The sequence below is a fragment of the Triplophysa rosa genome, linkage group LG17 (genome assembly GCF_024868665.1).
Source record: "Triplophysa rosa linkage group LG17, Trosa_1v2, whole genome shotgun sequence".
Taxonomy (NCBI): domain Eukaryota; kingdom Metazoa; phylum Chordata; class Actinopteri; order Cypriniformes; family Nemacheilidae; genus Triplophysa; species Triplophysa rosa.
Window position 1 is genome coordinate 21,646,863 of NC_079906.1, and position 283,355 is coordinate 21,930,217.

General features: G+C 39.1%; 23 protein-coding genes and 1 long non-coding RNA gene across 39 annotated transcripts in view; 14 read left to right on the forward strand and 10 right to left on the reverse strand.

The window, feature by feature from the left end:
• Positions 1-3,152, reverse strand: part of LOC130568652 (uncharacterized) — a 54,093-nt gene extending 50,941 nt beyond the window's left edge. For both annotated transcript variants that reach the window (XR_008964719.1, XR_008964718.1), the window contains exons 1-2: positions 3,076-3,152; positions 2,665-2,794 (exon numbers count right to left, since the gene is read on the reverse strand). This is a non-coding gene — a long non-coding RNA (uncharacterized LOC130568652). The remainder of the gene's footprint in view (positions 1-2,664; positions 2,795-3,075) is intronic.
• Positions 3,153-28,277: 25,125 nt separating this feature from the next.
• Positions 28,278-34,575, forward strand: ppp2r2aa (protein phosphatase 2, regulatory subunit B, alpha a). Its single transcript, XM_057356546.1, has 10 exons — positions 28,278-28,514; positions 28,946-29,017; positions 29,798-29,895; positions 30,315-30,480; positions 31,000-31,112; positions 31,183-31,360; positions 31,543-31,707; positions 31,872-32,041; positions 32,469-32,560; positions 33,266-34,575. Exons 1-10 carry the CDS (start codon positions 28,508-28,510, stop codon positions 33,552-33,554), a joined length of 1,350 nt encoding a protein of 449 aa, XP_057212529.1. The 5' UTR covers positions 28,278-28,507; the 3' UTR covers positions 33,555-34,575.
• Positions 34,576-34,762: 187 nt separating this feature from the next.
• On the forward strand, positions 34,763-41,079 carry bnip3la (BCL2 interacting protein 3 like a). Its single transcript, XM_057356547.1, has 6 exons — positions 34,763-34,896; positions 37,880-38,123; positions 38,364-38,445; positions 38,698-38,804; positions 39,053-39,208; positions 39,334-41,079. The coding sequence occupies exons 1-6, from the start codon at positions 34,842-34,844 to the stop codon at positions 39,380-39,382; spliced, it is 693 nt and encodes a 230-aa protein (XP_057212530.1). The 5' UTR covers positions 34,763-34,841; the 3' UTR covers positions 39,383-41,079.
• A 3,930-nt stretch (positions 41,080-45,009) lies between these two features.
• dpysl2a (dihydropyrimidinase like 2a) lies at positions 45,010-61,968 on the forward strand. 2 transcript variants are annotated; one of them, XM_057357247.1, is made up of 14 exons: positions 45,010-45,327; positions 50,630-50,718; positions 50,808-50,992; positions 52,523-52,687; positions 53,357-53,418; positions 53,747-53,827; positions 54,005-54,073; positions 55,077-55,197; positions 55,344-55,500; positions 56,264-56,405; positions 57,237-57,407; positions 60,086-60,265; positions 61,025-61,190; positions 61,379-61,968. In XM_057357247.1, exons 1-14 carry the CDS (start codon positions 45,286-45,288, stop codon positions 61,468-61,470), a joined length of 1,722 nt encoding a protein of 573 aa, XP_057213230.1. In that variant the 5' UTR covers positions 45,010-45,285; the 3' UTR covers positions 61,471-61,968. The 2 variants fall into 2 exon arrangements, with proteins under 2 accessions (XP_057213230.1, XP_057213231.1); XM_057357248.1 differs by having other exon boundaries at positions 61,025-61,118.
• Positions 61,969-67,248: 5,280 nt separating this feature from the next.
• adra1aa (adrenoceptor alpha 1Aa) lies at positions 67,249-77,329 on the reverse strand. The gene is made up of 2 exons (XM_057356940.1): positions 76,223-77,329; positions 67,249-69,212 (listed from the first exon to the last, which is right to left on the reverse strand). The coding sequence occupies exons 1-2, from the start codon at positions 77,124-77,126 to the stop codon at positions 68,677-68,679; spliced, it is 1,440 nt and encodes a 479-aa protein (XP_057212923.1). The 5' UTR covers positions 77,127-77,329; the 3' UTR covers positions 67,249-68,676.
• Positions 77,330-98,609: 21,280 nt separating this feature from the next.
• tmem230b (transmembrane protein 230b) lies at positions 98,610-101,292 on the forward strand. 2 transcript variants are annotated; one of them, XM_057356824.1, is made up of 4 exons: positions 98,610-98,790; positions 98,933-99,021; positions 99,358-99,483; positions 100,401-101,292. In XM_057356824.1, exons 2-4 carry the CDS (start codon positions 98,941-98,943, stop codon positions 100,539-100,541), a joined length of 348 nt encoding a protein of 115 aa, XP_057212807.1. In that variant the 5' UTR covers positions 98,610-98,790; positions 98,933-98,940; the 3' UTR covers positions 100,542-101,292. The 2 variants fall into 2 exon arrangements, with proteins under 2 accessions (XP_057212807.1, XP_057212806.1); XM_057356823.1 differs by having other exon boundaries at positions 98,611-98,790; positions 98,883-99,021.
• Positions 101,293-101,786: 494 nt separating this feature from the next.
• igsf9b (immunoglobulin superfamily, member 9b) lies at positions 101,787-136,096 on the forward strand. Of its 4 annotated transcripts, none has more exons than XM_057357411.1 (22): positions 101,787-102,344; positions 110,323-110,417; positions 112,819-113,025; positions 123,806-123,952; positions 125,277-125,416; positions 125,690-125,807; positions 126,380-126,521; positions 127,210-127,355; positions 127,466-127,608; positions 127,694-127,834; positions 127,909-128,025; positions 128,120-128,270; positions 128,356-128,467; positions 128,550-128,725; positions 128,906-129,144; positions 129,224-129,308; positions 129,480-129,650; positions 130,452-130,488; positions 130,650-133,850; positions 133,981-134,153; positions 134,257-134,446; positions 135,076-136,096. In XM_057357411.1, coding segments are annotated over exons 2-22 (5,898 nt in total). In that variant the 5' UTR covers positions 101,787-102,344; positions 110,323-110,356; the 3' UTR covers positions 135,077-136,096. The 4 variants fall into 4 exon arrangements, with proteins under 4 accessions (XP_057213394.1, XP_057213393.1, XP_057213390.1 ...); XM_057357410.1 differs by having other exon boundaries at positions 128,909-129,144; positions 133,978-134,153; XM_057357407.1 differs by having other exon boundaries at positions 133,978-134,153; positions 135,076-136,094.
• A 60-nt stretch (positions 136,097-136,156) lies between these two features.
• gatd3l (glutamine amidotransferase class 1 domain containing 3, like) lies at positions 136,157-140,116 on the reverse strand. The gene is made up of 7 exons (XM_057357412.1): positions 139,909-140,116; positions 139,746-139,798; positions 139,485-139,598; positions 138,615-138,746; positions 137,346-137,438; positions 137,094-137,259; positions 136,157-136,385 (listed from the first exon to the last, which is right to left on the reverse strand). The coding sequence occupies exons 1-7, from the start codon at positions 140,026-140,028 to the stop codon at positions 136,251-136,253; spliced, it is 813 nt and encodes a 270-aa protein (XP_057213395.1). The 5' UTR covers positions 140,029-140,116; the 3' UTR covers positions 136,157-136,250.
• A 1,178-nt stretch (positions 140,117-141,294) lies between these two features.
• LOC130568565 (coiled-coil domain-containing protein 74A) lies at positions 141,295-144,747 on the reverse strand. Of its 3 annotated transcripts, none has more exons than XM_057357515.1 (8): positions 144,406-144,747; positions 143,929-144,212; positions 143,302-143,346; positions 143,077-143,149; positions 142,796-142,958; positions 142,613-142,713; positions 142,362-142,418; positions 141,295-142,278 (listed from the first exon to the last, which is right to left on the reverse strand). In XM_057357515.1, exons 2-8 carry the CDS (start codon positions 144,209-144,211, stop codon positions 142,134-142,136), a joined length of 867 nt encoding a protein of 288 aa, XP_057213498.1. In that variant the 5' UTR covers position 144,212; positions 144,406-144,747; the 3' UTR covers positions 141,295-142,133. The 3 variants fall into 3 exon arrangements, with proteins under 3 accessions (XP_057213498.1, XP_057213499.1, XP_057213497.1); XM_057357514.1 differs by having other exon boundaries at positions 141,296-142,278; positions 143,929-144,215; XM_057357516.1 differs by lacking the exon at positions 143,302-143,346 and having other exon boundaries at positions 143,929-144,747.
• Positions 144,748-145,458: 711 nt separating this feature from the next.
• tmem127 (transmembrane protein 127) lies at positions 145,459-147,740 on the reverse strand. The gene is made up of 4 exons (XM_057357517.1): positions 147,444-147,740; positions 146,698-147,045; positions 146,324-146,488; positions 145,459-146,235 (listed from the first exon to the last, which is right to left on the reverse strand). The coding sequence occupies exons 2-4, from the start codon at positions 146,936-146,938 to the stop codon at positions 145,925-145,927; spliced, it is 717 nt and encodes a 238-aa protein (XP_057213500.1). The 5' UTR covers positions 146,939-147,045; positions 147,444-147,740; the 3' UTR covers positions 145,459-145,924.
• Positions 147,741-148,388: 648 nt separating this feature from the next.
• ciao1 (cytosolic iron-sulfur assembly component 1) lies at positions 148,389-151,012 on the forward strand. The gene is made up of 7 exons (XM_057356685.1): positions 148,389-148,659; positions 148,829-148,977; positions 149,066-149,177; positions 149,252-149,340; positions 149,492-149,687; positions 149,766-149,841; positions 150,010-151,012. The coding sequence occupies exons 1-7, from the start codon at positions 148,524-148,526 to the stop codon at positions 150,242-150,244; spliced, it is 993 nt and encodes a 330-aa protein (XP_057212668.1). The 5' UTR covers positions 148,389-148,523; the 3' UTR covers positions 150,245-151,012.
• ufd1l (ubiquitin recognition factor in ER associated degradation 1) lies at positions 150,651-153,531 on the reverse strand. Its single transcript, XM_057356686.1, has 12 exons — positions 153,411-153,531; positions 152,837-152,969; positions 152,701-152,733; positions 152,494-152,615; positions 152,246-152,376; positions 151,962-152,034; positions 151,812-151,880; positions 151,642-151,710; positions 151,495-151,542; positions 151,312-151,400; positions 151,144-151,225; positions 150,651-151,011 (listed from the first exon to the last, which is right to left on the reverse strand). Exons 1-12 carry the CDS (start codon positions 153,411-153,413, stop codon positions 150,937-150,939), a joined length of 927 nt encoding a protein of 308 aa, XP_057212669.1. The 5' UTR covers positions 153,414-153,531; the 3' UTR covers positions 150,651-150,936.
• Positions 153,532-153,832: 301 nt separating this feature from the next.
• cdc45 (CDC45 cell division cycle 45 homolog (S. cerevisiae)) lies at positions 153,833-161,514 on the forward strand. Its single transcript, XM_057357021.1, has 18 exons — positions 153,833-153,994; positions 154,218-154,277; positions 155,156-155,248; positions 155,341-155,478; positions 155,563-155,715; positions 155,795-155,853; positions 155,954-156,002; positions 156,127-156,188; positions 156,273-156,323; positions 156,407-156,526; positions 156,767-156,898; positions 158,071-158,169; positions 158,268-158,429; positions 158,606-158,744; positions 158,907-158,990; positions 159,972-160,090; positions 160,171-160,247; positions 161,052-161,514. The coding sequence occupies exons 1-18, from the start codon at positions 153,944-153,946 to the stop codon at positions 161,114-161,116; spliced, it is 1,713 nt and encodes a 570-aa protein (XP_057213004.1). The 5' UTR covers positions 153,833-153,943; the 3' UTR covers positions 161,117-161,514.
• Positions 161,515-169,548: 8,034 nt separating this feature from the next.
• On the reverse strand, positions 169,549-171,579 carry cldn5a (claudin 5a). The gene has a single exon (XM_057357619.1). The coding sequence runs from the start codon at positions 170,911-170,913 to the stop codon at positions 170,266-170,268; it is 648 nt and encodes a 215-aa protein (XP_057213602.1). The 5' UTR covers positions 170,914-171,579; the 3' UTR covers positions 169,549-170,265.
• Positions 171,580-171,719: 140 nt separating this feature from the next.
• Positions 171,720-194,400, forward strand: zgc:63587 (uncharacterized protein LOC393431 homolog). The gene is made up of 12 exons (XM_057357613.1): positions 171,720-171,854; positions 176,302-176,351; positions 176,446-176,545; positions 176,632-176,718; positions 177,239-177,362; positions 179,569-179,703; positions 180,860-180,977; positions 189,177-189,278; positions 189,357-189,502; positions 190,018-190,101; positions 190,407-190,464; positions 192,905-194,400. Exons 2-12 carry the CDS (start codon positions 176,325-176,327, stop codon positions 192,971-192,973), a joined length of 1,050 nt encoding a protein of 349 aa, XP_057213596.1. The 5' UTR covers positions 171,720-171,854; positions 176,302-176,324; the 3' UTR covers positions 192,974-194,400.
• Positions 194,401-194,759: 359 nt separating this feature from the next.
• septin5a (septin 5a) lies at positions 194,760-208,405 on the forward strand. 3 transcript variants are annotated; one of them, XM_057357612.1, is made up of 12 exons: positions 194,760-195,027; positions 195,182-195,192; positions 200,392-200,482; positions 202,331-202,417; positions 202,639-202,762; positions 203,161-203,295; positions 204,004-204,121; positions 204,287-204,388; positions 204,498-204,594; positions 204,837-204,972; positions 207,384-207,486; positions 208,341-208,405. In XM_057357612.1, the coding sequence occupies exons 1-12, from the start codon at positions 194,985-194,987 to the stop codon at positions 208,401-208,403; spliced, it is 1,110 nt and encodes a 369-aa protein (XP_057213595.1). In that variant the 5' UTR covers positions 194,760-194,984; the 3' UTR covers positions 208,404-208,405. The 3 variants fall into 3 exon arrangements, with proteins under 3 accessions (XP_057213595.1, XP_057213593.1, XP_057213594.1); XM_057357610.1 differs by lacking the exons at positions 194,760-195,027; positions 195,182-195,192 and adding an exon at positions 199,334-199,760; XM_057357611.1 differs by lacking the exons at positions 194,760-195,027; positions 195,182-195,192 and adding an exon at positions 199,334-199,757.
• A 9-nt stretch (positions 208,406-208,414) lies between these two features.
• gp1bb (glycoprotein Ib platelet subunit beta) lies at positions 208,415-212,685 on the forward strand. Of its 2 annotated transcripts, XM_057357617.1 has the most exons (3): positions 208,415-209,731; positions 211,289-211,658; positions 211,754-212,685. In XM_057357617.1, the coding sequence occupies exons 2-3, from the start codon at positions 211,312-211,314 to the stop codon at positions 212,046-212,048; spliced, it is 642 nt and encodes a 213-aa protein (XP_057213600.1). In that variant the 5' UTR covers positions 208,415-209,731; positions 211,289-211,311; the 3' UTR covers positions 212,049-212,685. The 2 variants fall into 2 exon arrangements, with proteins under 2 accessions (XP_057213600.1, XP_057213599.1); XM_057357616.1 differs by lacking the exon at positions 208,415-209,731 and having other exon boundaries at positions 210,147-211,658.
• Positions 212,686-212,803: 118 nt separating this feature from the next.
• On the forward strand, positions 212,804-228,707 carry dhx37 (DEAH (Asp-Glu-Ala-His) box polypeptide 37). Of its 2 annotated transcripts, none has more exons than XM_057357606.1 (28): positions 212,804-212,834; positions 213,143-213,265; positions 213,786-213,952; positions 214,045-214,157; positions 214,291-214,618; positions 214,680-214,828; positions 214,907-214,999; positions 215,116-215,212; positions 216,488-216,601; positions 216,686-216,787; positions 216,917-217,031; positions 217,106-217,204; positions 219,976-220,031; positions 220,188-220,326; positions 220,415-220,491; positions 220,599-220,831; positions 220,922-221,033; positions 221,115-221,221; positions 222,066-222,254; positions 222,349-222,473; positions 222,563-222,679; positions 224,058-224,230; positions 224,438-224,552; positions 225,589-225,726; positions 225,889-225,983; positions 227,626-227,699; positions 227,805-227,902; positions 228,043-228,706. In XM_057357606.1, exons 2-28 carry the CDS (start codon positions 213,160-213,162, stop codon positions 228,117-228,119), a joined length of 3,408 nt encoding a protein of 1,135 aa, XP_057213589.1. In that variant the 5' UTR covers positions 212,804-212,834; positions 213,143-213,159; the 3' UTR covers positions 228,120-228,706. The 2 variants fall into 2 exon arrangements, with proteins under 2 accessions (XP_057213589.1, XP_057213590.1); XM_057357607.1 differs by lacking the exon at positions 212,804-212,834 and adding an exon at positions 212,873-212,988 and having other exon boundaries at positions 228,043-228,707.
• Positions 228,708-230,555: 1,848 nt separating this feature from the next.
• On the forward strand, positions 230,556-250,302 carry si:ch211-166a6.5 (clustered mitochondria protein homolog). Of its 2 annotated transcripts, XM_057357601.1 has the most exons (26): positions 230,560-230,772; positions 236,465-236,547; positions 237,271-237,442; positions 238,641-238,772; positions 238,893-239,047; positions 239,204-239,358; positions 239,438-239,560; positions 239,642-239,774; positions 243,566-243,658; positions 243,769-244,472; positions 244,579-244,652; positions 244,736-244,840; positions 244,974-245,074; positions 245,162-245,314; positions 245,620-245,682; positions 246,184-246,419; positions 246,496-246,580; positions 246,893-247,046; positions 247,123-247,262; positions 247,981-248,061; positions 248,143-248,268; positions 248,599-248,708; positions 249,041-249,134; positions 249,221-249,346; positions 249,434-249,507; positions 249,733-250,302. In XM_057357601.1, the coding sequence occupies exons 1-26, from the start codon at positions 230,727-230,729 to the stop codon at positions 250,175-250,177; spliced, it is 3,963 nt and encodes a 1,320-aa protein (XP_057213584.1). In that variant the 5' UTR covers positions 230,560-230,726; the 3' UTR covers positions 250,178-250,302. The 2 variants fall into 2 exon arrangements, with proteins under 2 accessions (XP_057213585.1, XP_057213584.1); XM_057357602.1 differs by lacking the exons at positions 249,041-249,134; positions 249,221-249,346; positions 249,434-249,507; positions 249,733-250,302 and having other exon boundaries at positions 230,556-230,772; positions 248,354-248,703.
• Positions 250,303-250,332: 30 nt separating this feature from the next.
• srrd (SRR1 domain containing) lies at positions 250,333-252,305 on the reverse strand. The gene is made up of 7 exons (XM_057357615.1): positions 251,985-252,305; positions 251,870-251,910; positions 251,619-251,782; positions 251,438-251,536; positions 251,197-251,348; positions 251,068-251,113; positions 250,333-250,931 (listed from the first exon to the last, which is right to left on the reverse strand). Exons 1-7 carry the CDS (start codon positions 252,113-252,115, stop codon positions 250,737-250,739), a joined length of 828 nt encoding a protein of 275 aa, XP_057213598.1. The 5' UTR covers positions 252,116-252,305; the 3' UTR covers positions 250,333-250,736.
• Positions 252,306-252,855: 550 nt separating this feature from the next.
• rad9b (RAD9 checkpoint clamp component B) lies at positions 252,856-260,576 on the forward strand. Its single transcript, XM_057357608.1, has 11 exons — positions 252,856-252,889; positions 252,981-253,051; positions 254,681-254,818; positions 255,008-255,122; positions 255,366-255,465; positions 255,590-255,693; positions 256,140-256,246; positions 257,943-258,007; positions 258,230-258,328; positions 259,504-259,747; positions 260,174-260,576. The coding sequence occupies exons 1-11, from the start codon at positions 252,856-252,858 to the stop codon at positions 260,297-260,299; spliced, it is 1,203 nt and encodes a 400-aa protein (XP_057213591.1). The 3' UTR covers positions 260,300-260,576.
• A 1,163-nt stretch (positions 260,577-261,739) lies between these two features.
• pptc7a (protein phosphatase targeting COQ7 a) lies at positions 261,740-270,173 on the reverse strand. The gene is made up of 6 exons (XM_057357614.1): positions 269,684-270,173; positions 265,923-266,102; positions 264,958-265,156; positions 263,582-263,705; positions 263,367-263,496; positions 261,740-263,139 (listed from the first exon to the last, which is right to left on the reverse strand). Exons 1-6 carry the CDS (start codon positions 269,883-269,885, stop codon positions 263,081-263,083), a joined length of 894 nt encoding a protein of 297 aa, XP_057213597.1. The 5' UTR covers positions 269,886-270,173; the 3' UTR covers positions 261,740-263,080.
• Positions 270,174-272,153: 1,980 nt separating this feature from the next.
• On the reverse strand, positions 272,154-277,328 carry myl2b (myosin, light chain 2b, regulatory, cardiac, slow). Of its 2 annotated transcripts, none has more exons than XM_057357620.1 (7): positions 277,260-277,328; positions 274,121-274,210; positions 273,473-273,548; positions 273,268-273,372; positions 272,864-272,942; positions 272,712-272,760; positions 272,154-272,534 (listed from the first exon to the last, which is right to left on the reverse strand). In XM_057357620.1, the coding sequence occupies exons 1-7, from the start codon at positions 277,260-277,262 to the stop codon at positions 272,430-272,432; spliced, it is 507 nt and encodes a 168-aa protein (XP_057213603.1). In that variant the 5' UTR covers positions 277,263-277,328; the 3' UTR covers positions 272,154-272,429. The 2 variants fall into 2 exon arrangements, with proteins under 2 accessions (XP_057213603.1, XP_057213604.1); XM_057357621.1 differs by having other exon boundaries at positions 272,422-272,534; positions 272,697-272,760.
• A 4,274-nt stretch (positions 277,329-281,602) lies between these two features.
• cux2b (cut-like homeobox 2b) overlaps positions 281,603-283,355 on the forward strand; it is a 139,018-nt gene continuing 137,265 nt past the window's right edge. Inside the window, exon 1 of one of the 2 annotated variants that reach the window (XM_057357597.1) lies at positions 281,603-281,884. In XM_057357597.1, coding sequence (XP_057213580.1) covers positions 281,822-281,884 — 63 coding nt within the window. In that variant the 5' untranslated portion in view covers positions 281,603-281,821. The remainder of the gene's footprint in view (positions 281,885-283,355) is intronic. The other variant, XM_057357593.1, reaches the window with a different exon arrangement.

Below are 283,355 nucleotides of genomic sequence, written 5' to 3' on the forward strand. Positions count from 1 at the left end.
ACGTTATCTGATATGAACATGGTAGAATGAGATGTACATATTATTAATACATTTAAATTTTCAAGTTTTATATGCATACATCATTTAAGTTTTATTATTATTACATATTTATTATTAACCAGACGCATGCCAGACGAAATGAGAGAGCATTTATCGTTTAGTCTAAGGCGTAATAAAGTTATAGTTAAAGATGAACAACAATTGCTAAACATGAACTTTCATGTCATTCAGTACAGATTATGTCAAATGGAGGACAAAATTATGTAATAAAGTCGATGACTGTAGGTGTGAAAACAGCATATTTTCACATTTATGAACGTGTGCCAAAACGACCAATGAATATCCACAAATAAAATGGCATTAATTGAGAGTAACCTCTTGGCTACGCAGTGCATTGTGGGAAAAATAATTGGGTGAGGCTCGAAACAAGATTCAGTCAGCACTGGATGCCCTTCCGAAGGTATCACTGATTGATCAATGGTGAACGAGGAAGAATCAATGACATCATAATAAATAAGCTAGATTTTTTGGAAAACAAATATAAACAATGCCAGTCCATTTTCAGACAAGATCAGTCTCTTGCATCTCAGATATTTTTCCTGAGAAAAAGAGTTTCACAAATGTGTCTGTCATTAGAGTTTCAGAAGAGATGTCAACTGTGTGTCAAAACGGAGCTCAGATTTGTCTCGTCTGCAAACAAAAGTCAACATTATTAAAGATCTCAATATGAACTCAAACATTTCTCAGCAAATGTACCTTTTTTCATCTACAATCTACATTCATTTTACACCTCCATACTCTTCATGTGTTTCAACAATTACACTCTCATTTGTTTCTGGTTTTATTTCCCCAAAGCATTTTTTAAGCAAGTTGGTTTTCAAATGAAACACAACGGAGAACTCCATCACATCTCCTGCTAAGAGCAACATTCTTCTTTGGGAATGCCTCTTTCCACCTACACAAATACAAAAAACTAGAACGTGTGAGTGCGCATGTCCTCTTATCTCCCCCGACCTTAATGACCCCATGCCACAATCTTGATGTCCTGCCGTCCTGCCTGCTGATTGGTGGCTTGGCCACATGGTGCTGAGACAGAAGCAAGATGGGATGATGTATGGCCGATGCGCTAATCACCTGCTCATTCACATCAATTACACTCCCATCTGACAAGCAATCCACCACTGAACACTAATGGTTTTTTAAACGAGTGGAGTCCGGATCAACTCTGCCAACTCTCGCGCATGATTGATTGACCGTCGGATTCTGCTCCGCTCGTCCCCGTCGCCTCGTCTCGCCGTTCCCCCACAGGTAGCTGACAGTCGTGGCACGATGACGGAAGTTTGAGGCGTCAGGGAGCAGGCGTGAACAAGCGTGCGGCGGTGACTGATGGATGGCGTTTGAAGCCTGTCGGGCTCAACGTCTTTTTCCTCGGGTGCGTTGGAAATACGCTGTTAGGAACCCGGTTGTTATTTTCGAGTCGAGCGGTACACAGACAGCTCCGGTGTGAGCCTCAGATTATGTGGATTGAAGTGCTAATGAGAGCAACATCCTCTTGGCACAATAAGCTGTACCGTTATACAGATCATCTCGCGTGTACTATTCTGCTCTGAAGAATGTATTGTTGTGGATACACAATGAGTTCAGCTGCTATCAGCCCCTGTAGCTGCACACTGAAGATATAATACACAAAATGTTTGTGTCTGCGGCCGAAACAGACACAGTTCGAGTTCCTGGCTGTTGAATATTCACCATTTATTCATGAGGATTTTCCTCAAAAACAAGCGATACCAGAGCAAAATGGTGCTGCTCAGATGTTGCTCTTTCATAGCTCCAGTCTCAGATGGTTCTCCTAAAATTGCTTATGAGAAGTTAAAGTAAATCCAACATTTGTTGAAACTCATGAAGAGTACAGAGGTGTAAAATAAATGTAGATTGTAGAGGTCAAATCATCTGGATTTGGTCAATTTGATGAGAAATGTTTGAGTTCATATTGAGATCTTCAATAATGTTGACTTTTGCTTGTAGACTTGACAAATCTGAGCATTGAAACCTCTGTCTAATGATAAAGACATTTGTGTGTTTCTGACTCGTTTTCTCAGGAGAAATATCTGAGACGCAGTTGAGACTTTAGCAAAAAAATCAACTCATCCCGTATTTTAATCTCACTGATGTCTATAAGAAACCTGTGATTTTTATTTCTTGTGGGAATATTTTGAACACTCATAATTGTAATGTTACAAAATGTGAAACATCTGCGTGCATTAAAGTGTCTTGGTAAAAAGGTCTTTGCATACAGTATAGACATTTCAAAGATTACAGGTTTTTCTTATTTTGTTTAACAGCATGAAAAAAATCAATAAAAACATTGACCTTTAAAACAATTGAACTTTAATAACTTCACCTGTACTGTATGGAGCCGCTAACCTAACACGCTTCTTACAAGCTAGACTCGGATTGATATGCAAACAGATAGCACCAGAATAAATCAATGAAACATAAAAAGAACAATATAAAAACAAAACAGTACAGAAAATATTGAGAAAATAAAACAGTCTCTGTGTGTCTGAGGTCACCCACGTCACCGTCTCCAGGAACGATCACAGAGGCGTATTTGGGACAGCTTGACAATTTTATTCCATTTAAAAATGTGTAATATTTACTTACTATGCAAATCTGGTGGACCAGCCCACTGGGAAAAGTCCCAGAGATGCTCATCTTTGTTCATCGTCTGCAGCCGGAAGCCTCAGCAATGAGAAGTAACTTTTCCTCCGTACGGCACGTCGCACACGCACTCCTACAAAACACACACGCACACACACATACAAATGCAATGTCAGACATCCTCCGCAATATGGAGAGCTCAGGAGGCTTCTCTCGACGTTGATTTATTACAACATTGCTCAACGGAACAATGAAGCACACACAAAGCGACGTTTAGAGTCCGCAGGCGTCGTTTCTCTTACGCGCGCTGCCTTTTGTCGACCTTTCCTCCAAGACCCGTGTTCAGCCGAAGACAGAATACACTCCCCGCTGAGTGACTTATGGTTTCAACAGCAATTGAAATTTCTGTCTTACCTGTCTCGAGTCTTGAATAAGAACGACGCGAGGAAGCTTTTGGGACGATGATGAGTTTCGCAGCCATTTACAGCCCCGCCAGCGCAAAAAATTTGAATTAATGACTACCAGCGTGAGGCTCACAAAAACTGTCAGGAGGATGTCGCTCGTATTTTACCCCCCAAAAAAATTAAAAATATTTTTTTCATAAAGAAAACAAAGACAAAAGATAGTTTCTACATCCTAAAATTTAGGCATGTTGTCAAATCGTATTTTTGTAAACAGGGTTGCCAGATCCAGTTAAGATAAGCATCATTGAAGGTCGCTTTTAAATTAAGTAAGTAAGTTGTAGGTCATTCTAAGTAAAGCATTATTTGTCCAAATTTTAAAACAGAATACAAATTTAGATTTGTTGATTTTGGGCTTTTTGTTTATAGATCTGGCAACACTGTAAGGCAGACAAACATAATGCTGCTGTCTTCCTGAGACCTCATATCTCCAAAATTATTTAAGCAATTTCCACTTTTTTACAACAGTATTAGCAATTAACCACTAGTCAAGATTTATAATAGTGTGTTGAAATCACTTGTACAGTCAAGTTGATTATATTTAGATTTAAACTCAAACTTTTACGCTGAAATCTGTGGGAATTGTTCTCTTTATAGTGTACTGTACCACTGCTGCATTATGCAATGATAAACTACACGCAACATTTTTGTCACATAAATCTGCATATATGCACAGTATACACTCTATATAGTGCATAAAAAGTAAGACTAGTGTGCTTTTCTAAACAACCACAGCCATGTGTCTTTGCCAAATGTGTATATAAATATGCATAGAGTTTCGCTGGTGTAAGAAACATTTCTCAAAGATATTTCTTGGAATTTAAAGAGAGACAAACTCAGCAGTTGAATGTGAATGCGCTGCATTGATCTCGGTGTTTCCACACACTAACATCTTCATTACGAAGCGCAGTAGCTCTCGGTGAGCAAGAGGGGGCCATTCTATACCCCGCAATAAAAGCCGCATCAAAGCCCTGAAGAAATCAAATCCCAGAGATGGCCCGCAGTCAACGGATAAGAATTCCACATTAAAGACTCTGACAATCCAACGCCGTGCGCCGTCGTCTTTCGCACAACTGCGAAACAGAGATAGCGAACATGAGATTCACATGAGCCCAGGGCCAAGATAGCCCATACCACCCTATTAAAACGCTGAATACATTTCTCACACAATTTGTGCCCGCTTGCTTTCCCCGAGCAGCACCGGTGGAACGCCGGTCACTTTCTTGTCCGAGAAGATCTAAGTCAGCAGTCACTGCTTGCAGATATTCTTAATCTTATTCAATTCATCACGAGGAACACAAATCTAGACACAATGTTGCCTCCTTGACAGAGAAATAATGAGGGGTTTTAATTAAGACAAAGCTCCAGACATGTTGAAGTCCCCCGGGACCGTTCAGACGTCACTATCAGAAACTGAAATGACAGGAAAGAAACTCCCAACGCTTTGAATTGAGGTAACAGCATGACGCCTCCCGCTGGGGCCGGATGCAAGAGCTCTCTGGATGTAAAGCTGCTGTTTCTATCGGTGACGTTTCCTGGGAACCAAGATTTACTAAAACTGAAACTATTCAAACAATTCAACTTATTGAAATCAAATCAAATATTGCCCAAAATATTATTTTAAACACTTCAAATAAAACAAAAATGAGAAATGTTACCTCAGGAATAAGGTAAAATATGTTTAAGTTGAGGCACTAAAAACCAAACTTAAACTAAAAATACCATAAGGTAAATCCATCTTATATAGCAACTTAAAAATTAACAAATAAATGATGAAACGATGAAAGCACAAAACAACAAAGAAAAATTAACATAAAAACTAAGTATATAAAAAATGAAAACTACTTACAAATATGAATATATTATAACATATATTATATTAATAATCACTATTAAAAACATCAAAAAAATATATATATAAAAACAGATTCTAGTATATTAACTTTAACAATTTTAGTTTAATATCATTTAATTTTAATAAAATGAATAGTTTAAATATATATATATACAAGTAAAATTAACATCAAAACTAAACATATAAACTAATTCAAAACATGAATAAACCTGACAGCTATAATATTAAAAATGATATTTCAGATTGTGTGGCTTTATTCAATTGTGTCCTGTTACTTTCCTACAGAATCCAACTTGCACATTTCTCAGCTGGTGGACAATAAATAAGATAAACAAATCCCAGATTTAAACCGAGAGAGAAACCAAGCCATCTCTACTGTACAGAACAGTTTCAATTATTCTGAAGTTAATATTAAATCGATTGGTTGTGTAACAGGTTACAGAATAGACAATCTAACACATACTGTATTCAGCAACACTTCTAAAACAGACACTTGAGGGACCTTTTCTGACCTGGACCAATAAGAAACATACTGGCAACAACCCACAAATCCAATAAGTTTTCCAACTTGCCAAGATTTATCTAAGATGAATTGCACTGCTCTCTAACCAAATAAACTTTGGTTAGAGAGCCCCCAGATAAAACAAAGCATAATGTCATGCTTTTGTCTTTCACCTGTGTCTAAAACGAATGGATCTGCCTTAGCTTGCTATTATTTACTCTTTGTGTCTTCTTAGCTTCCCAATGACTTCTTGAGAAGAGACTTTCCCTCCAGCTGCTCTGCCATAAAGGTTTAAGAGAAAAGATGGTTCACTTCTCTTTGCTCTTGGGTGTAATTGTTATGATGTGTGTCATGTCTCTCGCTGTATGCCTGAGGTTACCCTCACTTTTCAATTGTCTTTTTACTGTAATGAAATATTTCCAGTAAAACTAGCAGTGTTCTCATTCACATTTATGTGGATTTCTCAACCGCCACAAAGACTTGGTCCCAGCACAAATAAAGAAGCGAACAAATGACAGTGATGTGACACAGTGAGCGTGCACACTTGAGCGCTCTACAGACAAACAACTTTAAGTGGCAACATTACACAGCCCTGTGGCACTAATAATCTGTTTTCATAGTCTTGTTCATTTGAATTAAGGTCATTTTAAAGTATGGTTCATAGTGCTGTAGATATCATTTACACATTTACATTTGAACGCACCACTTGCTTAAATACACCTGATAAAATAAACATGAAGTATCCTTAATTTTTTGTTTGTAAGCAGCAAGTTATTTTATGCCGCTCATAAATAATCATAAGACATTTGGATTGAGCATTGCAGAGATTTTCAATATATTACATTCATCATTTGAGTGCATGTAATGTTGGAGAAGCTGTATTTCTCATTAACCTCAGCTGCTGTAGTGGTTGTGTTTCGCACTGCCACTCATTCATCAAACAACAACAAGCTCTCAGCTCCGCTGTGTCTGCAGTACATGATACCCATTTCCCTGAGGGCCAATCTCGTGTTCTCATAATGCTGTTAATCTACACAGGCTGAGGGTCAAACATGTACAGCACAGCTTTGTCTCACAGTCAAAGACAAATAAGGCTGTGAGATATAAATAAACAAATGTCTTAAACGGGTCACATGACATGGCTAAAATGAATATTATCGTTTGTTTTAGATGTGATTTAAGGTTAAAAACGCTGTATTTTCCACATACCATGTTTGTATCTCGCCTCTCTGAAATGCGCAGATTTTTTACGAAGCTCATGGCTCTGAAAAGCGAGGTGTGCTCTGATTGGTCAGTTCACCAGTGCTTAGTGATTGGTGGAATACTGCAAGCGTGTGAGGGAAATGTAACGCCTCTTACCATATTTGGAACATCAGGTTCCTCTTCAATTGTACTGACAGGTACGCCCACCTTACTTGCGTCTACATTTGGGTGGTCTTAGTCAAATCAGACCACCAACTGACGTAGATTTGTGGGGGTGTGGCTACACGAGGCGTTTCAGGCAGGTCTGGGTGAGCATTCGCTTTTACATAGAATGACTCTTTTGTTCCCACACTTTCATTTCTGCAATTTTACGTGTCTAATACATGCATGAGCGACTTATAACACACCAAAGACACAGAAAAACACGTATTCGCGCCATATGACCCCTTTATTGTTTAAAACACACACACCAAGTTCTTAGATGTCTAATCTTTTTATGCATGTCGGTTCATACGTTTCTAAACAACATTAATAGCATTTTACACAAAAACTGATTCTTAAGGGGTGTAAATATAAAAAAGTAGAAATAAAGTAGCTAAAAGATCAGAAGTAAAAGTACTAGATTTGAGCTTGAAAGTATTAAGTAGTTTTTAAAAATGAATAGTTAAACACTTTTCCAAAGTAAAAACACTCTTATAAAGTACAAATATTTATAAATGTACTTGAGAGTAAAACTACTTAAGTAATTGTCCTCCTCTGGTTAAAACTATAAACATAAAAACTGTAAAATATAACTAAAAAGCAGTTGGGTTTGCTCTAGGACTAAGGTTTTACATTAGATATTAAGCAAACACAGAATGTATTTATCTCACAAAAGTTAGCAAAATGTCCTGCAAATTTAAATGTGACACTGTGTTATAATCATGTAAATAATGTGATATTATAATATAAAATTAAATATGATATATTCATATGTTAATATAACTAAAAAATACAACACGATTAGTTGCAGCAGCCCATAAAACATATTCTGGTTGGCACAGACCTTCCCATCTTTTCAAGTCTATTTAGGTTAATATTATGCACACTTACAGGGTTACTTATATTTATTTCCGTAGCCTTGCTTTATTTTCCTTGCTGTGCACAGACCTTATCAAAACAGACCTGTGAATCAATTCTGGGTCATGACCCACCAGTCAAAACCAGCAGCGTCGATTATGTTTCTGGCTTGTGTGTGTAATTTCTGGGGATCAGGGTGGGGCGGTTAACAAGCCGTGGCGTAATTGGAATAATTAAGGGGTGGATTGATCCTGGTCTTTGGGTCAGAACCATGCAGGCACATGTAATGTAACGCGAATTAGTCACCCTTCAGGCTACAGTCGCTTGCATCAACATTACCCATCATGCACCTCTGACCTCATAATGACTCCAAATGTGTCACTGTTGAGGCGTACTGTAAATACAATACGACAACATTCAGAGCGACGACTTTCACACTTTTTGAAGAACACTTATATTGTTTCTCTTTGATTTATAAATGATGAGGTTTTCTAACCAAGACTTGTGAGTAACAGTGATGTCTGCCCTTACATACGCCGGTACAAGGTGACCACAACCAGGTAAATATCTCAGAGATGACAAAACACAAAAAGTAGGGCTTTTCAAGACTTTGTTGTGATCTAAATGCTATTAATAACAACAACGTCAGATTCTGCATGCACATCTAACAATCCACGCTAGATGAATGAGCCTCAAGGGCGCTCCCAACGCGGCGTGTAATGAAGTGATATTTATAAATGACATTTCTAAGGTTGAGAGTGGGCTTATTTTCAGACGAGCTCTCAAAACTCTTGAGTCACCTCGAGTGAAAAACACCCATAATTCATCAACGGAGGAAGAGTGATTTTTCTTATGAATCTGCAGGTTGAAACACTGCCCATCTCTGACAGATACCCTTGAAGGAAGCTAAAATGAGAATAAGGCGGGTTTTGAACAAACCCTTAAGGCTAAGTATTAAACTCTGGCACATAACTCATCCAACACCATAGACATGAAACATACCTCACATCATGTGTCTTGGACCGCAGGACGGCAGTGTTGAGGACAGCAGAAAACTGATAGTCATGTCTGGGCTGTTTGATATGGAATCACCTAGAAAAACCAGCAACTGCATAGCACCACACTAAAATCCACTCCAAACAACATAGCCACCATTGATATGTAAACGTAGATGTCACGTTTGACTGCTTCAGACACAACAACATGTACACCATTTTGGAATAGTCAACATTTCAGCTGCTGTTGTCAATAATATCTTTATCAAGGCAGATTCAAATTCCTAAAGGCATATATGTATACATTTCTCTAGATACAGCCGCTATTAAGGAATATACAGTAATATGTGCATACACCTATAGATACAGCTGCTAATGAGGCAGTTCAAATACAGTATATACTGTATATATAGGCACCTATGTATATACAACTTTACATAGGAACTTTTGATTTGTCTATATATTTCTATAGGCACAGCCGCTTTAGAGGAATCTATATACAAACACCTATAGATACAGTCACTTTTGAGGCATCTTTGTATATGTTTCTGTAGAAACAACTGCTAATGAAGCATCTATGTACATACACCTATACATATAGGGATATCTTTTTTTAAATATCCCTGCTTGTAAAAGTTGTATTACATACAGTATATATAATTTGTATTTATCTGTATTTTTATTCTGTGTAGTGTTATTTGTAACCTATAGATACGGTTACTTTTGAGGCATCTACGTATATGTTTCTATAGAAACAGCAGCTAATGAAGCATCGAACACAGCTCAAATTGTATGAATAATTTAAAATTTTTAAAAGATATAAACCTTACATGTAAAACCGAAAAATTTTAAACCGAAAAATTACTCTGTGCACCTCTAAATAGCAGTACGCACGCAACACCACGCAGGCAGAAAGCCAGAAAACAAATGCAAAGAACTGACATCGGAGGGAATCCGATTTTTACAAGACTGGACTCGTACAGTATTTTAGTGCACGCCAATTTTAAAACACACACTTGTCGCTGTCCTGCTGACTTGTTAATCCATTTTAGGATTCAGCAGCCCGAGTAGCTTACAGAGAAATGTCACAACATACCAACAAAAGAATGATAAAACGCAATCAAACATAACAAAAGTAAAGTTCGGAAATCCTTTTTTATCATGTCCTGGTTATAAAATCATTTCCATGAAATCACGGAACAAAAATGTCAAGGCAACGGTACCAACGTGTTCATACCATTCTGCACTTTACAACATAATATGGCTGACACATGATGCTTATCATTAAACTCTGTATGACCCAGGCAGTATACACATCACAGCTTTACACCGAATCATTCAAAGGTTGCAAGGAAAAACGTATGTATTCTTTTATAGTTAACCAAGAAACAAACAGATCTTTTGCTGATGTTTGTGATCATCTATAAACATCCAAAACTTAAAGGTATATTACATATATACAGTTACCTTACGATTCTACACTCTTTGTGAAAAGTGTCAAGTAAAGCTTACTACAGTAAAAACAGGGCAGGTTTAGGTTAAAACATTTGATAGTACTAATAAACGTCTAAACGCATCGCCCTCTCGGGTATCTGAGGTTTGTTAATGTCACAATAACATGAGATAATATTTGCATACGTTTGCGCAGAACCCTTACGAAAATTAACCATGTTTTTTTTTTTGTGGTACAAGTGTAGTAACCATGGTTTTTTTGGTGCATTGATTACTTAGGGCAAGACCATGGTTTTACTACAGTAACCATCGTTTACTATGGTTTTTACAAAAAACGTGGTTTTCAAAACCATGGTAATTTTGTGATAAATACATTGTTTTACTACAGTAACCATGTTTTTTTGGTTTTAACTGTAGTAAAACCATGGTCAATTTCCGTAAGGGAACTTCATATACTGGTCAAGTTACATTCACGTCATGTACAACTGCATTAACATCACACACACGATATATTCTCTGGGGGTTGTCACAGATGAAATGATAAACTCAGCATTGATGCTCAACCTGTGGAACCTGATGTGCATAATTATCACGTTTGGTTTTGCATTTCGATACACCGCGTTTCTCGACTCAAAGCTGCTTGAAATAATAAACGCACGTGCGATACCTTTGAAACATTTCTCGGGTCTGTAAAGACTGCAATGTAGGGATTGTTCCAAAAACAGAATATCTGCCAACAGGCCCGAGCGGTTTAACCTACAGCATAAATAATGCATCTAGCCGCGAAATGACCCCTGGTATCACCTGTCCCCGTCTAAAACAACCAACAATGGAAAATCACAGTATTAGCCCGACGGCATGAAACAGCTGCGGTTGGGAGGGTGAACATTAGCTGATGCTGGCCTCTCTCACAGCATTGTGACAGCATTGATCTCTGAGGAAAAAAGTCAACTCATCCTTAAAAATACTGCCTGGATAAATGGCAGGCAGAGCGGCACTCTCCGTCAAGTAGCAATCTCGGCAGTGGAAGGAATTTCATGCCGCAAATCCCCTGCTTAAATTGGACTAGTGTGACAGCATCAAAATTTCTCCCAGGGTGATATCACAATGATTCAGATTTCTGCCAAGTGTTTGAAGCTCTCGCATTAATGCGTACTCGAGTGTCGCTCTATTCAAAGCCCCGTTCGGCGAGGTAAACACCGCCAGGGGCCCTGGGACCGGAATTCCGGAGGACAAGATTAAGGGCGCGGCAGGGGAGAGGCGTTTCCGAACGAGAAGTTTAGCGCCATATTATTATTAATGTTCGCGGCCTGACGCGAGGCCTTAAACAAAGCATTGTGGATGATTCATCAAACTAGGAAATGTATGCGTCATTAAACAGAGGGGAATACGGCGCAACAATTTAGAATTCAAAGGAAACCTCGGAGGTCGAGTAGGAGCGGATAAAAAGTTTGGGGAGCGACGGGGTGTTTTAGCATTCGATTTGCATAGTAAGTGACCTGACTGCTCTGATGAATAGGTAACACCACCCCTACGAGGCGAACGGGTTGCATTGTGGGACAGTAGCTGCGGGGCGTGTGTCATTCCGGGAGAGCGCGTCCGCCTGACACTCCAATTTCATCCAAATCCTCCTACTTTTGTCCTGGGGCTATGGGTGACAACATTTTTACGCGTGGTGGATTTATTATTTTTTATGCGTTTTTCTTTGTCAGAAACTTGCAAACATCTCTTACTTTGGCAGTTGCGTATACACTAGGGGCCGCATTTCCAGGATGCAATAAAGCGGCGAGTTTCAATAAAGTTGTAGCATGTTGACATTGTTCTTCGTACCAGCGCGCTGCCAGATTGGAAGCTGGACCTCTCCCAGCAATATCATCTCAGCTCAGAGCATGAAACAGAAAGAAGAACATGAACGCAAAAGACAAAAGGGATGTTAAAAGTACCTGTATTTCAGTACAATGCTAAAACTATGTAGCTATATATTTTCGAAGGATTGGAAGACCTGACTCAATTAGCTGTCCAAGTACTGTCTGACTGCAGACGTCTGTTTCAAAATGTGCCAATGCAACAGAATAATGAACTGTCAATCACACATCTTGGACAAAATGCCTGGCTTACTTTAGCCAGGTGTTACCATAAACAAAATAAACTGGTTAAAAAAATGTATACGCATCAAAATATCAAATCATATACAGTACATGAACTATCTATCGTGTTGTTATTATTAACCAAACAGCAAGAACTAAACAGAGAACAGCTCAATGCTCTCATCTGGATGAGTTTTTGTGAGCCCACTTCAGTGAAACAGGAGCACAAAGTTCAGATGAAAGGAGCGAAACAAACTGTACACATAATTTTCATCGTCGTATTTGACTTCTCCATCAATATTCATGTATTACATCTAGGGCAGTCAAACGATTAATCGCGATGTCTGTGTACTGTGCATATTAATTTTGTATGTATAAAAACATACACATGCATGCATATATTTAAGAGAAATATTAAATGTAAAATGTAATAAACGTTTATATATCATTTCAATTATTGGTAAATATAAAAAATATTTCGTAAATATATATACACATGTATGTGTATGTTTTTGTGTTTATAAATACAAAATTCATATGCACAGTATACAGACATATATGACGTAAACACTATGTTGATGTCAACTTTTATTCTGGATGCGATTAATCGCGATTAATCGTTTAACAGCCCTAATTACATTTCATTGTCATGCAATGGAAACCGTGTCAATAATTTAAGAAGTTAAATTTGTTATTTGATTACTTCTGTATGTCTTTCTGTCTCATTTACAAATGTTTAGTCGAATACTTTATCATGCTGTGAAATATCTGCTTGATGCCACTAATTAACGGTTTTATTTGTTTGTCCACAATCTGCTAATTATTTACTTGTCTTGAAAAATAAATGGAAAACTAGAGGCCATGTTTGTTGACTTGAGAAAGACTGCATTTAAAGACCGCGATCCTTCATTTGAATTATTTATTATATATATGAACATATCTTTTATTAAAAGGAATATTGGTATTGAGAATATACTGGTATCAATGATATTTTTATTGTGAAAACCCCTGGCTTTTTTAACACACACCTACATTTGTGCATTTAAAGGATCTAATGGGGCTTTTTTAACCCAGAAACGCAGACAGAAAGTCTTCAATGGGTCAAGGACATAGAAGACAACACCTTCAAGATGAAGGATAGAAAATCTAGATGAGATAATTAAAGCAGAAGCATTCAAATATTCGACACACATGATCGGCTGAGGTCGCAGAGGCCACAATTACACAAATCCTTGAAGACAAGAAAGGTGACATTGTTCTCTATATTATTCTCCATACGTCGTTAAACCAATGAAAGAAACGCAGAAAATGCGGTCAATAGATTTTTCGAGCGGCAGGCGAATGAGGTTAGTTGGTGTGAAGTTTGTAAAAACGCAGCTTGGTTTTCATGAGGCCATCTGTTAGAAAGTCTTGGAGATGTAATTATTCTGTCTTTGCTCAGACATCATGTGCAATCATGTACAATTAGATGGCCTTCTGCTCAAATTCCCTTGTGTGATAATGTGTGATGGTTCTGAGCTTTCACACTTCAGTCCACTTCCCAAAAACACCCACAACCATTTAAATGGACCATAAAGGGATTTAAGAGAAAATCAAATTTTGGTCCATTTTAGCTATGACCGCACTGTGCTTTTTGGGAATCCGGACCACTACAATATAACGTTTGAAACTCATTCTGAGTGACAGTATATGGAACACAAAAGTCTCCATTCATTCATTTATTTAGTCCAAACTAATTTCTTGGTTTTACACAAAAGATATTTTGAAGAATGTGTGAAACCAAACAGTTCTGGGTCACCATTAGTCTACAGACCGTTGGCTGAACGTCTGATGCAGAAGGCACACTTTTCTGGAAACGCTTCAGCATGTACGAAGTCGTCATCTGATTGGTTGAATTTTACAGGTTTTTCGGGAGACGTGCGTGTCGCGTTCTTTAACACAAAGCCGTCTGATCGAAGAAGTAAGCTGTCGTGTTTACATCAGTTGCAATAAGAAAACACTTAATTCTTAAAGAGTACATAACTAGGGATTTTTAAGGTCCTACTTTTGGTTTATGGAGTGTCCAACAACAAGTTTATGTACACAGAAGGTGTAAAAACACTATTATTTCGTAATAATAGGCAGTTATTCTTACCTTACTTCTTGACTGACTCTCAAACGATGCGTTCCGTGATTCATCTGTCTAATCCCCTCCTATCCGCTGGCCTTGTCTGATGTGATTGGTCAGATGGTCTAGTCTAGTCTGTGATTGGTCTACCGCGAATGAGGCTCACGAGTTTTCGCGGGCAGTCCTAGCAAAACGTAGGCGGGGACTATATGTAGTGACGTAAATCCGTTCGCGAATCGGACTCGGGACGACTCGTTTGCGCGATTCAGAGTCGACTCCCTTTTTTCCAAGCCAATAACTTTGTTATTCATTCACCTTCGGATTTACAACTTGGCAGACAGCTTATTTCCAAACACGGAAACATTACACACTGCATGAAATGTCATGTTCATGATCTCATGTTATGTACTCTTTAAAAGTGTGCGAAGATCACATCATAAACTTATAATCATTGTTGTTCACTTTTAACATGTTCCTGAATGTACACCGGTCTGTTATGAAGGTCACCATTAGGTCACTATTGACTATCATAGTAGCACTTTTTCCAAGAAAATGTATACAGTTTTGGAACAATCTGAGGGTGAATAAATGATGACAGAACTTTCTTTTTAGGTGAACTGTCCCTTTATATTGTGTTTTGCTTAAAAGTAAATGAAAATGGAACATAAAGTAATACATTTCCATCACAATATCTTTATCTTAACAAAGCAAAGAAAGGCGGTCATTTGTGTGAAACTGATCGTTTCTTCACCACTGTTCTTTACTTCATTCAGAACTCTAAGAAAAGTTTCAACACTAAAGTACATCGACGCTCCATGTCTGACACTTTTCTAGGCAATAAACACACAAACAGCTGGCCTACTTTCAGTCATCTCTCCACATTAAGCTAGGACAGATGAAAGCATTTTAACTTCCTAAACAGCGCACACTTCAGTTTTTACCTCGTGTAGAATTTCATCATCTTAGATTACAAATAAAACCACGACCGTGTTGAAGCAGACACTTCAGGTTTGCATGAGCACAATATCAGCATTTTCCCCGGCTGTTTTGGGAAAATAGGCCAGTTTTATAAACACATGGTGGAGTCATCTTCCCCGACACGAAAACCTCTCTTTCTGCTCCTTTGCTCTTAAAAGGTGCCCGAGGTCTCCTGAGAGACGGTCTTCGCAGACAACAGCTGCTTCTTCCCGATTCTTAATTTAGCTCGTTTATGCCCCGTCTGCATTCATCTGCGACGGACCAACGAGGTTACCTCGCCGTAGATTTTCATTTCCAATTCAATAACGTTCTTCTGCTGCGTTAATTAAACAGTTAATATTGAATCCAGCAGAAATTAAACCAGAGTCCACAAGAACCCTTTGGCTCTAACGTGGGCATCCCCAGAGAGATTATGGCAATATAATAAGATGAAAAACAATTATTTCAGGTGCTTTTCATACGCGAGTTTGATACGCGTCAGGCGCGTTATCGAGTTTTATTGTCCCTGACCGCTGTTGTGATTGCGTCTGTCGTCTCGGTAATGCTATTAAGAGTATAACAACCTCGTCTGATGTCAGGGATTGTTTGTTTAACTTTCGTCTAGCGATCTAACTGGTTTCTCATCTAATTCATTTCAATTAAAGAAGTGGGAAGACTTAATTGTGCTAGTTTATAGGTGGTCCACGGGAATCAAGTTGATGAAGATATGAAGATGTTTGATGAAATACAGAAGCTGCTAAAAGGTCTTAAAGAGACGAGAGATTGGCAGGTGCGGTCTCTAAACGCTTTTCTCCCGGCTGTAAATGCAAATACATTTTCAGAATAGCCAATTGGTTCATTAGGATGCTCAAATTACGCTGTTATGTAACATATACGGCTTGAAAAAACAACACTTTGGGAAGTACTCGTAAAGGTAGGGCTGCACGATTAATCGTAGTTTGATCGTGATAGCGATTTATGCTTTCCACAATTAATTGAGCATCATCGTTGCGATATTAATGTTTTTAAAGCAAGCACAATAAGCACAACTCCTGATAAGGTCAAAAAAATCATTGCAGTCTGAATAAAAGCTTGCATCTCTTAAACTGCCACTTGGAAATAAAAAAAGACTACATTTCTATTCTGTATTTGTGCTGTTTTAATACTTTTTTCCAAAACCCACAGACAAACATAAAAGATTGGAATAAACAGTGTACCTTTGGGATATGTGGAGATGCTCGGGAGGGTGAATCTGACCTCCGGCTTTCACGTCCCAGTCCTCCACAATCCACTGCAAAATCGCATTGCTCTGGATGAGCAAAACCTCAACTTACATCAACTTTAAGCATAAAACAACATGCTCCACTGTGAGATAGTATGAGAGAAACTGTGAAAGACTAATGATTTCAGATCATATAAAAATACTATACAATTTTAATTTCCCATAATGAATTCATTTTCACCTACGTAAACAAACCATAACTGAAAAGAGAAAAAACACTTCCTCCAAGATAAATAATAATACACAATCTGAATTATTGAAATCCCATGAATGAGAGGTTTCATTTTGACGATTTCATCCCAAATCAAATTCCAGCTTCATTATTCTGACCATCGTGACTCATAAGAGTTTAATAGAGAAATTAAACATTTACCAGCTATCACTGAGATGGACTCTTCAAACTCGCCTGCGCTCTGAATGACCGGCTGCAATACGAGTTCTATATAAAACATTTATTTACTTTCACATCCACAGCCTATTAAGTTTAATTAAATATAAACAATTAATGTTTGGAGCCACAGTGGCCGACACATCGGGTCTACTATGACATCACCTGTGTGTTTTTACGATACGCATGGGTCTAAGCATAGGCTCGCCAATCTATATTGTTAATCTCAAGAAGTGATAAACACTTGTCGGTAGAAAATCAAACATTCGCTTATCCAAACACCTCTCAAACCGGAGCCGGCTGTGTGGTTTGGTGGACTGAAGTGTAGAACAGAAAGGATAGAGAATATGAGAGACAGAACCATTTTTAATTTCCTTTCTATATTACCCACTGACATATCTAGCGAATGAACTAATTTACTTTGTGCAAGTAACAGCACTGCAGACTAATCAAATTGGACAATGATATTGCATAATGTCGTAATCTTCCATCTCCCCCTCTGCTGTCGGAGGGCAGTTAATGGCTTCCATCAGTCATGAATTCTGCTCATTTAATGAGAAAGGGAAAAGGGCCAATCGGACAGTTTTTACCCTCTCCCACCAATCAAGACGGAGTGAAACGATGCCCATTATGATGTCTCGGGTCAGATCAAATGCCTCTTGGGCTCGGACGGCAATCTGTTCAGGGAGAGGATGCTGCAGTTGATTTTTCACAGGTTCACGCAATATTTGTCTTTCTGTGGAACCTGAAAGGTTCTGAATGTTACGCTAATAGCACCCTGGGTCATTTCAACCCACGGGAATAAAATGTTAAAAGCTCTGAACAACATGACACAATCACATAATGAAAGAGACAAATGGGTTGACATTTAAAAAAAAACAGCTCTCATAGATGGTGAATGCTTAATCTGGTGAGTGTATTATTAAATAACTAAACGCTATTAGACGGTAAAACCCAAAGTGTCCTCTGATTCATACTTCAGGGGGTCTGGCAAACTTCAGGGGGTCTGGCAAACTTCTTCAAACAGTTCTTAAACTTTTACGATAAATCAATTAAAGTGGAGTGACCAAGGTAACCAAATGTAACATCTAAACAACTAAACTTTTACATTTTTGAAATAAAAGTGTGCAAATCACTCAGAATGTTACGGTTCAATGGGTGATTGATACCGAGTCTGAGTTGTTCCGAGTTGTGATTGCTAGGACATTGCTAAGTGGTTGTCAAGAGCTTATCCAGATCTCAAGATTTATCAGAACAGAAATTTATTGAATGATAACAGAGATGGACCTGCATGAGACTTTGAAGTGGATATGGGCTAGTTGCACAAGATGGCGCCTGCAAGCTTTTGCGATGCCAGGTTCGGCAAACTAATTTCCAAACTAAAACCCTATCGAGTTGTTTTGGCTTAGCAATGTAAAGAGGATCTGTCATATCGCTAATATATGACTTTTTATCTAAAAAACACCCATCTTTGCCGGCCAAAAATCCTCCTTTTCCCATATAGTGTTATACGACCGGAAATTACTCTGCCGACTCTGGCGTCCCAAAAGCTCACCGGCGCCATCTTGTGCAACTAGCAAACTGAGGTGACGCATCCCAATCCTAATGCATTTTTTAAAATCTCTTAATTTTCTATAATTGCTGAGATGTGAACGTGAATAAATAAATTTGTTAGATTTTATATATATATAATTGAAATATACATTTTATGTATACCATTTCAAGATTATTTTGAATTTACTATTTATATGTGTGTTTAAGTAAAATGATCATTTTTGTTTCAGTCTGTGAACTACTAACAATATTTCTCCTAAATTTCAAACAAAAACTTTCAGAAAATGAAAACTGGAGAAACAGGTAAAAATAACTGTATTTTTTCAGACCTCAAATACGGCAAAGAAAACAAGTTCATATTCACTTTTAAGCAATACAACAGTCATATTTGTACAAACGTGATTTTTTATGTGATAACCTGGATTTTTATCACATTTTTCATGTGTCTTGTTATGGTGTCAGTTTTTCACACTGGACTGGAATGACCACAACAATACATCTAGAAATGCTGATTAAATGTAAATTTAGAAAGGTGAAATTAATTGTTGCATTTATTGATGTTGTAACATAAAACATGCTATGAATTAAAAACACAGTTAGTGGCATTATGTGATTGGCTGACTTTTAATTGAGTTTAAAGTTCTTTTAATCACTTATAAAGCCTTAAACGGTTTAGCCCCTACATAACAGAGCTTCTATCACATTACAACCCATCACGCTCTCTAAGATCTCAAAACTCCAGACTTTTGATAACACCTAGAATAACTAAATCCACCAAAGGGGGCGGAGCTTTCTCATACGTAGCACCTAAACTCTGGAATAGCCTCCCCGATACTATTCCAGGGTCAGACACACTCTCCCAATTTAAATCTAGATTAAAGACACATCTTTTCAGCCAAGCATTCACTTAGTGCAAAATATGCTAAATAAACCACCAGGAGACTGCATTTATTAGATATTATTTACTAGAATGACCTAGCTTGTTCTATGAACACCATGCACTGGGCTGTGTTTAAACTTTTAGACGCTCTGAATTTACCATCTTCTGAAAGTTTTGTATCAAGAACAGACACAAATGTGTCAGCTCATCTAAAACACTCCTTACACTGTTTTCTTAAAGACATTTCATTGGTTTCCATTTCATAAGCAGATAAAACTGTTTTTACCAATTCCCAAAATATTACTTGCATTCAAAAGAGCCATGAAGAAATTTTTCATTTGTGTAGAGCTCACTTCCCCAGTGTCTGATAACAGATGTATTAATTTCACATCATTTATTTATGTTTAATGCCAAGAGAACGGATAAACTCATGAAACAAATCTACATTTAATGCTAGATTGAATTATTTCTGGTCACGTTTCTTGATCATGTGTACGTTTGCTGTCATTATTTATGATATATTTCATGATCTATTTAAGCATTCATGCATTTGTCTGTTACTCTCCTCTACTGTATAAACAGACATTGAACACAACAATGTGTCCTAGTCTGAATCAAAGGTCAAACGATTGCTTACGTACAAACACGATCTGGTGGCATCTACAGACAGTCTCTCCAGACCAGCAGCCGCAGGTCTCTTGTATTTGCTGGCTTTCCATTGATTTGTTTCAGTAATTGACTGTCTGAAGTCTTCTAACCTGGAACACACACTATCATCAGTGTGTTAGTGGGTAATTACTAACACTCGCCCCCGAGCCCTTTGACTCGCCTACTTATGCAGCTTGTGTTTAGTCCTCTCAGGTCTCCATGGATTTTTTCTTATCCAGAAATGGTCCTGCTCCGACATACATGACATAGGATGCGACGAGATTAGCCTCAGCCAACCAGATGAGTTCATACACATGGACCACCTGTGTAAAATGCGGCAACCTAGAAAAACAGAGAAGCTAACCTGAGGTTACGGAGCTTTATGATTTCATCTGCATGTCATTTATGAGACGTGTTTGAAAAATCTAACATTTATGAGACAGTCTCGTGTTCAAAGCTACATAAGCAAATACGCCGAAATCTTTCAGCTGTGTCAGACTTTGGATTACAAGAGCGATGAAGCTGCTTTGCTGAGTAAAGCATATTCCTCTATTTGCTATTCACGTTGGCATCACAAATGCATTGTACTAGGACACGGCCCTGACCTTCTGCGCTTGAGTCGTGGAAATATATACAGCATCTAATCGCATTACGGCAAAAGCAGCGCTGCTCTAGTATTCATGATTCATTTTTATAGGAAAAAATCTCATAAAGGGTCCTTCACATGACTTGTGTTCTTCAATGCATTCAACTCTATAGAGAAAGCTACAATGCCACTAGGGCTGTCACGATTATGAAATTTGGCTGACAATTAATTGTCTAATAAATCATTGCAATTATAACAATTAATTGTCTGTTTTAGAGTTTTGACTTTTAATTCTCATACATTTTTATTCAGCTTTGAAACGACCATATTGCTCTGAATATAAAGACTGTATTCTTTTTCTTGGAAATACGTAGGAAAAAATTGGGTCATCATACTTAAGGTTAAGGCTTTTACCTGTCAATAATACAACCGCCAAATACTTGTAAATGAAGTAAATTGATCAGGAGTGAATTGAAGCCACCATTAAAATGTTATCAGTCATAGAAAAGCTTCTAGTCAGTTTTTTTTTCTCACTTGCAATAAAAGTTCAAATAAAAGTTTGTTAGACTGGTTTTCACACTGAAATAATATTAAATTGTACTGCAGGTTATTTTTATGGTATATGCTTAACTTATGGGTTTTTTTTAAAGTGATTGTGTTGTGGTGGTACATTTTACAAGTATTACCATGCTTTAGTTACAATATATACACTAAAATATGCAATATGCAGGTGCACTACAGCTCCCCCTAGTGTCTTCTATAGAGATGTGCAATAATTGCGATGATCTGAAAACGTCGCGATGAGGTCAAACAATCGCGATGAGACGATTATTTAATAATCGTCACAGCCCTAAATGCTACACCTGGTGCTCTGCTGGTCAAGTCTTGAGACATAAAGCTTAGAATAATTACAGTTCACCCAAAAACGTAAATTCTGTCATCATTTACTCAGCCTCATATCATTTCGTATAAATTCATTTGTTCTGATGAACACAGAGAAAGATATTTGGAAGAATGTTAGCAATTTTCAATTCTGTGACATCATTGACAGCCGTAATAGGACAAATTAAATGGTAGTCAAAGGTGCCCCAGAACTGTTTGTGTTCCTAAATTCTTCAAAATATCTCACTTTGTGTTCAACAGAACAACAAAATATACTTTTTTTTCCTACTATGGTAGTGTAAAAGAATTGTACATTTGTGAAAATTGTAAAAGCGCTATATAAATAAAGTTGAGTTGAGTAGTGGACGAGGTCACAATCTGAAAATTGCTAACATTCTTACAAATATCTTTCTTTGTGTTTAACGGAACAAAGAAATGTATATAGGTTTGAAACAACCTGAGGGTGAGTAAATGAAGACAGAATTTTTTTTTTAAGCTGCGATCCCTGTTTGAAATATAAAATTGCAGGTCACTTTACATACTTTTCTATACGTAGGTCCAATGACATCAAACTGACATTTTCAATAAAACGGCACTGATTATAAATCATTATAACAAGCTTACCGCTGCACAGAAAAGGAGACCGTATCGACAGTTTTTCTCAATAACTGATTTTGTTTTTCTTTAACCAAAAAAAGTTATGTTTTGCCTCTTAACAAATTATATGAAATGATGAAATTCAGTTTTTGCCCCGTGTTGGCTTAAGAAAGAGAGCATTTAATTGGACAAAACTCACCCCTGAGATGACTCATCAATATCTTTAGTCTACTTTTTTTTCAGTCGAACAAATGCAAATGCATTTCAATCTACAAAAAATGAATTTCACTTCATTGACGTCCATTTGCATATAGATGACCTCAAAGCCAACACACATGGACTGAACGCCACAAAACTCTCATTGTGACGTCACGAGAGCATCTCTCTCTGCATTTTTTAACTCATCATTCCATTTCCTGATGAAATGGCGGCCGTGGGAAGAACATAAATGATGATTTATACTTTAATCAAAGTAAAGCTTGGTGAATTTATGTGGAGAGTGCGTGACATATGGATAGCCACTGGCAGGAGGCCACGTTTCTGCAAATAACGGAATAAAACCGACGGCATTTTTGCCTTATTTTAACTCACTACAGCAAGTTATGAAAGCGTGCGCTCGCTCTCTGACCATCTGCTGTTCGTGTTGTAAGCTAGACACTAAAAACATATACTACACTTGATTTTTACCTCTGTGCGGCACCCCATTAGGCTAGCGTTTTACATGTGGATGTTGGTAGATTTCAGTTGCCAAGGTGTTCTGTAGGATGGCTTGTTGATCCAAGACAAGAGGCCACCTTCAGGTCTTTGAGATATTCTGCAATTTCCCTAGATATTGCTGGTCTATAGGATTCCTCCCCGTTTTATCTGCTAGTATGTATGGTAAAAAAAGTTTTACAGAAACATGACTTGACAAAGTCTGTGTACTGCAGAATGAGTCATCAACTGTTTTGTTTTTCCCAGAACAGAAAGACAAAACCGTTAATGTGTATATCTGCTAAGTGAATTTTGAAGTTCTCAGAGCTTTTAGAGACACTCGACTTGTGTTTTTTTACATGAGATTTTTTTTCATTATTTAGAGAAAAACAGTTGCGTTTTCGTCTATCAAACATTTTGATGTATTGCTGGTAGTTATTGCATTAATATCCCAACAGGCTTGATTTCCTACTTTGGGTTGAAAAATGGCAGTAATTCCTGGACATCAGTTTAGCAATCGACAGCATCGTTATCAAAATCCTGGCAGGGGAATTAGCAGGATTTCAGTCTTCGTTTAAACGTGTCTTAATGATCTATTCAATTATTGATGAGTTAAAGCAGTTGTGCTGCCAGAAGGATTCAGTGTAGTTGTGTTCAGTCCGTATGGAGACACTGCCACCTGCCTGCAGGATTTATCATGACGCCATTCTTTCTGTCTTCAATAATAGATGTTTGTTGTGTTGGATTTCAAGATGTGCTTCTTCAAAGGAGACTAAATGTTGGATGATTCTCATAAACACACATGCATTAAAATGCATCAGAGAAAACTGGTCTTGAGACCCCTGCATTCAATCCTGCACAAATTTCATAACATGATTACACAACATTAAAATGCTTAATATCTGTGCAGTATAGCATGCACCGTGCATGTGTTCCATTCTAAACAAATCATTTAATTTGGCATCATTTTTATAATAGAGTACCTCAGATATGACGCATTTTAGTATGCAAATCCCAGAAGCGAGTTAGCATTTTAGAGGACTTCCGGTTCCATCGCCCCAAAGGCTATGGGTTTTTTTGAATGGGTTTCTGGTAAATCACCTGAAATAAAGTCTGTGGTAAACAAAACCTCCAAATAGTTTCACGTTTTATTCTATGACATAAAACACACCAATTACAACCCGCTTGGGATTTTTTAAAGCCTTATGGTGTCGTAAAAACGGCGGCTGCTAACAAGTTGCTAATTTGTGACTACTTCCTTTGGCGGGGACGTTAGACGTCATCGCGCATATAAAGCTCACAAATAATGCAAAGTGGGCACAAATCTCTTAAAACGTAGATGCGGATTCATTCACGGAGTAATTGTTTACCAGGGAACACATTTTTTAATAAAGTTTGAAAGAGTTGTCGGAGGCTTGGTGCTGGTGACGTTGATTATCGAGCGACCTTAAGTGTAGTCGGTTTATAGCCTTTTACTTTTGGCCGATTGTATTTCGGCTTCAAAAGTAACAAATGTGGTGTTGATTTGTAAAAATTATCTTGATATAAAAAACGTGTAAACATCATAAACCTTTGTCAATCACAGAGCTTATTTTTGGCGATCTTCCTCAAGTCTATGGGAAAAATGCATAGGCTTTCGGTCGAGGGAACCAGCGTGGCGCTTACTTCCGGGTAAGCCTACAAAAATACGTCATCTCTGAGCCTCTCCATTATGTTCTGGGGAATTGCTGTTTAAAAATCAAAGCTTTAAACTACAGTAGATCCATGGCATGGATTAAAAGAGCTGTGGCTGCAAGGCGATCATGTTTTCTGTTCGTTAGGAGAAATTTATCTTTATGTGCTAGCCTATATCAAACAAATAATGGCTCTGAGCTGGACTCTTCAAGTCACTTTAAATTCGATTTATTCTTTATGATTCGATACAAATTAGTTTATAGCTATGATTTAAACAGCTTTGGTACAAATTACTACATTATCAATAATTTGTTAAGGCTCCATGGTTCCATAACTACTCATGACACACAATGTTGCTGAACTGCTGGTAAAGATTCAAAGAGGTGTTGGTCTTTTTACTATATCTGTTTGTCACACTCACAAGTCATTGCATGTCACCCATTTACATCCAAAACTAACAAATACTTCTAATTTAAATAAATATATTTGTCTAATTGTTGTATTCTATGGTTAATACCAGACATTTAAACATTATTCATTACAATGCGATTATAAAACTGACAAGTCATGGACAGGATGTAAGTAAAAAGTCAGTGAGAATTGACAGTTGGTTTACAGTACAAAAGGGTGTCAACATTAGCTTAACTGTTACATAATGATTATAATTGTGATATTATATATTATGATCTCGAAATGTCTTAAGTAAAATGTTTTAGAGAAAACCAGAAATTATTCACATTATTCGTACTTCAATTTGTAAAACTTGCCGGCACGGTAAGAAATATAATGCAGGTCAGTGGTTAGGTTGCGCAAACTTAAGGAATTAAATAAAATTCTAATTGAGTTCATGTATTATTCAAAGGCAATAATTCTGCCTTGACGTGCTCTTGGAAATTCGATAATGCCCACTTCAATCCGGAAGTAACGTTTGGATTTAGTATTATCGGAATTTCCGTGAGCGCTGAAAGCAGCATAGGCTAAATTACGAACTGTGCACTATGTAGTGCACAAACAGCACAATGCTACTGTTAAAAAAATAAACGGTCAAATTAGTTGATCACTACATCTTTTTGGTTGATCCTGAGATAACATGCTAAGATTGACATTTATAAATAACCTCGCTTTACCGATGTCAAGTTGGTTCGACGTTTGACATTTATCAGAGAAGTTCTATCACACCTGTACCAACAATTGTCATTTCTGGAGCGAAAAAGTCTTACCATCTGTTTCAACTTTGGGGCGTTTGAGAGTATTAAAGATCGCACGAGCTCTTGAATCCAACCCAATCTTGTATTGTTGCTAAAATGTTTTTGTTGCTCATTTACAGGTTAATTAGAATCAGCGACCGCCGTCAATCATGCGCCTCTTTAATTTCCCACAATCCACCGCGAGAGACGCTGCAGGGTTGTTGTTAGAAGGACCGACAGATACAGCTACGGCCGGAAGACCAATTTTTTGACGCGATTCTGTGGGCGGAGCCGAACTGGTGGCAGAAAGCATATTAATTATCGTTCTTAACTAACGTTACATCATTTATTTTGCATTTGTGTGTGATAAACAGTATAGAAAACCTTACCTGAAATAAAATAAACACAGAGAAACGAGTTTTCCGGATGATTTCTTCAGTCCAACCTGTTCGTTTGCCAAAATGTAATATTCAACGACGGTATTCCATAGGAAATAACACCATCATTTTTGCCATTCCTATTCTGACATTCAATAACACAAACACACATTTTTGAAGGAATTGTCTCCTACGTTTCATTCATTGCTGCTGTTTCCACTGTTTTTCTGCCACCAGTATGTGCGCGCAGCTGGCAGTGACGTAACCGTGACGTCGACTCCAAATTGGTCTATAACTACAATAAATTACATTAGCTAACGCCTACACATACCCCAACCCTAAACCTAACCTTACAATAGTAAAACAATATTAATCAACTGTTTTCAGCGTGACAAAAATTATGCGGTATTGAAGTGCGCATGCAAAGTGGAGGTAGCTGTATGTATCCCTTCTAGTCAAAACTGCTTTGGCAGTCAGACTTCGGTTCCGTAGAAATGGCTTATAAACAGGCTCACTTACGATTACAGCTATGTAGTGGAAATGTAGTGTACTTGCCTGCAGAGTATCTATGAATGGGAATAATAGTGTACTGGCGTGCAAATTATGCTGTCTGATTTGCAAAGTTATGCAAATCACTATGATCACCCTTTATATTAAAAAAGATGCATTATTTTGTAAATATGATGATGCCCATATTTTTCAATATAATAAAAACAGAATAACATTCATACAATATTTAATTGTGATATTGCGTTGTTGTAGTCATAACAATATATTCAAGCATAATCAGAGCATAATGAAAGATCCCTGCTACGCTACGGACGGTAAGGTAAGGCTGCGTCCTCTGGAGGTCTCATTTGAAGCCTGCTACGTCATTGAGGCTGTCTCGTTTCATAACAGCAGGTAGGACACTCCGTATGCACCCTTCTAATGCGATCTACTTTCACGAGAATTAGGAGGACACATGAGGTGTATGCTTCGTTGCTAGAGATAACCCACAATTCTTTGCGTCGGCAAACGTCTGTTATTTGAATAAACGGTAGCAGCTGCACATTCAATCAAATATGTGGTGTTTAAATGTTAACAGTTTACAATTTGTGATACTTTTTATTATCATCTTAGCAGTCATATGTAGTAAATAGGTTTACAAGTGTTTAGTGATTTTTAAACGTTTAAAACAGTAAGGTAAAAATGCTACATTTGTTTAACTCTTTTGGCATTGTTTAGGGTAAAAGTAACCAACTGTTTACCTCTTAAAATCATGTAGAAATCATTTTAATTATGTTGACAGGTGTGCGAGTGCAACGTGTTGTCATAGCAACGTGGAACTTCTTGTTTCCTTTTCTGCCAGTATGTCCTACGATGGACATCTCGTTTAATTCCAAGTTGAGGATCCTCCGTATACCGCATCCTTTAGAGGACGCAGCCTTCCGAAACGAGACACAAGCTGTGTCTGAATTCGCCCCTTATCTCCTATATAGTGCACTATATCGTCCGCCATTTTGTAGTGTTGTCCGAATTCTGAGTAAAAAACTCATTCCCTACATTTGTTCACTACTTTTTACCCACAATGCATTCTAATTTTGAGTGTACATTCGACACTCGCTCACTCATATTTCCCATGATACAACGCGAATCAACCGTCTGATTAGAATCAGCTGGAGGAGAGTGACTGTTAATGCCACGAATATACGTTTATACACTTGTGTTTGTTCTTGTTGACAGTTATTTTCTACTTTTGAGATTAGATGAATGTTATATATAGCAGTGTTGTATTTTTTAAATATTAAGTAATTTTTTAAACGTAATAAATGTAATAGTAAATAAACGTGGCAAACATTTGTTTTGTTCTCTTTATTAAAAACGAATACAATAAACGTGACAAATTATGTAAAAATGAACTTTACCATTTTACAAAACAATCCATAAACCCACACAGGTGTAATATAGGCGTTATGACGAATGTCCGCGATAGTATTGTCAGACGCAGGATATTTACGTCAGTGTCCGAAATTGTTCACTCATTTTCATTCGCTTCTACCCCATATAGTGGACTATATTTTGCATTCGCTACATAGGGAATAGTGAATGAGTGAACAAGTGAGCGAATTCAGCCGCAACTACATGGTTTCGGGTTTGGGTGGCGACCGCACGTGGCCGCTGTCGAGCTACGTGCGTGAGTCGTAACGTCACGGGGGCACGCACAGCCAGCGCGTGCGTATGCGTGGGAAATGTTTCCTGTGCGTGTCTGGTAGAGGAGCTAAACACGAAATCAAACCACCTTCCCTCACGCTTTTAAAACAGCCATCCGTTTTATTAAGTAACTGTATTTCTGCCATAACCGCGTGAGAGAAAAAGACGCCTGGAATCAGCATCGAAAATAAAGAGGCCCAGGATTGATCAAATCCATCCATCCCAGCATGGACGGTACATGCAACTTACATTTCAATTCCTTCATTTAATGCATGCACGGGTGTAACGTCAATGTTATCGTGTGCATTGCACTCCATTGAAATCAGTCTGTTTTGAGTGGTGTTTTAACGATGTTGTGTAAAGGGAATGATTTGTTTTCATGTTGATGTGAATTGCATTTGCTGCTAACGTTACTGATATGGAAATGATGTCCCACCTCTGTCCTCGTGTATGCATGTCATTACGTCGGCTCGCAGTGTTCGGACTCGGTCCTAAACAACTGCTCTCCTTCAAATCTGTACATTTTTTTTGTTTGTTTTATTGAAAGATTTTACTATTGATTTTAGACTATTTAAACGTCACTGTTGGACACGTAATTGTTTTGGTGGATAAGTAAATGTGGTCTTCCTGTTGGACGTACAGTGTGAATCTGTCTTCGGTTTCAGGAGATGGAGATGGTCAGAGCCGCTGGTGTCTGTCCCAGGTCAAAGGTGCCGTTGATGATGACGTAGCTGAAGGTAAGACATATACCCGCTTTACCCTGGTAACACAAGATATCCACGGTTCCAAACACCATTTTTGCTACAGTGAAATGTAATTTGTTCAATTCAGTTCAAAAATGCAATCCTTATAAGCTTTAAATCACTTAATTTCATTTAAGTTCTTTATTTTTTCTTTACGGTGTTTTTCATGGTGGGTATACTGTATATACTGTAGTGATGATGTAACGGTACTTTTTGCCTAAAAACTATGGTTTGCAATATGTTTGTATGAGTATAAACTCGCAAAATGATGTAAGAGTCTGATTCCAGTCATCTTAAATGACTGGGAAAGTCAGATTTTTGAGAAAGCCTGTCAAAACTTGTTCTGTGTGTCTGCTTTGATTTTATCGAACTTGAGTTCGTGAAGTTTCACATGCATGAATTATGAGAGTAAATTCAAATTGTGACTGCGGTAAACATAAAGGGTCTGTTCTTCAACCCCCCGTATTAAGTCAGAACATGGCACTGCCCAGCACCACGCTGCTGCCCGCCACATTACCACGAGAGACAGACAGACAGACAGACAGACAGAGAGAGCGAGAGAGCGAGATTGTTGTTGTGAGAGAGCGTAAGGGTGGGGGTTGTTGCATGGTACTCGAGATGCCCGAGATGCCTGTAATGCCAGGCTCTGCGTGTGCCCACCCACACACACGCACACAAGTCTCTTATTATCTCGAAAACATTCAGTGTAACAATATGGTCGCATAGATGATCTTTTTAATAATTCAGTCTGTCTCTGTGTGTGTGTGTGTCCAGCTGACATCATCTCTGCGGTGGAGTTCAATCATTCCGGGGAGCTGTTGGCCACTGGAGACCGGGGTGGAAGAATAGTCATCTTCCAGCAAGAACAAGAGGTTCGACAACAGCCGGCAACTTGTCAAAATTCCCACTCTCGCCCCTCTGTCTTTTCAAAGCCATATTTTTATTTCATGTAACAGTAGTGGACATTTTAGGACATTTGTTCCTGTGGCTCAGTGGTTAGAGCATGGCACTAGCAATGCCAAGGTCATGGGGTTCGATCCCAGGGGTTTGCATATAGTCAGAAACAAATACAATACAATGCAATGTAAGTCGCTTTGGATATAAGCATCTGCCAAATGCATAAATGTAAAATTTGTTAACTGTACATCAAAGCCCTGGGTTGTCGCATGCTATGATTCGCACTGTTTATAACTAACACTAAAGGGTTTCGTTTTCATTTTATTATGCAAACTGTGTGCAGCGGTAATAACATGTTTAACAGTTCACGTGACGTCCCTGTGTCTTTCGGCAGAGTAAGAACATTCCGCAGTGTCGTGCGGAGTATAACGTCTACAGCACATTCCAGAGTCACGAGCCGGAGTTTGACTATCTCAAGAGTTTGGAAATTGAAGAGAAGATCAATAAGATCCGCTGGCTTCCACAGAAGAATGCTGCACACTTTCTGTTGTCAACAAATGGTGAGACGGTGGACATGATGAGCATGTTTACATGCACTTTAAAAGTGTAGTTTCAGAGTAAGATCATCTGTTTTTTGGTCACCGTGAAATCAAAACTGACAAATATATTATTTTAGTTTATGCTATAGATGTTTAAATGAAAAACGTATCGGTGCATTTCATATATTTTTGTCAATATGCTGACTCTCTAATAGTCAGGCCTACAACTTTCAAACATCCAATCGATTCCTGAAAAACAAAATTGAGTCTGGACCTACATTTTTATTCTTATGTAGAACGATAGGGAAGAAAACACCATTGCAACGTCTGTGTCATGACGACTTTAAAGCTCAGATTAGTGCAATCACTACTAGGCCTGCATAACGTGATTATAGTTTCACGTAGAAACCAATTCAGTTTTCAAGCAAACATTTAGCGAAAAGAAACTTGTTTGCTTTGCAATTAACAATGTAGCTCCTAAAATGAACATATTTGCACCTATTATGGTTGTCGAACATGAAATTCTTTTCTCGCATGTAGATAAAACCATCAAGCTTTGGAAGATCAGCGAGAGAGACAAGAGACCTGAAGGTTATAACCTGAAAGAAGAAGACGGCCGTTACCGACATCCATCTTCCCTGACGACACTACGGGTGCGTGGAGATTCATCCACATCACTCTTTTAAATGCGATGGTTTCTCTGACGTGATTTGCTCCTCGTAGGTTCCGGTGTTTCAGCCTATGAATCTGATGGTTGAAGCGAGTCCGCGGCGGGTGTACGCCAACGCTCACACGTACCACATCAACTCCATCTCGGTCAACAGTGACAACGAGACATATCTGTCTGCTGATGATCTCCGGATCAATCTGTGGCACCTGGACTTCACCGACCGAAGCTTCAGTATCCTATTCGTCCACCTGTTCGTGTGTTTATCATAGTCAGCATCTCTTTTGATGTAGTATTGACACCAAAGTATATGTACAACATAAATGGCAAGAGCTTTTCAAGGTTTATCAGAGCATGTTAGTTTCCTTGGATAAAATCGTCTTTAAGTTTATCTCTTAACCACTGACCGCTCTCAGACATCGTGGATATCAAGCCATCTAACATGGAGGAGCTGACGGAAGTGATCACAGCGTCAGAGTTTCATCCGCTCCAGTGCAACACGTTTGTGTACGGCAGCAGTAAAGGCACAGTCCGGCTGTGCGACATGAGAGCGTCTGCCCTGTGCGACCAACACTCTAAATGTAAGTAGCATAGTGTCTCTTCGCATATCTCACAGCTTCTTAAACGTATAAAATCCACGGTACACGTATACAATTCAAACAGTGCTTTTTGGGTCAATACGTTTTACAAGACACATTTCTTGCAGTAACACGTTTTTCACTTGTTGGTGTGTTTGTTGTTGTAGTGTTTGAAGAACCCGAGGACCCCAGCACACGGTCCTTCTTCTCCGAAATCATCTCGTCCATCTCTGATGTCAAGTTCAGTCACAGCGGGCGTTACATGATGACCAGAGACTATCTGACCTTGAAGATCTGGGACCTTCACATGGAGAGCCAACCGGTGGAAACTTATCAGGTATAATGCTACCACTCTGTCACTGTGGGATGCGTGTTGTTTGCGCTTAAAAGTAACATTACATAATAAATCTACACTGGAAAAAACATTTAGCAGAGAAAGCTGTTTTGTCAGACTTGACCACTAGGGGGAGACTGGACTCTCTGTATTGCATGATGTAATGATGTTTCAGACATTGTGGATTTAGAAAGAATAAGATTCGGCTCTACATGTTAAAGAAACCCTGAAATGATCATTACAACACATTTATGTTTTGGTAATGTAATGGTTTATAGTGAAGCGCATCAGTAGAATCAAAAAGCATTGCGTTTTATTAGGAAAAAATTCTGTGCGAAATAAGTATAGTGTATATTTGTAAAATAAAGTTGAGGAATTTTCCGTGCATGTCCTCTGTGTGTTATCCTGATGTGCTCGTGTCTCTCCGCAGGTTCATGGTTTTCTCAGGAGTAAATTGTGCTCGCTGTATGAGAACGACTGTATCTTTGATAAGTTTGAATGCTGCTGGAAGGGCGATGACAGGTGAGATGATGTTTTTGGATCTGACTAATGTTCAGTGATGGTGTAAAGATGTGAGCTTGGCGTGTTACTGTCCGTGTTCGGCTAATAACCTTCCACGCATTTTGATGATGATCCGCTCGGCTGAAAACATCTGTGCTCACGTCAGTGACATCACGGTCGATGATAAAAGCAAAAGATGATCTGATGGTTTAACAGACTAACATACTGCTGACATATACTGAGACGCATGCTAGTGTTTGGAATCCCTTTAGACGATCATTCTTTTTCTTTCTAGTATATGACATTTTTGTTCCTTTTTATGTTCTTATTGTAATGGGAAGAGCGTTATTTCAGTTGATCTCATTTTCTCATTATCCTTCATTTTCGCTGCTGCTAGAGATTAGAGGTCACCCAAAAATAAAACTTTTTTTCACCCTCAAGTGGTTGAAAACCTAATCTGTGTGACATTTTCTGTTGTGAAACACGAAAGAAGATTTTTTGAGAAATGTGTGTGTCGATACATTGGAAGTCAATGAGGGTCAATGTTGTTTGGTTGCCAACTTTCTTCAGAATATCTTTCGTGTCCTGCAGAAGAAAGAAAGTCATACAGTCTTGAAATTGCATAATAAGGGTGAATAAATGATGAAAGAATCATTTATCTCTTTAATACTACTTGCTCAAACGTTTGTAGTTTTGCATTTACATGCATTTTCCTCTTTGTTACAGTGAGGTAATGACAGGCTCCTACAACAACTTCTTCCGGATGTTTAATCGCGACGCCCAGCGGGACTTGACACTGGAGGCCTCCTGGGAAAACTGCTCCCCTGGCTACCCCCTCAAGACCTGGCGGGTGTGCGCGGGAAGCAGGCGTAAGAGGAACGAGATCGGGGTGGACTGCCTGGACTTCAGCCGAAAGATCCTCTACACCTCCTGGCATCCTCAGGATAATGTTGTTGCCTTGGCAACAGTCAATAACCTTTACATATTCCAGGAGAAACTGAATCCGGAATTTTAAACTGGTTAGTCTCCAGCTTCAGGAGACAAATGGGATTCGTTTCAATCTTGTATCCATGCACAAACTCTCCTGAAACGCATACATAGTCTTACTGTTATTAACCACTGTAGTCTGAGAAGAAAACGTTGGGTTGTGTTAATTGATGCACTGTAGACTGGAAGAAGGTTTTTTTAGTTGCATTACTGTTTTCTTTTTTGCTTATTTTGTTTGTCTTTTGGCACATTGTTGAGCTGTCATATAGCTTTAAACATAAAGTCATCGTCAAATTCATCGCTCGTTTAATCTGAAACATGCAAACTGACCAGCACGTGACCTGCAGAATCCAACTTAATAAGTTTGCGTAATCATAACACTGAATCAATTCCTGTAGCAAGGTTTGTAAAATTCCTCATGCACTAATCGCCCCTTTCTGAACTCAGGCCCGGTGTACCCAAAACGCTGTCTAATGCCTGAACTCGTCCACAAGTGCAATTGACTTGAAGCAGGGTTCCTAAACCGCTACATCCTTTCTGATGAAGTCCCTAATGGGCAAACTAATCGTGGCATTATTTTATGCAATATCGTAGTGTTTGTGAAATAGAGACTTGTTAATTGGTCTCTTTCATCGTTTTATAGGGAGACACAAATGTTTTGAGACTTAAGTAAATGTTTGTGCAGATGTGCATGTTTTATAATGTCTTATGATTTTGGCATCTTGTGTGTCATTTTCTTTGCAGCCTTTTAATACGGAGTGGTTCCTATGAGGTGAAGAGAATGCTCTAGATATTTTTATATGAATTTTCAAAATCTAAATATTCTCCTTAACAGTATTTAGTGTATTTTATGCAGTCGTGTTACTGTCTACGAGCTGTTGATAGGTGCAGAATGATTCTGTATAAATGGAGTGTTTACATGGATATCAGACCTGCTGTATATGAACAAACCCTGAAGTATGTTCCATTTTATCCTAATAGTTGTAAAACCCAAAAAGTAAAAAATAAAACTGAATTTTAAGACTGTAAAATTCCATCTTGTTGGGATCATTTTACCTTTTAGAGGTCGGATAGGGAAATTCACTAAAATGGTAATTATTACAAAGCAAATTTCAGTCAAATTAAAGTAAGTTTTGTTGCTGATAAGGTTGCATAATTTCGTCAAATGCATTTAAACTGAACAATGTTGTGAATTTGGTGACGTCACGAGGACGCTCAGGTGGGGCCATTCAGGGGCTTTGGATGCGTGTGCGCGGTCACGGGGAGCGTGCGTGTGCGCGCCGTGTTGACGGACGCGAGTGACTGAAGAGGCAACATGTCCACCGCAGCCGCCGCGCAATTGAACAACAATGAAGAACCGGGACTCAACGGTAAAACTCCTTGCATTTTTCCTCAGGAAAACTCGCTGTGGCTTTACAGTCGCTGTTTGTGCGGCTTTTTTGTTTTCTCTGCGGCTTTAAAACGCTGTTATGCAACATCTATTGTTTCATACTGCTCAATGGCTGGAGTTTCCTCCTCGCACAGTCGGGGAGGGGCTGAGGGGCGAGAACGTGTTATTGCTAACGCGAGCGCCAATGGGAACGTCGTAAAGTCGCACACGTTGTGACGTTGCTTAGCAACTCCGAATGATTGACGGAGCGCGAGCCAATCGCTAGTTTTGCAGTGCGAAGCGGAGGCGGGGCTTAGTCGGTATCAAAACAAGGCGAAGCTGCTGCTCAGAAAAATGGAGCCTGGTGGTTGGGACGTGTGGATAAATAAATAAAATATAACTCAAGTGTTTTAATTGACCTCGTGACGTTATTTTTTAATAGGCTTGTTTGTTTTTACTGTGCTTGATTGTGAGCTTTATTTTACTAAACCAGTGCTTTCCAAACTTCGGAGGGGTGAAAACATACCAAAAGTTTCAGGGCCCACAGTTTTTTGTCTTGGGAGTAAAATATATATGAATAGAATGCTGATAAATATAGATATATATATATATCCTTTGGTCAAGATTTGTATATTATTTTATGTCCGTTCATATGCACTCGCTGTGTTTGTGTTTGTTCATTTACATTATGTAAATCCTTGCAAAAAAAACAGGGCTAAAATTTGTTATTATTTTTATTGTTGTTGTATTATTGTTTGTTTGTTACTTTGGTTTTTGTCTGTAATGTTGGCTTAACCTTAATAATTGAAAGCACATCAGAAAAACAGACCGTTTTTCCTCATCAGATGCATTTTTTCACATGCAGGAAATAAGGACATTTTGGAAATAAGATTGACAGCAGATTTTCTGTAAAGAATAAAATGGAATGTTTAAAATTACGTTTGACGTTAAATACATTATGAATAAAATATGTAGTCATCTAGAGCCAAGAATAAACTGCATTAACACTATTCTTATCACAATGATGATTCAATTATTGTATCATAGTACAATATATAATATTTTATTGTCATTATGTGAAAACAGCCTAACCTATCGGACAAATTAACATTCAACGGGGGTATACTCTTAAAAGTGATGTCCAGATTGGCATTTTACAGTGTTGTAAGACTTGGCCTTTGTGTTCACTGCATTTGCCGTCAGAGAGCTTTCAGAAGGTGTAAACTCATGGACGTGCTAGACATTCAGTGCTGTGGGTTTATGAGCGTCTGTGGCACACACACAGATCTGGGTTACGGTCACAGCGGGTGGATGAGAGAGTGAAAAGCAGAGTGCGGTTTGATGTGCTACACATTACATAATTCCCCCTCCACCTCCCAAACCCTCGCTCCTGCGGTGCAGTCCATTACAGCTGCTCTAGGATCAGTGCAGTCACACAACTGCAGCAGCAGATTGTGTCACTAGAGCTGATTGACAGTGACCTGGTGTGATATCCGTGGATGATTGTGTTTAATACTTTATCACACTGATGTTTTACAGATATTTCATGACCAGTGGCCAAGATGACAAAACAACAACTACTATATATTTTTTGATGATTCCAGGGTGTTGCTGTGTGGTTGCTAGGCCGTTCATGCTCATCCCAAATCCCTATTTGATCAGTGTCTTCTGGCATATTTTGTGCTATCATCAAGCAGGCAAACATAACATTATTTGCAATGAAATGTTTTCTTAGCAGCCTGCACATTTTGCGATAACACGAAAGGCACTTTGAACTGTCAATTCTTATTTTTGTGGAATATTGGAGTTTTATTTATTGATTATTGATTTATTGCAGGTCATTATTTCTTTGAATTCATGTGTCCTTATAATCATAAACAAAAACATTAATCTCCAAATGTCTCCAAATATCTGAAGAGTTGGGTTACAAAATGAGATCACAAAAATCATGTTTTTTATTACTTTATCATGGTTTTATTGTGTTAGTTAGCTGTATTTTTTAGTTATCGTGGCTTAAATCAAAACAAACCAACTGCAGTTTGATTGATATTCATTTTGGAATGCACAATAAAAAAACATGACTTTTGAAAACTTTTTAAAATGGAGTTATCTCATTTTGGAACCAAACTCTTCATCTCTTCTCTGCATGACGTCCGGATGCAATGACGGGAATATATCGACTGTCCAGTGGCCAGACGTCCAACGATCCAATGAACTCCTGAAGAACGAAATTACGTTTTTATTATTCTCAAAGCCGTTTCATTCAAACACGTGTCACACTATGGAAAGAAAACACCATCACAACTTCAATATCATGCTGGCGGTCGGTATAAGAAACGTTTTACAGGTTAATATTTTGGATTAGGGTTGATTAAAATCCTTCATTATATTCAGATTGTAGCACTTGTTCGGCGAGTCCCGGCAGTCCGTTTTCAGCCCTGAGATTTGGATAGTTTTGATGCATCTGATGCCTCTCCGAGTTCAAGCCATGTGAATCCTGGAGTAAATCATTGCCATGGCAACAGTCCTGTAAGACAAATACAGAAGTTTAGTATTGTGTGCTGTGAGGGGGAAGACTTAAGTTTCATTAAAATGATCAAATGTACTTGTTTTTGGGTGTCAGTGACTAATTGTACATTCTTGTGCTCATTGGATGGGCTTTTTTGACTAGACCACCCCAGCATCATCTTCTCATCCACAGCATGGCACATTTTCTATGTGAGAAATCTTTTTACCACTAAACCAAACTAAAGAAGCATCCATCGCACCAGATCTCATCATTAAAGCATCGTGGGACCTGTCTGTGAATCTGTGTTTCCTAGCAACCGAGAGGGTCAGACAGCATGCACATGTGTGTTATGTTTGCACCAGGTCAACAGAGAAACATGCGCTCTTAGTGCTCGTTTCTACTCACAGGGAGAACGGTCTTTTAGTTCTCTTGACTACGACTCTTTTTTTGATCTCTCAATCTGTTTGTGTTTCAGGGTCCTGGGTGGCGCTGGAAATGAATGGAAACACTCAACCGCAGAACCTCAGTTTGCCGTCGCTGCTGGGGAACGGGAATGAAGGCGAGTCCCAGGCTTCGCAGGCCATTCAGGAGGAAGCAGAAGTGTTAACCGGAGGACTCGAGCACGTCCCATCATCCTCCTCTATTCATAATGGAGACATGGAGAAAATATTACTGGACGCCCAGCATGAGTCCAGCCCCAGCAGCTCCTCCTGCAACAGGTGCGAACCCAGAGGAAGATGTTATTGCTCAGACTTTGCTCGTTTTCAGATCAGGAGATTCGCTGGAGGTCACAGTTGTGTTTTATTTAAGTATTAACTCGGTCTCAGATGTTTCTTCTAATATTGTAAGGGAAAAATAAAAATTGAACTCCACACATAATTCCTGGCGGCTGTTGATGTTGTTTTCTTGTTTTCCGTGATGTGTTTATGTAACATTGCATTTGAAATGTGTTTTCACAGCCCACCGCGACCACACAGTCCAGAGCACGATGAGGGACAGATCATGTTTGATGTGGAGATGCCCAGCGAGAGAGACTGTCAGGTGAATATATGAATCCACTGCAGCAAACACTGTAGAGTATGAAACATTAAAGCTTCTATATGCTGATATTATGAATGTGATTTTTAGTGTGCTTGAGGTTAGCTTTAGCTTTGATCCAAAACCTTCCGAGCTGCCTAACTATACAAAATTTTAAGGTATCAAACGGTGGAAGATCACAAGGTTTCGGGAACACAGTCTGTGTCTTGTGTCATGTTCATCTTATCGTATCCCATCTCTCCTTATCCCTTCCAGTCAGAGGATGATGGTTTGGAGAAGGACAGAGATGATGACATTCTCATGAATAAAGGAGAGAGTTGGGTGGCAGACTGGTCCAGTCGACCAGAAAACATTCCCCCAAAGTAAGTCATTGTATTGCGTGTGTGATGCTGTACGTGTGTCTATCTAGACTCCGTAAAACACGGGTGTATACTCTGAATGCATCTGCCAAATCCGTTAATGTAAATAAAATCTGTTAAAACACATTTTCGCCGTTACAAATGTTCTTAAAAAAAAAAAAGGTTAGTACATTACTATACATTTATACATTGTTCATTATTGATTTAAAGTGGTCATGAATGTGTCATCACTGTGAAGCGTTCTCTTATAGGGAGTTCCACTTCCGCCACCCGAAGCGCTCTGGATCTGTGTCTCTCAGCATGAGGAAGACGGGCGCTATGAAGAAAGGTGGCATGTTTTCTGCAGAGTTCATCAAAGTTGTCATGCCGTCGTTGCTGCTCACTCACATCCTCGCCCTGGGACTGGGGTGAGTTCCGCGTCTCAGCTAACCAATCAGACTCTAGAGTCATAATCTAAACTCGTTTATTGTATTCACACTTCAATGAATAGAAATGCAGATGTCTAGTTACATGTCTGTGATGTTTTATTTAGGATCTACATTGGAAAAAGGTTGAGCACACCTTCCACCAGCTCGTTCTAAGACCCCAGTGCCTGGACGTCCCGTCTCGAGTGGAGAAAAAGCAGTGGCCAAACATGTGTGATAAATCTCTCTCTCTCTCATCCACCCCACTGGCATCTAGTGTTTGGTTCCGTGGTCCTGGTTCCACTGGTTCACCTGCCGTTTCTTGCTATCTAATGCCGTGGCTTTTTGACTTATAGATGTAGATGTTTTTCTTTTTCTAATTTGCAAAGGTACTAAATTTTTTCTTGACCCTCTGTACACGCTGTTTTTACACGTTTGAGTTAGCTATCTAGTCTAGTTATCTATCCATCACTACATCCAGACATTTATTTCAGTGACTGAACGGAGAGTCTGCAGTGGGTTAGTGATGTACAGCGAGAACGTTCAACATCTCATTTACTCTGTTTGGTACCACATGACAGAATCACAGTATTGTGCAGTATTAAAGTGAATTGGCTCGTATCAAGAAAACTGAATCTGTGAGGGTTCCGGCGTTTAATTCAAAATCCTTTTTATTCTTTAAATGTATTATGAGCTTGATTTTTATTTAGTGTTTTATGGGAATGAAAGCTTCGTTTAAAGATAGCCATGTGGTGCTTTATATGTGTTAGTGTTCTCGTTGCATTCCAGCACTTCTGTCAATGGGGTTAAGTTAGTTGTTCATATAACAGCAACACAAACACACACATTTGCCTCGATGCATATCCTGCTGCTTCACACCGGGTTCACGGCGGTCTCTGACTGTGTATCTCAGTGCCAAAGTGTTTCCACTTTGATAGTACATCTGCCAACCCAACAGGAGTTTCCATGCACCTCGCGCGGACATGTTTTAAAGACCATCGCTGCAGACTCTGTTTAGCTGTTTATTTATCCCACGTTATAACAACACCGTGAACTGTTGATATTCCTTCATGAATGAAAGTACAGTAGGTGTGTATTATAAGCTATTATATGTACATTTGTCAGGACGGTAGAGACAGTACCCCATATTGTATTCCATATGGCGTGTACTTTGTGCAATGTAGTGTAGCTTTACAAATAAATTACTCATCATGTCCGAGTCAAATTTCCCACCAAGATCAAAAATAAGATGGGGATTTCAAATCGTAATGCTTAAATATAGAGACGTTTTCGTTTGAGGAGAATTGTGGCCTCGGTGTTCTTGGCACGCTTTGTAAGCTTCACTCTTATGTATTTTAGTAACACTTTAACGTTTTATGAAGCAGATTTTTTGCACCCAGATCTTTGTCGCACCTTTCTCACCTTATGCTTTTACTATCTCAGAGGGAGAGTGGATTTTGCGTGACTTTAACTGTGCACCTGTTTTGAGCCCTATTGCATGCGTGTGTTATGATGTAGGAGGTGAAACTGACCCCTGCGTGGGGCAGAAGAAGAACTGTGAATGGAGAAGTTGTAGCTCAAGTCAGTAATGATAAACTAGCCCTGCCCTGTATGTGTGGGGTGGGATCACGATCGTTTATGTTTTACTCACATTGTTATGTTTTCTCTCTCTCTAATATATCTTTGTTGTTGCTTTTATTTTTTGCTTGAATCATGAGTGTGGATTCTGGAGGGCGGGGCCCTCGTGACTGACAGCTCCTGGATGTGTTTCCTTTTGATAGCGACTGGAGCGATGAAGCAACGATCGTGTAGTTTCTTTTAATTTGTCAGATGGAGGAAAGCTGAATAATATTAAAATGACAAATATAACCTGACATTCTTGAGAAGTCATCTTTTGTTCTCATTTCATTATTGGTTTGCGTGCCCATGTTGAATGTTTAGAAAGATATTAAAATCGTTTAGAAAAGCATGCTCTTGTTGTTTTACATTCATGCTGTATTTAAGCCGTAGGGTTTGAGAGGCTGTGCTATACCGGTTTATAGTTTATTAAAACTAAAATTATAAAAACATTTCTATTCATTGAAATCAAATCAAATATATGACCAAATATACTCAAAGGAATAGGTCACCTTTAAAATGAAAATGCTGTCTCACACTGTTGTCATTTAAAACCTGTGATTTTCTTTCTTTTGCAAAACACAAAGGAAGAAAAATCTTGGTAACCAAAAACCATCGGTCCCATGCAAGTCAATGGGGACCAACGGTTTTCTTTTTCCAACATTTTTCAAAATATCTTCTTTTGTATTCTGCAGAAGAAAGAAAGTCATAAAGGTTTGAAATGACAAGAGGGCGTGTAAATAATGACAGAATTTTCATTTTGAAGGTGAACTACTCCTTAAACATTTCAGTTTACTGCTAAGGCAAAGTTTTTGTTTAATTCATGTTGAGGCACTGAAATTATTTACTGGAGGTAAATGAAACTAGAACTGAAATGGAAATACATTAAAACTAAATAGCAATATAAAAAATAAATAAATAATAAGCACATAACAAAATTGCTAAAAGTGAATTGAAAATTAAAAATAAGAAAAATAAAAACTAATTCAAAATATTAGGTAATAAAACTAAGGACAGAGCGGCTGTAGCCTATTTAAAGTAGCTGTATGGCCTCAATATTGGTTTTCTGAATTCATTTTTCCATGTAACTTAATAAATATAAATAATGATAACTTAATAAATAATAAAAATTAAATACAATTTAAATTACTATATTATTATCATTTCTTTCTGGTTTTTATTACATTACATGGTATGAAGCAGTGGTTCTGCACATTTCGGGTTTCTTCTTTGTTTAACACATCTGACTCAAGCCATAATAAGCAGAGAGATTTATTTCTCATGTGAGCTTATAGAGATATAAATGTGCTGTGTTGAAACATTATTTGACCTGTCAGCGCTCAGGACCATAATATAACAATTAATACCAATGAATCATATTATTGCATATATGCACACAACAGGACAAAATTTGAAAATTTGTACATGCTTAAAGCGATACTTCACCCAAAAATGAAAATTCTGTCATCATTTACTCACCTTCGAGTTGTTACAAATGTGTATACGTTTCTTTGTTCTGATGAACACAGAGAAAGATATTTGGAAGAATGCTTATAACCAAACAGATCTCAACACCCATTGACTCCCATAGTAGGAAAAATTACTTTATCATTTTCTTTGTTCTGTTGAACACAAAAGAAGACATTTTGAAGAATGTAGGACAGCAAATAGTTCTGGGGCACTTTTGACTACCTTTGTTTTTTTTGAGTCAATGGGGGGGAGCAAAATATGTCTGGTTATAAGCATTCTTCCAAATATCTTTCTCTGTGTTCATCAGAACAAAGAAAATGATACAGTAAATGATGACAGATTTTCATTTTTGGGTGATGTATCCCTTTAAGTCAACTTGTTTGTTTTTCATGCTTTTTTGCATAAACAGGGTGCAGCCAGAATATCTTTTGTATCACTTTGTATCATGTCAATCTTACCAGTGGGGAAAACATCACAACAGTTATCATTCTTCATTGACATACTTCATGGTATATACAACATACAAAGGTTGCTCATGTAAGGTGAAAGGGGGTCGTGGCTAATCTGCAGTCTGCATGAGTGTGTGTGTGGTGTTTGATATACTGTCGAGTAAAGGGAGTGTCCGCTGACTGAATGCATGACTCTTTTGAGCACTGTGAATGTGGGGTTTTGTATTTTTATGGTCTGTCATTTCCGCAGACAGGCAAGCATGTGACCTGCGGTCTGAAGGTGGTCTATGTACTTTAGTAATGATCGGGTGTGCTCAGGAACAGATAAAAGCATGAAAGTAAAATACAATTCATTCACCCTGATTTCAAAACAGTATGAAAATATTTCATCCTTGGAAGATCAAAAGGATTAATGAATCTTCACACTCCTTCTTTAATACAACAACAGTTTATAATGACTAAAGTTATAGGAATGACACTGGGGTCACATGCTATACATGATGACAGAATTGTCATTTTAAGTGAACTATTCTTTTGAACGTTTTGTCTAACTGGATCAGTGTTTGATCTGGGATGCTCATATCTCACTTCATGAAGGATTCTGTTCAAAGAATGCGAAGAATTTTTGGTTTAGGTTTTGTCTTTTACGTTTACATGTACAGCTCTCTTTTATGCACTACCAAAAATATACATTTTCCTTCACTTGCCTTAATTATTGCATGCTAAACTATCTTCCTTTGACCGACTGTGAATCACACATACAGTAAACATCAGCACACACACATACGGTCATTTGTTTCACAACAAAAGCTTGTACAGTATATCTTTTTAGTGATGTTTAGTCTGTGATCCTTCACAAAAAAAAAACATATTTTTGGGTTCGAAGTTGTCATTTAACGTCCTGAAGTCTTGGTTGACATACAGATGTACGTTTTCTTTTGCCAAAGCATTTTTAGCCGACATTTGTAAGATATGTATTGACTGTTTCACAACCCTTGTGTAAATTATGTCTTGTGTTTTGTTTTCACTTAAGATAAATGATTAAGAAATCTTTATGTTGTCTAAGAATGTTTTCTGGAATCAAAACGGCCAGCACACAGTGAACTTACGCGATTGTTTTTGTGCGTTTCATAGTTTAATACAGTACGTATAGTGCAGGAATGGTAAGAGCAGTATGCAAGTATGCATTATAAACATAGTGGAAATTAGCACATTACTGCCTCTTAGTGGCTACACAGTGAGAAAACGTAAGGCCTGCCCTACACATTCACGTCACACAATCATGTTTACAATTTTACAATCACATCTCCACTGTGGCGATGTCCTAAATGTAGTGTATAACTCCATCAGTTATGACTGTAATGTGTTGCTGCGTTTTTTAATGAGTTGTTCTTTTAGAAACAGGTCATTAGAACACAAACTCGCATATTGTTTGTTCTATGCAATCATTTTATATGAATATATTCTGTGCTCTCATTATTCCTTCTTGGGACAAATTGGTCCCATTAATAAAGACCGATAAGTCATGCCAAGAGAGTCTGGCCATGAAATATCAAATTATCCCACACAAGAGAGGGAACTCGTTGTGTCGGTTCATTGATGGAAGGCATGGAGGATCATCCTACCCTAGAGCCATGGCAACCGGTGGGAGGAGCTTGGGCGCTTCCATTCACGTGATTGGCTGCTGGCAGGTGTTCTGAGGTTGCATGTGCATAAGTGGTCGGGGTTGTGTGTGGATAAATGTACTTCGTGTGCGTGTGTGTGTGCGTGTGCGTGTGCGTGTGTGCGTGCGTGCGTGCAAATACGACAGAAAAATCTAATGCTTGAATCAGTTATCAAAGACATCTTCTGTTAACATTGTATCCATTGCAGACTTTCAATGTAGTCATGGTTATCACATTTAAGAGATCAATTTGGTTTCCTGTTCGTTCACCATTTTATAGTCATTAAACATAGAATATTTATTACATAAATAATATAGAATAATGATAAAATCTTATCAATCTTTCCCTGCAAATCAGCATATAAGGGGAAACAGCTGACAAATTATATAGGTCGTTTAAGTTTAAATCATTTGTATTAAATCATTCTTGTTCTTATTTCTAGCGTTCATATTTTATAGTCAAAATAATTGTGCAGTTCTTACACAAATAATATGAAATTATATCTATATACATGTAAAGTCAGAAATGAATTGGGTTTGTTTTGATCATATGTGTTTTCAATGCATCCGCGCGCGTGCATGCGTGTTTTGCTGTGCGTGCGTGCGTCAGGGCGGGGCGTTGCGCATGCACTGTGGCGTCGGACGCGTAAATCTCTGTCCATCGGCTTTCTGGTGGCGTATTGCACGGCGAGGCTGTCATTTTACACACTGGGGATTTTTCTGTATCCTCTTCTGTCTTCGGGTTTATCGCAAACACCTTCATCGGTTGCATTCGGGTGGTTTCGTTCAGACGCGGCGGGTGTCATTGAGTTGAGGGGCGTCGGTTCCTCAAAAGCGCATCCAGAACAATTACGCACGGATCTCCACCCATCAGCGACGAGATGTCCGGATACCAGGGCAAGAAAAACATCCCTCGAATCACTGTGAGTACGAAAAGATATATGAATGATTGTCTGAAAAGACTCGCACTGTGGATTAAACACTCGAGGAATCGGTCCTGAAATGACAGCGCCTTCCAGCGCAAAACCATTGATTGTTGCCCTTTCATGAGGTGCTTGATACAGAAGTGATCAAACGCCGTGCATTCACACTCTGTGTTTTCAGTGTTGTCCAGTTATGTCAATAGTGTTGCTATTCTCTCTATGAAAATCTAACCATGATGCGGTCAGGCCCACTTTCAAATGTGTTTCTTTGTGGGTCATTGCCTGTACACATTGAAGAAACGCTAGGTCACGGTGGAGGTGTACCAGTACACACAGCCTGCATACTGGTGTAGATTAAATTATTTTAAAAAATCTGTTGAGATCGAACACGTGACATTATCATTCCAGGATACAGCATCATGCTTTTGTGCATGCATTAAAAACGTGATTTTACACTGTCAAGAATGCATTTCATTTTTCATTTGAAAACTAGCTGTAAAGCATGCAAACATCATATTAACACACGTTAAGCACAATGCATGATCTCAAATGTCTCCCGCAGAACCTTCTGCATATTTATTTCAGAAATAGTGGTTCTCGTAAGATGTGCATTTTGCAAAAATATATGCAAGGACAAGGCGGTCAATTGATGCAACACAACCGTGAACGATGCTGTTAAAATGAATAAAAAAGAACTGAGTTAAAACCGGCTTGATTTGAGCTGCTGGTACAATGGCCTCAGTACCCACCCCCGCTGAGAGACGGTTTTATAGTCAAGCTAAATGCAGAGACCCGTCTCCAAAGGAAATGAATGAAAATCCTCTTTCGAAAAGTAGGTCAGTTGGATGCAAAGTTTATGTCACTGTTTAGGGTGGTGCTGCTGTACATTCAGGGCTGTAGATACAGTACATGCGAAACCCTCCAGTGAGCGAACTCATACCAAAAACAGTGTGCATCACGGTGTCTTTGGAGAGGCGCCACTGATGCTTGATGTGTGCAGGCCTGCAGGAATGAACAGAACTGGGACAGGAAGGAGAAAACTGAAAACGGTCTGGAAGACTCTCTCTCTGCCGTTGCTGGAAGATGTTTAGCTCTTGTCAGCTTAGCTTCAGCCATCTTAAGGCATTGTGCTAAGACTGTCAGTGGGTGGCAGACGCTGACGCTGGCTGCACACCCCAAGACTTTAATGCACTGACCAAATGAAATGTGTTGAATGTATAAGTCTGGATTCAGATCGGAAACGTGAACACAGGAAAGATCAGACCATGCACTGTTTTACCCAATTCATGTGTTATGCAGCACTTATTATCATCTTGGCAACATCCAAAGAATTGACATAAAATCAAGAAACAGTCATTGAGATTGCATGGAGAGCAAATGGAAACATTTGTTTAAATCTCGTCTGCGTCTCAGATGTTTCTCCTGAGAAAAACATCACACATGTCTCCCTTAGAGTTTCAGAAGAGATGTCAAGAACGTCTCAAACTGAGCTCAGATTTGTCTGCAATCAAAATTATTGAAGATCTCAATATGAACTCAAACATTTCTCATCAAATTTACTCAAATCCTGACATTGTTATTTTTGGATGATAGAGTACTCTCGAATCTCGGCATTGTCTGACATTGTCACATCACCACAACTCTCCTTCACTCGCACACGCACACGCACACGCGCGCGCACGCGCGCACACAGTCATGCCCCAGTTCTAGGCGTGTTTTCTGCTTCAGTCATGACAATGCACTGCTTCCTGTAGAGAGGTCTGCTGCTGCTGTCTTTTAATTGAACTCATTGATTAGATAAAAGTGCAGTGCTGTACTCTGTTTGACCTCGCTCTAAATGACACACAGCAGTGAAGTTTACTTTAAAATAACTCATCAATGCATATCTTTTGTAAAACTTCTAGGAGAAATAAAAATAGTCCTGAAAGATTTATTTGTTGACATACAGTCATAAAGATGAAAAAAATAATGTGGACAGCTGATAACTGTCATGGGAGATGTGAAATGTTTTAAGGTCGAGTGTATGAAATTTAGCGGCATCTAGTGGTGAGGTTGCGAATTGCAACCAACGGCTCACTCCACCCCTCTCTTTCGAAGCACTACGGCGGCTGACACAGAACTAAGATGCTGTCACGTTTTCACATCTTTGACGAGAGATAATGTATTTATAAAACACGCTCTGTAGAGCAGTTTGTCCGTTTAGGGCTACTGTAGAGACAACATGGTGAATTCTATGCAAGGGGACCCGCTGTGTATGTATAGTAGATAGAAATCGCTCATTTTAAGATCATTAAAAGATAACGCTTCATTATGTAAGGTCTTTATACACCTCTGAACACATAGTCATGTATATTATACTGCATTTCTGTCAGTAGATCCTCCAAAAAATGACACACTGGACCTTTAAATTCTTATGGAAATCTCCGTAAAACATTTGCAGACTAAAACTTTTCTCTCCAATCATCATATCGCTCTCAGTGAGAAACAATTTACATCTCATTAGTGTTTTCATTGGAGTCGGTCAAAAACTGTGGTACTTATTCACGGGTTGATTTACCGCGGTAAACACTATAGAAGTGTAGTGATGCCGTGTCATGTGTGTTTCCAAAATGTGCTGAAGAAGGACTCAAGGAAACTGCAAAATAATGACATCCAGAATGTCAATAAACGTCACTTCAACAACTCATTTGCTTTTGATTGTTGGCAGGTATCAACAAACCAAGTTTTTATGTCACAATACGATAATAATAATAATAAGGTCTGATTTTGATGATTTTCGTTGACAGCACATCGTTTCGTTGGTTACACGGATGTTTGCTCAGAACCCAAGAGAATTCATCTGATTTGAAGCAGAACTCACGATTGACCCACCGGCTCAAGCACAGACTCAGAGTTTCCAGTTAAAACAGAGTCATCGACCTCATGTGTATGAAAACAGCAAACACAGACTGAAGGTTTCCATTAAAACTGACCTCCATTAGCCTCATGCTGTTTCTGTTCCTGGCAGACTGACTGAGGGCTTGATAGATCAGGTTATGTTGGAGATCGATTGAAATACTTTCAGTTCATTGCATGGAAAAAGCCCACAGAATGTTTGTTATTTTTGGGATAACCTGAAACAGAGCAGAAACTCTTCTGTTATAGCGAGACGTGACTGAACCTTCAAAACATCTGATACCGCTTGACCCACTTAGAGAACCGGCGGTTTCACTGCTCAGCAGAACATTGACAGAACATTATTAACAGACAATTATTACTCGTGCATTAAAGATAATAACTCACTCTGTCCTGTGGCCATTACAGCTTAAAATGGATAGATTCCAGGGCCAACCAGTAAGAACAGAATTGCTGGTATTGCACACAATTTTATTCATTAACTGTAAGTACTGTACATATATGATTTTTGAAATGTAGATTGTAGGTTTTGAGTAAATTTAATGAGAAATGTTTGAGTTCATATTGAGATCTTCAATAATATTGACTTTTGATTGCAGACTTGACAAATCTGAGCTCAGTTTGACACATTGTTGACATCTCTGCTGAAACTCTAATTCTCTTCTGAGACATGTGTGAGATTTCTCACTCTTTTTCTCATTTAAGCAAATGTTTCCATTATCTCTCCATTTTTTATTTTTTTATTGCGATGACTCATGATAACAAAATGAAAAAATATTAAATATTGAAATATTCTGATCTCGTTTGCATATTGATGATAATAATAAGAAAAGAAAAGGGAAACGTTAAAATAAAAGTTACATTAAATTAAAATGATCTCTCCATTTAATCTCATTTATGTTTTGGAGAAACAATAGCTCTCATCTGTGTTTTTTCTTAACACACTTAAAAAAATAGAAGAAAATGAATTCAGTTTATTCATTTAAACATAAAAATGCGATAAAATAAACTTTCTAAATGTAAAAATAAATACACATGTAAAAACATGTTTAAGTAATTCTTGTTAAAATTGTCGACTGATTGCCTTTAAATTAGCTACCAAAGATGATCAAAATTGATGCCCATCACATAAACCGATTGATATATATAATGATTTTTTTTTTTTATTCTCACATACATTTGAATATTAAAATAGGACAAAACACCTAAAAAAGGGAAACCTTATTTGAGATTACCTTAAAAATCCAGATGATCAACATGATCTACAAACCTCGACTCGAGCTACAAAAGGGGCTGTGTGATGTTATGATCTAATAAATCCATTCACAAACTTTACTGTGGATTATTACCATCAATATCATAATTATCTGCTTCACTGATGAAAAAACACATTTTGATCTTTTTTTGTGGCTGAAAGTGATCAATATCACTATTGAATTAGGGGTGTGTCTTACAAGAGAGCCTGTTCCGCTTCATTAAAGTGAATGTAAACAGATTCATCTCTCTGAGCTTAGTGAAGATTTCATCTCAAATGTTAAGTAACAAACAAGCATTACACGAACAGAAGTATAGCAGTAAAGTCACGTGATCGTCTGCGCTCGCTGATCTGAGACGGCGACTAACAAGGTTAAGATGGTTTGAATGTTCGTGAGATGGTTTTCGGCCAGCAGCATCAGTGAACGCTGTGTGCCACGGCCTGCTGTGATGCTAAATAAGGTCTCTCTCTCTCTCTCTCTCTCTCTCTCTCTCTCTCTCTCTCTCTCTCTCTCTCTCTCTCTCTCTCTCTCTTGCGTGCGTGTTGTAAAGCAATGAACAGAGAGGTTTTGTCTCTGTAAGGATGTGGTTTCATCGTTAATGTCTTTTTTTCCGTTTGGAAGTTTCCATTTGGAACGATTTATGCTTCTAGGATTTGATGTCCTAACTTTGATCAATTATTTACGTGTTCTGAGTGGAATTCTGGTATGCACAGTATGTTCAAATGAGAGTGGAAATAGGCCAGAGGAAGATCGAGAACATGATGGGGTGATGTACAATAGCATGATTTCCCTTCAGTTTCTGTACTGGTGAACTCTGAAGAATAAACCATGAACCAGCGATACAGTCAGCTGCAGAACAACAGATTCACGACAATTATTCCATCAGGTCTTTAATTACAATGATCCCACCTCCCACATTCCCATCATGCTGTTGGGGATAGTTCACCCAAAATATAAATTCTGTCATCATCTATTTATCCTCATGTCATTTCAAAACCTGTAAATGACTCTTTTTGAGAAATGGAAGATGTAAACTCATACAGGTTTGCAAAGACATGAGATTGAGTAAATGATTCAATTAGCTTGATGGAGGTATTAGTTGAAAATGACATTTCAGGCTTTATTTAAAATAGCTGATGTCTCTCACACAGAGCGACCGTCTTCTCATCAAAGGAGCGAATATAGTGAATGATGATCAGTCGTTCCATGCGGACATCTACATGGAGGATGGCGTCATCAAGCAAGTTTTTCTTTATTTCTCTCATTATTTTTCATGACAGACTGTATAGATGACCTCTCGGTTGCTTACGTCTCCGTTTCTATCTCCAGGCAAATTGGTGAGAACCTCATCGTTCCTGGTGGCGTGAAGACCATCGATGCCCACGGCAGGATGCTGATACCAGGTGGCATTGACGTTCACACCCGCTTCCAGATGCCCGACCGGGGCATGACAGCGGCGGATGATTTCTACCAGGGCTCTCGAGCCGCTCTTGCTGGAGGCACCACCATGATCAGTACGTCATAAAGTATCATACGAGCCCGGTTTCATCCAGCACCTCCCCAAGCAGCCAGAACAACATCATTGTTTATAATAATAAACTCTTCAGCGTCTCTCATTGGCTGCTGTGAGTGTGTGGGGTGTGTGGGAGTCCAGCAGATGTCACGTCTGGGTTGTGATGTTGAGAGATGAGATGTGTGGGTCCGTCACGTCAGGCATGTGCAGAATGTGACACAGAACCACACATGAGCAGCGCTGATCATTACTGGAGCTGCTGTCTGGAGCTGTTCCCAGATCAGTTCTCACGTCTGTTTATTGGATGTTTCTTCAGCTGCACTGGAAGAGAGTCAAGGGAGTTTCTGTAAACAACATTATTCTGTGCTCAGTAAAAGAGGTGCTAAGAACAAGTTTCGGATTTCTATTTTTAAGTTTTTACTATAACTGTAAAATGATATTTAATTTGATTTTATTGTAATGATATTTTAATCAAATCACTTTTATTGTCACATCACCAAAAAAAAGTGATTTGATTAAAATATAATTATAATAAAATCAAATTAAATACAATTTTTATATAATTTTAAAATTATATTGAAAACTTTAAAAAAATATTTAAATTATAACAATTATTTACATTATTTTCTAAATATAATATAATTATATTTTAAATTGATTTTTTTTATTGTTGTTTACAGAAACCATTTGTATGATTTGGCTTTTGATTTTGCAATGAGGAAATTAAGAAAACTGAATATAAATCTAACTAAATTATGTGTTTTTGAAATGTAAAAATACATAAAATACAAAAATACAGTTTTTTGATCCAGGGGATAAGAATATACAGTTTCTACAGTATAAAATGGAAAGTACCCATATAACATGGAAACACAATGTGTGTGTGTGCGTGCGTGCGTGCGTGTGTGTGTGTTCATGTTTGTATATCCCGGTGGGGACCTAAACCTGAATACACACCAACACATGGGGACTCGTGTCACCGTGGGGACCAAAACTGAGGTCCCCAGGGGCAAACAAGCTTATAAATTGTACAGAACAATATTTTTTACAAATCTAAAAATGCAAAAAGTGTTCTATGATCTTTAGGTTTAGGGATAGGGTTAGGGATAGGGGATAGAATATACAGTTTGTACAGTATAAAAACATTACGCCTATGGACTGTCCCCACAGGGGGTGTGTGTGTGTGTGTGTGTGTGTGTGTGTGCGTGTGTGTGTGTGTGTTGTGTTGTGTGTGTGTGTGTGTGTGTGTGTGTGTGTGTGTGTGTGTGTGTGTGTGTGTGTGTGTGTGTGTGTGTGTGTGTGCGTGCGTGCGTGGGGACCAAAATTGATGTCCCCATGGGCATAAAAGTATATAAATTGTACAGAACTATATATTTTTTAAATCTAAAAATGCAAAAAGTTTTGTATGATCTTTAGGTCAAGGGGTAGGGTTAGGGTGTAAAATATACAGTTTGTACGGTATAAAAATCATTACGCCTTTGGACTGTCCCCACGGAGATAGTAAACCAGACTGTGTGTGTGTGTGTTTCAGTTGACCATGTGGTCCCCGAGCCCGGCGTCAGTCTGATCGCTGCTTTTAACCAGTGGAAGGAGTGGGCCGATCATAAATCCTGCTGTGATTATTCTCTTCATGTGGACATCACGGAGTGGCACGGAGGAATGCGGGAGGAGATTGAAGCGCTGGTGAAAGACCACGGTATGAAATCACTGCATCAGACCTTCAATTCAATCGCTTTACTGGAACAACAATGAGCTGAACATTTCTACTGCAAAAGCATGAAAAAATGACGAATAAAGTCAAGTTAAAGGATAGTTCCAGGATTAATACAATTGATGCTCAGTCGACTGTATTTGTTTTGTACTGTCAATGACCACAGAAAAAACTGACACCACTGTACTATGAAAAGCTGCGGACTCAAATTTTGCAACATCATCACAATTTGAACTGATTGACGATGAATAGCAACATTATTCTCTGTTGCAGTGACTTCACACATTTCCAAGGAGGCGTTTTTTTCAAGATGACGTCAACATATGTAAAATACATATAAACCTGACGTGATTCCCTGAAAGGCACTTTTAATAAAGAATGAACTTACGAGTAACGCTGCTTTGAAACAATCTTCATTGTAAAAAGTGTTACTGACATTACTGTTCATTTTAAAAATGAATGTATGGATTAGCTCAAATAATTTTCTGCGCTAAACAACATTATTCCACAGATGTTTCATTAACAATAGAATAAGAGAAAAACATGAAATAAGGGTTTGTTTCATGCATGTCTGGCACCGGTTCTTGAAGCCGGAGAACCGTTTGTGTGTCATCTGTGTCTGATCTCTTGCATCTTGCTTCCGTGTCTCTGCAGGCGTCAATTCTTTCTTGGTTTACTTGGCTTACAAGGATGTTTTCCAGCTAAACGACTCTCAGGTGAGATTATAAATCACGATCGTACAGTATGTCTTCAATAGTAATTCATGATTTAGTGATTAATTCAGGTTTTTTACTTGCATACATTACTATCTATTACTGTCTACACCACACATGACTAGTAATATAGTTTAATAAAGAAATACATATAATACATCTCTGTTTCTGATGCACTGAGACTGTGAGCTCTTTATGCACTGGTGCGTTTTGAACGCGCAGTGGTTCTGTATGCCATTTCCTCTAGCTGCAGATTCAGATCGGATAAAACACACCGTACTTCATTATTGCAAAAACACACCCGGCTTAACGTTTTTTCTCGCTGTTCCAGATGTACGAGGTGTTCAGTGCCATCAGAGACTTGGGAGCCATCGCCCAGGTGCACGCAGAGAATGGTGACATCATCGCTGAAGTAAGCCCACTTTTCCTCTCACATTAACCAATCTGATGTGATAAAGCATCAAGTGATGAATTGTAATTTATGCAACACATAGCTGTACAGTATATGAAACAACAAAGACTTTTTTCATTTCTGTGATGAAAATAAATGATATGTGATCGTATTAATGTGGTGGTGTTCCGTTTTCAGGAGCAGAAGAGGATTCTGGGATTGGGCATCACTGGTCCAGAGGGACATGTTCTGAGTCGCCCAGAGGAGGTAGAATACTTCACAGTACACCTGGACTATATTATAGTGTGATGTTGGGCACTCGCAGACAGAAAGGACAGCACTACACCAAACGCTGTACATGCATCATAACTAAACTGGCCCACTTTTTAGTGTAAGCGCACTTTTAAATGCAACAGTGTTAACCGTTGAGTACACAACTAGTTTACTACTACATTCTTGTTTGCACTGCAACTATACTAGAAGTGAACTTATACTGTATATATCCTGATAGTTTACTGTGTTAATAATCTAGTTATGTTTTAGTTTACGAAAGTACACTTTAAAGTATACTCTCAGTACTTCAAGTATAGTTGTAAGTTTTGTAAACTTAACATCACATCATTTTTACTCATTTTTACAATATATAACTATGTTCCTATTTAGATTATTGTTGAAATATGACTTTTTAACTGTACTGTAAGTAGATTTGAAGTAAATTCATATTATCGCTGTGTACAAAGAATATCAGTTTCCACAGTTCAACGCGTTTTGTTTGTTCTTAAGCTGACATACATAAAGAGCGTTTTTGAAAAATATATAAAAATAGACTAAAAGTGTCCTTACAAATTTAAAAGAAGTATATTAATAGCACACTTGAATAAGGTCTGAGATCAGGGAATTGTGAAGTGTGTAAGTTTAAAAAAAACAAGCTATTATCAGATTTTTAATGGCAGCCTTTGGTATTTTGGCAAAACTGAGCACATTTACTCAGAAAGTGTCTGGAAAAAGGTTCTGAGAAGCAGAAGACCTCAGCAAAATGATCCGTCTGAGAGAATCAGCTGAGATTATAAAGAGATTTCATTTACCATGTCCACCCTCAGCACTTTTTCGTTGGATCATTGTTTTACATCAACCTTTCAGAAAGTTTTAGTCGCGTCTGTTGGCGCATATAAAGTGCAGTCAGCGTTAAAAAGACGCTGAATAACCCGTTACAGCGGATGCGTCTGTAATTTCATCTGAAGGTCAGTGTGTATCTGCTCTCGTGATGTAGGTGGAGGCTGAGGCGGTCAACCGGGCCGTAACTGTGGCCAATCAGACCAACTGCCCTCTTTACGTCACCAAGGTGATGAGCAAGAGTGCTGCTGATGTCATCGCCCAGACCAGGAAAAAAGGTACAAGTTTTGATCTCCCACAAATCACCCAGATGTGCCAACATGACCGTCTCTGTTCTCTCGGCTCAGAAGTGTGCACTAAGTAGTGAACAGGGTTTGTTGCACGCACGCACGCTTGACCCTGCTGCTCTCCGTCTGTCCTGCAGGTACTGTGGTGTACGGGGAGCCCATCTCAGCCAGCTTGGGTACGGACGGCACTCACTATTGGAGCAAGAACTGGGCCAAGGCTGCGGCTTACGTCACCTCTCCTCCCCTCAGCCCTGACCCCACCACCCCGGACTATCTCAACTCCCTGCTGGCCTGGTGTGTGTCCACAGCTGTGTTAAAATATATGTGGACATAGATTACACAGCGAGTGTGTGAGCAGTGCGACAGTCATTTGGGAACACACATGCGCTGCTGTCTGCTAAGGGAATAACACTTTCGACACTAGAGGGCGCCATTACACACAGAATGTTTAAACGTTAATAATCAAACCTGCATCGATGTAAATAATAATATGCTAAAGTTACATAGCTGTCAAAGATAATATACAAAAAAAATTAAACGTAGTAAACAAAACAATAAACTGTTTAACTAACATAAGTATTTTAACAAACTTGTCCCCCTTGTCAGTGACAAATATATGTAGATTTCCACAATAAAAATGTGTAAATGTATAATTATATTAGATATTATAAATTAATATGATTATTATTATATTCGTGTAAATATGATTAATAAGATGAGTAATTAAGATTTAATATAAATATAAAACAATGCATCACATAATATGTATTAAGTCTCTCGTGTTCTGTAACCCAATAACAATAAAGAACGTTAATCTGCTACCAATAAATGCCTATATTTCAAAATATAAAATTAGCTACAAAAAGCTTCATAAATATGTCTTATTATATGGCATTTTCTTTTAAAGTGTTTCGTTGTGTTAGGCAAGAAAATCTGAGCTTTTGTAAAAATGTCGCAAATTTTCGTACACTGACATGATGTAGAAATGGACATGAATATTAATATTTCTATTTCGGGTTACTTCATAACACCATTTTTTCCTTCCTGAAACTCTTAGTGGTGACCTGCAGGTGACCGGCAGCGGCCACTGCACCTTCAACACCTCCCAGAGAGCCGTCGGCAAAGATAATTTTACTCTCATTCCAGAAGGAACTAACGGCACCGAGGAGAGGATGTCAATCATCTGGGACAAGTGTGTGGTAAGAGACAGCAGTTCACACCGTTTACAATCTTATTTTGATGGGTTTATGCGTTACTCAAGCGTCACTAGTACTGCTGATTAATATTATATTAAATAAATGATACTAATATTGTTTAAAAATAATGTAATAAAGATTAAGTAGTAGAATTAAATAGAAAATGATTTAAAGTCCCTGTGAACCGGAAGTAGCGATCGTTTTTACTTGCGTATTTTGACGCATTTCTGAATGAAATGGAATTTCTAATGAGAAAAATTGTGGGCGTGGCTTTCGTCTTTCTCTGCGATTTGATTGGATGTATGAAAACATTGCGTTTTGAAATGGAACTGGCAGCAGACTGACAGTTGAAGGGGAGGAGTTTACGGATGCTCCGCCCAGGCCGTCTAACGTGTCACTTGAGATGGATAGTCATTACAGGACGGAAGTGCATTTTCAGATTTTACCTAAAGATTGTGAGGGCACACGTATTTTAAAAAGAGAATGACCCACATTGATAAACTATTTACTATAAACACTGCAATATTTCATGAACAAAATAGGCATTGTCATTTTTTATTTCACTGGGACTTTAAGGTCATTTTTTAGAGTAATCACTTTTACAGCATCTTTTACAATCTTAATTGTATCCAAAACAGCTTTTTATGAGATGGATATTTCCATTTGGTAAACTAACTACTGTTAGACTAATAAACTTGATGGAAAAATAATACATCTAATAAATGTATTTGTAAAAGTAATGCCCTTAACCTTGGTAAGATTACTTGTGTTTATTGGTCACTGCTTCACTTGTGAGAAGTTTTGTTTGTCAAAGACGGATATTCTGCCTCACAGGTGACTGGCAAGATGGATGAAAATCAGTTTGTGGCTGTGACAAGCACCAACGCTGCCAAGATCTTTAACCTGTACCCGCGCAAGGGCCGCATCGCCGTGGGCTCTGACGCTGACCTGGTGCTGTGGGACCCAGACGCGTCCAAGATCATCTCTGCTAAGAACCACCACTCGGTAACTCACGACCCTCTAAATATGTCCCGATTAAACTTGCCCGTTTGTTCAGCCGCTTTTAATTGTTCACATGAATTTCTATGGCCGAGAGAGTCTAATTACTCTCATCGCATCTCACGGTTTTCTCACTGTTGATGCGTTGCATCTTAAAATGCATCTTTCGACCCCTGCGTACTGTTCGATTCTGTTGCGCTTCATTTAGCCGTCTCTGACCGCAAGAATGAGTCTGATCTGAATTAAAGGGATAGTTGACAGTTTTTCATCACATACTCACTCTCTTGTGATTCCAAACCTGCATGACTTTCTTTCTTCTGCAGAACACAAAAGATATTTTGATGAGTGTTGATTACCAAACAACACCGAACCCCATTGACTTCCATTGTATGAACACAAAACCACTGAGACGTTTCTCAAAATATCTTCTTTTGTGTTCCACTGAAGAAAGAGTCATGCAAACAACCAAAGGGTGAATAAATGATGACAGAATTTCTGGGTGAACTATCCCTTTAAATACAGGGCTGCCTCGGACAATTGTGTTGTTTTATTGATACGACCCCTGTAAAGGACGAGCAGTGAGTCACAGGCTGTTAGTGTATCCGAGGTTTCTTAACAAGCCATAATACGAGTGACATGATTAACTTTGGACCGTCTCTGACTCCCATGATCCTTTGCTCTGCTTTGAGCTCTGCTGACTCGCTCTCTGTCCGTTCCTGTTTGTCAATGAAGCCGATGCTGCTCACCGCGCTGATTTCATTCAGATAGAATCACTGTAGACGCTGATGCGGTCAAACGTGGAGGGAGTATATTATGATGAGGCTGTGCATGAGAATAAAACCTGCGGAAAAAAAACATTAAAACTTAGGGCTGTCAAACGATTAATCGTGATTAATCGCATCCAGAATAAGAGTTTGTGTTTGCATAATATACTGTATATCTGTGTACTGTACATATTAATTTTGCATTTATTAACACATACACATACATGCATATATTTAAGAAAAATCTCAAAATTAATAAACATTTATATATAATTTCAGTTATTGGTAAATATAAATAAATACATGTAAATATTTCCTAAATATGTATTCATGTGTATGTGTTTGTATTTATAAATACAAAATTAATATGCACAGTACATAGACATATATTATGTAAACACAAACTTTTATTCTGGGTGCGATTAATCGCGATTAATCGTTTGACAGCCCTAATTAAAACGCATATAAACTAGGGCTGTCAACGTTAACGCGTTAACGCATGCGATTAATTTTTTCAAATTAACGCGTGAGAAAATATTTATCGCAATTAACGCAGCATCCGTTTGTTTTGACATCCTTTGTCTAGCGTTACATTATGTAATCACGCTCTTATTCGTGTACAGGCTTTTAAACCACTTAAGCGCAATTTGAAACAGTTGCTTTGACGCGTTCAATGAAGATAGACAGCTTCTAAACTGTGGGACGCGGCAAAACGCAACGCGAGGTCCAGTCTGGTCTGGACAGCTCTTAAAGGGGCCGCGTTCTTAAACGTGCTGCTGTGACTCCTGTCACTAATGTTAATCAAAGAACAAAATAAAAGAAGAAATCAATGTGATTTTATAGCTTTAATGAGAATTCTTCTGCATTTAATTTATAATTTAGCATTAAAGACTGTAAAGTGTCCTTCAATTTCCTACATGAGCTCTCAATTATACTGTTGAATGGCTATAATTAATGTTAAAATAATCAATTTAATAGAGACATCAGTTACAATACTAATATCAAAATGTTAGCTTTCATAAAATGATGCTGTTAAATAAATATGTTGTTTCTACATCAATTTGAAGATTAAATGTGAAATTATTAAAATGTAAAAGTATATTTTAAAATATAATTTTTGTGTGCGATTAATCGTGATTAATCACAGAAAAAATGTGTGATTAATCCGATTAATTTTTTTAATCGATTGACAGCACTAATATAAACTCAATGTTTCAGTCCTGTCACAAACCTGTGCGTGTGGTTCAGAGGCTGATGGATTGAATAATAATGGCGTTTGAAGGAGCAGGTGAAATTTCCAATATTGCTCTAGCTTTCCAATATAAACTCAGGTGTTTCTACTAAAAAAACAGAAATAAAAATGTTTGAGATCTTCAATATTATTGACTTTTGATTGCAGACTTGACAAATCTGAGCTCAGTTTGTGACATTCTGGAAATCTCTTCTGAAACTGATGACAAGAATTCTGACTCTTTGTCTCAGGAGAAACATCTGAGACGCGACTTAAGTTTCTCCATTTATTCTCATTTCTTCCATTTGCTCATCTAAGAACTGGGAACTCTGGGATATTAAAGTACGCTATGGGATATATTTATTCCGAGCGTTCAATATTCATAACAGAGGTGCAGGCGGTAGTTAATTATTGGCATAATGAATTAAGTTGAATTACTACTATATTTAATTACTTAAGGGACGTACAAAACTACTTCATTTGCAAAATCAGTCAGTCGTTCTTAAAGGAACAGTTCACCAAAATATGAAAATCCCAGATGTACATGACTGGCCTTCTTCAGTTTAACACGGACGAATAGTTTCATATTAAAAATGCCATCACGTTATCTTTTTTACTGTATATGGGACTTAACGTAGCAAAGCAGATATATCCATTAGTATGTTGCCTTTTTTCATTCTCGCTCTCAGGCGGTGGAGTATAACATCTTTGAGGGAATTGAAGTACGTGGAGCTCCTCTGGTCGTCATCAGCCAAGGGAAAATTACACTGGAGGAAGGGACCCTTCATACCACTGAGGGATCTGGGCGATACATCACCCGTAAACCCTTCCCCGATTACGTCTATAAGAGGATAAAGGCCCGTAGCTGGGTACGCTCATCAATATGTAAACACTATAGTCATATATTTTAGATTTATACACACTAGAGGTATTAGACTAAAGATGTAAGATAAGAAATTACATGAAGTACCTAAACCTTGACCGCTGTAAAACTTGAATATTATGTTTTCAAAAATCATGTTTTTTTATTGTGCATTCCAATTATATATCAATCAAACTGCAATTGGTTTGGTTTGATTTAAGCCATAATAACTAAAAAATACAGCTAACACAATAAAAACACGATAACATAACAAAAAAACATGATTTTTGATCAATTTCAACTTTCGAGTTATCTCTTTTTGGAAATAAAAAATGCAAGTAATGGTTCATTTGACTATGTTACAGTATATTGTGTATCAGATCAAATGTGAGTTGATCCATGCTGGAGAAGAAAATAGATATGTAGGTACATTGCATTTTGGAAAATGTTGGATTGTTCAACCCATGGTTTGGTAAAATATGGAGCGTGGGATGAAAGGATGACTTTGAATGTGACTCATCCCACCAGACTTGAAAGTAAGAAGTATCCGTTTCATCATCGTTTATTCTGTGATATTACACATAAGAGTCCAAGCGCAGTTAGAGTGAGTCAGTAGTACTTGAAGGTCACAAGGTCGCAATTTGATGACTGTTATGATTCTCTGATTCATTGTACTTAAAGAATGACGATGATCTTTAAATATCGTATCGCGTACAGAACGTCCGTGTTCTCGAGTCGTTCATATTTATCGCGTTTTGTGTCGTAGATGGCTGAGCTGCGTGGAGTTCCACGTGGTCTGTATGACGGCCCGGTCTGCGAGGTCACTGTAACACCCAAGGTCACAACCGCTGTCACTTCTGGTAAGACTTCTCCGGTCAAATCTGCTCCTCAGCCGGTTCGCAACCTGCACCAGTCTGGTTTCAGTCTGTCTGGTGAGTGCAGTCTGTACCTGGAGCACACTTTCTTTTGGAATAAAGAGAGGAACTTGTAACATAGCACAATATTATAGCACATAAATAATGTGTACAGTCAAAAACCCAGATGACCTGTTACATGACCAAAAACTGAAGTATGCATGCAAAGCATCTCTAACCAATATTTTTCTTTCACCGTTTCACAGGGGCTCAAATTGACGACAACGTTCCTCGTCGTAACACTCAGCGCATTGTGGCGCCCCCTGGTGGCAGGGCAAATATTACCACCCTGGGATAAAGGCAGGCATGGGGTTAAAGAAACATGGGCTTTTTCTTGGACCAATCCAACCATCTGGTGTTTAAACAAGCACACCTTCCCTTTCCCCCTTACATTTCATGTTTCCCAAACTCCTGGTTCCTGTTATTTAAATGTGGCTTACTTGGTGTTTCAGGATAACATCTAGGTAATCCGCTGGAATAGTTGGCATGACAGCAAACTTCAGTTTGGCTAAAGGTGGGATAGCATGCTAGTCTTGCATTTGGTGCATAGTATGCGAAAAGAGTGTTGCGTCTTGTATGCCATAATGAAATACGCCTCCATTTTGCAAATGATAGCTGAACCCAGAATTAATTTACTAGTTGCTTCATTTATGGATCTTATTTGTGCATTTTGCAGAGATTATATTCAAAGCCACATTTGCTAATGCAAAGTTTTACCAGTTCAACAGCACTTGTGAAAAGCATGCTGATATATTTTCCTTGATTGGTGCTTTATTTATTTTTTTAACTTAAATTTGGACAAAAACGAACAAATTCATACTGTTTTACATGCTTGCGACGCAATTTGTACGCTAGTGTTCCATTCCAAACATAGCCATAGTTTTTAAAATCTGGCATATCGTAACATTTTTGTCATCCTGAAATGTATACTAATAACCAAGTACGCTACATTTAAAGAACTGGAACCAGCGTGCTCCATCATCTACTGCTATAAGTTTTAACGTTTTTACTCATTTTTTTATTTGTTAATGTCTTATACAGCACAAAACTATCGCCTGTGTGTTTAAGCATTACAACGTGCTGTTGCATTATCGCTTTGTTATTTTTCCTCGTAGGAAGAGTCAATGAGTTATGTATTGTTTCAAAATTACGTTTTTTTAAAAGTGTCAACTCTTCCACAAAAGCCTGATTTATTAAAGGTCTGTAGAGTGTTGTTTTATAATGAACTTTTTTCAATTACCGTTATGATTTAGGTTTCAGGTCAGTGCTTTTACTGTAAACACTTCTTGAAAAATCCCTCACGTTTGTCTTCCTCTCATTTTGCACTTCTTCAGTTTCTCTTGTTTATCTCGGTTTTATTTACTTGTTGTTTTCAAAGCAAAAAAAAAAGAACAGAAGTGAAGTGAAGAGACTAACCGTGGTGTTTTGGCCGTCGTGCGCAGTCCTGTGGGGTTTTGCTGTGATTGGAATTCACTCACGTTTATGCTGTAAATGTCAAGCTGTCCATTCCTACTCGTCCTGCAGTTCACACGAACGGGGATCATACCAGAAAGAATATCAAACTCAAACTGCTCTTTTTGGCCTTTCATTACCCCCTCTGTTGTGTTACCCCTCCGTTTCTTACAGCCTTGTTACCATAGTAACAGGTCTCCATCACTTGACATGGCTGTTGATTAGAAACGACAGCCGTGCAGGGTTGGAGCGCCCGGGTCTGACCTCCTCACACCAGGTGTTTTTTTCATGCTGTGGATCTGGACACGGGTTCGTTCATTTACCTGTGACATCACAAGAGTTTGTCTTCACCGCCGCACCATGAGGCAGCTACTCACCCCCACCCAACCCCTGACTAAACTGACCTTCGCCTTTATCCCAAGGACGTTTTGCAGGTTGCAGTGACGGTGCTTATCTGAAATGGATTGTGTCCGGCATGTGTAGGGTTAATCTTGTGGAGATTCAGTGTTACTTTTTTATGTTACTTGACTTGCCTGCCTATTCACCAAGTGATACAGTTCTCAATGTCTGTTAGTATTGTTATGACAAGTTGAACATTTCCCATGGAAGATATGTACAGAAATCATTCGTCATGTCTTTGATTGTTACAATAAAATGCAGTTGTGTGTCATGGTACCATGGTTCATTTTAATACGTAATAAATGATGTACGATCTTGTTCTCCGAGTTCTGAAATGTTCCCGTTGATTGACACCAAGCCTCCAGACCGCAAATTAGGCGAATGCACGTGCAGATGTCTTTTAAATTATTTAAAACAAATTAAATCACATTTTAAAAAAATCGTGTACGGTACTGATTTCATGTCGTGGTGAGGTTGTGGCCGATAATGTAATGTTTTTAGTAAACGCACACGTTTTCTGTAAGACAAACAGCGAGAGCCGTTTGAAGTGACTCTTACGAACCGTCACTGAATGGACAAACGATTCACTCGCTGAGTCGTTTTTACGCTTCTGACGAATTAGAAACGGACAGCTATTCATCAGACATTTAAGTCGAATTAAAAGCAAAAATGTGGTTCAATGTGCTTGGTTATGATATTTCGTTGTTCTAATAGCTCTCGCGGTTACTTTGATGTCTGGTAAATTACGCTGACTGGTCGTCGAAAGTTGACTAACGTTAGTTCGTCTTTTTGACGTGGTTCTGACAGGATTTTTTAAAAGATGGACAAAAATTACACAGACAAGGTTAGTAGGTGATTTTCAATATAATAATGTCATATCAATACGTATAACGTTTAACTTGAGACAAATTTGTTGGTAACGTTATACTTTCGAAACACTATTTACCGTGAACGCGATTTTGCGAATTTGGATTATACTGATACAGGTAATCCAAATGTTTAGTAGATTCGTCTTTATATTTGAATAATTTGCAAACACGGATGTTTTCAAATAAATTCCTATTAGGCCCATTGAAATGATTAAAATCCTCATTATGCAAGGAAAAGGTTTAATTTAATCCGATAACCCTGCTGAAAAACTATAGACAGCATTACAGAAATTCAGTTGGATTTAATGGTTATAATGGGAATTGTGTCAGCTGTAATGGAAATTATAATGGTCTCTGTGGGACTCTACTGGTAATGTGTTGAGTTCTGTTGGTGAGAAGTTATCTGGCAGATGGGAACCAATAAACTATTATATCCAATTGAAATAGGCCCAAATGACAAGGCATTTTGTTATTGTTTTAATGGTAAACAGCTGATGTTTGTAATGTAAGCCATTAGAGTTTCTGTTGTTCTTTTCAGCAGGGAAACACACACCCGGACCAGCACATAAAGTCCTCTTGAAAACCACTTGGGATTAAAAGGCTGCAGGACAGGGTGACTGGATGTTTATTGCCAAAGATATTCTCTTCTAAAACATTCAAACGGAAGGGGGCGCTATAGCGCTGCACCTCCCTCGAGTTTGACAAACACCCTTAATGAGGGCCAATTAGTACGGCTCTGTTTTGTTAAATGTTTCAGAAAAGATCAACAAAATACCACCCAAATTAAGAAATGTATATCCATTACCGTGATACAGAATGATTTTTTTGTGGATTTTAGAGTGAGTTTATTTACAAACCAGTCACCTCATATTTAGTCTTTACTTTTTTAATGGTGCGTTCTTGCTTGAAGGTGTGAGATGGGCAAAAGGTGATTAAAAACTCCCACACACGTGAGACCGGCTGAAAACTGGTAGTTTCTATCAGATCGCGTCGAGCGGGCAGCGTCTTCCCCCGCAGTGCCCAGAACTACAGCACCAAAGACACTGACAGGTTTATAAAATCTCCTCCGCTGTCTTGCGGCGAGGGCTGTTATACATCATTACATGACCGTCTTGTGTCTGATCTTCTGCATACATAATAAACAATTCTGTGTTTTTAGCAGTGGGTGTACGCAGAGTCAACTTTTTAATAATGCCCAAGATTTTCCCCTTGGAAATGTTTTTCAGGGCCATTTTTCGGACCCTATTGAAACACAGCATGTTGTTTATTAATGTCAAATGCTTCAATATTTCAGCACACGTGCACTCGGTTTCTCACCAGCTTCTGTCCTTGGTATATTTCAAACACGTGTCTAATTGGAAGATGCGAAAGCATCAATCTTTGATTCCATCAAACATTTACGTGTAGCGTGCATGTGCGACCCATCACCTGCATGTTGATGTTTCGGGATTGATATACACAAACGTTTATTTTGCATACATAAATCACATCACTTGACAAGGCCTTGATCGTCAACATGGAGGTAATTCGGCTCTGGGGTAAACACGCGTTCCCCCTCGAGTCAGAGCTGGAATTTGGGGTTAGGGACACGTTGCCATGATTCTGTGGGCCGATGGCTTTCTCGTGTGCTCTATGTTTGGAGCGACTCTCACGAAGGCCTGAATGAAGCGTATCTCAATCCCGTGAGAACGCTGCGTTACCCAGACCCGCAACCTTGGTGTGTCAGTCCAATGACAAATTCAAGACAGACCCGTATGAAACGGGAAAACTAATTGTAGCTTTTTTCCTTCAGATATGAAGAGAGCGTGGATGCTTTCTGGCCCCCAGAGACCTTGAGACGTTAACCCTTCGTTTGAGAAAGGCATTCCATTGAATGTGATTATATTTACATTTAAAGAAACAGTACATGTAAAAAAACAAATCGCTTCATTCCAAAGAAAAATCTCCTCATCCTCAACGTTGTGGATAAAGTCTCCGAAAACCAAACACTATTTGAGGAACATTTTGCACTCTGTTGCCTGTCCCTAGATAAACCTGCACTTAAATTTAATGCCGAGTTACAAAGCAATTTATTGCTATCGTATTATTAGAAGCGTCCCGCTGCGTTTGACCTTCGGCGCCCCTCCGATGTATTAGCTTGTGCTCGACCGCATTTGCATTGGTAAGTAAAATTTTGTCCGAGTGCCAAAGAGACGGCGACACATTCACTTGTGTGCGAAACGTCTACCCGAGAATAAGTGGTCGAATCTGACGTCAAAGCACCATCAAAGAAAAAGAGACACCGCTTAACATCCGAAGAGCCGCTCTGAAGTATTCTCATGGCAATTTCAGATGCTCTCTGTGTCTCTGTCGTCTGAACGCTGCGAGCGATGCTGATGGGATAGAGAGGATGTAGGGGAGGGTGTTCAGACTCGTCGTAACTGGAGTGCACTAGCGCTCTCGTAAAAATAACCTTCCCCAAATGACTTCTGTAAAGAGTCTCTATAAATCAGAAATGGTCAATGTCGTGATGTCACAACTAACCGCATTATGTTTGCTATTGTGAGGGGTGACATATGAGATCTCTTTTTATAGTATTTTATTTATTTTTTATCTGTTATTTTTCCTAGAAATCTATGATATTGAATGGAGAGCAAATGGAAACTTTTGCTTAATTGTCATCTGCAATCAAAGGCCAATATTCTTGAAGATCTCAATGTGATTGACCCAAATCCAGATTGTTTTATCTCTTCAATAAGCATTGATTTTACACCTCCATACTCTTCATGCGTCTCAACAATCGTCTCATTTGTTTCCGTTTTTATTTCTCCGGTTTTAACAGATGCTTACGTGAAAGACAACCGAGGACTCCATCAAATCTCCTGAGCTATGAAAGAGCAACATCTGAGCAATACCATCTTCCTCAGGGTAGGCATCAGTATTATTTAAAAAAGAAAGTTCTGTTTAACTCGTTCTGCGGGAATGTCAATGATAACTCAAATCTTCCTGTGCATTCCTTTTCTAAACATTTCAGCTTACTATTTTTAACCCGGTGGAATATAAAATAAAATCAGAATCGGGATGTGCCTTTTAAACTAGGGCCGGTAATCAGTTTTTTAACTAAACTACAGGAGCTCAGATCTTTCAAGCCCACGGGATACAGGCTAAGAGGCACAGTTTCCCAAACATCCCGTAACACTGACATAAAAACAGTATACACATACTTCTGATTTCATTTCTCATATTCGATAACGCATGATGAAACATTTCTCCGAAATTAGGAATAGCCGGTCGCTTGGGGAATAAGATGTTCCTGTGTCATCAAAGTAACCGTGACGGGCTCTCACAGTGGAAACAAAACAGTACGATTTATTGGATAATAATCATATTAGAATCACATACATTTCTTTTATATGACAAATAAACACAAAGTTTGTTATAAGGCATTTAGGCAAAATAACAAAAGAAACTTGGTCACTTTGAGGTTTTCATCTCATGATTATAATGTCATTCGTCCATAGACGGTGAATATTTGTGCGTCTCGCAGGAGACAGTTCTTTTGATGTAGAATCGTAATAGTTGGTCCCACTTCGATCATGCTATACTTAAGTTCATATGGCAATATTTTTGACATTCTGACAACGTGACTATGACATGCATCTGAAAGACACGATAAAGATCCATTCCCAGTTCAAGCAGCTGCGAACAAATTACTTTTCTGTAACAGAAAGCCTTTCCAAATCATAGTCAATGCAAATAACCCACAGCAATACCTACAGTGCAATTTCAGAAAATTGAACAATTAAGTGAACTTATCATATGAACCCAGGAAGGAGCGTCAAAAATAGAATTTCTTTTTTTTGGGGGGGGGGGCTGATCAGACGTGTCTGGGTTTTAATTTGCCCAAATTGGAAGGCAGAAATAAAACTTCTGTCAATACAAATAATTGCTGGTATTTATACTCAATGCATTTGCAGACACAACAGAAGGCTTTCATGTTTCAGCCTGGCCTCCTTTTTGCGAAATGAAAGTTCTGTATTTATTCTCACCCTCGTGTTCCATATGCAGTTGTTTTTTCAGTGATATACATTTTTTTAAATCTGGCTTTAAGACTCATTTTGCATAACAAGTGCTCCAGTCCTGATTATAGCATATGCAAGCTCCTACAAAATTAACCGTGGTTTTACTACAAATAATACCCAAAAACCATGGTTACTATAGTAAAATCATGGTAAACAGAAATGTACCATGGCTTTGCTACAGTAACCATGGTTTAATGGTATTTGTAGTAAAACTGTGGTTATACAAATAGTAATCTGCCAAAAACCATGGTTAATACACGTTTACTATAGTAAAACCATGGTTAATTTCACGGTTTTGCTATAGTAACCATGGTTTTTAGGTTTTATTTGTGGGGAAACCGTCGTTATACAAATGATAATCAATCTGCCAAAAAACATGGTAAATATTTTACTAGGGTAAAAACCATGGTAAATTTATGTAAGGGAGAACCAGTGTGGTTGTGCTTTATTTATCATCGAGTTGTCTTTTTTTGGAGCTTGACAGCCACCATCATTTCGAACTATCGATGTGTAAAAAAAGACAAGCATACAGAACATGAGAAAGAACAAATAACGTCTGCGTTTATTTTCAGAGTGACCTACAGTTTTCCTTTAATGGCCATCAACACAATAGCAGACACTCAGATTGTCAGCTTGTGTTCTCCAATCCGAGACACCATCAAGTGGCAAACGGCATCGCACGCAGCGCCAGTCTCTTTAGAGCGATTTCCCCGGCGACTTTATTCACACCGCATCCCCATCTTCACACAGCGAGAGCTGATGGATTTTGATGACGGGAAGCGAGTTCTGTGTGGGCGCCTCCGGCTGAGGGGAATCTGTTCTCACGGCACAGCAAGTCCTCAGCAGGTTCTTACCGCACATTCCCGCCACTTTAGCTCCCACGCTCACCCCGGCACCGACCCCCGGGGTCCCCACGGACGAGGTCCGGGAAGGGGCCTGCCACTCCCGGCCGTCCCGGGAGGAAGGGCTGCGGGACAGAGCGATGGAGGAGGAGGGGCTCAGACGGGAAGTGTTGCCTGTGAGGCCGAGGGCGAGGAGCTGCGACTGGGCGTGCCGTGGACTGTGACCCTGGTAGAGAGGGTGGGTCGGTGTGGATCTCTTACGGAGACAATGAGCGCCCAACACGCTGAGGAAGGCTTTCTTGAACTCCTGACTGGAGCACGGGTAGATGATGGGGTTGATGCAGCTGTTGAAATAGCCGAGCCAAAAGGTTATCTTGAACACCGTGTCCGAAGGCTTGTATGTCGGGAAGATGGAACCTAGATGAAGATGCACAGAAAACGCTCACATTACTTTATAAAAGTAAAAAGCAATAAGCTACAGTGCATTTTATGCTGTGAAGAATGAAAATAATGACTAGTGATAGACCAATACACATAGATATCACCTAAGCCATGCTTTATAAAGCTTTGAATAGGATTGTATGTAATGCATGTAAACTGTCAGGTTCAACTCCATACGAATCATCTCGAGTTATAAATAGAATACAATCGACTAAAACTGATTGAATTTCACCAGACAGTGCTCTGTCTCAGGTTCTCTCTATGACAAAGATTGAATACTCATCTCTCAAAAAGAAGCCACGCAATAGGAAAGATTAATGACACTAGACATTAATAAAGGCCAGAAAACGAGAAACGTTACGGCCAGATAAGTCTGGAAAAGAAAGCGATGTACTGTATGCCTCGCGACACCGTGGCCTCTGCGTGACAGGACAGATAACCGCGTCATGCGTCACAATACCGGCCAAGTCTTTTTATAGCATCCCATTCGATCTGTACGCTGGAACGTTCCTCTGTTAATCAAGGTTAATAGTTTTATTCAAATCGCTGACATAAATTCACTTCAATATGATCAGCGAAGAGCTCTGCGGTTTAAAGAGCACAGGCATAGAAAAAAGAAGAGTTGCATATTGATCAAACACACGATGAATTGATTTAATAGCACATTGGCAATACCATTAAAAGAATTAAAGTGTAACATTGAGATGGAGGATCTGGGTTTGTGTTTGGCCGTCTCATAACATACTTTAAAAGAGAGTCTAGAGGGGCTTTTGGACATGCCTGGATAAGAGCTGAAGAAAACTCAGAGAGAGAGAGATTTGTGCCTTCAAGCACCACAATTAAATCTTTTACTTCCACAGACTGGACTGGAGTAAGAGATTAAACTGAGGTTTTCACGAATTCAGTTACAGCCAGATGAATCTCAGAAACCCCCTAATTATTAATAAAGAAAAACAACCATCATGTATAAATAATGAAAAATATAATATCCTTTTTTCTTATTTTATGTACTTATTATCAGACGTGACCTTTCTTGACTTTATAGCGTGTCATGAAGACTGCTTGTGGAGATATAGCTGTAGGCGAGCACAAACTAATATAGAGAGTATACAGTGCCCTTCACTATTATTGGCACCCTTGGTAAATATGAGCAAAGAAGGCTATAAAAATTAATCTGCATTGTTTCTCGTTTTGATCTTTTCTTTAAAAAATTTTACAAAATTCCAACATTTCAATGAAGGAAATCAATTTGAAGTAGGGGGAATATCAGATTGTAAATAAATGTTTTTCTTCCATACATGTTGGCCACAATTATTGGCACCGGCCTTGTATTTCATACACTCCGCAACCTCAATTTATAAGAAAAACAGCACTGAGTGTTTTTTTTTCAGTCTGATGAGGTTTGAGAATACATCGAGAGTCATCCGAGTCCATTCCTCTATAAAGAATTTCTCCAGATCCTTCAAATGTTGGTGTGGTCCCAGTCCTTCAACTGGGATGGCTATGGCAGGATCAGGTTTTGATTTTTATATCTGTTGGTATTTGACATAAAACATGATGCCATGTATCTGATCAAGATGTCCAGGACCTCTGGAATAAAAGTAGGTCCACAACAATGAAGATCTGGTGGTATATTTAACTGTGGACATGGGGCATTTTTTTATCTTTTGCTATTGCTGCCAAAACAACTCATTTCATATGGCCTTACACCCCAGTCCCGTTTGAAGTTCCAGTATGGCAGATTATGTGGTGGAGTTTATTTTTGCATGAGAGCAGAAGATTTGTTTCTTGAATAGTGTCCCAAACAACTTGTGGTGACGGAGGTGCAGTTTTCCTTTATTTGTATTTGACTAAATTTCAACTAATTTCTGCAGTTCTCCACCTGTGATCTTTGAACAGTCTTTTCAACTGATTCTCTTTGCTGTGCATTAAGACAATATAGACACACATTCTCTTTCGGGCAGATTTGCAACACCTCCAGTCCATTAAAACTTCTTGATCATTGCCCTGGTGTTGGAAATGGGAATTTTTATTGTTTCGACCATTGCCTTTTAAATCCACTTTCTATTTTGTGTAGCTCAACAATCTTTTGCTGCACATCAGAACTATATTCTTTGGTTTTACCCATTGTGGTGAATGATTAAGGGGGTTTGGGCTTTGTGTTACTTAATATTATTCTGGACAACATCCTGTTTCTAGTCACCTTGGTGTGCTCAGAAAATGTAAATATTAATGGGAATATACTTGGGAGATATTTTACTCATAAGAATTTCTAGGGGTGCCAATAATTGTGGCCAGGGTGTATTAGAGAAAAAATAATTCACAATGTGATATTCCCCCCACTTCAAATTGTTTTACTTAAATGAAATGTTGGAATTTTGTAGATTTTTTAAATAAAAGATAAAAAAGAGAAACAATTCAGATTTATTTTTAAAGCCTTCTTTGCTCATATTTACCAAGGGTGCCAATAATAGTGGAGGGCACTGTATATATATATATATATATACAGTATATACTGTATATATACACACACACATGTATATAGACCATTCCAAATTTTCATTTCAAATCAACATTTCTAGATGTATTGTGGTCATTCCAGTTTTGAACTTTCCCTAAATACATGTAGAAATATTACTGTTGTATTACTTAAAAGTGAAACTGAATTTGTTTTCTTTGCAGTATTTGAGGTCTGAAAAAACACAGAGCATCTTTTCTGTTATCACCTGTTTCTCCAGTTTTCATTTTCTGCAAATAAATGCTAATAGAAACAATATTTTAATTTGAAATTTGGGAGAAATTATCAATCAACAATCATTTTACCAAAACACATACCTTTAAGTAGTACACTTTAAAATCAATAAAAACGGTCTCTGAAATGGTCGCTTAAATTTTTTCTGCGGCTGTATATACACCAAAATTGAGGTCCCCATGGGCAAAACAGCTTATAAATCGTACAAAACAATATTTTTTTATCTAAAAATGCATTTTTCTATGATCTTTAGGTTTAGGGGTAGGGGATAAAATATACAGTGTGTAGTGTACGGTATAAAAATCATTACGCCTATGGACTGTCCCCACGGAGATAATAAACCAGACTGTGTGTGTGTGTGTGTGTGTACATACATACATACATGAGAGCGAGAGAGAGATTGTGGCCAAAAGTGATGTTTGGAGTGCATATTTGTAGAATATTTGCTTCTAAGGCCCTTAGGTTAGAATAAACCATCAAAATATGACGTATTAAAGGAATGTATTTGACAAAATTGGTTGGCAAACATAAAGGAAAACTACAGTGTACCAGGAATATGGGTTTTATTCCCATATATAAAAAATGCATAGAAAAGCAAAAAGCTGACAACTCTCAATTTGCTTTGCTCACGTGTTGTCATTGTTTGCCAATTTTCACATATACTTCTCCAAGCTGAGCATCAGTTTACACTCCACTACACATCACACTGAAAATTTTCATTTTTTTAAAATAATTTATATTTGTGTCTATGTCTATCTGTGTGTGTGCTGTGTGGATATACATGTACTGTCTGTAGACAGACAAAGAGAGAGAGAGAGATGGTTTGATCAATATTAATTTGCGTATCAGTCTCTCTGGAAAAGTCCCCCGCGGACGTCCACTGTCACAACACACGGTGATGTGTAAAGAGAAATTAAATGACTGATGTTCCAACATCTATTCTGAATTCGGTGCCGAAATATAAATAGTGTTTCCAAGTAAGTGATGCATTATATTGAAACCAAAATGAGAAACCAAAAAACAATTTCGTACAAACCCATAATGATAATGACAAAAGTGACAAGTCTTTCTTCCCACAAGAGAAGAAAACGGCTCATTTTCCTGTGATGCTACAGCAAACGGCGCTCATCAAAAGCTCAAGCTCAACAATAGAAGTGTATTTTCTGTTGATCAGATTTGTTTGAAGGCTGTGTCCCGTCTCATCGAGCTGTGCTTTAAACCCATTTACAGGCCAATGACCCAATGACACCCAACCCTAAATCAAGCCACCAGGTCCTTGTTGACGCGTCACATTGAATATGTACGACTGTAAAAACAACCATGTCCTTGACAGAGAGATTTGCTGGAATGTTCTGTTAGTCATCATTAAAGGGTGACTGAGCGTATCTGATGTCAGCACAAATTCCAGTGCACACGGGAACCTCTGACAGTCAGACAGGAAGTGAACGGGTCATTCTCAGAAAACCATGCCAATGACAAGAAAAGATAGACAGACAGACCGATTGATGACGAGAAGGGGATAGATGGATGGATAGATAAATACATGACAGACAAAATTATTGCTGCCTTAACATTTTGCTATACTAAAAGTTATGCAAACTTACTATTAAAAAAATGATTTATTTAGTTACTACATGACTTTTTTTCTCCGGCGCAGCTACTGTAGTAAAACCGTCAAGGGATCAAGGAAAGATTTACACGAGAGAATGTCTGTCCGAGGGGCAAATACTTCATCTTAATACCCATGTTTGCCAGATAAATCCCCTCAATATTACACCACACAGTGTTTGTATAAAGTCCCTAGTGTTTTTGTTCCTGCCGTCCATCAGTTTCTAGGTTTCAAAAAGGCATGTCATTGCTTTACTAGCAAAACAATTACTTTGTTGCTTTTAATTATTATAGATTGAACACAGACTTGTACGCCTTGGCACCACAGTAAGATTGAAATCACATTGACCAGCGTAACATTCAACTTTCTTTGGCTTGTGTGTAGCGTTGTTGGTTTCACACCGAGGCATACTGATAAGGTCAATGATTCCCTTGAGATTTATTAAACAGTCTTGCCATCGTGCCATTTCATTCTAGTTCATTAGCAAGGGTTTCTTAAAAAATGTACACGTACATACTCCACAGAATTCAACCAGTTGCGACCGAAAATTATGTCCAGCTTTGTAAAATTGTTGTTTTCGTTCTTTATTCCAACATATTCTTGTAAGTAAAATGTTGTATGCTTCATGTAGATAGGCTTGGCAAAACATGACACGCGACAGATCCAGGAGAATGACTACTGTAGTCAAAAACAGCAACAAACAAAATATTAATAACTGTACTTAACTTTTGCTTTATTTCCATTGAGCTTTTCTTCTATATATATTTTGTGTTATGAGAATATTATCGCTGTGAAGAACCTTTGAGGCATTTTTATTTTCAAGAGTGTACTGTATGTACAGCGAATTGTTTGCATTGGGTTTTCAGTAATACCGTTTACCAAGTTCTTTTTTATGACCAAATATAACCAGATTTTTTTTGTTTAACTCTGACTAACCTTGAACTAAAAGGTCAGCACACAAGAGCCTTGTCTAACATGTGGGAAATTCAATAACATCTACATTTCATATCTGGGGTACCGAAGAGCTTTGCTTTGAGTTTTGAGAAATAACAGACTGTTCTGACTCTTTGTGAAACTCATCTCTGGAGCTAAACATATTGTGTAAACACTGTTGTCCTGTTGTCTTAAAACTCTCTAAACGACGGTTTAAACAAATGTCTTTCCAACCATTGGCACACCAAACCTGAGGGAAAATAGCAGGTCTCCAAAACTACTTGAGGTGTGAGATTCCACAAAGATATAGATTTCTTTCTTCAGTGGAACACAAGATATTTTGAGAATTATTATTTTTTTGTTCATACAATGGAAGTCAATGGGTTTCATTGTTGTTCGGTAACCAACATTCTTCAAAATATCTTCTTTTCTCTTCCGCAGAAGAAAGAAACTCATACAGGTTTGAAATGACATGAGGGAAACAAATCATTTTGGGGTGAACTATACCTTTTAAATCAGTCAGTTATTGCAAACCATTGCAATATGCACATTTGTGAAATTTCAATTATTTCGATATATGTGCAGCCACTAAAAGATCTGAAGTAAGAAAAATCTGTTGACCTATGCACACTAAATTTGCGGGATACATTCAGAGCACGCATGCTACAAATCCTGTTTGGGTCTAAATATTTTACTGATCTTTAACATTCACCACAGGGCAGCATACAAGTACATTATTTTTCAATCTCCCCTGTCATTTAAAAGCAATTCTCATGCAACATTTAGTCAACCTAAAATGTCTCTCTTTTTGTCTACGTCAAAAGAAAATGGGAAGACAGAAAGCATGAAAAAAAGAGACTTTAAGGTTAGTAACTTTTAAGGCAACAGACAGCAGGTGACTCATTTTACCTTTACAACAAAACCACTTCTTTTCATATTGCGCTTTAGGCCGTGTTCAGACTTGACTTCTTTTTCGAAGCTGCTATTGTCTGTTTTACATTACAATCCTATGGAGTAAACCGTGTTTTCAAAAAACGTCCTGAGTGCTTTTTTAAATGTCAGCGCCTGCATCTTTTTCTGCAGCTCAGAGCGTCTTTTGAGGTTGAAAAAAGTTCGACTTTTCTGAAAAAAATGCCCTACGTCAAGCTCCTTTTTCACAGCTAACCAATGACTGAGACCTGTCGTTTCCATAACAGCATGCGAGGAACGTGATTGGTCGAGAAGGCTCAAGCTCGAATAAATAAAATGGCGGCCGAAACGCCCGTTGGAGCATAGTTTTGTATAAATGTAAGTTTAATTTTCACTTTCAACAACTTCTGATTGCATTTCTAGCGAGAAATTAGTATTGTAGTTTTTAAATATGTGATTAGTTATTGCAAAGACGCTCTCTGTTTATAATTCAAATACACTTCCGTTACGCTGCCTATCTGTTTCTCTGGGCTGCCTTTGTGCACTGACGCTGCCTCCGAAGTCATGGCGTTCGGCTGCTATTTGTAACCAAACGCTACCAGCGTTTTGTTTTACTAAAAAAGTGCCTTTGTCTACTTTTTCTTGTCAAAAAAGAAGTCATGTCTGAACACGGCCTTAGAAGTTTTATATATTTTTCTACAACATGTTTTATGTCAGCTCTTTAAAAAGACTCTTGAAAAACACATCACAAGAAATTTGCATCACAAAATTTGTATCACTCACCGATAGGAAGAACCAGGAAAAATGGAAGCCAGCACAGAACGAAGCATCCGACCACGATGCCAAGTGTCTTGGCCGCCTTTTTTTCACGTGAGAATTTCAGCAGGCGCAGAGCGAAGTGAGTCCTGTTTCTCAACGCCTCGTCCTCAGACGCCGTCGTGTTACCACGGTGTATCCTCAAAGTCACAGCCTCAGAGGCGTGATCCGATTTCTCCGTTTTATGTCCACTAATCAGTCCACGTGTCTCCCTCCTGGCCACCACGTAGACACGGCAGTACATGGACAAGATGACCACCAGGGGGAGGTAGAAAGACCCCAAGGCTGAGAAGATGGCATATGCCGGTTCCTCTGTTATCTTGCATATGGACTCGTCCTCCGGCGCCGGTTCTTTCCAGCCGAACAGAGGACCGATAGAAATGGTGACGGATAGAGCCCACACCACAAGCAGCGCTAGCAATGCCCGTCGCTCCGTCATGATGGAAGGGTACTGCAGCGGATAGCTAACGCCAATACATCTGTCCACGGAAATCACACATAAGCTCATGATGGACGCCGTGCAGCACAGAACATCCATAGCCGCCCAAACGTCACAAAAGGGTCGACCAAAGACCCAACGGCCTAACATCTCGAAGACGGCAGAGAAGGGAAGCACCGTGGAACTTAACAGAAGGTCCGCCACGGCCAAATTCACGATGAAGTAATGGGTAACCGTGCGTAGGTTACGATGGCAAACCACGGACAGGATGACCAGGATGTTGCCCAGAACTCCAAAAATGATGAAGAGGGCCAACACCATGCCCAACACGACAGCCTTCATAACGTTCAGCTCCGGGACGAGAACCTGGCTGCAGTTTGTGCAGTTTTCAGCGAAGGATTCAGGGGTCATGTTGTCTTTGACGGGAAGCATTTGTTCAAGGGCATTTAAAGACGGTTAGATGAGTTGATTCGTGACATCCGGCGATGCCCTCAGTTCAGTTCGTACCTCAATACTGGATTCTCTCCAGTGGTCTGAGAAACCGGTTTTGCGCTGGATGCGATACAAGAACATTGAGGTATTTCCATTGAAGCGGTCATTTTAGAGAGCACAATGAAATGTGTCCTATTCTAGGCGGACTTTTACTGATCGACTTTTATGGAAAATAGTTGTGGGAGCAAAAATAAACAGCTCGAAGTAAACATTTTGTCCTGCAGAAAAAGTCTAGTTCTTCTGTCATGAAGAATCATAAATTCAAAAAGATTGTTTAGACACGCTCGTAACCACGTGCAGCTGATCAAATGGAACAAAAACGGATCAGATTGACAAAAAGAAAAGAATTGCAACCTTTATTTTGGCACAAGTCGAGTCTGTGTGTAATTTCGTTTTGGGAGGCATCGCAATTCCTTCTAAACAGATGATCTCGACATCGATGGATGTGAAGATGTTAACCGCTCTAAATCTGCTAATCTCTCCGCAGGTTTTCAGCAGATGTTTTAAACAATTTCTTCCGTAGAAAACCTGTGATGGTTGGAAACTGTCCGCGTGTTGCTGATGTGGATATTCTTCATTAGTTGAGTCTCTGCTGCGCACCTCAGCGCTGATTCACATTATGTGGAGGTTGAAAAGCAAAGAATGAGGACAAAGCACTTTGGCATCCGGTGAGCAGGTATTTCTGGCTGAAGAGCGACTTGTGCCGCTTTCGTTTGAAGACTCTTGGCTCCTGAAAAACACAGAGAAAGTGAAATGAAACCGGGACAATCATCCAACAACTTCTCAGTTTTCCACTATTTATTCATGCATGCAAATTAAGTGTGAAATGATTCCTCTTGGGATCGGCGGATGAGTGCATGACATGAAATTATGAGCCGGTGGATATTGCTTTACACGTTGGTTCATTTCTACATGTCATGCTAATGGATTGCTCTCTATGGATCACATTCACAGCCAGTGCTTCTCATGCGTTCAATATTTATGCATTCCCCTGGAATTATTCATTTATCACGTCATACACAAGATCAATGCAGACGAAATCAAATAAACGCTCGATCGGTTCTTATGCATCTCTAATGGAGTGCTCACTACCTAGTATGCACAAATCACACCAAACATCGGTCAGGAAAGTTGGACGCATGCGGTAAGGAAATCAAGGAAGTTATACTAAGGATGTAGTCAAGATACATTTAAAGGGGCTAAGCGTGGAGAATACAAAATTGTTCAAAATCATAGTTTTACGGTATGCATTCAGAAATGCTCTGGTTATGACATCACAACCATGATGTCATTAAAATACGAATGGCCACATTAACAACTCTCTGTCATTTACAATTTCTTACCTATTACCTAACATTACAGTTTTCAATCATAACAGATTGGCAATAGCAAGGGAACAGCAAAAACAAATAATTTAGTCAGAGAGAGGTTAAGAATATTCAGCAAACACGATTTTGATTTTGGTGCGCCAGCGGTGGCGTCTCTGACCCTTCACAAACAATCAATAGCCTAACTCTGTACAAAAACGCACGAACGTTCCCAATGATTCATCCCAACAAAGGACAAATCCAGCAAATGTGAATCAGGTTGACATTTTTAGAAACACTCACGAACAACTATAAGACCATGAAAGATACTGAAAATTTGGCCATCTTTGTAAGTTAATGGTTAACAAATAAATGCATCCACAAAACTTCAAGCAATATCATAACTTTCTTTAACTTTAAAGAATAAAATCTGCCATATAAAAATAAAGTTAAGTGATGAAGCACATTTGGAAAAAAGTGAAGTTGACTGCAGCTTTTATATATCAAACTCTGTCAGACCATCAATAAATTCACATTTTTTCTTCTGTCTCGGATCTTTCACTGACATTTATTTAACTAACACAAAAGTAAAAGCAATAGTAATCATAAAGAGCTGTTTACATTAAGGTACCCTTTATAAAGCATTTATAAATGTGTTCATTAATGATAAATAAGTCATTTACAAATGCATTATGAAGCAGTTATAACTGCATGAATAAAAAGAGGGAAATAGTGAGCCATTTTTAACCCACATGTTATAAATACTTAATAAATGTATTTATTCATTATTTATTTGACTCGAATGCAGATTCATTATTATCTTGATGTTGTTTGCAATATAGGCTGTCAGACTGGACACTTTAGGGTGTTATGCTCACTATTTGGCAGGTATTTCGTTAGAATCCCCCTTTTTATTCATGCATTTATAACTGCTTTATAAAGCATTTGTAAATTACTTATTAATCATTAATGAACACATTTATAAATGCTTCATAAAGGGTACCTTAATGTAATGTGTAAACGAACAATACAAATTCTGTAGACTTGTTGGAAACATCATCATCATAGAGATTTGAACCCATAAGCAACAACCCAAGAGACTCGAGTTTTCGTCACGGAGACATTTTCCCATAGAATAGAAAACAACATCTCACAAGCGTTTTAACAAGGTCGTGTCCTGTAAAGCTCTGCCCACTTTAGAATGAAGCAACAACACATTTTTCCTTCACATTGGTGAAAAATGCACCCACTGGGCAAAACTACAAAGCTGCCTCGAAATCAAAGAATATGTTTTTAATTGTTTTTTTAGCTCTTCAGTCAAGCCTGTTCTTGCTGCTTGCTGTAAGCTCAGCAAACATACTCAAACATCCCATGCTTTCAGATTGCCATAAAAATCATTTTTTTCGTTGACAAAGACGTATTGTTGAGTTTATTTTGTGAGATTGACGACTACCTGACCTTTATAAAATTAAAACATTTTCTTCTGTTTTGTCAGATTTTTGCACTTTACCAAATGTTTTGCCAAACGACACAACGCCTGACGGAATGAGACAGATGGGAATGACTTTTGAGCTGTCTGCTATATTTATAATGCCGTCAAATCATTTTCAAGCGTGCAAACAAAAGACAGCGACACTGGAAAGCTGTGTGCACGCTTCATTAAATTCAGAAAAGCAAGATGATCTGTTCCTTGACTATGGCATTATTTCTCCAGATCGACACTAATCATAGCTAATGAGATCGCCCACCGTTCGTTTCTCCGTCTATCAATTAACATTGAAGGCAGAAATCCGTGCAAGATTAATACTCCTACTCGAACGCTCCGGCGTTTCCGACATCCGTGGAAATATTGATCTGATTTCAGGCTTAACGAGGCACAGAGGTGACTCCGGCACCGGCTGCACAGAACAGAGGTGTTAGGACACAAAATGACTCCATACTCAACTGGGAATAGTGCTTCAGAGGGAAGGAGCTTTTAGGCTGCCGGTGATGCACATGAAGACACACACACAAAAAAACACTATATATGTTTTTCATTTAAGTATCAACTTAGTCTGCTAAAATTGCTCAGAGGAGAAATAAAACAGAATTACGCCGAGAGTGAAGAGTACGGAGGTGTAAATGCATGTAGATTGTAGATGTAAAATAATCTGGATTTGAGTAAATAATATGAGAAATTCATATTGAGATCTTCAATCATATTGACTTTTGATTGCAGACGAGACAAATCTGAGCTCAGTTTGACACATTGTTGACATCTCTTCTGAACTCTAATGACAGAGATTTCTGACTCTTTTTCTCTTTCAAACATTTCCATTTGCCCTCCGTTTAATCTCACTGAGGTCTAGGAGAAATAATTGAGATCTCGCATGTGATTTCTTTCTTGTGGTATTCTAAATGTGAAATCCATACTATGTGTACACAACAGAAATCCTAATGAAAATGTTGAAAATATTGTAGGGTAAACCTAAAAAAGCGAGCAAATGTATTGTTTAATATTGTTTTTCTTACAAATAAACAGGGTATTTTTCATTTTAGCGCAAATTCCCGGTCACGCGGTTTGCCTCTCAGCCTGCTCTTTAAACTCATTCTTTGTGAGCACAGGCGAGAGAAACAGAATCCCGTCTACGGTTCACCAGTCGTGCCGTGTTAATAATAGTCCAAGGACAGAGATCGCGGAATTCAGCGGTCTGATCTCCCCATCACGACATCAACCGGCGTCTGACCTTTGGGCCTCTCCGGCGCGCGAGTGGAACTCCATGCTGACACGCCAGCTGCTCTGAACCTCAGCCGGCTGAACCCGCCGCGCTGCACATCAGCCCTCCCGCCTGCATAACACCCTCCACCCGCATGCCGCGTGCCGCTGGCACCAATCTTCAACAGATTGGTTAAGTTTGGTAATACATAATAAAGAGATCTGACCGGTCTCCAAACGCTCAAGACTCTTCAAATTGGCCACTGGTGAGTGAGCATTCGTGGTGTCAGTCCTCCAGCAAATTGTAAATAAAAGTGACAGCCGGATGATCTTCACAAACATTAGTGAGAGACCTTGAGGTTTGCCAGACTGGCATCCATATGGCTGCTCGCATAAAAATGACACGTGGGATATCTCATCAATTCAGTGAGGGGAAGAAAGCAAAGTCTGCTGAGAGATATACAGTTTGAACTAGCTCACGAATGAGACCCTTAAAGCGACACTTCACCCAAAAACTGTCAACTTATCATTTACTAACCCTCATGTCACCTGTGTGACTTTCTTTCTTCCGCAGAACACAACAGAAGATATTTTGAAGAATGTGGGTATTGTATGGACACAAAATGCAAGTGAATGGGGTGACGTCGCTGTTCGGTTACCAACATTCTTCAAAATATCTTCTTTTGTGTTCTGCGGAAGAAAGTTACCATTTTTTAGGTCCCTTTAATTCACTCATAAATGAAAATTCTGCTATCATTTGCTCATTCTCATGTCATCCTAAACCTGAATTCTGTTTTGTGAGGATAGAAAGACATTTAACCTCTTTTCTATATGCTTGTGAAAATAAACCATGGTTTTATTATAGTACGTGTCGTGTAGTGACCAATTTTTGGGCTGTCTGGTTTCCATTTGTAACAGTTTTACAACAAATACCAAGGTTTAACTATGGTTACTATGGCAAAACCATGGTCAATTTGTGGTCTAACTATAGTAACCATGTAAAACGATGGTTAATTTTCGTGAGGACCGTCTGTCGAACAACTTAAGAAAGAACCAAAGAAGTCGTCTATATGCAGACGCAATATTCAAGTCTTCTGAAAAGAGACATTCTCGTGAAATATTCTCAGAAGACCTGCAGTCCAGCGCACGAGTCATTAATTAAAATGAAAAATGAATGATTTGATCATTTGTGTTTTGTCTCATTTAGAGTCTCACTGATGTGGTCACTAATTGCGTTGCTGTGTTGACCTCTCTTCAAATTCTTCACATTAAAAAACTACATGCGGGGTGGGTAAATCACGCTTCTTTTAAGTCTCTACTGTTCATTAACAAACTGTCAGGACGGCAAAGACCTGCGGGCAGTTTGAATGTCCCTCATCACAGAGACACTCCATCAGTTGGGTTTCGGCTTGGCTGCCCCTCCGTGACCCGGGGGCCGCACTCTCTCTCTGACAGAGATTATATCACAATAATTGGTCTTCCTTGCCTAGTACTTATCACAGCCCCGCAGCGGCACGCAATAACCAGAGCCGCAGAGCTCCGTCTGTAATCACCAGAGCCGGCTGTGAAATTCATGGAAACGCTTGACTTCTTTTACAGAAAGAGAGGTAAATATTTAGGCCTCAGCAGTGAAAGGTAATGACTGTTGATGCGTATGGGCTTCGGAAAGGCAGAAAGGAATTCCGGCACTTGGACTAGCGTGTTTATGCATCATCAAAGGGGACCACGGCACATGATGGAGAGGTCATGCGGACAGCGCAGCATCCCTCCTGATTAACAGCTCAGGTCTCAGGCTTTCCAGAAGATTCTCTCTTCAGAGGAGCGGAGACGCCGAGTGACTGTGATGAGCACGTATTATTCTGCTCTCTCCGTCACGTCAATGAGGAGAAACATGAGAGATTACAGAATGACTGAAACAGAGAAAATGTCTTGACGCCTTTCAATAAAATAACCAATCATATAACTTAATATAAATTAAATTTGAAATGAATAAACGCTTAGATCAAATATTGTATTTTTTCTATGATATAAAATCTAAGATATACACTTCTTAGAGTCTAAAAATGCAGGGTTGTTTCTACCACTGGTTAGGACAAAAATTGACCATTTCAAGGTTAATTTAAACTAGGTCCATTTATTGGGTTTGTCTATATTTTGCCCAATTATGGGTAGAAACAACCCAAAATTTCTATATTAAATTGTGCCCTAAAATAAAATTATTTTCAATCAAAGCTTGGACATGCATTAGCTACCAATTAAAATAATCAAATAAAAAAATACAATTACTTTGTTCAATTATGCATTGACCAATTGCAAACTTACCAATTATTTAAGCAGTGACTGGTTCAAATCTTGATATATCCATGAATGCAAAACAACTGCATATTTTGTATGTCTGCATGATCATTTTCAGAAACTGCACACCACCAAACAGAGTTCAGATTTGTTCCGACTCAACAGTTTGGAAACAGGGGTATTGTGTAAATTCTGCCTTACAATCAAACTATTTCAGGCAAATTCAATATAAAGCAAGAGTAACCTTTTCAGCCAGCCCGTCACGCATAAATCATCCTGACAGCAGAGAGAGAGGATGCAGAAATCTCCTACACACACAGCTGATCAATGCACAACATCAGTATGTGCCCAACACATGAACTCATTCATTCCAAACACCACAAACTCATACATTATATATATATATATATATATACTATACATTAGATCTACAGTTTCTCATCGCATCAACTGAAGCAACACGTTAACTGTTTACGTAATGATGCCAATGCCACTACAATTCCACGCCAATGTATCTTTTTGGGTACGTTTATGAAATGCAACCATGCATAACGATTGTGTATGTTTAATGCATATCAGTTGTATCCGCACTCACCTCAGTTTCACGTTAGTGCACGCACGGAGACTCAGATCCTCGGCTGTTTGTTTGGAGCAGAAGGATCCACGCGTCCGAGCGTTTCTCCGCCTCCTGCGATTGCTGTGGAAACGACTGCGCTCAAGTTCAGCGAGTCAGGTGCACTTAGGTGTTTCCACACACACATATAAACGATGGGATGCTCGGGACGTCAGTATTTCTCTGTGGAGGGTGACTGTGAAATGAGTCATTGCTCCCCACGCCGCGGCGCGCCGCCTCCTTTACGCGCAAACTTTGGCTCTGCGCGCTGGGCATGTGGACGTGGCCATTGGTTGCGCATCGCTTCTCACGGTAACTGAATCAACTGGTGACGCGGCGTGTTTTCAAAATAGCTCCAGACGTGCTGTGCTGTCTGTGAAAACGGGTGGGAAACGAGTGTAACATGGGTGAGATGGCTGGGGGGGGGGGGGGGGGGGGGGGGGGGGGGGGGGGGGGGGGGGGGGGGGGGTGGGTTGGGAGGATGTTTGGTGTGTTATAGTGGTGACACTTTCTTCCAGCGAATGTTCTTTAGGGATTACTGTCTCTCTCGATGCGTAGCCCAAAACAAGTGCTTCACTTATTAGATGCTTTATTAGTTGAAAAAATATCAAATCAGGTGAAAGTTATTTTAAAGAATTTTGGTATATTTATGGTATACAAAAGTGTCTTAATAAATGCAGACAAAAAGTATTTAGACAGTACAATCTAACAAGATTATGTGATGATAGACTTTTAATTTGAGGGAAATTGAAAAACATTCACAAAATTTACCTTGGCACAGTTGGAAAAGTTTCAAAAATGGCTTTGAAAGGTCTAGCATTGTTTGTTTCCAAATGCCACTATCTCTATTATTTTGAAATCAAATTCATGTTGATATTATAAAATGTCCAAATGTATATAAACAAATATAACGTGGGGACAGCTGTGAGCTGTGTCTTATTAAAAACGCCTTTGAACATTTCCAGTGTATTGCCAAAGCAGTTGCTATCTGAGGAATATATTTGATTAAAATGCCTTTGTTTTGTCTTAATCCAAAGTTAACAACAAACTTCAAAATCACATATACGAGTTTGTTTATAGGTTCAAACCTCTGCAGGGTTGATTCATCCATTGTGCACCTGCATTAACATCAGGTTGCTTTAGAGAGAACTGTGTGTGTAATGAGACAGAGTTTATTTTCAGCTCTGCCTCCACAAAACAATTGAATGAAAAGGGTAATACAATAACATGTACTGAAAAATCAATCAGGACAACTGAATTAAAACACAATAGGCATAAACAAGCTTTTTAGTTGTCTGCTTTGTTCAGTATTTAAGAGCCTGATGCCTGGGACAAAAGTCCCATATCTCAAAAGCATTCATTCTGTGGTGTATTTGGAATTGTGCGCTGTAAGTAAATGACTATTTTATAACTGGGGTACAAAAAGGACAACAATGCTTACATGAAAGTATTCACTAAAATGTATTTATACAACACAAGTTCCAAATCAGCTTCAAAGTGCAATGCAGTCCACAGAGAACAAGACAACGGCGGGTACAAACAGTACAGATGTTGAGAAAAAAGTTCTCAAAAGTTTAGGAAACATCTCAGTGGAAGTAAACAAAAGAAATCAGGTCAGGCTAGCACATTTAAACTAATCTGTATCAAAACACATACTTTATAAAAACAAATGTTCTTCGACCAAATAAGTTGTTTACTGTCTGTTTTCTCACAACCTGTCGTACCTAGAACCCTGCTCTTAATCTGGTCTTGTTTCTGTGGTGTTTTTAATAGGCTGCTATAGGTAAAAGCAGTTTTATGGGATAACATCATTGACCACAGTGTATTCCTAAAGGTCCGGTTGAACTCGCAGTTTCTGCCAATCTCATATTAATCTTGAGTACCTAGTGAGTAGTATTGCATACTTAGTATCTTTGAAGAGTATTTAGTGTGATCACATTTGTGGAACTAAACCACGAGCACACAATACATCATCGCATTATCCCTGCATAACTGTAGATTCACTATAAGTTTGAGTTGTTTACATTATGCACGTAAGCGCCGATTGCCAACAAAACACAGACATATGACTTAGTTTCACTTACCGCGTGCGGTTCATGTCCGGCATCTTTTAGCACTGGGACCGCTCCATCTATCAGTTTCAAACGATATCCAGCATTATATCCACCATTTATATAACATGCATCACTGAAATGCAGTGAACAAACAAACACAGCCCAACTTCTCACTATTGCAAGAGTAACGAGCTGCAGCTGCAGGCCCACAGCGCAGCCAATCTTGACGCAGCGCAGCCAATCTATCTGCAGGTCTTCCTATCGCTCGTCGGGCAGTTTCTTTCGCCTTGCCGTGGGCGTGCTTTTCCGGGAGAATTGTCCAATAAGGGACTAAGAAAAGTTGTTACTTAACGGTTTTTCGTGTTCGAAAAAAATGTTCCGAAACCTATACGAACCTTGGAGGAGTGTATCGAGCACAGAAATACCACGTAATACGTCCAACTCGTTTTTTGACAAGTTGATCATGTTAAGCATGAAAAGCCAGTGCGTTTAACAGTGTAAAGTCAGATTGCGTGAGACGGCGTTAAATCACCCCTTTATTAGATCTGTTTAACAAATCCTTGGATATTGGCATTAAGTTTGTGGCCACTTTATATTGGGAGTATGGACATTATTTTTCTGAGGAGTAAAACGGATTTATGTTCTTTTCTGCCCTTTCCCTCACAACAGTGTGCTGCTGAGCGGTTCTGAGTTTTTACAATCATCTGGTCTGCAGATATGACTCTGGACTTTCCTTCAGCGCATGGGATTTTTTTCACGGGATTTATCATGCACCTGAGAAAAACCTCAACAAGCATTTTATGTCCTTAGCACAAACGGTTTAGAGCGTTTCCGGGGTTAGTATTCAGGGTTAATGGTTTGTTTATATCAATTAACGCTAGTATGAGCAAACATGCATGACCAGCCGGTTGTTTTGAAATATCTTGTCAGTGTGCTGGTCGCCTGAGCTACACAGATGCTGATGTGCTGTCCACCCACTCCAGAACTCGCTGAAGCTGTCTTCCAAACATAGTCTGCTGCTACCTAGATGGTATTTTAAGCATCATAGACGTGCATAATTAAGCTGACCAGATTCTAGCGACGTTTGTCACTGTGACGCCCGTCTCTTTCTGTGAGGTGGTTGGGAGGCGTTCCTGCTTCTGGTTGTCTTAGTAACAGTGGTCAACATCACTGCTTCTGGATGTCGCTTCACACTGACTTCAGATCAGTTTTGTATCACTTAAGATGTTTTATACAAACTACGCTAATGAACGTTGAGTTATATTAAATATAAGTTCAAAGCATGCTTTGTGCATGCATAATTCGCGAACGGCGGGCTATTTGGTTGAGTCTGTCGATTTTTTTAATGCATCATTTAAAATATAATCATCTAAAATCAGAAAAATGATATACAAAATTTTCTGGCCACCGTAGTAGCTGACAAGAGACGGATGGCGTGAGCTGGACTCCCGTTATCCAGGATAAAAAATAAAAAACACATCACATTCCGTTAAAATAATTGTTCTATAATAAATGAATATTTTAATTATAAAAAATATTGAAAATAAATTGTAATATTGCATCAGTGATCCGCAGCACTGGTTGGGTTGAGAAAAGATCGTTTTTTTAACATTTACACATTTGGCCGATTTTTTTATCAAAAGTGGCTTAAGCTATGTAGATTTTATGATTTCATTTTGATTTATAGTATAGCAATCTTGATATGAAGTGTAGCTCAGGTCTTCAGATGTCACAGGTCAGATGAAATAATATTTCTTTCTTTGAGGTACAGGTGAGCGCCGGACTCCCACGTGGACTCAAAAGCATCACAAAGCCTCTTTCTGAGAGACGTGCCGCCACCGCGGTCTGGACTGTATTAGAGGGCATGTGTTTATCTGACGGATCGACTCTTTTGTCCTTCTGTCGGGTATTTTCCTTTCACACTCTCACACACACGCATACATTTATCAGTCTCATATTATGGTGCACAGCTCATAATGCTCCGTCTGTATTTGTCCGGACATTATCATGCCCTCCAGCGACGGCGTTTCCTGCTCGGAGTCTCTCTTCCTCCTCTTTGTCTTTCCCTCCTCCGCCTCAGGAAGGTATTGCTTTATCTCCACCTGCTGAGTCTAAATCACCATGACAACTCTTAGGTTGTATATATCTCCTAAATCGCTGCTCGGAAATAGCTTTAGATGAGAGAAGAGAGGGGGGGCATCTTAAGAAAATGATTGCTGTTGAGGGCCTCGGTGCAATCGATGCACACACACACACCCCGATCTGTGTGGATATCCATCAACATCTGCGTTTGATTCATTCAACAGTCGAGCAAAAGATGGCAGGGAGGAAACGGTGATTTGAATAAATAAATGTCATGGGTCTTGATATTGAACGTAAGGACAGGTGTCATCCGCAGAAAAAGAAAGAAGGTTTTTAATAGAGTGTGGTGAACATATTAAAGGGCCGGAAGCTACATTTCTCATTTTCTCACTCGTTCTGCATCGTATGACTCTCTTCTGTGCAGCACAAAATGGGATTTCCTTTTTTTTTAATTGAGCTCAACAACCTGTGCGCACGGTGTGCTTTCATAATATACTAAAGCAGTGCAAATATTCATTAAAATCCCTCTTTTTGTGTCTTACACAAATGTCATGGGATGGTAAAAAGATGAAAAATGACAGTATTACATTTTATTTAAAAAATCCATTTAAATGATCCCTCAAGAGCATTTATATACAGAAGAATCAAAATGGCATGGCATGACGGGATGAGCTGTGATAGGATCTTAATTTCCTACGGTAGTGAAATGAAACTGCCCCGACTGTGACCTGTACAGATTGAGGGGTATTCGTTCAGAGACCTTTCTACCCCAGTATTGTTTAGTTTACTATTCCCTAAAGAATACCTGATGTTTACCAAGCCAAAGAAATCAGCGAGGTTCATCCCGAGCGGTGAGATCCTCCACCCTGATATTCTGAAGTTCATTTATTTTCAGGTGAATGCGAGCAGAAAGGCAACAGGAATGTTGAGTGAGTGTGTGTGTGTGTGTGTGTGTGCGTGCGTGCGTGCGTGCGTGCGTGCGTGCGTGCGTGCGTGCGTGCGTGTGTGTGTGTGCGTGTGGGAAGGGTAAACCCTATGGTATGAGGACAAAATTCCTTGTGTGTGCAAGCACACTTGGCAATAAAGCTCTTCTGATTCTGACAAATGTCCCCACAAAGATGGCAATATCCAAAATCCTTGTCCTTGTGGGGACATTTTTTTGTCCCCATGAGGAAACAAGCTTATAAATCATACAGAATGAACTTTTGTGAAAATGTAAAAGAGCAGACAGTTGTGTGTGATTGTTAGGGTTAGGGGTAGGGAATATGATACACAGTTTCTACAGTATAAAAACCATTGCGTCTATGGAATGTCCCCATGAAACATGGAAACCCAACATGTGTGTGTGTGTGTGTGTGTGTGCGTGCGTGTGTGTGTGTGCACGTATAACACGCTCACCCCGTCTCCGAAAATCTCCACTCCTGAGATGCTTGTCAAATGAGCAATTATCTGAGGTTGAGGTGACTTTTCGGAAGAACAGGTGAAGGCAGAAATATCAAAGGTTTTCACAACACGGAGGATCATTTTCAGGGGACGTCTCTCCGTTAAAAGTTAATGAAAAGAAAAGCATGCGCCTCATGCAAGTGTTGCTGAAATGATGAATTATGTGGAAATGTTTTCTGTGGTGACCCGTACAGTAACCCGCATGTTCCTGAGTTCCTGTCACAAATTAACCTTTAGATTTTGACTAAATGCACACTTAGCATTCCTGCTAAGGCAATCTGGCAATTGATTGCCAGATCAATTGCCTTTCTGGCAAACCGTCTGGCTGCAAATCAGGCAATACAAGAATATGGTTGTTGCATGTGTTTAATGTAATTTTTTCAAAGGATAGTTTACCCCCTCCCCAAAAATAACATTCTGTCGTCATGTCATTCCAAAAATGTATAGTGTTTTTCTTCTGCACAGCATAGTTATCTGATTTTAGTTTTATTTAGTTTAATCTATATTTTAAATCTACTATTTTAATTTAGTTTTAGATTTTTTAGTTTTTGTTTATTTATCATAATTTTAGTGCTTTAAACTTATTTCAGTTTATTTTTGAGGAAACCTTTCCATTTTTATTTAGTTTAAGTTTTTGCAATAATTTTTAGGTCAGTATTTTATTTGACTTCAACCAACAGAAACTATTTCAAAATTTTAACTTTAGTAAACCAAAATAACCTTGCTGCATGAAAGGACGATATTTTGAAGAATGTTGATAAACAAATACTTCAATTGTGGCGCTGTACATTATATGGACACAAAACCACTTAGACATTTCTCAAAGTATCTTTTTTGTGAAAATTATGACAAAATGTTTATTTTGGGCGAACAATCACTTTAAATGGTTAATTCATACAAAAATAACATTTATGTTGTCATTTACTAACTTTTCTCCACCAGGTCAGCATTCATTCCCAAATACTTTCATTATGGACGGTTTCAACTCTAACAACACAAACAATAGTTATGTGGCCCAAACGTATCTTCCTCGTGGACCTCTGCAGCGTATCAATAACTGATGAGTAGTTTCATTTTAATTCAATTCAAATAACACACCATAAAATATGAATATAAATTCATATTAATATAAATCAAATAAAAAATGGTAAAAATGTAACTGTTGTATTATAACCAAACACAGACCAGGAGTTAACTTCGGGGCAGGCGCGTGCGTCCATTGAAACCGTCTATTTAAATGTATATATATATATATTCTCTAAATGGAAGGAAGCAGCCTCAAGGGCGTAAAGGATTATTTATTACTTTCAAGCAATTTTTAAACATTCATCAGCCTTGACTTTCTCTACAAGCAACTGATTTGATCATGTACAGTACTGTCCCACAAAAAAGACACAGTCATGAGGGAATTACAAGCTGTAATGTTCAGAAATGTTTTCTTGTCTCTCATAGGCACAACATCACACATTTGGCCAATGCAACACATCCAAAAAAAGAGAAACACTAGACAAATTTTTAGGTAAAAACAATCCATCCAATCACCTATCCAATACCACAGCTGTTTTTATTGTAATGCTGCAGAGTTATGAAGTTCTTTTAATTCATGCTGCATTGTGCGTTTATCGTTTTGCTAAAATTAATGAGCTTAAGTTGAAAGAAAACTTACAAATGCTTTATAGTTGAGTTTGAAACAGAACTGAACATAACGAAGCTTTGAAATTCATTGATCATATTGTCAGGGAACTCAGTGAGTTTGGGCAGGAGTTTTACATGTGCTAGCGTACTGTGCTTTAATAAATACATCTGGCCAGTGTTTGATGGATAAAACAGAGAATGGAAGTTCAAAGACACAATTACAGTAGAGTAAATTAGATACCACACACACACACACACGCGCGCGCGCGCGCGCTTTTAGATGCATGCATAGCAATGCTCTGACAGGTGCTCACAGAACACATAGATGCATCTAGGCATAAAAATAATGACATGCCTTGTATATTAAGTTTAAAGGAATCAATCATTTGAAGCTTCATAAAATGCAACAGCTGTCATCAACATTATAAAGAAATTGTTTTAACATCAAGCAGTTGTGCCAGGCTGGTGCAAAGACAGACACGGTGAGTGGGGCATCTGTTTAGGCATGTGTTTCAAATGAATGTTAAAAAGCATTAAAGTGTCCTCTAGGGAAGATAGTGTCCTAGGAAGCAAATGAAATCTCTTTAATATCAACATACTATTACAAATGGAAATATTATTGAGATTACGTTTGCAAATGGAAATGTTTGCTTGAGTCTCAGATATTTCTCCTGAGAAAAAGAGTCAGAAATCTCTGCAAGTCTGCGATCAAAAGTCAACATTATTGAAGATCTCAATATGAACTCAAACATTTCTCATCAGATGTACGCAAATCCAGATTATTTGACCTCTACAATCTACGTTCATTTATACCTTCATACTCTTCACGTGTTTCAACAATTTCATTCTCATATGTGTTTGTTTTTATTTTACCTAGACGGGAGAACCATCTGAAACGGAGTTAATACTTGAAACACAACTTTAACTCCATCACATCTCCTGAACTATGTTAGAGAAAAATAACATTTTCCTCCGGGCAGTGAAGGTGAGGAAGTTTGGTCCAGGTAAGGGGGCGGAGTCTCCAGAGCTCTGATGATGACAGCTGTTCTACTATTGGCCATGCTCACAGAATTGATTTTGACACCTTCAGTTTAGGAACACCTCCGGTGATTTCATTTCATTCAGTGTGTGTAAATACCTTTTTAATAGACTTCTCTGTTATATTTCTAACGATCAATTTGTCTCCTTAGTTCTTTAACCGAAAACATCAAAGTAGCAGCCTCTTGACGTTGTGATGCTTTTATAAACTGCTCTTGCTAATGATGACAAATCCTTTAGATAAACCCATCAGGCTGTAAAAACAGCAAATAAAAAGAAAGCACCTCAGCAATTATAAAACACTTTGCCAGAACAACCTGTACCTGCATTTGCAACATTACTCTAAATCTTCAAGGGAAAGCAAAATGGAAAAGGAAAGAGACTGAATCCTTTTTACCGGTTATACAGCACAGAGAATGTCGACAGCATCTTCAAAACAAACCATTAAGCTCATTAGAAAGGAGACCTGTCACGTGAAGAGATGCTGTCTTGTGGCATGAACATAAAGGCGAATTAGGTTTACAACCTCTGTTACGATCTCCGTGAAACCATTTGCATTTCCTCCACCGACCAATTAAGTTGATGAAATTGGTGCGAGATCCCCGCTGATGTGAGCCTTATAGAGTACAGACTAAAAAAAATCACCTCCATTCCAAACCTTCAGAAATATTGAGGGTTAAATTTCATATAAGTGTAATCCTGACATTTTTTAAATATATTTTTACAACTTCGAAGAAGTCTTGCATTGGTTACAAATAACCAGAAATTCAAAATTAAAAAAAAGTGTATAACACTTAAAGGTCCAGTGTGCAATTTTTTGGAGGATCTTTTGACAGAGTTGGATAAAGACCTTTAAATTTATTACCTTAAAATGAGCTATTTAACGCGGGTCCCCTTACATGGAATTTGCCATGTTGATTCTAAACGGATAAACTATAGAGCGTGTTTCATAAAAACGTAAATACGTGATCTCCTTCCACGGAAAATGCAATGACATCTTTGTCCTGTGAGAGCCGCCATAGTGCGGGTGAGTGGTGGAGTGAGTCGTTGGATGCAATTTGCAACCTCACCAATAGATGCCACTAAAATATCCACATTGCCTCTTTAAAAAAGGATGATTTTTAGTTATTTAAAACATCTGCTTTGCAGTATCATAAACACATTATTTTATTATTTTTACAAATATAGATGCTCTCCATAGAGCTAAACTTGAATATTTATTTGGTGCCTTTTCAGTATCCTTGCTGTGTGCCCCACTGTATGTCACTTTAATAAAACCAAATCAATTCAAGTATAATAAGTACAAACTAACCGTGACTTTGTAGTAAAACTTCCACAAAACACTTTTACTATAGTAAAACCATGGTTAATTTTACTAAGCGTCATGTGTGTAGGGGGCGCTCTATCTGTCAGGGTGGCAGGTTTATATTCTCAGCAGTGATGGGCAGTGTTAGAGATTTCTTGGCTTGTATAAATTATTCAGCACAGCAGGGAAAGTTATATGGAGCGTGGGATTAACTTTTTCCTGCTGTTTTTATTGCAGACCACACAGACATATAGACTCATTTATTCTTGACCACACACACATAAAAGCAGGGTGTTGAGGAGACCAGAAGAGATCTAACCGCAGTGACATGGCACAACAGTCCACCGTATAATGCATCGGCTTTTAAGCAATAGTCGTTTTCTGTTCTCTATATTACATGGCATAAAAGTCTTCAGAATGAAATTATCGAGACCTCAACCCTGCAGCCGCGAGTGCATGAAAATATGATCTAAAAAATGCTGAACGCTCACAAATAGCTATTACTTACGCTGAAGGTTATTTTCATTCCCTTGCGTTAATGAAATGGAGGACGTTGTGTGCAGAGATGATGTGACTGTATAAAAAGCAATAAGAAATAATGAAAGCAAACACTATTATTTCATCTGCATATGCAATAAACCTGCAAACACTCTCACAAAGCCGAGTTCACGTCATATTTTACCCCAAATAACATTATTTTCATGACAGTTCAATGAACACAAATCAGTACCATAATGAAAATACAAATCTCATTCATTGTACAGTAAACATTATATACATTTTAAAATATTTATTTATACATCATGGCCGTGTTTGTTCTAATGGGTTTTTTACATTTATTTGTCAACAACAGTCAACAAATATAGGGAATGGCAGCAGAAAGCAATCCTCAAAATTATCTCCTTACATGACATTTTTAGTCACATAACATATACAGATAATTTTGTACCATTGTCAAAGGCAAAACTTAAACATTCCCTACAAGAAATATAAGGTTTTATGAGTGTATCAGAAGACAAAGTCGCTTACAATCTGAACGCAGCATAAGTCTCTAGAAGTGACATCAGTTTTGAAAAGGATTGGGTTGGCTGCTTCAAGTATACCAGAATATCATCCGCGTATCAATCGCGAAAATTGGGCAGCCTTGACGTGTTCCACGTTTTAAAGTAAACTGTTTGGAAAGATCACCATTAACTTTAACTCTTGCCAGCAGTTTATCATACAGTATAATGCTTGAAACACTTTAGGCCCAATCCCAATTCTACCCCTCCGTATGGCGCGTTCACGTGACGGGGTAGGGGTGTCTCAATTCTCTTTTGGTTGGAGGGGTAGGGGTAAGGGGAAGGGCCAGATAGCCCTTCAAACGAAGATTTGTTGGGACCTCACTTCAAACGAAGGGCTAAGAGAAATTTCCAACATGGCTGCTCACTCGAGCAAGCAGACCCATAATTGTAAGTCATTTTTGCTTTAATTAATAAGGATTTTTATGACAAATTTTCATTTTATGTATGTTACATTCAATCTTGTGTTTGTATTTACGGTGATGTTCTTTTAACGTTTGCAAAAAAAATCGCTAAAGTTTGCTAGCGGACAGCACTAATTGCACGATATTAGAAAATATATTTTTATGTCATATACCCGGTGCATCGGCGCATGTCCTCTGACGTAACGTTAGGAGCTAGCAACGACGTATGATGACGTATACCAGTGTAGTAGTGGTGTCCCATTTCTTAGCGGAAAATTTGTAACCCTTCCCCTTGTCACTTTGTTTCAAGGGGGAAGGGGCGAGGGGTAGGCTAAGGGGTAGAAAATAGAATTGGGATTGGGCCTTAATGTTGAGTCATGGAATCCGAATCGTTTCAATAGATATTTCCAACTGAATCGAATGCCTTCTCGGCATCCAGTCCAACTAATAAAGATTCAATATTATGGTTGCCTATTCGATTCATAATATGTAAAGATCGTCTTATATTATCTTGAGTTTGTCTTTGTCTGACTGTTCTAATGTTTTTATGCCGATTTGAATAGAAAGAAATGATATTTTTGTCTGAAAAAGAGGTGGCATGAAGCTGTACATAACATCAATGTTTGCATAAATACTTTGCTTAGATACTTGTGTGTACTATATATATATATATATATATATATATATACTCTATTGTAAATAATCACGGTTTTCATCATCTTAATTGTCATGAACGTGGGTGGTGAGGACAAGGACAGAGGACCCAAGTGCAGACAGCGGGTAAGGGGTTAACAAGACAGACTTTAATTATAACTAAAAAATACAAAACAAAGACCCACGTGGGGGAACATAACAAAACATAGCAACAAGGACAGGGACTAACTAGACTAGAAATAATAACAACACTTGACATAACCACAATAAACTAAACTAACTACAGAACAATAACTCACCCACATGACACAAACAGAACACAATGAACATTGAACCAGCACGAGACAGAAGACACAAGGGCATAATAAAGGGGATAAATCAAGAGGGGACAGGTGCAGGACATGAACTAATTAACAAACAATAACGAGACGAAAGGGCGGGAACAGAGACGCCACACCGGAGAGTGGAAGACCATTAGGGACAAAACGTCACTCTCCACATAAAACAAGAGGTTCTATCATGGTTCTGTATTGCGTAATATTGTACTGCTGTAAAATGTCATGTACTTGAGAAATGAAGTGTTTGAAAGATTTCTGACGGCAGCATCTGTAAGAAGAAAAGCAAGTAAACGTCACGCCGGCATCTACATCATGAAGCTAATTACGTAGATGCCAAAAAATCATTTGGACCCCTTTCTTTCAATCGACCCCTGAGATAAATGACTGATGCGTATCACAGGGGCTGTAATCGTGAGGGGCATACAGCAGGACAACACAGTAACACCGAAGCTTCTGTCTGACCTATGAATATTTTCATGTTTGAAAAAACGTATTTAGGCACTTCATTTCATTCCTATCTGATCACCTTTCGACTACCCACAAACACTCACCAAACCGTTAAACGCGGTCAAGACAACAGACACGACAGCAAATCCCAGAGCACACGGTGAAAGATGTGACGGATCAGTGGTTTAGCATCTAAATCGATACCCTCCAGCCCTCTTTCTCACAGTCTTAAAATAAGCCCCCCGACCTCCATCACAATCCATATATTGACTTCTGTTGTGAAAGTGAACTTTTTCCCCGTTCTGCTGGTTCATGGTGCAGTGGAGTGTGTCGGGGTGACAGCGAGATGGTGTAAATAACACTAATGCACCAGAGTGGAGTGGGGCTATTACCAAACTCGTCGCTGACGTCAGGTGTTATGAAATGATCTGTCGAGCAGGACCTTGAATTAACCCTCCTAATCCTTGGACAAAGGAGAGATGAAATGGTTGAAAGCTGTACATTTTTATGGATTAAACTTCATGACACTGGACCTGAAGTGCCAAACGTTTTTTTTTTGTCTTGTTGCAAGTGAACCTGTTTTTAATGCTGATGTGTTTTGAGGATGTTTATATATGGGTGACTTTCCATTGGGTGATGTATATTGCATTACTGATAGCTGTGTATATAGTTCAAAACAAGTTTTGCATCAGGACCCAGATTGGACATTGGTCATGAAGTGACCAAAATTGTTTATCGTACAAAATTGAACGTTGACATTTTCGTGCTGTTGGCAGCCTAGAAATCACAGCACAAGACACATTGTTGGCACAAACCATTCTTGTCACAAGTGAACCTGTTTTTAATAAAGCGTGGGTCGTGTTTCCTTTGACTTTGTGTTCATGTGTTTTTAGAAGTGAGGTGATTTATTTAAATGTGCTAATTGGTGGAGCTTGTTAGATGAGGGGTGTTCACTTGATTTGTTGTTTCCTGCAAGCTTATGTCAGGTCTTCAATTTGACGTCACGATGAGTCATTTCTTTACATTCTCTCAATGCCACTCAGCAACCTTCAACACAGACAAACACGCATGAGGAAAGCAATGAATCCAGCTGCTGTTGTACAACACCTTTAAAGCAAATCAGCCGTCTCATTATGTGATTTCAGTGACAGAAACCTCTGGAAAAAGAAGCAAAAAATAGGTACAGTATACAATGTTGTTGTGTCAAGAGGTTGTGATGTGCAATTCAATGCAACCACTTTAATTCTGCATCATGATCATATATAATGTTTAAGTAGTAATATTTAAGTAGTAATTGGGTGGTAAATACATTTTTGTAAAGTATGAAAATTGATCATCAAAAGTATGTTTACATATCATATATTCAAATATACCGTGCTAGTATTAGATTGAGCAGAAGTTATATATAGAAAGCTAATAAAACTATAGTTGAGTCGCCCTTATGTCCTGTGCTGTAGCCTATACCAAAATGTAGAAGAACGTGTGAAGAGTTTGCTTCCAAAATGAGATCACTGCGTTTTTAAGATTTTTCAAAAATCATGTTTTTTTATTCCAATGAATATCAATCAAGCTGTAGTTGGTTTGTTTTTATTTAATCCATAATAACAAAAAAATACAGCTACGAACACAATAAAGCATAATAAAAACATGATTTAATTTTTTTATTATTGTAATTTATCTCAATCAAACTCTTCATGTAGAAGTCTCGTTCATATTTGTAATTTTAAAAACGAATGTAAATACGTTCAAACTAATTGTTATATTAACGTTTTTATAAATGCAAATTTCTTTAGTTTTCATTGTGTGGTGTACATCGCATCACTGATCAATTCTATATATTGTAAAGCCTGTTTTGTTGACTCTTAGGAACATTATGGGGGGGGGGTGTTAATTAAACAGACCAAATTAAGTTCGTCAATTTTTGCATAATTATAGATATCATGTACATAAAATTTTAATTAAAGAGTATAATATGTTTTCTATAATGGAGCTCCCTCGTGTGGCGTTGCGTTGTAAATGTCAGCAAAGCGCATGCGCGAGATATCGGAGGACTGCCGCAGAGGGCGCGTGCGTGAATTCAAACCCGGAAGCGTTCGCGTTGTAAACACAAACGTAGTTTGTTTCTATCGCAGGCAGTCGAAAAAAATGACATGTACATGACATTTTAGTTTTAAACTAAAACAATTCCCTTACTACGTCGTGTGAAATTGACGCAGCTACTTCAGGATTAAGGTAATTTAGGATTCAAAACAGTTCAACATAACCGATTCATAATGCCTTTTCATAAAATTGGAAAGTTAAACATTATTTCTGTGTCTGACTAGATGTTATAGACTAGTGACTAGTCTGACAAGTGCTTGTAATATGAACTCAGGAGGAAAGATGGCACCTAGAAACATGACGAACTCGGGGGTGAGATACTCCAAACTGGCGAGCGATGATGATGGATACATAGATCTCCAGGTGAGAGAGAGTGAGAGAGCTGGAGGCTTTTAATGCACTTGAGTGTAATTCATTTTAATATGAATCCATAGAGAATCATTAGTATGCCTGTCTGTCTGTCTCTCATCATCAAAGTTTTGGAGCTATTTTTATAGTGCACGTTGCTTTGTGCTTATCTAATCACGTATAAATTCTGATGTGATATCGTCTGCCTTCTTGTCTGTCTGTCAATTTGTCTATAAGACAAAACTATATCACGCTTAATTCATGCAGTTACACTCTCCCATCACTGCCGTTTATTCTGTAGGATGCAGTAATACATTGTAATTTTGTGCAATGTTATTTCTCTTTTCTCAGTTTAAGAGGAGTCCACCTAAAGTCCCTTATAAAGCAATCGCCCTGGCAACAGGCCTCTTCCTCATCGGCACCATACTGATCATCATCGGCTCTCTCCTGTTAGCAGGATACTTTGAAGTGAACGATGTGAGTGTCATACCACGTTTTACATTTTCCTTTCATGTTCTGGCATTTTTGAGATCATGTCACTGTTATCTGTCTTTTGAGGTGTGATTTGTATTTACGCAGTCCAGTGTAGGTGCTTGTAATGTATTTTGAAAAACAACCTTCTGGTGACATTGTCAGCTGGTTTTATGTAAAGTTACAAGCGCTACAGACACCAAAAATGTTCTTAGGTTTTTGATAACCTTAATGTGCAAATTCGATCCTTATCCACTAATAGTAATTGAATGGAAAGTGGATGGAAAACTCATTGTCATTGGTTAATATGTGTGGGAATAATTTTCGCAAGCGAAATTCATTTAAAATCCTATTTATTCAGTTTAAACGTGTTGATTTAGCATTACTTCACCAAATGTGAGATCTCAAACTGTAGTAATCAGCAGGAGATTGAGATTACGCCCTGCTGTGCGCACACCTGACGCATGGGTTTATCCCCATAAAGTGTTCAGATTTAGTAACGGAGCTTTTAGGATACCCCCACCCCTCTCAGTCTGCCCTATTTCCTGAGTAAGTCCCAAAAATAGAGCTCGACAGTAGAGTATTTTCCCATCTAGAACACAACCAAGTCAAGATTTTCTGTCATTTATTTTGAGCTATTTGTATTTACTTGGCTACGTGTGTTCAGCTACATGGAAACTCGTGAATTCTGTTTAAAAACTTAACTAAGATATTTTGAGAAATGTGTGAGTGGTGTTGTGTCCATACAGTGAACGTTAATGGAGGGCAATGTTTGATTTCCGACATTCTTCAAAATATCTTTTGTGATCAGCAGAAAAAAGAAAGTCATTCAGGTTTTAATTTGAAAAGCTGTGGTTTGTTTTTATGAGCTGTGCAGCAGCTACACATTCACTTCACATTTGTGTCTTTCTTATTACTCCCAGCACCGCGATCGCACCATCCCCGTCCTGATCATCGGAATCCTTGTTTTCCTCCCTGGATTTTACCACCTGCGCATCGCCTACTACGCTTCCATGGGTTACCGCGGTTACTCCTACGATGACATCCCAGACTTTGATGACTGATGACAGCGGGGCACGGAGTCACAGATTTGAGCCTGGTTTTGATGCAGCGGGACGCACCTGCCTGCTGCTGATGTGTGCTGAATTAAAATGACTTTTTATTTCAACTTCATAGACTGAGAATGTAGTTTGCATTCATGAAGCGGTATGATTATTCATGTGATAAAAAGCATTTTATATCAGAGAGAATTCATCTTCATCAGTACATTATAGTGGTCACTGCTATATTAGTTTTCTGTAGTGAGTAACAGGTCTATGGAACATGCAAAGAAAACTCTTGATGTATTTAACAGAAATGTGATTTATTTGCAGGTCAAGGTTGCTATAAATCTCTGGGTTTTGTTTTTTTACGGATTAGTCTGAACATGTTGATGCTTCAAAACAAACTGTAGAAATAAATCGTTGCTGTTGTGTACTATGAAACAAATACACTTGGCCCAATCGGTCCTGTGGTGTCTTTAAATCTAAATCAGAAGTGGTTCATGTTTGTAATTTTCTTAAATCAATCGCAGCCCAGGGTATGATTTCGCATCCCCGCAATGTCTAATGTCGTGCCACTGGATCATAATTATTTTCCATGATGTGAATTTCCCCACTCCAGGGAATGCTCTGGTGAAATAGTTTTCTGTAAATCACAGAGTGGTTTGTTTCATGATTTTGTGGTTTTGGAAACTTCAGAGTCGATCTGTCTGAGGTTTAAGAGAACTTGAGTAAATTTTGGAGTTCTGTGGCCCCCGTGTGGCCGATGAATGAATTGGCGCACAAAAAAATCTAATTCACAATACCATTTGCAGGGTTTGTTTAAAAGACCTGATAAAACTAAAACGACGATATATTGTTTTTATTCAGGGAAATGGAATAGCAAACTGAATTTGCTGTATAAAGTAAAAAATAAAGAAACAAAGACAGCTTAAAGAATAAAATTCTTAAAGTTTAAAAATGTCTAAAAGTTTGTCTATAAAAAAAAAACTGTTTTAAAACATTTCCTGATTTATAATATTAAGAGCTACAGCGTATATTAATTACGTAATAATTTAAATATATAAATTGTAACTTTAAATGTTTTTATTTTAACACAAATTCCTATAATAAAATTAATTAATTAATAAAGCAAATTTTTGGTTCTCATACAGTACTTTTTTTGACGAGAGAGAGAGAGAGAGAGAGGGAGAGAGAGAGAGAGAGAGAGAGACTGAGACTGAGAGAGAGAGAGAGAGAGAGAGAGAGACAGAGACAGAGAGAGAGAGAGAGAGAGAGAGAGGTGTGTATGGTGTTTGCTGTGAGAGTCCCTCAGTGAGTGAATGAGTTGTTGTACAATGTTTCTCTGTCTGTTTTTAACGCTGATGGATGAAGTCAATAACAGCAAACGTTTTGGGACTCAAACCTTGAACCCTGAGCAAATTTAAAGCGCACGAGACCGCGGGGAACGGCGCGCACGAGGATCTTTACTTCGACGCGGAGCTCACACGTTACGTATGCTTCATATGGAAACCAGTGGATGGGATTTGTGTTTTGTGTTGAGGCTGACGGCCGAAGAGGTCTGAATTTTGTCTCGTGAAAAGAACAAATCTGATCCTCTCTAAAGAAAGAAAAGTTTTAGCTCGCGCTGGATTCGTAACAAGCGAAACTCTTGTGAAGAGACGCGCACATGATACACTTGGTTTTATCAATAGATCCTTCAAGCGGATTCTGAGGTATTTTTGATCTTTTTTTTCGTTTTATGTGTTTTGCTTACTGGAGTTGGAGGTAAAACATAATCCCGTCGATGGAGTGACTATTTTATCTTCAGTCAAGTACCTCAGAAAGGTAACAGAAACACACACACACACACACACGTGTTTAGCGTATGCATAAATCTATGTATGTGTTTGTATACATACATACATGCATATACAAGTAGCCATATTGCAGTCGTTGTGCCAGCAGATGTTATTCTGTCAACATACATAATTCATAAATCAGTCCAGTCACGGGCTTTGATCGCTTCTGTTTAAATTAAGTGGTTGTTGCGTAAAACCCTTGAACCGTATGAATTTACATTTTTTGTTTTTCGTGGCTTGATTTCTGTTGTTCTCGCAGGCATTTAATCTCAAAGGCAGGTGTTTGCATTGAACATCACTGTTTCTACTGAGAACAATGAGGAACACATGCTGGATACAAACATGACCTGACCAAACACTTACACCTGCTTCAGTCCCATTAAAGGTTGCCTAAAGCAAAAGAACTCGTATATAGATCAGATGAATACTTTATATTCTACACTTAGTGTGAGAATGTTTTTCGTGGGCCACTTTGGTGACTCAAGTGGCTTTCCATAAACTCATTTTTTCATTAAGTGTAACAGACAAAAGTCAAAAGATTAACATTGGTTTATTCTTTCCTATTGGAATTCGGCCCATTACCTGCATACATTTTGACATAACCTTTGTTTTAGTGCAATATATCATTCTGTTATTGCACATGCAATGGCAATATTTGTTTTTAATGACATGGTATGCAATACCAAATAGTGTTTAATCTTTGTTCCCTGTGTTTGATTGACATTTATAGTTGTCAAGAGACAACACAAGCGATATTCCAGATAAGAGCAGGTTAGACTCCAGATATGTAAATACAGGCCTACGAGGAATTAAAGAGTTGTCTTCACGGTTATTGTTTGCCAAACACGTGCATTCTGCGTTTGGCTCATTTTAAAGCCGTTTAACCTGTCCTGCCTGGATTAGTTTGTGGTATTCTCTGGTCATCGGGACATGCCTAACAATGTCAAAATGAATGGCTTAACCTGGAACAGAGTCACGGATGCGGCTTTACTGTCCTGCCTTCTGCTCGCAGTCTTGCGTTCTTGAACTGTGTTTAAGCAGGTATTATTGACCCACATTAAAGAGCGTGTTGTGATACACACACAGCTGTTGTGAGATCAAAGGTCACACTACAGGAAGCACAGATACATGGTACGGTCGCAGACGTCTCCAGTCTTTTGTCTTTTATTGTTCACGTTCTGTTTTGTCATGCACTCTCTAATCCAACCGCACACACGCACAATGTGCTTTTCATAACTCAACAGCTTTGACACACCGTACATGCCCATGTAAGACTTGTGTTATTCGAATTTGGCATCGCGTACTTTATAGGCCTTACTATTAGTTTTGCTCAAACTTAAGGTTGCGGATTTGAACAAACCCCAGAGTTTATGTTCAGAAATTGTCCAAATTTAGTATTCGTTTGCATTCTGTAAAGGGTTTCCTTATGCACGAACTTTGCTCAGATCACAGGCCTGTGTAATATAACCTGAAATCTATTAATGATCTAAAATTATTTTTTCACAATAAGCTTTAAAGCCAGTGATGGTTTGGTTTAGGAGTGGGGTTTCATCATTTTTTCCAACAATTGTACATTTTTGTACCATGCTCCTTGTGCGAATTCTTATAAAATAGACACCTGATAAAATGGTTACGAACTTCCATCAGATTTCCTGCAATCCTATAGTGTGTTCCTGAAGTTGTGAAACTTGAATCATGTATCTGACTAGTACTTTTCATTGTAGTTTAAATTCTTTAAATTATGCATAAGATTAAGGCATTATGTAGATTTGAGCTGGTTGGGTTGTACCTCCCTGAACGCAGGGACTAGCCGGTTTACATTATAATTTGTGTTGAGTCTGGTTTCTCTTAGCTTACATTTCCCATGATTGCGTTGTGTCAGGATGATCAGGATAGACTTATCCTCGGGGCTTCTAAAGATCTCATGACCTTATTACCTAGACAGAGAGTTGGTGTTTATCCCAGCATATACAGTACTGTAGTGTGTGATTTCAATGTGCAGAGTTTCAATAAAATCAAGGAACTCAATGTAGCTTGATATTGTAGCCTGAAGGACGCACCAGCATCCAATAGAGACACTGACATGTCTATGTTCATCATCAAAGCAACTGAACAATTGCTTTGACTGCTGTTCCAGTTGACTTTCAGTTAGTCTACAGCACATTCGTTGCACCACCCTGCACCTTTTAAAAAACCCATGTCAGGTTTTGTCTCACTTATTGTCAAATGGTTAAAATTGGCTTACTGAAATAATGTGCGTAGTTGTTGAATTCCATAGCACAAATCTGTTCATATGTGATATATTTACATAATTGGCACACCCTCAGAGAAGGCCACAATGATGATACTTGTTGGGGCCGTTGGTTTTCTGTCCTTCTGACCCGGCTCATTCTGCTTGGCCTGTGCTGACACCCTATGGCAGTTTGGATCTTCTCAGATAAACTGTAGAATAAATCAGCTGCTTATCGGCCTGTCTCTGTCAGTTACAGCCTGCACAGGTTACCACGGTAAAGAACAGGTGTACCACATGTACCTCTGTATTCCAGAGCATGCAGAGGCAATATTATGTTGTTGTTACCTTACTTTCCAATTCCAATAAATTTGTAACTTTTGCTCAAATTGTTACACATAGTTTACACAACAGCTTTCCTGTTGCTCAGTGGTTAGAGTATGGCGCTAGCAATGCCAAGGTTGTCCGTTCGATCCCAGGGATTGCACATACTCGGATACAAATGTATGGTATAATGCAATGTAAGTCGCTTTGGATAAAATGTAGTTTGAAGATGAATGAATACGATTGGCTTTGTTTAAAAGTTGCATTAGTAGTTGGCGCATGTAACGATTCACGATTCTGATCTCACGATGCGATTTTATTCACAAGTTTTTTACAGAATGAGTTGAAGCAAATTAAAAATGAACAACTGCCCTTTTATTATTTCTCTAATGTTGCATAATTATTTACGATTCTTTTAACGTCTTAACCGACTTGAATCATCACATATTATAATCGATTTTCAACCTGCTCACGGTGAATCGTTACATCCCTAGTTGCATGTGCGTTTTTGTGTGGGTTCAAATGTTATATCCTTACTGCATGAGAAAACTTGGCTTTTTATTGTTTCATGTCTTCAGGCAAAGACATTGCAAACTCTTGTGTTAGTCTCCTGGTTCACCAACAATACTCTAAAAGGTATTCTGGGAATAGCGTTTATAAATAAAGCTGTCATATTAACACTTGGAGTATATAAGACCGCATCCAAGCAGGAAGCCAGAGCTTTTCCCTATCCAATCTTTTTTCCTTTTAATTCCGTTATTAACACTGCGTCGTCTCAAGAAATGTTTGCGTACACGAAACCACTGAAACCGACTCAAGATGATGTAGTATACTTGCCAAATCAGGATGTGGCGCTGTAATTCTGCCACAGAGATGCACTAAAAACTGAGAAAGACGACTTGTGCGTCTAGACGAAACGCCGATACGATACAAATGTTTTACGTATACAGCTAAACATGTCACTGTGTGGATGGCCTCAAAGAGTAACAGGCCACAAACTGAGCACTTTGCCTTTAATGCGATCAAAATGGCATGCATCCCGGCAAACAGCTTTAGTCAAAGTACTTACTTACATGTACAACCTTAGTGTTAACTCAATTGTAGACACGGCAAACTTAATGGATCTTGAGCGTTTACTTGTGTAGAATGGGGTATTTTTTAATAACATCATCAGAACGCTTATTAATGTTTTGTTTTATTTTGGTTTAATTTGCCATTTGCGACTGTGAACAACCAAACCTGATCATGAATCTCCCGTAGTGTCTGAGATCCCTCATTATCACCTGAAGCTGGTCCAAGTGGGCACATTTAGGTCAGTAACAGATGGTACTGATCTTAACCAGTTTGGATAGGTTGGCATGAGACAGTTAGTGGTGATTCAGTTGTTTTCCTCTAAGACAACGTGCCTGTAGCTTGTGGTGTAGGGCGGCCTTGCCAGTCAAAGCCAAGATCAACGATCGGAGTCTTGATCATGCCTTAAAGAACCCGTGGGTCATGAGACCTCTTTTCCCCTTTATAACCTGTCTTAAGCATCTGTTTCAGGTACTTTGTCTTTTGAAGATTTATTCTTATATAGGCTTATTCGGAGAGAAGGTCAACTGAACATGTTAAAATGTTGAATGCCTGGAGAAACTGTTCTTTGTTTATTTTCAGTATTAAGCATATAGTTACATTTTGGATGGACTGTTTTTGATGTTCCACACATTTTGATTATAATTCAGGTTGAGGTTTTCCTGTGATCTGTGCATGCATCAAATGGAAAACCAACATTTATTTATCCTGTTGTTTATCCTGTTGCTGCCTGTATGGTTAACAGAGCGAGGCATGAAATATTTTTCTGTCATAAGGTGCGTCCCAAATCGTGCACTTATGCCCTATTCTACGCTATTTTGTAGTGTAAATGGTGCGAGTAGTGCAAAAATGAAGTGCACTTTAAGTACCTGGATGATGCAGTCATTCAACCGAAAATATGAAGTGTGGAACTCTGGACACTTCATGCACCAAACAGTCGCAGTTTCGCTTATGTGGCGAAAGGGAGGCGGAGCTATCAGACGCTGCACCCAGGCAAAGTTCTACTGCCGTGTTGACGCTTCAATTTAATGCTGACTGAAGTCATGCTGAGCAAAACAGATAAAAATTACATTAAATGTACGATGTACAAATTGATCTTTATTGACGTGCATTGTGTTGTGAGATTGACGTCATCTGCCCTCGTCTGGGAAACGGCACACACTTCTGGTTAGTATAAAACCGTTTAGTATTCCATTTGGGACGATACTGCTCTTAAATTCATACACTAGATGGTTGAGTGCATACTTAGTGCATAGTTTAAGTGCATAGTATGTCATTTGGGACACAACTAGATCTTTAAGACATTTTAAAGGCTTTTTCAGCTGCAGTAATAGTCAGGTTTATTAGAGGCACCTGTGATTCAAACCCTTGTTCTCTTTTATAGCTGGTGAAGTTCAGGGTCAAACATATTTTAGGCTTTAAAGTTTGACTCGAATGTCCTAACAACTAAAGTGGTTTTGCTAAATCTTGCCTATTGTGTTGAATTGCTTTCTCTCCGGTGCAACTATGTCTGCATATATGGAGATTTAAGACCCATCAGGATGTCTTGTGATGTAAGAAAATACCAAATGTTGTCTTCTTGACTCTTGTTGTTTCACCTTTCGTGGCAGAATAGGACACCTGGAGCCTTAAAATCTCTTTTCTTAACACGCCTGTCAGATTGGTTTTGCTCTGTGTCTGTCGTTCTCTGCGTGTGCTGGTCGCTGGCTCTTCTCTCTATGAAAGACACTTTTACAAGGAGTCCTTGTTCAACAGCTTGCCCGCTCAGAGACTCCACGCAGAGGGACACAATGCCATGCCCCTCATCTGGCACCTCACAAGAGCTGATTTAGGATCAGTTCCCGCTGTCCCAAACCTGTGTGAGGCTTTTATTCAAGCAAATTATGGGCTGACTTTAGAACAGATGCATTATACTGGATTAAATGGCTTGGGCCATGGGATTATGACTTCTACGACGTGGCACATGCACTCACATGACTCTGAAGCCACTGTCATACCCTGCGTAAATTCATACCTGGTTTGACTAGAAACTAACTAGCTAGTTTATTTTATAATTATTTTGTCCACTAGGATGCTTAAGATCTGCTGAAGGTGCAAAAGTCTAGTTGGTGGTCTTTGCTTATACTTTGGTTTAGTGGTTTGGTCAACTCAGTAAATTAAAATCTTGCACCACATAGCAACCCCCTGGCAACCATCCTAAACATTTTTGTATCACTGCTGAAAACATTACTGAAGTTTTAAAAATGTAGTGTATGCTTTTGCTTTGTCATCATCATAAAAGCAATATTTTACAACAGGGAATTTTGTTTTAGGCGGACTGAATATAGTATTCTTTTCTTATTTTATCTTTGAGGACTAACAGGATTACATCTTGGATGTTAGCCATTTCTGAGAATTCATGGTTTTTGTTCACAGATGCCATCAGCTCAGGTGTATTTCCACAGAAATCTAATTGTTGTCAGATTATGGGCCCTTTTTGGTCCCAAAGGGCCTTAAATATCAAAGGATAATTTGTTTATTTCAAAGGCAATACTGAGATCTTTGCCCTCCAGGAACATTAGATTGTGTACAAAAGAATATGTTGATGTTAGTGCCTTTTGTAGTTTCTCATTCTCTCTTGGTTATATCTTTTAATCTGTTTGCTGTTTGTTTTGCTTAGTTATTCCAAATATTCATAAGGATAATTTAATAATTTCATTGTAATTGTGTTAGCATGAGACTTGCCTTAGTTTGTGTTATTAATAAGCCTGGGATTAAAAGTGAAGTGTGTAAGTGTTTGTGCTTTAGGCAGCACCAAATGGATGGCAGAAATATTTATTTTATTGGTTGAACAACATACAGATTGTTCATTTTAGGAATCTACCTTCAAAGAGCTTTATTTGTCTACAGTCTCTTAAAGCTTGGTTGGGAGGAAATATTGTACCTGCCAAAAAATGCACAATTTAGCGTTCAAATTGAATATTTTTTTCCCACAAACCAAAAGCATTTTCACTCTAAATGTTTTTTATTTCATACCTGTGGTTGTTCAGAGACTGTAACTTTCTATTGCCGTGTTGAGATATGACTTTGATCGTTAAAGCAGATGAGAGAAAAAAAATCCATCAACGGTGTTGACATGTTGGTGCAGGATTTTCTGCTCACGCAACCCAGGTCAATTTTTTGTGAAATAGATGCGTATACTGTACGTGTTTGTGTCTGTTTTTGTTGCTTTCAGACAAATGTATGCAGAAAATAAAAACAAAACATTTGCACACTTTTTTACGCATGTACACAATGTTCAAATATCCTCCTCAGCTTTCATTTACTCACAGTAATAAGATGGTATGCAGGTACGCAGTCAGATTATGGGATGTATGCTAGTGTTCTACTAAATAAACCCTTGCTTTCATTTCAAACCCCTCCACAATACTGAAGAGAGTTTATTACTTTAAGTCACGGGTGTGTGTGGTTTCTGGGTCACTAAAGGGAGATGATGTTCACGATGATATGGAGAAGTTATGATGGCATGTGCTGTGAAGTTTGTCCAAATGGAATCACTGTGTTTAAAAGGTTAAAAGGGTTATCACTGTAAAACTACCAACATGACAAGGATCACTGCACGGGCTTGCTAAAACGAGACATTACTGATTTTCATATTTATATTTCAATATTCAAAGGCCCCCCTTCCGCTCACAAAAACTCACAATTTTTATCCAATAAAGTCTTATAGAGCTTGTCGTCAAAAAAATGTTTATTCATATAAAAAATAAGAAATATCTTGTGCTCGCACATATGCTGCTGTTGCGCTCCGGGCGACCCAAAGTTTGGGTCCCGGCTCGTGGACGTTTCCCCATCCCTCCCCCTCTCTCGCTCATTTGGCATTCCAGTCCTCTGTCCTACTGCACTAATAAAGGCAAAAAGGCCAAACATAAATCTTAAGAAAAAAGGAAATATGTTGTTTTGTGTTTTTTTTTATGTATTTCAGGGGGCCCCCTTAGAAGTCAGTTGGGGGGGTCACGGTCCCCCTGTTGAGAACTACTGTGTTAGATTTTGTCAGGTGTAAAAAAACATTTAAAAAACTACATAGACATAAGTTTGTTGAGTCATTATAATATATGCAGTACGAAACATGTGCCGAGTACCTGCAAAATAAATAGAATGAAAAACATGATCATTATTTCCTGCGGTCGGTGTATGAGGAAGTGAATCTTATAATTTGATAATCTCAAGTATAAAGTGCAAGATGAATTGTGTAAAGTACAACAACGCTGATCCAGGAAGCATTCTTCATGTTGTCTTATCTTTTGTTAAGTGTGGGCAGAGAGTTCTCGAGTGACCTGTGTGTGTCTTTGTGTTTCAGGTGGGGTATGTGTGATGGTATGTGAGTGTTTACCATGGTACAGAAGAGACTCGGGTTTCTGAATGTCACCATTGTCATCGCTCTCTGTGTACTCTGTAAGTATTTCTTCATGTTCCTTCTCCACAGCTCGGGCCTCCAAATTGCAGTGACCCCAAAAAAGTATGTTATTATTTGGTATAATAAATAAAGCCATTTGGATCTTTTCGCACAACTAATTTCACTTTCCTGAGCCATTTTTGCAGTGATTTGAGATGCTTATGGATGTATGAAATCAGTTTACTCAAGTGTCCTTTTTTAACCATGGTTTCATTATAATAAAGTCAATGTTTTTGATTTTATTTGTAGTGAAACATGTTATATATACTAGGGCTGTCAAACGATTAATCATGATTAATTGCATCCAAAATAAAAGTTTGTTTTTTACATAATATATGTCTGTGTACTGCGCAAATTAATTTTGTATTTATAAACACAAACACATGCATGCCGTGCATATATTTAACAAAAATGTACAATATGAAAATTAATAAACGTTTATATATAATTTCAATTATTGGTAAATATATACAACTAAATATTTCCTAAATATTTATATATGTATGTGTTTATAAATACAAAATGAATATGCGCAGTACACAGACATTTATCATGTAAACGCCAGCTTTTACTCTGGACGCGATTAATTGCGATTAATCGTTTGACTGCCCTAATATATACATGTTATATAAGCAGAGAAAAGTTTACTGCTTATTGTATCATTAACCATGAAATTCTGCTTTAATTCATGAGTTTATTCCTCAAGTTTTCGATTTTTTGATGGCGTTATTGTGATGATAAAAGAAAATTGTGGTTTAAACTACAAAGTATTATTAGTATGTAAAGATTTAAATCATATATTGATGTAGTTAGTAATAGAAGTTATTAGTTAAGTGGTCAGTGATTTATTTTCTTGTTAAGGTTGAGTAATATTTTAAGTTTGGTGATAGACGCGTGTATGTGCTTGTGTTCACTGTAAATGTTCTTTCAACATTTGTTTCCAGCCCTCCTCATCATGACATTCACACTGTTATCTCTCCATTTGTGACCTGTTTTCTTTCTCTCTATGCTCTCCTTTGCTGCTTGAACATCTTACCTCTCCACCAAACCCAAACCTGTGGTGTCTAAAATAAACACTCTGTTTATCACATTTGTTGATTATTTTGGTACCACCACCATCTCAACAGCCCACCAGGGGTTTGTTGCAGCTCTGTTTACTCTCAGGACACGTTGGGTTGAGGGGGGTAAATCTGCTTCATCAATAAACACACGACCCTTTATGCTCCTTATGGCACATGGTCTGGCTAGTGAGAGCGGTCATGGCGGGGTGTGCGGGTATTTGGGGGAAACATCACAACCATTTAGGGGAAAAGGGAATCAAATCCCTGCCAAAAATGAAATCTGCAAATCTGGATTTAGATCCGTCTGGGATTTAGATTTCCCTTCTGTCAAGGCAAGCTTTTGTCAGGGATGTGATTCTTCAAGGTTTCTGGCCATGTGTGTGCCTCAGGGGGTCTTGGGTTAGAGGGAGGGCGCTTTGGGAGATTTTGCATTTCTGGTTCTATCAGAGAGCGTAATTTTTGAGAGATTATCTCTAATCGCAGATGAGGTGCATAGACCACCTCCGTCTCGAGGGGTGCGTGCCACCCCAAAAACAAAAGAGATCAAACGTTGTATTTTTGGGAGCATTAATATCATTTGCATTGTGTTTATTTCTTCTTGCCAATCAAACAAGTGATACTTTATTTAAATCATAAAGTACATTTGTGAAATACAATTGGAAACATACATCTGACGTTTTTCTTACAGTAATGAGAATTTTGGGGTGCGGTCTGATTCCCAAATTTATTCATGAGATTCACGCAAACGGGGCTCTGTGTCTGACCCCAAACTGTCCCATTGGGGGATGCTGGATGAGAGAGTCACACAATCACTCTGAAAACAGACCGTGCCGTCCAACATGTTAATATGCTGTGTGTTAATTTACATGCATGACATCTTCCCTGCATCCCCCCCTTAATCTCAACCTTTAATCCCCATTTAGCGTGTGTGACATCATTCTCCATCTTGTCTTTTGTGTCGTGTTTTTCCTCGGTCACGCTCATTTTCTGTCTCACTTTCTCCTGTTGGCTGTTGTCCCTGCGTTCCTGGTGATTTTTGCTTCATTTTCTACATGCCATTCTAAGTAAATTAAATGATCTCACATTTATAGAGGAATTGTGTGTCAAATGTTGGTCAAAAGAGTTTTATCGTATCTTTGTCATAAAACAATGCCCATAACCTCCTGCACATGTTGTGTTTTAATGTAATGCATGACCAGGCTTCTTTATTATAAAGCGTCCTTCATATTAACCAGCTTCATCATCTGAGCTTTGCCGGACAACAGTGTGATGTCTGGAAATTCGTGCTTGTGTTTTATTGAACAGGAAAAAGCTCACGAGTTTATCTTATATCCCTCAGGTCCCTCTCTGAGCGCTGAATCGGTGGTCCAGGGAAGAGTCGGGGGTTTTGCCGAGCTGGGATGCAGCCTGACACCTCCGTCAGAAGGGGACACCACCCCTAATCTCTTCCCGTTGTATGTGGTGGAGTGGGTCCGGCTGGGATATAACGTCCCTGTCCTCATCAAATTCGGCGGATACACGCCACGAGTGCATCCGAACTACAAAGGTGAGCGCTGGCAGAACATAAATCACTTTTCCATTAAGACAATGTTGGGGGAAGAGTGCCGGAGGGGACACTGAATTCTGCCCATATACCTTTTTAATTCAGCAGGAGACAGTAAAATTTGTGAGCGCTGTGCTATCGAGCGCTTTCAAAAGTTTATTGCGGTTGCTGAAAGAGACCATCGGCTGCTTTTAAAGTGCTTTTGTGTTTTACAGCCACTTGTTTAGACGACGGGGGTCACTCTCAATAGACCGTGATATTTCCGGTTGTTGTTTCTCTAAAAGGTGCGCATTTCCCAGGCAATTCCCTCGAAACAACTTTTGGGTGCTTCACTCATTGGCAGAGAGGTGCTTCCCGGGGTAATGTGGCCGTTTACCCCGGTGCTTGTGAAGGAGGGGTCGCGCTCTGGAATGTATTGAATGGGGGAGGGCGTTGTGTTGTTAAACGAATATCCCCATATAAATGACCCACCCAAACAAGAGGCCTGTAATTATGTTTGTGTGTGTGTGTGGTGAAGATGGGGCGCACTTTTAATGGATGCAAAAGGGAAGGAGGGTGGGCAGACGTAACGGCCCCTGGGGGTGAGGGGGGGTATTGAGCGGGACCCTGGATTAGAGAACAGTGTTAAACTGCGGCAGGTTGCTTGGGGGCCGCGTGTCTGCGCAGGGATTCCGGGGGTTTTTACCTAATAAGACGCAACATTGTTTTTCAGTCGGAATACTTGTAGAATGGTTTAGGCAAAACAACAAAACAGACTTCTTCCTCCTAAAATAGCGCTCTGTACCGGGCCTGTGTTCTTCTCGCAAGGATGTTGTCTGTTCTGGTGCGGAAGGGGTCTGGTTCGCTTGAATGGGTTTTGATGGGAGATCAAATGAAAATTTCCATGTTGTCCCGGTGGGATGTGATGTGACTGTCAGGAGAGACAGTTGTTTTACACATGAGCCCCTCGCTGTCGGTCAGCACACGAAAGGAAACTGATGCAGAATCAATTAACATTTGTTCTGTGGTGTTTGGATAACAAATCCTGTGTTGTTGAAAGGACATGAAGTTATTTTATCCTTGATAAAAGCAAACAATTACATCACATTGTGATGTACATCTGAAGGAAAGAACAGGGGTAGAAGGAACAATGATGGCACACTAAGTGTATCATATAATCTTAAGTATTTCCCCCTTTCAAAATAAAAGACTTAAAGATGATGCGTTCCTAAACTACACTGGGAAATCGTACACCACGTAATATAAGATGAAACTAGACCTCAAATCTTTCTAACATGATCCTGCTACAACACAAACGTGTTTGTCTGTTTTCATCAAAGATGTGCTCATGTGGCCTTTTCTTCTCGAGACTTGTGATAACAAAGATTTATTGCCATGACCTTAATTCATATTACTGTTAATACTTTTTAAATGTAGAACAATGTGCACTGATGAATATTGCACCATAATCATATTAAAATAACTGTGGTGTGTTCGTGTGACCTCTTGTTGACGTGTTTGGATGTTGCAGCCCACCCGACGTCATGACACTCTGCCTCTTTAGATGTCTGCATCTGAGAAGGTTACCAGTCGCTATCACAGTCACACGATTAGATATTTGCTCGGTTTTAGATTAGCATGAGAGCTGTTGGATTCTTGGGCGGTTACAGTTTTTTTTTTCTTTTTTTTTCTTTTTTTTTTTTTTAGCTCAGCACAGTTCAGTTGTGTTTCATTTGAGTATTGACTTAGTCTCAGATGCTTCTAATAAAATTGCTTTGGAGAAACAGACATCGAAATAATTGAGATAATCGGTCAAAATCATGAATGTAGATTGTAGATGTAAAATAATCTGGATTTCTGTCAATTTGATGAGAAATATTGACTTTTGATCGCAGACTTGACAAATCTGAGCTCAGTTTAAGACGTGTCATCTCTTCTAAAACTCTAATGAAGACATTTGTAATATTTCTGACTCCTTTTCTCAGAAGACACAGATGAGACTTACGCAAAAGTTTGTTTTTGCGCTCTATTTAGTATTCTAGACGAATAATTAAAATATTAAAGAGATCTCGTCTGACACGGGCCTTGAGGTTCATTGCTCCTGTTGCATCAGCCCATGTGTTCAGGGCTTGGATGTTGTGAAACACAAACCCGCTCATGAAGAAATACCCGAGTAACTCATGCGTATCAGCTCATGGGCTTTTACATAGAATGATTGTTTATAAGTATAATTATTACAACAATGTTTATTTCTTAGTGTTATGGGTTTGTTTAGATCCCTAAGGCTAATATGAACAGTAGGTGTGTTTTCATGTCTCCTGTTGAATATATATATTATTTAAATATAAATATTATACCCCAAAATGATTATTACCTTGTAGAATCCTCATGGATAAAATCAACCTACATTATTTTCTGCTGTATATTGATTCAGTTTCACTCAAGCATCCGTCACAGAAGTTAAATGCTTTTTGAATGCCGTCTGACGTTGAATTTAACTTTTGTCTTTATGAACAGCTGGATAGAGATCAGCATCGTTTTTGGATCTCGTAGGTTCGCCTCGGGCTGTCAGGAGCAGTTAGTTTAAGAAGAGCTGATCAAATGTTTCCTTATGAGTAAATTAGAGAAAGACCCCCTGAGGGTCAATAGGTATGATAATGCCGCAAGACCTCTTCAGCCGTCTCTTTCTTTGTCAGATGACGTGTCTCATTTCTCTTCTTTTGTTTAGAGCATCTCTGAGAGGAGATCTGATCATATGTGCAAGTGCACACAATGATGATTTACTTTTTTATTGATTTAAAATGGAAAGATTCAGTCAGTATCAAATGTTTGTGATAGATTTTGGAACCTTACAACCAAAATTGCATTTATATATGAGTGGAATATTTTTTTTACCTGTGTTTCGAATTGAGGTTAAGTTTTATTTCTAGTATCTGACACGCCATAGTGAATAAACTGAGGTTGCACCTCCCTTCCACTAAAAAGCCACAAAGTGGTTAGACCCTCGTGTCCCGAGCTCCTCCTCCCATCTCTTTCATCGCTCGACCTATTCAAAAGAGCCGTCACTTTACCCTTGTGTGACCTCTGAGCTTTGGTTTTCTGCTGGTTTTGGTTTCGCATTTCTTGCATTCCACACCTGACGTCTAGGAAACTTGAAGTGTTTAATCAGCAAATAAGGAAACAATGAAAAATCATAGCGCGAAGACTTTGTGTGTTTAACGGTAAACCTGTCTTTCTGCCCGGACTGAGCAGCTTTAATCTTCTTGCAAAAAAACTAACCAAGAGCAAAAAAGAGCAAGGAAACTATGCATATCATGTTTCAGGAGTACTGTTTTGAACAAAGACCAGCGTTTAATCTAGGGCATCAAAGAACCAGATCAGACTGTTTTTGTGCCAAAGATCTGTCTTAGATTCTCGTCGACAGGTTAGGTTTTTCCTGTAAGTGCAGGTAGGCCAAATGAAAGAGTTCACCTGACAGGAGGTGGGCGTCTTAGTAAAGTAAGTCAGATGTTTTAAAAGGGGCAGGATTTTGACAGGAAAAAGCACGAGGGGCGTGTAAACCAGATGTGTGCCGCAACCAGAATGTTCCCATAATAATCAATGGCTCTGTCAACACTGGAACCACCTGATGGCACATTTTAAAGAATGACGCTCGTATATTGCTTTGTCTTCGTTGTAATTATTCTAACAAATGTTATAAATATATATACATATAAATATTTATATATTAAATTGAATAAATATTTTTTGTATAAACAAACATATACAGTATGCATATAATAAAACATATACTAATTTTATATATGCATTATTTTATTGTTAATATCATTTATTATTAGTAGTATTATTTTTAGGGCTGTATGATATTGAAGAAAAATGTGATGCGTAGTAACTTGCAAAATAATGATGTATGATAAAGTATTGCTCAAAGTTTGTAAAATAAATTTTGTGTGTGTGTGTGGGGGCGCCTTGTTTTTATATCCCGGGGGGGCCTAAACCTGAATACACACCAACTCATGGTGGGGTTTGTGCGTGCGTGCATGTTTTTAAAAACTGAAAATGTTTCATTCTTTCCGAAGGAAAAACATCACTTTCTCTGTCGCGCCTGTCTCTCTACCATCTGCATCGACCTAAAACTTTCACTTTCTATAGGGCTATGTTACAGCCCTAACATTGTTTTAACTTGGTGTATAAAATTGTTTCTTTCTTCGAAAAGTAATTTCTTTAACTGCCGTGGATAGTAAAGTAAAAGGTAAAAATGTGCCCGTTGTGGCCTCACAATTGGTAGTGTTTGTTATCGATATGGAGTCATCGGGGTTTGCATTTAGACATTTTAACTGGAAACTTTAAAATGGATTTTTAACCAGTCAATAATTTACCACCACATGGACATTCAGACATACCAGAGCTCAGACTCACTCGTCTGGATAAGTGTTATATATTACTAACTGTCCTCCAGGGCCGTTTAAAGGCTCTCCCAATAAGACATGTTGGTTTTTCTGTTTGAAATTGGTGGCAGTAAACATCGGCTCTATTGATCTGTTTCTTAAGGCCATGCCAGAGGCTGGAGTATTGTCACATGTGTCTGTTTCTCACACAGGGAACGACAGGGGAAGCGTTAACTGTAATCTATCCCACGACAAAGAGCCATTCATAGATGCGATTATAGTGGGGGAGCTGTTGAAACGGGGGGTTTCGAGGGAAAGGGGGTTAAAAGCTGATGGGGCGGGGAGCCGTTCAGACCCCCCCAGATCGTATTCAAATCAAAACACATCCCATCATGCAGCAGGGCAGTGTCATCCTTCAACGGGGTGGAACAAAGAAAAACATGTTCAAGGCCTTTCTCGAAATTATCCATCAATATAATTAATCTCTGTCCCTAGGTACTGTAGGATATTTTGAGCCATTAATGAACGTTGATGAGAGTTGCAGCTAAAGCGATCACATGTGTTTTCCGCTGACCTCAGACAATAGATGGGTTATCTCTTCAGTTTAGCGCACAGGGATGGAAAAGACCAGAGTGGGCAGAACAGATAGGAAAAGATGGCTTTGGCTAAAATAAACCCAATGCCCAATGTTTGCTTAACACAGTCGGACAGCGGAAGCGGGCACCCGCTGGGAGTGCTTTGCAAGCAGTGGTGCCTCCATGACGTTTTTAATGGAGGGCCAGATGGGGACAGTGATGATATTAGGGTGGGTCAGAGTTTTGCTGGTTATCATGGTCCAAGTAACCCCTGCTGGTAGATAAGAGTAGCAGTGTATTGATGAAATACATTTCTCAGATGTTGTTTGTATGCAAGTTATCAATAGATGTGTCTGAAAGATATGTAAAGTGTGTCCAGTACAGAACAGGTAACTTTAAATGCTGGGTTATTTCAATCCATGGTTATATCAAATATGGACAAACCCAGCTGTTGGGTAAAATTTACTTAGAAAATGTCCATGTTTGATACAAACATTGGTTGAAACAACAACAATGTAGCTTGCTAGAAAACCTACGGTTTGGTTTCGGTTTAACCATATTTTACCCAACAAATGTTCTTTTTTTGGATAAAATATGGACAAACCCAACTATTGATTTGAATTAATTTAGAAAATGACCATCATTGGTTGAAACGTTGGTTGCTTTAAACCCAATGGTTGGGTTTGGGTTTGACTCAGCCTGTGAAAAGCCATTTTTTTAAGTCATTTTTGTTGATTTACTGTTTTCTAATCATATAATCCTACATAATGTAAAGAATGTTCTGTAAAAATATAATCTTGAAATCTTTAATATTAACGGAGTAAGGCCATGTTAAAGATTGAAAACATAGTGAAATGAATGCTTTAAATCAAACTTTGATACTCCTTATCTCATAAATAGATTTGGTTTTTACATGCACACTTTTTTTACGTGCTTCACGATGCCATAGAACAACCGTTTTTGTCTAAATGGTTCCATAAAGAACCTTTAACATCAGATTATAAAAAGGTAAGAAACAGATGGTTCTTTAAAAAACCTTTGACTGAATAGTTGTGCAACCCAAAAATGGTTGTTCTATGGCATCGCACCTTGATTTTTACGAGTGCAGGTTCACATAGTTCACACAACCATGGTTCATTCCAGCACATTGTGTCTCATCTCTGAAAATTATTTAAAGAGTGGCACACAGTACTGTAAAGTATGCACGCTTTTTTCTGGGGTGTATGCTCGGCTGCCACCCACTGAGAAAGAACCGCCTTTTGCTCACATGAGTTGGTCGGAAACTTTGAAGGCCGGTCAGAAGTCTGGCACATGATTCTCTTCTGAACATAACATAGATGCTTCAGAACAACACCTTGGGTGTGAAGTGACGGGGTTGACATCATGTGATTGGGTTGCTAATGAGATTGAGAGCTAACAAAGCAAAGCACCATTTGAGGCTTTGTTGCAGTGATGTTACCAAGGTGAAGCAACCTTTGGCATTTACTGTAGTAAAATCTATGCCTTTAACAACATGTCAGCCTTGAGTGGATAATTGCAGTTTTAAAAAGAGGCAGAATCAACATGAGACACCGGTTTGCATTGAGCTCTGCATTGAGTGTCAGTTTTTATCGAGGAAGCTATACAGAAAGACAACAAAGGAATGAAATGTACAGGGAAAGAAAGAATGGCGGGTGTCTGACAGAGAGCCAATAACGTTGAGGAGGTCATTGATGGGTTGGATGCAGAGCAATAAAAAAAGATAAAACCCCCAAGGACAGGAAGAGGAAAGCACAAAAAATGACTTCATCTCTTTGTCTTTGCATGTCTGGAATTGTCAAACTCTGATTGGTCGATGGAGTCCCGGTGACCAACCATCATGTCAGTGTTGACCCGTGCAGGATGATGGACGTGTCTGCTGAAAAATGATAGGGTCAGGGGTCATCGAGTGCCCATCGGCTGTTGAGGGTTTGTTCATTGATCCAGAAGAACCTTCCTAACCTTCCTTTGGAGTTCATGCAATGCATTTGCCACAGTAATTCGATTTTTGTCCATCAATAACCTGCGCTGTGGGATCATTAAGAGCCCATTCCAGTAGAGATCCCGAATATTCATCCAAATAACTCAAGAAAATTTGCTCCATGAGTGCACGTCTATTAGATTTCGTAAACGTATTATTTTGGTCACGTTTACAACATTTCTAAAGGCTTGGGGCTGCAGAGAGATGCAAATGTCCACGATTTAACCCGAACCAACGTGCATCTGTCACTCCATTCTCTCAGTTCGAATAACAACTTTCTCTCTCTCTCTCATTCAGTGCTATTCTCCCTCAACCCTTTTGTCCGCTCAAATAAAAACACGTTTTTTTCTTCCATTCCCACGTGTCATTTTTCAAAATCATTTGCACAAACGTCACCCCACGACCGGTCCCTCCCTCGCTGTGTTTTTGCCCCATCGGGTTTCTACAGCAACTGAATTCAAATCCAAACTCCCAACCCTTGGTTTCATCGCTATGGCAACCTGAGAGAGTTAAAAGAGGAGGGGGTGCATTCTCCTCTCTCTCTGTTCCCATTGATGAGCGAATCGCCCGTGGCGGGAAAGGCGTAAGTGTCCAATAATGGGCCGGTTTCCCTACAGATTCCACATCATGTGTGCCGAGTGTTGATAATCACACCGTGTGTGGTTTCTCATGCGTGTTTATCTGCACATACATTTGTTTTATGTTTAATTGACTGTACAAGGTCCATTTGGTGATTTTCTTTTCTTTTTTTCGCTCGAATGCAGCTGCTGTTTTTGCATAGCATCATTTTTAGCTGCATGAAATTCTTCATGGTCACTATGTGACTAACACACATGAGAGATACTTACAATCACCTGACACCATAGCAACACCCTGGCAACCTCTCAGAACAGCGTGCATCATGTCAGTGACTCTTCATATCACCGTTTATATTTTAGAAAATGTAGTTTCTCCGGTTGTTAGTAACGTGAAGGAAAGTTTTGCTGTTGAGGTTTGACTACACATGCTGTCCTAGCCTCTCTTACCCCCCCCCCCTCCTGCTTTAATAACCATGCACCTTTTCTGACCCCAGATCAGAGGAGTCTTTTAATGACAGAGTAAACACGGATCCTCCCGTGAGTGACCGGCCTCTTTTTAATATACACAGACTTTATTAATGACAACATCAGTCAACAATTTTCTGTTTGACATCTTTAACACACATCAGCTCAGAATCGGTTGTTTGTTGTCCTGTACATTTATAAGTCTGTTCTTTACGTTTTAAAAGTGCATGTTTCGTAGTCGTAATTGGGGTGTAAACTGGAGCAGCTTTGAGAAGAATTTAAGTTTGGCAAAAAATGACCCAGCACATGATCAATGAATGACTGACCCATGGAGGACCATGACTGATGTAGTCAAAAGCAAGAGAACATCAAAATATGAATAAATCATATAACCATATCTAGTGTTTGCTTTATTTGCTGTCAGATTTTTATTTTCCTATGCATTTTTTGTATGTTAGAATAAAACCGATGTTCTCTGATACGCTATTGTTTGCCAAATAATTTAGCCCAGTAAATACTTTCAAAGTTTAGTGTTTTGTCCATTTTTGTACCTCGTATTTTAACGTTTTTATTTTAACATGAGGGAGCATTAAAAGCAAATATAAATATGCCCTCCAGATATCACTTTTGGCCATTACTGTTCGAGTTTCTCTTAAACTACTAGATATAAAATTAGCGTAGGAAGGATAGAGTTATGGAACATGTAGACACCTGCATTCTTCACTGGAGGACTCAACAGTATGTTAAAAGGAAACAGGTGTGTTTATGTTGTGTTTCTCAGCTGCAATGTTTCCGCATGAAATTGTCTCGGTGTGATTTTGGCGCTTCATGCGGGGAGCGCGTCACATCACGACAGACTGCTTACTTTCAAATCCCAACGGCTGCTGGGAGAAAACACACACACACAAACAGTGTATCCGCTGTTATCACTGTCATCATTTACAACCCCTGGAATTTGAAAATGTGAATGAAAGGAAAGGATGTGCTGGAGGAGATGAAAGTGTGCTGACAAACTAGACTTCAGTAACCAGACACACGCATGCGCACACACACGTATCCAGTTTCAAAGAGTTCATAGTACTACAGTACATAACTGATTCAAGTGCTGCTGTCACTGCGTGTGTGTGCGTGTATGTGCCTGTGTGAGTGTGTTTGAGGTTTTGTGTTTGTCTGCGTGTGTGTATGCGTCCGTGTCTTTGTCTGTCTGTCTGTCTGCGTGCGTCTATCTGTCTGCGTGCGTGTGTCTGTCTGCGTGCGTGTGTCTGTCTGCGTGCGTGTGTCTGTCTGCATCTGTCTGTCTGCGTCTGTCTGCGTCTGTCTGTCTGTCTGCGTCTGTCTGTCTGTCTGTCTGCATCTGTCTGTTTGTCTGTCTGTCTGCGTCTGTCTTTCTGCGTGTGTGTGTCTGTCTGTCTGTCTGCGTCTGTCTGTCTGTCTGTCTGCGTGTGTCTGTCTGTCTGCGTCTGTCTGTCTGTCTGCATCTGTCTGTCTGTCTGCATCTGTCTGTCTGTCTGCATCTGTCTGTCTGTCTGCGTGTGTGTGTCTGTCTGTCTGTCTGCGTGTGTGTGTCTGTCTGTCTGTCTGCGTGTGTCTGTCTGTCTGTCTGTCTGCGTGTGTCTGTCTGCCTGCGTGTGTCTGTCTGTCTGCCTGCGTGTGTCTGTCTGTCTGCCTGCGCGTGTCTGTCTGTCTGCCTGCGCGTGTCTGTCTGTCTGCCTGCGTGTGTCTGTCTGTCTGCCTGCGCGTGTCTGTCTGTCTGCCTGCGTGTGTCTGTCTGTCTGCCTGCGCGTGTCTGTCTGCCTGCACGCGTGTCTGCCTGCCTGCGCGTATCTGCCTGCCTGCGCGTGCCTGCCTGCCTGCGCATGTCTGCCTGCCTTTTCTGAAGAATTTCCAAGCAAACAGCACATTTGACTACAACTGTAATTTTTCCTACTGTAGTACTCGATGTCCCAGAACTGAAAATTGCCAACATTCCTCCAAATATCTTTCTCTGTGTTCAACAGAACAAAGAAATGTATACAGGTTTGGAATAACTTGAGGGTGAGTAAATGATGGCAGAATTTTCATTTTTGGGTGAACTGTCGTTTTAACAGATTCATGATTTCACAAATCTTCTTTGCCAAGTCAAGCATCAGTAATACTGTTACCCATACATGGAGTTTAGAAAATGACCAAACCATATATAGAGACCAAAATATCAAAAGACCCTAAAGGTGGATTCTGTTGAGTTTGAAACTATCCAGAACACCATAGACACCCAATATTAGCGTCCTAAAAACCAATCGGAGGAAGTGCATAGCAATGACCTGCATACAACCCACAGCACTATAACATTGTGGCAGAAACATTTGTTACCACATGTTCTACTTTGTTACATTTTAGCGAGGTAACGTAAACCGTAATCTGACCCGTTGTTTCAAATCTCTGCATAATTTAAAATCTGTGTTTAAAATCTCTCATCCATCCTGAATTCAGTATAAACGCATTAAATTCCTCAGTGGTTTGTTTTTGGGGCTATAAGACTTTTCATGTGGATGTGATGCTTTGTGAAGGTTATTTCGGGTATACAGTGTCCAAATTGTTTGTGCCACTGTACGCATGGATTATAGAGAGATCTGTTTTAAGCGTCGTGCATTTCTACTGTACATGTTTACTAATAATATAAATAATACTCAAAAATATTAATGTTATGTTCTTGACTGTTCTGTAATGTTGTATCTGTGTATTAGTCTTCATCATGAAGAAGTTTACGTTTTCTTCCTGAAGTGGTGTTGAATAATGGTCCTGTGGTCTGTTTTCGTTCAGGTCGCGTGTCTCTCAGTCATGGAGCGAGTCTGCTGGTGGATAAATTAACTCTGGATGATGAAGGCTGGTTTGAATGTCGGATTCTTCTGCTGGACAGAACCACGGATGAGTTTCGGAACGGCACCTGGAACTTCCTCTCCATCTCAGGTACCACGGGAAACTTTTTCAAGCACTTGGAAAGCATACATACAGTACATGTTGTCACATTACGCTAAAATCTCATAGCACAGTCTATAAAAATCTTTTATAAGGGTGATGTTATGTTTTCCATTCATGCTGGATGAAACACGATTGAGCATCTGATAAAAGCCACTTTTAAACTTGTTGATGCATGTGAAAGCTTTGTTGCAGTAAACAAGAGAGCATAATCTTTGATCATTTTTCTGTGCGAGTTGGATGTGAAGTCAACAATTGAATATAAATTAAAGGCTTTTTCTCTTTGCTTACAATCTTTTGACATCTGCCCACACTGAACTCTCTCCATCACACCTACAGGACAACATTCACACCCTCTAAAAACTCACACACACACACGCTTTCTCCACTGGTGTGTGAATCCTCAGACCGGCTTTTACTGAGGATAGAATATACACAGCACTGGTTTTGTAAGCTGTCATTGTGTAATGATGTGTGCTATCGAACATGTCTGTGTGATGGCAGGGTCATGAGAAAATCACATCCTCTTGTTGTTTAAAGGTCTCTTCGTTTTGCATCATTGATGTTCATGATTACTGGCCAAAGGAATTCATGATAGTGATATTATTGCGACATTATTGAAATGAGTGTTTAAATTAGGGCTGTCAAACGATTAATCACGATTATTCGCATCCAGAATAAAAGTTTGTGTTTACATAATATGTGTCCGTGCATTGTGCATATTAATTTTGTATTTATAAATACAAAAACAAACACATAAATGTATGTATATATTTATTTACATTTTTAGATTAATTATTTATATTTACCAATAATTTAAAGTACATATAAACGTTTATTAATTTTTATATTTTATATGTTTCTTAAATATATGCGTGTATGTGTTTATAAACACAAAGGTAATATGCACAGTACACAGACATATATTATGTAAACACAAACTTTTATTCTGGATGCGATTAATCGTTTGACAGCTCTAGTTTAAATTAAATAAATAATGGCAACAATCGATGGCAAACATTTTAGCCCATGAATCACACTCAGGTTATTGTTGACCCCCACTGAAAGGCATGATGTCATCGATGATGTCATCCGTTTCCCACCTGCACTTATTTATTCTGCTGAGTAGAGATGTGCAATATTTTGTTGTTACCCAAATCAGTACTGGAGAACATTCCACTTTGTTTGATGAAATTCACCGTGTGTAGTGTTATAGTGGGGTAGGTTTGGTTCTAATCAATAAGCGACATTGGTTTCAAGACACACACAGTCGGTTTGCACTGAGAGGTTTTGATGGTTGACATCTGTGTTGTAGCTCCTCCAGTGTTCATCACAACACCTCCTGCGTTTCTGGAGGTCATGTTGGGTGAATCTCTCGCCCTCCGCTGCGATGCTCACGGAAACCCCAAACCCACCGTCACCTGGAGTACTGTTGAGGACTATGATGCGTTTGAGGTAAAGAGGAATCCGTCAGCCGATTAACAGAAAGTCCATTTGAAATCAAAAGTAAACCTGTTTGCTTTATTGAATTTGCTGGTGTTCACGATTCATCGATGCCCGTTATTCTAAAGAAATAGTCCCACCTTATATTATTTTTCCTCATTGAATAAGACTAAAGAATCCTTTTCAGAACAGGAAATGAAAATGAGGGTAAAGTTCAGTTTTAGCTGTTAACGTTTTAACCCTGAATGTTTCTTCTACATCTTAATTATTAATGTTTTCCAACAGGTGGTCAATGAAACCTTGTCTTTAAGCAAGGTTACGAGAGAAACCGCTGGAATGTACAAGTGTCACGTGTCCAACCCTGAAGGGAACCTTACCCACATCACTCGGCTGCGGGTCAAAGGTCAGTGACCCGTCATGTCTTGTCCACATGTGCAGCAAAAACCAGAAGCATGTCTGTAAGAGGGATGAAGTTTATGAAGATAAAAATATATTGTCGCTGTCCTTCCAAAACATTGGATGTCCAAATTCACTGTTTTTCAGGAAATGGAAGAAACACTGTACTTTTGAAACGATTAAAAACTTTTGTCAAAGTTGACAAGCACTTTTAAAGACATCATATGGGTTTGAAATTGCAAAACCCAGTAAAAATCGCTAAAAATTTTTTTTTTAAAAGGTTTCCGAAGGACAGCAGTGTTATGTCATTAATAAATTCATCTTTTCTTCCTTAAATGGAACATACCATAGAAACAATTTGAGAAACTGTAGGCTGTGACACAATCAAACACCGCCCCCTATTGGTGCCACTGCTGCAGCGCAGTTCATTTTGATTTTTTTATTCTCCAATAGGAAATATGCAAATCATGTTGCTAAATCTGTATCTCTGACTCTAAAACCTGTGAAAATTCAAATGTGCATCAAAGCAAATTACTTTCATGTATTCATACATTCACACTTCTTCCACGTTTCAAACAGGTCCTCCAGTAATCATCATTGCTCCTGAAGACACCACCATGAACATGTCCCAGGATGCTGTTCTGCAGTGCCAGGCTGAAGCGTATCCTTCTAACCTCACGTATGAGTGGTGGAAACAAGGTGAAAACGTCCATCACATCGAGTAAGTCTCCTACTGTTACAGGCCGACGTGAATAATGAATCGGCTTGAATAATTTTGAAAGTTATCTTTACTGACCTGGCTGTTTTTTATTGTATTTAACAATTTTAACCTCATTTTCTTTTTCGGAAAAGAAGAGATCTTCATATTAATATTAATATTCTTTTAAAAAGCATTTTTACTTTTCTTTGACAAATGTAGTGTTGTGCCAGTTGTTCAAATGCTTTTTATGAAATGTGGTATTTTGGACAAATTACAAAGACTTTTATCATTTTTTTCATATACGTATATATTTTAGCAATGTAGGAATATATTAATCTATTTCATATTGTGGTACAAAAAATAATAATATTTGTATTGTAGAGCTATGGCAATTGTATTATGATATGACGTCTGTTTAATCCTTTTGGTTCATGTAAAATTTTAAGGTTTTGTTTGTTTTAATTAAACTTGTTTTTCCCCACTATTTTTTATTGATAGGTCTGTTTGCTTTTTATTAATTTATATAATGATGGTTTAATTAAACCTTGAATGTTGTCATTTCTTTAAAAAATAACAAACTGAAAATTATTGAATATTGAAAATGGTTATTGTTTTGGAAATAAGTCTTTTGTTTGAATTTCAGTGTCATTTTTTACATTTTGTTGAAAATAATGTAATGCAATCATGTATTGAATGTTTGTATTTATAGAACTCTGAAATCACGGGTAAAAATACTTGTGGACGGTACCCTCCTCATTGTGGGTCTGATCCCTGAGGATTCTGGGAATTACACCTGCACACCTACCAACGGTCTAATGACGCCACCCTCCGCGTCAGCCTACCTCAAAGTTAAACGTGAGGGCATTTTTAATGCTTCTATGTCATTAATACTATGCTCCAAAATAAAATCAATAGTTTATCAAATGAATGCTAGCATTTACAGCCTGATTCATTGTCTCCTAAAGATCCTGCACGAGTAGTGCGGATGCCCCGTGAGACGTATCTGCCCACGGGCAGGGGGGGAACCATCACGTGCCCGGTTCAAGCTGAGCCCCCAATGCTGTTTGTTAACTGGACCAAAGATGGAGCCTCTTTAGACCTGGAGCAGGTACATTATGAATATTTATATCATCAAGCATCTTATCTCATTGTGACCTATGACATCAACTGTTTTCTTCATCTTGATTGGTCAGTTTCCAGGCTGGATGGTGAACTCGGAGGGTTCTGTGTTTATAACCGCAGCCAATGATGATGCGGTGGGCATGTACACCTGTACGGCATATAACAGCTACGGGACCATGGGCCATTCAGAACCTACCAAAGTTATCCTCGAGGTAAATGACACCCTTCATTTTTTTATGCTGCCATAAACCTTTTTTTGTTGTTAATAATCCGCTGTTGTCCACAGGACCCCCCATCGTTCCGTGTCTCGCCGCGTGCCGAGTACCTACAGGAAGTGGGCAGGGAGCTAACGATACCCTGTCAATCTCAGGGAGACCCCGCCCCTAACATCACGTGGAGAAAGGTAACACGTGTAGAAGACTAATACAATATTTCCTGTTGAAAGCTGGATAGAACACATAAAATGACTTGTTGTGATTCTTCATCACATGATGTAGGCTGGCCCCGCCCCTCGTTCGCCATTCACAGTCTTATCCAGTGGCTCTCTGGTCCTGCGACCAGTCGGTAAGGACCACCAGGGGGCGTGGGAGTGTCTCGTCACCAACCGTGTGGCCACTGTCAGCGTTACAACCATGGTGTTAGTGCTCGGTGAGAGGAACGGGGAATAGGTTTTATTCCAAATGAGCCTCATTCACATGCGTCAAAATCAAGCTGTTTCTGTTTTTGGCTTTAGGTACGAGTCCCCACGCTGTTACCTCTGTGTCTGTGAATCCGGGGATAAATCAGGCCAACGTGTCCTGGGAGCCGAGCTTTGATGGAGGATACACACAGAAATTTACTGTGTGGTGAGTCACGTCAAAAATAGATTCAAGTGGATAGTTTTTTCTGTGTTTTTGGTAAATCTTGTAATCTCTCCGTTTTCATCAGGGTGAAGGCCACGCTAAGAAGAAAACATGAATGGGCGTCCGTCCCTGTGCCGACGTCCAAAACCTCCATGCTGGTGACAGGACTGCAAGCTGCCACGAGTTACCAGTTCAGCGTTCTTCCACAAAACAAGCTGGGCTCTGGACCCTTCAGTGAGATCGTCACCGTCAGGACGCTGGGTCAGCATCTCTTTTCATGCATACAACTGTAACATACACATATCATCCTTTAGCTCCAGTCATTCAGACGCATATCTTTGCACATTTACTATAATGAAACCATTGTTCATTTGTCTTAAGGGTACAAAAAGATTTTTTAAGATCATCCGAAACATTTCATTTTGTGTTTTTCGACTGCAGCAGCTCCAACAGAAGTTCCCACTGCGGTGACCGCCATTGTAACATTAGCCCCTCCCACCTCACTGTCAGCCAATCGAACGTCGGTGGGCATACTACTGCAGTGGCTTCCACCAGCTGCGGACTCTCCACCAATCACAGCCGTTGTCCTGCAGGCAAGGCGGGACAAGGGGGAGTGGCTCACTCTGTATGACACGATCTCTGTCAACACGACAGAACTGATCGTACAAGGATTGGTAAAGGTAGAACGTTAGAAAAACATTTGGGAATATGCCAGCTTGGTGTGGAAGGGCACTTATGTTTACTCTTTTTCAATTACAGGACTCCGATTATGAGCTCCGTCTGCTGTCTCGCAGAGACAAAGTTGTCGGTGTGCCCAGCGAATCGGTCTTGATTTCAACTGAAGGTGAGGTGAAATCTGGCAAAGAGCAGGCATGAGTTCTTAAAAGGTTTTTGTGTTCCTTACCAAGGAACAGTTTTGTGTTCAGTGTGGACGGACAGGTGGTCGCTGGAAAGCTGACACACCTTTTGTTAAACAGTGTTTTCCTTTTAAAAATGCCTTTTGTTTGACCTTCAGGTATGGAGATGTATCCAGCTCCACCCAATCTGCTGGCCTCTATTCCTGAGCCGCTGCTGGCCGGCGTTATTGGAGGCGTGTGTTTTCTGTTTCTTGCCATCGTCCTCTCTCTGGTGACGGCTTGTGTTATGAACAAAAGGAGAGACCGACGGCGAAGGAAGAAGAGAGATGGTAAAAGCAATGACGTTACAACAGCATTCTGAATATGAAGTTATTTTTATTTGAACTGAAGGTGCATCACTGTAAACACAATTTGAAGTTTTCCGCATGCTCCTAAAATCATTTGGTGCCCAAACATGGATTTTGATGCCTTATCTCTATAATCATATTTAAGACGAATACAGACTCGGAAAAAACTAAGAGACCATTTCAAAATAATTTTCAGTTTTTCTGAATTTAATATTTATAGGTATGTGTTTAGGTAAAATTATTATATTTTTTGAACTACTGACAGTATTTCTCCAAAATTCCAAAAAACAAAATGGTTTTTATGAAAATAACAGAAAAGATGCTCTGTATTTTTTCAGACCTCAAATACTGCAATGAAAACTAGTTCATATTCACTTTTAAGCAACACAACAGTCATATTTCTACATGTATTTAGGAAAAGTTTAATGATTTTTTTTATGTGATATCCTGACTTTTTATCACAGTTTTCATGCGTCTTGTCATGCTGTCAGTCTTTCACATTGCTGTTGGATGTCTTTGTCACTACTGAGGTTTGATTTAGTTTAAATTCAACATGCACTGGACTGGAATGGCCACAATACATCAACCAATAAAAATTTGGAATGGTCTCTTATTTTTTCCGCAGCTGTATAATGAATGTTTACATATTTGTTTGAAACTCTCAGTGGGGTTGTCATGCATGGCATCTCTATTTCTGCCAAGACTGCTTTGCTTCTGTCATTTCATCTTTTGACTCATTATCTGTGGCATGATATGAACTTTGCACCCTCCCCATCATTTCAGATATCCCCTCTGCCCTCCAGAAGAGTCCGTCTCTGCAGTAAGTGTCCATTCTTGCTATGCATGTGTCACTTTGCGTCCTCATTTTCGTTGCTGTATCACATGTGCAATAAATTGATATCACACATGATGAATTTCTTTCAAACATCTTATCATGCTAAAGAAATTCTGTAATTGTTTTCTCATCTTCCCTCTCCTCAGAGCTGGCTCGCCTTCTGACAGCCCTGACAGCGTGCTGAAATTTAAGTTGTGCCCTCCCCTAAACTTCTTCCCCAGCTCATCCTCCTCCGATCGTTCGGACCGGTCCTCCTTTAATAAGAGCGGCCGCGGTGAGGACCAGGATCAGACGAAGCAGCTTCTCTCTCCATCCTCTCCAACTCCATGCTACACTCTGTTTGAGAGCCACTTCGGAGGCTCTCCATCGCCCACGTCTGCCATTGAATCCATATCCAGAGGTCCCGATGGACGGTTTATTATCAAACCCTCCCTCGAAGACTCTACCCTCACCAACATCAACAAGAACCTCAGAAAAGAAATCCCACAATCCCCTGGTAGAGCGTGTGTTGAAGACAGTAACAATGCGTCTTCCAAAGATTCCAATTCTGTAAGTTCGGAGAAGAATGGACAGAGAGAGACGTTAACTGTGACCCCTCCAAACCAAGAGAGACCCTCTCACTCCCCTGGGAGAGTGCGGGCGATGGCCAGAAACTTCTCACGGCATGGCTGCTTCTATTCAGATGGTGAGCAGGGCTGTTCTGAGGCTTTGCTGGAGAGGACCAGCTTTTATTCAGACTGCAGTGAAAAGAGAAAATACCAGAGTGCCAGCCAAAGAGAGGACATATTCCCGAGTCTAACCAGGAGAGCACGAGGTTTAGAGAGAGAGAGACTGCTACATCAGACAGGTTACCAGCCCATCGATGGAGACAGCCAGCTGACGGAGCTCAGCACTGTGACGTCTCAGCTCGATGGAGAACGAGAAAGAGACAACTTGAGCAAATGCCTGAGACTGGTGAAGGAACGTGAGCAAATTGAAAGGGAGCTAGAGTGCTACACGTCCAACCAAAGAGCACAGGTGCATGAAACAGAACAGAGGCGAGCCAAGTCTGTAAGCCCCTTACGAAAATGGACATGCGTTGAGTCCGAAGACCCCATTTGGAAGCCTCAAGACATCCATTTACGTCAAAAAGCACGACCTAGCAGCTTGGCCCAGCGTGTGTCGGATTATAGAAGGGGCTGTTATTTTGGAAACACCAGCAGTCCCATGGAGAGGCTACTTCCTTCTTCTTCATACGTCCAGTGGGATATTAGTCCAGTGACGTCACCCACCAGTCTGGTTCCGGCTCAGAGCCTTTCTGAAGGAAACACTCCTCGCTGCCTGTACCCTCACACACGTCAACAAGACATTGTCAAAGCAGAAGACTCCGTGGATGCAGACGTCTCATGTTCACAAGCCACACAAAACACTTCTCTCTCGCTTCTGTTTTCAAGCAGGAATTGCCTGTCTCCCTTTAGAGCTGACCAGAGCAGGACACGATGCCCAGAGAGACCCTCGGAGGAGGACCAGGAGTCGTCCAACAAGAATTTAGCAGAGGAGGATTGGAAGCAAGAGAAGAAAATGCTAACAGATGTTTCAGCATGTAGATCATCCTCTCCTGTGCCATTGAGTCTTCAACCGTCAGAACTGCACCATGCAATGACAGAAAGAGATGGAGACACATGCGTTACACACACAGAGCTTGTAAGAACTGAGCACAAAGTCAGTCGGAGTCATAATCATTCAGACTGCTCTACACTGCCCTATGACCATCAGAAAGTAGCAGCAAAGAGAAATGATATGGTGAGGGAGGAACCCCGCTCCCTGTTACCATACAATGAGCAAGAGAAGGAGGCTATCAGGGCTCGATCTCGAGAGAGCGACAAATGCGTCTTCTATGACAGCCCCAGTCGGATATCTCCGCTCACGGTGTTTGAAAATGAGGCTGAAAGTGATCAATCAAATTTCTCTAGAATGTCAGAATTAATAAAAGCTCCCCCGGTAAGGATGTCTCCCGTTCAGACCAGCGCTATCCTGGAATATTTGAGTCTTCCAGGGTTCATCGAGATGAGCGTAGATGATCCTGTAGATGTGACTGAACCTTCAGAATCCATCGAGCCCAGCGTACAACCAGACACTGGGATGCTGTTAGGGTGTGAACCTGACCTAGTACCCAAAACTTGGGAAAAACATGATCAAGACCAGTCTAAGATTGTCAGTAATCATCACAATGGGGTTGTTTATGAGGGTAGCACCCAGATAACTCATTCTAAACCTGCTAGTGTTTTAAATTCTGAACCCACAAGCAATAAAGGTTTGTTATCACATAAAGAGAAAGAACAAAGTTCAGTACAACCTTTGCTTTGTCAAAAAAGATTTGGGTCTCAAAGACAAGACAGTACTAAACAGATTCCAGCGCAGACATTAATAAACACAGCTAAAAGTGTGGCAGCCATAGTTTCCAGTCCTCAAAGTCTAGACTGTAGATCTGAACAACCTCACAGACCTCAGGGAGAAAGAAAAAATATGATAGCCTCACGCATCTGTCAAGCTCCGGTGCCTTTGATGAAGAAGTCACTTAGCGTTGGTCCATGTAGGAACTTCTCTGGAGTTGGGCAGCCACGTTCTTTTCTTAAAAAGTCCATCAGTTTAGGTTTTCCAAGATGGGAACATCATGAAAATCCACGAACTTACATCTCTGAGAGATGTTACAGAGATGTGTTACCCCATCCAGATTTAAGGGTCAAATCCTATAGTTTGGGTCACACCCCTGCACCCTACTATCCCATGTCAGGTTCAATGTGGCGAGGGCCAGCACCCTTTAATCCAAGATACTTTGAATCATCTCACCCTTCTATACCGGGGCCGGACCCGCGTCGACAGGCTGCCGTCTTTCCAGGCGTCTCACGGTGGCCTCTGTCCTATCAGGACACGCTAAGGTCAATTCAGCACAAGTATGTCCCGCAAGTTCCCTTCAGACCGTTTGGCCCACCCGGACCTGTGGCGAGAGGGGGATATTTGCATCCGTCAGAACCTAGAAGGGTCCCGCAAAGGCCTTTCCTCCCGAGGGGTTACAGCTGGCCCTCACCGTATCGTGCAGCCTTTCCTCAACGAGAGCAGGACTTCCCGAAAGAGGTGGACAGGGGGGTGAGTTCAGTCAGGGTTTGTCCAGAGACGGACGGCAGGGGAGGAGATGGGGGGAGAGCGAGTTTCGCCAGTCAGAGCAGTGGAAGGGGTAGCGTGGGCCCGTATGGACACCTGCGCCAGTCTCTTTCCATTACCCCCACCTTACTGAGCTCACCGGAGACCACTGAAGAGAGTGAGAGACTCAAGACAGACTCAGGCATGCAAGAACAGAGGTCTAAAAGGTGATACACAGACACAACTGAGGCAAAACACTGATGGACTATCATAGTTGCCATTGGATTTTTTTTTTTTGCTGTGTGTGTTTGTATTATTTTGTACAAATCTCACTGTGTATATGTGTGTGTGTAGAAGAAACCCATCTGTAGATGAGAGTTACGAATGGGATTCTGCGGAATACTCTGCCGATCCTAATATCCTGGAGGCCATGAAGATGGAACGGCCCCAAGCGGGCTTTGGGCGAGGCAGGGAGTTGAAGCGTGATCTGCCGCCCTCCACCGCTGGCCTCCAGGATGCCCAGAGTAAACGTAAGAACTTGATCTCTTCAACGTGTTTTATTTGTTCCCTATTTGACGTTTTACTTTTGATTGCCCCCTGTCCTCCCTCACTCCTCCGTTCCTCTCTTCTTAGGCCTGTATTCCATCAGTTCTCCCCTTGTATCCCAGCCTCCCCAGCGGCGGTACAGTCGTTCCCTCAGCGATGCCCGCTTCAATGCCCTGAGACAAGAGTTTCAGGAGTATCTCAGAGCTCAAGAATCCTGCTCCCGAGACCCCGGCATCCCCCCTGACCCAGACTCTGATTCCAGCTCTGCACTGCTCTGGTGTGACCCCTCCCTTACAATCCTTTGACCTATGACCTACATAGAAAAGAGGAGTTCACCCAAACATCTGTCATCATTCATTCACTCTCATGTGGTCCCAAACCTTTATGACTGACTTTCTTCTTTAATGACTCTTCCTACGAATCAATTGAATACGAGGGCAAAACATTTTTTGTACAAACCAGAATAGTATCAGCAGGGAAGTCTATGCAGTTTGATGGTTATCTTAAAACCCAATATTTAAGCATTTTGGCACAGTACAATCATGGCAGCTGGGTTGACATATGACATCATTTTTATTGTTTTAGTATGAACAATGCAAGGTAAACCCAAGATGACTTGAGGTGTCATGGTGGTCAGCATGCTAAGTTTTTGTGAAAATTAGGCAAATGAACTGGACGTTCATTAAATCATCTCCTTTTTTGTATCCTTTAAGTCAGTCAGTCATGTGGGTTTGGAGTAAGATGTGAAGACAGATTTTTATTGGGGTGAATTATTCTTTTAAGTCTGTTTTGCACTTTTTTATGACATTTAAACTTGCTTTTAAATGATTGTAATATTATCATAATGCAAAACTTGATGTTTCACTAGAAGACAACTAACTACAAGCTTTGTGTTTTTGTTTTCAGAGCGTCCCAGTGAAGATGAATTAGTACAAACCTGAGAAATGACTTGAATAACCTTGAGAGGCCTTGATGCTTCATCCCACAGCTGATTGAAGGGTCTTGCGAGGTCCATTCCGTTTCTAATGTTTTCTTTTAAACTTGAAAAGTTTTTTTGAAGTGTAGTTTATAGATCTGTCCTCTGTTGGTGTATGTATTTATCTGTAAGTCTTCGATCCCAGATTGAATGTCTGTGTCCAGACTAATGCAGTAGCTATGAAATGTAGTACAGTTTCGCTCGAAAGATACAAAATGTTTTGTATTAATGTTGATATTTGTTGTTGGAAATAGAGTCTGGAAAAAATACCACAACCAAACAACAGCGTAGTCAGCTTTGACAATCCAATACTGCAACTGAGAATACGGTTTTATAGTTTTCATTTCAAACAACTTGAGTACATGTATATACAATAATGATGCACAAACATGTGTTTACTGTGTTCATATTTGAGCATCATTCATCTTGAAACTGAATATCCTCAGACAATTTCCTTGTAAAACATTCAGCGCCAACATGAATAAGAAGCCTAGCAAAAACGAAATGCTTCATTTTTTTGATTATTTACTTGATGTTATTAACTCTTCCAAACAAAACCATAAAATGTTTTTACTTCACTTTAAAACAAAGAACTCGATTGAGCGGCTTTGAGGAGTATTTATAACATGGCTGAAAGAAAACATATAAATGTTTCCATATAAATCTTGACATTAATGTATGTGGTTATCTCTTCTCTGTTCATAATGTTCATAATGTCATTGTTTCCCAGATTTCATAAATGTTTTAAGAGAACTTTCTTAAAAAGTTGTAAGAAAATCTATCTTATATTTAAGATGCTGCTGTACATTTTTGTAATACGTTTGAAGATTTTTGTAAAAAGTGTTTTTATATGTTCTTGTATGTAGTTTTCATTAATGCTACTTGTTTTTATATGCTTGTCAAATAAAGTGTTTCCCAGAAACACTACTGTCATACCGAGATTGCCTTTTTCTTTTACAAACCAATCATCACTCATGTCAGAGACCACTATTGAAATAACACACACACGTGTTGCATGAAATGTTTTTAATTGCTCTCTGTATGCCCACATGACAGCAGGTTCAGGTCAACCTAAAGTTAAGTGTGAAAGCCTTCTTCTCGGGAATCACTTGGCAGTCATACGCATGACGTGTTTGACCATGTTTCCGATACCGTCAAAGATGTAATGATAATGATAGTCTGTCTCCCACATGAAGGTCGGAGTGCTGATCACCTTGTTCTTCTCGTCCACATGAGCCTCGTGAGATGAGCAGTTAAAGACAATTTCCTGCCGTGACATCATTTGCTTACACTCTCAAAAGTGATATGTTACAATTTTTGTGTCATTTTAACACTTGGTGTCATTTTGTGTTTAAATGAAAGACACGGACAACACAAGGCTGAGTTAAAAGTAACACAACATGTGCTGTCCTTCACTAAACACAGAGATGTGTTTAATTAAGAACAGATTGTGTTGTTTTTTAGAGTGTAGATGCAATTTGAAGATGCATTCTGTATTTCATTACACTTCTGGAGATTTTGGCTTCAATTGTGCTTTTCACAAAATTTAAAATAAATGTCAATGTTTCTTGTTAGGAAGATATGAGTAAAACCATCTGATAAATTAGTGAATGTGAATGTTAAATGTTGTCCACTCACAACTCAAAAATGTACACATTTTGTACAAAAAAAAAACCTATATCAGTGTTATTTCATAATTTATTCATGCTCATGTCATTCCAAACCCGTATGGCTTTCTTTCTTCTGCAGAACACAAAAGAAGATATTTTGAAGAACGTTGATAACCGAACACCATTGACCTCCATTGACTTCCATTGAATGAACACAAAACCACGTTTCTCAAAATATCTTCTTTTGCGCTCCACCGAAGAAAGAGTCACATACGGGTTTTGAACACCATAAGGGTGAAGATTTCGTGAGTTTTGTCTCTGACTCAGTGAAAGGATATATAAGGTTCGCGGTTGTTGTGACGGGCGCCCATGCTCTTCACCGCTTGCACCATGTTGGTGTTGGGCCAGCGACCCCAGCGGCTGCTTTCGTCGCGCTCGTAACCCATCGTGATCTCCAGATTGGGCAGCACTCGGCAGGCCAGGAGAGGAGCCATGCTGGCCAGACTGAGCCAAAGAAAGAGGACAATCCATTCATTTACAATGATGTGTTTATATTCATGTCGAGGATTTGTTCCGAGTTAGACAGATACCCGATGGGTTTGCGAGCGCGATGGAATTCCTTCAGAATCCTCTCCACGTCATTGTTCAGCTTACAGTCTTTGCCGTCTTTGTTGAAGGTGGACCTGCTCGTGAGAAGACACATCACTAACTCGAGATTGTCAAAAAATGTTTTGTCAAATATCTCAATTTAGCTCAGATCAACCATATCTTCAGTCTCCCTCTATTCAGTTTATGCAGAGCCGGCCCAAGGCATAAGCGAACTAAGCAGCTGCCTAGGGCCCCGTAGCCACCTGAGGGCCCCCAAGAGCACATGAAATTACCGTTTTTTTGTGATATATTCATGACACACAATGTTTAGTGTTTAGCGATAGAAATGTTGAACGACCGACAGTATCCACTGATGCAAACGACAAAATGCTGATTTAGATGAAAATATGTAATTTACGTGATTCATGTAATTTATAATCATCAGTCAATTTAGCGTTTATTTGAGATAAGGTTAAGAATAAATGCATGCATATTGTAAATTAATTTAATGGACATCAAGTAAAATACACTTGCCAAAAATAAAACATATTAAATCATCCTCACACTAAAAGGGCAAACTGTGTGGCTTTGAAAGTGTTTATAGGTTGTAAAGGTTATAGGTTACATAGATTTTTTTAATAGAAATCTTTGCAAACAGTTTGCAAATGCATTTAACAATAAAGTCCCTGTATGGTCTGTGCTCAACATTTAAAGGGAAAGTTCACCTAAAATTGGAAGTAATAAAATCATCAAATGTTTTGACAATCACAATACACTTGTAATGCAAGGTTTATGTGTTTTTGTTTTTATGACATTCCTACATTCCAAACACAGCTACAACTATTAGAATTGGGTGTTTTAGATTCATAGTGTGCACGAAGGGCCCCCCTAAAAAAATTCTGCTTAGGGCCCCCTAAAGGCTTTTAGGTTTATGGCATGAAATTTAGATGTGCTAAAGGTCTTGGTGCTCTGATTTGGGATCAGACGTGGATTACTGTCATTCATTGCCAGGCATTTCCTCTCAGACTTTAACATTTGATACATAGAAGGATAAGAGGATTTCACTCCAGGAATAGAGACATTAGGTGAGTAACAGTGATAGAACAGCTTTTCATCTGAGGCTCATCACATATCACACATGCGTGCCAGTGGACTCTATGTGTGTGTGTGTGTGTGTGTGCGTGTGTGTGTGTGCGTGTGTGTGTGTGTGTGTGTATGTGTGTGTCTTTACTGTCAGGATTTGCATTTTCATCAATAAAACTGTATCTCACAGGTTCTTGACTATCCCGTGGCCTCCAGGGAAGATGACGGCATCGAAACTGTTGACATCGAGTTTAGACAGATCCTTCATCTGCGTCATGCCCTGACCGTGACTGAATCGAGCCGATTCAATCATCATGTTTCTGCACACAAGAAACAGATCTGACATCATCATCCTGGAGTCAGGCGGTACTGTGGCACATTTGCTGGTATGAGAGGGTAATACTATGGTATTTTGATATGTACTGAATGATTTCCATATTCATGTACTATGCATTTACGTGGCACACACTGTCATTTTTTGATGCCTTGATTTTTATACAATTACATTGGTCATTTCAGTTTATCATTATGGTTTTACTACTTTAACTCATCAAAATAAAGTTTTAAAAAGAATTTATGAATAGTAAAATAGTACGTTACTACCATGAAAAACCATGTTTATGCATCCATCATAGTTTTACTGTAATAAGCGTAATAAGCTTCAATAAGCATGCTTTTACTCAAGTAAATATGCAGTAACTATTGTTTTTGGCAGATTGATTACCATGCGGGTTACTTTATTTTTATTACAAATACAATGGTTAACTGTGGTTACTGTAGCGAGACAATGGCAAATTTGTGGTTACTATGGTTTTACTAAACTACTATAGTAAAAACATGGTTAATTTTCATTATCAGAATAAGAAATAAGAACCGTTACTTTGGAACATGAAGCTTTAAACATGACCACAGCAGACGCATTCAAATTAAAGGCCTAGAAAAAAGTTTTTAAAAATATAAACCCACAATTTTACCGAAGAAATATTCTGTAATTTACCGCGATTCTTCTGTTATAATATGTAATATGTAAGAGAATATGTAATGAGTGTGATGTTCACCTGTTGTCGCTAGATGCCGGCTGCATCCTCACGTGGTCCATAACGTGCATCTGCTGCTGGTTGGGTGCAAAGATCTGGAAACGTGCTCCATTACGGCTCAGATGATACATTGTGCTTCAAAACAAGATATTAACATTCTTAACACAACATTTCACAATAATAATATAGTGAATAAAACTCATTCATTAAGATCCTAATGGTTTTTAATGATGGTGTTCATTTGACTGCACTATTGCTTATTTAGTAGAGTTTCATACTTACTAGGTGGCCTCATGGACGTCAGTTCCGTCCCACCAACCACAGCCTGAGAAAACCTTCAACAGCAGACACCAAACCGTGAACAGACTAAATCACCTCTTAACTAACTACAGTTTATCTGTCCCGTGCACTTTCATTGTAGCTGTGCCAGTCTTGACCATCTTACCACAGCCACGTTGGTATTGCCCCAGTTGCCCCAGTCTCCCCCATGGTGCATCAGACATGCGGGCCGGCGCAACAGCACAGCCGCAGTTTGCTTGGCAAGGAGTGCCCGTGATGCCAACATGATTGATCTTTTTGAGTTTACTGTAGAGACGTAAAGCAATGACACGAGGTGCTCGATTAAGACTGAACGCGATACGTGCAATCTGCAGCAAAGGAAACCCGTGTCTTTTATACCGATGTTTTATCTGAAACGTCACCCCGTAAGCTGCGTTTCTGAGAAGTTAAGATACTTTGTCTGAGCAACCCTTTTCCTTTCTTCATTGCCTATCTAATAATACCTTCCTCTATTATCTTATTACCGTAAGTCATTAGGCCAACACCCGTAGACTTGTATGGTACTGTGACCATCTGATGACCCGCATTTACCCCTTAAACAGACTGTGACCGCACTGCACTCACATCAGAGCTGTGCACATTTCTACGCTATTTAATGATGATAAATCTATCGCTTTAAACTATGAATGCATATTTTGTATATGTAATAGGCCCATGTGGTATATGTGTATAGTTGGAAAGAAGTTTCTTCTATGAAAACTCTTCTATGGATTTAGCCGGTCTCGGTAGCTGTCTCTTCGTGTAATCCCAGACTTCATGATGTTGAGATCAGGGGGACAAACCATCTGTTGCAGGAGTTCTTTTGTTGAACATAATGCTTTAAGACTTGGAAATCTAAAATTGGTTTCTCCTATTGACACACTGGAGCAGAAAATCAAAAATAACTGAAAGGATTCTTAAAAATCTTAAAAGGATGGTTCCCAAAAAAAAACAATTTCTCATTCTGATGTCATTCCAAACCTGTATGACTTGTTTTCTTCTGCAGAACCCACAAGAAGATATTTTAAAGAATGTTGGTAACCAAACATTCAGTCAGCTGGAGCAACATTTTTTCTGTAAAATTATAGGATATAATGATATATTATAAATGGTTTTCCCTGCTTTTCCTATAAATTTGCGGTCTTTTTTGGAATTTTACAGTTCTTGACCACATTTCAAAAATAAACTGTAAAAACAACCTGTTTAAAAACTGAAATTTTCTGGCAACTCCAGCGCAAAAAATAAACTGTAAAATAATATTTTTCCCTGTAAAATTACATGTTTTCCTCTGGTTTTTTATTTGCGGTCTTATTCTGTAATTTTACGTGTTTTTAGCGTATTTCAATAATACATGAACAATCTGTTAAAAAACTGTTTTTTACATTATATGTGGAAAATTCTGTCAAATTTTCTCAAATTATCTTCTTTTGTGTTACACTGAAAAAAAGAGTCACATGAGAGTGAATAAATGAAGACAGAATTTTTATTTTTGGGTGAACTGTCCCTTTAAGACATGTTTTTAAACATCTTTTGTTTAATTTATATTGGCTAATTACATCCATTGCATTATTCTAATATATCGAGCATCATTCTTGTTTGCACATGCTCATAAATTGCTTTAACAAACAATCATTTATAATGAAATATCACCAGCATTGCATGATATCGATGTATTGATCCACAATAAAAACTGCTCATGAATTGTGTTGTTATTGTGTAAATGTAAATTGGATGAACGTGTCAAACAGCAGCTTCAGGACTGCAGAGTCTCAGTGTTAAATTGAACGAGATAGCGGACTGTAAAACCCATTACTTAATCCGGTTCTTAATCCCAGTAATTCAATGTGGTGTCTGCTGGGATATTCGGCGATCATCCAGCAGGTAGAGTCGACGGTCGGTCAGATCCTGTGCTATAAAAACCAGCGGGTAACTTCTCAACAAGGTTATACAGAAGACCGCATGTGTGTACAGGGATGATGTGAATGACATTGGATTTAAAGCAGCCGTTGTGTCTGGATTTGTTTGTTGGGATCTTGCTTTAGATAAATGAGCATCTTAGTTCTCATCTTGTCCTGGACGTTTGGCTGCAACTCTGGAAAGTTTCTTATTTAGTTCATTAGGCGACACAGACACCGACTCGACTCACTCAAAATACAAAATACATATTTCACCTGCCTTCTGTTTCTTCTTCCTTACAGACACGGGCATAAAATGTAACAACTACGTATATGAAATGTTGAAAAAGATTTCATTTAATTCAATTCTAAGAGTTCCTAATTACAAAAACCAAAGATGTCACATACAGAATAGTAGTTGTACTTTATTAGTCAGGTTTAATTATCACAATTAAAGTTAGGAGTTCACAGTTCTTCTAAAACGCATCTTGTGCACGTCTTGAGCTTTTCTTTGCCGTTCTGACATGGTGCTGCTGAAGTTGCGTTTGATGGCTGGCAGAAATTTCTCCAAAGTTTCTCCTCTGTTGCTCTGGCTGCGATGTCTGGGGGTGAAACGACAAAACATTTTTTGGGAATACATCATGTCTGCAGTTTTCCGCGGAGAGATGCTCTGAAGTCAACCTACTGTTTTTTCGGCAGTGGTTTGAGAGGTAGCTTTGGAAAATGTTGATAAGCATCAGTCCTGAAAGTGAGAAGTAATGACAGATTCTCGATTATTATTTGTACTATAGTTCAGTTTTATTAAATAATGTAATGTTAGGGTGAATCTCACAAAACCGGTCTACAAGAAAAATAAGAAATTACATTTTGGAGTCAAATATGAGCTAGACATGTTGTCTGGTTTCATAAGATTCACTCAGTAAAATAACATCACACCTGGTGTTGTCACAGAGACAGCATGCGAGAGAAACAGCTTCAGCGGACGATTTCTTTTTGTTCAACACACCGTCTCTGAGAATATTCTTGACCTGCACAAGCTGAGACAAAGAACACGGGCATCACATTCGACATATTCCCCACATTGATCCTAATGCACACACCCAACCAAACCCTCCTGACCTCCTGATACTGTGAGATGTTGGCGTGATGAAGCTGACGGATGATGACCTCACACTCGCTCAGGGTCGGGGTGCGAGGATGCTGAGACGGACTGCAGGTGATCCTCAGAGGAAGCAGAGATGTGACGGCAGACCCCGCGGCCTCCTCGCGCTCCTCCTCAGAGCTGGATGGAGTTAAAGAGGAGAGGGTAAACAACAGTGTGATTTATGTGGTGAGGTGAGGTCAGTTAATCAGAGATGCTAATAGCAGGATTATAGAGATTTACCACAAACCATAGTCACCTAATGGATCGACACTGAGAATTCTTCTCCTTGCTGCTGGATTTGGAGGAGTCACTGTTGGACCGGATAGAATCTGTAGGAAAGTTTGCTGGGTTATAAGACTAACAGCACATTAAACAACGATGCGTTAAAAAATAAAACCTTTCCACTGCACAGTTAGCAATGCAAGATCATTGAAGAGAGTATGACTATATGACAGAAGACTTCATTTCAAATCTAGCTGACCTTTTGGAGAATGCTGATGCTCCATAACCAACTGATATTGTAATTCTGTAAATAAAACACATATTTCACAGCCTATTGGAGACACAATGCATAAATAGCATGAATGTTCTATAAGTTGCTTTGAATAAAAATGTCGGACAAATGCACAAATCTAAACGATTATTTCTTAACTTTCTAAAAAAATGGTTTGTTTTATAGAGATAGTTCACCCAAAAATCATCATTTGCTCACCCTAGTGTCATTTCATACCTGTATTAATTACAGAGAAAGATATTTGGAAGAATGTTAGCAATTTTCAAGTCTGTGACATCATTGACTGCCATAGTAGGAAAAATGAAATGGTAGTGAAAGGTGCCCCAGAGCTGTTTGTGTTCCTAGATTCTTCAAAATATCTCACTTTGTGTTCAACAGAACAAAAAAAAAGATTTCTACTATGGTAGTGGATGATGTCACAGAACTGAAAATTGCTGACATTCTTACAAATATCTTTCTTTGTGTTTAACAGAACAAAGAAATGTAGGCCTAGTTTTGAAACAACCTGAGGGTGAGTAAATGAGGACATTTTTGAGCGAACTATCCCTCTAAGTTCAGCTGTAACCTTTTCAAATGAACTTGTTTCTTGTAAACCTTTATTAACACGCTTCAGATGTTCGATTTCAGCATGCAGTCTCTCCAGCGTGTCTTTATGTTGTTGTTGAAGGAACAGAATGTCTTTCTGCAGAGATGTGACGCGTCTCCCATCTTCATCCACACAGGGCCGAGCAGCTGCTTTTGGACTCTTGATGTTCACAGATGGACATCTGACCACACAGTCGCTAGACAGAAGTCTGGGGTATCTCACCCTGTCCAGATCTCTGACCCTGGACCAGCTGGGTAAGTTTCTCAAGGGCGGCAGATTGCTGGTGGACATGCTACTATTTAGATAATAAAGATATTAGAAATGGATCCGTGCCATATATGTGAATAAACACAATGTACTGTAGACCTAAACACACCTTTAAAGGATTCATCTACAAAACATCACTACAGCACACTGTAAAGCTTAAATCAACCCGTTTTATCTCAACTAAACCATACACAAGTTGATTTATGGAGGTCCGTTACCTTACACGAGTCTGTCCTCATTTGCATACGGCATACCTCATTACCATAATTCAGTTAGTTCCGTCACTTATCACCATCCGGTCAATATTTTATTAACATTTCATCACATTAACACGACCGTCGTTAATATGCGATGATATTGTGATGATTTACTTCGAGTATTTGATCAAATGATGGTCATTTTTCTGAGGTGAAGCCGGCGAGACGCGCCGCGTCGCTTCCTGGATCCATGGACCATCAAGTCACCATGACAACCGCGCGCGCTCTATAAACACAGACGCACGCGCAAGACGTTTTGATTGTGATGTTTTTTTACTTTTTCGTGTTTTAAACACTTTACATGTCAGTAAACATTTAAAAAAAACACAACGAGGAAACAAGAGATAACGCAAAACACAAAAACCACCAGATTATCAAAAATCAGACAACATGGTGTCAAATCTTCACAATCACAACCATTAATGCAACATGTGTCATGCGGTGATTTTATCAAAAATAATCAGATCAGAGCAAAATCTCGATGTAAATTGTGGATACAAACGTGTTAAGACTTTCATCTGGACATTCACTCACTGTGACCACCAATACACACCAAACACGATTTCACCAAAAACAGATACAAAAAATTCCAATGAATACAAAATACACTCACAACGTGATGTTGGCAAACCTGAACGCTTCCAAATTATAATCAGATTATCAAACTGGCTTTGAGACTCTGTTTAAACCCAATAATAAATAATAAATCGTTTTATCTGTGCGCGAACGTTCAAGAACCTTTAAAGCAACATTATCATTACCGACTAAAAGCGTTTTGAAATATATTCAATTTTCAAAATGTCAAATATATATGTTTTTAATGTGTTAGGGAGATTGCACAAGCATTTGGTATAACTACACCAGCATTTGTGGGTTACTACTGAAATAAATACAATTATAATTTGATACCTTGCAAGATAAAATCAAGTTTCCACAAATGAAAATCAAAGAAAATAAAACATAACATGACAAAGGTGGCGCTCTGAAAGCCTAAAATGTTGAATAGCATTTAAAAAAAAAAGAGAAGTTAAAGATGATGAAACATAAAACAACATAGAGACTTTCATAATTCCCCAAGTTTAGTTTACCAAAGAGGCTGTAAACACATCTTCAATAAGCACAGCGACGCTTCGCAAGTCTTTAGGTAATAAAGCGTGCCAAAAATATGTTTTATTTTTCTAAATCTGTGTGGGAGTTTTCGCTGCCAGATACATGCAAACTACCATCAGAAATTCTATAAGCACTGCCATTATTATTCTCTTTGTTTTATTCCATGCGCACAAGCTCTGCCAGACGAAAGGAAAACTTTAAGTGTGTGGACGAAGGCGCTCCGGAATACTGAATATACATATATTACTTTTTATAACGGGAACCTAAAATCTGTACGTCTCTCAGTCTTTTCAAGGCTAATGGTGGCACGTAAGGGCAGAAGTGGCGTCGAGCGGTGAGCGCGCGTGGAGAAAGAAACAGCGGGTGGTGATCAGGGTGTGTACGCAGGTGGAGGCTGAAACTGGTTGGCGATGTCGTAGTCAACCGGGTATGTTTCATTGCTGTCCTCCATCTCTGACAGGAGCTCCAGCGCTTGCTCCTCCTCCTCGGTGGGGTAATGACGGAGCAGGTTGGCCGCTGTGGCTAAAATTGAAGCTCCGCCAGCACCGGCCACCAGGTAGAAGCTGATGGCAAACGTGACGTAGATGAGCGAACCGTGATACTTCTTGTGTTGCTGTTGCAGGGACAGGATGAGTTCAGAGGCCCAGTAGCAGAAACCGATCACCGTGGCACACTGGAGCACTAGAATACAGAAATATTATTGATACCATTCAGGAAAAAAGACTAAAACACATCTGAGGACGACAGGCTGAGTTCGGTGCCTTCGTACCTGTGAGAATGTGAGCGAAGGCGTATCTGCGTGTGATCTTCAGAGCTGGATGTTTGGGTCCAAAAACATCCAGCAGAAATGCGGTCAAGCTGCACAGAATACCCAAGAAACAGAAAGCAGCAATGACCCTAAAGAGTAGAACAGACTGAGAGTTGATGCAGAAATCTGTGGGATAGAATTAAGAAACAGGTTGTTTATTCACAGCAATAAATATGTCTTTACATTAATCCGTGTTGTCTCCAACGAGGCAACGACCTATAAATGTTCAAATCTCACTATTATACACACAGTGAGTGTATAGTTAAGTGTGATACCACACACATTTGTATTGTGCACTACGTGCATATGTCCATTCATCTACCCATGATACCAACCCTCAATAAGTTTCTCATCGATGTATCCCAAGACGTCAGTGACACCGAGCTCTTGTCTGGGGCAGCTTCCTCCGTGAACACGGAGCCAGGCTGGTTCTGCTAGAGCCGTACACAGTGCAGTGATGGAGAGAGCCCCGGGCAGCGCAGACGCCAGGCTCCGCTCTGGCTGTTTGGGTAGAGCCGTGCCCGCCCGCCTTCTTCGGTTTCCTGGCACAGCTGTTCCCGGAGGTACGGCGTACATGATAAACTAACTAAAAAATCCCTGAACAACCGGTAACCAAAGGGACGGTGGACAGCTTCTGCCGGGCACTGCAGCTGAAAAAACTGACGAAATATATTTTTGATGATCTGGGGAAGAAAAATATAGGGCATCAGGAATCAACAAATAATAAATATATCATTAAATAAATGTTGGACTTTATGATATTGATCACTAATTAAATAAAAGACACTGATAACAGAAGAGCAGAACAGACACATTTTACAAAAAAGCCTGAACTCATGAGAATTATTGATCATTTATTATTTGGCATATGTTAAATTATTACTCACTGATCAGAACAGAAATATAGACTTGATCAAAGAACAGACTGAATTAAGAAATGACAATCATATATTTTACAAATAATCTGAGGATTAATTGGTTTTTATTGTATAAAAGATGAATACAGTGAATTGTTCACAGCTATTAAACATAGAAGCAATAACGTGTATATATATAGTGGTTTTTTTGTCGATATAGTTACCTGTTCTCTGTGTCTGAAGCTCCTCTGACTGTAATTTTAATCACAATTGATAATTTGTGCTTGAACTGGCCTTAAATCTTAACAACACACACACACAACCTATAAAAAATCCCACAAAATATAAAACACTCCTCTAAAACAAACGCACAGCTTGGATTGTTTCGAATTATTCCGCCGATCGCCGTTATATTAAAGTCATTTCTCTGTGCTTTATAGGTTATTTTCGGATAAAAACATAAACAATAGTCCGTCTGCTTCCTCAACCAGACGGAGAGCGATTTTCCTGCCGTCTTCCGTTTCCGGCATTGTAAACCAATCAGCGCCGTCCCCTCTGCTGACGTCAGTCCTCGAGCACTGATATGATGTGCTTTCTGAAGTATTGAAACTATTCTCTGCATGTGATGCCGTTTAAAACTTTCCCTTCACAATGAACAGAGAGAAAAGTCAAGAAAATCCACACAGATAAACCCTGTTTATTATTTAAACAAAAGTTTCAACAACTGTTATTTTACGCTTTGGCAGCAATTAATGCACAATAATAATAAAACAGTCCCAATCCTGGAACTAGTTTTCATTCAACAGAAAAAGAAAAGTGCACGTATTTATTCATATAGCTATATTAGATTAGAATACATTATTTTCAAGTTTATTGTTGAATTTATTTTGTACAGGGCAAATGAAATACAGAATCTAACCAAAAGTGCGAACAGAAATATGTGGTCAATAAAGATTTTTATGGAGTGCAAAGAAGCAAAGACCAGCTCCATGCAAATGACAAGATTTGTACAAAGAGAGAAATCATGACTGTTGTAATTCCTGTGTATTGCAGTTTTAAATACTTGAATATATTTCATTTTGATAAATAATTCATTTTTTACTGGTTGTTTTTATTTTCTGCTGGTATTTCGGTGCAGTTACAACATCCGTCCTGGTGGCGTCGCTGTTGACATTGGCATTGTCAGCAAACCAGTGAAGAACACTGCAGGAAGTTGACAGGATCTGATAAACACATCAGACAATATTGGTACAGACAGTTCTTTATATATTATATAAGCATTTATATCACAGATTCATATTGAAATGAAGGCATTAGAGCTTCTGCAGAGGGTAAGCGCGCACCCGGACTCGCGCTGTTGGCATGTCTCCTGGAATCCCGCGGGCACGCTGCTGGCGTCATGTGGCGGTGACCGGGCGATACGAGTGTGGGGTAAAGAAGGTAAAACTCACAACCTGTGTTTCACAGACACGTGTGACATATGCACTTAAAGACTTTGCACGTGCATTACCTTGGAGTTCCATGCTGTATGAATGGCACTTCAGTATGTTATATAGGAACTGACTAAATGTTTTTATGAATGTAAAGATGTGTTGTTGTATTTTCACAGGTGACAGTTGGGTGTGCAAGTGTGTTCTGGCTGATGGACATCAGCGGACGGTCAGAAAGGTGGCCTGGTCTCCCTGCGGGAAGTATCTGGCATCGGCCAGCTTTGATGCAACTACATGCATCTGGAAGAAGACCAATGATGATTTTGAGGTTTGTCTTTCAGTTAGTCACATATTTATGAACAGGTAAAACAGCTTTAACTTTCTGTGAGTCTGACGTGTCCGTCATGTGTTTACAGTCGCTTACAGTGTTGGAAGGCCATGAGAACGAGGTGAAGTGTGTGGCCTGGGCTCCATCCGGAAGCTTACTGGCCACCTGCAGCAGAGACAAAAGCGTGTGGATCTGGGAAGGTGCGTGCGGTCAGTGATCACGTTTCAGGTTTGAAAAAGTGCTATGAATGATAAATACCTTATTTTTCTTCCAGTGGATGAAGAGGACGAGTATGAGTGTGTAAGTGTGGTGAATTCACACACGCAGGATGTGAAGCATGTTGTTTGGCACCCCACACAGGAGGTACAACCTTTATGCATCTAAGCTTATTACCCAATGTTCTCTGTGCCGTATGTGCTGCATTTTGTCATCATTTTAACCTGTTTGTGAAAACAAACGGCAGATGTTATACCTTCATAACTTGACAAACGATGAACCCCATTTGCTTTCACAGATTCTCGCTTCAGCCAGTTACGACGACAAGGTGTGTATTTATAAAGAGGAAGACGACGACTGGGAGTGTCGAGCAACACTAGAAGGACACGCGTCCACAGTCTGGAGTCTGACCTTTGACCCTGAGGGACACCGATTGGCTTCGTGTAGTGACGACCGGACTGTGAAGATCTGGAAGGAGTCCACACCTGGAGATGGTAAGATCATTAGCTTTTATATGATTTTCGTAGGTTTACAATGACATAATCCTCTTTTTAACGATGATGTTGTTGTAGGTTCATCAGATGAGTCTTGGAAGTGTGTGTGTACTTTGTCTGGGTTTCATGGGAGAACAGTGTATGATGTCGCATGGTAAGATGCTTTTATCCAACACAGCTGCACATTTTAAGTACATGCATACATACATGATTCGAAACCCATGACCAAGGCATTGGCCTGTCCGTCACTACTCTTTAACAAGTGTTTTTTATTTTAGATTTTAGTGGAGGTTTGTTTCAATATGTTTACTCTAATGTCAAGGTGTCGTCTGACCCGGGCTTTGGCCACAGCATGTGGTGATGATGGAGTCCGTGTGTTTGAAGAGGATGTCACTGCTGATCCAGAGCAGCCCATCTTCCTCCTGTCGGCCCAAATGCCCAAAGCTCACAGTCAGGATGTCAACTGCGTGGCCTGGAATCCAAAGGAGCCGGGACTCCTCGCTACCTGCAGTGATAACGGAGAACTTGCTATCTGGAAATACAGCGCTGACACCTGAGCTGGTGCAAGAAGAGATGCTTTTCCTCTGTTTGATAGATGTTTGCTTTTGGTTTATTGTACGTGTTCAATGCTCTGGTCCAGTGACAACAGACTGACAGTTTCTGCAACAATTCATGTTAATGTTTCCATCAAGGGAACACTTGAACAACACTTTTTACTGGTTTTTATATCGCTTGTACTTAAAAGAGTTTTTGCATCAAGACTGAAAAGATGTCTTGAATTCCTTCCTGAAACATAGCTTTGTGCTAAAAGCGCATAAACTCTTAATAAATATTGTCTACATAAATATGTCATAGAACTTCAGCTGACAGGTTTTTAAATATCTTTGTCTGTGGTGGATCCTTGAGACTCAAGTAAATCTAATCATGTACATGGCATATTTTCATATTAAAGAAAAAATCAGATGAATTCCAGCGTAATCTTTATTTAAATTATTTGGAGAAATATGCATAGAAATGTACTAAAGAAAAGGGTTTGGTCAATTAAAAAAACAATATTTTCAAACCATTAGCAAAACAACGTTTGTAACGTTTTTCAAAAATGTCAGAAAAGTCGGGTCCATATGGAAATCCAGGCATATGTCAAATGGAGTAACTGTCCATACGGAGTCTCTCGCTCATTTACGTGAGAATTCAGAAACAGCACAAATAACCAAACAGTAGATGGAGTTTTTGGATGTCATGTGTGCATTTAGGGTTTTCTGCCTTTCTTTCGCAGAGACTGTCCTTCACCAGAAAACGCGATGAAGTTACTCGCAGAATCATCCTGGACACAATTAAAAAAAAAAACATGATTAAATAATAGAGTGTTGATTTGTTTAATATCAGTCAAACAAACCCTGCATGATAATATTTGCCCTGTAAAGTCTCTTTTTTTTTAAATGTATAATTCACTCACCGACTCTATTTTGCGGGGCTGTTGTCTGGAGTTACGAATGAAGGTGATCCGTCCGATTTTGAAATCATAGTTAGGAATTCCACTGCACGGGGAGAAAAAAAATGAATGATATATTGACAGCACATTTTAAATTGTGGGTGGCAAGTTAAGGTAAGACGGAAGCAATACCGTTTGATATCGCTGGGATCAATGGGTGCTGGACTGGGCTCAATGCCTTTCTTCTTTCCATCTAGACGATTCCCAGAGCCTGTAAACGCCTGTGAAGTGAAACCGGAAGGTATTTTAAACACAGAGATCAGGTTTTTCATTAACAAAAAGATAACATTCAATTTCATAATCACAGCGACGTACTCTAAAGCCCATGTCCATCTCATAGTCGCTAGGATCTGGCTCCTCCTCCTGCCCCAGAGTGAGAAACCGTGTAAGTCACACATGTACAACACAAACAACATGTTTGTAAATGATAACACTAAATGCATGGCTGGTGTGAGAACATACATCGGGTTCTTCAGGATGCTGCATGTGTCTCTCTGGTTCTTTATAACCAAGAGGAGCATCAAAGTCCACCTGATGGGAAGGAAATGAGTTATAAAAGGAGACTGTGAGCATACTTAAAAGTGAATGTAGGCAGCAAGTTTCTAAATAGTGTATAAAAGAAACAGCCCTACATTCATATCACACTCGATGATGGACACAGCCTTGTCTGGTTTGGTCTCCATGACTCGTAACTCATAGATCTGAAAGACAGTAAGTGGTAGCTTATGTTTGCTGCTGCAATTAGAAGAAAATCACTTTATGTGTACAACTATAATATTCACCTTTTCATTATAGTTAATAGCAATCACATCTCCTGTGGTCAAACAGGCAAAATTCCTCAAAGCATTCTCTAAACTGTAAATATCAGAAAGAAAACATTGTTCAATATGCACATCAAGATCCACTTATGAGCAGATATCCAGATTTATTAAGGGATGTTATCTCTCTACAAAAATTGTTGAAACTTTGTACTATGTAGCAGTTGTAATGCTATTGCCAACCCCTGAATTGCTTTATTGTTTTCCTCAATCATGTCGCTTTCGATAAATGCATTGTTTTTACTCACACAGCTTTGGGGTTTGTGATATCAAGGAAGTCTGGACTCTGGGGCTGAAATTTGGAGTATGTGGCCACCATGAGGTTGACGCTCTCCACCTGGACCAAACCCCCCTCTTCCAACAACAGGTTCTGCATCATCTAAAGCAAAATCGGACGTAATCAACATCAGTATTTTACAATTCTTGATAATCTTGTGTTATAACAATGCACATATCAAGACTCCAATAAAGGTCTTAGAATAATAAAGGTTTGTACCCAGTGGGGGAGATAACAGATGCCCTCATCCGCCACAAACTCCAGAACTCCACAGTGAGTCATTCTGTCTGAATTCTTGTTGGTGAGTTTGAACAGCATGGGGTATGTGATGTTAAGTCTGCCTGAGAAGACAAAGCTGTTCAAATTAACACACAGGACATAACTAATGGAGTGAATTTTATGCTTAACGTAGTGCAACTGACTTACTCAGCTGGTCCAGAGCAGACGGAGGCATAATTACTGAAAAGACACAAAATTTGGTCAGTTAAACTGAAGCCACCAAACTGTACAAAACACAAGAAAGAGCCCATTTAATCTTCACACGTTTTAGATCATGACCTACTCTTTCCTCCTTTCTCCACATCAGAGCGGTCATTGGGCCCAGCCAGCATGGACACAGAGTAACAGCGGTACTGTGTGGAGAAGCGGTTCTGGAAGACCCGACCCACATGAGGCTCAAACATGTTTAAGGAAAACTGATGGGGAAACAGAACAGATCCACTCAGAACAAATATGTATATGCCTTTAATATACAATATTCATCTGGGTGTATATGGATATATTATTTGTGTTAGATAGACAGACAGATATAATGTTTAAACTTTAAATATATTTAGGCAAAATGAGTCAACAACATAGTAACAATTAGCATTTTACATCGTATGTTATTGCAACAATTAAGACAAACAACGTCTTCATGTATTATTCTTTTATTTAACTGTCTTTAAAAAAATAATCTGCTTAATAAACACATTTAAATGTAAATTCAACAATAAACAAATAATACGATTTTTGCCACAATGACACTGCAGCTTTCTACTGCTCTTAGCTTAGCATCACATCACCATGTTTAACATCTACGACAATAAAAGACGCATGATGATAAACGTGACAGCAGTTCGACATCGATTACATACCATGTTAGCCGTTTATCTGCTTGACAACGATAAAGGAAAAAATACTGATTAAAAACTCAACAAAAAACAACAGCTTGCTCTCCTTTGCTTCTGAAGTGCTTCTGCCGGAAGTGACGCAAAAACACAACAAACGTTTTAGCCAATCACGTCTCTCTTTCATCCTTCGAAACACGGCTCCAACCATGGAGCAAATGATGTTTACAAATATTTATTTATTTATTTTTATTAAACAAATTTGTCATGTTTATACATAAACCCGAAAACATGTGAAATTTCATTTATTTTGGTACCTGACACTTCTACTGGACGAGGGTAAGGACCGCCTCTGCTCAAATGCCATTGGTGAATGTAACCACCTGTCACTGTAACTCGCTATTGTATTGGTTAGTTGCACAAGGGCGATTTGGCGCCACTGTCAAACACGGACATCTCAGTTTAAAACAACAAGCGCAGCATTTAAAGCGAGAACAAACGGCGTAGTCGTAGCTTAGTAAAGTTTTATATGTAAGAAGTGTATAAGATTGTTTTTTAACATGTTTGTTACCGATATTCGAAAGGAATTTTATGACGTCGTCGTGAATCAGGCGAGTAGTGATTGTTTTTGCTCGTGTGTGTGGTTGCTGGCAGCCTATTCAAACTTACCGATGTTATTATTATCGACTTATTAATATCTACAAGTCCTTATAATAATCAATATAACAGTTTCATGAATATGTATTGGATATGGTTTGTGTATGTATATGTTTTTAACGGGTTTTCTTAAACGTGCATATGATCGACTTTTTGAATTTCCCTTTTAACATGTAGAGAGTGGCTCTGCTGGTGTCTCCTGATATTGACGCTCTCTGTGCCTGTAAAGTGTTGCAGGTTAGTCATGTATCTGTTATTGTGGGTTCTTTTAGGTTTAGTAATACGTTTAATATGCTTCTATTTGTATATTTTATATACAAATATTTATTATAATACAAATATATGAAGTGTTTGGTTCCAAAAGGAGAGAATTGCGTTTTTAAAAGTTTTCAAAAATCATGTTTTTTATTGTACATTGAAATTAATACTTAATTAATATATTTAAGTCATAATAACTTAAAAATATATTACACAAAACTTACAAAATAAAACACTATAAAAACATGATAACATAATAAAAACATGATTTTTAAATAAATAATTGTATATTTTTCTTAGTTTATTTAAAGCGTTTGTCATTATATTATTTATACTGCTATTTAGGTTTAGTTTTTAGATTTAATTTATTTCCACTTAATAATTTTAGTTCCTCAGCTTAAACTTATTTAATTGAAGACTGAAATGCAATAAAGGAATAGTTCACTCAAAAATGAAAATTCTGTCATCATTTACTCACCCTCAGGTTGTTTCAAACCTGAATAAATTTCTTTGTTCTGTTGAACACAATGTGCGATATTTTGGGAACACAAACAGTTCTGGGGCACCTTTGACTACCATTTAATTTGTCCTACTATGGCAGTCAATGATGTCACAGAATTGAAAATGGCTAACATTCTTCCAAATATCTTTCTCTGTGTTCATCAGAACAAAGTCATTTATACAGGTATGAAATGACATGAGGCTGAGTGAACGATGACAGAATTGTAATTTTTGGGTGAACTATGACTTCAAGTGTTATTGACCAATAAATAATGCCCACCTACAGCTGATCGTGGGACCGTCCTGCCAGTTTACAGTTTTGTGTTTGTCTTGGTTTCTCTGTTTGTTTCGCACAGGCTCTGTTTCATTGTGATCACGTCCAGTACACACTGATCCCAGTCACGGGATGGCAGGATCTTGGCACTGTTTTTATGGAACATAAAGATCAGGTAGTTCAAAATGACTCCCAGCGTTTATATGCAGATGCCATGAAGGTCATGATTCAATCAGCTTTTGTACGCTTTGTTACTTTTTTTCCTAGTATCAGTATTTTGTTTTGATTAACTGTGGGGCAAATGTGGACCTGCTGGAGACCCTTCAGCCTGAGGAAGACTCCGTTTTCTTCATCTGTGACACGCACAGACCTGTAGATGTGGTCAATGTCTACAATGACACTCAGGTGCTGACATACATCGGCTGCTTTCTTCACACTCATGTGTTTTGTTACTGTACAGCAGTATTACAATATTTCCTTCATTATCAGATTAAGCTCCTGATAAAACAAGACGATGATCTCGGGGTTCCGTCCTATGATGACATCTTCCGTGACGACGAGGAGAATGAAGACGGTGATGATTCTGGAAATGAGAGCGACGGAAGCGCAGAGCCTTCTGGGAAACGGCGGCGTTACGATGAGGCGCGTTTATCTCTCACGCAAGACGAGTCACTGGTTTCCTCCTTTTTTCTTTTTTTAATACTTGTGTTTATTGTTTCAGGGAGCTTTGGAGAGAAGAATCGAGCGGCAGCGTGCCAGACGTGAATGGGAAGCTCGCAGGTTGTTGTTGAAGAGATCTTAAAATGTTCATTCTATAGTTAGACATCCAGTTTGTTTTTGTGTAGTATTTCACCTCTAAAGCGTCTTTGTGTGTTTGCAGGAGAGAGATTCTGTTTGACTATGAGCAGTATGAGTTTCATGGAACATCAGTGAGTAACCACAGCGGATTTATTTTAGAAAAGCAAGCTCTGACTGACATGAAATACCAAAAATAAAAAGAATCAAGGAATGTTTCCACGCTGTTGTTATATTTATGCGTTTGTTTCTTTGCAGGCAGCACTTGTGATGTTTGAACTGGCGTGGGTCATGTCTAAAGACACCAAAGACATGCTGTGGTGAGCCTCATGCTTTCTGACCTCTAACAGTCACAGTACTGACCGTACGTGATTTAAACTGAACACTGACACTTTGATTGACAGGTGGACTATTATTGGCCTGACTGATCAGTGGGTTCACGATAAAATACCACAGTAAGAATCTCATTAACTTTTCTCAGACTTTCCATTGACATTTAATGCGATGTGATGTAACGTCAGCTGTATGTGTCCTTTAGCATGAAGTATGTGACGGACATCGCTACTCTTCAGCGTCACGTGTCCCGTCACAATCACAGAAATGAGGATGAGGAGAACTCGCTCTCCATCGACTGCATGAGGATCTCTTTTGAATACGAGTATCCTTAAAGTGTCAGTTGTTTGTGTGACAGTCACGATGAAATTGTCTTAAACATCAGTCACTGCCTAGAAAGGAATCGAACTCGATACCCAGCCCTAGTGTGGAATGCGGTATATAATTCACTTTTGATCATGTTTTGCTTTCCCATGCTGTGTTTCTTATATTGTGTACTTCTGCGTTCGTGCTGTGTGTATGTAATAAGTATGCGTGGTGACCCTTGACCCCGTCTGCCTGTCAGTCTGAGGTTGGTGTTGTACCAGCACTGGTCTCTGTACGAGAGCATTTGTAACTCCTGTTACACCTCCTGCAACTTGAAGCTCTGGTCCATGAACGGCCAGAAGAAACTCCAGGAGTTACTGGCAGATATGGGGTGAGCGAACCTGGACATAATCTTTGAAATTGTATTTCATGTGTTATTTATGCAAGGAGTTTAGTAAACGTTACTACGGTAATTTGTGAAAATTTGAGGATTTCTAGGACTGGGTATTGTGTTAAACAACTGTAATCTTAACCGTTTTTCGTACAAATTCTGATGACAAACTTTCTATAAAATAGCAGCAACAGCAATTTGGGTGATTCTCATGAAATCTTGGTTTCAAGATGTCAAACATAACACTCATATTGACAAAGTTCATTTTTATTCATTTAAAACAAGGTATGACATGTTTAAAAGCATTCATTTCAAAACTTTAACACGATTTTGAACCTTTTCCAAAAAAATTCTCATTACTGTAACCATTTAAAACGGTCGATCCCGTAGCATGTTTTTCTAAAAAAAGTGAAGCCATGATGCCAAAGCAAGTTTTTATTAATCGTGCATAATAAGACCTTGATGTTATACATTTTAATAGCAAATTACATTAAAATAACTTTTTTTTTTATGTGAAAATACCTGTATCGTGTTTAATGAGCATAAAAAAGTTGTGTACACAGCGTGACGAGAGAATATTAAGCTTTTAACTAGAACAATATAAACTAATCTGTTAGGCTGTTTGAAAGGTACTAGTAGATGTGTTCTTTAAGCATAAAATCAAACTTAATGTAAATATATTTGTGTGTGTTTCAACAGTCTTTTAAAAATGTTACGGAGAATGGCAGTCATTGACACTTCTTTTTTCCACTATTTCTTCATTTTTATTACACATGAATAATCTGTGAGTGATTCTTATGTCCTTTTTTTGTCATTGAAGAACATGCAATTGTTTTTTCAGAATTTTTTTATTTTACTCGGTTTAAATTAAAACAATTGGGAAGTGTTACGGTAATGAGAATTTCAGCAGTAAAAGCACTAAAATACAAAACTCATTCCTTTCTATGTTAAGATTTAGTATTGTGCAAGGTAGAGACCGCAGTTACGTTCATGATCATTTTTTGTGTTACCGAAGTATACGTTTACTGCCATGGTGTTTAAGTGGTTTCGTGAGAATGACCCATCTATTTATGTGCATGTTCAGTTTCACTATGCCTGTTTTACAGTGTCTCTCATCTGATCGGATTCTAACCTTGTATGATCGGATTTCTAAATGAATGTTTCTCCTCCAGTCTTCCACTCAAACAGGTGCGTCAGAAATTTAACTCTATGGACATGACCATCAAAGAAAACCTGCGCGAGGTCATTGAGGAATCCGCCAATAAATTTGGGTGGGAGTCATCAATTTCCGTCATGTGGTAGTCTAGTCAGTCAAAAATAAAACCTGCATGAGTGATATCAACAAATGTGTGTCGTTTATTGTCCTCAGCATGAAAGACATTCGCGTCCAGACGTTTGGCGTACACTTTGGCTTCAAGAATCGCTTCCTGGCCAGCGATGTGGTTCACGCTGCTGCCGCCTTGCTGGAGAACGTGGAGAAGGACGAAACGGCGACGGACAACTTCATCAAAGCTCTGGACTGTCTGTCCAGGTATGAGCGTAAATTGGTTTATTAATTGATTTAATAGTGTATTGATCTGATTCTCTTAGAACAAGTAAGAACTGGAAAAATCAGTGGTCATCATGTGTGGAAAGAATCGACAGAGACAGAATTTACAGTTTTAAAGTTAAGCGTGCAGTTTTGGTGAAATATGTTTTGTTCTGTAGGAGTAATCTGGAGCGGCTGCATCTAGGCATCGATCTGGCCAAGAAGAAATTAAAGGCCATTCAGCAGACGGTGGCGAGCTGTATCTGCACAAACCTCATACTGTCACAAGGACCTTTCCTCTACTGCCACCTGATGGAGGTCTGAATCAAACGTCCGCACAAGTCCTCATCATAAAGAGACACTGACTATACACAGACGCATTTACTGTCAACTGTCCACATCTTTCATTCGCATTGGTTGAGTAAAACCCAAACACAATTTGTCATTTTCAAGGATGTGTTTTGTCTTGTCTGTCTGCAGGGAACGCCGGACGTGAAGCTGTTTTCTAAACCTCTGGCTTTAACTCTGCTCTGCAAATATCTGCTCAAAGCTTTTGTCTGCTCTGTAAGTTGAACAAAAACATGTTTATCCAAGTCAGCGTTGGCACTCTTAGGACAATATGTGTCTGTAGATGAGTCCTATAGAGCAGTGGTTCTTAAAAAATCAAGTACCACCTTTAATCAAATTAGCCTGATGACCGCCATAGAAAACACATGAATAAACACTCAAATTAATAGGTAGAGCCTTGTGATTAGATAAACTTCGTCCTCCAGTTCTAATGTGTTATTAATAACACAAACACTTCTTAATTTACAAGCTGTTTTCAAACTAAAGAACATGTTTTTCTTTTTTTTTTCTCAAGTTAGTCAGCAGTAATTGACGCAAAACCCTTTTCTGTAGTGCACTATTAACACGGCTCTGTAAATTACTCTTATGGGGGATTTATTAGCTTTGTGGGGACTTGCAGAAAGACTACAAACCTTTATTAAAGAAACACAGAAGATAAGAATAAATGCATGCATAGATATGCAGAGAACAGCTGTCTATAACAAACAAATAGCTAAAGATTATAAATGGGACGGGTGTGTTATAAGGTGGTGGTTATAGGGTCGGTTTTAAGGAAGTCTGTCTGGTTTTACGTGCGCTTCATTGATTTAACCTCGAGTAGATGCAGACGCGTGTTGAATTAGCGCTTTACAGCAACAACAACAGCTTTAAACAGCGGTTCAAGTGCAGAAATACATCAAACTTAATTTACACGCAGCTCGTCGGAGAGAGAGAGAGGGAGAGACGCACAAGCATCTCTACCTGAGTTACATCAAACAACGATAAATAAACAATAATTCATACAACTATATTCAAACTGCACATAGGCTGAGATGTTTTCCGTATTTATTGCATTTGAAATTGTATTTAAAACACGAAATGAATGTATAGTTTTTAATTTCCTGTCGTGTTACGAACCACTAGGGGTCTCTCTGTGTACCACAGTTTGAGAACCACTGCTATAGAGGTCAGCGCTCATTGTGTTTCTGTTTTTTGTAGACGAGGAATAAGCGCTGTAAGATCCTGCCGTTGATAATGGCCTCTCCTCTGGATGTGGAGAAGGGTACACTGATGGTCCTGGGAATCCCACCGGAGTCAGACACTTCTGATAAGAAAAAGTGAGGGTTTTTACAGGGATGCTGCAGTCACCTCCTGTCAAAGCTTGAGTCCGAGTTTACGCAAATGTTTTTGTCTCTAGTTTCTTCGGCAGGGCTTTTGAGAAGGCTGCCGAGAGCACCAGCTCCAGAACTATACATGATCATTTTGACACATCCAGTAAGTCACCACACACACACACACACACACACACACACGGGTGATGATCTCACACACGCCGCTAGAGGGCTGTAAGACATCTTGGATTTGCAACGATTCAAGATCATAAAGAATAAACATTTCTAGTGTTCATGTTAATAGGTGGATTCCAAATGAGTGAAAATACTTGACGGAAAAAGTCACCCTCATCATTTTATATGATGTGGCTGGTTTCTTTGAGATTTTTGTAATTTTGAGTAACCGGAAAGTCGCATTTTTCTCCCTCAATTCTTATGATCACAACAATAATGTGTATGTGAACCTTTTTGATGCCATTTAGCATATTACACTGCAGTCCAATGAAATGTCATGCCACCTGTCCACACTGTTGTTATCACATTGTTTATCAATTATTATTATTATTACCAATATAATGTTTTGAGGAAAGTTGTTGAATCATGCAGGTTTAGTTTTTAGTATTACTGCAGTTGTTCGACATGATCTATTCTGTTGGATCTTGGCCGTTTTCCCATGATTTCTGTCAGTATAGTGCCAAATACCTTCAGCTTTGCCAGACCCCAGAACACATGCACATGTAACAGTATAGACATACACACGATGGTATGAAGGCGGACACATTTATTCTCAAGATGTATATTTTTATCAGTTATTAGTGAATTGAACCTGTGTAACGCACATTTGCGTTATACTATAATGAATCTTTCCATTGCATACTTCTGCATCTCAAACCTGATAAAGTGACGGGTGTATATAGCAGGGATCAAATAAAAATGTGCAGCATTCTTTTTAAATCTCTCTCTGCAGTTATTGAGCTGAAGATGGAGGACAGGGGGAAATTTTTGGATGCTCTCATCACCCTGCTGTCATAAAGACCCCGTTGCATGCTGGGAACGATAAACCGCCCACAGAAACTGTAGACAGAAGCTGGGTGTGTGTGTACGTAGGAGTTCTCTTCATCTGATTTGAGAATTCATACACACGCGCACACTACGTTCGTTGCTCCACAAATGGAATTTTACACCCCTTGTGTCAACGTGACATTTGACATGTTCTCAGCCAGTTTGGTGCCAAATACCTTCAGAAAAGTTCAGCTTTTATACCATCTAGAGACCATCTAGAGACATCAACATCACCTCAGTCCAGCTGGTGTTTTGGTTGTGGGCTTACAGACATTCTGAGACTTTTGTATCTGTACAGGATTTTACTGTGTTGTAGTGTTGTTGGTCATATAATTTAGTATTTTGTCAGTGTGTGTGTTATAAGAATTTAATAAATGCTTTTTATAAATGTTTAAATATTTGTTTTTTTAAATGGGAATGGTTGGGAATTTAAAATGCACAATTTAAAACTTGGTGTAGTGTATACAGTATTTTCATTTTTGAAAAATGTACGGTATTACTATCTTAAAAGTACAAAAGTGACTTATTTTGGAGTGCAACAGGATGTTTAGTGTGTAATATGCTAAAAAAGGAAAAAGGCTTAAAATGATTCTTCAGCTATTTATGTGAAAAGTGTGGTGACGTGAAAAGCTGATGGGTGGTAAAAGGAGAGGGATTTAAACAAAAAGTTATGAAAAATTGTTTAGAATAGCGTGCATAATAAAATACTGATAAATTAGTTTGAACATAATTTCTTCACTGTTTTTTTTTTCAGAATTAAATTGTGTGTAGAAATGTCAGATGTTTTGCAAAAAAAATCATGATTTTTATTTTTGCACGTTATTTCTGTCATGTGTTCTTGACGGCACTGGAACAAATCTGTCTTCCTCTCTCATGACTGCAGACGAGATCTCTTCTCTAATGACTGGGTGGATTTGTTTGTGTATCATCCAGTAGGTTATTATCAAAGTCTGAGCCCACTGTTTATCTTTCTGCCCCGTTTCTCTTTTCCCTCTGTCTCTCACGTCTCTGTAAATGTGCACAGTAACATTTCGTAACAAAACCGATCGTGTAGAGTAACTACAGGTTGTGGTTATAGTTGATGGGCCTGAACACTGCTAGGGAATTGCAGAAAGAATTTATAGGGTGTTGCGGGTGAAAGCCCAAATATTGAAAAACCCAACTAAACAAAAGTAGAAATGTTGCTTTTGCCATAAACCAAACCGTTTAGCCCTATTTTAATCAATAAATAAAGCTATAAAAGCACTTGGGATAATATAAAATGTGCATGAATAATAGACAAATAGATAAAAGCTCATTCAAAATATAAATTACACTTGCGAGTTAATAGTTTTCTGACTTAACAGAGTTAAGAGGCGATCCCAAAGAACTGTGATATTCTAAGTTCATCCAAACAGGACTTTTTGTCCACCACACAAACCAACCAAGAGTGAGCAATAATAAGAGATGATCCGCCTCTGAGAAACACTGTTGATAACACCGGTGCTGTTGTTCTTTCCAGTAATCCGCTCTGCTGGGATGTCATGGATGGGTTAGATATATTCGTAGTTATTCTGTTGGAAACATTACTGTAGACAACAGGACTATGATAGAAAACCACATCTGTCCACACTGCTGCTGTGCTTTTCAACAGCAGATCGCCTCGTTCTTTATTTCAGCCATGTAGCTTTGCACATGTTTTCTTTCATTCTGCACTTCAGTGGTTTGATCCCATGAGGATTAGCTGCTCTGGAGAACCACGAACAATAGAAGCATCTCTGTGTGGCCGAGAGAGAGAGAGAGAATGTAAAAATGTGAGAACACTTTAGATGGTCACTTTTTCTTGCAATCTGTTCTGCTCGTCTTTGCATTTAATCTGCTTGTCTTCAAGTTTGTAATAACTGATTTATGATTTTATCTTAACTTTTTATCAAATGAAGAATCAAAATGTCTGTTTTGAGGTCATCTATATGCTTTTGGCTATTTAAAAAAAAAGGAGAAAAATCTTTTGACATAATAAATGACATGCCAAGATTTTATTCGATTATTTTAGTTTTGCTCTTCAACATGTTCTTGTGTCTCACTGCGAAGTTTTCTTTCTAATTTTCAAAAGAATTCATTCTGGCTACATTGAAACACAAGTGTATGAGTGACCACGCTTGTAAACCTCCAAGAAAAGATGGTCACACATCCGTCCTGCCGATCAGCCAATTAAAACTCTGTCCAACTGAGAACACCGCAGCGGACGTGTGTGAGGTCTTGGATCCATGCTCTGTTAAATGAGAAGAATGTTATTTCTTTTGTTGTAATGAAAAGCTGGAAATCTTGAGCTGTGTTACAGAAAAAATACAGGAGGGAGGAAAAGCGAATAGTACGGCTGTGACTGTTCCGTAAGATGCTTTCCCAGCAGGAGGTTAAATCCACATCCACTCTCATTTACTTTAACCTGCAGACATTCCATTTTTCATTAAGAACATTCCAGAATCAGACATTCCTGAACCTGCAGGGATCGGTCAGCGCCGCCAATCAATGTCCCTATATATAAGAAAGAAAATCACAAGTTTGAAATCTCAGGACGACTCATGAAAATACCAAAACAACAATGAGATGAAATAAAGAACAAACAAAAAGCCCCCAGTAATCTGATTCGTGTCTCCTTCAGAGTTTCAGGGGATTTTCAACAACATCTCAAACTGTACTCGCAATCTCTTCAATAAAGTATGAAATCAAAACTTTCTTGTAAAACCCAATGATCTGAGTCATTTCACCATAATGCATTTTTAACTGCGTGTTATCAATCGTATGATGTTCATATTCATCTTTTTTTACAATCAAGAGACTCACACACAACTGTTACACTAGATAGAAACATTCAGTGATGCTCATGAAGGCAACAACATTCATTTCTTCATTCAAACCTCTGAAAAGTTTTTTGGTGTTGTTTTGTTTATATGTTTACTTTTTCATTTAGTAATGTTTTTCAGAAGCTATTCAAATACATACATGTTTCTCAGGAAATAAAATATGTACAATTTACACCCCAAACCATTTTCAGAGGTGTACACCCACCTGACTTTAAATGAATGGTGTTGACTTTGTGGGCAGCACTGGATGTTTCTATCTATTGTAATAGTTGTGTAATAGAGTCTCTTGATTGTCCTCGGATGTAAACGGATGAATCTCAACATCATACAGTTCCTGCTGGACATGAGGCAAATATACAGAAATGCTGAAAAAGCAAAGATTCTGGAGGACCTGGATGATTTTTCTGAAGATCAGTGGACAGTTTAATGACCGGACAAACAAGAAACCCTTAAACAACTATGACTAAACATCAAAACTCTCCTTGACTGTTCTGGTAACATCATACAATATTAATAATCAGGGGGATGTCGTCGTTTGACCTGGACTGTTTTGAGAAATTCTGTTATTATTCTTTGGTGCGAACTTCATGTTAACATTTCTTTCTTAAAATAACTTGTTCAGGGCAGGTCTAAATTAATAACGTTCTTTTTCAAAATTCCGCTTGTTGTCCCCAAATTTTCAGCCTTTTCTAGATTCTGCAAAGGGGTTCGTAAACTCTTGACTTTAACTGTAAATGAGCCGTAAGTGAGACCTTCATTCAAGAATGCCTCCGCGTCCGTCCACTCCTTCAAATGTTCTTATCCTTGCAGGGGCTCCAATGACTCGTCACGTTTTGGTATTTTCATGCGTCATCTTTCCTTGATTATGATGACACTCCCATTTTTATTGCATTATAACACACACACACAGAGTCCCTGCCCCTCCTCATCAACTTCCTTCCTGTTTCCTGTTCTGCTGACCCCTAAACAGGAAGTCTGATCGTTCTGTTGATCTATAACAGTTCTGCATCGTAATCAACCTCACATAAACACATCCCAACACAACAGAGTCTTGTTCTTGTTTGTTAATTCACTTTACAGTTGTCCATGAGCAGAGCTATCCCGAAATCTGGAAACATGGTGTGAAGAAATGCATTGAGATCAATAGCCTAAAAACAGTCAAATAATCGAAGATCATTCCCGGGCTTGATGCAAATGAGGTGAAACACGTGTAGTGTGTCACGTGATGCTGGAAAACCTTGGAATTTTATCCTCACGGTTTCCGGTCAGATCGTTTGATTGACAGCGGGAGTGTGGATGGTGACTAATCTGTCTTCAATGGTGTGAATCAGAGTGAGAGGTTGTTCACAGCGGACCGTCGCCGTAGCGATGGAGTGGGTGATGATATCACAACTGGTCATTAATGAGAAGCGGGAAATTACTTCTGACCTTTGGAGAGCAGATGTCAGCACCGTTGTCACGGGAACCTCATTGTTGGGTCACAGTATGTGTGACAGAAAGTGATACGGTGAACTTGCATATAGAATTTTATGAATTGACAGAAGAAAAGCTGAATCGCTCAGATGTTGCTCTTTCATAGCTCACGGAGTTCTCAGTTAGATTTTGGTCTGAAAGTTTAAAGCTTTTCTCAGATGTTTCTACAAAAATTAAACAAAAGACCAACTGAGGTAATCGTTGACATACAGTAAGAGTGTAAAGATGTGCAATGAATGTGTAGCTCAGATCATTTGATAAAAAAATTATATATTAAAATCTTACACTTTTGATTGATTGTGATATATTGGCATATCTATACACAGTTTAAAGGGGTCATATATGACACGACTTAAAAGAATATTATTGTTTGTTTTAGATGTAATGCCAAGTGTATACAGGATTTAAGGTTCAAAAACGCTGTATTTTCCACATACCGTGTATTTGTATCTCGCCTCTCTGAAACGTGCAGATTTTTTACAAAGCTCATGGCTCTGAAAAGCGAGGTGTGCTATGATTGGCCAGTTAACCAGTGCATAGTGATTAGCGTGTGACGGAAATGTAACGCCTCTTCCAAAGTAATTGTACTGACAGGTACGCCCACCTTACTTGCGTATACATTTGGGCGGTCTTAGTCAAATCAGACCACCAACTGATGTAGATTTGTGGGGGTGTGGCTACACGAGGTGTTTCAGGCAGGTCTGTGTGAGCATTCGCTTTTACATAGAATGCATCTTTTGTTCCCACACTTTCATTTCTGCAATTTTACTTGTCTAATACATGCATGGGCAACTTATAACACACCATAGACACAGAAAAACACGTATTCGCTCCATATGACCCCTTTAAGACATTGTTGAGATCTCTCCTGGTCACAATAAAAAAATCATAAATGGTCTCCAATGGCTCTCCATTTAATCTCATTACTATAAACAAATGAGATTTAAATTGAGATTTTTATTTTCTGGTGTAATACGAAAATATGATCACATTAAATCAATCAATTTTAAAATACTTTATCCCAGTGCAGAGTAAAAACATATCAAGACTGTCAGTCAAATATCAGTAAATTATTTGAGGTTGATTCCCGTCAAGAGATTAAACACAGTAAAATTGTTGTGGTGTCCATGACGCGAACTCGGTGGTGAACGCTGCCACGTTTCCGGTGTTGTGAACAATCAGGTCCCCCCAATCAAAGTCTGTGTAGGACCCCAAGAAGACAAAGAAATAACTTGTATTGAGGACTCTGTGCCTGATTAAAAACCCATCATGAGATGTCATAGTGACTGCCCTGATTTTACGGGGAAATTGCTTAAATATTTATTTCACATTTTAATTTATTTAATAATGTATACATTATAAAATGATTGAATATTAATTATTGCTGAACTGTTGTCTAAACTGATCCAATTGAGCTGTCTACATTTTCTTTCTGTCACTTTTGGGGGTTTTATTAAGTGCTTAAGTTAGTGATAATGTTCCAAAATTCGTCCGGAATGGAGATGCATTACATTTGTCTGCTTTTGTGTTCTGCAAAAAAAAAACATTGACAAAAAATGACACAAGGGTAAGTCAACATGAATTATAATGGTTCCACATTTGTCTGGCCTGACGTTTCATTTGTTTGTATTTGTTTGTTTATGTGATTGTGTTTGTGTTTGTGTTGTGAGCGCAGTGACTCTTTTCTCACATTCTTCTTCCTCATTTCCCCCGTTTTCTCCCCCAACCGTGTCTTGGAATGTCTGCCGACGGGTCGTTCATTGTATTCATCCATATGGCAGCATTATGGGGTCCTGTCACCAGGCAACAGCAGGTTCTTTTGCGGTTGCCATGACGAAGATTCTTTAATGACGTTGTGACTGCCCCCATGCTCCTCTCTTCATTATGGATGGAAGATCCTTTTAAAAAGTCTGGGCACCTCCCCCAAACACCCTCCTCAACACCCCACCCAAAACACACTCGTTACAGTCTCGTAACCCTCTCTGCCTCCGGAGGGTGACTGGAACTAACAATCCCACAATGGCATGTGAAAGTGCTGCTGTAGATATTCATACAGAGTCTATTGTGTTTGACACTCACAAGAGAGTTGGGGGGGGCACAGTTCTGTTAACAAACTTATAGAAAACCTCTTCTACACTATATGCTCGATGAATGCTGTAACATCTAAAGTAATTCGTTTTGTTTTGTCAGATTTATTATTTAATATTCCTGAATTCGTTTTTTTAGTGACTGGTAATATCTATGACTTTCAGTTCGCTCAGTTGGCATTTGTGAAATTTACAAAACTTAAACTGAGACAATTGAAAAATGTAGATCCAACAAGTTTTAATTTAGAGGAGAGAAAATTTTCACAGTGATATCCACAAATGAAAGTTGATTGACTTTCCTGCACAACAAAAGAAATTTGAATAATCTATTGATTGAATTAATATCTTACTAACCCAAGCTCCTAAAAACAAATAGATCAAAACATACTCTAGCAATTGAAGTACTTTTGGTTACATCGCACAACTCTTAACAACATCTGAATTCAACGCACCAGTGTGTGACCGGTTCATGTAAAATTGACAAGTAAAACCAGGTCATGGAGTTTCATGTGTGACTGACGTGTTTTTGCTGCTTTGTGTGGCCATATGACCAGTTAAGCCTCAAGCATGAAGGGTTTGGAGACCTGAGTAACAGTTTCACAGAGCACACTTCACTTCTGACTGCGCACTCTTTTCATTTATTCACCTCTCAGTTCTCATGTACTGCAGCAGGTGCTCCTTTACAATTTGAAATGTCATTCACTGTAAAAATCCAACTTGCAAAATGTTCTCCCTACAAAGATAAATAAGTAACTTGAACATAAAAATTTTAGTTAAACGAGTCAAATGATTGTTTTGCATATACAGAACAAAATTTTGCCTAAACATGTTTTTAACGAAGATTATTTCGTTGACTGAACTTAGATTCTCAAGTTTTTGGCCAAAATGCCAAAACTTACAAAACAGTCTCTTCTGAACAAACAATATTGCAAGAGTTTGATAGTTCCCAAGATGCATTGCAGCACGTTCAATTCTGTGTTTCTTATTTGTTTTTCTTTTAAAGATTAGTGTTTTAGTTCTTACTGGCTTAATTTATGCTTTAATATCGTTATTATCTGTTGTGTTTAGAGTTTTTTAATGAATGATGGTTTTTGATTGTTATGGTTGAGGTTTGTGTGTTCAATGTTGAGTTGTAAGTGCATGACTCAACGACAAAACCAATATAAATGCAATTTGTTTATTTTTAAATAAACAATCTATATTCTCTATTTATGTTCAGCCAACGTAACATATTTTGTACTGTTGTTCATTAGGTAGACTTGACTATGTTGTTACAACTACTTAAACATATTTTTTTTAATTGGGTGAACTTCAGTCTCTGTTTGTTGAGTTAACTCAAAAACGTGCTTGTGATAGATTGCCTTAATATTTTTTTACAGTGTTGTATTGAATTTGATACGTGTTAAATCCGTTTGCTACATGTTTGTAAAATTTATAATTAAGGGGCTGTTTCCCGGACAGGGATTAGCCAAAACCAGGACTAGGCTTTATCTTAATTAGGATATTTAAGGCGTTTTTAAAAACATACTTTACAAACAAACATTAATGTGTGCATCTTGAGACAAAACAATCGCACTGATATATTTTAAGACATGCAAGTGCGAGTTGTTTTCGATCAAGACTGCACTAACATTTGAATTAGTCTGGGACTAGGCTTAAGCCCTGTCCGGGAAACCGCCCCTTATAAATGTTTTAATATTTAATATTAGGCTACATTTACTGATCTTATTAGTAAAGATTACTTCAATCCAAAAATCACTATAAAAATGATAAGAATGTTAACAAACTGTTTTTTATTTTAGGGTTTAATAAATTAAATTTGAATTAATTATATCCTGTGTAAATGTAAAGATTATTTGGTGGCTACAGAGAGGAAAAAAGATATACCACAAGCGTGCAGTTAGGATGTGTTTTTAGCTAAGTATACGTTTGTGAAAGTAAAGCTTTATTTACGCTTAAATGTGCTGAAATGTCATAAAGGAAAATACAAACGTTCACATTGTGTCAAAACTGTAAATGTTTATTGCAAACAACATTCATTCAGGAGTTCAAAAACAATTACAAAAGTTACAAAAAATAAACGTTTCAGTCGAGCTTGATAAACACATCCTAGAGGTTTGAGGAAAATACCCATCCATACACTTTTCATACTGCGAGGCAGGAAAATCCCAAAACCAAAGAAACATTTTCATATTGGACATGGCATGATCCTGCTCTTATATCTCATGACTCTCGGAGCATCAGTGTGGACGGTTGTGTTGAAAAAAACGACAAAGCAGGATTTGCAGTCTTTATAGTTTCCAGCTGTTTTCTCCCCGCTGTTCATTCAAGCGTTGAGTCTTTGTAAATGTGCAGAAGCAGAAGTACACGCTACATCACCTCTCCAGGACAATCAGTAAACGCATTTCATCCTATAGCTATACTATCTTAAGGGTCTTTTACAAACTTCTCGAGGTACCTAAAATCGAAGATTTTGGTGTCCGATTACTGCGTCTCGTTTTTTTTTTTTTTTTGAAACGCCACATTAAATAAAACAAATGGTTCGGCCAATCAGTAGTCTAACGTGTAAGTTTGAAAACTTAAGGAACTTTTAGAAGAAAAACAAAAATATCTGCAGGTGGTACATCACGTCGGGTTTTAAAAACAGCATAGGTTTTGTTGTCTATTTCGTATTTGGTCTTTTCTCAGCCCAGAGCGCATCGTGCCGCGGCGAAACTCAAACATAATTCCTCTTGTCATAGTCCCCGTTAGGCGTTGCTCTTTTGCTGGGCGCATATTTCACCGAGTACCCGGAGTTTCCAGAAGCCGGACACGAGCAGCAGAGCACGCTGCCTCCGATCAGCAGCATCGCGGTGGCCGCCCAGCCGATGTAGAGCGCCGCGCCGATCTCTCGTTTCTGGGAGGCCGGCACCTGCGGATTGTAGAAGTCGGAGATGATGTTGTTGGCCATCCAGCACAGGGGCACCAGCATGAAGATGGCACTGATGATGTAGATCGCCCCTCCGACGTTCACCACGCGCGCCTTCACGCTATCCGTCTTGATGCAGTTGGTACATTGCGCTCCGGCGATCACCACCATCAGCCCGATTACGCACATCACGGACGAGATGACCGTGAGCGCGCGGGCGGCCTGGAGGTCGTGGTTGAGAGCGAGCATCGAGTCGTGCATCTTGCACTGCATCTGGCCGGTGCTCTGCACGGCGCACGACATCCACAGGCCGTCCCAGATGGTCTGGGCCACCACGATGTTGGCCTCGATGAAGGCGGTCACCTTCCAGGTGGGCAGCCCGCAAGCGGTCATTTCCAAAAGCGTGCCGAAAACGCACAGGGACAGACCAAGGATCTCCAGTGCCGCGGAGGCCATCTCTGTTGCTCGTAACTTGTTTCTTTAAATCCTTATAGTGGCCAGGTATATTGCGCACCCAATTCCGAAAATTTGGGGATCTTTGTTTGTCTTTGGACCAGGTTTCCAGTTCAGTTCTCCTTCTCCAAAAGCTTGTGCGCAGTTTTTCTTTTCCGAAATCTGTTAACCGAAGTTTTCCTCTTCCAGTTCTTCTATCCAAGTGTTTTTTTTTTCTCCAGTACAAAATCAAGAACATGTGAAGTGTCTTGGTCAGGTGGACAGCATCACTGCGCTCTGTCTCTGCTGCGCTTTGACTAACGGACTTTTCTTAGACTGGGAATAAGTGGAGTGGAATAATAGTTGCGTGGGAGAGGAGGGGTGTGTGTGACTGAAGTGAAACTTTTGTCCAATCGCACCACAGAGCATCTGTTGCGCGCCAATGAGGATGCAGCGTGCGTGCGCCAGTGGACGTGTGAGCGCGCGCGTGTATGAGCGCTGGGGGGAGCGTAGAAACAATAACACACTTTCTGCTTTCAGATATACAAATTGACGAAAATTGCGACCTCAATAATAATATATAAACAATGAATCAGCCTGAAAATAATATAAACAAAATCCATCTCATTTATCTTTAATAGTCTAATTTATTTTTTTGTAACGCTTCGCCTATTTTCAAGCACACACCGTTAAAAGCCCTTTTACCAAAACGTTTAAGCTCTTTTGGAAACTGTACGCGGTCTGCGCCATCTTGGCTCTAAATCACCGCTCTTTCGCTTGTTTTATACGTCACTACGGGAGCCGTAATGGCTTCTGTTGCGCAGGTCTATCAGTGAACAGGCATTGTGGGATAAGGGCGGAATTGTAGTGGTTTCCGGATTCCCTGGATTGGCCTGTTGGGAAGAGAGAAAACAAGGAAGCTGGAAAACCACGGATTTTTGTGTTTAATCAAGAATTTATTACAGGTAAGAGATTCTGACGAGTAAAACGTTTGTCGAAGTTTCCCCGCGCATGTATCCGGAAGTGATGAATCAGCCGTTCCTTTGAAAATGTGACCATGTATATCAATGACTGTTGCATGTCAGAGAGTTGATATAAAGTTACAATGAAGTCAAATTCCTTGTAATAATAGCTCGTGTCACTTGATCCTTTGTTGCAAACTCGTTAAAGTTGTCAAATACCACAAATATGTTCTGCGTTAGTTTGCCAGTTACAGTTTCAGACGTGCTCTGAATCCTCCACAACAACATTATTATCAGACAGGGTGTGGACGAGCTAAATGAGGTACGTTTATCTTATTTGTTAATAAATTACTACTTAAATTTGGCATTGAGTGAATTTAGAGACCTGTTGCTTAGAGAGAGTTTGGGGGAGTCTGCTAGAGATGCCTGGAGTCTGACAACACATGAATGTTTTAACAAACTGTTCTCTCTCCCTGTCTGGAACAAACCTTCTCATCTCAACAATCCCTGACTGATCCTCCATCATACCTGTCACCTTTATCTCCTCTCCTGTGTCTTAAAAAGAACATCCTGAACTACTTGTCATGCCTAATGTTTGATGAGATTGTACCTAATTATTAGATATGAATTGTATTTCATTAAAAATGTATATTGAAAAAGGCAGTGGATATTGGGAAGCTCAATTGGTAGCACTATCAGTAAGCAATAAAATTAGTATTATTTTAAAAAAGCTGCCTGGTGGATAAATGTAAATATGGGTAGTTAACAAATATAGCATACATGTGTCTCATGTTGTGATATAGCACAAATGTTGAAAACAAACTGTTAATAATATATTATTTTATTTATAGTTTGTTTTTCTAAATATTTGCTGTCACATCAAAAGACACATTTACGTTTGTTTGTCAACTACAACCACATACAAAAGTCAGGCACCTCTACTCAAAGTGCTTTTATTTTCCCATCTAAAGTTATTTACTAGTGGATAAAATTTGATTTTGATATTTTTCTGGAGAAAAACATACTTGAAGGAATAGTTCACCTTCGAAATGAAACATCTGTCATCGTTTACTCACCCTGTTGTCATTTTAAAGCTGCATGATTTTCTTTTTTCTGCAAAACACAAAATAAGATATTTTGAAAAATGTTGGTAACCAAAAACCGTCGGTCCCCATTGACTTCTATTGTATGGACACAAAACCAATGCAAGTCGATGTGGACCGACGGTTTTCTGTTACCAACATTTTTCAGAAAATATCTTCTTTTGATTTCTGCAGAAGAAAAAAGTCATATAGGTTTGAAATGACAAGAGGGCGGGCAAATAAGAACAGAATTTTTTATTTTCAAGGTGAACTATACCTTTAAATCATGAAGAAAGGCAAAATATTCAATGTAATCGAGGGGGTCAAAAGTATCGCATAAAATTTCGTTCTTATTTTTTTTACATTTTTATAACCTATAACGATATTTATTTCCAGTCTAAGTTGTATATTTTCGATGTGGTCTTAGATTTTGTGTCTTGCACACTGTTATGGAAGAATATAATATTAAAATATTAGCAAAATGCATATTTTCATTGACATAAATTGTTCTATTTGTTTTTTGATGCAGAACAAGAAACGTCAGATAGTCCAACAGCCCGCATTCATCAAATTATATCTTTTGGCTGATTTTCTCAAACAGTCCCGTTCAGATAGGAAATCCCCCATTTATAATGACCAAGAGTCTTGGCTTTGGCAAGACATGTGACAAGTAAACAGGATGCGTTTCCAAATCACCTCTTCATAATGAAGAAGCTATAAACTGTTTCACTTACATTTGTAGTACTCGGATGTTCTTTTTATAAACCACAGAAGCTAAAAAAATCAATTGCCACTGTAATAAAACACTGAGAAATGTTTAGCTGGTCTTTTTTTTGTTGAGGCCATGGAATTCACCTGAATTTCACAAGCTTTACTTTAACTCGTGTTGGGGATTTAAACAAACCTCTAACCCTAAACATTCAAGTTCTGTGTGTAATTTGTCCTACATTTGTCCTCCTCACTTTCTTTTACATCTTTTCCCCTCCGTTCCTCCCTCTCTCTCTCTCTCACCGCTCATAACTCCTCTGTTATTTCCGTCCGTGTTTGAAAGAGATTCCGTCTTTTGTCTTTGGATTCATTCATCAGTGAGTTTGAGTGCAGCCGCTCTTCAGAGGTGAAGTGAATTACAGGCAGGTTTCTCTCATATACTCAAGTGTGACTTTACCTCCTTCAGTTCACTCGCGAGCGGCCAGCCATCAGTAACCTCAGCATGAGTGATCTGACCGTATATGTGGCAGTCACATGTCTCACGGTCCGGTAAGCTCCGTCAGGAATTCTGTTAAGATCTTCGAAAACGTTATCGTAAATAACGGCAAATCTCTTAAGTCAAATCACCACTTGCTCTCGTGAAATCACATTCGTTTCGAAGTGTAATTCAAGTTTTAATGCAAAATCGCCCGCGGTGGAGCTGCTCGTTTTAATCACTGCGGCAATAATGAGGCCATTTGATTCATCTAGAGCTGGTTTATCCTTCCCATAATTCCCAGCTAGTAATAACAAGACCTCCCAGAGAGCGAGTGTGTGTGTGTGTGTGTGTGTGTGTGTGTGTGTGTGTGTGTTTGTGTGCTGACTGGGTCCTTCATTACAGAAACGCCCAGAATCTGACATCTACTCTCAATTTGTTTCCAAACTACTTTGACTTTTTCTTGCCCGGGGAGTAGAAACACTCAGCAGCATCAAAATTAAATCCTCAAATCCATCAGTATTACAGCTGATTTGGCCGTCACGATGAGAACTTCCAGCCCGGCTGTCTCTGAATTGAACGCACTTCCACCTGAACCCGACACACACACACACTTGAGTGTGTTTGTGAGGTTTAGTGTATGTGGGGTGTGTGCTTATTCTCATTGATGGGGAGGTGTGTGGAAAGCGTTTCCAGGAAACTGAAAGATAAACAGTATTGTTCCCTCCCTACAGTCAACCTCTCCCTTTCTCTTTCTTCATGTCTTACTCACTCATGTTCCTCATCAACATCCATTACTGGACATCCATCATAATGTGTGTGTTGCTGCAAAAGACCTATAGCCCGTCTAACTAAATAAACCCCTTGTGAGTGTTAGACGAGGCCTCCGCTTTGCGTTTGGTCCTGATCACTCTGTCAGGGTTTATTTTGTCATAATGACCAACTGATTGTACATTATTTCTTATTTCCTCCCCGATTTTACCTGTGTAATACAAAAATCTGATAACAAAAAATGGTCATATACTGTAGATCATTGGCCATGACAAAATCACTAGCACTGCGTCCGAAATCGCCTACTTCCGTACTGTATAGTAGGCAAAAACGAGTCATGAGTAGTATGTTTGAAACCTCAGTATGCCCAAAACAGTAGACGAGAAATACCCGGATGGTCTACTGCTTCCGCCGAGATTTGTGTGTGTGCATTGGATGGACACTTCTCTATCCCATGATGCAACGGGAGCTGAGCAACGGTCAAATTTAGAAATGTAATCAAATAAAAATGGCGGAAAACTTCAAAGCAGGTGTCCGGTTTTTAAATGTTAGTACAGATTAATGAATTTCTTGTGAATAAATGATGTTTGTACCAACGCCTAGATACAGGTTGATGTTAATACGTCATAGGTCAAAGAGCATACGGGTCACATGACTATAAACATGGCGGATGCAGTACGTCCGAAATCTATACTACCCCCACACATACTATATACAGTAGAACTATATACAGTTTTAACTGTGTTTACTTCATTTAAATCAGTACGTACTGTCATAGTATGCGATTTCGGACGCAGCATAACTGAATTAGACGGTTTCAGCGGCAACAACATAAACAATTGTTATGTGGCCCGAACTTCTATTCCTCCGCAATGAATCAAAAACTGTTGAGTAGTTTTAATTTAATACAATTACTGTGCAATAAAATATTCATATAAATATAAAATATGTTGTTATATCATAACCAAACCTAGGTTGTTTTAGTTTAGTAAACTTTGAAAACGTTTATATTTTTATTGAAATCAAATGAAATATTGGCCAAAAAATTATGGTAAAACTTAAAATAAACGAAAAATGAAAACGCAGCCTCAGAAATACACCCAAATAAGTTTAAGGCACTAAAATTATAATAATAAACAAAAACTAAAATAAAAATAAATCTTAAATAATAACGTAAAAATAAACAAATAAATAATAAAATTACAAAAGCTTAAAAAATAACACAATTGCTAAAAACATTCTTTTTAAATTTCAAATATTAATAAAACTAAAAAACAAAACTATATAACACAGAACTGAAATTAACTTCGGGCCAGGTGTATGCGGCCGATGAAAACGTTAATAATTGCATGTCTCAGTTGCATTGTTGAGCGGATGTTGACTTATGTTTTTCTAATGTTATTTATATGTTTAGTCTAGTCAGCAGTAAAGAGCATCATGTCGCAGTCTGGAGAGAAAGGAAAGGTAAATTAGACATATCTCTCTTCTTCTGAAGTTTGTACCCGATACTCCAATTGTCTTTAAAGATGCTGTAACACTTCCGATGTGTGTTTGTTAGTTTCCTGACGCTGCCGGATATGTCGGCTTTGCCAACCTGCCCAATCAGGTGCACAGAAAGTCTGTCAAGAAGGGATTCGAGTTCACTCTGATGGTTGTAGGTGAGTGTCATAGAAACACACACATTCATGCATCATGCATACAGACACACACTGTGTTTTTGACTGAGTGTCGTTGATCTTCATAGGAGAGTCTGGTCTTGGGAAATCGACGCTTATCAACAGCTTGTTTCTGACTGACCTGTACCCAGAGCGCTATATACCTGGAGCAGCAGGTAACACACGGACCCCTGTGCTTTTCAATAACTCCAAAGACCCAAATGATCCCCCAGGAGTTTTGAGAAAAGCCCTTTTAGATGAACTTAAAGGGACAGTTCACTTGAAATGTGCATGTTTACTGTAATGACATTCAGACACGGTCCGAGTGAAATCTGTGTTGATGAGATTGTACAGTATGATGCCATTCCCGGTGGAATGCTGAATGTTTTTGATTCCGATGCTCAATGCACTAAGCCCCTTGAAAAAACACTTTCTCTTTTAAAGCTCTCCAGAGGACAGGGTGTTTTTACCAAAATAATCCCGTCCTAAACCCAAGGATTCCACCCATCACGGCGAAATAGCTTTCTCAAAAGAACGTCTCCTAAATCTCTCTTTTATGTTGCGTCAACAATTCACGAGTATTTTTCTGCTTGACTAATCTCGATGACCTCGCCGTGCACTCCCCAGTGTTTTTGCGCGCCTAGATTCTTTTGTTCTGTAAATGTGAATGTTTATTTGTTTTCTTCACGCTTGCAGAGAAGATCGAGCGCACGGTTCAGATCGAAGCATCCACTGTGGAAATTGAGGAGAGGGGAGTCAAGCTCCGCCTGACCGTGGTGGACACGCCGGGATATGGGGACGCCATCAACAGCCTGGACTGGTCAGTGTGTGGGGTCGGGTGGGACTGTAGAAGAGGGGATGATGTTTTGGTGGATGAATGTGTCGACGGGTGTGGAAAATGTTTTTACTGTGTGCCAGATCATTCTAGCTGAATGAACAGCGTGGTTGTCACCCTTAAGCCGGAATTAATTATTATTATTATTATTATTACACTACACAACACAACGCGGTTATTTGTCATCCTTCTTGTTGTAGCAGCATGCACACTACACAACACAACGCAGACAAAGTGAACTGACAACAAGACCTTGGTCGATGAGCAGATGTGACCAACAGCGGAAAACACCTCCCACATCGCGCTAACTTCTAGTTTGAGGGTGGTACGCCATCCACCGGAATTGAGCGTGAAACATTGAAGTGTTATTTAAGGGTTTTCCATATTCGATTATACAGACTTGTTGCTTTAGGATAGTTTAAAAGTGCTTTATGTCTGTCATACCAGCCATTTAACACGCTCTGTAATGTTAGTGAATAAACGCCAGCGGTTTTTAATTCCACTTAATAATTTGACTTAAACCTTCTGCGCTGTGATTGGCTGGATTAGTTCCACAGTGTCACACATGTCGAGATCACTTGGCGATAATATCAAGAAGGTTTGAAAATATCGTAGCGTCTGGGATAGCTTGAGGCATGTCCGGATCACTTTGCTGACCTGCTTATACTTAGCGAGCTTCTGCGACCGAAACGAGCACCGATTTGGTCGCGATCGGGGTGTTTTGTTGCAGACCTTGGAAATCTGTCTGCGACAGCAAAATCCAGCCAAAAATCACGTAGCGTGTGCTTGCCATTACTTACCCTTACCAGTGTCCCACACTGTCTGCTGTCTACATAGGCAGCTACCTTTTTTATAGGCAACATGTAAACTGAATGAAGGCAGCAACTCTAAAGAATTATTTGCATAGCAGGGCTTATTTACAGTTCATACAGAAAGAAAGATTTTGACAATAAAACCCACATGAAAAAATACTACAATATACTTTAGGATTACCTGTAGTAAATTTTTGTAAAGTTTTTAGAGTTTACTACACAATACTCACCACAGGTTATTAACACACTGTACTGAATACTACCAAATACTACATTAACAAGTAACACAAGTCTTGTTATTATGATATACTATAGTGTACTACGGTTTATTCACCCACTTTATGGCTAATACTACATAATACTATTGTATACAATAACAAAAAATTGTAATTTCTTATCACATGCTACAGTATACTACAAGTTACTACAGTTTACTATGGTAAATACTAAAGCATACTAGAGTATTTACTACAGCGTATCAGTTCCCTATAGTTGATAAGCAAAAAACTGTAGTATACTTTGTCAAAGTGTAGGGTTACTGTAATATACTTCAGCAGCACACTTTGATTTTTTCTGTAGTAAATTGTAGTATGCAGTATTGTTTTGTGTTGGAAGCGAAGGGAACCATGACTCTCCCTGGTCCACATTCACTCTTATTGTGTGGATTTATTTTAGTAAGCAGTTCATTTAGAATACAGCGTTGTACTGACATAAGGCCGAATAAATGACAGAATTATTATTTTCGGGTGAACCCTTCATAATTGATGGTGCTTCACTGTAGACTGGAGAAAGCTGTTGTCTCTCGCTGTGGAATGCTGGGAATGTCCTGTTTAAAAGAACAATATCCTCCCCATCTCACCCACGGACTTTACATGCTCGTAATGAAAACGTGCCATCCACTTACTGTCATATCATCTCTTCTCCTTTACCTCCCTCGAGAAGCCTCAGATCTGACCTGCATCCGACGAAAAGAGGAATCGGTCTCACCATGCAGCGATAAGAGCAGAGGAGTGAGCGAATCCACATTGTGTTGTTGTTTAGATAAGGCCTGCGACTTTAGAACAAAGGGAAGCTGGATGGTGAGACATTAGGGAACTGGTCTGATACAAAAGAACCTGCGGACCGATCCAGATCAGGGTACGGTAGTGTGGTTCTTCTCTGGACGGGAACCTGTAGATATGATGCCCTGGATGGTCTTGATTATCTATATTTAGACAGAGTGGTTGTTTGTCATTCCTGAAGTGTATCTACTTCCCCAGCGATTAGGTTGTGGTTTTGTTGTGCTGAGATCCAAACAGACGTAACACAGAGATTTAATTCAATCGCATGCTTTTATGGCTGTTAAACTGTTTTGATCTCTGCTTTTTTCTCTCTGACAGCTTTAAGACCATCATACAGTATATTGATAACCAGTTCGAGCGCTACCTGCACGATGAGAGCGGTCTGAACCGCAGGCACATCGTGGACAACAGAGTACACTGCTGTTTCTACTTCATCTCACCGTTGGGACACGGGTAACACACACTATTCAGCTTATTTTTTCAAATGCACTTGCATTTATCTAAAACAAATCAAATCAAACATCAAACATCAAATGTATTCCTCAGTTAGTTCCATTCACACCATAAGACACATGAATCGGATTCCAATAATGTCATTTCCAAAAAAACATTTATAGACTTGAATCCCAAATGAAAAAAGACGTCAATATACTTTAGTATTTACTTCAGTAAATTTTAGTAATTTGTTTTAGAAACTAGTGTTTCATTGACGTTACAGCGCATGCGCGCATCCGTGGAATGCCCTTAACTTCCGGTACACATTCACAAATAATAGAGTGCCTGTCGATTATTTCTGATAACAAGCAAAAGAAACCCAACCGTTACTTGGCTAAACTTGTCTCTCCAATATTTTGAATTTAGACTGCAATACCAAGCTCAACCACTAGATATCAATGTACCATACAGTTTGTTTAAATGCGACCAAACTACAGGACCCATTCAACGAATTGTTTATTTAATGAAATGAACATACAACAAAATTCAACAAATCGTTTATATAATATAATTTTTATACAATAAAATAATAATATAAATTAATTTTAACATAAATTAAATAAATTATAAATAGTTATATTATTAGACACTAGCCAAACACAGACCGGAAGTTAACTGCAGTCCAGGCGCATGCGTCTGATAAAACGGTCTATAGTAAATACTAATATAATTTCGTAGTAAAACGTCAGAGTTATGTATTTTTGTAAAACTGCTTTTTATCACACGTTAATTAACGTTACATGTTTGCACTTGCTAAGTGTGTCCCAACGGGTTAGAAATACTACATGCTCACTTGGGATCTTCACGCCCACTATATACGTCATGAAAGTAGTCAAGTCGTCAAGTGCAAAGACCGCATGTGGGGTTATTTGGATGCAGCCAAAGTCTTGTTATTATGGTATACTACAGTATACTACATTTTGCTCTTGTAAACTCTGAAGTATACTACACTATTTGCTACAGTTTATTCATCCACAACAGCTAATACTACATAATACTATTGTAAACATTCACAACATGTTTTCTTTCTCTAACTGTTTGTAACAAAATTCTTTGTTTTTTTCACGTGTTTATAAATGTCTTTTTTGCTCCCGTGTGTTTGATTCATTTTCAGCCTGAAGCCTCTGGACGTCGAGTTTATGAAGGCCATTCACAGTAAAGTCAACATTGTTCCTGTGATCGCCAAAGCCGACACGCTCACGCTGAGAGAGAGAGAACGTCTCAAGAGAAGGGTGAGAAGCGCTTTCTCTCTCTCTCTCTCTCTCTCTCTGTCTCGCATCTTCAACAGCTTCAATGCTGGATTTGATTCAAATGGTCTTAGATTAGAAGCATATATCGCTATTTTAAGTTTCTTCAGTGAGATTGGCTGCAGTGGTTGGTCATTGTGTGCTTGTTCATTCTATTGTCATCTCTTGTAGCCTGTCATGTCGCTCATTATTAGATTTAGCATCACAAAGGGCCGTAACAAGACAGAAGAAGAATTCACCCTAAACCCCCACAAACACCTGCTGCTTCGTCACTTTCCCTCACGTGAGCAATGAGCATACAATGGCTCCTCTCATCTCGTTTATATTTCAGTCTTGAGTTTGGGTCAAGATTACGGATTCTAGTTGACCTCCGTCCTCCTCTTGTGTTTGTGCATGTAATTGTTGCTTCGTTACTGAGATGGAGACTGTTCAGAGATAAGACCGATAGAATCTGCTTCATTTCCTGCTGTCGTGCATGCGCTGCCCATCATTAGAGTCCTGAGGCCAGATCAGTCCATCCATCGACCCGGACTTCTGGATGAATACTGACACTGTGTGTATGTGTGTGTCTCCTCGTGACTCTTATTGTACACTATGTGCTTTCTTTACATGATGTTGTGTAATGATAAAAATATTTAGCACAAACACTAAAAAACGCGTGGAGGAAGTTTGAAGGCTTGTATTTATCCATATTTGGTCATCGCTTTAGACACAGATGCATTTATTTTTAGTGGTTCCTGTTATTCACCTGCTTAGATGCTTTACTTAGATGGCAGTTTTTTCTTGCTCTGTGTAAGAAAAGAAAAAAGCGTTTCATTTATAATCCCCACTTTGCTTTGTCAATGCTTGTTTTTAAAGAAAAAGTTTGAAGAAAAGATCAAAATGTCTATTTACTGACTGTTGTGACAACCACTTCGTCCGTGGGACACAAGAAATCTTGTGCAGAATATATTTCTATGAAAAATGAAAACACATTGTAATGTTTCGTTTTGTTATTTTTCTGTTTTAGGTGGACATTTTAAATATACATTTCGTGGGATTTTCTGCATCTGTAGTTTAAAAATATATCCCCAACCAATGTCCCTTTAGTGTATCTCAGCCATTTGTACCACTGTTTATAGGGCTGTCAAACGATTAATCACGATTAATTGCATCCAGAATAAAAGTTTCTGTTTAGGAAATATTTACATGTATTTATTTATATTTAGCAATCATTTAAATGATATATAAATGTTTATACATTTGTATAGTTTTCTTAAATATATGCATGTATGTTTATTAATATGGACAGTACACACACTTTTATTCTGGATGCGATTAATCACGATTAATCGTTTGACAGCCCTTATAATTTATATACAACTTAGCCTTTTTTTTGCAGAAGGAAGGTCATGCATTTGGTACGTCATGAGTTAGATTTTCTTTGGGTGAAGGAACCCTTTAAGCTTTATGCCAGCAATCTGGGGGAAGCCATTGCTGAGGAACTTGCAAGCTTTTAAAACCTTGATTGTTCACAGTTGATTCTTAGGAAATTGCCCCATTGAACTTTGAATGTTAATATAAATGAATTGGTGGAAGCTTCAGCTTGAGAGCTCTTTCCAGTAAACTCAAGATGCCCTCACGAGAACTTATGAGGTCAGGATCAACGCATATCTCCTCTCATCTCCATTCTGAATGTTCAGATCAGCAGTTTTGTCTTTTTCCCGAGAAGTGCTCCACTGCACTTCGAAGATTTCCCAAAAGCCTGCTGCTTCTCTTGTAGGAATGACAAACGACTCATTGTGTCTTCAAGTCCCGTCCGAACTGAATCTTCAGTTTTCACCCTCTGTTTTCACGCCGTGACGCTTCTGTGTTTCTCTCTCGTTCTGTCCACAATCTTTCCCCCTCTGAACACCACCATGAAGGGGGAAGCAGCTTGTGTAGAACAATATGGCCTTCCTGTAATGTGTCCGAGCGATTGGCAGGGAGAGGCGGGTCAGCGGTGTGCACGGCTCTTATCAGAGACCGCTGGGCCCCTGAGTGCCCGCTTCCCTCAGTGAGGTCATAAAACCCTGAAAGTACTCCAGGGATGTTTCGGTAGCCCTGACTTCCTGTCTTTGGAGTGATATATAGTGAAGAGCCAGCGTTGGAAAACCTTTGCGGCCGGACTGACGTAAATCTGGGAAGCTTGCAGAGTTTCACTCGATTCCCACAGGCCAGATAAACACGGCGCGTTCTAGGTGTGCTCGGTGGGTTGCATTGTTGTGTTTATGCGAATTTGAATGTCATTGTTGATGTTAGGCGCGTCGCGATCCCCACCACGGTCATATCTCAGTTTCCAAACCGTCAAAGTTTTCCTCTCTTTGTCCTTCAGTTCGGCTCAGTGGAAGTAACGGACGAAAGCACCCGTGAGATTTGTATGCTTGTGAGATCGTGTTTGCCAACCTTTGTTGTTCTCACAAATATGTTTGGCTTCCCGCGACCATACCATCCTTTTCTAAGTTTGGTGGAGGTTGCGTTCTTTCAGATCTTTTTTCGAATCACCTCAGAGTGCTGTGATAGACCCCGAAGGTAATTTGGTTTTACAGGTCAAGTCCACAGAAGTTATCATGTCATCTTCAGAAGTTCAGCATCTGTCATGGGTTTGAGTTTCCACCCTTGAAATGAGAGTGTGGTTATTTATGTATGTTCTCGGGCAGTCGTATCCTGGAATTACAGCCCACATAGTCCAGAAAAAAACAATAAATACCCAACACCTGCCTGAAATTGACGCTTTAGTGTTTTAGGGGGTATCGGTATACAGATACCGTGATTTTGATTATCGCAGCAAACAGAATTATCTTAGAACAATATCATGATATCTATTGACGTTTATCTGACAGCATACATCAAAATGCTATCAGTCAAATTCAGCTGTCGTTTTGTTTATTTTGTGCTTTGTTTTCTCTGTTTTGGCCAATGAATCGCACTCAAAATGTGATTGTAGGAAGAGAGACTGTTTGTTTAATCCAAATTGCTTACGGTATTATCATAAGCTTGATATCGATAATCATGGTTTTTAATATCACAGGTCATCTGTGGCAACCCAAACAAATATCGCATGGGTTTGGTATTGCGGTATATCGTGGCGCAATACAGTTTATTGTTACACCCCTGCTTTAAACCAGGGGTTTTCAAACTGGGGTCCGGGGACCCCCAGGGGGCCTCCAGAAGGTTGCAAGGGGTCCCCCAGAAAAATGATAAAAGTCCACAGTGTTTATCTGCTTTTTTTGCTATTGATACTTTCCAGAATTGTTTATATTTGAATCTTTCTAGCGAGTTTTTCTTACTATAGTTTATTTTTTGGGACTCAAAGTGAAATTGTTGCCGACTATTTAGGTTTAGAAACAATGTGTTGTCTTTATAATATCCCATTTACTATTTATCTAACAAATTTTAAACATTTCTTTACACAGAAAAAATATTAGATTGATATATATTTTAGAAAAGGGTGTCCCTCACAAAAAGTTAATCATATTTGGGGGTCCTTGGCATCATAAAGTTTTGAAAACCCCTTCTTTAAACCAATGAAACCCTTTTAATCTTTCAAATTGCCAAACAGATTCCCCGACACTTTTCTTTTGCTATTTCTGATCCTAGTGCTGATACCTGTATAACACACACACAGTCACCGATGACTGGAATTTGCTAGTGTGAGCGTCTCTCCGTGTCCTGCTGTTTCAGAGACGCCGGATTAACATTAGCCCTGATACACACATACACTAACACACACGGCTCTGAGTAATTGGTCAGTCCTTTAGACTTTCTTTCAGACTTACACAACACCCCCGAGTGTGTTTTTGTGTGAATGAAAGGCATTCATGAGCAACTCCAATCCGCAGGCTTCTCCGGCCAATGGTGTTTACCAGCACGCTGTTGTTTATTTCATAACAATTTGTTTTGTAAATGTGTGTAAGGTATAATTGTGGGCCAGTAAGTCGAGCTCTTGTGTGATAATGAGTGTTTTTGTGTTGTCTGAATGATGACTGTGTTACAGACAGTTAGGAGCGCTCGGATTATAAGCTTTTATTCATGTTGCGACGTGACGGCGTGAACCGCTGTTTTTCCTCCTGAAGTTTAATCTCATAATAATTGCTCTATACTGCAGATAGCACGACTATATTTAACTTATTTTGGTGCTTAAATATAGTCACTGTCAATGTGGTATTTTGTGCCAAAAATAGTTTCTTTTTGCACCTCTGTAGTTGGACAGACGGAAAAGGTGGGCAAAAAGACATCTGGTAAAGAAACGATCAGTTCAGGTACGGTTCTGAAAAACAGCTAGTGCTGTTTTCTTTTATATTCAGAACAGTCTTTTGCTCTTAAGCCGTTTTATTTCAAAGCATTCCCAAGAACTTAGAGAAGTGTCGGAGTTGGTGTGTTTGTGGTTTAAATCTGATACCGGATATCAGTGAAAAGACAGAATTAGTTGACTGTGTAGATCAAACACGTGGCATTTTTTTCGTTATTTTACGAGACGGCTAATGCCGCGGTCAGACTAGACTTTGAGCATGCGAAATTTGTTCGGACGGTGCTGCGAAAATGGGCGGGAGCAAACCCTCCATCTTTCACATTTCTGTACCGAGAGGTCACGCTCTGACGTTTTGATCTTCTATTGGTCTCACGCACTCACGTGACGCGAATTCGCAGGTCAGAGTTCACCAAACGTGAACTTTGCTACGCAGCGAAATATCTTCGGTATGAATGGAAGTCAATGGAACGAGAAGTCAAGTGTGACCGCGGCTTAATTCGTATTCATTCGTACACGGCCTCATTAGAATGTTTTGGTACGATCGGCTTTCCCACCATTGACTATTAAATTGAGTGTTGAAGCCTCATTTTTGCTTTTCTAGATCGTACATTTTTGTAGCATTCTCATTACCATTTTACACAAATTAGCCACCTCGTAACATAGTTAAGAATGTCCAAAAGGTCAGGCTGACAGATTGGCCCCTGGTTGAAGAGATTCTCACGTGTATGACCATTATAGTATTGAGTTCTCCCGCTCACGTACTGTAGAGTCTTGCTCTGCAAACACATGGTCACCACTCATAATGTATCCTATGAAAAACAAATTACAAGCATAATAGGTGAAACTCACTTCCCGTGCCATTGTTCCAGGCCAGACTCCAGGTTCCCATTGCCAACCCCGTCTACACGCTGCCAACCCAAACACAACCTGACTCTCAGAGCGACGGAGAACACTCATGATTATACTGAGACCTGCCAGAAGAAAATGTTATCGCTCAGAGGTTGCTCTTTTATAGCTCACGAGATTCGATTTTTTGTGGTGTTGTGTTTTATTTAAGTATCAACTCAGTCTCATGGCTGAATACACTACAAGACTTTTCAAATCTGAACAGATTTTTTTTCAACTAGACGTCATACACTTGTTTCAAGGTAGAAACACACTAACTGATCAAATCTGCAGACCGGCGCAGACTTTCTGCAACAAGTCCAGACTGAAAATCTGGGCAAAATCTGAGCAAAAGTCTTGTAGTGTGTTTTAGCCTTCAGATGTTGCTCTTAGAATTGCTTAGGAGAGAGGAAAAGAAATGGGAGTGTCATTGTTGAAACACGTGAAGATCACGGAGGTGTTGAATGAATGTATATTGTAGAGGTCAAATAAACTGGATTTGAGTATATTTAAAGTTCAAATTGAGATCTTGAATAATATAACAAATAACATCTCTTTTGAAACTCTAATGACAGAGACGTGTGTGTGATTTCTCACTCGTTTTCGTAAGCCAACGTTTCCATTTGCTTTCCATGTAATCTCATTGATGTCTAGGAGAAATAAATGAGATATTAAAGAGATCTCTTATGGGCTCCTCGTGTGTTTAAAACAGGTTTTCGATGTTTTATCAGTTAAACTGGTTTATTTTTGTTTAAATTTTAATCTCAGCCCAACTTGTGTTCGTTTCCTGTTTCACATTCATTCTTGTACAGCTTATCTTTGTCCATTGTAAAGTAACATTTTTATTTTCCAAATTCTATGTCGAGTCATCCAGAATTTCAATTTCATCTTTCTCTGTCCACACCCCAAACTTGGCACGTTTGGGAATGATGTGCCCTTATAAATCATCCGACGTTTTCTCTTCCACTTTTTTTCTTTCTTTCGGTTCCCCACCCTTGAGTCTGTTTGAACAGAAGAACCGCATCTCAGATCGCGCGCCTCACGGGGACCCGACCGCGCCGTGTTTATTTGGACTCCGAACACGCAACAATGACACCCACACAAACAATAACACGCACGCGGCTCTTTGCGGTGGTCTCTCGCTATGAAAACAGGGCTAATCATAACAGGAGGGGGTTTCTGTAAAGACCGGCGAAGCAGGAGCTTCAGTCCCATTGAAACTCCGGCCCCTGCTGACATGACATGAAAGCCTTTATAATGTCAGGAAACCGGCTGCTGGTGGCGCTTCGGCCGCCATTGCGTAACGGCATTGTGAATGTGCTTCTTAGAAAAACAGCTTTGAAGTAAGAAAAATAATCCAACGCAGGTGCTTCTGAAGTGTGTTTTGTAGTTTCAGTCTGACTTTTCAAGGAGTGGGTGACCATTTTTCATCTCGCCTAAACATTTAGCCATTTTTACCTCTTTGGTACCTGATCAATATTCTCATGCCAAGAACTGATTATTTTGTAAATTGGGGAAGTTAGGTCTTGGTACAGTGCAGTCGTGATGTCTTCATCTCATATTCTCCTTATCAGTTTGTTCCTTGGAAGATCTCCCAGAATGCTTTGCATCATTTTGCACAGGTGTTTATTGGGAGGATTCGGAGAAAACCTTCTCGGATGTATTCAGGTCACATGGCGAATGGGTACCAAACTCACTGTGCTACCGTGTCTACGTGTCGAGCCGATAGTTCTGCGTTTGTTTACATAGCGTGATTCATACGATTCCTGTTTTGAGCATCAAAGCATTTCCTCACAGAGCGTTTCACATGGACAGCGTGCTGAGAGAACTTTGGATTGATCCAGTTTCATGTTCCAGAATAGACCAGATGTCATTTCCAGTATTTGGAAAGAAAACGCAAAACAGCCATTACAGAAAACTGTTTGTGCCCATATCACAAATGAGATTTTTTCCAAGACGTCAGAGAATATAAGAGAGCAAATGGGAAAAGAGTCAGAAATCTCTGTCATTAGAGTTCAGAAGAGATGTCAATAATGTGTCAAACTGAGCTCAGATTTGTCTCGTCTGCAGTCAATATGATTGAAGATCTCAATATGAACTCAAACATTTCTCATCAAATTTACTCAAATCCAGATGATTTTACATCTACAATCTACATGCATTTAACACCTTTATACTCGTCATGTGTTTCAACAATTACACTCTCATTTGTGTCTGTTTTTATTTCTTCAAAGCATTTTATATGAGAATCAGGAACATCTGAGCATTTTCTTCTGGGAGACATCAAACATTTTTCATCTTCTGCCCCATCTAAGACTTTATCTGGATTAGTTGAGCATTTTTGATGGATTTTATCTGGCATGTTTGTACTTCCATGGGATGAATATTGCATTTTATCTGTACATGTTTTGATGAGTTATTGCGCGTTCTTATTTTACTATCACGTTACAATACCTTTGGCTTTAATCCTGGCTTGTGTTATTTTCTTCAAGGCAGAAAACTACAAATTATTTGAAAAAGCATACATTACATTTAGGGATGCACCGATTTTGACGATAACCGATACATGGCCGATATACAGTATCTAAATATAATACTGCTTTTATTTGAAAAAACAAGGTAACCATCAGTTCTCTTTTTCCCCTGAAAATCTTTAACCTTCAAACTTTTCTTGTATATTTTTTAAATTCTTGTATATTTTATATTTTATCTATTATCGGCCGATACCGATAACATTAAAATGACCATTTATCAGCCGATACCGATATATCCGATAATTTATCGTGCATCCCTAATTACATTACATTTATGCATTTGGAAAATGCTTTTACCCAAAGCGACTTGCTGTGCATTCTAATTGCAGTTCCTATTTAATATGTTTTTATTTCCTGTGAACACAATGTTCTACCAGCTGAGCTACAGGAACATAAGAATACGATTGTTTAGTACACGGTTTACTCTTCATGACCTCATGCGATTAATTCACAAGTATCCGATGACGGTCTGATGTCTGTTCATGTTTCCGTCAGATTCTGGATGAGATCAGCGAGCAAGGGATCCGCATCTATCAGCTTCCCGATGCCGATTCGGACGAAGACGAAGAGTTCAAGGAGCAGACGCGTGTCCTGAAGGTCAGAGGTCACATTTGAGTTTATCATTATAAGGTTTGTATGGATGGATGGAGGTTAACTGAGTGTGTTTGTGCGCAGGCCAGCATCCCGTTCGCCGTGATCGGCTCCAATCAGCTGATAGAGGTGAAGGGGAAGAAGATCCGTGGACGTTTGTATCCGTGGGGGGTGGTGGAGGTGGAAAACCCCGAACACAACGACTTCCTCAAACTGCGCACTATGCTAGTGTGAGTAAATGATGGTAAACGTCATAAAGATGCTACAGTGACTTCTTTATATGAATTATTTACGCTATGATTGCCAAACATACAGTATTGATATGTGAAATAAGCAACAAGGCAAGCTTAAAGATTACAGGTTTCAAAGTCAAATAACAGGGTTAGGATAACACGATGAATCTCGTGACTAGATGTCCGGCGTGCATTTCATCCCAAAAACAAAATAACGAAATCATTATTAAAAAATATATATATTTTGCATTAGAAACTAAGGCAGTTTCTTGGAAAATTATGATCTTTTACTCCGAGAGTATTAATTCTTATTAGGTATTTATTAATATAATGCAATATTTCATATAATTTTATTTAATTGAATGCAAATTAAATGCAGTGCAACAAAGGATGCCATAATTAGAGAATGATTCACCCCATATAAAGATGACTGGAGGTTCTCATTTGTTTGTATCGCCCTCTGCTGACTGGACGCAGGTTTAATGTCCCTCTCTCTCCTTCTGTGTGTGCAGAACTCACATGCAAGACCTGCAGGAGGTCACTCAGGATCTTCATTATGAGAACTTCCGCTCAGAGAGACTAAAGCGAGCCGGCAGGTACGACCCTCAAACCAGTAAACACACAGATCTCTTTCAAATACCAGCGAGCTGCTTCACTGCGTCATGCCATATTGGCTGTTAGTTAGTTCATCGCAAGGCATTATGGGATACGTGTACCACAATGAATACATGCCATGCAGCCTTGGCGCAAACAGGCGATTTAAGGACTGCATCATTTTACAGTTTTTTTCTGTTTGAAATATCTTGTGATGTCGTCAAAAGCGTGTGCGTGCTTGAAACAAAACTTCTGTGACGGTTCGATGTTTATCTCCACTGAGATTATAAATGCGTGTCTCTGACAGAGTGGCCGAGGAAGAGGTGATGGACAAAGATCAGATTCTCTTGGAGAAAGAAGCTGAGGTGAGTCTCTCTCACACACTGACACACGTTTTCTATCGATACGTTCAGACAACAACAGATTACGCTTCTTAGTGACGTTTACACACAATTAGTTATTCATTTGGCTCAGACGTTGGGAGTCAATATGACAAATAAAGTTGTGCTATTTATGAAATAAATGTCCCAAAAAACAGAGTAGAATAAAAGTGGATTGACTTTGGTTTCGCGTTCACACAGACAGAATGTGCTGAATGCTATGTTAAATATGTAATCTCAGAGTCTGTTGTTACGGGTGCGTTGTTGTTTTAGAGCCGTCATTACGTGTGTTAATGACATGTAGTTATTGTGGCCTATGGGAATGTATATCCCAGCCGGGTGTGGACACAATCAGAACGGTATTTAAACATGCATGTCTGCACAGGAAATGACATCAGCTTCCTGCTGTACAGAACAAACACAGATCCCATTTAAATTGTTAGTCATATTATAGCTTGTTGTCCTTTGTGCGATGCGTGTGTGTGTGTGTGTTTGTTTACAGTTTGAGCTGTAATCATCATGATTGTTGTGATTAGGCTTTATTTAGAGGTTGTTGGCTAATTGTGTTTACTTTTCACTCTTGTGTATGGGTGCATGTCTCTCTTCATTGGCTCTTTAAAAGTGGAGGCCGCAAACACACACGTTTCACCTGATTTAAAAATAGCATTAACAATATTAACCATTACACTAGACCAGGGGTCTATTTTTAGACCATTTTGGGACCTCTCCCACCAAATAAAATTTGTCTGGAGCCGCAAAAATATCTGTAACCTTTAATTTACGTTAACGCAGGTTGTTATGCATGTAAGGTGATAGTTACCCGGTTGCACCACTAGGTGGCAATATAGTGTGATTTTTATTGTATTTAGATTTGAGCAATTTATACATCATTTGTAAACATTATGTGATGCGCGCTAGCCAGACAGGATTTAAACTTAAGACCTAAACGTTTGGTTTAAAGACAAAAAACGTACCAAGCAGAATGTTTTCTCACCATTCCATTTCTCACACACGCATGCAGTGCTCGGCGCTGTCCCTCATCTGTCAAAGCAGAAATAAAACTGCTGCTCTCTGTGTGTTTTTCTGTCATTTCCGGTCGCGCTCATATGTACATTGCATGCACTTATTTCGTATATTCGAAAGAAATATCTGAAAAAGCACATACATTTACCCAGCCAGGGTGTATGGCTGGGTAAATGTGTATGCTTTTCCGGATATTTCTTGAAGAAATCAGGACAGAAGTGGTGGACAAAATAGACGGATTACAGCGGCAGGTGTAAACGGGTATGTGCCTTTTTTTGTCCACTTGTGATCCGATCGACCAAAACACATCTTAATACCAGGCATCAACGGGGCCTTATAAAGACTACAATGAGCCGCAGCAGGGGGGCAGAAGAGAGCCACGGGTTGCCGACCCCTGCACTAGACCAAAAAATGTGTTTCATTGAACTGTTGATCCATAAATACATATGTTAACAAAAAAATATTAGATACTTAAAAATATCTGATGTATTATATCAGATGAGAGATTAAGTACGAACATGCTTTTGAAACAAAACATTACACAAAAATATGTTTGTTAGGATTGCGTTGACAAAACAATAGATATTGTTTTCAAGCTTAAAGGCGTAGAGTCGGATTTATAGCGTCCACTAGCGGTGAGTTTGAGAATTGCAACCAATCTCTCAGTCTTCCGATCACCCCTCCCTTTCCAAACACGACGGTGGCCACCACAGTACAAAAAGATGTCGTCGGCTGAGACAGCGTGTTTTCTCATGTTGACGCAGGGAAGAGATCATGCGGGCATTAGAGAGACTGTAGAAAGAGCCTTATTTATCACATAAAATAAAGGGTCTGTGGATTTTAAGTATAAAAAGAAGGATAAAAGTCAAGACCTGCGTTAATATTATAAAGACTTTCCAGCATAGATGCGTTAGGACCCGCGGTACTAAGGCCTTTAGCGAAGATACTCATAGATATCTATCGAAAATACTTTCCAGCGGAGAGACGTTGGAGAGAGAGATCGTCTAAAAATCACCCCGAATTCAATGTATGTAGGCCCACTCAGTATGTAGATGTAAATAGCTTTTAAGAAATAGTTTTGTATATAATTTTGCATTTCTGTCAATACTGTAGATCCTCCTAAAAATCCCACATTGCTCCTTTGAAACACTTTTTGTTTTTTATTTATTCATCATTTGTGGTTGTCAAACGTTGTGAACTTGAAGAAAACTGACCTCATACATTCACTAAAAACAACATTGAAATCATGTAAAAGTTTTTTTTTTTAAACACTGAAGTGTCAATCATTTTTAGGTTCACTGTTTTTATATGATTAGTTATATCAAGCAGAGATGCTTCTTTGAGAGACGTTTGCAGTCGCTGCAGAAATGTTTTAACTGTATATGAATTGTTTTTCTTGCAGCTGAGGCGCATGCAGCAGATGATTGCGCAGATGCAGGCGCAGATGAAGATGAAACCGGGTGATGACTAAGAGTCTGCTTCCGTGTTTGTGTCTTTGTTTGTTTATATGTGTGTTGTGGGAACAGAAAGTGGCATCTTACTAAAATCAACATTTACACTCTCCATTTTTAAACACTATTTGCTCGTCTATAATATTTGACAGAACATGTCATTAATGTCACTCGTGTACCCAACCTTTCGTGTACCATATGAATGACCTTTGCACTGTCTTTTATGATGTCAAATGTCCAATCAGATTAGACGCTGTTAATAATTTAAACCGTCTGTCGTCAATCATGTCTTCAAAGACAATGTTTAATGTCATCTCCCTGGACATTTAAAGGGCAGACTTTATTCTGTGCCAAAAATCTTTTAAGCTGCTTGACTTGTAGAATTAGTTTTATATTTATCATACTAGCATATTTTTACCCTGTCAATACATTTTAACACAGAGCTTTTACTGTACATAACACAAGTTTATATCAGTAATGCATTCAGACTATTTTTGAGTCTTTATTTGTGTTCAGATTTGCATTTAGCACCACATTCTTCATGGAGATACACCGTCCGAAACTCAAGAGATGTGCTAATTTCAAACTAACCAGAAGTTTACATGCTCTCAGACTTTAAGTGAAAGTGTCAGGTTTAAATCTGGAAGGTTTAAGTCTTATGTTGTGTAGCGTTTCCCTCTAGTGGACATTAAAGGAACAGAACAAAATACAACAAGAGAATTTGACATTTTTCCAGATAAAAAGGCACAATTGGACAATCGTGTTTGCATAGTTTTGTTCATGTACTGTAATATCAGATCAGTTTGTCTTTAAAGGCTGAAAATGGGTTAATGAATGGTTGTTGGACTTGAAAAGTGTTTTTGAGAGTTTGCCTTTCTTATTTCGAAAGTGTGGTACTTAAACAATATCGACTTTAATCCGACAGAACTCAACACTCTCACATCACAGAAATGCCTTCAAACTTCACATTGTGCACACATCACTAATCTTTATTCCTTTTATACTTATACGCTCACGGTTTGGGGTTTTCTATTGTTTTCTATATGTTTTATCGCTCGTGTATCACCTGCTTATTTTTACATCCACTGCAGCGACAAACTATTGTTGATCATTGTGTTTCTTGCTTAACAGTTGATAAGTGTAACTCTTAAAGATCTTCTTTTGAAAATGGTACAAGATTTAAAAACAGTAAAACACAATCACTGCCCTCATATGTTTATTTACAGTATTGCATTATCTGCGCATTTTAAAGGTCTACTGTAAACATGCTGATTTTGTTTGGTTGTATTTGTGGTTCAGCCCATTTGTTTTGACTCGCTTATCTCCTGCTCGAGCCTTCTTAAAAGATTAACACCGTTTTCGTTACAGTAATGCATACGTCCCTGTTTTAAATGTTACTTTTTGTACCTGCTCATGTCGAGAAATAAATGTCTTTGAGTCACCGATAGTGAGCATTATGTTTGGGGTTTGTTTATGTGCATTTCTACACGGAACCATTTCATCTGTGCTACTAGATCAAACGCATCTTTTGTTTTTTATTCGACTAATTCATTCACCATGTGAATTTCAAGCCTGTGTTAGATTTTATATTTGAAAAATAAGCTTGTAGTCATTTTTGGTGATTTACAGTTTAAATAATTTAACATGATGTAAAGAACATTCTGTGAGAATATGACCTTGAATATCGTGATGATGTCATGTACTGTATATAACCTATATATTTATTTTCAAATCTTAGTGAAATTGTCGATTGAAATGAAACTTTGATGCTTCTAATCTCATAATTAGATTAAACCTTAAACCTGAATTTCACAGACAGGGTCACATGTAAAAAGATATTTCTTTGCATTTTGATATTGTTTGACAACCGTAGTATTCTGTATGACCATGAGTCATGATTGATGCAATAGGGGCGTGTCCTCCTCCGTTTGCCACGCCTCTTCTACGTCTGGGGTTCCCAGCGGGCCTGACCGTGAGCCAGACGAAACCCAAGCCCTCATCCGGTACAGATCATCAGAGAGAGCCTGAAACATGACCACCAACATCCGATACAAGAGCAGGATGATGAAATCCGGTAAAGAAGACGCCGCAGTCACTGTCATCACAGTGTTTGAGTGTTTTTGAGAGAATTAAATGATGATTTTTCTCTTTTCATCCTTCCTGCATCTTCGCTCGCGCATCGGACCTGCTGCTGGTGGTGGTGGTGCTGATGCTGCGCTCACATGCAGAGGACAGCGAGGTGAGAAACCCACGACACACATCGCATAATTTCACTTCTGTTTTTACACTTTCACAACACAATGCACAAATAAACAAATTGCGCTACAAATACGCACGAAAGGCACGCGCACTTAACCGCGTATCGCACCGCTTGCGTTTGTCAGATGTGTTTAACGCATTATGTGGTTTATAGATCCATTACTGTTTACATGCTTCTGTGTTTGAGCTTTAAAGCGATCAAGCAGATTGTGCTGACGCTTTTACACCCAACATCAGCTGACGCACTTTATTTCTCACGAGCTCCCCCAGACCGTCATGCATCAGATCGGATGTCATGACACGCGTTCATCTGTGCTTTATCATAAATGCCTTTTGTGATTAGAAATGTGTGATTTCTGATGCCTTTTCTACATTGTAAAATGTGCGCCTGGTGGCTGTCGCTTTGAGCTGTTAGATGATGATGATGATGCTGTGCCTTTCCCAAGTCGTCGCCATGGTTACAGGAGCATCAGTGTGGGAGGTTTGCCCACAGCATCACTGTATGTAGGTTATAATAAAGCTGCATGTGTGATTCCTGGGGTTTTAAGACTCGGATAGTCACACGGGCTGTTGTGATGTACCATTCTTCAGAGTCATGTGATATTTGTGTGTGATGCAGTTGCACATAGTTTATCATTCATAAAATAGTTTCGCAAGTGCAGTGCTGATTGATTCCTGTTGAAACTGATTTTCAGTTGTTGGGGCTTGGCGTGTTTGTCTCTTTGTTAACAGTCAATAGGCATTAGGTGCGATTTGCTGCTTAGACCTGTTCTAGAATAGTGAGAGGCAGGTGTGGTATCATTTTATAGAGCTTTTTGTTACGTAATGTTGATGAGTCATTTTAGTGCATTTCCTCATAAAAGACTTTCGAACTTCAAATCAAGATCATTTTGTCGACTTCGGGAGCACACCAGAGATGATCTCATAGCTAACAGTCGCTCAAAACCACGGAGAATGTGCACTACACCAGAAGCATGGGATAATACTGTGGTTTAGTAGCTAATGATAAAAGCGGGTTACACGTTGCTGCCTGCTGTTGGAAATAAAACATCATTTATTCCATTAGATTCGGCATCTGTGTTGTAAGTCACATTGGATGAAGCCGTGTGTAGTGTTACGATGATGTAGTTTTCAATTTTATCTAGCCACGAGATTCAGGATGCCCCCACAAAAACAGACATGCAACAGTTTACACCCACCCACACACACACTCTCTCTCTCTCTCTCTCTCTCTAACTTAATGGTCTGTAAGGCTGGCTGCCATTTCACAAATGTCTTTATTCCTCTGTGAAAAGGTCACTTCTTTGCAACAGTGTGCTGTCAGTTTTGTGTATGTGTGTGACATCCGTCTCAGCACCCTGTCGAGATCAGCAGCACTGCCGGTCACCAGCGTTTGTGTTTAGATGCTCGGCATTTATTGTCCACTTATAAAAATCCATCAAATATTTACACAATCGCTGACCTGTGATCTGTGCGTTTGACCCTGTGCAGCTGCCGTACGGCCTCGGGTTGTGTTCGGTCAGCTCAGGGTAAACGCTCTTTTGAGCTTGAATTGCTCTTGGTGTTGCAATAAGTGTAGACTCATTTAAAACACTGTCAGCTCAATACTTTTGACATCATCATGATATTCCCATCGCACGTGTATCATTAATCGGTGACCTCAGGGTTAAATTCTGACATGAAGATGCTCTCTGGATGTATTAGAGGGTAATGAAAAGATAAGATGTGCTTGTCCATGCAGATGTTCCTTTCGTGATGCTAGAGTGTTGTGGGTGCGGTTGCTAGGGAGATCCTTTGCGGTTGCTAAGGTGTTCTGTGTGGGTTTTTGTTCGTTGTGCGTGGTTTCAAATGTGTTGCTATGTGGTTGCTAGGGTCGTCTTGGTGGTTGCTAGATGGGTTCTTACTGGCGCTAGAGGCGATTCCCACATCCCTGTGATATTCTGATCTCAATGACTCGGGTCACTCCTTTAGTTTTGGATCGATTGTCTGTCTGTCATTTTGTTTAAATGGAAAGTCATCTGCTTAGAAAATTAACAGCACATATCATGTGTGCAGCACAAACAGTTCAGGATGAAGTAGACATCAAAGATGCCCAGTGCCCAGCTAACTTTATTTGAGCTAAAATGTTTGACATGTCAAACAACAAAAAACCAGCGGCCAAGAATATTTGGTTGACTATGTTTTTTAGTCTTGGGAGGTACGATTGTTTCATGCAATGACAGTGCTTTGAAACATATAGAAGCACGTGTGGTAAGTCTGGTGTGAGAGTTCCAGGTGGCATACAGACCTGACAGCTGGACAATGAGTGGGGTTCTGTTTTCCACTTTTGGGAGAAGGGAGGAGGCGCAGGGACCATTGTGTCACTCAGAGACATCTGCTCTCCTCTATTCACGAGACCCCCTCTGAACCCCTCCAGCCCCCCATCAGCAAACTGATCATCTATATGCATGACCAATAACCCCGCCCATCAAATCTTTTAGGGGGCAGACTGTCATGTGTACATTTTTATATATTTTTTTATATATGTTTAAGTGGTGTTTGTGAATACAAGCATCACGATTACAGTGATGTTAGTGATTTCAGGTCATCCCCCAACACTGTTCACATCACACCGCTTGCCAAAGATTTCATATATAGATTATGGCTATGTCAGATTTTGTTTGTTTCATTTTGTCTGGTGGATGACATAAAGAGTGAAACTAGATTTATGCACCTATGCAATATATCTAGAGACTGAAATATCTACTTATCTATTCGCCCTCATATGTCTTTAAACTGTATGTGACTCGGTCTTCTGTCAAACACAAAAGAAGATCTTTTGTCTCAGTGGTTTTGTGTTCATACAATGAAAGTCAATGAGGTTCGGTGTTGTTTGGTTATCAACGTTCTTCAAAATATCTTCTTTTGTGTTCTGCAGCAGAAAGAAACTCATACAGGTTTGGAATGACACGAGAGGGAGTAAATGGTGAATGATGAATTCACACAGATTCATGTCTGGTTAACAACTTAAATAAAGACAGTTGGTTACATGTTTTATTCTTTATGAGAGTCAGCAAGTGCTGTTGTCATGTCAGGTGTCAGAAATCACTCTTTTAAATGCTTGGCTTGTATACGTTTGTGTATCTGTAAATGAATTTGTGCCTGATTGGCCCTCCTGTTGAGAGATTCCTGTTGTCCTTCAGAACAGCAGCGCCCCCTGTTGATGTATAGCGGCACTCCTTTACATTAGATTTGTTTAAGGCTCAGTTTTAAGTTTCACTTTGCCTATGTTCAGAATGGCATATCCCAGTTTATATTTGCAGGCATTTCACAGACACTTTTATCTAGAGCTAGTTACAAAGGTGAGTTAAACAACAATGCAATTCATACTATAAGCTGGCAGTAATATGAAAAGTATATACTGTCTGTGTATACTGTCTATAGTATATACCGTAAATTGAACACTGTGCCCAGTGTGCAGATTTTTTTCTACTGTACATACAGTCAGGGGCGGACTGACCGGTAGGACATTCTGTCAAAGTCAAGAACGGCCGTGACCAGGGGTGGACTGGCCATCTGGAGTACCGGATGTTTTCCCGTCGTGCCGCTAACGTATGGGGCCTGATTGGACGCTTGGGCCGGACAGACGGACGTATTATAAACACGAATGCACGCAACGTGAAGGCCATCAAAACCCCGCCCCGCCCAGCCCCCCTCCCCCCGTCGACAGAAATGGTGGAGGGCCGATGTGGGCCGAATAATCCAGGGCCGATTTTGCTTCCCAGTCCGCCCCTGCATGCAGTATATCCATCTTTCAATAACTGTGAAATAATTGGACGTTACAAACGTCACAAAAAATGACATAGAAATTATGTTTGGAGTTTGGTGAGACGCGCATAAAAGAAAGAATGTAACTGTGTAAAGAATTTTTTCCAACTGATAAACATTTATAAGTGGAAAGAGTGGATTTTAGGAGGATTTACAAAAGTGCCGTCTCATGAAGAATGAAAACGAGTTCTGAAAGTTACTCCGCTCTGCTGCAGTCTGTGGAAAAGCTGTGTGCCAGTCTGGCAAGGGCTCATGGGAAGGGTGTGGCTCCGTCTTACTAAATGTGTCACACACACACACACACACACACACAGCCGTCTGTGGAAATAAGTGGGGGAGAAACACACGACCAAATGAATGAGTTTTTTTTTCCCGGTTTCAGCTTCCCCCCCTTTCCTGTCTGAAATTGCTTCCATGCGTTTTTCTCTTTACATTTCTCTCTCTCTCTACCTTCTTTTCTGAGTCTTTCATTTACTGGTGTGAGGATTCCACTGCCAGCCTGAACACAGAGGAATGTGTTGGAATGTGCCATGACCCGGAGACCGGTATAAAACAAGGAAAAGGGAAACAAACAGAGTTTATAGAGAGAGAGAGAGCGAGAGAGAGAGAGGAGGCTTTGACGGCAGTGTTTTGAGGAGTGTTGTTTGAGTCGTCTGGTCCAGGATGGACACCATGATGCTTCAGGAGAAACTGGTGGAGAAGCTTCTGTGCCCTCGAACCCGAACCACTCGACAGAAGGTTGTGCGTTAAATAGTCCTGTTAAAATATTTATTGACACAAATGTAAAAATCTATACTTATCGCTCTTATGTTTTAGCACCACCATCCATCATTTATTCTCTTTCTCGCTCTCTTATTTTCACGCATGTGTGGGGTGAGAAATGTCAGGTTTCTTTTTCTAGCATGACAGACAGTGGAAGCACCAGTGAGATGTTCTGGCTGTGAGACGATCGTGTTTGGCTGTAGTTTCAGGGTGTTTTGATGCTCTTGTCAGTCCGTGTCAATGGGGCCTGTGTGTGTGTTTGTGGCCTCCACGTTTTTTTTAAGTTGGTTTAATAAATAATTGTTGTTTCTTCCCACTGCATAACTGTGAGTGCTGTCAATGTCCGCCGAGCTCAGTCTCTATTTTAAGAGTTTCTGACCGCTGGCCAGTTTCCGGCACAGTCGGTACTGTAGAGATATACAGCGGGCGACTCAAAGTCACTGCGCTTCTCATGCTCCATGATTTCTGTGCCAATCTGACTCTTCACATAACTTCAGGCTTAAAGAAACAGTATACACACGCATAAAAACGCCATTCTGCCATCGTTTACCTCGTGTCGAGTTTATTTGAAACTTAACAATGTCAACTTTGTTCCTCGTTCCTCTCTCAGGATAAGCAGTATGTTGGATTCGCTACACTTCCTAATCAGGTTCATAGGAAATCAGTGAAGAAGGGCTTTGACTTCACTCTGATGGTGGCAGGTACGTGTGAGGTCATCATCATGTCCGTCGTCATTCCCACTGAATAAAGCCAGACGTGTCAAAATACAAACAACAAGTTTATTTGAAATAAACATATAACTCCGTCTTTTATCTTAGTTATTATTGCTTAATTAAAACAACCCAATTACAGTTTGATTGATATTACTTGGAATCAGTGTTGGGCAAGTTACTCTGAAAAAGTAATTCCATTACAAATTATTAATTGCATATTCAATAGTGTAATTAGATTACTGTACAAATGACTCTCTCCAAAAAGTATTTCATTACTAATTACTTTCTATATCCTACATCAACCTTGATTAGTTAAGTGATTCAAGGATAGACATGAAATGGCTCATATTCATTCAAATAAATGATATATAATAACATAAAGTAGTATTATTAACTGACCAAAGTATACAAATGTGAGAATTATTCATTAAAACACAAATTTTAAAGTTAGACTTTGAATTTTGATGTCAATTCCACTAAGAGAATAATCCCTTACTTTACTTCTTCAAGGGGAAAGTAATTAAATTACAGTAACTAATTACTTAGTAACTAGTTACACCCAACACTGCTTGGAATGCACAATAAAAAAAACATGATTTTTTAAAAGTTTTAAAACCGGAATTTTCTGTTTTTGTGAATGAACTCTTCAAACATACAACACAAAGGAAATATCATGAGCTCAGTCAGTATATAAACAACAGAAGTCGATGGAATAAAACACATTTGCACTTGTCTGTTTATAATTGCACAGCTTACAAAAATTACAATTTTTAACTCTCATAACCGTAAAGACGCCTTGTTTTATCCCAGTTTTATTTGATATCTTTTAGATACGTTCACTACTGATTCCTATATAATACCTTTGAAAAGTTTAGGGTCACCCACATTGCACAGAAAACTATGTTGTGATTGAGAAAAATTCCTAATAAATCAAAAATCTGTTTGTTATCTTCATTGGTCTTGGTATAGAATTTGCATGTTCTCTTGCCATTTTATCAAGCAGTTTCTTGAGGTCTCAACCTGAGTTCACATCTGCTGGGTGCTTATCTGCTGATTTCCTTTATTATTCAGTCCAAATTGTTCAATTTTATTAAAAAAAAAACCTCATGAACATTTTATTAAAGAGTACATAACCAGGGATTTTTAAGGTCCTACTTTGGTTTATGGAGTGTCCAACAACAAGTTTATGTACACAGAAGGTGTAAAAACACTAACCTTACTTCTTGACTGACTCTCAAACGATTCGTTCCACCATTCATCTGTCTAAGGCCCTCCTTTCCGCTAGCCTAGTCTGATGTGATTGGTCAGATGGTGTAGTCTGCTGTGATTGGCTACCGCGAATGAAGCTCATGAGCTACAGTGTTTGGGGGAGAAGAGTGAAGTTTTCACGGGCAGTCCTAGCAAAACGTAGGCGGGGACTAAATGTAGTGACGTAAATCCGTTCGCGAATCGGACTCGGGACGACTCGTTTGCACGATTCAGAGTCGACTCCCTCTTTTCCAAGCCAATAACTTTGTTATTCATTCACCTTCGGATTTACAACTTGGCAGACAGCTTACTTCCAAACACGCCAACATTACACACTGAATGAAATGCAATTTTCATGATCTCATGTTATGTACTCTTTAAATTAAATATTTGTTTTGTAAAGAAACAAACTAAGAGAAACATTTGACTCAAGGGACTATTTGTGTCATCATTTTGCATCTCAATTACGTATAATCTGTTCCATTCTATGTTTCTGATCTACAAACAATGGTCACTTACAATGTCACTTTTATTTAATCAGCAACAGAAATACCATCGTGTGTGTTTGCGTGCGTGTGTGTGTTTCAGGTGAATCAGGTTTGGGAAAGTCTACTCTAGTTAACAGCCTCTTCCTCACAGATCTCTATAAAGACAGAAAGTTACTCAACGCTGAAGGTACAAATTCATCATCTGCCACCCTCACCTCCACACCTGTCCCTTATCTGTAGAGCACAAAAGAAAAGTGTAAAAAAATAGTATTTTTCTTTCATAAAATGAAAGCGTGTAATATCTGGGGTTAATATATTCACTATAAATAAAACAATGTTTTGTCTATATTAAGTCTACATTTCTGGTTTCCTGTGTTTTATTTGTAACCCTCCACTTGCCATTTGTAGAACGTATAAACCAGACGGTTGAGATCACCAAACACACCGTGGACATCGAGGAGAAAGGAGTTAAACTCAAGCTCACGATTGTAGACACACCGGGGTTCGGAGACGCTGTTAATAATAATGAATGGTGAGAATGCTTCTGGATGCTGATTGGTTGTTACAGTGTTCACTATATTGTCAGCTAGTTTACATGTTAGGGAATACATTTTCTTATAGAATGACTTGCTTGATGAAGGGTAAACTAACAGTGTGTGTGTTTATACGTGTGGCCTTGTTTTTATTTTTACACACCAACTCGTGGCGACTCGTGTCACCGTGGGGACCAAAATTGAGGGCCCCACGGGCAAAAAAAGCTTACAGAACTATATATATTTTGAAAATGTAAAAATGCTAAAAGTCTTCTATGACCTTTAGGTTTAGGGGTGGGGTTAGGGGATAAAATATACACTTTGTACAGTGTAGAAATCATTGCGCCTATGGACTGTCCCCACGGAGATAATAAACCAGACATGTGCGTGTTTTCAGCTGGAAGCCCATCACAGATTACTTCGATCAACAGTTTGAGCAGTACTTCAGAGACGAGAGCGGACTCAACAGAAAGAACATTCTGGACAACAGAGTTCACTGCTGCCTGTATTTCATACCTCCGTTTGGACACGGGTACGACAAACACGTGTGTGTGTGCGTTCGCGTGAGTGAGTGTGCGTGCGTGCGTGCGTGCGTGTGTGTGGGGGGGGGATGGGGGGAGGGTAAACCCTACGGTATGGGGATAAAATGTCCCCACAAAGATGGCAATATCCAAAACCCTTGTCCTTGTGGGGACATTTTTTGGTCCCCATGAGGAAACAAGCTTATAAATCATACAGAATGAACTTTTGTGAAAATGTGAAAGAGCAGACAGTTGCGTGTGATTGTTAGGGTTAGGGAATATGATACACAGTTTGTACAGTATAAAAACCATTGCGTCTATGGAATGTCCCCATAAAACATGGAAATCCAACATGTGTGTGTGTGCGCGTGTGTGAGTGTGTGTGTTTACGTGTGTGCGTACGTATTCTTTTTGTCCATCTGTCACATTTATTGTTGTAAGGTTGACCTTGTTTAAGTAGCAAACACACAAAAATAAACATACTTGAAGTACATTTTTCAGCAAGGCAAAACAAAGCAGTCACGTTAATTAATGGCAATAAAAATGTGTATAAATGCTTTAAGGTTTTTGATCAGTTAGATGTATTGCACAGTTGGTTTGCTGATATTTAAAAGGGAAGTGAATCAGGTTTTACAGTTCTGGTTTGACGCCGCAGTGATACTCGTTCATATATAATGAAATGAAAGTGATTTCCGGCGATTGTAATGTTTTCTGTGCAGTCTGCGGCCGGTGGATGTGGAGTTTATGAAGGCTTTACATGAGAAGGTCAACATTATTCCTCTGATATCCAAAGCCGACTGCCTCACTCCAAATGAAGTGAAGAAACTCAAAGACCGGGTAAAGCGCCCCCTATATCTCTATCCGTTCATCCATATATCCATAAATAAATTCTCAAGCGAATCTGTCCTGCTGATTTAAACACTCCTAATTCAGCTACTTGCAGATGAAGAAGAAAAGTGTTCCATGTTTGTGATGTTGACCTGTGGCTGTATCTTCCCGCAGGTGCGAGATGAGATCGAGCGCTTTGGGATCAAAGTCTACCAGTTCCCTGAGTGTGATTCTGATGAAGAGGAAGAGTTTAAACAGATGGACAAAGAGCTGAAGGTCAGACACACATATCATTATACTGCACATCCATTGATCTGATGTATGAGATATCATGAAGCAGAAAGAATTGCTGTCGTTGTTGTTGTTGTTTGTGTGTGTGCTGTAGGAGTGTACTCCATTTGCTGTCATCGGCAGTAATACAGTAGTGGAGGCCAGAGGTCAGCGGGTCAGAGGTCGTCTTTACCCCTGGGGTATCGTGGAAGGTCAGTGGTCTGAGTCTGTGATGTACAGTATGTCACGTATGAGATCTCTGCAATGTCTCAGTTTTTAAATGGAGAGCAAATCAAAACATTTCTCGTCTGTGTCTCAGATATCTCTCCCGAGAGAATGAGGCTGTGTTTGTGCGTTTATTATGGTTTACAAGTGAAGTGCTTTATTGTGTGTGTGTGTGTGTGTGTGTGTGTGTGTGTGTGTGTGTGTGTGTGTGTGTGTGTGTTTTCTTCAGTGGAGAATCAGTCTCACTGTGACTTTGTGAAGCTGAGAAACATGCTGATCCGCTCTCACATGCACGACCTGAAAGATGTGACGTGTGACGTGCATTATGAAAACTACAGAGCTCACTGCATACAGGAGATGACCAGGTGTGTGTGCGTGTTTGTGTGTGCGCGTGTGTGTTTGTTTGTGTGTGCATGTGTGTTTGTGTGCGTGTGTCTGTGTGCATGTGTGTTTGTGTGCATGTGTGTTTGTGTGCATGCGTGTTTGTGTGCGTGTGTGTTTGTGTGCGTGTATCTGTGTGCATGTGTGTTTGTGTGCGTGTTTGTGTGCGTGTGTCTGTGTGCATGTGTGTCTGTGTGCTGTGCGTGCGTGTGTTTGTGCCTGGTTGTGTGTGTGTGCTGTTTGTGTGTGCACGTGTTGTTTGTGTGTGCTGCTGTGTGTGTGTGTGCGTGCGTGTGTTTGTGTGCTATGTGTGTTGTGTGCGCGTGTGTGTGCGTATTGTGTGTGTGCATGTGTGTTTGTGTGCATGTGTCTGTGTGCGTGTTGTGTGCGTGTGTCTGTGTGCGTGTGTTGTGTGTGCATGTGTGTTTGTGTGTGTGTGTGTGTGTGTGTTGTGTGTTGTGTGTGTGCGTGTGTGTGTGTTGTGTGTGTATGTTGTGTGTGCATGTGTGTGTTGTGATGTGTGCGTGCGTGTGTGTGCGTGTGTGTTTGTGTGTGATGTGTGTGTGTGTGTGCGTGCGTGTGTGTGTGTGTGTGTGTGTTTGTGATGTGTGTTTGTGTGTTGTCGTGTGTGTGTGTGTGTTGTGTGTGTGTGTGTGTGTGTTTGTGTGTTGTGTGTGTGTGTGTGTGTTTGGATGTGTGTTTGTGTGTTGTGTGCGTGTGTGTGTGTGTGTGTGTGTGATGTTGTGTGTGTGTGTGTTTGTGTGTGTGCGTGCGTGTGTGTGCGTGTGTGTTTGTGTGTTGTGTGTGTGTGTGTGTTGTTTGTTTGTGTGTGCTGTGTGTGTGTGTGTGCGTGCGTGTGTTTGTGTGCGTTGTGTGTGTGTGCTGTTGTGTGTGTGCGTTGTTTGTGTGTGCTGCGTGTGTGTGTGTGTGCGTGGTGTGTTTGTGTGCGTATGTGTGTGTGTGCTGGCGTGTGTGTGCGTTTGTGTGTGTGCTGTGTGTTGTGTGCATGTGTCTGTGTGCGTAGTGTGTGCGTGCGTGTGTGTTTGTTGTGTGTGCTGTGTGTTTGTTGTGTGTGTGTGTGTGTGTGTGTTTGTGTGCGTGCATGTGTGCGTGTTCTGCGTGTGTGTATTTTGTATGTGTGTGCGTGCATGTGTGTGTGTGTGTGTGTGCGTGTGTTTGTGTGCTGCGTGCGTGTGTGTGCATGTGTTTGTGCATGCGTGTGCATGTGTGTGTGTGTGTGTGTGTGTGCGTGTCTGCGTGTGTTTGTGTGCTGTGCGTGCGTGTGTGTGTGTGTGCATGTGTTTGTGCATGCGTGTGCATGTGTGTGTGTGCGTGCGTGTGTGTTTTTGTGTCGTGTGTGTTTGTGCGCGTGTTTGTGGCATGTGTGCGTGTTTGTGCGTGTGTGTTTGTGTGTGTGTGTTTGTGCGATGTGTGCGTGTGTTGTGCGTGTGTGTTTGTGCTGCGTGTTTGTGTGTGTGTGTGTTGTGTGCGGTGTTTGTGTGGTGCGTGCGTGTGTTTGTGTGCGTGTGTGTGTGTTTGTGTGCGTGTGTGTGTATGTGTGTTTGTGTGCGTGTATGTGTGTTTGTGTGCATGTGTGTGCATGTGTGTTTGTGTGCGTGTGTGTGTGTGTGTGTGCTGCGTGTGTGTGTTTGTGTGCGTGTTGTGTGGTTGTGTGCGTGTGTGTTTGTGTGGCGGTGGTGTATGTATGTTTGTGTGTGCGTGCGTGTGTTTGTGTGCGTGTGTGTTTGTGTGGTGCGTGCGTGTGTTTGTGTGCGTGTGTGTGGATTGTGTGCGTGTGGATGTGTGTTTGTGTGCTTGTGTGTGTTGTGTGCATGTGTGTGTATGTGTGTTTGTGTGGTGCGTGCGTGTGTTGTGTGTGCGTGTGTGTGTGGTGTCCAGCTGTGTTTGTGTGCGTGTGTGTGTTGTGTGTTTGTGTGCGTGTGTGTGTGTGCATGTGTGTGTTGTGTGCTGTGTGTTTGTGTGTCATGCGTGTTTGTGTGCTGCCATGTGTGTTTGTGTGTGCTGTGTGTTGTGTGTGCGTGTGTTATGTGTGTTGTGTGCATGCGTGCTGTGTCTGTGTGTGAGCAATCCGTGTTTGTGTGCGTGTGTTTGTGTGCATGTGTGTTTGTGTGCGTGTGTGTTTGTGTGTCTGTGTGCATGTGTGTTTGTGTGCGTGTGTGTTTGTGTGCATGCGTGTTTGTGTGCGTGTGTCTGTGTGCATGTGTGTTTGTGTGCGTGTTTGTGTGTGCGTGTGTGTATATGCGTGTGTGCATGCGTGCGTGTCTGTGTTTGCGAGTATGTGTTTGTGCGTGCTTGTGTGTGTGTGTGTGATTTGCTCAGTTGCAGCTGGTTTGTGAGATCATGAATGTAACGAGGGTTCGTGTGTGTGTTACAGTAAACTTGCACAGGAAAACCGTACAGACAGTCCTTTACCCATCCTGCCCCTGCCGACACCAGACGTGGAGACAGAGAGACTTATCAAGATGAAGGACGAAGAGGTACAAAATCATCAGTCTTATTAAGCCATGATTTCGTCAAAACGTTAAAACGTACAAAATGATAGAGAGTCATATGGTTTTTATTAGTGTTGTAGTACTCCAGACCGGTCTCAGACTTAGTGGTCTCTGGATGTTTTCAAGACCACAACTGTGGGAATTACAATAATTTGCTGGTGCATCGTCTGATTTAAGTGTTTACATCATTCATGGGATTGGATGTAAAACTTTAAAAGCTTTAAAAGCAATTAGTGACTTATTTCTTATTTGATTGATTTTGTTACTGTTGTGGCAGTATGAGATGAATATGGGATTGTCCTAAAAGAAATCTGTCAACAAAATTCATACAAAGGTCCACAATATCCAAGATGTGATTGCAAAAAAAGGTACCTGTATGAGGTCTTGTTTCTTTATATTATATCGTCTGACGTGATCTGAAAACGTGTTATTGATTTTATACAATTATTCAATAAACCATGAGTTAATGAACGACTTTAATTTTAGACACAATTACAAACACAAGGTTTCTAGTCCCAAACTAATCTAGAACAAATCAGAACATTTGTGCATTTATAAGCAAAACTCAGCTATTTTGCCGCTGAATAGATAAGAACATTAAAAACGCATGATTCTGTAATTATGACTTTTTGTGTTATATAAGGATCTTTTAGGTGAATTGTAGGATTGCTGGTCTTGATCTTGTCTTGGTCTCGACACCCTCTGGTCTTGGTCTCGGTTTAGGTGGTCTCGACTACAACACTAGTTTTTATATTCAATCATTCTATCAATATAGTGTGCATTCTTTGTTTTTTAATCAATGTGACTCTTAAATCACAAGTGCTGTTTTGTACCCGCAGCTCAAGAGGATGCAAGAAATGCTGGAAAAAATGCAACAACAAATGCACGAGAAAGACAAGTGATGTACACACACACGCACACTGCAGCTCTCAGATGTGAATGCATTTAAATGATACTGTAGAAATGCGATGACATCTGCAGGTTCGTCCGACACACAGTTTTACATTTGCTGTCCGTTCAATGCCTGGTGCTTCTGTCTGCCTGAATCAAACACAGTGCAGCTGTTATGTGATATTATTATGTGTTCATGACAAATACTAGCCACGACGAGGAGCGTTAACAAACCCGTGTGTAATTAACTTAAATTAACTTTAAAAGTATCTAATTTATATGGCCTTTTTATTTGCTTAGCAAGACGAATGTGTGTTTGTGTGAATTGTTTAGAGGAAGACGTTTTCTGAAACAATGCTGGAGTTTATCAATATACGTAAACAACTGTGCTTGAGAGAGAGAGAGAGAGAGAGAGAGAGAGAGAGAGAGAGAGAGAGAGAGAGAATTTGTCAGATTTCTGCTCAGTGGCAGTTTTGTTTAGTGCTTGAACTTGGTGAATGTGAAAATACGGTTCATATTTGTTGTCAATAAACACTCAGTTCAGACTGCTGCTCTTTGCTTGTTTTAATTATGACAACCATAACATTTTATTCAAGCAGAGCCGGTGTATTTATACTGTTATTGTATAAAATGTTATAAATCTAGCAAGTGAAGCTCGCAAATAAATGTGAATTAAACATCAGTTGTCATGCACTTGTTTTATTCCCACAAGAAAGAAATATCGCAGATGAGATCTCTGAGCAATACAATTTGGGGTTGTTAAGTTATTTTTTTTATTTTCTATTTGTTTATTTTCTGTTTTATTTCTATTTGCTAAATCAACGTCATGCAGCACATACATATTACATTTAGTCATTTAGCTGACGCTTTTATCCAAAGCGACTTACAAATGAGGTAAACAATCGATACACTGTATATACTTGATATTCTTTGATCAATCAAGTCATCATTGGTTTCAGCATGTTGGTATTTTCATAGATTGCCTGACAATTTAAACTATTATTAAAATGTTAAAGTTGCTTGTGTAGTTTGAGTTTTGCAGCCAAAACATTGATCATACTAATATTATCAATAAAATCTACAACAATTATTACTGAATATTAAATGATAAACAGTAATAGTCAATGTAATTCTTGTATGATTTAATGTGTCAGAGAAGCGGAGCAGTTGAGATGCTTCAGTATCGGAGTCTCTGACTTCCTGTGATGTCATCCTCAGCGGGGGCGGAGTTTGTGTGTGTTTATTTGTTTAATCAGTTTGACCCAGCTGTGTCAGATGTTCCAGTCATATCGCTTCCCATCTTCAGATACTGACACACTGACAGACTCTTGACACTCTGGTAAGACCTCCTTCTGACTATTCAGTTTACCTCATTATTACACTAATGAAACGTTAATGCTAAATTATTAGACTTTAATTTGATAAATAAATGTAATGATGACATTGCTTCTGGTACTTTCCAGAATGCTGGTTAAAGTGATACTTCACCCAAAAATGAAAATTCTGTCATCATTTACTCACCTTCGAGTTGTTCCAAATCTGTATAATTGTCTTTGTTCTGATGAACACAGAGAAAGATATTTGGAAGAATGTGACATATTTTGCCCCCATTGACTAGCATAGTGGTGAAAACCAATGGCAGTCAAAAGTGCCCCAGAACTGTTTGCTGTCCTACATTCTTCAAAATATCTTCTTTTGTGTTCATCAGAACAAAGACATTTATACAGATTTGGAACAACTCGAAGGTGAGGAAATGATGACAAAATTTTCATTTTTGGGTGAAGTATCACTTTAACAGACACTGGATTTTGAGTGATGAAATAGAATTTAAAAATAAAATAAAAATGTTGTTACTGTTGCTAAAAAAGAAGTACTTATATATATTTATTTCATTTGAAATGTTTATGCAGTTAATCTCAAATCCGTTGACCAAATGTTCGTTTAAAAAGTGCTGTTTCCAAAAGAAAATTTCCCTTTAATTTTAGATGGGAATTCAGAAAAACGTTGAATTCAGTCTGACATTTTTTATCTCTGCTTTTTCAGCTTCCTTCCGTTTAGAATCCTGAAATTTCAGATAACTCCAAGACGTGCTTCTGTGTGTGCGTGTGTGTGTGTGTGTGTGCGTGTGTGTGTATTGTGTGCGCGCGTGTGTGTGTGTGTTCTCCAGCTCCAACAACATATCTTACAATTATTAAAATATTTATAGGCCTATTTAAGAAACTTTTGGTCCCTTTTGTATGAACTGAATTGTAAAAACAATCTTTCTGGTATGCAATTTTAAAATTGAGCACCTTAAAATCTTTGTATAAGCGGTTAAAGGAAGAATCAAGTTTTTTGTCATCAATGTTGATCAAGAATCAATGTTTTAAATTTGCATCGATATGTTTTGTTATTGTAATTTTGTGAAGATTTTGTGGTTGTCCAATGTCCATGTTGACCAGGACACTTCTGAAAGAGATTCTCAATCTCAGAACGTTTATTTTTTAAAAAGGACAAATAAAATGTTTAGGCAAAGACAAATATTATCCTTTTACATTCGGGTGAATATATTCACTTGTATATTAAATATCCTTCCAACAGAAAGACACCACAATTAGCACACATTTTAAGAAAAACATTTAGCGAAAAATACTTTGATGGGTTTTCAAATAAAGGAATATTGTGACACTTTGTGGTTCGATTAAAATCACACCGAGACCATCGGGGTCAAAGGTCAATGCGAAAATGATATAGAAGAGATGGAAAAAAAGCTGTTGCATCATTTGTTTGCAGGTTACACTTGTTTTGATTTTGTTCATTCTTTTATGCATTGATATTTAGATGGAGTTCATGTGTTTTCTGCAACAGAAGAATCTTGACAAATCTAACAAGTGGTCTCTCTCTGTCTGTGTTGTAGTGTGTGTGTGTGTTTGTGCTGTTATGAGGTGTAATCTGCTTGTGTTGAAGGTTCTTCTCTCTGTGTTGAGCACTGAGATGATGATGACGATGGTTCAGGGTGTTTGTTCTCGCATGTGTTCCTGTAGGGGTGCTGTGGTAAACTGCGGTAAACGTGGCTTGACCGCGGCCACCCTGCCCTCCTCTTTCCCTCCTCACACATCTGAACTCTACCTGAATGACAACCACCTCACCTCACTGCCCAACAACCTGCTGGACTCACTGTCCTCTCTGCGTCTGGCTCATCTCCACGGTAACCCCTGGTCATGTGACTGTGGCATCCTCTATCTGAGGGGATGGCTGCTGAAACAGAGGAATGATGCTTTGATACGGTACACGGGAATAGACTACTGAGAAACATCTGAGAAAAGAGTTTGAATAAAACACAGTTGATCACATGTTTCACATAACCCGGTGTGTGTTTCAGGAACGTCACGTGTAGCTCTCCAGCGCACCTGCGAGGGCGTCTGGTGGTCTATCTGGTGGAGGAGGAGGTTCTGGAGTCCTGTCGTTATTGGATGTGTGATTTAGCCCTGGCTTCTCAGATCAGCCTCTTCATCTTCATCGTTGTTCAAGCCCTCCTGCTGGCGTCTGTCATCCTCTTCCTGCGGCGTTTTGAGCGGCTCACCCGAGAGGCCCAGCGTACGGCTGCAGAGACCTTCACGGCTGAAGATGATGCTCAGAGTAATGAATATGTCATGTTGAAAGACAGGAGCATGTAGGATGAGCGTCAGAGATGATCACATACGTCAGGAAACCGTTGTGTAATCATTTTGCACAGTTCATTTGAAATGAGCATTTGAAGAACTATACTTTAAAATGAGCATTTGAAGAACTATACTTTAAAATATACTTTTCTAGTCAACAAAAAGATGCTTAATGCAGCAAAATACGAGCAAAAGTGGGTTTTATAAATGTGGTGCAAATTTGTATTATTTGATTGAATGAGGAAGATTTTTTTAACTTCTACCCAAATGAAAAAAAACTGTAGTATACTATAGTATTTACTGCAGTAAAATAATGAAATAGTGTTTTTGAACCTTAGATATTCAAGTACAGTATTTTATCAATTTACTACTACACAATACTATATTGCTTATACGATACTACAGTTTACTATAGTTTTATATCAGTTTTGGTCCATGTTCAGCTAGCAAATATTTCTTCTATGTATTATTTTACATCATCCAACCCATAAATTAATTTAAACAAATGTTATATTATATTAAATTACATATGTATTGTATTGTATATTGTAGTATGTTAAAACAAGGTCTGATAATATTACAATAACAATAAGATAATAATAACATAATCGATTGATGTTCCTACAGTTGTTTGTGTAATATGTTAAATAAAGCTCACAATAGTTCATAAAGTTTGTGTTATGAGTGAAAGTTTTATTGATTTTACCGCGGCGGAACAAAAGTAAGCGGAACTCTTGTTAGCGTTGCTGAAGCTCACCGGCGCCATTTAACCGTTACACCACATCACTACAGGATCTACACGTGAGTTTCTCTTAAAACCGTACTGTATGAGACATATCGATAAGAAATCAAAACAAATATATTTGTTAATAAAGCATATCACGATTCTCGTTAATATCGCGTCTTTGTCGTGCGTCAGTTCTGTTATTTAATTTGTCAGCTGATCTCGAAAATGGTAAACATTGACATCCACAGTCGGTTTTTATTTCTGTTTTGCCTTCTATTAAAATAGATCGAATACTCACATCATTCACAATACCTAAAAAAGAGTTTAATTACGATTGTCAAAGGTCATATTCAATAAACTGACCTTCTGATAAACTCCACAGCACTCAGATTGTGTGTCATGGGCAGATTAAGAAAGAAACACAACTGGAAAGGAAGACTGCAGAACACACCTGTGCAGACAGCAGCTGGAGAGAGACGCGTTGATGTCCAGGTGGAGATACAGGGTAAGAAAACGCGTTTGATCATTTTGTACGAAGATTGATAAGAGATCTAAGGGTCTTCTTGAGTTACCACACATGTCGATATGAAGAGTTTGGTTCCAAAATGAGATGACTCCGTCAAAACTCATGTTTTTTATTATGTTAACATGTTTTTATTGTGTTTTGTCGTGTTAGTTAGTTGTATTTTTGGAGTTATTATGGTTTAAATTAAAACAAACCAACTGCAGTTTGATTGATATTAATTGGAATACACAATAAAAAAAAACATGATTTTTGAAAAATGTAAAAAACCGAGTTCTCATTTTGGAACCAAACTCTTCATATACAGTATAACAAATATATCGTCACACATGTTATTAGATCTTATCTTTGTCTTCAAACCACCTCTTTTGCATTCGTATATATTTGATATGCATTTTTGCCACTTATGTTTTTCCATTTAGCAGACACGTTTATCAAAACGAACAGTGCATGTGGAGGAATACTAATGGATCTCATTGTTGTGTAACTTGTTTCTGTGCAGAGGGTACAGAGCTTAAAGGAGTGGATGACTGTAACGCTCTTGTCCTGCCGGCCACCAAAACCAAGAAACAGAAAGTGGAACATCATGTGAACAAGAAGAAACCCCTGACGAAGAAACAGAGGAAGAACCTGGAGAAAGTTCTGGAGCTGAAAGAAAAGAAAGCTCACGTAAGGAGAGAGTCTGCGTGTTGTTCGTGTTCAGTATTTAATGGTTCTGCTGGTTCATTTGGACTTTCTGTGTGTTTTCTGTGTGTGTGTAGCGAGCAGATATATTGTCCAAACTGTCTGAAGTTCAACTGCCCCAGACTGAGATGAAGTTGCTGTACACGACATCTAAACTGGGCACCGGAGACAAACTCTACCAGACCAAAAAGTGAGATTCCTCTCCCTGTTCTTCACATGCACCATTGATGTTCTGCAGAAACTGTATTCGATGTTTTAGAGCTGTGTCAGGATAATGGACGAGTAGAAGAGCTTTACACATGTCTTGTTGAATCTGTGATCAGATTGTTGGTTGAAAAACCGAATGGAAGTGTAACCGCAGGAAAGATCAGCAGTTTGAGTGGAGCGAACAGAAAGAGACGGAGAGAAGAGGACGATGATGATGAAGAAAAGGACTGCGAGAGTGAAGGATCAGACTCTGACGAGGAACAGATCGCTGAGGAGAAACCTTTAGGAAAGACCAGCAGCCCAGAGAAAGAGACCGAAGAGCAGAAACAGCCGGAGGTTAAAGAGGAAGAGAAGAAACCTCAAGAAATAAAAGAGATTCATCGTAAAGCGGACGAGAGCAAGCCGGCCGTCTTCATTCCTGTGGACAGACTGCCGGAGATTCAGGTAAAGTTACAATGTTTGTGTCTGACTGCTTGTGAATGAAGTTAATTGTTGTCAATCTCAGGAAGCTCGTCTGAGGTTGCCCATCCTGGCAGAGGAACAGGTCGTCATGGAAGCGGTGAGAGAAAATGAGTGTGTGGTGTTGTGCGGAGAAACAGGAAGTGGCAAAACCACACAGGTGCCTCAGTTCCTGTATGAGGCCGGATACGCCAGGTATTACCATTATTATATCAAACGCTCTGTGATGTATCATCTGTAGTGTCGTATCATTTCTCTCTTTCTCTCTCTCAGTTCTGGTGGGATTATTGGTGTGACCGAGCCCAGAAGAGTGGCCGCTATCAGCATGTCTCAACGTGTTGCCCAAGAGATGAATTTATCCACTGGGTATGACGTCAAGAATGAAGCCTTGAGGGGCCGAGTTTGCATTAAGATCTTGAACCTGCTCCGTCCACTTACAGACGCACATCCAGTATAACGTTCGAGCGTGTTTGTGTGTTTAGGGTGGTGTCATATCAGATCAGGTTTGAGGGGAACGTGACAGAAGACACAAAGATCAAGTTTATGACGGACGGTGTTCTGCTAAAAGAAATTCAGAAGGTGAGTCATGTGCTATCTGTGATGTAATGGTGACTTATTGCTTTTGTACAATGATAACCACACGATACAAATATTGACGACTTGTTTATTAAAATGCCATCTATCTGAAATCGACCAATCAGGAGTTACTATTTGCACAAACTTGCGTGACACGCTATGATTGATATGACCACATCAAAACATGCACGAACAGATACGTTATTACCTCAAGGTTTTTTTGGAAGAACAGAAAGTCCATGCTGTTCTCTGCTCTTTTTTTTATTTTATTTTTTTATTCTTTCGCAAGCCATTGGTGCCACAAAGAAAGCGATCTCTTCTTCTGACTCCATGTTTTTGGCGCGGAACTTCGTGCGATTGCTTGGGAAATCGGCAGGTCGTACAATCGTGTCACGTATCACTGCCTCCGTACACTTCTCAGTTTTTACTCACTCGTGCCGTGTGCGTGGAGCATCTTCCCGAACATCAGAATTCGCACCGTGTACGCCCGGCTTTATGTAAAGAAAGAAAACCAGACATATTTATTTAAGGAGTGTGTGGGACTGGGCGATATACTTAAAATGTGACGTATCATTATATTTTTAAATTTCGGCAATAATCAATATCTCAGTATTTCAACTCTAGAATAAATGTGATTTTCTCCTGCCACAAATAAAAAAACAAACGTTACTCGGATAGAATGTTCACAATGATTTGTGCAGACCGCCTCCTACTTTTTTGTATTGAATGGTGATTACAGAGAGATCTACCATACTTTGAAAAGATGAAAAATGAGAAAACATGATTGTTTTTTGCATACCTTGCAAACGATGGTATTTGGTTTAGTGTCTGTTTTCTGAAATCATATTACTAATTTGGTCTCTTTTCACACCTGTGTCACTCACTGTCGCCATTTAATAATGACACGTCACATTCTGTGCTACTCATGAGACGTATAGCGGAAGCAAAATCATCGTTTGGCACATACATTTTTGATATTCACTATAATCTGTCATTTTAAATCTTCTGCATCTTCTATATCTTCTCATCCAAAGCGACTTACACTGCATTATACTATACATTTGTTTCCGAGTACGTGCAATCCCTGGGATCGAACCCATGACCTTGGCGTTGCTAGCGCCATACTCGCCATGCTTGTAGGAGAGTAATAAAATACCTTTTAGCTCTCTTGAGTCTAAGCCAAATTTCTCTTTAGTCACGATAAAGTATCTTCATTTTCTGATCTCCAGGTGTCTTCATGTCTCTCAGTATCATTGACTCCGTGTGTGTTTTTTCTAGGATTTTCTCCTGCAGAAATACAGTGTGATCATTATAGATGAAGCTCATGAGCGCAGCGTGTACACTGATATTCTCATCGGGCTCGTCTCGCGCATCGCCCCGCTCCGAAACAGGGTAAAACACAACACGTGTCAGATTGAACCGGTGTGGTGATGTTGAATGAGATTGAGATGTGAGTTTGTGACGTGTGATTGGCAGAGAGGTTTACCCATGAAACTCCTCATCATGTCTGCGACGCTGCGCGTGGAGGACTTCACAGAGAACCAGAGACTCTTCCGCACACCTCCACCTGTTATCAAGGTCATTACAGCAGTGATGCATGAAAACGTGGAGATTTCTCACAACTTTTCTACAATTGATGCAGTCTTGTGTACACCGAGATCTATTTAACGCTTGTGTGTGTGTGTGTGTGTGTGTGTGTGTGTGCAGGTGGAGGCGCGTCAGTTTCCAGTCACGGTTCATTTTAATAAACGCACACCGATGGAAGACTACACTGGAGAAGCTTTTCACAAAATCTGCAAGATTCACCGCATGCTACCGTCAGGTCAGAGACACACACATGAGTGCAGATATTAACACACACACACGCTGCAGATCTGATCACATGTGTTTGTGTAGGTGGGATTCTGGTGTTTCTGACGGGTCAGGCGGAGGTTCACTCTGTGTGTCGCAGACTGAGAAAAGCTTTTCCTTACAGACCCAACCGAGAGCGCACAGGTACACACACACAAGTTTGTTTTGGTATCTTTGTGCACTTTATACTGACCTATTCTATCTCCAAAACTCTCACAGAAACCTTTTAGCATTTTTACATTTACAAATAAACGGGCTGCGCAATAATCTAAATATTGCAAATGTGCATATTGCAACATTTTGCAATAACTGGATTATTTAAAAAATCCAAATAGTTACGTATAGAGTCTATAGACCACTTTGCATGACGCAAACAACGCTGATCCAAAGCTTGTCCGAGAGAACTTCCTGTTTCAGTTTTTTAACACTACACAGTGGTTGAACAAAATGCAACTAACAAAAGATTTTTAACCAAATCAAAATGTTAATCGAATATCTTAAAGTTTTAATTATATATTTGAGATTTAGAAAAATAAATAAATAAAAAATGAGACCGGTGTTGACATCTTGCTAAGTGGTCTATAGTCTATACGTTTCAGGTTGATGCAGATAGGAGAGAGACTTGTTGAAGATGATCAATATTCAGAAATAATGTAAAATATGTATGTCGTTATATTATTTTCCATTAAAAAAAAATTTGAACCATCATTCTATTGCACATCGCATTATTTAGCAAATTATTGTATATCACATTTTTCTTTAATATCATGCAGCCCTATTGGTTATATATTTTAAAAAATTTAAATTGAATTTAGAAAAATAAATATCGTATTTACATAATCTACATAAATATAGCTAAGACCTTAAAACATGGTTAAATTCGTTCACTTCAATACATTAAAATTCATTAAAAACATTACATAATGCATTCTGACATGAACAATAAATCTCTTTACAGCATTTATTAATATTTGTTAATGTTGCTTAATACAAATCCAGCTGTTTATTCATATTAGTTCATTGAGAAATGTTAACAAACACAACTGTTAATATTTTAAATGGATTTAAATATTTATTAAATAGCCCGTTGAAATGAACCATTAAGATGAATAAATGCTGTAGAAGTATTCCCATAATTAGTTCATGTTAGCTACAGTAAAAAATGTTAAGAAACTAAACTGTTGTAAAGCGTCATCAAAGCTGCATGTTCGCCTGTCACAAAATAAATCATAAATAAGCATACTTCAGGCTATTCTTATTCACATTCGCTACCTGTCGCTTTAAAAATTCTTTCAACAGGTTGATCGGCATGTCTGTCGGTGAAATGCTTTGCCGAGCTGATCATGTTGGCTCTTTTGGTCCGCGCAGATTTTGTACAGACGGACTTGTAGCCTACTTTGCCGCATGCTTGCTTTAAAGGTAAAAATACCTGAGGCGGCTTGGAAAACAGTGATAGTAAGATGCCAGATGCAGATAGCAAGACGGCATTTCCTGGTTATACATGTGGTACTTCTTCTATGGAGCATAAGAGTTTCTGTGCGAGAGCTCCCTCTGGCTTTCGGATGCTGCTGCATTTAACAGTATTTCACTGACAAACTGCGCATAAAACATTGCAGCTAATCGCCAAATCGCGTGGGTTTTCTTTTCGATTAATCGTGCAGCCGTAATGCACACGCACACACACACGGCTGCCGCAAATGGACGCATTTCAGGAAAGCTCTGAAATGATCGCGTTATTAAAGTACCGGTACCAAATAAACTAGAAATATTGACGTTTTAACAGAAGGGTATCGCTGTACTTTTCTAGTACCGGTCTATCATGCAACACTAATTTCTAGGGATGCACCGATACCAGTATCGGTATCGGGCCCGATACTAAACTCATGAACTCGTAAAAATGCACCGATACCTCATGTGACATAACTGACAGAAAATTGCTTTGAAAGTTTGTGAAAAGCACATAAAATGGTTTAATTTTCATAACGTGTTTAAGGTGGAGTTGTTTGTAATGAAGAAGCTATGCTGTTTTTATCGGTCTCACTGTGTTGTGAAAAGGAACCGGTATCGGTACAGCAGTGGTGTAAAGTATTGGAGTAAATGTAATTATTTACTGTACTTAAGTATCTTTTTGGCTACTTTGTAGTTGTACTGAGTATTAAAGATATTAGCAACTTTTACTCTCCTTAACTTCGACTCACATTTTCTTGACACCAAGGTACTATGTCTCTTACTCCACTGACATTTGTACGATGACTAATGCAATTACCCATTACATTTGCATGGCACCAATCTTTTTTTTGCAGCAGTTATTTTTGCTACAGAAGAATTAATATTGCCATTTAAAGGGCATTGAAGGTACTTCTGTGAGATTTAATGCCCACTTCTCTTACTGTGCAATACCGAGATGCATAAATTTTCAGGTAGGTTAGCAATCACTGCTTTGAATTTCTTAATTATTACCCTCAACCATTATTTATATTATCCCGTCACTATATTGACAGCACACCTTTTCTCGAAGAACTGTTGGTCCCACCCCAGGCCTTATTTTATGAGCACTTGACGCTTAAATGAGACTTTCGTTCCTGTAACTAGATGTACGGTTATGCCAGCCCCACCCCGAGCACCTGAAGTCGCCCACTGCGACTTGTCGCTCTCGCGTAGAGACATCCCCTACTTAATTCCAGACCCCCCCCGTTGATTTCTGATACAAGGTGTAGTTATGTTCCACACCATGGACACCACGAAGTAGTGAGCTTAAATTTGTTTGGATGGTGGAGGTTTTATTGACGTCTGTATGATTAAGAAATGAGGCCAATCACAAAAGTGTCAGTGTGGCATCCAGGACATCTGGAAGAGATGAGAAAGACTTGAGCAACAGCAGCTACATCAGTTTTGTTTGTTTCTTTTTTTTACAGTTTCTGCGAACACTGAAGTATCGAAGACATCCAGACGAGCAAAGAAAAAGAATGTGGTATGATGTCATGAGCTAAACGTGTGGTGTTGTGAGGTCACGTGACCGCAGAGACACGCAACACCGATAGAGACGTTTGACGTTCTTGTTTGATGTTTCACATTCAGTTTTCGAAACAGTTTGCAGCGCCTCTCTCACTCTCTCTCTGTCTGTCAGTGTCTTCCGAAGATCAGTCTGGATAATTACTCGGCTCTGCCGGTGGATGAGGGTGATGAAGACCGTCAGGCTGGCATTGATGAAGATGATGGAGAGGGTTCAGATCTGGAGCTGGGCGATCATCCAGACAGCGATCCCGGTGAGACACACACACACACACACACACACGGGCGTCTGTAATCTGTGTTTGTGTGTGTGTGTCATACATGAATGTTTTATATGTTTAGAGGAGAAGAGTGACCCGTCCATTCCTCTCTATGTGCTGCCTCTGTATTCTCTGCTGGCACCTGAGCAGCAGGCCAAGGTTTGTGTATTAATATTAGAATAATATATTCGATTTATATTAGAAATCTTTTTCACATTGAAACTCTGAATAAATACAGACGTTGATTTACATGTGTGTGTGTTCAGGTATTCCGTCCGCCTCCCGCCGGAGCGCGTCTCTGCGTTGTTGCGACCAACGTGGCCGAGACGTCTCTGACCATTCCCGGCATCAAATATGTCGTGGACTGCGGCCGCGTGAAGAAAAGGTTTTATGACCGAGTGACGGGCGTCTCCTCCTTTAAGGTCACATGGATCTCACAGGCTTCAGCCAATCAGAGGGCAGGAAGGGCGGGCAGAACAGAGGCGGGACACTGCTATAGGTCAAACATCTAAAATCATTTTTCACAACAGTTGAGTAAATTCTGAGATGTGCAATATTAAGATGTTTGTGTGTGTGTGTGTGTGTGTAGGTTGTACTCTTCAGCTGTGTTTGGAGATTTCAGCTTGTTCTCAGAGGCTGAAATCACTCGCCGGCCCGTCGATGACCTCGTTCTTCAAATGAAAGATCTCAACATTGAAAAGGTCCACCGCATGACATCTGTATGTCAGTTGTGTGTCTGAATCACGTGCGTGTTATTAATCGGCGTTTGCGTGTGTGGTCAGGTTGTGAATTTCCCGTTTCCCACACCCCCCTCCGGTGAGACTCTGATCTCTGCAGAACAGCTTCTCATCTCACTCGGTGCGCTGGAGGAACCGCCTCGACGCGGACGGTGAGTCTGCTTCTTATCCCTTGTGTTATTTCCTGAATTTAAAATGAATAAATAAGTTAGTATTTGTCAGACCCTCGTGTTTTTTTAGGTCCACATATTTAAGAGATGTTGCATTTGCTATAAAAGCATAAATCACAATTATAGTTAATCAAATCCAAACCTAAAAACATTATTTGCCTTTGTGGTTATTTCCCCTCATATTGTAGATTTAAGTTTATTTCTCTTATTCCCCCAGCATTGTTTTTTAAGTTGCTAGCCAACACCAGCATTTTTAATTAATATTTACAAAACCCAGAACTTATAAATGTTATTTTTCTGTGTTACTTTACTGTAACATTGTTGTTATTATTATTATTATTTATATGTAGGCTAAGGTAACATCATTATTTCATTTTTGATATTGTTTTAAGCATGGTCACATTATTTCATGTTATTAATGAAATATATTTATATACAATATAAAACGTATATAAGTGTTTAATTTTCTTCATTCGTATTAGGTTTAGTATAAGTTATAATACCCTGAGTTTGCCAACTGAAAAAAATTGCCATATTAAAGACACAATAAATAAATACAATTACAAAATATTTTGTTTTATTAATACGCAAATTTTTGATATATTTAAAGAAAGAACATACCCTCTGCTTTTAACCAGTTAAAAAAAAACATTTGAACAAAAACCTGATACATTTTTTTGTCCATAAATCTGTTTTTCACATTTGTTACAGCGCCCCCTACTGTATTACAATGAAAATATGGAAAGCCAAAAGATTCATCAATGGCGGTAAACACTGTGTCATAAATAATGGAGAAAGAGATAACCTCTCTCTGTCTCTCTCTCAGGTTGAATGAAATGGAGCGAGCTCGTCTATCATGTCCCATAACCCCTCTGGGTCGTGCGATGGCGGCGTTCCCCGTATCACCACGTTACGCTAAGATGCTCGCTCTGGGCCGTCAGCAGGGCTGTATGCCGTACATCATCACTATAGTGTCTGCCATGACCGTCAGAGAGATCTTTGAGGAATATGACAGGTGATTAAATAAATACATGTTTATATTTTAGCACGAAACATTAGGAAGCGCTCAGCCTGACTGGTGTTCCTGTGGTTCTCTCTGTGGTGCTCAGGCCTGCGGGCAGCGAGGAGGAGAGCAGCCGGATGGCAGGGAAAAAGGCCCGATCTGTTCAGATGAGGAGGTTATGGGCGGGTCAGGGTCAGTCGCTTCTGCTGGGAGATCTGATGGTTTTATTGGGTATGTACGTCCGATTTTGATCAGATGAGCAGAGGCGTATGGAGGATGTGTCAGATGAATGTCAATGATTCTGATTGGTGGGTGTTTAGGGGCGGTGGGTGCGTGCGAGTTTGCAGGATGCTCTCAACAGTTCTGTGAGGGGAACGGCCTGCGTTACAAAGCCATTCTGGAGATCCGCAGACTGAGAGGACAACTGACCAACACAGGTACACATACACGCATGGAGACAGATATTGAGAAAGAACCTTTACGAAACTTCTGAACGACAACACATTTCACTCCACAAAACAAAGTGCCAAGCTATAGCCTAACCCCTTTCTGTCTCGCTGTCTGTCTGTCTTCATTTCTTCAGTTTAAACGTCATTTATTTGCATGATTGTGTGAATTTATAATATTGCCAAAACATAAAACAAGCAAAACAAACAATAAGGTGAAATGAAAGTGTCCTGGTTAAGAATATAATATTGAATATAATACAAAATGTATGTAAATGGGTAGTTGACAAATAATAATATCTATTGCAGTTATTCAAACATCAATGTGGTGTACACTTAAATGCAGATTCAAATGTTAAATTAAGTGATTTTAGAGTTTTTCATCTAAGAATTGGCCATAGCCTTAAACAACGACAACTTAAACATGGTGCGACCATGATTTATCTTTAAATGAATTAATTTCCTTGAGATTTTTTATAAATCTTTAGTATTTAAAGTGTTTAGTAACAAAGTATTTGCATTTTTTCGAGTTTTGGTAAGTAATCATCTCATATTTTTGTTCTATAATTTTGTCCTCTCAAATTAACAAAATGAAAAGAAAATGTCCTGATAATTGCATACAGCTGATATAAATGTTTTAAAAATGCCATTCACTTAAGCATACTGTATCAGAGATTCATATTTTAGCCACAAAAATAAGATATATTTTTAATTTAATATAATTATTGATATTATTAACATTTTGTTTTCTAAAATTTTGCTATGTCAAACCATAGGACACATGTACAGTATATTTGTCCAACTATCCAAGTAAAAATAAAAATGATAAAATTTATAAATAAATATTGTATATAAAATCTTTGTTTATTGCTACATGTTTGTTTAAAGTCAAATTCATCAGTTGCTGATAATTGTCCTTTTTGTAATTTTCAAGAAACAGTTTTTGATTGTTTCCTTTCATTCTTTGCTAAACACTCATACAAAAAATGTCTCTTTGAAGAGGTTTTTTCAGACTTTTGTTTTAGTTTTAGAAAAAAAATTGAAAGAGAAGAATAAATGAAATATTGATTTATTTTCTAATGGAGAAAACTGAGAAGGATAATAATATTGAGGTTTGTATGTGTTTTGTTACACTATGAAAATAAATATGACTGAGTAATATAGAAGATTTCAAAGACATTTGGTGTTCTGATGTGAAAATCTGTTTTGTTGTTGGAGAAAATGTGTCTTTTTCTGAGAAACGTCTGTAACTTTTCTTTATCTTTTTGTTGCACATGTATAGTATATTTGTTTTTTCATATGTATGTAGAGTATGATTGTTAAAACCTCTCTCTCTCTCTCTCTCTCTCTCTCTCTCTCTCTCTGTCAGTGAATAGTGTGTGCGCTGACGCCGGTGTGTTTGTGGATCATAAGATGGCTCCTCCCACAGACGCTCAGGTGGTTTATCTCAGGCAGATTGTACTAGCAGGTTTAGGAGATCATCTGGCCAGACGAGTGCAGAATGAAGAACTGCTCGACCCCAAATGGAGAAACGGCTACAAGGTGTCACACTGAACATCTCTCTCTCTCTCTCTCTCTCTCTCTGGATGAGTTATATCATCACATACTGGAGATAGGGCTGTCACGATAATTATTTAATAGTCTCATCGCGATTGTTTGACCTCGTCGCAGACAATTTATCGTCAGCCAAACAGCCCTAACTGGAGATTATTTCTGATCAATGACATGTGATGTTTATATGTGTCGCAGACTCCACTTCTCGATGAGCCAGTGTTTATTCATCCGTCATCTGCTCTTCATAAGACACTCCCTGAGTTTGTGGTTTATCAGGAGATCGTTGAGACGACAAAGATGTACATGAGAGGTTTGTGTGTGTAGATGCTTTCAATGAACACAATTCTTAACTTTTTGTTTATTTGATGTTTGCCCCTTAAGTGCAACAGAAACATAGCCTGATAATACCAAACTCTGCTACTTCACTTTGCTTCGAGTCTGGAAGGGCATAATTGATAAGCGTTTACTTTCTCTGGGGTGTCTGAAGTTTAAAATCATGGGTGTACCTGTAAGCCAATCGCATAACGTTTGGTTATGACGTATGTTATGCGCCGGCTCAGCCGCCTCGAACTTCCGCTGTAAACACAGGTATGCGGCGAAAACAAAACCATCGAGCGAAATACCAGAGTGAAGATCGCTGTGAACGACTTTTGCAGATTATGTGACGTAAATCTGCGCATCCACGGTCCAATTAGTGCATCTAAACTCATATTTGACAGTAGAGACGAACAAGAAAATATTTGCAGCCAACTGTCAAAGTTAGGATTAGTTCTGTTAAACACGGCAGCTCTTCGTTCATTTCGAGTCTGTCGGAAATGCTGCGACTTAATTGCAAGATTACAGCATGACATGGCAATGTTCAAGGACTGGAAAAGAAAGGAGACACTGACCTGTCAAAAGGGTGCCAGTTCGAGCTCGACAGATAAAAGAGGACCAACTCCAAGGCCCATAAAAAAGCCGAGGAAATCACCTCCATTCAAACACTTTTCTTGTTCGGGCTTCAGTTGGCAAACGCCGGGAATATTCTCCACAACAGAGCGAATAGCATCCCGTGTCGTTTTAGATTTCCCTAATGTTAAATTCGGCGCTTAACGTCTACGTCACGGCTCTCAGCCCGCCCTCTGTTCGTTGGTTGGACGGCTGGTGCGGAGCCGGAGATCATCTGGGAGCTGGTTTGCTATATCAGACTGAGTACAGACGCGAACTGAAATTGAGCGGAAGTACGAAGTCTGACGTAGTCATTAACATTTAGCTTGATTAACGTTATAGACTTTAAGCATCTCCAGAGGATCACATCATCACGTTGATTTTATGATGACGCATTGTTCTCGTTTCATTTCTTGCAGGAGTTTGTGCCGTTCAGCCTGAATGGATTCCGAAGCTCCTCCCACAATACTGTCACTTCAGCGTTCCGGAGCAAAGCCCCGCCCCCTGGTACTGCCCACAAACTGGCAGAATAAAGTGTCAACAGCAGAGCACCTTTTGTAAGACCACACCTCTTTCCTTTTATACCTTTATTTCTCTCTCGGTCGATCAGAGAGTTGTGAGTGGTGGATGTCTTTATTCCCATGTCTTTATCAAAACAGTCATGTTGTTGTGTTGTGTTACGTGAACGTGCTGCTGTGTTTTTGGGTGTGTCTCTGCAGTCAGAGTCGGTTGGAAACTTCCCGCTGTTGAGTTGGATTACCCAGAAGACCTTGAGCGATACAAACTGTTTGCAAAGTTTTTCCTGGAGGGGCAGGTAACGTTCATGTGTGCATCTGTGTGTTATCCTGTGTGGCCGAACGAATCAAAACAGATGTCAGTGAATACAAAAAGTACCTTGGTGATGCTCTGGTAACGTTATAGTGTGTGATGTTTAATGTAAACATAAAAATGAATCCCAACACTGTGCATTATTCTGATTATATTAAATAAATAAACACATGAATATGGGTTTGTTATACCGTTCAGTAGTTATACAAACATATTTGGCCACAGAAGCAGGTAATTGTGTAATAATGGATTATAATACGATGATTCTTGGATATCTGCTATAGAACTAAATAGGCCAGCACGATATTTTGCCACAACTTGCTAAATAATGTGATGCATGACATGCAATGCAATAACGCTTGAAGTTTGTAAAATCAGTTGAAATAATATTTAAGTAAACAAATCTGGCAATGTCCTTTTTAAGAATTCAATAAGATTGCTATGAGAGTCACGGTTTGTTGATCGTCTTGTATATATCTCGTAGCACACACACACATATCTATACACAAATTTTTGAAGTATTAAAATCTTTAAGCTATTGCAAATCATTGTGGAATGCATATTGTGATGTACCCATTTGCCATATTTCGGTAATTTCCCCATTACTAAATAATTACCATATTTACCATAGTTGTTTCATGGTACTTCAAGGTACACGAAAAATGATGCTGTGTTCACACCAAGAATTGAACTATTTGCGCAAGTAAATTACATACAAAGTGAATAGACGTTAAAGCCCATTGCACATTGAGTCCGAAATTTGCGTCCGAAATTTCCGCACGTTAAAAAATAAATACGACCTCACATTGTGTCAATCACATTTACACACTGCCTCCGATATTTTCGTCCGTCATAAAAAAATTCGGACCGGGTTCGATTTTCTGCGTTTTCGCATCCGTATCAAGCATTTTGGGTGGCCTTTTATAACAATTCAGAGACACCGTACAAACGAGAGCCAAATACGAAAAAACGCATACGAAAATTTCGGACTGTATGTGCAAAGACCTTAACTCGCGCCGGGTGACGCGAATGACACTAATTGGGCATCGCAATTGCAGCGAACGCTCGCTATTCGCCTCAATCTCGTCTTCCGCGCAAGTTGAAAAAATTTAAAACCGAGCACGAAATTCGAGTGCGAAATTGATGCTGCGCGTTTGGTGTGAACACAGCATTATTGCCATAGAACAGGGGCAAAAAGTCAAGGAGTTTGTTACCATGTCTAAAACGATTGCGTGATGAATGAACCATAGTTATTATAGTTTTGATTTTAGTTTTATTTAGTTAACCTATTTAGTTTTATTAATATTTTAAATTAGCTTTTTTATTTCATTTTTATGTTAATTTTAGTAAATATTTCTAAAAAGTAACTTAAATACTTGTCAAGTATTTATTTGTGTTTGTTTATTTTTTATGTTGCTATATAAGATTAACTCATTTTTATTTGAGTTTTTGTTTATGAACTTATTTCAGTTTATTTTTGAGGCAATATTTCATTTAGTTTAAGTTTTTCCTACAATTTTTAGGTCAATGTTTTATTTGATTTCAATGAACAGAAACTTTTTCAAATTTTTAATTTGAGTGAACCAAAATAACCTTGGAATGAACTGCTTCCTGTCTAAATTCTGCAGGTTTGTCCAAAGCTGCAGCAGTTCAGCACGTGTTTGCTGTCGTCACCCGCTGTCATGATGAAGACATGGGCCAAGTGAGACCAACACGCACACACACACACACACACACACACACACACACACACAATTGCACACGTATGTGTATCAGTGTCATATAATGTCCTGTTAATGCGTTCTAGACTGCAGCCTCGAACTGAAGTTCTTCTCTCAGCTCTGGTGTCTGAGAAAGTAGACAACAAAACATCTTTAGAGGCAGCGTGGACAAAAAATGACAAATGTAAGTTTTGTAAGGATTGGCTAAAATAAAAAAAATTATGTATTTTTGTTGTATTGAACATTTTATCTCGTACATTTTCAATATAAATGAAGATGTGTTAAGTGAATAGAATCTAAAGCAAATGCATATTCTCCTTGTAGATCTGTTATCAGCGTATTGTCAGTGGATCCCCGAATCTCTTCATGCAAAGGTCACAAAATGCTGGCCACCCATCTGATGACCTTTGACGTCTCTGATGTACAGTAAAACCCAACCGGACACGTCTTCATCTAACAGACTGAAGAGACTGTTCCTCATTTTCATACACATAACTTTGAACTGAAGACTGTAATATAACGCAAGAAGGCTCTTCAACGCCTCGTGAACTGGACATTTGGAAATTCTGCTCCTGTTCTTTCCACGGATCATAAAACCAGAGCAAATAAATTCGTATTATGTTTTTACACAATCTCAAAGTCTGGATGATATTTTGTTTGTTCTTGACATTGCGGACGGTTTCTGGCACTTACCTGAGCGCTTACTGTTTTACACTTGAACATCAAAACTGGGATCAAAACTCATTTTAAAGCATGTGACCTTTTTTGTGATATCTGAGGTGGCACATATATCACCTGACAAATACGTGCAGAGGGTCAGGCCAGAACATATGTTGTTTTCCCACAAGATAAAAGCACACCAAACAATCCATTACAACGACAATTAAATACAAAAGATTATACAATAAAGAACAAACCAGGAGAAATAATCAAGACAAACAATACACAATAACAAAAGAAAGTTTACAGTATGAATAAGAGAACCTGTATGCAATAAAAACAAAGTGCTTTAAGCATGCAAATGTTATTTTAAAAACGACGAGTTGAGATTATTCTAGCGCCGTTTACAGTCTAGCAAAACATTTGCCTTAGCTTTCATGCACCTTGTTTCTTGTTGTTTGATCTTTTGGAAACGAGACGCGTGCTTTCTCTGTCATCTTAAACTTGTCATTAGGCAATATACTGTTGATAAAAGTCATGTCTCATTTCACACACATTCTCTACCATTTATCTGGTTTCCCTGTGTGTACACACTTTAAATGCGACTATATATTAGCGAGGCCTGATAAAAGCGGTTTCTCAGGGTGTAGGACAGGATCCTTCAGATGTTTCCCGACTCGTAAAGTGAGTTTGTAAAACGGGCCCCTCCCGAGCTCTCCTGATACTGGCACAGAATGTGAGTTCAAGAGTGGGGATTGTTTCTCAGCCGTGTTCTGCGTGAGGACTGAAGTCATCCTGTTCACTAAAATGATCTGACCAAGCGGCGTACGCGCGTGTGTGTGTGTGCGTGCGTGCGTGCGTGTGTGTGTGTGTGTGTGTGTGATTTACTCCGTTTCACTTCTGATTTCTCTTTCATTTAAGAGCAGAAAGTGAACATGGAGTCATGGCTGCAGTACTGAATACAAAGAGACCTTCAAATATACTGCCATATCATTACAGGTCTTTAGGTGAAGGTGTGTTAATAATACTTTAAAAGTTTATCAAGTACAGTAATTATTCCCACACACACTTAAACACACTCCCACTGAAGTATCAACTTCAGTTTCTCACTGTAACTGGTTACTTTGTGAGATTTAATGTAGGTAATGACTCAAAGAAATATCCAAGTGAAACATTTTTGCTTAGATAAATACTGTAGTATACTTTACTATTACAGTAAACTGTAGTAAACTGAAGTATATTGCAGTAATAGCCACACTTTGTTAATGTATACTATGCCAAGTATTCTGCAGTATACTGTAGTATATTATATATGCGTAATATGTATGTATATTGTAGTAATTGCTGCACTTTTGTAATGTATACTATAGTATTCTACAGTACACACTTTATATATAATATACTGTAGTGTATTTTGTTTTATTATATATGCACAGTATATTATAGGAATTGCTACACTTGTGTAATGTATAGCCTACTATAGTGGTATTCTGTAGAATTTACTGTAAAGAATTTATAAGCTGTAGTGAATACTTTAGTATACTTTAATATATATAATATAATAAGGTTCAAAAATACTATAGTAACATACTTCTATTGGGCTGTATTACCCCTGTGAGGAATTTTGTTGATACTTTTGAAAAGTTTTTAACGGAGTTAATGTGGTTTTGCAGTTTGTAGAAGTAAAAAACTTTTTAGTTTTATTATTTATAATTGAAAAAACTGAAGCTCGCATGGCAGGAAAAAAGAAAAACCCTATAGCATCTAAGAATTGTACTGAAGTGTACTATAGTCAATACTATATTTACCCTAAACTGTTTAAGAAAAAATCGTTCTTCCCTAAATTCTCATAACTTAAATACGTGTCAAATTATAACAAAAATGCAAAAACGTGATAAAACAGTTTAGCAAAAAAAAACATTTTGGGATAAAAATATTTTTTAGTTTAATGTGATTGCTTCAAGTGTGTGTGTGTGTGTGTGTGTGTGTGTGTGTGTGTGTGTGTGTATATATGTATGTGTTTCAAAGGTGTGTACGTGTGTGTTTTTGTAGGGTTCGAGGATTCCCTCCCTGCCCCAAGGGAAGTCAGAGGGGGAGGGGAGTGCCTACTGATCTCTCTCAAAATGGAGTGACCGTCACGCCCAGAGAGAGAGAGAGAGAGAGAGAGAGAGAGAGGAGGACTTCCAGCAGTCTGTCGAGAAGAAGGAGTGGCCGAGCGAGGGAATGAGAAAGTGAAAAGACGTGTTGATTCAGTCACACCTGACAGCTCTCTGTGCGCACAAAACAGGAACAAAACAGTGTTACAAACCAACACAATCGAGAGAGAAGAGCAGACCGAGGAAAAAAACATGAGGGACACGGCAAAGAAAGGAAACGGAGAGAAGAGGACTGTGGGTAAGTGTGGCACCTTCTGATTCATTCCCCCCTCCTCCCTCCCTCCCTCTCTCTCTCTCTCTCTCTCTGAAACTTTTTCTTGATATTTTGTGCTTTGAATGAAGCTTGTTTTGGTAAAGTTGTCTGTTGTCATACGCGTACCTGAAGAGAAACGAATATAAAATGCAGATAATGTGGCATTAAAATCAAGATCAGCTTTTTCAAAAAGCTCAGTAATGATTCTTCTGAGCAGCACCCGCGTGGAGTTGAATGAGCGTTCAACCCTGTTGAAAAAAAAACTGGGTAAGTTATGTTTTGATGCTGGTTTGACCATCTTAAACCAGCACAAACCAGCATCAAAACCAGACCAGCATATGCTGTTTTTTTCAATAGGGTCAAAATTGCTGTAAACGTTGCAGAACAAACACTAAAGTTCTCCTTTGACCTGCTGTTCTTGCCCTGCTGTGACTGATTCACCTGTGTCATGCGTACAAACACACATGTGTGAAAGACTTGAATGTTTTCTAGTCATCCTCTGCTGTCATGGCAGCGGTCCAGTTCAGCACACTCCGGGACATTCCTGTCTTTCATTAGGAGCGCGTTACTCTTCGGGCGACCATCATTCCAGCCTGTCATGAAGATTTGATGGAGTTCTCAGTGGTTTCATTGAAGTATCAACATAGTCTCAGATGTTTCTCTTAAAATTGCTGTAATGAGGAAAAAAATTGTTGAAACATGAAGAGTACGGAGGTGTAAAACGAATGTAGATTGTCGAGGTCAAATCATCTGGATTTGAGTCAATGTGACGAGAAATGTTTGAGTTCATATTGAGATCTTCAATAATATTGACTTTTGATTGCGGACGAGACAAATCTGAGCTCAGTTTGATACACTGTTGACATCTCTTCTCAAACTCTGATGTGAGATTTCAGAAATATCCGAGACGCAGACGAGACTTTCCATTTGTTTTTCATCTCATTGATGTCTTGGAGAAACGATTGAGATACTGAAGAATTCTCGTCTGTGATTTTTCTCTCCAGGCAATGCAGCGTTTTTTTTTTATTTACTTGCGTTCGGCACAGAGGTTACCGTAGGTCATCTTTATAAATCAGGGATTTTAACATGGTCAAAACTAGTTCACTAGAGCTGACATCACTGCACTTTTATTGGTATCTGAAAACATTTGAAGGATATGTAGGATTTTGAAAATGACATTTTTTTCCTAAACTATTAACCCAGAGATGTATCGTCACTGTAATAGGTTTGTTGTTATGCACTTTGGATAAACAAAGTCTTTTAGTTATCTTTAAATCAGTTGAATTTATAATCCCACCAACAATCAAATCATCAGGGGTCTCATTTATAAAACTGTGCGTAGGATCCTTACTAAAAGTGTACGTACGTGCGCCCGAAAGCCAAAAATAGCATACGCCAAAAAATATTCAGATTTATAAAAGCGTGCGTACGGCAAAAAATATTCAGATTTATAAAAGCGCGCGTACGCACACCTGTACGCAATATTGGCTTTATAAATCACAGATCACCTGCAAGTGTGCGTACGTGAATCAGATTCACATCCTGCCCCTTACACGCCCATTTTTACCCATAAATAGTCAATGCAAAGCACCTCATGAATGCTGATTCGTATATTAATAAGCCTGGCATCCAATCCGCTTGTTAAGCCTGACGTCACGCACCATAATGGACATATACCGTTTCCGGGTCCAGCCGCTATCAGATGCCATAGAAAAATAACAAAAAATGATGTAAAACTGCCGAAAACCCCCGATCCCATCCTTTATCTCCGCAACGAAATCACAAATGGCCAAACATGAGATTCACTACGATTTACAAATTGATAATTGTTATAATTATTATTATAATTACATTAAAGCCAAAGAAGGTCTCTGCAGCATTTATATGTTTACAGCATTTTGACTGATCATTAACACCTCATTAAAATCACCTCATTAATTAGTGGTGTCCTTCACCCGAGATAACATTTGAAGACATAATTGTAAAAGACGAATGTTTCTTTATTCCGGTTTTGTTATAATTAGGACTGATAACGAGGACATAACGAGAAACGATTGTGCGAGAGCTTAATGGCTATATTTCCAGACTTTGACATTTGATGATTATGCTCAGTATTGAAGGAAAATATATTTAGTATTTATTTACACTGTGTTCTGCAGTTATCATCTCCTCCTCATGCGCTCATAGCGTGATGGTGAGACAGCGCTGATTAAATATTTAGATTGAATTTTTATTTAAGATTTGAGTTGGATTTTAGAAGAAGGTGCATGAAACAATTATCACTCAATACAAGCGCAAATAACTCTGCAGATTTGATCTTCGTGATCATGTGGATCTTTAACAAAATAAATGTGTGTGAGGCATTAATGCTTATAATCGTTTTGATCACACTTAGGCCTACTTTCTGCAAGCTAAATTCACTGACTCACCATTTGTGTCGCCCGTGTCTCCAGAATGTGCGTACGCATGGGTCAGAGTTTGCGTACAGGCGCGCACATTCTCCCGTCAAGTTTTTTTTTTTTTTGCGTACGCAACGTTTATAAATGAGACCCCAGATGTCTGCAGAACTGAATCCATCATTCTTCAAATTCTTTTGTTTCTTCTCACGTGTTTGTTGAACTATTTTTGGCCATCCGTAAATATGTGCTGTATTAGCTCCGTTTCAAACATTACGCTATATTTAAAGCCACTTGTTACAGATTTACAATAAAAAAGTTCATCTGATGATTTACAAAGGGTTTAACTTACTGCATTTAGTATGAACTATAAAGCACACGTGACTGAAAAACAATGGATCTCTTGATGTCAGTGGGCGAAGGCGGTTCGCTCAGAGTCTGTTTGATGTCTTTCAGTTCAAGAACAGCTCATCTGTGAGTTTTATCATCTCAATAAGCCAGCAGGATCTCAGAGAAACAGTTAATGAAACAATGTATTATCTCTGGGGTGTGTGTTGTGTTAGTAATAGTCATTTATTCAGTGTGCGTTATCTTCATTTACTAGCCCGGGGGATTTCAGAAGTGTGTCTGGACAAGCACGCACTGAATCAAGCCGAGTCTTGCTGTTAGATTAGAGCTGGCACACAAACCTTCAGACATGTTGAAAATGAGAAGTGATGATATAAAGGAAATGAGAAATATTAAAGAGTATGCACGGTTTCTACATCACTTATTAAATTCCCAATAAAAAATACTGTAGTATTCCTCAGTGGTAAAATTCCTGTTTTGTGGTGTTTTTAAACCTTACTATTGTAAATATTAGAGTACATTACAGTATTAACAAAATACTATAGAATGCACTAACACAGTGTATTAATTTCTATACTTTAATAGGCTCATACTACAGTTTACCACACTTTACTTTAGTAAAATACTAAATTATACTATTTTTTTATGTGGGATTTATGTAACGTTGGTAACACTTTACAATAAGATCTCATTCATAACATTATTTAAAGTCCCCGTGAATTGGACGTTGCGATCGTTTTTACTTCCGTATTTTGAGGCATTTCCGAGTGAAATGGAATTTTGAATTAGAAAAATAATGGGCGTGGCTTTCGTCTTTCTCTGCGATTTGATTGGATGTATAAAAACAGCTGTTGCATTTTGAAATGAAACGGGCAGCCGACTGACAGTTGAAGGGGAGGAGTTAACGGATGCTCCGCCCAAGCCGTCTAATATACGTCATTTAAGATGGATAGTCACTACAGGACGGAAGTTTGTTTTCAGATTTTAACTGAAGATTATGAGGGCACACGACTTTTAAAAAGAGAATGACTCACATTGATAAACTGCTGCAATATTTCATGAAAAAATAGGCATTGTGATTTTAAATTTCACTGGGACTTTAATGCATTCACTAACAACGAGGAATATATTTTACGGCATTTATTCATCTTTGTTCATGTTATTTAATACAAACATAAACTATTATTTGTACTTTATTTGTACAGTCTGTGCATTAACCGCCAACTTTTGATTGTAAAAATGTACAATCTAAGATTAAAATAAGCAAACAAAACCTTGCTTTGAAGGGTAACTAACAAAATCTGCAATGTTCTTGCTTCGGTTCATCTTTTGGAAGGTTCTCAGATCCTGCTGAGCAGTCACTCGGGTGCTGAGGTCATTTTCACAAAAAGAGGAACAAACCAAATGCTGAGACATTCTAAAAGTGTTTACTCGCATTGTTGTGCTGTTAAAGTCCCAGTGAAATAAAAAATTACAATGCATATTTTTTCATGAAATATTGCAGTGTTTATTGTAAATTGTTTTTAAAATTCGTGTGCCCTCATAATCTTCAGTTAAAATCTGAAAATACTCTTCCGTCCTCTAGTGACTATTCATCTTAAATGACGTATGTTAGAGCCTATTTACACCTGGTAACTTCGCGCGTTTTCTCTGATCGGATAGCATCAGATTTATTAAAACCAATGCATTTACATATAAATGCGTCTCAGCTGAACGGATATGAATCCGATCTTCTATTCGTGCGCAAAATACAAATGTTAACTCTTTATTTCCGCCGAAATGAAATGACAGGGACTGTTGTTTTGCTTTATTTACCTCTGAAAATGCAGTCGTGTCTAAAAATGCATGAAAAACTCGTATTGTAACGTTCTCTCTTCCAAAGCTCTTGTGCTCTCGTGGCATCATGCCTTTGCAGAAAAACCACAAGTCGCGTTCTCCAGGATGACTAGATCTCAGCGCTCTCACACTAACCGCGTCTACGACCACACGTTTTATCGGTTTATTTGCCTCATGTGCGGCTAACTTGCGAGCAACATACATCCGTTTGGGAGGAGTTAAGCACTGATATATGTGGTTTTAACAACCAGCTGCATTTAGACTTGATCAGTTTTGACTGGAATGCGTCCCACCTCATGAAGTGGTTTGAGCGATCGGATTTAAATCCGTCTCGAATGCGTTTCAGAGGGCATTTACACCTGGTCTTTTCACGATCGGATAGCTATCCGATCAGAGAAAACGCATGAAGTGACCAAGTGTAGACGGCTTGGGCGGAGCATCCGTTAACTCCTCCCCTTCAACCTTCAGTCTGCTGCCAGATCCATTTCAAAATGCAACGGCTGTTTTTCTACATCCAATCAAATCGCAGAGAAAGACAAAAGACGGCCATAATTTTTCTCATTCCAAATTCCATTTCACTTGGAAATGCGTCAAAATACGGAAGTAAAAACGATCGCAACGTCTGCTTCACGGGGACTTCAAAATAACTTCCTTCAGCACCTGACCGATCAGTTCTGACTTCTATCCCTTTTCTACTTAAAAAAAAAAAGCTTTGTATACTGTGGTAGGCTATATGAGACCAGTTTTATTGCACTTATGCTTTTTGTTGTCCTTATTTTGTTTCCAATTGTTTACCTCATTTGTAAGTTGCTTTGGATAAAAGCGTCTGCTAAATGACTAAATGTAAATGTAACTTAATGATGGATTTTGTTTCAAAATGGGAAAATATGAAAAACTTTTTTTTTTTTACTTTTGGGCACTCATGTACAGTACTTGGTAATGTCCTGTTAGTGGATTCTGGGATTTCTATTTTTCAATTTCAGTGACATTTGAACAGCTATTTCCAAACTGTGTTATGTAACACAGTTTTAGCCTAAAGCACATGTTTGAGCTCAAAATGAAGAATCCGGTGACACTAAACATCCTTTACTCTGCAGATGTTTCTGGAAGCAAAAGTGATGATGACGGATCATTTCCTGTGAAGATTCAGGGTGCAGGTGTCGACGCTTTTGAGCTGCAGGTGAGCTTTAAAAACACAAAACTCTTGACTCGGAGCAAGATGGGCCGTGAAAGATCCGGAATAAAGGTCAAACCAATACAAAACAAAAGTTAACTGATAAACATTCACCATTGTGCCTTTAATTAAGACAATTTATGATCATTTGTCTAAAAGCACTTAAAAATAGTATGAGATATTTTCTTTTTTGAGTATATTTTATTCATTGCATCAACAGTATTTGTCACCTTAAAATGATAATTCGCCCAAAAATGATTATTCTTTGATTTTATTCACACTCTTGTTTTGCTTTCGTGGAACACAAAAGAAGATATTTTGAGAAATGTCGGAGTGGTTTTGTGTTCAATAAATGGAAGTGAATGTGGTTCGGTGTTGCTTGGTTATCGACATTCTTCAAAATATCATTTTTTGTGTTCTGCAGAAGAAAGAAAGTCATACAGGGTGAATGAAGTGATAAAAAAACATTTTTGGGTGAACTATTCATTTAATTCACATTTAAAAAAAAATGGCCATGATGCTATTGACAGATTAGGTGTTCAGATCTATCTGGCGCTCAAATTCAGTGTAGTTCACATCGATTTCGTATGCAAATAATTTCAGTTATCTGATAAAATACTTAAAAGATCATCAAAGGATGCAAATCATGTCATCGAGAGATGAGCTCTCACATTATCTGTGTTTGAGTATGCAGATACCTCTCTGATGTTTTGAGTCTTCTCTGTTCAGGTGAATGGATTCTGGCTGGTCCAGGACACCATAATGAGCGTGCTGGGCAGAGAGGAGGTAGCACCGCGCACGTCCCTCACTCTGGCCCTTTCAGGCGTGACCCTTGACCTCCTGGCGGAGCTCCGGGATGTCAAAGGATTCAAAGCTGGAGTTACTCTCCGTCTAGTGGAAGGTACACTCAAGACCTCGCAAGTAAACGTGTGCAACGGCTACATTTGTGTTTGAGAATCAGTGTTGCCTAACACAACGTGCAGCTGTTGGGATCTGGTTCAACCCGTAGACCAGCTAACACTGTCCAAAACCACCTTAACCTGATACAGATGCTAATCAATCATGAAATGACGAAAACCTACACTTTTACAACAGCAAAACCATGGTTGATTTTTGTAGGGAAAGTTGGCAGCTGATCTGATCTGTTCCTCCAATCCATTACCATCTAGAAATCAAATCGGGCCGACTGACCCGCTTGGACTTGCTTGAAACCAACTAACAAATTTCACGAGAAACATTCACCAGTTTAGTTTAGTTTCTGTCAGCAGGGAGCTCAGGGTTTGTGCAGAAATCAGTGTGGGTTTTGTCAGACTGGTTTCGCAACTTTCTGATTCACCAGGGTTGTTTGATGTCAAATGTAAAGCCAAGTGAGTCACCGAGGACTCATCGGGAACAGTGTGGGAAAACGATTCTTCACTGAATTACCCCATTACTCACTGGACACCTTAACACTCTCCCAGATAACATTCACAAATATTCACATTTATGAAGTTTTAAGGGCCGTTCACATTATAACGACAACTATAACAATAACTGTAACTATAACTTTATTTACGTCCACACCAGCAGACGATAACAATAACTTTGTTTATTTTATGCCTGCGCGCTCCAGTGTTCCCAGTCACTAAAATGAATGTAGATGACCTGCAGCTGATGCTTTCGTTTTCATTCCCGAACGTCTTTTCTCCAAAATATGGCTGGATGCTCTCTCTGAAGGGTGAAGGTGCGCTCGTGTCTGGGATGTAAAGCATATATTTTGCCAGCTTGCATAGACTCATATCCCGCCGTAAACGCACCGCTTTCCGACCACTAGAGTCTTTGATTCAGACATAAAACCCGCGTTGCGATCACCAATAGTCAAACGTTATCCGCCAGAAACTGTCTCATAGTGTGTTTTATCGTTCATCAGCTGGGAAAAAAAACGCTCTGAAAGTGATCCCAACGATGTCGTTCACTGTATCTTTATCGTTACCGCTATTCTGAATTAAGGACGATTTTTAAAAGGTTATTTTTTATAGTTAATGTTATAGTTATCGCTATAATGTTAACAGCCCATTATTGTGTTCGTGTGACCTTTGACCCTTGTGTGTGGGTTACAGAGCCGTACTCGCACCGATCGGCACAGGCTCACCTGGCACGTGTGCAAGAGATGCTGAGAGCCGCCGGACCCCAAGACTGCTTGATGGAGGGCCGATCGCCCAGTGTGCTTCACACGCTCACCCAGACACCTGGTAAGAAACTCTGTTTGTTTTTTTCAAATTTTGTATGTATATTGTATGACACACGTTTTATATATATGCATTGATTTATGTTGACGCTTATGACGATAAATGTGTGTTTGTGTGTATTAGAAGCCCCTCCCACTCCCCACTCATCCAAAAACAGACGAGCCAACAGTAAAGCAGAGCAGTCAGCCGAAGCCCCACCTCCACCTGCCTACATCCAACCAGGAGCTTTGGAACGTCCCCCTTTGACAACGCTGCTGCCTAACAACACACACAGCGAAGTATGTAAAACACACACACACACAAATACAATTCAAACACATTTAATCTTCAAATTTTCATTGATCTTTAATATTGATATGATATTGATAATATATTGATCTTATTTGTGATTCTTTCAGATAATAATAAATATCAATAAAACAATTATTTTCTAGCATTCCAGTTACCTGTTAGACCTGTCACTCAGCTGTTGGAACACGCCCCCTGGGTTTAGAAAACTGCAGGGCGACTTTATGTACATCAGTGTTCACACGCTGGAGGGCAAACAGTGTGACATCACTTCCTGTCCGCGTGGATTTTACGTCAACAGGTAAGGCCGTAGAAGAACAGCATATCACCAAACTAATACTGTTATTTTTGCTGTAATAATTGAGTGATTGGTGTTTCAGATCGACTCTTGACTTGTTTGACCCTCGTCCCGCTTCATCCACTCCAGTGTGTCACTGTCTGACCGATCTGCTGTCTCACCTCAGCCCACAGTTCAAACACAACCTCAGTGCACTGAAACACAGGTGATGCTCAGACACACACGCGTTCACACTCGCTCGTGTTATTCAGATCGCTTTAGTAAGTGTGTGTGTGTGTCCGTACAGGCCGTCGCTTCCGGCAGAGGAGACCCTGTCCACTCCGGACCGCACGCTCAGCTGGTTGGGCATCTCTTCGATTCATTCACATAAGTCCAGTTTCAGCGGCCGGCTGGGTTTGGATCAGGAGCTTAACACACAGGTAGTGTACTGTAGCTGTTTTAGCTGCATGTTAAAATAATGATGAGCTTAGCTCACCAAATATGATTCTCCACCAGATCTATCAAGATCACATCCATGAAAACATCAATTTCAGTCAAGGAATTAGTTTAGCTCAAAGGAAAATACGTATAATAATCGTTATTAAATATACATATTTTACAGTCTCTGATTAGTAAAGTATAACAATATTTGTATGTATTCGTCCAGCGAATGCATTAATGATATTATACACTTTACGTTATCTCATGGCCATAAGTAACGTGACTTTACCAAGCAGGATTTAGAGCAAAGGTAGCGTAAATCTAACACAGTTTGTCAATGTCAATGTCATTTTTATTTATATAGCACTATTAAACACAACCAGGGTTGACCAATGTGCTGCTCAAGAGAAAACTATTTCAAGAAAAACGAAAGTACATAAAAAATTAAAAGATCTTAATTACAAAAAGCAACATCAAAAAGGGAAGTTTTCAACATTGATTTAAAAACAAATAAGGAAGATGCAGATCTGATTCTGAGGGGCAAGGAATTCCACAGTCTAGGGGCAGAATTGGGGCAGGGCGGTCAACTTCTTCGGGACTTCGGGATGCACAGTAAGCTTTGGTTTGACGACCGGAGAGACAAAATGGGCCGATGTTCAGCCAGTAAGTCTGACAGATAGGAGGGGGCCAAACTGTGTAAGGATTTAAACACTAGAAGTAGAATTTTAAAATTGACACGGTATTGCACCGGAAGCCAATGCAGGGAACGTAGCACTGGGGTGATGTGATCTCGTTTTTTAGTGCTTGTTGACAGCCTCGCAGCTGAATTTTCTAATGAAAGAATGAATTACTTTTTGACAAGATAGTTTTTACTTTTGCCAGAAGTCGAAGTCTGAAAGAAACAGGACTTGACCACCATTTTAATCTGTTCTTCAAACTTTAAGCCATCATCAAAGATAACACCCAGATTTTCTACCCACGGCTTTACGGAGGAGGTTAGCTCACCAAGATTTACATTTGAAGAGCGAGAGTCCGACGGGCCGAACACAATAAATAAATAAAAAAAAGTTTAAGTGACCAAGTATATTTGAGCGTTGAGCACAGAAAACCCATCACAAGGGGAATATGTGGTTGTTTATTAAACTCTATTCTACATGGTAAACATAATGACGATCGCATAAACACAAACAATACATGAAACATGAAACACAAAAGCGCTAGGGAGCGCGGAGAGAGAAAGAGAGAGAGAGAGTGAGTGAGAGAGAGAGAGCATGTCTGAACACTGATAAAAATCATCTTTAACAAAGAGGTACAAACTTAACGCAGCTATTCTATGTATAGAATCGGATACTTGCGAGCTCTGTGCTGGACCAATATCCGTATGTGCTGGAGAGATGGAAATGTTCTAGAGGTTTCAGAATGCAGTTCTGCAAGGCCTACGCGGCCTCCCAGTGGGTGGCCATTTGCATAGCTCTGACAGTATGGTTAATTGGCACCTAATAACTAAACTTAGTTATGGACATAGTACGATGCGTGCTATAGTATTGTAACATAACTCATCAGATAAGGAATTAAAAGAGGAGGAGTTACATAGTAAACATACTATGCCTTGAATTCTGTTAAACTGTGAATCATCCCAACGTATGAATACAATAAAGCCTAAATCAAAACTTGCATCATTACTGGTTACAGTTAACTTGAGATTGCAAGAGTGCCAACACACAACAAGGATATTAACATACATTTATAGAAAAGGACAGTTTAGTGTAGTTTTGTCAGACCAGTTTCTCTGGATAGCCTCAGATGGCTGATTAGGTGTTATGTTCCTTTAACGGCTTACTGATAGCAAAAGGGCCTCTGGAACCTTGATCTGATGGTCATAAAACTTTGGAGAAGCACAAGGTATCAGGCTATTTGGAGCCGACTCTCTGGGATCTAGGTGACACCCAAACGAGGTCCGCAAAACTCTGGTGAGGGGGAAGTTTTATGACATGACATGATCAGGCACTGCAGTACACACCTGCCCTCACTCACTTATCATTATATGTGAGTGATCGTTATAAAAATCATATTCCAGAGAAGGTACAGAAATACAAATCTTAAAGGAACAGTTCACCCAAAAATTAAAGTTCTGTCATAAACCACCTACCCTCTAGTTGTTCCAAAACCTGTTTTGATGAACACAGAGAAAGATATTTGAACGAACGAAATATGTTTTTATTTATATAGCTTCGTGCACTGTGTTACTGGGTGTTCACACCGGACGCGGTTTGCGCGAATAAATCGTGCTATTCGCGCATAGTTGGACGCTTGAACATTTTGAGTGTACTCGCTTCATTCGCGCGTGAAATTCACAACAGACGCAAGCTCGAAAAAATAAAATGGCGGCCGAAACGCCCGTTTTGTATAAATGTAAGTTTCATTTTCACTTTCAACAACTTCTGATTGCATTTCTAGTGAGAAATTAGTATTGTAGTTTTTAAATATGTGATTAGTTATTGCAAAGACGCTCTCTGTTTATAATTCAAATAGACTTCAGTTGCGCTGCTTATCTGTTTCTCTTGGCTGCCTTCGTGTACAGACGCTGCACGTCACTACTAGAGCAAACTCCTGATTGGTTAACGCGGCGCAAATTTTCGCCAAAGTTCAGATTTTTCAACTCGCGCGAATCACGCGTCAAACGCCCGAAACTATCATTTCGCGCGAATCGCGTCATTCGCGCCGCCTCATTTGTGCGAATCGCGCCGTAAGGAGGTCTATCGCGTCTTTGCATTGACTTAACATTTAAATCACTCGCGCTTAATGCTTCATTCGCGTCTGGTGGGAACACACTATTAGGCAAACAGAGGGCAGTTCTATGGCACTTACGCATTGCTGTCCTTTTGTTGCACTCTTTGCTTCCATTGTTATGCCTCATTTATAAGTCGCTTTGGATAAAAGTGTCTGCCAAATGACTAAATGTAAATGTAGAACTGTTTGCTTTCCTACATTCTTCCAAATATCTTTCTGTGTGTTTGTTAGAACAAAAAAAATATATATAGTAATTTTCGTTACTATGGTAGTCAGTGGGGGTCCAAGAACTGTTTGGTTACAAGCATTCTTCCAAATATCTTTCTCTGTGTTCATCAGAACAAAGACATTTATACACGTTTGGCACAACTCGAAGGTGAGTAAACGAGAATTTTAATTTTTGGTGAACTGTCCCTTTAAACAAACATTTTTTTAACAGAGGTGCTTAACATTGAATATCAGCCACCAGCATGTTAAATATTGCTTGTTTCTAACAGTAAATGTTAAAACCTAAATTGATTCAGATTAAAATACAAGGTAACACTATACAATAAGGTTATATTTGTTAACAATTGGTTAATGCATTAGCTAACATGAACTAACAATGAATACTTCCATCTACAGCATTTATAGTTCATTTTAAATAACACGAATAATTCATTAGACATAATTTTGTCAAAGATGAGTTAATGCTGAAAAACTTTACTGTTCATTGTTAGTTCATTTTAGGTAATGCATTTACTTAAGTTAACAAATACAACCTTGTTTATAGTGAAGTGAAGCAATCAAATGAAATGATGCCTTTGCTCGGTTATTGATAAGTGTCCTTCACGTTGTGTTTTTGTCAAAAGACCTTTGGTTACAATAATAGTATTTTGTCTTTCAATGCAAAGAAGGAGAAGGGTGTGGTGGGCTAAAATAAGGAAAAATACATTACGAGATGGATGTTTAGATGTACATTTACCAAATAACCGATTGAAATGTCTGTGGTGTGTTTTAGGCCCCAGACTGGAACAAAGAGATCCAAGCAGCCAGAGATCTTCCTCAGAGAAGTTTAGAGGAGAGACTTCAGAGAGACAGAGCCTTACTACAGGTCTGAACACACGCACACATATACTTCACTGTTTTTTAAAGCATTTCTTTATTGCTGACATTGTCTGAACGCAGAGACGTTTTGTGACATCCCGTCTTGTGTCCCTGCAGGTCAACTCTGCTTTCGTGAGCGCTGTTACTCAGGCTGCCGAGAAAGTCATCGACGGTTTGGTCGATCCGCTCAACGATTCCCGCGAGGAACCCGCTTTCTTATGGGGCGGCGTGTTCATGAGCGTGCCGGCTCACGGTGAGGAGTGGCTGGGCGGAGAGCGAGGTCACAGGGCCGCTCAGCGTCTGGAACTGCGAGGGGTTCAGGGTTACAGCGACCTGGAAGGAGACCTCCAAAACCTGCACACCATCCCCACAGCGCTGGCCGACTACCGCGGCGTCCGGCTGTCCGCGCAGGCCCTGGCACCCGGCCTCCAGGGCCCCGAGCAGGCTGAAGTTCCCAACGGGCTGTTGTACGGATTCAGCGTGGGTCCTCTGGAAAATCCAGCCAGACGGAAACTCCTAGAACTGCTGGCTCATTCGGCGAAGGCTCTCGCTCTGCAAAGACACGCGGTCCTGGGAACGACTGGGCATCAGCTGCCCCTCTTCACTTCTGTGGATGCCCAGGGAATTCTGGGGGCCGATGGTCGGTATTACCTGCTGGATGTGTACCGGACCATGCCTGCTGATACCAACTTTTTGGTGGAGGACGGTGACGGAGTAGTAACAGAGCAGGAGGCGGCGGCAGGTGATGGATTTCCGAGGCGGTACCCTCACGCTTTGTGTCGTTTACGACCGGAGCTGGTGAAAGCCTTCATTCAACACAAGTGAGTCTGTGTTTGTTTTTAAACATCGAAGAGACGTACACGCTTCACCTTTAAATCTAAAATCAACATCTTTCTAATCACAGTGTGGGGGTTTTTTATATTTTAGACACGATCAGTTCTCGGCGTGCGTGAAAGCTCTCATGGAGGAGAGCGGAGGAGTTGAGGAGTGCATGAATGCCTGTGAGATGCTCAAACTGTTCGTTCTGTTTTGGTCACCTGTGAAGTGTTACAGACGTAACGCATGTGTGTATTCATGTTTTCAGGTGTCTCTCGCAGCACAGACGCGGTACGAGGTGCGTGCAAAGATGTGGGATCCGTCAGCGACATCATCTTCGAGATGCGTTTCAACCCTAATGTCTTCTCACCAGGTCAGCTTAAGAAAAACTCTCCCTCAAAAACACATTCACATGCATTTACAGTTAATACAAGGGATTGTGGGATTGCCTCATTCATAATGGATACGTGCAGTGCTTCCTATTGACTTTTTCTCGATTCGGGTAGGTGTGCAGTTTCCGGATTCCGAGCGTGACGCGGTGGCGCTCCAGAAGAGATTACTGAAGGAGTCCGCGTCTTTTATCTTCAAGGAGCAGATACCGGCGTTTGTGAGTGTTGTGTGTTGGTGAATGTGTGTATGTTCTTACAGATGAGTGATGAACGGCACGTTAAAGCGGCAGTGCGTGTGTTTTCAGATGAACGATTGTATTCAAGGCCCTGACGTACCCATGGACGGTGCAACTTTACGACAAGCCCTCCATCAGAAAGGAATAAATCTGCGATATCTCGGACAAGTGATATTGTCCATCAGCCAATCAGATCTCAAGGATCAACTGAGACACATCACGGTAAGATCACGCAAAATCCACACGATTGATAATGGATTTTTTTCCAGAAACGACACTTTATCCACATGAAAAAGAGTAAAACTGTCCTATAATGTAGTGTTTTATAGTAATTTTACTATACCATAGTATTGTATACTATAGTAAATTGATAAGCTGTAGTAAACACGGTAGTATTCATAGAAGGGTTCAGAAATGCTCAATTATCTATGATTTTCACCAGAGTTGACTATAGTAAATATTTGAGTATAATATAGTACTTGTTTCTTCTGTAATGCTCTTCTCATGTCTTGCCATATTTCCTACAGAGGTTGGTCTTCACAGAGATTGTAGTACGCTGTGCACAAAGGTTATTCAATGGCTACATTCAGGTATTTAAATTTATTTATTTAAAGGTCCAGTGTATGAAATTTAGCGGCATCTAGTAGTGAGGTTATGAATTGCAACCAACGGCTCACTCCACCCCTCTCTTTCGAAGCACTACGGTGGCTGACACAGAACCGAGATGTCGTCACGCTTTCGCTTCTTTGCTGAAGGAGATAACGTGTTTACGAAATGCGCTCTCTAGAGCAGTTTGTCCGTTTAGGGCTACTGTAGAAACAACATGGAGACTTCCATGTAAGGGGACCCGCGGTGTATGTAGATAGAAATAGGTCATTCTAAGGTAATAAAAACATAACGCTTCATTATGTAAGGTCTTTATACACCTCTGAACACATAGTCCTGTATATTATATTGCATTTCTGTCAATAGATCCTCCAAAAAATTACACACTGGACCTTTAAAATGAATATATTTTTTTTTTTACTTTGCAAAAATTGAAATGAGGTTGAGTAAATAAAAGTGACTGTATTTCTTGCGTCGTGTTTTAGGGGGTGGAGACGTCTAACATGTCTGCAGCCGTGAGTCATTTCCTCTGCTGCTTATTGGTGCCTCACTTCAGTTCAACATCAAATGGGGAGGAGTCTAAGAAGCGCTCCAGGAGGCGTGGCCGTGGAGGGGGAGGGGCTACGGATAGCACCTCTTGGAGTACGCTGAGCGGCAACGAACTGTGGAGTCTCATATGTCAGGATGCTCAAGAAACCTACAGACTTAAAGAAGGACTAGGGTGAGAGAAAAGAGCCATCTTTTCACCCGTCTCATACGTTTTTGTTGTAGCATCATAGTGTAACATTTTGTCGCAGGTCAAATGTGGACAATCTAGTCGAGCAATACGGATTGCAGAAGATATCCTTGTTGAGAGAGATGTGCTTGAAGACTGGCATTCAGGTGTTCTTTAACAACAATTATGTTCGCTTAAATATTCTTGAAGTTATTTTCTTACAGTTTATTTTTTATATTTTGTTATTTTTTAATAACAAGCTAAAAATAACATTTGTATGTACAGCATGCTGTTTAATATTACAAATAATAATTCAGACTCATCCCTGCGAAGTGTCAAGTGAAAGTTTTTATATTTAACTCTAAATATTTTATAAATATTTTATATAAAATACTTGATTCTGATTGGTCAATTGTGACATTTGTGGACATTGCGTTATTTTCTGAGAATTTGTAAAGAACCTCAAATTTGTCCCGCAGCTCCGTCTCAAAGAGTACACGTTCGACAACCGTAACAAGCCGCCCATCTCCCCCGACGATGTGCTCAACATCCTGCCCGTCATCAAGCACGTAACCATGACGACCGCCGATGCCACCAAGAAGTTCCAGGCAGCACAGAGCAGCCTTCAGAAAGGTACTCGTGGAAGTTCATGAAGTTCATGCACATTGCAGGGATCACATCGCTTGACAGCATCATTGTCTTCCTGTAGGGTTACTGGAGCAGGCGTACGAGAAACTTAAAGAAGCTTCATATCTGTTTGGTCGTGTGTGTGATGATCTGCACTCTGAGGCCTGTCACTGTCTGAGTCTCCTGGCAAAAGTGGCGTACTTACAGGGCCGTCCCGCTGAGGTGCGTGTACTCTTCTTGGCTGTTCAATGAGTCACTTACTTGAAAGATGGCATTTTATATAATATAACCGCTTGGGTAACCGATGGTTCGCAAGTTAATGAGCATTGTGATGTGAGCAAATAAAAGCGCACAAATGTAAACGTTTGAGTAAACCGTTCTGTTCTTACACACCTAAAACTGTGACTTGTGTCTAAATTAGGGCTGTGAAGCGATTACAGTTTTTAATCTAATACATGATGTTGCGATTAATTAATCTAATTAATCGCAACTTAATCACACATCACATTTGGGGCCAACATATAATTTAAAGTCATAATAAGACAATACAGAAAGTAGCTTCAGATGTTCAGAAGCTAAGACGGACATCATTTACTGTATTTTGTATTATTTATTAAGCTGAATTATTATTATCAAAGACCGAAACAGTTTAGTTACTAACATTCTTAAGTAATATCTTCCTTTTCCCCGAAGAACTGACAGTATTCTGTATGTTATATATCACGCAGTAAGTTGTTGCCAGCATCATATTTGTCACCAGTCAACTGTATGAAATGTAAGATGACCTACTTATGTCTGGGGCGGGTGCGTGAAATACGTTAAAAATTTTAATCGCGTTAATTTTCCATAACACGTTAATTAATGCGTTAAATGCACAGCCCTAGTCTAAATGTGTATCTTTGACCACTTAGCATTATTTTCTCCCTCTCTCCCTTCGTAGGCTCGTAGCGTGCAGCTCAGGGTCGTGGTCATCAGTGAAAGGGTTCTAGGATTCGATCATCCCAACACCATTCGGCAATACGTGAGTGAAGTTCTTACAGAATAACACAGACGTGTTTCCAAAGATCAGCAGTATGTAATGCAGTCATGTCTCTTGTGTCAGGTGCTGTTGGCCGTGTATCTGTTCGCCGGAGGTGAAGCGGCTCTCGCTCAGCGCTGTCTGTATCGTGCCAAAGTTCTTCTGTTGACGGTTCACGGCGGAGATCATCCTTACACCGCAGTCATTGATGCAAGTTACATTCAACAAAACCGACAAACATCATTTGTTTGGAGCATTATACGCATCAATTGATTCATTTCAATATTTTTTACAGTGCCTTGCTGAAAAGAACATCTTAGACCTCAGGTTTCCCAACCTGATCAAGCTTGGTTTATGGTTTTTGGGAATCTACTCAGAAACCAGCCAGTCCAGTTTAAACCAGCTTGAGCTTGTTCAAATTGTCTTTTTCAGCAGCATAGCGCCTACACAATAATCAAGTGTTTTTTTGTTTCCTACAATAAATGATTGCATGTATTTATCCGAAACTCTACTGTAATCCGTCGACTTTGTGTCTTGCAGGCGTCTCTTGGACTGATTCTTCAGGGGGAGCAGTCGCTACAATACCTCCAGAGTGCACTGAAAATCACCAGCTCGTTCAGAGGAGACGCAGACCTTACGGCAGCTCTCATGTAAGACGTTCTGATGTTCTTAAAGAGCTCAGATAGCAGGTGCACACTTCAGACGAAGACAAACTGAGCGTTAGTGTAGCATCTTGCGCACACGAGAAGTCTGAGAAGTTGAGATTTTTTGCCTGTGAGGAATGTTTTAACTTAGTTCCTTACGACGTCACTGCCTTACAAGATTTAGTACGGAGCATAAGCTTATGATGTCATTACTGCAAGATAAACCCAGACAGGATGGGCTCTTGAAGAGATTTATTTTGTGAATGTACATTAACTCATATTTCTGCTGTGAAATATTGATTTGAGAGATGCCATTTTTGATTTCTTGTGTCTTGCAGTCTCCATCTGCTGGCACAGAGACTCTGTGTGTCTGGTGACTACAGAGGAGGTATGAACCTTGAGAAACAGGCTCACAGCATCTTCCAGAATAAGGTGAGCTTTTGTGTTCTTGTGAGAAGTTAGCGATTCGAGTCAAAAGTGCAATGGTTTTCTGAGCTCGCTTGTGTGTTTTTCAACAGTGGGGTGAAGATCATCCCCAAACTAAATGCAGCTCAGAGTTCCTGAAGAACATTACCCAGCAGGCTGTGCGCGTGGAGCGGTCCATTCGTCAGGGGGGCGTGGAGCTTTGTGATGCACCGCCTGAGGTAAGCTCAGTTTGAAAACATCGCTTAAAAGAACCAAGGCGTGCCTTCCATTTTGTTTCAAACGGTCTTTTCTTTTGCCATCCACAGAGTTTGACTCCGTCTCTGGACACCACACTGGAACAGCTCGCTCTGGTCAATGGCATACTCAAGACGTCATACAGGTAAGATGAATGTCACAAACACACATCCAGGTCACATTACATCCCAAAAGAAAAAAAGGAAATTACGAAAACAAATACAGTTGTAAACAAAAAAGTATATAAATGAACTTATTACATCAAATAAATTAAACTGTTACGGTTTTGCAGAATTGTCAGGTTCACGTACTGTTTATTAGTTAATTCAAACAAAACCGAATGAATGGCTTTCATTGTTGTTATTTAAAGCACAAGGATAATGGAGTTCAAAGAAAAGCTTAAAGAGAAAAAAGCAGCAGAAGAGGCTGAAAAGGCGAAATCACAGTCGACCAATGAGAAAGAAGCTTCAGGGCTGCAGGCCAACGACGGAGAGGCGACTGGGGCTGAGAAGACCAATGGGGAACAGGCGCAAGAGGCCACCGAAGAAAATGCAGAAAGTGAACGTGGCGAGACTGATGGTGTAGAGAAGTCTGACCAAATCAATGTCAACGGTGACATTGACTCCCATCAGCATAACGGAGATTGTCCGACAAACAACGGGGAAGAGGAATGCCAATCAGACATCACCAATGGTGTCTCGACTGAGAGCCAATCAAAATTGACAAATATTATGATGTCAGCCGTGGTAAATGGAAACGAGAGTGATGTGAGCGAAGGCTCAGGTGATGTGAAGAAACGGGTTGAAACCGAGTGAGACGTTCTGTGAGATTTTACAAGTATTTGAATGCATTTTTACAACTAACACACGTGTGCAGTGAACATTTTTTCTTTGAGTATATTTTCTTTCTGTTTTGAATTGAATAAAATGTCTTCACTAGACGTCGAGTGTCTTTGAGTCAATGGCCCACATCAAACAAAAAAGTTCTTTATTTCACAGTTTTCTCATCATTTACATTTATTTAGCAAATGCATTGATCCAATGTGACTTAACATTTTGTCAAGAGCCAACAAGCGTAGACTACAAGCCTACTTTTTCTACTAAGAATAGACCAGTCGGTTGGTTAATACATTTCCCAATTCAGACAGCTTTAGTTACATCAGTGGAAAATCAAATGATTTTAGATCAAATGTATTTTTTTCTTTAAAAAAGGGAAGCACAGACATTGAGCATTTCTTTTCAAATGTTTTCTTTTTTATGTAATTAAAATACATTATCTTTACTTTAACATTATTTTCCCAAAATAATTATAAAGAAAATATTAAAAACGTAATGAAACATTAACAGCATCGTGTTTCACGTTTGTTAATATTCCTCAGCAGTGTTTCTCTCTCAGGATGATCTCGAGATCCTTGCAGTGTTGGTACAGCGGCTCTGAAGTCTCAGTCCACGTACAGTCTGCAAGTCTGTTCAGATTCTCAGGAGGGAACTGAATGAGCGCCGTGTCATTAAACACATCCAGAAAGCGGTGTGAGCAGAACAGAGACGTCTCCTCACATACACGGATCACCTTAAGATAGCTGAGTCAAGGGCCTGTCTCAAGAAAATCTTAAACCTACGAGAATCTAATGTGCATCTACTGTCTAAAACACATAGTGACTGTAAAATGGTACATTTCAAAGGTGTAAGATAATGATAAAGGATACATTTGATAAGAAGCTGTAATCTCTTTCAAATTCTCTCTGTAACATCCTAAGCGAATAAAAAAATCAGTTCCTTTATTTTGCACCGTGGTATTGTGGCTTGATTTAAATGAGATGTAACGCCACAATTACCTTTCTTGAATGCCATGAAAACTGTTGCCTATAATAACAATCTTTGGCAAAGTCTGAGGCGACCAGTTTTTCCACAGCAGGTTGTTGTACAGAGCTTTCCCACAATGCATCAGGTAGAACAGGGTAGGTTGACACACCGCTCGCTTCCCCTCCTGGTGAGTGTACAGAGACCATTTGAAAGAAATGACCATGCTTAACGTAATTCCAATCTTTTCACCACAGTATATGCATCATTTTCTACCTCATTTTCAGTTAACACATCGAAGCCGAGCTCTCTGAGAGCATTGCACTCCAACGCAGAAAACACAGGGTCATAGACACAACAACTTCCCTCTGGAATCTGACAGAGGAAGAGAACATGTATTGTAAAATAAACATGTGATATGTAATGTCATGTAAGCACAGTGTGTGTGTTTGCTCACATGGAGTGTCTCCAAAAGCAGTAACAACATTGCAAGCTGGTATCTGGCAGATATGCAGGAGGCAAAATTGCCCAAACCGTAACACACACAGTGCTTAAGAGAGACATCTTCATTCTTCTTTGAGGACACTGAAGCACTGGAAAGAAGATGCTCAGATAGGACATCTAAAGGTTAAGATTTACAAATGGAAATGTGGTTTTAACTGCAGTCCATCGCAAACTCTGGAAGAAAATGTATTAAAAAGGACCCACCTCTCCATTGCAGCCAGAAGTCTTCTCCTCTCAGCTCGTTCCTGTGAAGCAAAAGTACAGAGTTTGTTTTAAGGGCACTCCGTGAACTGTCATATGTGATCTGACAGACGCTCACATTGCGTTTATTGTCCTTTGTTTAAACACCTGACACTCAGAGAGCTGACGAGAGTCCGTTTTGAGGTGTTTTATTCTTCGGGAAGCGCCTTTACGACGTCCTGCTACCTGCCAGTCATCATTACAAGCCATTTCAGCAAAACTTAAAGACTGTTGTCATTTAGTTAATCAATCGGAAGTGCACGATAGTTATATAAAATATTTTAAGAGAACATTTCGATTACTATATGAATGCATTTTATATTAGAAGACAAGCATGGATGACATTATTTCAACTCAATGCTACGAATAGGGTGCTCATGTTGGCATGAGAATGTTTATGTGTTACACTGTAAGTGTTCCGATCGACCGCTGTTTCGTATAAGCAGTTCCTATACGTTTTATAATAACTTATTGCTTACCAAGACACATTGGTAAATTAAATAAATGATAAGTATTTGCTTAAAATACGTATTTAATATTTTTTAATTTCAGACTAGAAATGATTGCAGTAACATGAAAAACACAAGTTACCACTGCTATTTTATACATTGTTTTTATTGTGATATCAACGTTTATTGGTTTATTTATTATTATAAAGTAATAATTTTATGTAATTCAGTGTCTTGTGGAAAAATAACCAAATAGTTGTTTCGCTGTAATAGATGTCCGCGGGTCATTCTGCTCATTGCACGCGAGATGGCGCGCGCGGGGGCTCAAACTGAGGGAATCTGACTAGTTTGATAACCCGTTTTATTTGTACAACTTATGCTTCTCTGTTTTCTCTCAGAAGAAAAATATCTTTATGGACTTAATTGTTATAAATAGAACGAGCTTATCGTCTAGACAAGCGTTGAATATTTTGAAGAACAAGTATTGAGAAAAAAAACGAAATGAAGTTTGTAATCGAAGGCAACGGCGTTAAAGGTGTGCATACTTTCATTCTCCGTCGTTTCAATACAATTATTTAGTCAGAATAGTTTCTGTTGTAAAGAAATATGTGTTTTATTATTGTCAGTGTTTGGAAAAGCAGTTCACGCCCTGTCGAGAATTGGCGATGAAATGTGGCTGGATCCTCTGGAGAAAGGGGTGATTTCTTTATTAATTACGTTAATTTGTTTATTGGTTATTTCTGTAGTATTTATTTACTATAATAAGCTGTAGTAAAATTCATAGATTCTACTGTTCTTGAAACATACTAATATTAAAGCAGGGCTTGACATTAAGCATTGTCATGTGGTTGTCCTTCGGACAAGTAAATTTGTCATTCATTTGTCCGAGTACAAAAATGACTTGTCCAAAGATCAAAAAAAATATTTCATTTGAATTATAATATAATATAATCAATATAATTGTTTCGGATTTAAATTGGTCAAATTTGCTTCTGAGCATTTTTGGCCGCCTGAATTTGGTTATAGGCCGTTACTCTCCGTGACTGCTATAAAACAAAGGCAAGCAGTAATTATTATTAGTGTTAAGGCTGTAAATTAACTCTTTTTGCACATAGCACTGGTGCTAGAGAGGTTTAAAGTTTGGTAGCACAGGCCAAACAGTATCTCAAACAGTAGAAGCACAAGTATAAATCGTCTGTTGTCATCATTAAAACAAAAATGAAAGTGCAGTTCATCATGAATAGGCAGGTAACTGACAAAAGACATTAATGTTACATACAGATGGATAAATTAGGGCCATATCATTTTTAGATTACCTAAGTTTGTTTTAATTTTTCTACGTTCTGTGTTTTTCTTTTTTTACCATACAATAGTGGTGTATTACTGTGGTATACTAAATTACTGTGGTATACTATAGTATTTACTATAGTAAACTGCAGTAAAATTCTTACATACTATAGTGTTTTTGAACTTTACTATAGTATACAGTGTTTATTAATTTACTACAAGGGCACTATAATTTGCAATAGCAAATACTATAGTACACTACAGTATTTTTCTCTGAGTGTTCAATTTAACGGGACTTTTATTTTGACGGGTCTTCCGGAAGACTCGAGTTTTTGTTTGTTTACTTTGCCGATAGCTTCACTCAAACAGTAAAGCGCTCGTAAAATAAAGTCTCAGAGCAACTCTGGAGACGAAGTTCATGTGTTCATATCCTCATACGGTGCAGACGCAGATAAATCCTCGACCGTCACTCGTGTTGAATGTTAAACTGTGCACATAATTCACTCAGACACGCAGAACAGCCAGATGACATTTAAATAACAGGATTCCGTGTCTAGTTACATGGACTCAGTGCGGTGCGCCATTGATTATTGTCACACATAAACAAGCACTACACACAGCTCTGTCTAATGCACATATTCTTATTATCCTACATAATTATATGTCGCACTGTTGTTATGAATTTTTTTTCGAGTTACTTGTCCGGTCGGGCAAATAAAATTCTCTCTCACTTGCCCATACAAAACATTCACTTGTCCCGGACAAGCGTTCATGTCGAGCCCTGTGAAGTATATTACAATATGTTCTACTACAGTTGATCAATTTACTAGAGTTAATGCTACAAAATATTGTAGTGTACATTAACAAAGTTTACTACTGTATACTACATTTTACTATAGTAAATACTAAAGTATGCCACAGTATCTTTCATGTGGGTAGTAAGCTGCCTACCTAGACAGCACTAGGTAGTCATGTGTAATTATAGCCATAATATAACTAGTCACTTATATAGATCTCTCTCTCTCTCTCTCATTTGTAGCTTGCTGTCAGATCAGTCAACTCATCTCAATCAGCTTACGGCTGTTTTGTCTTCACACCTCTGTTCTTCCAGCAGTATATTCTTCAGTCAGACGTCCAGCAGTGCTGGAAAGCTGCTAAATGCAAACTAAACATGAAGGTAATGAACATTAACTGTATGACTGCCACTGGTCGACCGAGTACCTTCATCACGTTATCATAAACATTAAATAAAAAATAAATATCATAAACACAACAAACAGAACCATGACATACTACCAACCGTTTTATTCAAAGTACCATATAGTGTTGATTGATTATCAAATGTGCTTTTGTTTTTCTTTTGTAGTGTGTGCTTCCTCTTTTCCGCTGTGTCGCTTGGAGAGAACGCGGTGTGGACAAGTGCGAGATATCCATCAATATCCCAAACAACAGGGTGATGTTTCGGTTTCACTGCAGACATGGTTAGTTCATTTACAGCTCTTTGCATGTGAAGTACACATCTGTAGAAATCTGCTCAGAGAACGAACCAGATTGGTGTTGATGCATGTAATTATGGGGTGGCGACACACATTTCGGCATTCACTGGGCTCTGCACTGTGATGATGAGATGCTCCGTGCGTACTGCACACTGAAGCTGTTTTATAATTTATCACAACTTATCACATTTGTATTAATTAAGCTGTTGGCACTTATTTGTGTTTTAGGGATAACCAAGACCTATAATCTGGGGTATCAGGAATGTGAAGCTTTGCAGGCCGTGTTCCCATCTCACCTCTGTCCAAACGTCCTGACAGCCCAGCCCAAGTAAACAAACCTAAACTCATATCGAATATAAATAAAACGCTCTTTAAAATGCTTGTTTTTATGATGTGATTTAGCTGTACTAGTTTTTCTTCAGTTTGACGGTCCTGCCTTGTTTCTGTTTTAGACTCTTAAGTGACATTGTGGTGCATTTCCCTGTCTCACAAGAGGAGGTCACTCTCTCTGTTTCCTCTGCTAAGATGTCTTTGAAGACCTTCTGTGATGAAGGAAGTAAGGAATTGTTTGTATTATCAACTGCAAATTGTATTATCTAGATCTGACTGCCAAGAGGTAATACACTTGTACACAAAATTGATTTTATCATGTAAAATAACCAGATTTATTTATATTTATATTTAGATATGTGAAAACTCTCACTGAATTGAACATGCCATGTGATGTGACAAGCGTAGTGAGGTCGTGCTTACTACTGTTTGAAACATTTAGCGTAAAATAATGTCTACTATTTTACACGCAATTTTTTCTACTTAATTGTTAGTATTCCTTAACTAGTAAACTTGCATTCTACTTCTGACATTGTTATCGAGAAATCTCATTTTATACAATTATGAGTAAGGAATTACTATTTCAAACCCATTTGCTAAGGAAGTTCATTCACTAAATGTATTCAGATGTTGTACAGTTTGAAATTGCATTCATCTTTTGTTTGATATCAGCCCGTATTAAAGGCATGAACACGGAGCTGTCGCTGCACCCAGATGAGTTTGATTACTTTCAGGTTGGAGTGGATTCAGCAGTAACCTTCTGCCTCAAAGAACTGAGGGTGAGTGAATATTTTTCTGCAGGTTGTGCGTGTTCCATGCAAGCATGTTTTTATTACATCTGGTCATGTGAGTTTAATGGGCGAGATATTCATTTTTATAGTCATTTATTTCTGTCCCGGGATGTGTGTATCATATTCATGCCAGCATGTATCATACATGGGAACTGAACGCACTGTTCTTTAAACATCCACCCAAACAAAATAAGATGCATTCCTATTTTCACTGGAATACTTGATTCTGATTGGCATGTTTCTGCCGTCTATTGTTTGCATAATGTCCTGTATGGTGAAGTGTATCGTGGACCTCTGTCCCGACCAATTTCCATCACTGCGCTCATAGTACTCACATAATCCAGCAGTTTCGATGTCAGATCAAAAATTCATGTTAATTTACTCTATTTGTTTATAATTATAAGTAAAATCAGTGGCATTAGGTGAGCTCGTGATTATTGCAAAATAAACATCGATGAGTTTTTTTTTCATTTGTCACATTAATAAACATACAATGAATGATATATAGTGACATTTTTTGTACAACACACTTTCCACTGTATGCAATAAAATTATATCATTCTATATTAAATATAGAATACAAAATAGAAAGATATCTGAAAATGTAAGATTTAGAAAAAAAAAGATAATCTTAAGAATTATTTTTCCAGCAGTGCTGGAAATGGCCGAGCTTCACTGGGGAACTCTTGTTGGGGACATTTTTTATATTTTTTTAAACCATAGATGCAGAAAATGATGCCTATTTCTCTACATTCCTCCCCACTTAAAATTCACTCCCTGGGTTCCCATTGCTTTCCCCATTTTCAGCTTCTAGCTGTATGTGTACAAACGTTTGAAGATTTGCAAAAATGTTACCACTTAAAACACCCCAAAAACAAATATAAATATATTTACGAAAAGCAATGAAACATGAAACTACTCATATTCAATCTTATACGTGAAGTCCAAGCTCATTTTGTACTCTTTTGCTCAACCTTTGACCGTGTTTTCCCGGGAAACCTGCTGGCACTGGAGTATGACTCTGTAGTACATTTTACATTTACATTTAATCATTTAGCAGACGCTTTTATCCAAATCGGCTTACAGAGAGTTCAGGGAGCAATAAGTGATATGTCATACAGGAGCAATAACACAATAGGTGCTAATACAAAGTTACTAGTTTCAACAAAAGCCAGAACATTACCTGTTGAGAGAAAGAGGTTTTTTTATTTGTTCACAGAAGAGATGGGTTTTAAATTTGTTTTGAATGTTGTTGTGACAGATGTGGTTGACCGGACTGAGTTAGGACCGACTCCCTTCATGTACACGACTGGCTGCGTGCCATCACGTCTTGGCAGACCGCGGTGTGTTTTTGTCATTCACTGATTCATTGAGACAGATGCTTGGACAGCGACCAGCTAACCTGTCACAATGAGTTACAGCTCCATGTGGCACACTGCGGTCTGAACACACATGACTGACCTTCTCTGAGAGTCTAAAGACAGGGTCAGATACATCTGTACAGATCAGCGTGTCCCTTGTGCATAAAACGCTTTACCAGGCTGTTTTCATCTCTTGTAATTCTTCAGAACTCTGCAGGGCTTCCTCTGGTTGGCGCTCATGGCTGTCTATTAAATTGAAATGCTTTGCTCATAACCATGAATTATTCTGACACGATTGTTTATGGTTATGTCATTGTTACTAGGGGTTTTTGAACTTTGCAGAGTCACATGGTCTACCAGTGTCTTGGCAGTTTGGTGTTGCTGGACAGTAAGCAAGCATTTGATTTTCAATACTAGTCCCAGCATACAGTAAATGCATAAAATCTAGGATTCAAAATCCACAATACTTAAACCTACAAATAAACTAAATAGAATTTTGCACAAAAAAATTAACGTTTTAAGTTGAGAACTCTGCATTCTGTTCTTGCAGCATTTCATTTGATTAACATCTATTGCATTAAAGCTGTTATCTGATTCTTTGCTCTTTTAGGCCTGTTGCTTTTAGTGTAGAAGACATGATGCTGGAGGCCAATGTCGTGTTGTCCACCTTAATGGATCAAAACCAAGAAGGTTCTTTGTCCGCACCAGGGTAATTCATTTTACATCTCTTATTTACAGTGTGTAAAATGTTGTCATATTGGCGTGCTTGACATAAACAAGTAAAACTGTTTTAAACTCTCCCGCACTCCCTGTAATGTACTCACAGTAATCCCAGCATTCCCTCCTGTGACATTGTTTCGTATCTTCTTCATATAATGTTATAGCAAATTATAGAGACTTTGCAAATGAAAAACCACCATGACATGAGTCATTTGCTAGAGCTGTCACATGCTGTCCCTGTCTGAGCTTCATCTGTCCAGCTGTGATGTCACTAGAGCTGTTTGTATTTGTTTTGTGTGAGTGCGTTAGCATGTGTGTGATCGCACACATCTGGGTCACCTGTAGGTCGTCCCACGTCACTGCTTGCTGTTTAAACGGTCGGCTAAAGGCTGTGGTTAGGGCAATAATCCATACCTGGAATATAACGTTGTGATCTAGGACTTGGAGAGAGGTTTTATTTGTTGTGTGAATGCTTAATATTTACATAGGTTTCAACAAAGTTGTGTTTTGTGTTCAGACAAAGTCTACGGTACAAAAAGGCCATTCGAGTTTATCTCGTTTGATTGGAAAACATCCTCGGGCTCCTGAGAATGAAAATTGTCATTATGAATATTTGAATAACGATCAATCTTTTGCTTAAGACATAGAAGTGCATCACGATTCAGCCATTATAAATCTGTTTTTTTTTACTTTTTTCACAAACATTACTCAAGTCAATGGGGACTTATTTTGAAGTGAACTACTCCTTTAATGGAATGTTAGTCCCGTGGGCCTCACTACTGGTAGAGGGCCAGATCCCAACATAGTTTCCTGGGGTCCAGTTCACATTTAGACATGCATTCATGTTTCCTTTACACAGTCTGCCTCACTGTCACGGGGCGTCTCACGTCTGCTGTCCTTCACACGTCTGCACGTGCTTCTGTACCCACAGCAGTCACGTCACACACTGCTCTAAACTCATCTCTGGTGTCTGCTATGCTTAAAGACACACATCAAACAACCCAAGCCATTTATCCTATGAAGTACTGCAATATACAATATGAAATTCCAGGTTAATCATGTGAACAGGTTGTGGTTTGGTGAACAATGCTTGTACTTAAAGATTAAAATTTTAATGACAAAAACAAAAATAAATCTACCTTTGACTTTATCTGTATCTCCTAGGGGTGATGGAGTTGAGAACACCACGACTGCTGTAGCAGATTTCTCCTTCGGGCCTGCGGAGGCAGAGGATGCTGATATTGTGGGTATCGCTGATGGGGAACGGGTAGCGTCCAGTCAGAACAGTGAGGTCTTCAGCCCAGCGCTCCACGTGAGCAAAATGATTCAGTTTAATCGAGCTGAAGAGACCCAGCCAAGATCAAGCTCTACTACACCGGTGACACCAGCCTCCAGCCAGTGTTTTAAGGTATGGAGGTTTTTTCTCACTAGCCCAGTTAGCATTCGCAGCACTGATTTCTATTTGATTCATTTTCTGCAATAGCTACGGTTCGGTCAGGACCATTCAATCAGCTCTGACATAAAACATTCGACTCAAAACCTTCAAAGATAACTTTGAAAACTGTGACTGTGGCCTGGGCAGAACTTCACAAGGCTAAATTTGTTGTCGTTTTTATTTTAAAAGAAGTTGAATGACTTGTGGCTTCTGGAAAACAACACTGGAGCTCATGGTGGGTTTGGCTATGGAGCAAATGAATGATGTTGCATTCGTTGATGATGTTACCGTCAGAACCCGGTTGTTGAGTTCTACAGGGTGATGATGTGATAGCTGCAGTTTTGTGACATTTAAAAAAGTGAAGCACAGTATAATGACTTTTTTTTGTTTTCCCATCAGATCCGCTCTCTGCTCTTTGGGGCTGTGTTTAGTGACGGAGGGGGCAGCATCACTGGAGATTTGCCCACCCTGGTGTGTGCCAGTGATACAGAAGAGGATGGAGGGGTAGATGACGGACTCGGGTAACAGCGCACACACCTGACACAGGTAAAAGTAATGAATGGACTCGGAGACTGAACTGCAGGATGTGCAGAAACTCAGCCTCGCTATTCTCTCATGATATATTAACAGTTTGTTCTAAGATGAATATTTTCATTAATGTTCTTCATATGCTGCTGTCAATGGAAGACTGTTATGTTTTACAACCTTATATATTTATTTATATTTATATATTTTATAAAATGTAAAAAACAGTTTTAAGGGTTGGAATTGAAGATGTGTTTGCAATGTACACAATATTTAATGTGTCATGATAAAACTGTTCTGAGTAGGTAAAACAATTAAAAAAAACAGTAAAGGAAGGCAGAAAGATGGAGTTGAAGTTTGTCATTTTGTGATAAAGTGGAATGTGCACCTAAATAAACACACAGTTCGACTAGATATGCTCACCATGGAGATGCCAAAACTTCGAAAAACATCGTTAGGGTTGAAGAACTCCGTGTTCTCCTCTGACTCACAGAAAGCATTGACTCACCGCTTTAAAATGCAGTTCGGATGTCTTGAAATGATTCTTACATAAGCCTGCAGTAATTATGGGTATCGTCTTGCTGCATTATCCAGAGAGAGCTTTGGGTTTATCTCCACTATTATACTGCTGGATTTCAATAGAAATGTGAGCTTGACTTAATTTGAAGTTTGACGAATGAATTCATAGCTGAGGAGGTATAACTTTCTGTCATCGCTTCGTATTTCAAGTCGAATAGCTGTGAACTGCTTAGCTGAATCTACAGGGTCTCTACTTACACGTTGGTTTGCTGCTAACAAACAACCTCACCCTAAGCACTTACTGGCGACATGCATGATATTTCACTCTCTTGTGTTCGTATTAACAATTTCTAACTTCCTTGAGCAAAAAATGAAGAAGCTATAACTACTGTGAATTCAGCAAACCAAGTCGATTTATCCAAAAATAAAAATTCTTTCATTATTTACTCACCTCTATAAACTTCTTTGTTCTTATGAACACATAGAAAGATATTTGGAAGAATGCTTATAACCAAACAGTTCTTGGACCCCATTGACTACCATAGTAGGAAAAATTACTTCATGTATTTTTTGTTCTGTTGAACACAAAAGAAGGTATTTTGAAGAATGTAGGACAGCAAACAGTTCTGGTGCACTTTTGACTACCATCGTCAGTTCCTACAATGTTAGTTAATGGGGTCCAAGAACTGTTTGGTTACAAGCATTCGTCCAAATATCTTTCTGTGTTCAACCAAACAAAGAAATTTATGCTGGTTGGGAACAACTAGAGAGTGAGTAATTTTCATTTTGATGAACTATCCCTTTAATGTTATATTGTAGCTGTGTCTTGTAACTCTTTATTACCACGAAACAGAGAAATTCTAAGAGGAAGGTTCGTTTTACCACATACGTGAAAAGCAGAAGTAACACAGAACATCCAGATGTTATAAAAATATACCTTTATTAGATCATGTGATCCATCACATACCCACTGAATGCATTCACAGATTCTAGCATTAGCCTTGTGCGTAAACGTCTCGAGGGGTATTTAAAATTAAAGTTTACAAAAAACGAGAATTTTTAAACCCAGAATCCACACAATTATCAAATATATTCTCATGTACATCTGATGTCCAATGGCCTACACTTTCCAAATGCATGTCAAGAATAAATATACAGCCGGTTTCCCAAATATCTACAGCTCATGAACGTTTCTCTCACTTTCATACACGCCACAAAATGTAACACTCTTAAAAGTGGTTTAAGTGGGACTGTTCTTTCCTCCAAGCACATCCCACAATCCTTTGCAGTCTCTTGCACTGCTGTAATTGCTAGGAAACTAAAAGGGGGACATAATACTGTATTAATAAATATTAATGTAAAGGTTTCTAAATATATCTCCAAGCATAGATGAACTAGAAGTTGTTATATGTTTTGTTGAGCAGTTTGTGTGGCAGTATCATTCAGTCAAACAACACATCTATACGATCATGAAAACTTGTTCTCTTACAGCTCCAAAAGCTTATTTCATCACAGAAGCAAGGCATTTCTATGGTTGATCATTAACGGTGATGCTTTTTGGTTGCTAAACGTTTTAATCGTACAGCAAATGGCGATAATTGAAACTCTACAAAATACAAACAGTTAATAAACTAGTGAAGAATTTGTTGTGGTTATTTGTGCCTAATGACCTCAGATCTCCGCTGGTATCCCAGCCCATAGCAGATGTCCGTCTATAACATGTGGATCAGGTGTATTTTTAAATGGAAAGTAAACAAGCAGAATCACAAGAGACATGTTAGGTTGAGAGTATCTCCCTTGACCTTTTGTAAAAATATACACTCAGACTCCCCAGAGTAAACGGATCTAAAATTAACATCACGCTGCCATCCTAATGTTTCTTCCTGATGCGGGAACGTTTTGGGATGTTTATCAGATTGTTATTCCTCGCTGGTTCGCTTTCCTACCCTGATTGATGGACCTCATTATTTCTCAATCTTCAGCTTCATGACCTTTTTAGCCTCAAACATTTAATGCAGCCCTTATCAAGCTCAACGTAAGTAGTTCCTCAGAAGTGACAAACATAGAAGTGGCTACAGCAGTCTTTATCAACATGAGGAAGGTGGACTTTTACTTTGTCATGAGCCTGCTGACAAAAGGACACGACATCATTAGAAGTACCCAACCAATAGATGGGCTCTGTTGGAGACCGTACAACAATCCTGCCAGCAGGAAACAGCCGAGGAAGACGACAAGAGAAGCTTTCTGCGGCCCTTGTGAGTGTCAGTCTGTGTACTCCGCCACAATTGACAGCAGAACGGTGATGTCATCTGGCTTTCCTCCTAGGAAACAGAGACAGTGTTACCAAACGACTGTCCAAACTACACACGTTTTCTTCAGGAGAAAGTCCAGAGTTGTATCAAAATGCCTATTTTAGTCATCTTTCAAATAAAGGGTAACACTTTGTGATAAGGTTTACCTTATGTAACGCGAACTAATGGCTTAATAGAACCTTATTGTAAAGTGTTACCAGATTCAATATATTTGTGACTACGGTGGCACAACTCACCCCTGACATTCAGTCCGTTATCGCAGGCAAACTGTGCAAAAGGAGACATGTAATTGGGGTCATATGCCAGAACATGGGCCTGTTCAGCAATACTCTTGGCAGTTTGCTGGATGCTTTCGTAGTTGGCATTCTAGGAACAGAGCAAAACTCATATGAAAGTTTCTGAAAAATAATTTCATTAAAAAAAAATTCCGCAAGCCTGAAAACTCTGCTACCTTGAGCTTTTTGAGTTCTTGTAAGATCATGTAGTCTGGCATGTTGTCAAAAAGGCCGTCTGTAGCTGTGAGGATGATGTCTCCCAACTGGACGTCAAACGAAGAGCTATCAGCGGCGTCAGGGCTGTGACAAACGAAAAAGCGCTGTCACTTTACATTCAACATTTCACTGTAACAGTGATCCTACAGTCAATACTGTACAAGCATTTCTGTTTTAAAGAGCATATTGAAGAGCACAAGTTGAGAGGAATAAAAGCAGTTTTAATCTAAGAATTTTATGGCTAGATCAGTTGTTGTGAAGTGTCTTGTTGTGTTCCAGGAAGTCTGGATCAGACGTTCTGAACACTGGCTGACAGTCTCTCTGTCAGTGCCAGACGCCCCCAGGTCGTGTTCTTTAAACTTGATCCATTGTTGAAATGTAAAATTTAGAAAATCTAAGCGTTGGAAACTGTGTTAAATTAGAACAGCATTAAAGTTTAAGTCGCTAGACCTCAAAGCGCTTGTTCCATTAGTTGTTTTTTGAGACGGAAAAGGAGATGAGGGCGAGATTTACAGAGGCCATGCTAAGGTTGTCTGCACTTGGCAACCGTGATCAGGTGTCTGACAGGATTTGAACTGACAGGACGCAGATGATACCAGGAAAGACGCACAACCCAGGGTCAGTAAGTACAAATTACTAAAGTCATTTTAAATTCCGTCTTATTAGCATAAGTAGATATTTACAATGACTTTGAACGTGGCTTATCAAATAAGATTTTTGTTTAAAATAAAGTAACAGACTGTAAAATAAAGACTGTTTGTATATAAAGTTTGGTGCACATATTCCATTCAAGTTTATTTATATAGCGCTTTTTTACAATGTTTTGCATTGTTTCAAGGCAGCTTTACATGGAAAAGAAAACACAAAAGAGGAAAATTAAATGTAAAGAGTACAAATAGAGAGGATCATCCTAATATAAGCAATGTTAATAGAATTTGCAGAAGTTAATCTAATATCAGCCGTCTCCCGGTGAGCAAGCAAACACGGCAACAGTGGTGAGGAAGCAAAACTCCAATGATGAATAAATGGAGAAAAAACCTTGGGAGAAAGCAGACTCTGCCAGGAGGACCAGTTCTCCTCTGACGCATTATGGTCGCAGTCAATTAGCAGAGATTGTTCTAAACCCTAATCTTTGTGGTAGACCCTGCTGTTTTCACACCGAGAGACTCATTTCTCACCCGCAGGGACTGATAATCCAGTGGAGTTAATAACCTTAGACTCTCAGGGTGACGACCTCATCATGCTTTTAAACTCCCAGCAGGGAGATTATCATCACACAAGTCCAGACGGAGACGATCATTGCATAATCAGAGACAGAGAGAAAACGCATAACTACCTGTCACTAAGGACAGAGCCCTCTGCCTCCGGCGGGGCGATGGACAGCTGGAACGGTGTGTTGAAGTAATGCTGCTGCTCATCGGACCGGTGGACCACTTCTCCTCCTCTGACCACCAGAAAACCAGAGTCGCCCAGATTGGCTGTGTGCAGTTGATGACTCTGTCTGTCCAGCACTACGATACACGCCGTACTGCTTCCTAAAGACACACATGATGACAGTTTAAGACATTCTAAAGATTTCGTTAATGAACAACAGTGTTAGGGATGCTGTCAACTATTGACTCCAGAACATTCCTTTGAAAAGCCAAACCCCAAACACTTCATATGACTTGAAATCAGGGCAGGGACTGTTTGAATCTGGGAAGATTTTGTACAAAAATCTAAACTTGTGACCCAGTGGACATTATGTCTGTGACTCATCATCGATGTTTTTGAGCACCATGACTCATTTCTGCCCAATTCACTTCAGTTACAGCTTTGATCCCATCCTGGTAAAAAAGCAGAGCCCTTCCCCAAACCAACTTCCTTCCCAAGTCATAAAAAACTGGCACAGAGTACAGACTGTCCTGGAACATAATAACCATTCCACAGGTTTTCACCGTATAGAGTCCCACATGTTGGTGCACGCAGAGGTAAGAAAAGTGCACACAAACTGTAACTACACGCAAGGTTAAGAGACTTGAAGGAAACATCACACTAAATTTTAAGCACACCGTTTTTATTGAAATGGCATACAACAAATCTTCTTCGATTGAAGTTTGTATTCTTAAATATGTACAATGAATGAAACAAAATCTGCTGTGACCACACCCTTACTTTGAGATCAACCATAACAGATCATTATAATCTAATGTGACAAGTTTCAATTCGGAAAAAATATAAAACGAGGAAAAAGTGCTCCACAGGTCCATAACTACAAAATGTACTCCTGTATCCATGTATTCTTATGCTAAATGTGCTCACCTAACAGCGGTACTTTGTTCTGAAGTAACTCATAGTAGCTGGTGGTGAGGATTCCCACCGGGTTGCTCGGCACAAATCGTCCTTCTCTAACCAATCGTTCACATGTCCTCATGAGGGTCCCAGAGAACTGAGAGGGGTCCACCCCGTAATCACGCCAGCCCCCCACTCCATCAGCCACACCTGCAAAACAAACACGATGACACACATGACTATATTTGATAAGAATGTTTTTAGTTGGACTGTTTCAGAAATTGAAGCGGTGTTTGCATCGATGCTGGATTCATTTGTTATGAATGTAGTTTGCATGTCGTTTAATTTTTTGTTTTTTATGTCCAGTTGTAATATCACTGGATTACACAAAAAGGGCATTATGACATGATTATAATATTTAAAGTTATCAAGCTAAAATAACGTTATTTTGCATAAATGTGATGTTATTAATAATAAAATATATTGTGGTAATAAACATGCACAGTATTGTTATCGTTCAAACATGAATAAATAATTTGAAGTTTGTTCAGATTTTAAGAATGCCCTTTAGCTTCCTTCCAATCAGAAAGTTTAATTTACAACATTTACACAACTCCAGACACAAATTAAGATACTACAAGCCTGGTTTCCATCCAAAGTTGCGAATTTAGCTTATGCGCAAAATTATCGCATAAAACATTTGCGAATAAGCACCGTTTCCATCCAACTAGGCAACCGTCACTTCCTAATAAACTGCCACTAAATATCAGTAAGAAAAGTAAGAGAAGCCACTGAATATAATAATTTTCATATATAATAATACCTGCGCAAGCAGACGATTACGAAACACAATAAATGCGGTGCTTTTGTGGTTGCCTGCTGTTTGGGAAACACAGTCATGACAGTTCTAAGAGGCAATTACAGAAATACTTGACGACTTTGCTTAGGCATTTAAGAATGACCATAACAACATTTCTGATGCTGTGTAACAAGATCAGCAGGCCTACTCTGGTTAGTCAGGTTACGCCGTCTCATAGTGCAGTTATGTGACTTTTTGAAGGAATTTATTAGGCAAATGCGTTTCCATCTCCCATTATTCGCAAAAATGAAAAACCACCTCAAGCGAGCGTAAAACCTTTAATGCGAATTAAGGGGTTTTAATTTGAAATTTGCCGTTTCCATCACTCGTTTCTGATGCGAAACTTTAAAATGCGAATAAAACCAGAGTGATGGAAACCCGCTTACTGTCACAATCAAGTCAAATAGTTTACATTTGAATGTGGACAAAAATTTTGGTTGAAAAGGTTCAGATTCTTTATTGTTCTTTGTCTGGTATTGTTCTTAGTATTTCTATCTTAAAGGGGTGGTGCAACGGTGCGTCATGCATTCTGACTTCTTTACAATGTTAAAGTGCTGTCTTCTCATGCTTAACATGGTCAACTTGTCAAAAAACGAGTTGGGCGCACATAAAGCATTCTCGTCGCTTCAAAAAATCAACTGAGCCACTATGCGCTGAAGGACCAATTCAACGATGTCTTTAGTACTTTTCTGGACCTTGGCAAAAACTGACACCATGGTTTCAATGAGGAGGCCTGGAAAGCTCTCAGATGTCACCTAAATATCTCTATTTGTGCTCCGAAGACGCCGGAAGTTCTCTAAACATGTTTAACGTCATGGGTGAGTAAAAAAATCACACAAAGTTGATTTTTGGGTGGACTATCCCTTTAATAAAGAAAAAGTTCTTGTTATCCGAATACTAGATTAATCCGAATACTAGATTAATCGGAATAATTGGTAGAATACTCGATTACTAAAATAATCGATAGCTGCAGCCCTACAATCGACTCTGACCTTGGTGTACACACAAACAGGAAATGTACTATGATAAGATAGTAAAGTGTTTTAAGACAAACACCCTGCAGAACTTTCACAGTCACTAGATTATTTATTTTAACTCATACAGTACACTGTTTTATGTAACAGATATGCTGTTCATTCAAATCATAAATATAAGCGATTTGTCTTGCATCTTGACACTTAAAGCAACAATGGCCCACACCACAAAAAGGTCATGTGCATTATCCACATCAACCCAACAGACAGAGGGAATTTTCCTACAACTCCCTCCCAGCGTCCCAGATCAGGAACGCTTGTTTGTGACCATACAAGGCAAATCCTGCAGTCTCCCCCTGCATCCTCGTGTGATCTCGCCTCTTAGAGTACCACTGGTGCTGTTTACATCTGTTGGCTTGAAGTTAAAGGTTGCACTGCGTCTTACTGTCATTTTACACAAGACTGAAGTGACCCTGTCCATCTGTTTTAAGGCTAAAATACACTACAAGACTTTTGCTCAGATTTTCAGTCTGGAGAAAGTCTGCTCCAGTCTGCAGATTTGATCAGTTAGTGTTCTAGTCTGCAAGTGTCTGATGATGTCTAGTTTTTTTTTAAATCTGTTCAGATTTTAAAAGTCTTAGTGTATTCCAGCCATTAGCTGTAGAAGAGGATTTAGTAGAGTTAATTTACTTAATTGACTAATTTACTGCACTGAATTGTCTGCCAAGTAGGTCTTGACCGATGTCATCAGACATCCATTCCATTTTATATTAACACGATAATTAGGGATGCACTGATACCAGTATCGATACTAAGCTCACGTACTCATACTAGTAAAAATGCACCGATACCAAAGACCGATACCTCATGTGACATAACCGACAGAAATTTGTTGTGAAATTTGCTTTGAAAGTTTGTGAAAAGCACATGAAATTGTTTATTTTTCATAATGAGTTCAAGGTGGAGTTGTTTGTAACTGAGAAGTTATTCTATTGTTATTGGTCTCACTGTGTTGTTAAAAGGTACTGGTATCTGCGAGTACCAGAAAAAAAATATCGGTACTCCTACTCGGTCTTTAAAAATGGTATTGGTGCACCCCTAACGACAATACTGGGGTACAAAATATGACTACTAAGTAGTTTAAAACACTACACTACTGTAGTGTTTAGTAAAAAGTGGAACCCTTGTTTTTAGTTTTTACCATTCTTCATTTCATTGCCCGCAAGTCTTTCAGCAGGACTTGAAAATGTGAACTAATTTGCATTCTTGATAATAACTCTACACACTTCTCAGGCTATGCACTATTTTCATCATATGTAGTATATTCCATTTAAATAACATTTATGTTGTTCACAGTGCAGAAAGCACTGCGCATCAAGACCATTCTCAAAACACAGATACGCCCACTTTTCCCTCGCTCATTTTATAGTGAAATGTTGTTTTAATGACAGCTGGTTAGCCTCGAGCCCCGTTCTCAATGACGTTGATTAAAAACACATGAGACGCGGATTATATGCAATGTTACAAAACACACTGATGCAAAATAAAAAGATCATATCGTTTATAAAGGTTATTATCAATAATAAATGTATTGGTTTATCGCACTGCGTTAGCAACGCAAAGGTCAGGGGGTTCAAATCCGACACTGATAACTTGAATGCATTGTACGTCACTTTCGTAAGTTATTGTATTCGTATTATAATGAAATATAAGTTATGAATTCAGTCATTAAATGATGCAGTAAACGGAGTTTAGCTTACAGCATGTATTGACAGTTACAAGTGACAGTCGCACCTATGGAAAAACGATTTGCGGCGACGGTGACGTCAGAGCCGATTCTGACACGAAACGATACTCGACTAATGTATTGTATATTTGTATGTTATTAAATGTATTTCCACACAATTTGCTCTTTAGGTAACGTTTCAACACCAGTAGCGTGTATGCAGATCACTCACCTAACACATCGGCAGACCTGTGTCGCGCGATAAAACACGCGTCGTCTCCATAACACATGCCTTTCTTCAAAATCCCCTTCCGAAAATCCTTTCCGAAGCCGAAGCTGGCGGACACCAGGCTATAATCGCGGCTGTCGGTTTGAGAGAGTCCGCCGATGACCGCCCGGGCCACCAGTCTACCGTACGACAGAACGGACAACATCACCCACGGGCTCTGCAGCAGGGGCAGTTATGGCAATAACAACAGATCCACAATTCTAGATGACGTTTGAAGATATGTCAACGCTGCTATCGTGTCAAAAGAACGTTACAAAATCATCCGACTTAAAAAAATATCGTATCTTTACATTCGCGTTAAGATCTCCATGGTGATCGATTAGATGTCAGTCAGACTATCCGAAAAGATCCGGGTTTTATAACTCTTTCTTCTGGCGCTGAGCCCCATCGCTGCACTCACGCGCTCGAGTCGGTTCGTGCACTGCAGAAGAAGGCCGCGAGGCGCGAGGCGACATAGACCGCACTGACGTCACGCGCCGTTACGCAAACCGTGCCAAAGTGTATCGTAAGGAAGGTCTGTGCACTCGACAGAAATTTGCAACTATTGGACGGCTATTTCAGTCATACAAGACCAAGTCCTATCTACTTCAATAGGGGAAGACCGACATCTCCAAAAACATATCCTAACGTCACGATGAAACAATAAATTCACTATAAAAAAAAGAACGCTGATATCAACTTAATCGACAATTCTGTTTCTTAAGGCCAAATTGCGCTAAAAAAATACATTTTTCAGGTTGCTCCAGTAATCGCGCATGCGCAAAACTGCCCGGCACGTCACAGCGCTCTGTACTGAGCCCCTCCCCCAGGAAGATCGTCGGTCTGTAAGCGCTTGATGATTGGCTCTCTTTCAACTAAAAGGCGGGACTAATTTCGCTGAGCGTTGCACTTTTCTCCATTTATAGTAAAAGATCTACAGCGTCTTGTTAATATCTAGTCTTTTCTGACATTTAATATATAAACACGATTTTAAAATATTTTTTAAACAATTTATAATTACACCAACAATTATATAATTTCAATGTAAAATGTGAAATCATTTCATAACACTTTATTGTAAAATCTGCCAAAATGATAATAGTAGAAAGTTGTTTTGTTCAGTTTTTTTCATGAATTAGGTCCATAGATACAAAGTAATTGTTGTTTTATATTTCATTTACACAGTTAAATGTTCTACTGTGCAATAAAAACACGTTCAATACACAACTATATACTCATATTTATTATACATATGTTGTTGATATAATATTCAGCTAGCCACATTCCCCTGCATAACTTGTATAGAACACAGTATAATTTGTATATAGCACATCTGTACATCCAATATACTGCCTATTGTCCTTTTGTCTAATATTGTCCTTTCTGTCAAATGTGTATTGTCTCTCACATATTTCTTTTTTACGTTTTGTTACCTGTGCCTTGTCACTTTTTTAACCTGAATGTGCACTGGAAGCTTCTGTCACTCAGACAAATTCATTGTGTGTCCAAGCACACTTGGCAATAAAGCTCAGAAAATAACAATAAAAATCATGAAGTTGTTGTGCTCGGTGATGATATTATTCATCAGGCTCTGAAATGCTGATGGGATAGTATGAAACAAATTTAAGTGAGATGGTTTGTCTTTTAGTTTTTTTAACGCCACCTAGTGGCTGCACTTGTGCAGTACACGAATGAACGACTAATGAAATACACATAAAACAGGCCTACTATTGTACTACATTGAAATGTACTTGCTGCATCACATGAAGCAGTATCTTACCAGATACAATATTATGCCATTTAAATGTTTCCTTTAGGCGTGTTGCTGTTTCACATATTCTTTATATATCAAACACAGTTACACTGCTGCAATGCAGGTTGGCCTAATTGTTTTTTACTAATAATTTATTTCATACAGGTGTTTTACCAGAATTACCACAGGAGCAGTCAGACATCCTCAAAGTGTCACAATAGTGTGCATGTTTAAATTTCAAATCTAACAAACTTCTAATTGTAAAATATTTAGCTTTTGTGCTTGTTTTGTGCCATTGTCATTTGGTTTGTTTTCATGAAATATAATATCTAACCTTGTCTCCTGCATGCTTTCAGACTGTGAAGTGTCTGGTCAGTATGAAGTGTATGATTCAGGTCATTGGAACACATTGCTGGTGAAACTAAACTTTTGTGTATAGGGCCTTGACAGCATTTGAATTTCAGAATTGAAAAAATACAACGTTAAAAAAGCACAGGAAGATCATATGCAACTTGTTATTTAGTGTGATTAAATCTACATTTAATGTTTAATGATCATCTTATTATACTTGTATTAGTGATCGTCTGTAATGTTAAAATATCTACTCAGACAGTAGATGGCAGTAAAGACTACCGTTTAGAATACAGAGAATACAGTAACCACAAATTAATTTAAGCCATGCATAAAATCTCTTATCATCATTGCATTATTTAACACAATATCAAAGTGTCATCTGAAAACAAATGCTGGAGCATTTCTCACAAATAACTTTTTATTTAGCACTGCATATCATTTGGGTTCACTATTAAAGTCTTGATTTTGCAACAAAAACATTTCTGTATACATAAAATCAAAGCCACCTCTAATATTTTTGTTAAAAAGAGAGATCAGCAATATTTGTTTCCCATACTCTGAATAAAGCATGTTTTGTTAGATGGTGCGTGGACAGGAGATTTTTCACTCCTGGTCTTTTTCTTCTCCGTGTGTGATAATGTGGACCAGATTCTTATAATCCAGATTACCTGCTGCGTCTGGAGGGAACGCGCTAAACATTTGCTCCATCTAAGGAAAGTTAGAAAAAAAATGTGCCGTTACTCTGGATGGATGTGAAAGCTTACAAAAAAGAAATCATAACAGACAAACCCAAACTCTTTCTATTCATTGGTGTACAAGTATTGTGACATTCCTGTGAACACACAATGTATAATACACCAAACTAGTGACCTCAAGAGGTCAAACCTCTTCCGGAGTGAATCGGTCTGCTTGTGTCGTCAACATCTTTGTCAAACTGTGGGGCGAGACAAAGTTTTGTTAAACCTGAGACAGATCATACCATACGACAAAACCTGCTTGATTTTTATGTGGATGTGTGTAATTATAAATGTTCTCACAAATCCGTTTTCAGTGTCCCCTTTCCCTCACCGTCGAACACTTTGAAAGCATTCAGGATTGTCTCTTCTGCATCTGCCCCTGACAATATAGAGACATGTTAAGAGAGAGCGTTATGCCAAAACTCCCCCCCCCCAAAAAAGTGCAAAGATTCACACAGAAATCCTACTGGAGTTTCTGAAATAATTGAAGACGATCCTAATGGGAATATTCATATAGGCTAATACGAGATCTTTCAGAACGCACTGTTCCCAATTGGGTTTATATGACTGTAAAGGAAATGACATTTTTAAATTACTTTAAGAATTAAAGTAACAACTCTCCTAATAAGATCCTGCCGGACAAACGGAAGTTCACACAGAATTCATTTTCACTTTACGGCGTTTGGATTCTTTCAAACATTTACCTTTCAGCTTCTCTCCAAACATGGTGAGGAAGACGGTGAAATTAATGGGCCCTGGAGCCTCCTTCAGCATCTCATCGATCTCCTCCTGTTTGACGTTCAGACGGCCTGTGGAGACGGGGGTCAGAGGTCAAAGCCGCTGTCAGAAAGATCCCTCAGCCGGCACGCAAAAGGACAGCGACACACAGCAGAGATTAGTAAAGCCCACCTAAAGCTGCGAACGTGTCCCTCAGGTCATTCTTGTCGATAAAGCCATCTCTGTTCTGGTCCATGATTGTGAAAGCCTGAAGCGGATGAAAGAGAGAAAATATTGTGAGTGAGAGAGAGAGAGAGAGAGGGACGAAGTATGACTGATGAATGGCTCTTTTTAAGACGCGCTTAAGATTCCTTAAAAAGTGTTACACTGAAAAAAATACAAAATCATCTCTCTTTGTGTATTTCATTTCGTTTCCTCGTGTCTGTTTGTGATACGTGAGAGAGAAAGCATTCGTCTGCACGCTCCCATCACTGCCATCTCGGATCAGAGTCATGCTCATCCTGTTTGTCGTGATCTTTTCACAGTTGCTTTGAGACCAGAGACGACGTCTGTCCTGCTGCATTCTCCACGCAACTTCTGCAGGCTTGACAGCAGGTTCAGTGTGTGTGTGTCTAGGGTGTAAATCACTCCGCTGTGCTAATCGTTACTGACAGATTCTGAATTATTCACGAGCGATGATGAGCGATGACATATTGAAGTCACATATGGGAATCTCGCCGTTCTTCTTCAAATGCTCAACATCACAGCGAAACAGGCATGATAAAGAACGCCGTCACAGCCATTAGAGTTGAACAAGTGTATGGTTTGTTAACTTTGTACCTCTTTGAACTCCTGGATTTGTGTCTGCTCAAACATGGAGAAGACATTTGAATTGGCTCCTTCTGCCCTCTTCTTTGCTTTTTTGGGTGCCTGCAAAAGCACACCAGGCATAACATGTGACAGGTTACAAAAAAATACATATACTATATAAATAAATAATATGTAAATAAAAATATATAAAGAGTACTTATAATATATACTATATAAATCGTACACTATAGCCTATATTGTAGAATAGTATTCATAATAAAACCAAAGAACACATTTAACATATTAATATCAGACAGGTTTATTTCACAAAACAATATGCCTTTTAATAACTTATTAATGAAAAAGGAGTTCACGGAGGGACTTGCGGGGTTTATTTGTATTGGAGACTGTCGCTGTCTGTATTCTTCATGCCGGTGTTCTGCCAATTTATGCATCCCTATCAAATTTTGCTACCTCCATACAAAACAGGACTAACCCCTCCCCCAACCCAACCCTTACACCTAAATAACCCCTCCCCCAACCCAATCACAACACGAGGGTAGCACAAATTTATGGGTAGCATAAATTGGCAGAACACTGGTTACTGCATTTTTATACTCGGGAATATTTTTCAAAATAAGATACACGAAACATGTTACTGTCGTAGATATTCCAAATCACAGCAACCGACGCGTCTCCGGAAAAAACGCCGTACCCCCCAATCGCCACCGGCTGGCCGTTTTCAGAAGAGCACCAGACATTATTTCACTTGGCTTCAAATGTTTTGGTGGACACGTTAATTCATTAATATATTGTTAGGCATAGCCTATTCGTCTCTTATGCATTTATGCAATATAACGTTCCAAACCTGAGAATGGAATCCAGAGGATTCCTACGTAATTTGCGTAACGTTATCTGTAATTCATAGACGGGGATTATGCTAATTAGGAATGCGCGTGCATGCACGCGTTATTTACGAATGATTGGAATTATTTAACATACACACGTTTTACTATCAAATCTTACGTTTACGAAGTATTTGTGAATCTGGAGGAGAGTTTTCGGGAAGGTCTGTTTTACACGCAAATGACTCGGAATTTATTCATTTATTTACGAATGTTTCATGAATGAGGCCCAATGTCTTTTCAACGCGATTAACGAAGTCAGGACAGTCTGCCAGCAAGCAAGTTGCTTGTAATATCAATAATCGTTTGTTGGTAGGTGACCGGAGGTGAGCGCGCATTAAAATTCGCATCTACGGAGGCCGACGCGTTCTGGATGTTGGATTGTGGGATTGACAGCGGCGCCGCAAAACTCGAGCTGGTGTTGTGAATTTCACTGGAATTATATGACGAGACGTCAAAAGTCGCAAGTGTGTCAGTAAAGCGAATCTGGTTTGTAAATGCCGAAGGTTTATTGACGCTCACTCACGCTAGACCGATAAAGACATTGATTGGACCACAGAGACGCAGGTGAATCGTGGGTCTGTGGCGCCGCCATGTTGGACAGGTCATGATCGCTTCATAAACACATACAGGTAACTGACGGAGCTGAGTTTTAAGGGATAGAAAGTACATTTCTCAAACGCTTTAAGGGGTTTATATTTACATAAATTACTAAAACATTTTATGTGTCCGGTTACTTGGAATTCTTATAGTTAGGATGGATGGACTTGGAAAAGTATTCATTGTTGTGAGTAATTGTAAAAATTCACACCTGTCAATCTTTGCTTTGTCTTATTTTTCCTGGTTAAAAATAACGTGTAGGCTAGATGTCAGTAATGTAATATATTTAATGTACATGGCCAGAACACAGCATGTTTACTTGGAAATTGTGTTTTAAGGTGTATACTTATGCTATATTTCATACTGTTTATATTTGTGAAGCACTGAAACTGCTATGATGTGAGAAATAAATGCTCTTTTAAGTGAGTTTATGTGAATGTAAATATGAAATGTAAAATTAGCTCAGAGAGTGCAGAGCACTCAGCCAATGGATCAGATGTGGGATTATAAACTGGCGCTGAAACGCTCTCATCTCTGAGCCTGTTGATAGATAATCCTACCAAGACAGGATTAATCGCCACTATTTACATTCATGCCACAGAATCTGGAAAACATTGCAAGATGCATTTCTGATCGGTGACATCACAGGACAGCTGCTGGATTAGATTTTAACAGTTGTCCTGTAGATGAGGTGAACTGTAAAGTACTTTCTTTGAAGGGTATTTTCAAAAGTTTTAAACAGGGAAAATTGTAATGCTCTGAGGTTGCTTTTTCATCTCTAATGGGGAGATTTCATTTATGTATCCGTTTCGACTAAGTTGATTCTCCCAAAACTTTTAGGAGAAATAAAAACAAATGAGTTAATCGTTGATATACAGTATGTATATAGAGATGCAAAGTTAATGTGTAAACGGCTGCTCATATTATTTGATTTTGAACGAATTAGCTGAGAAATGTTTGTGTTGATCTTATGTTGAGACTTCTGATGTTTGATTGCAGATTTTGGTATCTTGTCAAATGTGAGCACAGCATGAGATGTTGTTAAAATCCCTTCTAGAAGCTGTGATAACTGAGATCTGTTTTTTTTTTTAAGAAAAATTAGAGATATTTCAGCAGGAGACTTGGGTTTTCACTAGGTCTAAAAGAATTTGCTGTATCTGTTATGATGTTCTTTTTCAAATATTCTTTGTGTATTTTCTTTCTTTCCTTCTTGTGCAATGAAAACGTATGTATCCATCTTTGAGAATAGAAACAGATTATTTTTCATTAATTTCCCATTGAAAGTAACACGAATAAAACAATCAGACAGATGTAAGTGGCTCTGAGTAACTCTTACCTTGATTAAAAAAACCCACACATTTAGCGTTTGTTTCAAACACAGGAAAAACTAATTCTCTAAATTTTTTGTTTAATGTTCATGTGAAGTAGCATGTAAGTTAATATTGGTTAAAATTGTAAATAACTACAGTTAGTATGAAAATATAGAAGGCTTCTGCTGTATTTTAATATAAGCATGGATAGAAAGTTTCCAATATCTTGACCTGGCACCAAACATTAACCAGTTTTCTCAAAGTATATATTTTATATATATATATGTAGTTGTTAAATGTACATCCTTTGCCAATGTAAAACATAAAGGTTTCTAAAAGACAAATCAAACTCACCATAACTGTAACTCTTCAATCCCAGGATAGCGAGCAAAAGTGATATCAGACGGAACTGTTAAAACGCTGTTTGTTTTTATATATAAATATAACATACCCTCCCCATCTATGAATACATTTTCCATGATGGTATTTAGTCAGTTATAGACTTCAGAAGTTATTATAAGAATCCTGATTTAAAGGCTTTAATAGATCAGCCGCCCGGTGGCTTTTAACACTGGACAGTTGTTACCGGACTTTCCTAAACCATACAGTGCGTCTGCTTGTTTGATTGACAGCTTCATTTGTATAAAGCCGGTTTCTAATTGCCTTTATTTATGTCAGTGCGATACAAATGTGTTAGAAGCTCTACATTTCCATTTTTAGCATGTACACTAAAGTTGAGTTTGTGTTATGTGGTGCCAGAAAGAGTTTGGACACTCAAATCACATTTAAATTTAAATCGGATCCAAAAACACAACTGATGTACTTGTTGCATCAAAGAGTACAGAACAGTACTCTACTCTCAGCCAGTCTTGTCTCATTGTTCCAAGGTTACCACAGCGAGTAGGATGCAGTTCATGGCCTGATCTGATGGTAGAGCGGAGAATGGGAAGTGGGGACCTGACAAGAGCTGAGATGATAGAGCTGGATAAAGAAGGACGCGGTCTCTTGACATGTCTTCACCACAAAACTTCAAATGCTATTAGATTATTAATGATAATCTTAAACTATAATTTATTTTATTATTAAGTTTATTTATTTTATTTAGCCTTGTTGTGCAAGTTCTCTGGAGCTTGTGCAGAGGCAGCAGCTTTTGCCAGAGGGGAACTGGAATCCCCTGGTTGGGCCTGGGTTCTCCTGAGGTTTTTTTTCTCGATTAGAGTTTTGGGTTCCTCGCCACCGTTTGCATACTGTTTTTGCACTATCTGCCTGACCGGGGGGGCTGCTTTAGAATCTTAAAGTTTTACTTAATTAATATTGCATATAGGAATTTATTATCTGTTATATTTGACCTGTGCTTCTCTCTCCTTTATCCTAAATGTGTGCTCTCACTGAGCGTGTGTGTGTGTGCGTACTTGTCTGTGTACGTACGTGTGTGTGTGTGTGTGTGTGTGTGTGTGTGTGTCTCTGTGTCTGTGTGTGTTGGTGCGTGTGCGTGTTGTGTGTGTGGAGTGTTTTGTGTGTGGGTGTGTCTGTCTTCTGTGTTTTCAACCTTTTCTTGTTTTTGCAGGTACAACTTTGATTGTTTTGCTTGTAGTCAATGTGTCTCATGTGCAGCTGCTTTGTAACAATGAAAATTGTAAAAGCGCTATATAAATAAAGTTGAGTTGAGTTGAGTTAAATGTCACTGCATTAGATAACAAAGCAACAAATTATTTTTAAGCCTTTGTTCAATGACTTGTGACCCATTGCTGTTCAAGGTGTTTGTCTCTACGAGCACAAATGCAACATGCGTTGATTTCTTTGTTACAGTATGTAATGCAGGGACATTGTGACGTTGTCATGTCTTAGGCCGTGTTCAGACTTGACTTCTTTTTCGAGGCTGCTAGCGTCTGTTTTACATTATAATCCTATGGAGTAAACGTTCGACTTTTCTTAAAAAAATGTCCTACGTCAAGCTCCTTTTTTCACAGCGAACCAATGACAGAGACCTGTCGTTTCCATAACAACATGCGAGGAACGTGATTGGTTGAGAAGGCTCAAGCTCGAAAAAATAAAATGGCGGCCGAAACGCCCGTTGGAGCATAGTTTTGTATAAATGTAAGTTTCATTTTCACTTTCAACAACTTCTGATTGCATTTCTAGTGAGAAATTAGTATTGTAGTTTTTATATATGTGATTAGTTATTGCAAAGACGCTCTCTGTTTATAATTCAAATATACTTCCGTTACGCTGCCTATCTGTTTCTCTGGGCTGCCTTCGTGCACGGACGCTGCCTCCGAAGTCATGGCGCTCGGCTGCTATTTGTAACCAAACGCTACCAGTGTTGTTGTTTTTTTTTTTACTAAAAAAAGCGCCTTTTATTGTCAAAAAAGAAGTCAATTGTGAACACGGCCTTAAGTGTCCAAACACTTTTTGGATGCATTGACATCACAATCAGGTCTGAAATAAAGGTTTAGTCCAGTACTAGATAATGATGATGTTATCAGGAGGTGTAAACGCGACCTCTGCTCGCTCTCTCGTACACAAACCCATGCAGTGTGCACTAATACTGCATTACCACTACACCTTTAGAAGCGATATATCACCGGCTGACAGCGGGAAAGACAGTTTACCCTTCCAACTGTTTTCCTATTTTCCTATTTTTGACCGTTCACATAAAAAAAAACGTGTTTTGAAATGGCTCAAAGCATCCATAAATTCTTTAAAGTCTTTTCACTATGGACCGTTCCTTGGTCATCTTTTCTTGTGCCTTAATGCAATGATAACGTTCATACTGAAATATTGTTGCCAGCTGGTGGCAGTCTCAACAAGCTTCTGTTTTCAGGCCTGGAGCAGATCAATATATCAGAGTTCAGTAGCTCTGACCAATACTCCTGGAATGATTTTACCGGCCGTAGTCAAACATTGATGTGTATCTAGGCCACTGCACATACGTCATCAAGTGCACGAGTCAACCCTCATATCACTTCTGTAGGTCAGCAATGCCTTCTAATGTTTTATTTATTTCACGTCATTAGTAGTGTGAGTTCATCATCACATCTTTATAGACTTCTAATAGACCACAGACACAAATCTCGCACTCCTCCGTTTCAGATTATCTGCTGTTGTGAGGCTTTGCACCCTTGAAATATCTACATATTTAGATTTGAACAAAAGTAATAAGTGTTGGTGCGTCAGGCTTGTATATCAGAACTGATTTAAATTTCAAATTTAACCGTGAACCGTATCAAAACAAGATATATTATTCCTTTCTTATAAGACCGATGCAGTCTTTCCCCCCCGAAGCAATAAATAAAAAGCAATAAAACAGAAACTTTTAATAAGCACCTTTTATATTCCCGGTAGTTGGCTTACAAAGTGCAAATATATTTCTGCTTAAAAATAGACTTGCTTTTGGTTTTAATAGCGGATGGAAGAATGACAGATGTGCTCGCGCAGTTATTGCTCACGGTCCACGAGCCAGCGGAGCAGTTAACCTCTTAAACCAGCTCATTTGAACACATTATTATACTGCTAACTGAGCATTTCACATGCTAAATTCACGCTGTTTTCCTAAACGGGGAAATAAATCCACACAGACCTTGTAATAACTGAAACAAAGTTTATCGAAAGCTTGGCTCTGCTTATATTAACAACTTTTTAAAGGAATTCCAGTTTTGTGTAAAGAATTGCGACCTGCATTATGCACAGCGTGATTTATAAACCTTCCTCCTAGGGTACGTTCACAGGTGAGATTTTTTTGTTTGACCTTCTAGTTGCCATCACATAACCGATAAAAGCACTTACTGTTAAAATATGTCATTTGGATAGTGACTTTGAAATCTGTGCTGTTTGTCATTTATTTGTTAATGTAGTTACAAATGCTCTTCATTGTAAAGGCTACTTGGGTAACAGACCAGTCCAATAGAAACAAACCTCCACAAGAGGGAGCATGTGTCAACATTTCTGCAGAACTGTCTATTCAGAATTTCAAATGTTAATCATACAAGCCCATCAGAACATTTGTGTGTTGTTTTTATTATGCCTAGAAAGGCAATCGGATTTGGTTTGATTGTTTGTATTTAAGTGTCTTTTGTAAGAGAAAACACCGTTACATTTGCTATTAAAAGCAATATCTGAGATAAATACCTAACAAACGTGTCCAATAAATATTAAAATTGCATGCCTTTATATCAGTAATGTGCTGTGAAAGATAAACTGCATGGACTGTGCGCAGGTTTGTGCCATTTGTTTTTATTTGCATATTTTTCGAGAAATAACATCTGTGTTTATTTTTTATATTACCAGTTAATATATTCAAATCCCCAAATTGTTGGAAAAGCACATTAACATTTGTATATTAGTTAAGCCACGTCTTTATGAAACCTTTGTTTTATATATAGAATTATTGTATACTTTATAATTCATAAGAGAAATATTAAAATAGCCCAGATGTCAAAGCACACTTCAAATGCTTCATCTTAAATCTCATCTGTTTATTCTCCAAATGAATCTTTCAAAGCATCCGTTCAAATTTGCAAATATCATTATTTGTGCCTCGTTAATGATATGCAAACGGCAAAGTCTAAAAAAGGTTTGACGATTTTACGCATGAAACATATGGCGATGCGCATTGGTTAACGATCGCGTTGTTCTCCTTCCAGTTCCCAGACGTTATCGATCAACCCGTTACGTCAGTATTGATAAGTTTAACAAACCCAAAATCAAGTGCAAATGGCCAGTTAATCCCGGGAGCTGCACTAATGCATCCATATGCATTCATATCGCATGCACCTGCTCTCGTGCGCATCCGCTTTTCCAGAACTGTTATTTTTTTCAACATTTTTTCCCATGTGGAGTGTAATCGTCAACGCTGTTTAACGGGGGGAATCCAGCCCATATATTTCTTGTAGCCGCTCTTGAATATTGTGCTCAAGATGGCCGCCGATGTGGGATCGATGTTTCAATATTGGAAGAAATTTGATCTTCGGCAGCTTCAGGTTGGTCTTATTTCTCACCTTTTTCGTACGACGCGATCGCGTACGAGCTGATGCACCTTGCGTTTCGTGCATTTTGGGGACTTTAGAGGGACGGGATGCTGCTGTTTCATTGATAGTTATTAGTAATTGATCCTCTTCTGCCTTTTGTTCGGTTCAATCATTGATCAGGAGCGCGTGAGAGCTGCGGAGGCGCCGCTGCGTGCACCGTCGCGCATTAACGCCGCGTTTAACCTTATTTGAACACTTCTGTCATGAGCTTTTCTGGACACGGAAACTTTTAATACCTTTGCACGTCTGTGGAGTGCAACTTTTTATCCGCGTAATGTGTTTTATTCTCATGCTAACGGTGAACGGTGACGCGCGCGGCTCGTGCGGCTTTTTATACATGTGGTACTTTATTAAATAAACTTATCTTATATGTTTGATGTTGTATGTTGACTTTAGATCGTTTATTTATTCCTTATTGTCTTTATTAGTCTGTTTTACTCATTCTGACACGTCGCACCAGTAGAGGTTGTGTTTGGGAAAGTTTATGAATTTATTGTTGGCGTGTCATTTACTATGACATTATTAGTGTTAACAGTAACCATTCGTGTTGCTTAATGTTGGTAACGTTTAATGCTCGTGTTGAGGGTTTAATGTGTGCATGTTTCCCGAAATGAATTTGCCCGAATTAGTCTAGTATTGGATCTAATATTACTAAATTAAAAGTTTGATCTAAATATGGCTTTAAAAAAACTCATCGTATCGTATGCAGTTATGATTCTACTTTATTGTGAAAGAACTACATTTTGTCTTATGTTGAGCATAATTCAATAACAGAAGGTTGAATGTTCTGTACGTCTTTATTAAGTATAGGCTACCTGATGTAAACACCATTGAAATAATCAATGGTGATTATTTTATTGAATTGTGTTACATATTTTGGGGCTTTAAAGAGGTTTTGTGGATTTATGGAAGCATGCCTGTTGTTGGTATTTTATTGTTGGAGACAACAGTTTTTGTTTTGACAGGCAACAAACCAGTGCGTCGCGTTCAAACGCGCGCTCAACGTTTGTTGCAGCTGCAGTACGCACGCTCCCATTAACCATACGACGCGTCGCGATATAACCACAACGCTCGCGGACGTTCCCTTCATAACCAAGGAAGCTGCGTTCCCGTTCTGACAGGCGCGTCGCGTCGCTTGCGTTCGCGCTTGTCGGACTGTGTAATTGCATTTCTGCTAATGTTTGTAAATCAGCCGCGGCCAGCGCGAGGGCGCAGACTCACTCCTGTGATTGATGCTGTGTAACATGAGAAATGACAAGAGCATGCCATGCCATAGAGGAATCACATCTGTGTGTGTGTGTGTGTGTGTGTGTGTGTGAGAGAGAGAGAGAGAGAGAGAGAGAGAGAGTGGCCAATTGCTATTAAAGCCTGTCCAGAGAAGTGGTCCTGATGTAGGTTGTTATTGGAGGGTCTCATCTCTTCA

What these genes read in the sequence shown, in the direction of transcription:
- ppp2r2aa (XM_057356546.1), top strand. An exon ending in TCTTCCAGCAAGAACAAGAG is followed by an intron (nt 29,896 to 30,314) that starts GTTCGACAACAG and finishes GTCTTTCGGCAG; the next exon opens with AGTAAGAACATTCCGCAGTG. An exon ending in CTTTCTGTTGTCAACAAATG is followed by an intron (nt 30,481 to 30,999) that starts GTGAGACGGTGG and finishes TCTCGCATGTAG; the next exon opens with ATAAAACCATCAAGCTTTGG.
- bnip3la (XM_057356547.1), top strand. Translation starts at nt 34,842, where the DNA reads ATGTCCACCGCAGCCGCCGCGCAATTGAACAACAATGAAGAACCGGGA. An exon ending in AGCAGCTCCTCCTGCAACAG is followed by an intron (nt 38,124 to 38,363) that starts GTGCGAACCCAG and finishes GTGTTTTCACAG; the next exon opens with CCCACCGCGACCACACAGTC. An exon ending in ATCCTCGCCCTGGGACTGGG is followed by an intron (nt 39,209 to 39,333) that starts GTGAGTTCCGCG and finishes TGTTTTATTTAG; the next exon opens with GATCTACATTGGAAAAAGGT.
- dpysl2a (XM_057357247.1), top strand. Translation starts at nt 45,286, where the DNA reads ATGTCCGGATACCAGGGCAAGAAAAACATCCCTCGAATCACT. An exon ending in AAAACATCCCTCGAATCACT is followed by an intron (nt 45,328 to 50,629) that starts GTGAGTACGAAA and finishes TCTCTCACACAG; the next exon opens with AGCGACCGTCTTCTCATCAA. An exon ending in CGCCCAGACCAGGAAAAAAG is followed by an intron (nt 55,198 to 55,343) that starts GTACAAGTTTTG and finishes TCTGTCCTGCAG; the next exon opens with GTACTGTGGTGTACGGGGAG.
- adra1aa (XM_057356940.1), bottom strand. Translation starts at nt 77,126, where the DNA reads ATGCTTCCCGTCAAAGACAACATGACCCCTGAATCCTTCGCTGAAAAC. An exon ending in TTTCCTGGTTCTTCCTATCG is followed by an intron (nt 69,213 to 76,222) that starts GTGAGTGATACA and finishes ATCTTCATCTAG; the next exon opens with GTTCCATCTTCCCGACATAC.
- tmem230b (XM_057356823.1), top strand. Translation starts at nt 98,923, where the DNA reads ATGAACTCAGGAGGAAAGATGGCACCTAGAAACATGACGAACTCGGGG. An exon ending in ATGGATACATAGATCTCCAG is followed by an intron (nt 99,022 to 99,357) that starts GTGAGAGAGAGT and finishes CTCTTTTCTCAG; the next exon opens with TTTAAGAGGAGTCCACCTAA. An exon ending in GATACTTTGAAGTGAACGAT is followed by an intron (nt 99,484 to 100,400) that starts GTGAGTGTCATA and finishes TATTACTCCCAG; the next exon opens with CACCGCGATCGCACCATCCC.
- igsf9b (XM_057357407.1), top strand. Translation starts at nt 110,357, where the DNA reads ATGGTACAGAAGAGACTCGGGTTTCTGAATGTCACCATTGTCATCGCT. An exon ending in GAACTTCCTCTCCATCTCAG is followed by an intron (nt 123,953 to 125,276) that starts GTACCACGGGAA and finishes TCTGTGTTGTAG; the next exon opens with CTCCTCCAGTGTTCATCACA. An exon ending in GAAAACGTCCATCACATCGA is followed by an intron (nt 126,522 to 127,209) that starts GTAAGTCTCCTA and finishes TTGTATTTATAG; the next exon opens with AACTCTGAAATCACGGGTAA.
- gatd3l (XM_057357412.1), bottom strand. Translation starts at nt 140,028, where the DNA reads ATGTTGGCATCACGGGCACTCCTTGCCAAGCAAACTGCGGCTGTGCTG. An exon ending in GACGTCCATGAGGCCACCTA is followed by an intron (nt 139,599 to 139,745) that starts GTAAGTATGAAA and finishes CTTGTTTTGAAG; the next exon opens with CACAATGTATCATCTGAGCC. An exon ending in CGCGCTCGCAAACCCATCGG is followed by an intron (nt 137,260 to 137,345) that starts GTATCTGTCTAA and finishes TCTTTGGCTCAG; the next exon opens with TCTGGCCAGCATGGCTCCTC.
- LOC130568565 (XM_057357515.1), bottom strand. Translation starts at nt 144,211, where the DNA reads ATGTCCACCAGCAATCTGCCGCCCTTGAGAAACTTACCCAGCTGGTCC. An exon ending in GCATCAGCATTCTCCAAAAG is followed by an intron (nt 143,150 to 143,301) that starts GTCAGCTAGATT and finishes ACTTTCCTACAG; the next exon opens with ATTCTATCCGGTCCAACAGT. An exon ending in TCTCAGTGTCGATCCATTAG is followed by an intron (nt 142,959 to 143,076) that starts GTGACTATGGTT and finishes AACTCCATCCAG; the next exon opens with CTCTGAGGAGGAGCGCGAGG.
- tmem127 (XM_057357517.1), bottom strand. Translation starts at nt 146,938, where the DNA reads ATGTACGCCGTACCTCCGGGAACAGCTGTGCCAGGAAACCGAAGAAGG. An exon ending in CGATGAGAAACTTATTGAGG is followed by an intron (nt 146,489 to 146,697) that starts GTTGGTATCATG and finishes TCTATCCCACAG; the next exon opens with ATTTCTGCATCAACTCTCAG. An exon ending in CTTCGCTCACATTCTCACAG is followed by an intron (nt 146,236 to 146,323) that starts GTACGAAGGCAC and finishes TCTGTATTCTAG; the next exon opens with TGCTCCAGTGTGCCACGGTG.
- ciao1 (XM_057356685.1), top strand. Translation starts at nt 148,524, where the DNA reads ATGAAGGCATTAGAGCTTCTGCAGAGGGTAAGCGCGCACCCGGACTCG. An exon ending in AGACCAATGATGATTTTGAG is followed by an intron (nt 148,978 to 149,065) that starts GTTTGTCTTTCA and finishes ATGTGTTTACAG; the next exon opens with TCGCTTACAGTGTTGGAAGG. An exon ending in TTTGGCACCCCACACAGGAG is followed by an intron (nt 149,341 to 149,491) that starts GTACAACCTTTA and finishes TTGCTTTCACAG; the next exon opens with ATTCTCGCTTCAGCCAGTTA.
- ufd1l (XM_057356686.1), bottom strand. An exon ending in ATCACAAACCCCAAAGCTGT is followed by an intron (nt 152,035 to 152,245) that starts GTGAGTAAAAAC and finishes TGATATTTACAG; the next exon opens with TTTAGAGAATGCTTTGAGGA. An exon ending in GATCCCAGCGATATCAAACG is followed by an intron (nt 151,226 to 151,311) that starts GTATTGCTTCCG and finishes CTCCCCGTGCAG; the next exon opens with TGGAATTCCTAACTATGATT.
- cdc45 (XM_057357021.1), top strand. Translation starts at nt 153,944, where the DNA reads ATGTTTGTTACCGATATTCGAAAGGAATTTTATGACGTCGTCGTGAAT. An exon ending in CGTGAATGGGAAGCTCGCAG is followed by an intron (nt 155,854 to 155,953) that starts GTTGTTGTTGAA and finishes GTGTGTTTGCAG; the next exon opens with GAGAGAGATTCTGTTTGACT. An exon ending in ATGAGTTTCATGGAACATCA is followed by an intron (nt 156,003 to 156,126) that starts GTGAGTAACCAC and finishes GTTTCTTTGCAG; the next exon opens with GCAGCACTTGTGATGTTTGA.
- cldn5a (XM_057357619.1), bottom strand. Translation starts at nt 170,913, where the DNA reads ATGGCCTCCGCGGCACTGGAGATCCTTGGTCTGTCCCTGTGCGTTTTC.
- zgc:63587 (XM_057357613.1), top strand. Translation starts at nt 176,325, where the DNA reads ATGTCGCAGTCTGGAGAGAAAGGAAAG. An exon ending in GCCATCAACAGCCTGGACTG is followed by an intron (nt 177,363 to 179,568) that starts GTCAGTGTGTGG and finishes TCTCTCTGACAG; the next exon opens with CTTTAAGACCATCATACAGT. An exon ending in GAGAACGTCTCAAGAGAAGG is followed by an intron (nt 180,978 to 189,176) that starts GTGAGAAGCGCT and finishes TGTTTCCGTCAG; the next exon opens with ATTCTGGATGAGATCAGCGA.
- septin5a (XM_057357610.1), top strand. Translation starts at nt 199,683, where the DNA reads ATGGACACCATGATGCTTCAGGAGAAACTGGTGGAGAAGCTTCTGTGC. An exon ending in CTTCACTCTGATGGTGGCAG is followed by an intron (nt 200,483 to 202,330) that starts GTACGTGTGAGG and finishes TGTGTGTTTCAG; the next exon opens with GTGAATCAGGTTTGGGAAAG. An exon ending in CCCCTGGGGTATCGTGGAAG is followed by an intron (nt 204,595 to 204,836) that starts GTCAGTGGTCTG and finishes TGTTTTCTTCAG; the next exon opens with TGGAGAATCAGTCTCACTGT.
- gp1bb (XM_057357616.1), top strand. Translation starts at nt 211,213, where the DNA reads ATGGAGTTCATGTGTTTTCTGCAACAGAAGAATCTTGACAAATCTAAC. An exon ending in AGGAATGATGCTTTGATACG is followed by an intron (nt 211,659 to 211,753) that starts GTACACGGGAAT and finishes TGTGTGTTTCAG; the next exon opens with GAACGTCACGTGTAGCTCTC.
- dhx37 (XM_057357606.1), top strand. Translation starts at nt 213,160, where the DNA reads ATGGGCAGATTAAGAAAGAAACACAACTGGAAAGGAAGACTGCAGAAC. An exon ending in AAGATCTCAACATTGAAAAG is followed by an intron (nt 221,034 to 221,114) that starts GTCCACCGCATG and finishes GTGTGTGGTCAG; the next exon opens with GTTGTGAATTTCCCGTTTCC. An exon ending in AATGGAGAAACGGCTACAAG is followed by an intron (nt 224,231 to 224,437) that starts GTGTCACACTGA and finishes TATGTGTCGCAG; the next exon opens with ACTCCACTTCTCGATGAGCC.
- si:ch211-166a6.5 (XM_057357601.1), top strand. Translation starts at nt 230,727, where the DNA reads ATGAGGGACACGGCAAAGAAAGGAAACGGAGAGAAGAGGACTGTGG. An exon ending in TCGACGCTTTTGAGCTGCAG is followed by an intron (nt 236,548 to 237,270) that starts GTGAGCTTTAAA and finishes TTCTCTGTTCAG; the next exon opens with GTGAATGGATTCTGGCTGGT. An exon ending in ACAGAGCAGCCTTCAGAAAG is followed by an intron (nt 247,047 to 247,122) that starts GTACTCGTGGAA and finishes GTCTTCCTGTAG; the next exon opens with GGTTACTGGAGCAGGCGTAC.
- srrd (XM_057357615.1), bottom strand. Translation starts at nt 252,115, where the DNA reads ATGGCTTGTAATGATGACTGGCAGGTAGCAGGACGTCGTAAAGGCGCT. An exon ending in ATGTGTTAACTGAAAATGAG is followed by an intron (nt 251,349 to 251,437) that starts GTAGAAAATGAT and finishes TACACTCACCAG; the next exon opens with GAGGGGAAGCGAGCGGTGTG. An exon ending in ATTACAGCTTCTTATCAAAT is followed by an intron (nt 250,932 to 251,067) that starts GTATCCTTTATC and finishes AGCTATCTTAAG; the next exon opens with GTGATCCGTGTATGTGAGGA.
- rad9b (XM_057357608.1), top strand. Translation starts at nt 252,856, where the DNA reads ATGAAGTTTGTAATCGAAGGCAACGGCGTTAAAG. An exon ending in GTCCTGACAGCCCAGCCCAA is followed by an intron (nt 255,466 to 255,589) that starts GTAAACAAACCT and finishes TTTCTGTTTTAG; the next exon opens with ACTCTTAAGTGACATTGTGG. An exon ending in GGTTCTTTGTCCGCACCAGG is followed by an intron (nt 258,329 to 259,503) that starts GTAATTCATTTT and finishes TGTATCTCCTAG; the next exon opens with GGGTGATGGAGTTGAGAACA.
- pptc7a (XM_057357614.1), bottom strand. Translation starts at nt 269,885, where the DNA reads ATGTTGTCCGTTCTGTCGTACGGTAGACTGGTGGCCCGGGCGGTCATC. An exon ending in GAACAAAGTACCGCTGTTAG is followed by an intron (nt 265,157 to 265,922) that starts GTGAGCACATTT and finishes GTGTGTCTTTAG; the next exon opens with GAAGCAGTACGGCGTGTATC. An exon ending in AAGAACTCAAAAAGCTCAAG is followed by an intron (nt 263,497 to 263,581) that starts GTAGCAGAGTTT and finishes CTCTGTTCCTAG; the next exon opens with AATGCCAACTACGAAAGCAT.
- myl2b (XM_057357620.1), bottom strand. An exon ending in GTTTGGAGAGAAGCTGAAAG is followed by an intron (nt 272,943 to 273,267) that starts GTAAATGTTTGA and finishes CTATATTGTCAG; the next exon opens with GGGCAGATGCAGAAGAGACA. An exon ending in ACCGATTCACTCCGGAAGAG is followed by an intron (nt 272,535 to 272,711) that starts GTTTGACCTCTT and finishes AACTTTCCTTAG; the next exon opens with ATGGAGCAAATGTTTAGCGC.